The 285,362-nt window shown below is 54.4% G+C and overlaps 1 protein-coding gene across 1 annotated transcript; it reads right to left on the reverse strand.

Moving 5' to 3' along the window:
• Positions 1-17,650: 17,650 nt before the first annotated feature.
• Positions 17,651-200,346, reverse strand: NCOR2 (nuclear receptor corepressor 2). Its single transcript, XM_075719315.1, has 46 exons — positions 200,242-200,346; positions 185,183-185,310; positions 173,964-174,141; positions 151,167-151,346; positions 144,161-144,274; positions 131,401-131,457; positions 125,354-125,406; positions 112,594-112,660; positions 107,093-107,280; positions 105,636-105,732; positions 102,972-103,150; positions 99,334-99,388; positions 97,028-97,126; positions 81,981-82,105; positions 80,866-81,038; positions 77,783-77,845; positions 68,035-68,177; positions 61,972-62,119; positions 58,762-59,314; positions 53,319-53,439; positions 52,072-52,309; positions 47,302-47,457; positions 46,572-46,711; positions 46,382-46,487; positions 45,566-45,670; positions 44,520-44,623; positions 41,900-42,050; positions 37,889-38,041; positions 37,451-37,537; positions 36,702-36,979; positions 35,516-35,879; positions 33,132-33,359; positions 32,772-33,017; positions 31,952-32,101; positions 31,357-31,503; positions 31,083-31,245; positions 29,963-30,510; positions 27,582-27,725; positions 27,261-27,409; positions 26,723-26,916; positions 24,866-25,015; positions 24,411-24,556; positions 23,109-23,162; positions 20,036-20,263; positions 17,929-18,108; positions 17,651-17,826 (listed from the first exon to the last, which is right to left on the reverse strand). Exons 1-46 carry the CDS (start codon positions 200,344-200,346, stop codon positions 17,651-17,653), a joined length of 7,611 nt encoding a protein of 2,536 aa, XP_075575430.1.
• Positions 200,347-285,362: the final 85,016 nt, after the last annotated feature.

Raw genomic sequence — 285,362 nt, forward strand, 5'->3', positions numbered from 1 at the left:
AGGCTTCTGCCCATGTTGTCCACTGTTAGTTCTACTTCCTAAATGTTGTCTGCAACAGAAAAAAAAAGAATTTAAAGAAAAACAAGCCAGAAAACTAGTGTGCAATTACAAATCCAGTGGAGGGACCTGAACCACAGCCTGATCTTTCACCACGCAGGGACAGGGGCTGCTGAGGCAAAGTCTCACAGGTCAGTGTGACCCCCGGGAGGGTGCAATGGAGGGCTGCATCCTTGGCACTGTAGGGTCCCCGCACGTCCAGACGAGGCCTCTTTGAAGCTTCGTGCTTTGTTTTCTCTGCAAATAGACTAGAAATGACCTAACATGCTCCTGCTCCGTTGAGCTTAAGCAGCTTTTCTGGTGTGGCCATGTCAGGAAAATAAAGCCAGCCGGCAGCTTGGGTTTCTTGGCTGCTGAACACACTTTGAGCTGTGTAGCCATGTACAGGCCATGGTGGGCTACCACCCTGGACCGCATCCAAGCTGTGACATTGCCAAATGCCTGAGATCTGTAGAAATTTTTGAAAAAATACCTTCTTATATGATGTCTCCCATGGGCCCATCACACACTGCTTTTCTTCTCAGTGAAAGCTGGCATTGGAAAGGGACTTCGTTTTTCCTGAGTGCAAGAAAATGACAGAGGGTCAGGTCTTCACCCTTGTGTGGGTGCAGCTCCCACCCTGCCTGCCCACCCTCTGTCCCTATTGCTCCTATCCCTGTGGCTGGGTTAGGCAATGGTAGAAGAGCCGAAGTTCATCTTGCTCACGACTGGGAAAAGCAATGGCTTTTTTCTTTTGCTTCAACACCAGAAACTGAATTTTGTGTTTGTGTGTTGCCAATTAAGAATCGCTCCCAGCAGCCAAGAAGTGCCTTACCTGTAGTATGTTTGTACATCTAAAAAGAATGATTAGTCCCACTAGAGAGGTGTTTTTCTTTTAAATGGAGCATTATTCATCTCAGCCAACAGATCTTTGTTCATGTATATTTTCTCAAAGATACAAGTGATAAATTTAGACCATGGCAATGCTGCTTAGAAAGGTGAGTTTCCTTGAGCAGCTGGGACTGTGGCGACACGCTTTCTCCCCAGCTTCTTAACATGCCTGTTGCCCACAGTCCTGTAGGCCGGATAGGTAAAGTCACACTCTGCCTTCAGGAATTATTTTCCATCAAAAAGTTATTTTTGAGATCAGAAACCTTCTCAGAAGGCATCTGTTTTGGGGAGGGGAAGGTTGGGTTTTTTTTCATTATGGAAAGTCTCTAGCTCAAAGGTGCAGGGTTTGTCCTTCATCCCCTTCATTCCTGCGATTGTTTTGCCCCTGAATGCAATGGAGCATGCTTGTGTCTGGTCTGCCTGCATTGCTGTCATTGCATTTGGGGCCAGACAGAGGGAACCCGAACTAAATACTGACCTTTCGGAATCTGGGGAATACTTTGCACAGAACGCAGAGAACAACTTTGACCAAAACAGTTTACTGCTTCTTTTGTCTTTTTTGTTTTTTCTTTTTCTTTTTTTTTTTTTTCCCTAAGCCAGCTCTACTTTTCTCAATGTGAAATACAGACAGATTCGCACCCTAGGTGCATACTTTCTGGAAATGATGAAATGAGGTTTGGGTGTTGATAGCAGTGTTTGAGTGAGCTGCTGGTCAGAGAAGTGAATGCTATTTACTATTTATGTTGAGTGTGTCTTAAAAAAAATGGGAAGGGTCACTAGAAGGCTAATGAGCAAAAGACTTTGTAGAGCAAACTGAGGACTAAAGACTGTGTGAATCTGATCTAGAGGCAAATGGTTCTGTGTGTGAACACTGCGAGCTAGGATCTTTAGCCATTGCAGTTTTAACCTGCCTTTTTTCCTGCAGGGAAGAGCATCCTTGCCTTCTTTAGAGCTGAAACAAAATCAGATCCATTGTCTGTCACAGTCATTCAGTCCCACTGAAGTCTGTGAGTGTCAGCGTTCCCCAGGTTTGCAGGGGATTCTGTGTATCAAGCACAGATACACAGAGCTGTTCCTGTGTGGAGATGGGAGAACACTTTATAGGGAATGATGGATCTTGTTGTGAGATATTCACATTTCGACTGCCAGATAAACTCTGCTCCCTGAGGATCACCCCATCACTCACAAATTGATCTGTTCTGAACATCTCCCCTAAAGCTCTCCGATAACCATTGTATTTTATAAGTCTTGGGAGGCACTAATTCCTTTTCAGATACTGTGATGGCCATCAAAATGAGCAAAGTATCCTACCATGTGAATCGTGACCTGAAGATGGGGCTGAAAGGTGTTTGAAGGTTAGAGAAAGAAGAAAAGAACATATTACTGGTGGAATTGCATAAGGATGTGTCATATTTTTATTTTTGTAAGTCTGATTCTCTAAGTGCTTGTAAAGTACTTTACTGTTGTATATGTGGTGATGCAGTAGTTCACAATATCCTTTTATTTTTGTATATTCCCCCCTCCACAATAATCCCTTCCTGTTCAACTCATAGAGAATAATTTAAGACAGAATTTATATATCGTAATAAAATGCTCAAACTGTCATGCTGATGTATCCGGAGTTTCCTTCCTCTTCCCTTACCCGTTTACTTGGTCCTTAATGCCCCTTCCCCATCCCGAGGGAATGTTTTTGGTGTCTCCCTCCCTCACCCGTGGGATTCAGCCCAGCTCCCCGTGGTTGGGAGGCTGTGGTTTCAGATGTGTAAAACCTGCTCTGTCACCTATGCCCAGGGAAAGCTGAAATAGCTCAAGCAAAGGGCACGAACCTCACTCTTCCTACAGAGGCAGTTTTACCATTTCTTCACCCTAAAGTTCCCTCTTCCTGCTCAATCTCATTCTGCCCAGCTATGGAGCCCTGATGTTCAATCTAGATAATTCCTCTCCCAGCTTTTCCATGGCTGTGAAGGGCAGGAAGAACAGACTTCATGTTTATTTCATATCCAGGTATCCACATCCTAGTACAGTATCAGGACCCCTGCTGTGTCCTGGCTTTCCAAATCATGAAGGCAGATGGGTTGCATCAGGGCTAAAACCCTGCCTAGCCATGAAGTGCGTTTTAAAGTCGTTGCTGTAAATGCCTCAGGCTCGCCAGCCAGCTATTAGCAGAGCTATCAGCTGTCTTCCAAGACCTAAGATGTCTGCAGGGAGAATCTGACACTAATCCTTATGGAAAAATCATATTGGATTTATGGGGATGAAGTCAATAGGCTTGGATGAGAGTGGCTGTTAAACTCTAAGGAGCGGAAAGGAGAAGGAAAGCTATGTTATGCAAGAGGCTTGCTTCAGGTGCACGGGAAGTGCCCGTGTCCTCATCCCAAGCTTTTTGACACAAATCATGGCTGGACTGCTCCTAGGATGAAGGATGGGAGGCATGCTCATGCTCAAGCACCTAAGGAAACACAACAGTGTGGAGAAGACAGGATGTATGGACTGGGCGAGTTCAATGGTTGAAACCCAAACGCCAGATGAAGGACATGTGCATCGACTCCTGTTATTTAAATAAAACCATAAAACATGAACGCCGTCCAGTGAAGATTCCTGAGGTGGCAGCTAAATCCTCAGCAGCAAAAGCAGTATTCGATGCAGGATATGTGTTTTGGCAAGTGTGCTCAGATGAGCTAACCCCTAAGCTAGTTTTTACTCTGCCATTTGGATGTTGTAAATTTAAGCAGATGATGCTTGATATTAGTTTTGCTCCTGGGATATTTCGGAGAGTAATTGCACATATCTCGGAGGGATTACAAGGTGCTGAAGTTATAATGGATGGACTTTGAATTTAGACTAGACGCCTTTATGAACAGAAGGAAAGGTTTAGGCTGGTTTTACAGACAGCAAGAATGCTGAGTGTAAAATGCCAAAAGCCTCACCTAAAAGAAATTGCTGATAATGGGCAGCTACAAATTAAATAATAACAAAACCCCACATGCTAGGATCCCCATTCCACTCAGCAAAGCAGAGCTGTAAGGGAACAACAGATGCTTTTATCAAATTTCATTCCACAGCTATGTACCGTCAACAGACAATGGAGGGATTTGCCAGAGAAAGAACCTTACCTGATACTGGAGCAGTAAAAACTTCCCCCTGCTGCCAAGCCATCAGCTTGAAACTACTGCGTGCAAGACCTTGGGCTTGGTCTCTGCTCCTTGTGCTCAGCAGATGGCAATGTCACGGCCTGGACCAGCAGAAGTGTCCTCAGAAGGTCTAGGCAACGCCAAGCAGCAGGGAAGATGTATTGTCCCCAAAACTGTCATGAATCTGTGCCCATGCAAAGGAACCACCAGCAGCATGCCTGGGCTGATGCATATCATGGCCAGCTGCACAGACTGCATCTCCTGGCACAGGATGCTGAACTGTCACTTAGGCCATCTCTGTAGGGAGCAGACGTGGGATGGGGGTCTGTCACAGCAGATACGCCTTGAGGTCCCTGTCCCCACAGCCGCTGAGCCTGTGGGTCCACAGCCACCTCCCAGAGCAGCCATCCCAGGATGACTGAACCCACCTGAGGTGCTGTAGATGCAGCTCTGCGACCTCCTCTTGTCCTGTGATGTAGGTTCAGTGCCTCAGGGGGCACCTTATCTTCATCAGTTGAGACCCCAGGGTTGCTGCGTGGGCCTCTGGACGCTTGGTCTGATGGTGGGATGGTGGCTTCCCTGGCTGGCACTCCCGACTGCTCTCTGCAGTGTCTGCCCGGCCGTAGTAAGAAGTGTATCTAGTGCTGATTTTCAGCCCATTGCTTAGGGGAGTGATTCCCACTGCAGATACAGCCTCTGCAGTTACCCCGTGGCCCGGAAATGGAGGTTTGCCACCATGTTAGCCATCCCCAGCTCTCCTGCCTGTTTCTGAATCTCCTGGTCTGGTCACACAGAGGATGGGCAAAGAGCTACCCCAGGGCTGCACAGCTTCTGCCAAAGCACCGAGTCCCCTTCCCCTGGCAGTGTGCCCAGCCACAGTGGGGAAATGAATGCAGGAATGGCTTGTTCGCAAGTGGGATAGAGGGCCCTGGAATTGCTTTTTTTGGGGCGTAAGGAGGGAGTTTTATGAGCTCTCTATTCTGCTTCTAATAATGATATTGGATCTAAACAGTTCCACGCCTTGGAGTCCAAGACAGACGGGGAGTTCACATCTATGAGGATGAAAAATGCTCATCCTGCCAAGCCTTTGATTCTCATCGTATCCTTCCTACCCTGCAAGGAGGCAGACAGCACATTTCTAGGATAAAAATATCCGCCTCTCCAGCTAACCACCTCCAGATTCCCTTCCTGAGCCTGTTCTGAGCCCGGTGATTAGCCATTTCTATACACATAAACATTCAAATCATCTCCCCGGGGCTCTTCCTGTCTCACAAGCAAATCCTGAGACCAGCGGCTATTTGCAGCTCCTTGAAATACAAATGGGATCAGGGCCTCTTCCAAGCTGACTGCTGCGGTCAGGGCCCTCCATGCACCTCCCCAGAGCACCTGGCTTGCACCCCAGCCTTGCAGCCTCCCATCCCAGGCCACCGAGACACCCATCACCTCCTGCATTGGAGAGCAAACTGCTGCAAACCCCCCCTGCGTGGCTGCGGGTGATGATGCCGAGGGGCTGCATGGACCAGGAAACCTGCATCGGCACTGGGATGTGCCGTGGGACTGCGTGGGGATATGCACGCTGGCAGAGGGAGGGTGCAAGAACACGCCAAGTGCAAAGCAGTGGTGGAATGAGCAATGCGCGCGCACACACATGAGTACAAACTGCATTCTCGTTGATGGAGGACTGTAGGAACATTACCTTCCCCTGGGGCCTTACAGTGAAATAACCTGATTGTTCATAAACCAGCTAGAACCATCAATCCCTCATTTATCGTTTTCAACATAAATAATAAGGGCAAGAGAGGAACACGCCGGCAATAAACTAGTTATAGAGGTAGTGTTGAAATCTGCCCATTTCCTTTAAATATGCCCCACTTACTGATAATAAACAGTGATCCAACTGATTCCTCATCTGAGTCCTTGAGCATTGGATTACAAAGGACACAAGCCAACACCCTGCTTTATGCTAGTGAAAGTCCATTTGGCGTTTGTGTGGGAGGCCAGCTAGGAAAATGCAGAAAATTTTAAAAAAACACATTTGTCTTGCTGACAAATGCCTCAGGAAATAAAAGCCTTTGTAGTCTTCTTTGACCTCTTCCACTCACAGATGGGTTTTTGCTGTGCTTCCGACAAGGGTTTGTTTTTTTTTTTTTTAGTGCCTGCACTTCCAGGACACTCATTTTAGCTGCTCAGCTGCCTGCTGCAGGGGATGCTTTTAAGCGTGGGCATCCCCAGTGCCTGTGGTTGGCCGGGTGGTGATGCACATCGTGTGATGGACCTACAGACCTGTTGTGGCCAAGTAGGATGGCCTTGGAGGTGCAGAGCTGGGCTTTTAGCTTCAGGTCCAGCTTCCAGTGAGGTATTATGGGCTGGCAGCAGCTCAGGCCTCTTAGAGCATTCTTGAACATGGGCTTTCCCCTGGAATATGGGTTGAACCAGAGGAGATGGCACCCAGAGCCACGCAGATCCCTAACTAGTATCCGGGAGAGGAGCCAAGCGTCCTTACAGCTCTAGCCTGAGCCTGTTATCAAAGTGAAGTCAAGGAGGAGTGGAGCGGGGGATGGCGGAGCAGCACTTGAGGCTTGAGGTACTTTGCTAAGCACGGCCCTGCTCTGCCTCCAGGTCTGCCCTTGAACTTTGCGGCTTGGGCCCTTTCTTGAGTCCTCCGGAACTTGTAAATGTTTTGGCAGCGCCAGCCCTCTGTGCAACCCCCAGCCGTAACTGAAGCGCACTGTTAATGAGCCACGTGTTTCGAAGCCCTCCAGGCTTGGCACTGGATCACGGGGACCCATCGGAGCCCAGCTCCGTTAGCCGGCCGCATGATGCTGTGCTGCAGCCCAGCAGAGCCAGCTGCAAAGCGCCCAGCTCAGCACTTTCTGGAAAAGCTTCATTTGCAGAGGAGTGGCTGATTTGGGGGAAAGTCCTGCCACCCTCCCCCACCCAGCCCCTCCCTTGCCGCTCACCCCTCCAAAGGTCTCTCCTCTATATGCACTCAGAAAGGGGGAGAAAAAAAAAAAATCATATATTTTTAAACACTGCCTAATGGTGAAAAAGAACATCTGGAGAACAGCCTTACCTCTCACACAGAGTCCTCCATCTCCACGTTTCAATACGAAATCGGTCCAGAAGGGACCCGTCAGCTCAGTGATGGGGACGAGTTTCCCCGCGGATGCCATCAGCTTGGGGACAGCGGCCACCAACTGGGGGACAGCAGGCACCCGAGAGCCCAGGAGAAGCAGGTGGCTGGGTAAGGCCATACTCACTGTTGGGAGATTTTTGGAGAGCAAAGGGAAGAGGGCTGCTCAGCAGCAGGGCAGCCCCTGTGCCTGTGCCTCCCATGCTGGCCCATCTCTGCCAGGCCCCCAGGAAAGAGGGGCGCAGGAGAAACCCTGCTTCCTTCGAGCCTGTTTCCAACAAGGCTCTTCCAGCCAACATTAACACACTTTGCTTTACTTCCCAGCATGGCCCAGGGCAGAAAGCAACATCTGCACCTAATAAAAAAGCTGCCCTCCCCCTCAAAGAGACCCAAGAGCAACCTCTGCTATTTGGTTTCCAACCTCTGCTGCTTGGTTTCTCCTTCGCCAGTGGATGGAGGAGGCAGCTCCAGCTCAGGGGTTGTTGCTGGTCGGAAGGGGAGCAGGATGCTCTGGCAGCCCATGGGGACTGAATTCCTCCTGGTAGCTTAAAAATGGGTCCAGCGGGGTGAAGTTAGGTGGGTTTCACTTCTAAGGAACCAGCAATGCTTGAACTGTTTGCAACTTCTCATCGGGGTATAGAGATGGGCTATAAGGATTTGCTCTTCCCTTGAAAAGAATGGTGCTCCTTTTCGGTTCCAAAACCATGAAAGCTGGAGATGGCTCAAAGCCAAGGCCCAGGATTAACATCCCTGTGGGGAAAAGCTTTGCTTTGGTCCAACTGGAATGCAGATCCAGACCTGGCACCCATCTTCAGGCACGCACCAACCAGGCTTCTTGCATTTGACCTCTGGCAGCTGCTTTGCTTGCTGGAAAGGGCTCAGGATGAAACAGCAGCAGAAAATACTCCTGGATCTCAGGCAGAGCCAGATCAGGATTGTGTGTGTCTACACTCCAGCCTTTTGCAAACAAACACCCAAGCCAGTGGAGTCCAAACCTCATCAGAGTCCATGTCTCACCAGAGCTGATTCAGGGCCCATCGCACCGCACCCGCTGACAGCTGCTCTGAGCTGAGTTGGAGGAACACGTTGAATGGGGATGTAGTGTCTTCAAGAGCAACCTTCTGGATGGTGTTGCTCTGCTTTTGGCTCTTCATGAAGCCTTCTCTTCCCCCTGTGCCACCAGAGGCAGGAGGGGAGCCCCCAGCAGCCCACGGAGATGCCCCTCTCTTGCAGGCACAGCTTTTTCTGCAAATACTGACCTGCAGCGTGCAGAGTGATTGATTTTGGCTGGCTTGACCGGGGCTGCACGCCCGTGGATGAGACCTCAGACCAAGCCCCCCAGGGCTTCTGCTTCCTCCATGGGTTTCCTCAGCCTCTGCTCAGGAGCACCGGGGGGCTGCTGTGGCAGTTAATAATGACAGCTCAAAATACACCATCGTTCGCATGGCCAGACCTCACAGCTAGCGAGATTGGTGTTTTCTATCCCCTGGCATCACCTCGGCAAATACTCCAACAGAGTTTTCTCTGAGCTGAACATGCATCTAGTCATCAAAGAGATTGCAAATGACTAATAAATATGAAAAGAAGTCAGGGGGGCAGCAAAAATTTCTGGACCAAGATCAATCTTCACTGACAACTGCTGCTTTTTCTAAGCAACAGTACCCTGCAGAGTTTAAAACGGCATCCAACTTGAAAGCAGAGAGCTCTCCAGATGGAGTTTACCACCAATCCTAACACCCTGCGCTTTGTCAGGTTACATGCATTTGCAGTGCGAGACATTCAGATTATTCCCAAAGAATGGAAACATGCTGGCCTCTTCAAAAATAGAGACTCGAAACGACGTGTGACCGATGCTCTCCTCTCTGCGCTGTAGGTGGCAGAATGGATCTCCGGGCAGTTATTTCTCCCTGTTCTCCATTTACAAGGGCCAACAAGAGGAAAGTCTCACCTGTCGGTGGTTACACCGGGGTGCTCTGTCTGCAGTTGAGATGAGCACGGTCCCTCCTTGGGTGGGATCCGGACACCCGCTCGCATCCCCCGGCACAGGATCGCTACATGAGTGAGCCCATGACACCAGCAAGGCCGGGAGGGCAGAGCCCCACGAAGCCTGACCTGCACTCGAGCACCGCTCCGGAAAGCAAGACCCAGACGGCGGCGTGTTTGCAGCACCAAGATTTTGCTTTTCAGCCCAGCTTGGGCAGGTTTCCAGCCCAGGGCACGCAGGCAGATGCCCTCCCCGCTGTGCATTTCACAGCAGCGTTTTTGGACACCCTGGTGCCACCACGGGAAGGGACCGGCAGCCCTGGCAGCATCCCACACGCTGGGGGCTGCCGAGGCTTTCCCTGCCCCAAGTCTCCCTGCATCCCTGCTCGGTGATTCCTCCTCACAATGGCCGAGACAACCGTGGATCCAGGCTGGAGAACTGTGCATCCAGGGATTTTATTTCAGGAGCATTTCTGCAAAGCTGTTTTGAGGGGGTTTTTTGTTTGTTTTTTTGTTTGCGCACCAGCCCACCAGCTCCTCTGACAGCTAAAGCCGACACCAATCTCAGCTCGCTCATACATGACTGCTCCACCCTCCCGTTGGTGGCGAGTGATTTATTACCACTCCGCTGCCTGGAGTCCTGACAAATACTCATTTTAGTAATTACAGGAGGCCAAAAATGAGAGGATAAATAAACCTGACAATTAATTCAGCTGTTACCCACCCACCCACACACAGTGACGCTTGTTCCCAGGTTTCCTATGAACCCAGCTCTTCCCAGGCGGGCACACAAGCCAGGTAGAGCTCAGCCAGCCAAAAGACCCCTGCCCCTCCCCAATGCCCTTCAATGTCCCAACACTGATAAGATCCAGGCATCCCATCAAAAGCCGCTCTATTTTCCTTCCAAGTTACTCGCCAGCCTAAAACGTCTCATCTCCTGCCAAGATCAGCTCTTTAGCCCTCTGCATCATTATCAGCGAGCATATATAATTTCATGGCAAATCACAAGAACTGATGAATGACTATTTGGATTACAATTGTCAGGAGAGTATAAAATGCTTCCTGCTGTAAGGAGCCCAGGCACGGTTACCGGCTTCGCTGGCCAGAGGCACGTCCGACCCATGCAGCCGCTCAGCCGACCCTGCTCCGTTGGGGGCTGGTGTGCAGGGACCGCAAGCTGCCTTTCTGGGGAGGGCACAGGTTTTGTGTTCTGGTGTGTTTTGTACCCCCTTTTTTTTTTTTTTTTTCAATCTTACCCTGCTCATCGCTGGGTACCACAGCGACATCCCTCTCCCCTCCCCGTCACCCACAGGGCACGCGCAGCCTGCGGGGAGGGTGCTGAAGCCCAATGCGCAGTGTCCCGGCTCGTGCAGCAAGGACGACCGCATTCTCATGCCCTTTCCTCCCTGTTCTTCTAACTCAGCCTGGCCTAGCTAAAAAAAAAAACCTTCCTCTTGCTTTAATTTTTTCCCTCCCCAAAATGAAATTCCCCGTAATGCTAACTAAACACCAATTCATCACCAGGAGAAGGTCGCAATGCTTCTGCACCTTCTCATGGCCTCTGTCCAGGGCAAAGGCATCAGGGACCATATTCAGTCTTCCCTCTCCCCTGTCTGCCACCCAGCCAAAATAGGAGTGACTCTGTACTTCTGACTTTTTTTTTTTTTTTTATTGCTGGTTTTTGAAGCCATCTGCTTTTGTCCCATTTCATTTTCATCTCCTTATGCAAGAGCTTTTCAAGCAGACCTAAAGTTTTCCATCATTAAATCCTAAGTGTCGGCCTTGAATTTAGAGTTTTCCCACCTTCTGTTTCTTCAGCATCAGTGTGAATTACTGACCAGGGCTACCACTGTCAGCTGTCGTCAGCATTTAAACCCTGACGCGAGAGGCTGAACAGCTTGGCTTCTGTTTGTACTATTTATTAACTAATTGCCTTCAGAGCGGCAAAAGCCTTTCCAAGAAGGATTTCAACAAAATCTCTGGTCTTGGAGATCTTTAGACTGATCTTTAATAGCCAGCAGGCATCTACCTAGCGCATTGCCGTGGGAGCTCATCGCTGGGGAGCATGTGGAGACCGGAGGAGGTTTGGTGGGTGTGGGTACATACCTGGAGGGATTTCAGATGGTGTCTGGGCGATACAAAGGAGCCAGGGTGATCCTTTACCAGCACAGAGCCTTTTGGACACCTCCTGGACAGACAAACCAGTCATGCAGCAGTGGGGAGCCTTCCTCCAGGACTTGCAGCAGCTCGGATCAGGGTGACCACCCGAAATGCTGAGCGGGCAGGAGGTCCGGGTGTGCCCTGGCAAAAATGCTCATTGCTGCTCGCAGGAAAACGTCTTTCATGTAAAACCCATTTCTGAGCCCCAGGAAAGGCAGCAGAAGGCCCCCAGGTGCAAAACCAACTAACAGCCCTTCAATGGATTAAATTCCGTATAGTCATCCAGTTTGTCCTCGCGCAGCGCCATCCCCCTCGGCTCGCCACCCCCTCGTTCATCACTTGCCCTGTAAAACACCGCGCGCCCCGCTCCACGGCAGCTCCCAAACCCCATGGCATCGGCCCCGCTGGTGCAGACATGGGAGGGGGGCTTGGGGACCGACAGCTCCCAGCCCCAACCAAAGTCAACCGCACCCCATGGGACGGAGGTCAGAGGTAAAGCGATTTAGACCCGCAAATAGATACCAGGGCTTCTGTTTCAATTGTTAACGGGGTAGCGGCTAATTAGCCTCCCCAATAATCTCCTACAGGGCTTGTGAGGGATTATCCATTACCAGAATATCTTTTTTGTTTTTTTTTCATTCAATTTAAATTAAATTTTTAAATTCAACCACAGTTGGAACAATGTTTTCCTTGGCTGCTGGTCAAAGAGCAATGAAGCCAAGGTGTCCTCCAGCACCACCCCTGCTTGACGCTGGCCAAGGGGCAGGTATCGCTTGTTTGGGGACATTTAGCTAAGGGGTGCATGGTCCCAGAGCCACCCTGGGGTGCCACCAGCTTCCCTTGGTGACTGCAGTCCCTGGGGCTGCTGTGCCCCTGGCCCCCCTCCCTGCTCCCCAGGCCCAGACAAAGCACCCAAAGAGCTGCGAGAAGCCGTTTTGGGAGGGGTCAAAGGGTTTTCATGTTTCCACTACGGGAAGCCAACAAAAACAGTCTGAGCGTGGGGCTTCGGGAAGAAGCCTCGGCGGTGGGATGCGGCTGGATGGCGTTAGGGCTGCCAGGAAAGAATGGGGAGGGGTTGATTTCTGGGGAAGCTGCAGGCAGGAGGGAGCTTGGCCATGTTAAAATAAAATAATGATGATGATAATAGCATAAAAAAATTAATAATAATAAATATATAAAAATAAAGTAAAATAAAAATAGACGGAGAGGAGAAATCACTCCTCTGATTGCTGCTGTGCAGGACCTTCATGCCGATGGGATGCATTCACGGGGAGGGAGAGGCACGTGCATCCCAAAGGGAGGTGGAGGGGGCAGACGGGGTGACGCCTGGCCCTGTTCGGGGTTGGGGATGCTGCCCCAGGTGCTGTGAGGCCTTTTCAGGTCGCACAAAGGAAAATACTCCCAGCTCAGCAATAATAGCATCACGCTTAAGCGGCTCTTGGCCATCAGGTGGTTAAAAAGCACCGCAGGGGTGTGAGCGCCACTTGCAGATGGGGAAACTGAGGCAAGGGGGGGGGCGGTGGCGCAACTTGGCCAGAGCACCAACCCCCGGAGCTTTAGGGCGGGATGCCCTGGCGCGCTTCAACCAGCAAACTCATCCCTCACCCAGCAAGCGCATCCCCCGCCAAGGCCCTTCCGGCGGCCCCGTCCCCATCGCCGGCGGTGCCACGGGGTGCAGCCGGTGGGCGCGCAGACCCCGCCACCCACACCAGCCCGGCAGTGGTGCCGGGGCCGTATCGGCCGGCCTCGGGGCGAGCGAGCTGCACACCTCGGGGCACTGCTGCCGCTGGCCCTTTTCCCCCCTCTCTCAGCCCGTTTTACCGTGGGCACCCTCCATCAGCGCAGGGGTCCCCAACCGGCCCTGCACCCCCTCGCCGTGATCCATCCCGCTCCCGATCCATCCCGCTCCGTGAGCAGCTCGCCCTGCCTGGGCTCACGCACACAAACAGGCAGGAGAGTGCTGTATTTTACTGCCAAATAAGCTCTTTTTTTTTTTTTTTTTTTTTTTTTTTGGGTTGCTTTCTTAGCTTTTTTTATTATTTAGCCAGTAAGGCAGTGTTCGGACACTGCTACCCACACCGCTTGCTGGTGGGCACGCCAAGCGAAAGAACAGTGAACAAACCCCTTCACCTTTAGAAGAAGAAACGCACCCCTCTAGAGCAAGCTGCGGAAATATTTACACGTGGTGGTTTCTCTGTGCAGCCCCGGCTATCATACAACTCACTTCAAAACAGCTATGCACAGGTTGTTGTACAAAAGATAGATACTTCCCCCGGTACAGTTCAAGCGATAGATTGTCCAATAATTTGTTTGCCTGTTTGTACAAGTTACAAAGTTGGCCAACGTTAACTTTAAACTTTTGGTTTTTTAACAGTTTAATGTGACTTTCTCCTGGATTGCACAACCACGGCTGCCAGCAGGAGGAGGTGCCGGTCGGACCCCGCCGTGCGGTTTTTGGGGTGCTTGGGGATGCCTTGGTTGCCGGCTGGAGGGGTGGGTGGGGGGGGGGCGCGAGGGCTAGAGCAGGGCAGGACGGGGCGAGCATCACGACCTGCAGGAGCAGCAGCTCCTCCTCCTCCCAAAACCACGTTCTCCCGGCCCACGCGTGAGCAGGGAAATGGGGGGGCCATCCCACAGCAGCCCCTGGGGCCGGGCGCATCCACACCGAGCTCCCGCCCGGCATGCTGCCACCTCATCAATTTGACCAAAATTAATTAATCCGCAGCGGGAGGACCCTGACAAGGGTGGCACGGAGCTCCCCGCCGGGAGCTGCCGCTGCCCCGTGGGCCCCCCCTGGTGTCCCCCGGGGCCAGGCGGCTGCAGGAGGGTCCGTGGGGGGACGGGGCGCGCGTGGGGAGACCGGGCGACGGAGACGCAGCAAGACAGAAAGCGTCAAAACCGAGCTGCGCCGTGGCCAGCCGGGAGCTGAGCTCTCTGCGAGGGGGATTCCCCAAATGTAGGATCCTGCCGGAGCAAAACCCATGTGCCGGTCACGCACCCCCCCGGGCTGCTCCCCTCCCGCGGCTCCCAGCCCAGGGCAGGCTGTCCCGGCGCGATGGGGACACGTGGCACAGCCGGGGCCCAAGCTCTTGCACAGAGCCAGGAACATCGGTGACACGTCCTGCTCCAGAAACGATCCCAAAGGATCCCACCGAGCAGGGGTGTGAGGCTGCCGGAGCCCCGCAGCGACTGGGGGTCACCGGCATCTCCCCGGCACCTCCGCGTCCTCCCAGCCCGGCAGCACTGTCCCCTCCTGCAAACACCGGCCTGCCCAGAAGAGGGGCAACATCTGCCCAACCATCCACCCACCAGCAGAGCCACAAACCCTAAAAAGCACTAAAACAACCTCACAAACATCGGAAAACTCTCGCGACGCCCTCACAGCACAGCCCCGGGCATCAGCTGCCAGCTCCGACCCCTCGCCCCGCGCGCACGAAGGACACGCTGGAAATGCGAGGAGAAGAGAAACGCGGCTACGGGGTTAGCGCCGAAGGGTGGGACAAGGTTAGCGCCGAAGGGTGGGACAAGGTTAGTGCCGAAGGGTGGGACAAGGTTAGCGCCGAAGGGTGGGACAAGGTTAGTGCCGAAGGGTGGGACAAGGTTAGCGCCGAAGGGTGGGACAAGCTCGTCACCCTCCGGCGCCGTGGCTTCGGCTGCTGGCTACGGCGCGGGCGAACGTCGCCCGGGGTTAACGGGGAGGACGACCCAACGCCGCGCCGGCCGGGGCGGCGAGAAGGCGGCTCCGCAGCTCCTGCCTGGAGTCCGTGGCCCTTCCCGGTGTCCCGACACCCGGCCGCGCTCAGCTGCGGGGCGGGCACGGGACGCCCACGCGGCGAAGAGCCCCGCCGCCGCCCCAGCGCCTCCATCCCCGCTAGCAGCGGAGCGAGCGATCGGTGCGGCCGGCCCGCGGGCAGCAGCTCAGTTCGGGCACTCCTCTCGCCCCTCTCGGCTCGCCCCACGCCGGGGTCCCGCTGGGGCGAGAGGCGCCGGCGGCGGGGGCTGTGAGCACCGCGGCCGCTTCGCCCGGCAGCAGGCACCTTCCGGGACCTCTGGAGACACCAAAGCAGCACACAGTATTGCTACTGTGCCAAGTGGGAACTTTATTCTTTGTTGTGGGGTTTGGGTTTTTTTTTTTTTTTTTCTTTTTTTGCTATTTTTTTCCGAAAAGGTTAAGGAGGCAGCTTTGAAGATGGGTCAGATTTGGATTTTTTTTTTCCCCCTCCCCCAGAAAACTCTGCAACACTTTAATAGCGTTACGCCCAGACACCAGCTCTGTTAGTTTTTTACATTTCAGAGCCATGGAGACACCAGCAGCAATAACCTGGGAACGGAAAGACTTCCACATCGCTTGTGCATTGTCTCGTATTTTTTTTTTTTTCTTTAAAAAAAAAAAAAAAGCACAACAGAAAAGACACAAACATCGATGAACATTAAAAACCTGTACATTGTAAAAAAACAAACAAACAAAAACCCCAACAGAAAAAAAAAAACACCAAAACAACAAACCAAGCCCCAAACAAATAACAAACACCATCATTCTCTTGCTTTGAAATCAGAATCAACCTGGGAACGTTGCAGGGGGAAAAGAAAGATCCATCAGGAAGGTGACGGCGCCGGCCTCGCCGCCGGACCCGCGCGTCGGCTGCGGGGGCTGCCTGCCCGCCAGCAGCCGCAGAGGCGGAAAGTCTGTGCCGTGCTCTGGGTTCCTCTAGCGTATAGAATGCAAAGCATTTAATACATAGTTTTGTTTTTTTTTGCCATTTTTTTTTTCCCCCCCAGAGCGAGAAAGCAGAAGTGAATGATAAAAAGTCTAATATTTTGTTCTTTAACCATGTAACTGCAGATATGAGCCAACATCATGGAATGAAAAAAAAAATAACGTAAAGTAGAGCATTCGTGTGTATCACAAAAATACAATAAAAACTTTTTTTTAACTTTTTTTTTTTTTTTTTTTTTTTTTTTTCTTTTAAGTTTCCTGTGAACTCCCTGCCATGCCAGCCTCCTGCCTGTTCTGCCCTGCACCCGGCCAGCTCGGAGGGCTCCGGAGAATCAACGGCTACAACCAGCGAACGATTCCTGCCGACTCAGCAACGGTGTGTGTAACGGGGGGCCCTGCAACCATGGCAAGATTTTTTTTTTTTTTTTTGTTTTTTAACCTTGGTTCATACATTCTCCTGACTTACAGATAACTTTGATGGATCATTGTCACCTTCTTTTTTTGCCTTTTAAACCCTTCCATACAATGGACAAACGCATCAAAGCCTGCGTGTAAGAACAGAACCTCTTTTACAGCATGTAATACTGTGTTTTGTTTAAGTCCTTCCTTACGTAAAATATTGACATAATTCACTGAAGGTATCAAAAATATACCCTGTAGACCAATACAATTTACAATTGCCTTTTCTCACCATTCAGAAAACAATGCACTTAAAGCAACCAAGCCCCTCCGTGGGCAGCACGCGAGCCAGCCCGGGGACATCCCTGCCTGCTCCGATTTAAGCCCGGGATCGCTTCCACCAAAGGGACCAGGATTTTTTTTTTTTTTTTTTTTTTTTTTTCTTTTTTTTAAGAAATAGCTCTTCACTCCCTCCCCTGTCCGCTCATCCCAGCCACGTTTGAAGCGCGCTGAGACTGCTCCGGGGCTGATACGTCTTGCGACGTGGGTACGACGGGCTGCCAGCCCTCAGATCAGCTGGGGGGAACCAAACCAGGGCGTTCCATCCTATTTCACTTCTTAAACAGATATATATATATATATTTTTTTTTTTTTTTTTCCTGTAACCCGCTCAAGGTTTTGCATTTCTGTGGCACAGCCCCACGGCCGGGATGTGCGGGAGCATCCCGCAGCCGCTCGCTCGACTCCGCGGGAGCGCGCCGGCGGAGCGTCTGAGCGCGCGCGGCCCCGGGACGTGGGCGCTTCGGGCGCACGGCCGCTCACAGTCCCTCTTGAGCGCAGGGGTCACCGCCCGGCAAGGCTGCCAAGATCGAAGATGGGTTCCTTGGGTTTTGTCTCGTTAAGGCTTTTTTCTTCTTCTTTTTTTTCAGACTGAAGAGGATGCAGAAATTTCCAGATGTTGAGAAAGAAAAAAAAAAAAAAAACCAAACAGAAAATAAAATAAAAAAAAATCCCCCCAACTTGGCTGGTTGGAAGGGGAAGGAAAAAAAGAAAAGGAAAGGGAAAAAATCAAATAGCTCTGCTCCTGCGTCTTCGCTCGTGAGAGCCGGCGGGGCCGGGGCGGTGGGCACTCGCCCCGGGGCATCCCGCTCGCTCCCCGCGCCCCGGGTTTGGTCGCCGTCTCCCTGCCCCTGGCTCGCCTCATTCACTGTCCGAGAGGGTTTCGTACTGGGAGCAGAGCAGGGGCTTGGGCTCCTCGTCCCAGGCGTGGTGCTGGCTGCCGGGGGCCCCCTGCGGCAGCGGGGCGGCGGGGGCTGCCGTCACCACCCCGCTGGGGAGCCGCATGGTGAGCGGGTTGTAGGGGAACGGCGTCGAACCTGCGCGGGGAGGAGGAAGCAGAGAGTCAGCGCTGGCGGGGGGGCTGTCCCGTGCAGGGGGTGGCACGGCCGCTTTGGGGACACGTCCCCCCCGAGCCCTACCTGCGGACGACGGCCTGTCCTCCCACACGCGGTTGGTGAGGGGCGTCCTCCGGTTGCAGTCCCCCTCCGAGTGCACCGAGGAGACGGAGGGCGGCCGCTCGCCCGAGGACAGACCCGGCGCCGGGGACTTGGCCTTGCGGCTGTTGGGTCTGGCAGCGATCTTTGGCTTCCCCCCTCCTCCTGCAAAGAGAAGCGCCCGCTTGTCACCCGGCTTGCTGCGACGGGGTTCGGGGGCGGCGGGGGGCGGGGAGGGGGTGCGGGTACCCAGCGCTTCCCTTTCAAGAGCTTGCAAAAATGGCTGGTGGCAGGAGCAAAGCTCACCCTGGGGGCCCGTGGCGGGGAAGGGCGATGGGGCGAGCTCTCCGCAGCGGGGCAGGAGGGCGGCTGCGGCGGCGCGAGGGGGTTGCTGTCCCCTCCTGTGCTGCTCTCGGCTCTGGGGGTCGATGCCACCGACCGTCCCGTGGAGCGGAACGGGGGCAGGAGCAGCCCCTCAGTTTTGGCTGGGCTGTTTCTCCGTGGGGTCGGCTCGCAGCCGGCTCGTGGCTCAGCCCACCAACACGGGTCAAAGGACGGGAGCTCCGGGTGCCGCTGTGCAGCCGGGTTGGCAGGGAATCACAGAATTGTTTAGGTTGGAAAAGACCTTTAAGATCATCCAGTCCAACCATTAACCTAACACTACCAAGTCCACCGCTAAACCAATTAAGGGTAGAGTAATAATTTCATGTTTCCTGGCTTGGTAGCTGGATTATTTTTTAATGGAAGTAAAAACTAGGAATCATTAAGGTTGGAAAGGCTCTCTAAGATCATCAGGGACCCCCCGGGAGCTATGTGGGCACAGGAGCCCCGAGCACATTCCCCGTTCCCGTGGTCTACATGGCTAGGATGGTCTTTAGTAAGTTTTTACAGCAAGATCCCGGTGATGTTTAGCCACTTTTTAAAAGGTTTAAAGCCAAAATGGTCTCTGCTGGGTAGGTTAGCCTGGTTAAAACTGGGAGGGGGGGCTCCCAAAGCGGGAGGGATGGATGGGCTCTGCATCCCACCCTGCCTGCCTGGGCAGCCTCCGCCGGGCGTGGGGAAGCGTGGCTGGAGGAAGCTGCTGGTTTCATGCAGGAGCCAGAAAAGCTTTTCTGCCACAAGCTGAAGAGCGCCTGGTCTGAGCTGCCCCGGAGGGAGGTGCATGCGTGCCCCCAGGACCCTGCTCCTCAGCTTCGGGGGCTCCGTGCCCAGGCTGCCGAGGGCGACTCCCGGCACTGAGTGCCGGGCTCTGCGCAGGGTGCTTGCAAGAGGCAATCTGCCCTTTGCAAGCGCGTGGGGGACAAACGCTCACCCCCACCCATCCCTGGTCCCCCTCCTCTCTTCCTTAACTGGGGATCTGCACAACAACTCTCCTCGCTCTGCTCAAGCCTCCCCCGAAGCCGGGCAGACCCTGCCGCGGTGCCCAGCCGGCTCTGCAAGCCCCGCCGGAGCCCACCAGGCAGCTCACCCCCAGTCCTGCTCTCCGACGTTGTCCCCCATCTCTCTCCCCTTCAGCCCCCTTAAGCTCTCCCTCTTGCTCCAGGCACCCCCAGGTCACATCCAACCCTCCGTCCCAAGCCGGAGCCTGCCCCGACACCCCCCGAGCCCAGGGTGGGGAGGGAAAGGCGACCCTGCTCCATGTCCCCCCGCGCCGGCCCTTTTCAGCTCCTTCCCCTATTTCCAGAGCAGCGATCCCGCCCGGGGTTTATGGACAGTTTGGGGTGGCTATTTAAGTTTATGGCTTCAGGTTTTTGGGTGTGGGAGTTCCCCCCCAATAAACCTTTCCATGGTGTAAAAAAAAAGAAAAAAAAAGGAAGAGGAGATATTAAAAACCAGCAAACGGGGAAAGGAGCACAGTCAGTGGTTTAGAGAAAGCAACAGCACCTTCGGAGACTATTAAATTAACGTCAAACAAGACCAGGATTAATCAGCGGATTCACAAAGCTCGAAGCTGGGGGGAGGGAGGGGAGAAAAGAAAACCAAAATGAACAAAAATGGGGGGGGGGGGGGAATAAATCCACCCACAAAAGGGGAAATATAAAGGCTGAGAATTAATAACACAGAGAGAGCGAAGGTGGAGAGGGCTGCAGACCTGGCAAGGAGCGCACGTCCTCGTTTCGTCCATCAGCAGGAGTTATGGGCATAGCAGCGGGCAGGCTTGCACTGGCATTCAGAGAGTTAAAAGCATTGGCACTGAGAGGTGAGCGCTCTTCCCACTGCTCGTCATATTTACCCATTAGGGCTTTCCTAATTATTGCCTCCAACCCCATGTTGGTACTGGAATTCTCTTGGACCGACTGGCTCCTACAACTGATTAGCCCTGGGAGATAACGGGAGGGGGAGGAGAGAGGGGACGGGAGATGGGGGGGAGCCAAATGAGAAGAAAGATGGGGGGACGGGAAAGGGGAGAAAGGAGACAAGGGAGAAGGGAAGAAACAAACAGTCAGCACATTCTCGCAAAGCAACAAACTTTGTCATCTTGTTCTTTAAAGCGCTGCGATGCACCCGTCCTCCTCCTCCTCCCCGCTCCATCCCGCCCCAGGGCTTGGCAGGGGCTGGCGGTGGGATGGGATGGGACTCACTCTGGGATCTGGGTTTCTGGGGTGCTGCAGGCGGGCAGGGTTCCCTGGGGCCGAGGGCTCGGAGGATGGGGGGAAGGGGTCTTTGCCGAGCCTTGGGGAGCGACTGCAAGAAGAGGGGGGGCTGCGCCAGGCTCGGCATGGGGGCAGGAGTCACCCGGATGTGGGGTCCATACGGAGGCACACACAGATCAAACGTCGGTGTGTCAGGAGTTTGGAGGCCGGGGCAGCTTCCCATGGAGGAAAAGCCAGGGAAGGAAGAGGGGGCACCCCACAAAAACACCTGCTCGGGAAGAGGTGCCTGGATTTGGCCCTGCATGAGGGGTGGCGAACGCAGGCAGCCCCTGGACGAGGGCACGCAGCCTGCGGGCTGCCTGCGCGGGGTCGGGCTACGCCGGGGAGAGACTTTCTGTCCCTCCTCGTGCTCTTTGCAAGCCCCCTGCCCATGGTCCCAGCCCGCTCCCTTCCTCCCCCTGGGCCGGGTGCCCGCTGCGGACCAGGGCCCCTTCCCGGGCTGAGCCGCGGCTACGGGACAGGGTGCAGAGGCGAAGTGGCGTGTCCGCGTGGTTGTGAGTCTCAAGCCATGCAGTTATGGTGCAGCACCGCACAGGGACCAGAGGGCACTAGGCTCAGCCACGCCACCGTCATTCCCAACGCGGCCGTAACAGGGAACAAGCAAGGGCAAAATACAGACACAAAACACAGCAGGCCGGTGAGGGAAGACCCACCGGCAGCCTCCCCCCGCTCCCCAGCTCACCCCATCCTGGGGTGTTCGCGCTGGGATCGCTGCCCCTCCGCTTGGAAAGGGACGGATCCGGGGTTTGCTCGTCTTCCTGAACGGGCAGGGTCTCTCCCGGTCCCCTCCAGCCAGACCCCGGCCCTCAGCTCCCCGCGCTCTTGCCTTTACCCCTCCCTCCAGCACAGCAGGAGCAGCTTTAATCAGGGGAGGCTCTCAGCAGTTTGGGCCTCACCCCCCCGCCAGATTTTGTCTGCTGCGGACCCCTGGGTCCCGGCTGGCTGCACCCTCTCGTCCCGGCTGCCGACGTGAGCCCGGCTGCTTCTCCCGAACACGTCGGCACCGGTGAGCGGTCTTACACCGCTGACGGCTGTCCCTGGCCCTCCTACCGCACGAAGACCTTGCCCACAGCACCTCCTTCCCGGGGTTGTGGGAAAGTTGCCGTTCCTCCTACTTAAAAACTAACCACCTGAAGGCGTTCCTGCTGTAGGAGAGCATTAATACTTCATCAGTTAAGTACCAATTAATACTCCTCAATGAGGATTCATTTCACTCGTGTGTGTGCCCACCCGGACATCGCCGCAGCAGGTGGCAACAGCTCAACAGCCTTCGCGCCGTCCTTCTCCCTCGGGCTGGTCTCTGTCCTGTGCCGGGGAAGCCCATGTTGGCCGCCCAACTCCCCAAGGCCGCCTTCCGCCTCTCTTTGCCAAAATCCCCTCCTTAAGCTGCTCCCTCTCCTCCTTTCCCAGCCGGGCTGGAAGCCGCAGGCGCAGCAGAGCTGGGGAGGGTGCAGTGCCCCTGGGGAAGCTCCTAAGCCGCCATTTCAGCCCCTGCGTGGTGGTCCTCAGGCTGAGCACGGGAAATACATCTCCATGGGCGCCTGGGGGAGCACCCTGAGCTCTTCGCAGCACCCCTTCTCCCTGAGAGCAGGGGGGCTCTTTGGGGGCTGGGGTACAGCCCCAGGTGTTAGCCAGCGAACCCCTGGTTAGGTGGGCCGGCAGGTTAATGCTGGTTAGGGCTGGGGACTCGCTAAAGCCCACCATGGCTGCCTGCAGCAGCGCTCAGATACCACCACCAAAACTGCTCCTCTGGAGCCTGAAACGCTCCACCCGCCGGGAGCCGCCCCGTGCGCAGCAGCAGAGGTCCAAGCGCTCCGGCCACAAAGCCCTTCTGCGTGGCACCGGCTGCACCACCACGGCCGGACGCGGCCACCAGCCACGGTCTCCTCCCAGCTCCTGAGGAACCAGTCAACCCACGCTTTAAGCACCCGGAGCGCTGAGCATGCTGCCGGCACCCCTGTGCCCGAGCACCCCATCACCTCCTGGACAACACCTCCTCTCGGTCCTCAGCCAGCGCCGGTTTGCCCGACGCTCACCGTTCAAGGCTACGGGGAGCTGCTCTCACCCCAGTTTGCTTTTGCCACCGGCTCCTGCAGCCTGCCCAGCCCGCGGTGGCACGGAGCCCGTTTCCCACCCTCACGTTCCGTTTCGCCGCTGCCCTCCTACCCGTCTGTGGGCGACCGCAAGGTCCCACCAAGAGCAGGGTGCTCTCTCCCGAGCGTGACGTCCACCTCGCTATATAGTTTAACCCTCTGTTGGTATCAGATGGCCAACCCTTGCTTGGCTTTTAACCTCTCCTCAAACTCTGCCAGGCTTTCCGAGGAATTACACTACTGTCTCCAACTCAACAGCGGGGAGTTACGGTGTGTCCCGAGGCTCCCAGCAACTGTTACGTGCGGTTCTTATGGCAAAAGGAAAAAAGGAGATGCTTAAATCTATTGAGTGTCCTGCTCTCCGTGGCTGTGAGCCCTGTAGGGAATGAGGTATGGTACAGGTATATGGGAGAGTTACCTGCTCCGGTAATCGCCGGCATATTGAAAATCTCTGTTCCAGGCTGCCCAACATCTGGAGGAAAACAAAGAAGCTCTTCAGTACGGAGAGCAGCACGTGCAGGCTGGCGGTAGGGAGGGACCTGCCGTGCCAGCCACGAGGAGCTCCTGGTGTCCCCGTCACAGCACCCGGGCTGACAGTAGCCCACCTCCCCCAGGCACGGGGGTAGGTCTGTGGGTGCCGGCTGGGACCAGGAATAATTGCCTTTGGGAGAACCGCAGCGGGCATGTCTCGCCAGCTGGGAAAGGGCAGAAAAGCAGAGCCCAGAGAGCCAGGGAGATGCCTTAGTGCTCAGCGCTGACCTCCGTCCCTCCAGCCCTTCGGATTACGAGCTCCGTGAAGTTAAACCCTCTCTCCTGCCTACAGGATTTCCAAAGGCTCCAATCCCCACATCCAGGGAGCGGGTCTGGGCAGTGGGGAGGGCGAGGAGGAGAAATGCTAAATCAATATTTTCCCTCTTAGCTGAGCTGTTTGCCTTGGATATCACTTTCCTTAGAATAACAAAAATTCTCATCAAATAAGGTGTTTCCTATTTCTATATATTTTCCCTTGATAAGGGAGAGTGCGGAAGGTCACGGGGTTCAGCCACATGTCCCCAAAGGGGCATAACAATACTGTTGGCTCATGGTAACATCATCCAGGAGACGAGACAGCTCGGTCCCTCTTATCCGATGCAGCTGTTGTAAGATGGATTCAAATTGAATTAGTATTGACTGTATAATGCTGGGCTAAATTAAATTATGATCCTATCTACTCTATTAGCGGTTAATGAATGAATGGGCTGAATTTCTAATATAAGCCAGCCTGGTTAGTTTTACAGAGCTATACCAATATTGATGTAGGGCTTAAAGTAACATCGGGAGGAGACGCATCTTAAGGAGGAAGGATTCAGCTTGGCCAGCCATTCATTAAAATATCAATTGCTCTTAAGTCTCCTCCATGCTGGGCTCATTATTTCCTTCCTATTGAGGTTATCTGGTGCGGGTGGGATTCACAGCCCCAGAGCAAGGAGACAAGGGGCTGGGAAGCCTCCCATCACCTCCGCAGATGCACACAGCCACTGCTGGTACCAGCACGGCTCATCCCAGGAAGCATCTGGACCTCGCGCTTCCCAACAAACCATGGCACAATGCAGAGAGCGCTGCCTGGGAGCTCCCAGCCCTTAACACAGCAGCACCCGTTCCCAAATCTTTGCTTCCTGTGTCCTCAAGGCTTTCCACCCCCCCCCCGCTGCCCCACATTCGCCTCGCCACGTGTCCTTACTGTACTCCGTTTCATTTTTGTTGGTCGTGCTGAGCTTCTTGATGATCTCCTGTTTCTTGGACTTCACCATGGCAGAGTTGCTCTCAGTCAGCTTGCTGAAGAAAGCCGGAGGCTGAGTGTTGTTTCCCGGGGACTTGGACCCCATCCTGCGAAGCAAAAGACTGTTGGAAACCTCTGCAACGTCCGGCGCACAAAGTCCTACCTAGAGAGACTCTCCCCTCAGCGTAAGTCCTCAAAATCAGCCTGGGGGCTCCTGAGATACTCGGGATCTCCAACCTTTCTCCCTCCCCCTACCATAAATGTACCACACGGTGTTGAAAAGCCCCTACAAACAGAGAGTGATCCGGGATGTGACATTGCTTTTGGCTGCAAGAAAAGCAGCCTGGGCCGGGGCGAACGTGGGGATGAGGGGAACGTTCCCAAGCTGTCTCCACCGTCCCCTCCCTTGGCGTTACCTCTGGTCTATCTGCTCGCCCTCGCGGTACAGGATCGGGTACGTGGCGCTCTTGGCGTGCTCCGATTCTCCCACGCCGTCTGGTGGAGAGACTGGCTCGATACAGTTGTCCGACCCGCTCCCGGCCGAGGCTTTGCTCTGCTCTGGGGACCTGGGGATAGCGATGGGGAGATGCAATCGATTTATTGCAACATCCTCTGTCTCTGCACAGCAGCCTGGGGTCGGGGAGGACTGAAATAGGTTTCCTACAGCAGGGGGAAAAAAAAAGCCAAACCTTCCACACCCCTGTGGGCTTACGGCGCCTTTTAACGCGAGCTGGAGGAAGAGCACAGCTTGGGCATTTTTCTGCACCGCAGGCATGCGGAGCAGGACTGAGGCGAGTCGTGGCCCAGATTTCCAGGCAGCGGGCCAGCCGGCAGGCGCCCCAAATACAGCTGCCCACGGCAGGACCAGTCCTGGGACTTGCTGGCTCAGCCCAAGTGTCCCTCGCTGGCAGGGACACAATCCCTGCGGAGGGCTGGGACGTTAACCTTTTGGGTACGTGGCTTTTGATTCTCCATCGTATTTGCAGACGCAGGGGAGGGCAGCACCTGCCACCTCCCACCCACCTTGTCTGGGGCCGTGCAGGGGCTCGCTGGCTGCGGGCGACGCATCCGGGGCTGGGGCAGCCCGGACAGGACCGAGCAGCCCCCTGATGCCTGCCCGTGGCCAGCGCCTGGGAGTCGGCCAGGCTCAAGTCCGCGAGGAATTCCTCACGGCAAGTTCTGGGAATTTACGTCTTTGTTCTTTCTGTGGTTTCTTTTTTTTCTTTCCCCCCACTTTTTTTCATCTCTGGGTGGCCAGGGCTGGGCTCTCTCCCCTAATGTTAGAAAGCCAATTCTAGCACCAGGCAGAGCTGGGAGTAATAATCCCATTTACTGACAAGGAACTACTGGTCTGGAGACACCACTCTTTCCTGGATGCATCTGGGTCTCTGGTGGTGTTTGGGTGGGAGGACAGACCCCATTCTCACACTTCCCATTTTTTAGTTCTGTACAACAGCAATCAGACCTGCCTTGCGCTGGTATCAGCACGAGGATTTGAAGGTGACTAAAAGAAATACAGGTGGTGCCTGAAATGGATAGTTGCAGTTGACACAGCACATGTGTCTTACAAGCTTCCAATTCACTGGCAGTGATGAAGATAAAATTAACACATTGCTTTGGGTTTTTTGGAACCATCTGTAGTCTGAAAGGTCACTGCACCGTGATCTGCCAGGGACTGAAGACAGTGACAGGACAAGAGGCAATGGGCACAAACCAAGACACATGAAATCCCACCCCAACACAAGAAAATGCTTTTTTACTGTGCTCAAATGCTGGTACAGGTTGCCCAGAGAGGTGTTGAAGTCTCCATCAGTGGAGTTACTGAAAACCCAGCGGGCCGTGGCCCTGGGCAACCTGCTCCAGCTGACCTGCTTGAGCAGGGCGTTGGGCCGGATGATCTGGAGAGGTCCCTTCCCACCTCAATGATTCTGTGACACCGCCCAGATTGGGAAGGGGATCACGCACAGACTCTAAGGGGGTCTGGAGAGCATCTCTAGAACAACAGGAATGGCAAGAGAGGCACCACCACAGGAGAAAAATGCCCAGATCAGAAGGCAATTTTACACTCTGGGCCACGTAAGCAAGCGATCCATCTGAGCCCCGAGCTGGGGAGCATAAATTCAGCAATGCCAAATGCCAGCCTGCCCTATGCACCGCCTTACCAGGGTACCAGGTAGCCAAGGGCACCCACCCAGCTCCTCGCCCTGGGTAGCCCTGGTCTGTCTGAGCAGAAATCTATCTGCACCAGCTTTGGTTGGACTCTCTGACCTCACCTTTTGCCACCTTCATTCTGCGGGGAGATCCTGGAGGCTGCCGCGTGCTCCTGCTGCTGCAGATACGCCTCGCTGGGGGTGCGGCGCAGGTCCAGCACGGGGCACGCGGCCCCGGGGAAGGAGTACACCGGCGTCTGGATGTGGGAGTTGAGCTGCTGCGGGTGATGGCGTGTGTAGTCCTGCGTGATGACCTCCTAGAAGAAGAAGAAGAAGCCCCCGAGTCAGAAATAGAGTTGTTTTCTACCTCTTGTTTTGATGGGCTCAACGAAGACAGGGCAAGCAGGAGGGAATTAGGCTGGTTTGTCCCTGTGGGGATGTAACGTCTGCCTCCTGCCTGCAGCAGCTCTCGTGATGGGCTTGCTGGGGCTGCAAACACCCAGGCTGAAGAAGCCTGATGCACCCTGCTCTCTCCAGCCCCCAGCCAGGGGTGCTGAGGTGTCTAGCATCGCTCCCAGCCCTTCCCCACCAGACATGTTTCATATCAGCTCTTCCCTCCTCCCCAAAGCCCCAGTGCGAAGGCGAGAATGAGCTTAATTACGCTGATGTGCTGGGCCAGCGTGACCACCCGCTGGTTCATGCCCTTGATGCTCTGGCTGGACTGCAGGGGCTGGCACTGGGGCTGGGGGCCGTCGGGCTGCCGGAGGTGCTGCAGGTGGGCTGCTTCGGGAGCCGAGGCCTTCAGCGAGCCTGGGGGAGGCACGAAGAAGAGAGCAGGTGTGAGATGATGTCTGTGTCCCCTTCCTCGAATGCCATCCTGGCACAGCACTGGGGCACAGCGAGCAAGAGCTGGGTGACGAAGCCTCCCCATGCCAGCTCGGGCTCTCCTGTGCCAGCTGGCACTGCCAGCCCCTGCCCTCACCTTGCTGTTTCTGCCTCAGGTCATGCTCCCCGTGCCCTTTCTCTGTATCCTGAAGCAGCTTGGCCCCTTTCTCATGGGACAGGCTGGGCGAGCTCACAGGACTCACTGCTTCCATCCGCTCAGGGCTGTAGCCTCCGTGAAAGCCTGAGGAAATGGGAGAAGGGAGTTAAAACCAGGAGCTTGCTTGGCTTTTCCCTAGTGCTGCGGCAACCATTGCTTGCGGGTAGAGTCACGCGTTCAGCAAAAGGGGGAAAAAAGAGATGAGGGAAGACCTGGCAGGTCATATGGCAGGGACCCCCGGAGCCACCTCTGATGTCCAGCTGTGATGGCTGCAGTAAAGAGGTGATGTCTCATTTCTGCAGAGCTGGACACTCAGCAGCTCACGGTGCCAGCACGAGAGTCAGGAAGCAAATTCAACCACTGTAGGTTCACAACTTGTTCCCCCACCTTTCCCCCACCTACTGAAACAGAAAAATAAAACCCCTACTATGCCAGGAGAGAAAGCAACGCTCTGCAGGAGTGGAGGTGGCTGCAGGGGACATCTCAAATGCTTTACAAAGAAAAGCCTCAAGCCCAGCACGGCCAAGAGCAGGGACTTGAAAATAGGGCCTGCAGACTCCAGATCCTGCTCCAGAGACAGCAGACGTGCACACCACAGGGGCAAAAAGGCTTCTTGACCGTTCTCTGCCTTTTAAGCCCTTTGCATGGACTCAGGCTGCATCAAAGCAAGCAGAGCTGGAATGAGGGACCACCATTCCTTCAACAGAGAGGGTAAACTGAGGCATGGACGGGTTATGTTTCCACAGACCAGAGGTGGAGGAGAGAGGATTCCTGGAGGAGGCACATGCTGCCTCTCGCCAGCTAAGCACGTTTGGTAACGCTCACGACTTTTGCCTCCACAGACCTTTACCCTCCTAATGCTCGATTCCTAGAAACCGCCCACTGCAGGCAAATCTGGCAGGCGACCCACAGCGCTGCTGGGGAGGGTCCCCGGTGCCCAGGCACGGACATGCTGACTGTGCGCGTACCCGGGGCATGGGTAGGGGAGGACCCCCGTGGAGAACCTCCCTGTGCCAGGGATGGGGATGCAGCATCCCCCATCACCCCATGCATGCCAGCACCGAAGGGACCACGCTTCAGATCCACCCAAGATGAAGTGTCCTGGTCTGGAAAGATCCCTAACCAACAGTAAGTCCTGGGGAACACCAGCTCCTTTCTGTAAGCTCATGGCCATAGAAAAGTTGCCCCTGTCCTCCGCAGCATGACAACACTCAGCCGGAGGAAACACTGGTGCCAGGGAAAAAGGCAGAGGAAAAGCTCAGCCAGGCAGCGTACCGCAGCCAGAGGCACATCCTTGGCCCTGGAGCACGCTGCTGGAAGGGGCTGGGACCACACACGACCAAGTGGTGGGACGAGTGGGTTGGGATGTAGTGGCGAGAGCAGCTCTCCTCCCCTGGCCATGCTGCTGTGTCCCTTCCACCCTTGGGTTACAGGAAGGGGGGCTGTGTAGCAACCCCCAGTGCTGACGGCCAAGGCAGATGCTTCAACTTGAAGAAGGGGTCCCATCAAATCCCCGCAGGCTGCCTGCTGCTTCCCTATGCTGGTGGGGGAGCCTGGATGAATGCTCTGGGTGAAGGCTGGTCCCATCAACAATGACCTAGACCGTGAATCCAGCCCCCTCCCTGCAATTCCTTCTGGAGAAACTTATCCCAGCGCTTTTGTGTTCTACATGAGATTGCTGTTACGTGGTTCCTGTGGTCTGCTCAGGAAATGGCTGCCGAGCATGGCTGGGCTGGGCTGAGCAATCCCTGGACAGCCCTGCCCGTGTTGATCTTCTGTGCAGCATCCAGCACCAGGACCCTGAGTGAGGTCACCCCAAGCGAGGGGACCCCATTTGAGCTGCGTCACGCAGCAGCCCGCAAAGCCCTCTGAGATCCTGCGTGCTCAACAGCACAACCGTGAGTGGGGAGGCGCGCGTCTGATGGGCAGCAACCCTGTCCTGCTCCCAGTTCTCTGCTTCGCTCGTTTGATTTATTACCCATAACTGTTCCTTACAGACTGCCTAGGAATTTCTAATGATGGGGAAATCAGAATTAGCAAATTGCTATTGTCTGTAAAAAGCAATACCAGGAACCGAACAACGTTTGCAAAACAGGACTTGGCAACGGGAAAAAATAAAAGAGGGGGGGAGAAGGGAAGATCCCTAAAACACACACAAATAAAAAAGTCTGGAGTAACACAACAACCAGGAAGCCGAGGGACAAGCACACTGGGGGAGCTGACGGAGCCAATAGCCAAAACGTGCAACTAAAAATAAGAAATAATGAAATAAAATGGGTTTCAGGCCACAGCTCTCTCGCCTCTCCCCTCCAATTTCTTACCATCGCTAGCGGAGTCGTTACTTAGCGAGCCTCTTTCTCGCTGCCCCTTATCGCAAGACATTTGGCGCATGATAATCACATCTATGAAGTTGGCCGCTGTCGTGGTGGTCTTACCGAGTGCTCGGAGCTCCTGCTCCTGCATTGAAAAGGGTTTACTTTGACTCTTTTCTCTACTGTGCTGCTCGGGGCCCGAGGCTGCGTGCTGCTGGTCCAGAGGGTGATGGTGCTGCTGGCTTTTCCCCTGTCCTCTGCTATAGTGATGAGAAGAACCAGGTCCGGAGGCGGGTAAAGGTCTCGACTCCATGGCTTTAATGGGTGAAGGCGACTGTTCGAGGTTGGCCCCACTGGGCAGCTTTGAGGTGAAGACGTTGTTGTCAGTCTGCGGTCGTTCTGCCTTGGCTTCCCGCACCCGAGAGGCCTCTTTCTGCAGGACAGCCGGGTCCATCAGGGCCGTGTAGCCATCTGCCGCACTGATGGAGGAGCGCAGGGTGGAGGCCGAGGGGAAAGCGGCGGAGCGGATCGGCGACGTGGTAGTAGTGGAGGAGGATCTGGAAGACAACGGAAGACAAGACGAAGATGAGACAAGCACGTGGAGAAAGGGGAGCGCTGTTACCGGAGCCCTGGTGTTCAGCCCTGCCTGGCCGAGCTCTCCTGAGCGTAGGGTTGGCTTGTGATGGAGCAAGTGAGGAGGGCTCAGATGGAGCCTCCACCAAGGTCATGGGGTATTGGCTGTGGCCTGGATGCATCCACTGGGGAGAATAAAATCTATGGGACAGGTCCTAGAGACCTTCATAACTCTACCACCAGGCAACCCTCAGCAAGAGGAGTGATACCCTCTTGCCTATGTGATTTGAGCACAGACAGCCCTGGGATGCTCCTGCTTTCTCTCCTGGTAGCAGTAAAAACCACGAGGAAAAGCAAAGGAACTGGGCACCAGAATCCACCTCTCCCCATCACAACCTCCCTGTAAGCTCCAATCCTGCTCCCGCTGAGACTGAAGGCCAAACCAACCCTCGCTCCATCTCAGAGGTGCCCCATGCGATGCTCGCTAATTAACCACCATGGCTGCCCCAGTGCAGGGGTCCAGGCAAGCAGCAGGAACTGTGGCGGGGAGACATACCGCAGGACGGAAGGGGTGGGGGTCTCCGAGGAGATGATCTTCATGCTCGTGTTGTGGAGCACGCTGGGGCGCTGCTGGATGGTCTCGTGGGTGCGGGGTGAGACGGGAGAGTGCTGGTGGCTGTGAGAGTGTGAGGACGAACGGCTGCTGGACTGCTCTGTACCTGGGGGAAAATACAAAGGAGGGCTTCTTTAGCTCTTCGTTTTATAGTCCCAACCCTACCTCCATCCAACACGGGCCCCAGGATGTGGTGCCGGGCTCCTCCCCAGCCTACCTGGTCTCCAGATGGGCGCATGCTCCACTGTGGTGGACGCCAGGATGGATTTTTCTCGCTCCCTTTCCCGTTCCCGTTCCCGCTCCCGCTCCCGTTCCCGCTCGGACACTGACGATCCCGACTGTTTGGTCATGTGCGTGGGGCCTCCTGAAACCCAACCAAAAGGCAGTGAAAGGGCTGCACATGCAGTGATTCCCGCCCCGGGGAACACCGCCTGCTCTTCACATTGCTGTGTCTGCAGAGCAGATAAGGAACGGCTCCTTCCAAGGTCACCTGGAGCAGGACAGATGGGGGCAACCGGTGTGACAAAACCCGGGCAAATCCTGCAATAACTGTCCTGGTGCCATCTCTGGGGTACAGCCTTCCCCAAAGCTGTTTGCCAGCTGCCACTTTGGGAAAGAAGGGGGAAAAGCAAGGAAGCCCCCAACAAGCAGGATCAGAGGAGCTGGTTTGAGGGAGCCAGCGGGCTGCTCCCTGCGTGAAAATGAATTTGGGCTCCCCCATCTGCCCCGGCATGCTGAGCTCACGGCTCTGAACTGGTTAAGGGCGCCCTGCCTGACTGCTTTCCCATGGGAAAAGCAACCTACAGCGTTACCTGGGGAGAGCGGGGAGCTGCTGTGCCGGCTGCCGAAGGTCTGGGGGGGTCCAGGGATGTAGGTGATGCGGTCCATGGTGGTGGCGGAGGTGCCGGGGGTAGGGGGCACGAGGACGGGCAGGTGTGGCACTTGGGACAGGTCGATGATGCCTGAGAGAAACGAGAGGACTGTCAGGATGACGCTGAGCTGCTGCAACTTGGCCGCGCTGGAGTGGGGAGGGATGCCGGGGAGGGTCGACTCGTCCCGCTGTTCTGGTGCAGTGCAGGGGTGCCAGCGAGCCCACAGCTCCCAGGCGCCGGTTCTCAGGGGAGGGGACCCTGCTGTGGGCAAATACAGCGTGTCCTGCTGCTGGGAATAATGGGAGGAAAAATGCTGAGATCTATCCCAGCTGAGCGAGGGGGATGCAGGAGGCATCAGCCACAGCTCCCCCCAGCCGGAGACCAACGCTGCTCTGCCTGCGGAGACCCACACCGCACCCTACACACTCCCCAGCACGCTCTGCTTTTTGCAGAAAGCCAGATACTCTTCTGGGAGTGTATTTTAATCTCCAAGGGCCAGAAGGGTCAGGCTGGGAAGTGCTCCTGTGACCCAAAACCAGAGCTACACGTAAGGAGCTTCAAGTAACTAAAGATGGCAAAAAGAGCACCGAATTCCCCCCGGCTGTCCTCCATGCTGACCGGCTGAGTTCCTACACTGCTGGGTGACCGTGCTGCTGGCTCGGCCCTTGACCCCAGCGCTGGAGCCGGTGGTGCTGGCCTGACCCAGCCTCCTCCTCCCAAAATGCCCCCAAACCCCCGGACGGTGCCATGCCGGCTGGACCTGCTGCATAGTTGAGGGCGAGGGAGGGCTCCCGGGGCGACAAGCCGCGCAGCATGTCCGCCCGCTGTGCCATGGCCGTGGCTGCGGCGTTGTGGTGCATCTGCTGGGACGTGATGTAGTCGTTGATGATGGTCTGTCGGTTCTCCATGGCGGCTGTGTCTGGGTAGCCCCGGATGAGGTACGGGGGGTAGAGGTGGGGGTACGTGGGGCTCGGAGCCAGGTGCCTTGGCAGGTAGTAAGCAGCAGCTGGGAGAGAAAAGGATGCAGACGTGAAGTGGTTTTCCCCAGAGACCTTCATGCTTTCAGAGCATAGCAAGGAAAAAACCAATCGCAAACAGACCGTGCCCCCACCGAAGGTACCTGCTTCCAGTTGGATTCCCCTCGGGATGGCGGCGGGGTCGAAAGCCAGCGGGATGTGTCCTCGGTACAGGTCGACCCCGCTCACGCCACGGAGCAGGTGCTCGTACGGGGAGATGGGGTGGTGGTGGTCGGCCACGGGGGCATGCGGAGACTTGGAGTTGGTGAGCTCTCTTGACGTGGGGGTGATCTTTCTGTCCTGGGACACCGGCTTCCCGGCAGTGATGCTCCCTGCAGCGAGCAGAAGGAAGTGAGTCAGACTGAGCACCGCGGCCAAGCCGCATCCCCGAGGGGTGCACGCGGCCAAGCGTGTCCCCCAGGGATGCCCGTGGCTCCCCCTGAACTTGAGGGACCTTTCCCTCCTCCCTGCATCGCCATGCCCCGTTACACCATCAAGGCCGAGGCGGGCCAAGTCCCGGTCTCACCCAGGAGGAGAAGCCTGTCCCGAAATATCCCTCCACCCCAGCGCATCCACCGCGGCCACGCCGGGTGGGCTGTGAGTTCATCCCGGGCTGCAAAGCAGCTGGTGGTGGAGCCTTGCTGCCGTGCTCCTCGGCACAAGGAAGTCACCACTGCCGGGCAGAGCCGGGGACCCTGAAACTCCTGGCAATGGTGACGAAATGCAGTCTGGAGGGTTTGAGCACCTGCCACTCTCTGGAGCCATAAGCTTCTTCCCAACACATGGACGGAGGTTGGATCATGTCAGGGACTTCTCTCGGCTCTTCCAACCTGAGCTGGGCATTGGTGGTGCTTCTCGCTCCACCTGAGATGAGCATCACCAGCTCCCGTGTCCACAACACAGAGCCACCCCCAAGGAGCATGACCAAAGCCCTCGCGCCAAGCTGCACACCAAACGCTGCCCAGCCCTTGCTCGGGGAGCAAGGAGCAGCCCCCTCAGGTGCACGCAGATGGATCCAGCCCCGTTGTTGCTGACTTTAAAACAACCTTGGCTGCAACACAGGCCACGTGAACTACCGCTCCCGCTCCTTTCATGAAAATTGGCGTCTCAGGGAAGCCACTAATAAATCAAACCTACTGTCGGGGCAGAAGGAAAGCTCAGGCAACCCGGTAAAGCTGCCTTCTGACTCCAACCCGTGCCTTGGGGATTCCTCCTGCAGATCCTCTGCACCCCAAACCCCCGTGAGCTCCAGACACGCACTTTCTCACTGGTATTTTGCAGGAACATTGATTTTTCCCTTGGGACCCACCCCCCCCCCACTGCCTGGGCACTGCCTCCCCCGCCTTGTGCTCACTGTATGTGCCAATCTCAAAGAGCTGCCAGCCTCTGAAGGCTTCCCCCAAAATGCTTGACCTAACCGGGAAGACAGCAGAGGCTGCGGCAATGGGACACACCAACCACAGAGACTTGGAGCTGGCCCAGCCGGCAGCGAGCGATGGGGGAGGCTTTTTGGAGGAGCTCTGCGTTGCACAGCCTGTTCTCCCGCTCCTCATCGGAGAGGCGCGTCTTGGCCTCAGTTTTGGCAGACTGCAGTGTCTTGTGCTGCACGCCCCCAAATCATGAGACTTTTGGGTTAGGATAAGGATTTGCAGGCAGGAGATGCAAACAGCCCTGAAGCAGTCACCCATAGCCAGCAGGCTCGGTGGGACAAGGTGTCTTCAGGACTGGCTTCAGCACTGATCTTGCCCACAAAGGTGGCAGGAAGCAAGAGGGATTTTTGAGCTCTGGAGCTGAGCGTGTCTCACCAGACCGCTGAGCACAGCCCAGACACGCGCCTGCTCCCCAGGAGCCCCAGGTCCGGCTTTGGGGGCAGGAGATGGCTGATGCCGGAGGCACGGGCAGACCCTGCCTGGTGCAGGCAGATGGGCTGGGGAGATGGCAGATCCCAAAGGCCAGCTGCACTGCCCGGATCCACCGGCTCAGAAGGGATTAGATGTTGCTGGAGGTGAGGTACTTGGGTGCCCAGGTGACGGATGAGGCATAAACACATGAGGTAGGCAAACACACACACACCAGATCGGTCAAAAGTGTGAAGACCCCCCCACCCGGCACACTGCTTTCCTGCCTGCCTGTAGAAACAGGGGTGCCTGGGCCAACGCCGGGACTGGGAAGACGCTTTCTAAACACCGTCAGCTTCACCAGCCATAGTCCAATCTCCCTTCGGTCACCCCGGCGCAGATGTGGGGTGCCCTCGCTGCAACCGTGTGAGCACCCCCGGGGAGGGAGCTGAGCCTCAGCCGTCCCCGACAGCTGCCCCAGTACCGTGAGTCAGCCGCGGCCGCGGGCAAGAGTGGGCGCGGGGTGCTGGGGAGAACGGGTTCGACGGGCACCTGCCGGGAACGGCTCGGGCAGGTGGGATCAGCAGCCACCTCCCGCACACCTTGCCTGCTCGGCTTGCTTAGCATCAAATAAAAGGTTCGCCAAGTACCTTCATGCTGCCGTGGCGTGGACTCCCGCGTGGAGACCGGAGACCCTCTGTGCAAGTGGCTGCCGAACGCCGTGCTGTGCCCTGCCTGGTGGTCCTCGTAGGCGAGGGCACTTTGGTGGGGCTTGCCCGGCTCGGGTACAATCACAGGAGCCCCTCTGGCGATGGAACCACCCGAGTTTGTCACCGGGCTTGGCCTGTTTTTCAGGCTGTCTTCGTAAGCTCTCTCCAAATTCCTCGGGTCTTGGATGACATCCAGTGAGTGCACAGAGTGAAAAGTCCTGCCGGGACTGCCGATGATGGACCGCACGTCATGCTTTTTGGTACTTGAGGAGGAAGAGCTGCTGTCGTACTTCAGTGGGGTACCCTGAGGACAGAAGGCAGACGGGACGTCAAAGGGGCGTAGAGCAGAAGGGGGTGCAGTGACCGCATCCCACCAAATTTCACTGGGACTCGTGCTTCCTCGGTCAGTGGGTCAGTACACCAAATTACTTGGTCAAACAGCAACAGCCATCGGCAAAGCAGAGGTAACAGCTCTGCATGGCACAGGACAGGGTGGAGTACCCATCTTGCATGTCTTGTTGTGCTCCGACAAGACGATGATGAGTCACTGCCGAAGGCTGGCTGTGCCCATCACGCCTCTCTCCTACACGCACTGTGAAATGAGGTAGGACTATGAGGTGTCATGGGAACCCTCCAAATATTTGGAGCCCAACAGGAGACAGCATGCCACGTTTCACCCTAACTACTGGCCTCGCTGGGTTGACACTTGCCTACAAAGGGAGGAGCCCAAGATTATGTGCACCCAGAGTCACAACTGCCGAGGGCACCGAGTTGACTCTGGCCTTGAACAAGAGCCAAATGTGTCCCCTTCCATGTGTGCGTGTGGATGGAGCGCAGCTTTCTTAACAGGTCAGGCAGTGCTGAGCTCCTTTCCCCAGGTTTTGCATTTATCTGCTGGGACGGATCATAGAATCACAGAATGGTTTGGGTTGGAAGGGACCTTTAAAGATCAAATAATGGGGAAGGGCAACCTGTACCCAAGCAGAGCCTCAATTCTGACCAGTGATGTGTTTGCAACCTGAAGCCCCCTCTGCTCTCCTTCTACCTTGGGAATGGTCCCCAGGGTCTGTGCAAGGACAGCAGCCTGAGTAAGACTGAGCTCATCTGCTGGTCACCCCATACTCACCTGCGTGATGGAGCCTTCCTTCAGAGGTCTCGTCAGAGAGATGTCTGGTGTCCGCCTCAGCTCCTCCCGGGGAATCTCATGGATTGATCTTCCCGCTTCTTTCACCGTGGCCACCAGACCTTCATGGGCTGGTTTCATTTTCAGAGGAGTAAGGCCCTCGTGAGACCTGACCTTGTAGGCATCGGATAAGTCCCTCGGTGGAGTGTTTTCCCTCTTGAGCTGTTTGGCTTCTCTTCTGAGGTAGTCCTCATGGGCCTCCACGTAGGATCGAGGTATTCCTGCAACCCCCAAGCAGACGATGGATGCAGAGGGCGATTGCCCAGCCAGACACTGGACTCCCAGTCCCCATGTGGATGCGCATTTCAAGAGGGTCTCTAGTTAATGCATGTAACTCAGGGACTGGTGCCCAACTGAGCACACAGAGCAGCTGGATCACTAATGCAGCTGGACCACCACACATCTACCACCACTTTCTGGACCCATTTCACACTAGTTTCAACCTGCCTTCATGAGAATCACTGAGAATTTTACCCCTGACTTCGGTGAGAGTTTAGGCTGGTAGAAGCTGAGCAAGACTGAAAATCTCTCTGAGCACGTAGCTGAGAATGCAGGGATCTACAGCTGGACCTTGATGTGTCCATCCCTGCTTCCTCCTGCCCTAGCCTGACAACAAGAACAAAGGGCCATGCATGTGAGATACTTCCCCACGTTACCTCTGGCCGTGGCCATCTTCTGCTTGCAGGCTTTACCTTGTGTAATTGAGCCCCGCATGTGATGCTGCTCCTTTAGGTTATGGGGACTGTGTCGGTCTGGAGGGATCGCTCGACCCATGAGACCTAGAACAGATCCAAGGGGGAAAGAATACACGACTGTTACCAGGGACCCCTGGGACAACAAGGAAAAACATCAACAATTTCTTAATCACTTGATTTCTCTTTTTTTTAAAACATGCTTTGTTTTTTTTTGTAGTCCTGAAACTGGTCTACCAGGACAGAAATGAAAGGCAAATGAGCCAGTCTGTGTCCCTTGTCTTCCCATGCTGGTCAGCTGCTGTCCTGTTGGGATGTGCTGCAAGGCACCAGCTAGCCACTGCCAAAACAGGGGCACGGGAAGGTGCATCATGGAGACAAGAGACAAGATGGGTGACTACTAACACAGCACGGGGGAAAGGTTTCACCCAGACCCACCTTCAATGCTGGCAGATAAGGTGTCACGGGCTGACAAGCCCCGGCTGATCCTCCCCTCCATCATATCGTAGGTCCGCTTGGTTCCTGTGGTCTCATGCGAAGCTCCTGAGCTCCTGCTGTCTTCTTTGGGACACTGAGAAGCAGCAACTCCACCTGAGGAAGGGAACGCCGAGAAGCACCATCAGGAGCACGGAAAGTCAGCACCGGCCAAGGGAGGGTGTTTACTGCTGTTTGCCTGCATCGCTGAAAGGTCAGATCCCATCCCAGCATCAGCCAACGCTCAGCAAAGCCAGAAACATCGCACGAGGTTGGCTTCCAAGAAATTCAGCTGGTGTTTTCTCCCCTCCCTGCCTGCCTCAGACTCCAGTTCTGTGCCTCCCGCTCGGGTAGGAGCATCCGCCCTGTCGTGTCCCGCTCCCTCCCGCCCCGGTGGGGGCCAGATGTAGGCAGCAGGACAGCCCGGAGCCAGCGCGGCGCTGGTGTCAGCAGCTGCGGTTCCACTGAACTTGGCCTTGTGGGTCTGGTGATTTTTATTTCCCCCCCCCCCATTTGTTTTGATTTTTGCTAGACACCTACTGTTTGGGATCTTGGCCAGCCTTAACATTTGCCGAGACACTCCCTGGGTGAGAAAACCAGGGAAAAGGGGGGAGAGGCAAAGCTGAAAGAAATTCCTTTGAAACAGCAGCGAGCGCACGCAAGAACTGCGAGAGACGGCAAAAAGTCCCATGCAGAACTGACGGAGCAAGCACCAGCGTGACGGGAGATCACCGACCACCTCCTCGCCCAAACCTGGAGCAGATTCTTCTGCAAACCAACAGTGGACAACCGTCCCGAGCTGCAGCCCCCACAACTCTGCAAGCACAGCCCTGCCCGTGCCAGGCAGCATCAGGCCCGCCCTGGGCGATGGGCATCCGTCATGTGCGGCGAGCTGTGAATTTAGCAGGCAGCCTCTGATCCAGCCAAATGCCTCGTGTTTATGTAACGAGCTCTGAGCGGGGATGTTGGCTTGGAGAGACAAACGCCTCTGCCCATCATCCCTGGCCTGGCCAAGGATGCCCTGATCCTCCTCTTCGTGGGCAGAGAAGGTGGTTATACAATTAGAGAAAACAGAGGAGAAGTTAAAAACATTCATTCCATCGCGGACAATCAGGAAATAAAGTCCTCCTCGGCAAAACCAGTAATTAATGAAATGGGATTATTACACCTTCACGCCCACTATCGGTTTCCACAATCAGCACCCACTCAATCCAGAAAGGGTTTGGGGCTGCGTGCGGGGAAACAAGAGGGGGATCTGTCCCCGAGCCTTCACTTCACATTCATTTGATGGGAGAAATCCGGGGGTGATGTTCCGAATCAGCCAAGCACCTTGCAGCAGACGTGGGGCGATGTGCCCGCACCCTGTCATCAAGGCACATCTGTTGCTAACAGCCCTTCTGCAGAAGGGGACGCGGTCCCGGGCACCCTTTGTACCGCTGGGAAGCAGGGGGAGGGCGCGAGGGGGAAGAGAGACTAAACAGAAAGAAAATCACTCCAAAACCACGTCCCTTGCCTTGCAGAAGCCATCAGCAAACATATGCAGAATGAGAATAACCAATCTAGCACAATTCAGCTCGCACATGCTACAGGATCTCGTCTCATTACAGCTCTTTTATTTTAAGCACCCTCATGACACTAAAGAATTTGCAATTTTTTTTCTGCTTGCCAAAATTCATAATCACCAACAATTTCAGTTTTCTTATTTAATTTTTTTTTTTAACTCTTCCGCTCCGGGCCGCAGAGCCTTGCTGGGCTGTACGGCGGGAAGGAGGCAGGCAGCAGGGCTGGCGAGGCTGCAGAAGCAGGCGAGATTACTCAGGATGTGATAAACGCTATCAAGCATGTAAAAGGCTGCCGTGGAGAGGAAGGAATTAATTCCTCATCTGTGTCCACAGGGGGTAGGACGAGAGGCGATGGGCTTAGGCTGCAGCCGAGGAGACTCGGGCTGAGACCGACAAGCGCGTGCAATGGGGAAAAGTCTGGTCTGCAGGTCTCCGCTGCCCGGAGCGGGACCCCAGCTCTGGGCACGGGCAGCCTTCCCCCTCTCTCCCCTCGCAGCACCGTTTTTGAGATCAACCTCATTCAACTCCAAGCCTGGGCAAAGGAGATTAAAATAGCTTCTTGCACAAACAAGTCCTGAAACGCTTCCTGCATCCTCCCTGGTCTGAGCCCTGCCAACTGTCCCAAAGGGCGCCCAGACACAAGTCTCCCGTGGTGACACTTCTTATCTGGGCTAGAGTTGACAGCGAATGCGGGCAGGCATGGCACAAGCTGGTTTCCACATGGCGGGCGAGAGGCACGGCGCAGAGCCCTGTGCTGAAAGGTTCCTGCGGTCCCAGGGGACACACACACAGAGGTGGCATCAGCCAAAGCTTGCAAGTTGTCCCCCGAGGCCTGACCTGAACCCTCTGCCTCCGTCCCCGGATGAAACAACCAGCCTGCGATGAAACCGCTGCCTGCACTCGTGGGCAGGAGGAGAGGGACTTCTGCCTGCAGGACTGGCCGCAGGGCCCGGGCTGCCAGGCAGGCTAAAAGGGATGCTCTGCCCCAGGGAGGCGTGCAGCCGCCCGGGGAGGGAGGCAGAGGGTTCAGGCAGCACAGCAGCCGACCAGAGATACCCGCTGAGGCGGGCGAGCGTGTCTGAGGGTAGGATCTGCTCCTTAGGCATCTCCAAATTCAACAGAGGAGAGAGGTGACACAACTGAGGCGACAGAGGACGGCCGTCCCCGCGCACGCCAGAGCACACGCCGGTATTTTACCCCAAGAGGACGCGGGGCTGCGGTGTCTGTAACTCAGCTCCTCCTGACCCCAGCTCCGGTGAGGAGGAGCCCGGCTCCAGGCCAGAGATGCCCGACCCAGCGCACGGCAAAAGGCGAGCACGGAGGGGTCGTTTCCAGCCTCACTGGAGAGAAACATCTGCTTATCTCTAACAGGAGCCACCGGGACTCGCAGAGCAGCTTTGATGGCCAGTGCAGCAAACGGATGAGCAGGCGCAGAGGAGGCAGGAGCAGCTGCTGGCTGCCTGCTGATAGCGCTAACGCAGCGAGGCACCGTCGGCATTTACCGAGGAAGCGCGTTACCGTGCAGCAGGGATGCGAGCTGCAACACGGCTTTTTGGTCTCTCCAGAGCCATCTCTGGAGCAGCCCGGCTGCTCGCCTGGCTTTGCTTTGCCGTACTCTGCTTCCCAGCCGGGCAGGGTCAGCCTGGTTAGCAAGTGACACCATCTGTGCCGGAGGCAGCTCTGCACCCTAGATGGGGCTCCAGGCAGGTCCCTTGGGGTCCTCAGCGCCTCCGGGCCGTAGCAGCTGGCAACAGACCAACGCACCCCGCAGACAGGCTCCTTGTGGGGCACGGGAATAGCTTCACCCCCTCCAATAGCTACCGATGCCGTAGCAAAGCTCACAAAATACTGAGGCACGGTGCTGCCGGGCCCAGGAGGATTCCTGCAGGGCAGCCCCACGCTGGGAAAGCTGCACAGCGCCCTAGACATTGCAGGTGGAAACCTGGTGTCCAAATAAACCTTTATGCCAAACTACCAGACTCGTCACCATCTTGCAGGTTCTTGAGTCCCACCTTGGCCCAAGAGCTTGGGGATGCTCTCATAACGTTTTCGGACAGTCCGCCCCTGCACAGGGTGCTAGGAATGAAGGCAATACCTTCCCATCTGGTCCTCTCCTCTCCCCTGCTCCCTAAAACCAACCAAAACCAGAAACCCTGCCCATGGCCATGGCTGCACCGTGCCCCTGCCTGCCAGCAAAGCTGCCTCCAAGGCAAGAACACCATATGGGACAGAGGGAAACCCAGCCAGGCTGTAGGCAGGCGGGGTGGGAAGGGAGAGAAACGACGCTGGAAGTACAGACGCGAGGCTGGCCCGTTGCACTTCGTCAGCCTTTCCTCAAATAGCTCCCGACTCCCAGCCACAGCGGCACAAACCCCCGGCGCCTGCCCTAAAAAGGCAGAGGATTACCACTTACCCTCGTAGGACAGCACGTGGCCCTTCTTTCCTTCGTAGATGACATGTCCTTTGGGCATGGCATCCTCTCTCGCCTTCTCTGCTCTGCTGGGGCTGTCTTCTCCGATTATCCTGGTAATGGTTCCTTTGTACAGCACTTCTGCCGGGGTGCCCTTGGAAAGCCACCAAGATCCATATTTAACGGTGTCACAAGCAATTAAGCAAGCGCGCGCACAGGGACAGGCTGTTCCCCGCGGGAGGCTGAGCGGAGGGAGAGCGCGCCCGGCCTCCGCTTCCTGGCGCAGCCAACAGCGAGGGACTCGCAGCTTAATTATTGATGAGGACGATAACGAGGAGCGGTAAAAAGGTACGTGATCTATGCGAGGCTGCTGGGAAGAGGCGGGCGGTGAGGACAGCGCAGACCTCCCAAACAGCAACTCCCTCAGCCTGCGTGTTTCGGAATAAGCTACCTGGCTCGCTTCCACCCCGCAGGTTTGAGGGGACAGGGCGGTGCCCCCCGGGGACCCCTCGGTGATGGCCGAGGACCGCTCAAGCGTTAGCTTTTCTCTGCAACCTATTTTCCCGGCCTGGTACAGGAGCCACGGAGATGTCCTGCCCACCCACGGCACATCTGCCGGCAGCAAGCGTGACCTTCAGAGAGCTGCCCGCGCATGGGAGCGGGCGGCTGGCAGCACGCCCGGGCGAGACGGCAGGCGTCAACGAGACCCGTCCTGGAGCAGGTCGGGGAGCGAAGCCTGCCGGTTAGCTCTCCCACAGAAACAGCATCAGGCTCCTTACGCAAACTGCTGTGAGCCGAAACCTCTCTTTCCCCAGAGGCACACACGGACACGGCTCACAGCGACCTGCCCTCCTCCGAATCCCCTTCAAAACACCCAGCGCTGGATGTCCTTGAAGACATTGCCGGTGATTAACACCCCTCTGCCACCACAACCTGTCGGTGCCAACGGGGAGCAGCCACTGTGGGGTGACAGTCCCGCCCCCCCACTGCAGGGAAGGCCCAGGGATGCTCTTGATTGACGCCCTCCCGCTTTGCTCATTTAACCCCACCAACCCCCAGGACCGATGCTCAGCCTCGGAAGCAATGCCCCAGCCAGCTTTGCTGGCGCTTCCAGCTTGTGCCAGGCCAGACTATTTCCCCACCCCAGCTTGGAGATGCCCCTGCTCTATACCAAGCCCTCTGAGCGCCAGTGGTCCCCAAAACCCCGCCGCAGCTGCCAGGATGTGCCAGCGCGTGGGTTCAATGCTCTGACTCTTTGCCCTCGCAGTACACCCGGTACCGGCTTTCCCAACCGGCTCTCCCAGCCCCAGGTAACTCATCTTCCTTCCGCAGACGTGCTCAGAGGGGATTTGAAAGCAAGCAATGACAGATGGCTTCAGAGCAGAGAGCATATATTCAAGATCTGCCTTCTACGAACTGGATGACTAATCTGAGATCAAATATCAGCTCTGGTACCCGGAGCTGCTGCCGGAACAGGGGGCTCCTTCTCCCCAGCGGGAGCAGACGGATGCAGGATGCTGGGCCAGCAAGAGCGGCAGGTAATGCTCTGGGTCTGGGCTTTGTACCTTATTCCCAAGCCGAACAAAGGAAACTAGATGGATTAATTAGCTGGATGTAAAATAGCACCTCAACAAATTGTGTTCATCGTCTGATCTCTGGCACATGGTGCTCAAGACCCTTCGTGCCCACCCATCGCTGCCCGTAGCTGCTGCAGGGGCACGCGAGGGGACGGAGCCTGCGTTTGCTCCGATGGGTTATTTACAGCCCCCGAGCGTCCGCTCCTGGCAGCTGTTGGATGCAGGGCACCAGGGAAGTGAAACCTTTGCTCTGGGCTAGGATTCAGGTTCAGGTCCCCAGGGCCAAAGGCAATGTGGACACCCTCCTCGAAGGAGGCAGGCAAAAATCTGAGCGCGAGTGGCTTTAAATATCTGAATGATGGCCAGATAAAATCCCCACAGGGAAACAGATTTTTTTTTTTTTTAATGCTCTCCGCTCTGTTACCAGATGAGCAATAACTCACACTGCAAAAAACTATCACCCGCTTGCCAGCTGCTCTTCTGAAGATGGATGGTGGAGATTAAGGCCAAAGCATCTTCCTGCTCAAGAGAGCCTTTGGGCAGGACCCCCAACGCAGCACGCTCAGCCCTGGCAGGAGACCTCGCTACCTTACATGCACCTCGCAGCCTCCCCCTCTCCTCCGCCTGGCCTGGGCCCTCCACCCATCTCCTCCTTCTCTCCGCTCCACTTCCTTGCACTGGCCAGATTATTTTCGCAGAGCCATTTAAAGCTGCTTTCGCCTCGGCTCCTGACAGCTACAAAAAGCAAAGGAGGGGGTTTAGACGTGCTGTACGGCTCTGCATCGCTGCTTGCTGAGCTCTGCTCTTCTGCAGGCTCGGCTCACGGGACAGCGCTTGTGCCAACTCCAGCGGAGGCCGCTTGCAAAGGCTCCGGCCGCAGACCTCTCCGAGGGGCTCCACAGGACGGGAGCACCGCAGAGCCGTGCTGCTCAGCCCCGTGCCCCACGCTTGGTGCACCCTGCAAACCCCCGACCCCTGTGTCCGGCACCGCAAGCTGCAGCCACCAGCACCCGGGAAGCAAAACCCGCCGGAGACGAGCGACCTACGTGTGTGATGGATCCTCGGTAGGTGATGGGCGACTCCGGAGGGGGTCTGGATGTGGGCGTTCCCTTGGTGATGCTCCCTCCCGAGGCAGAGCTGAGGGAAGTACCTGTAGGACACAAAGCCGGTGAGCCAGGGGCTGGATTTGCTGTTCAGCACAAAACCTGTGGGGCTGAGACTACGGACGAAGCGCAGGATTTGACCCAATCTCTGGCAAGCTGAGGAACTGGAGGGGAAGCCCTCCAAGAGACCTCAGTGTTCAATCCCATGCCTTGCAGAGCCCTTTCCACCCCGTCCCCCGAGGGACCCAGCCCTGCAAGTGCGGGGCTGGGAGGTGGAAAAAATGTGTATTTTGAGGCTATCAGCTCCCTGCTGCCTTCGTAGTGGGGCTGGGCAGATTTATGGGCCTGGGAGAAAGCACAGCCTGTCTCAGCCTCTCCTGATGCGATCAGAGCAGATCTCTGGTGAGATACAGCTCGGGGTGGTTTGAGTTCACTCGTGTGTATCTGTCCCGGGTTGGAGCCAGCCCACCACACTCAGGCTTCTGACTGCCTTAGTTCAGGGGTTTCACAAACCAGAATTTGCACTTGAAAGCAACACCTTAGCATTTATTTCCTTCTGTCTAGCTAATGGGGAAAGGTGCATGGGAGGGCTATATTTAAATGAAATGTGGTGCCTGCCCAGCTGCGGCAGCAACGGTGAAGAACCCGAAAAAAACAATTAATGGATTTTAAACAGGTCTTGCTTTGTCTTAAGCAACAGATTTTCCGGTGCCCCTTGAACACAAAACCTCCACCAGGATCAACACCCGAGGCCCTGATTTGGGGAGATGGCTAGAAACGTTGAGACGTTGTACAGACGTGTCTGCCACCCTGCTGGCAATGCTGGAGAAAAGGGGTGAACAGACCCCTTCGGCTGGGCACAAACCCCAGGAATCAAACCTGAAATCACCGGGCAGCTGCAGCCAGCGTGGCATTCACCAGGCTCGGCACTGCCAGCATCCCTCCCCTCCCGCGGCTGGGGCACGTGCTTGCCACCCCCGGCTCCTCACCCCGCAGGATGGAGCCCTCCTGGGACGGCTGCAGAACCAGACTTTCCGGCTGGCTGGCCTGGCTTCTAGGAGAAAGTTGTTCCTGCTTTACTCCAGGAAAAGGCACTGGAAAACATTAACCACGTATCAGTGTAGGTGCAGGGCACGGGGCCGCAGCCCTCGGCTGCTCGAGGCTTTCATCTCTGCCAGCCCCGGGTCAGCACCTCCTCGGCGCCTTTGCCGTCCCCACCGCTGTGGGATGGACTTCACCAAGGCTGCGGCAGTGGGTTGAACACACAGCTGCCGGCGAGCAAAGCCAGATCCTTTGCCCTGGCAGAGGCACTGCCGGGTGCTGCCCACACCGGGAACGGGGCTGGTGTTGAAAAGCCAGTGCTGGTTTCTAACAGGACACGCGCACATGGGAAATAGGGCCCGTATCCCTCCCACCCAGACTTGGTCCCTTGCCCATCCCCTCCTGCTGTCAAGAAATGCTTCCAAATCTGCAGACTAAACACTTTCTTTGTTCACTCCAGCCATTTACTCTTTATCCTATCGGCCTGGCGAGCAGCAATATATTTCCTTCCTTCGATCACAGTATTAGCCGGAGGGTATTTATAGGCTGCGATGTGTCCCTGACCGAGTCGTTGCTTTCCTATACAGCACAAATTGAGCTCCCTGTGTCTCCGCTCTCCTGAAGGACTAATCCTTTCATCCCCTCAGCAGGTCTCTCTGCGCTCCCTTGCCATGTCCTGCGCTCCCTTCTCCTATACCGCCCGCAAGCTCACTCCCCGCTGCTCTCGGAGCACATGAGAAATCACTCGCTGCCCAATTCCTTACCCAGTTTCTTGGGATCCATGGTCAGCGGCAGACCCATGGTGATGGAGCCGACGGGGACCTTGGCGTGCTCAGAGCTGTAGGGCGTGTGGAGCTGGATGGGCATGCCCTGCGGTGCGAGAGGAGAGGTCAGGAGCGGCTGCCGGCCCCTGCGAGGTGTCCCTGCCGCTCCATACGCCACCCAATACCCTACCTGGGAAATGGATCCGACGGATCTCTCCAGCACGGAGGGGTGCTTGGTGGAGGAGATGAGGGGAGGAGGGTTGGAGATGCTTGCTAGTCTCTGCAGCCCCGAGCGAGAGCTCTCATGCAGGTTCAGCGGGATGGGGTGTCCTGTGTGGAAAACATGAGTGTTAGCAAGACCGAGGGAAGGCAGAGTGGCTGCAGCTATTGGAGAGGAAAAGGGCAAGAGAGGAAGCACGGGCTGGATGCAATGAACTGTCCGGCTGTGAGCCCACACTAGGATCCAAGTCACACGATTGTTTTGGAAAGGACTGGAATAGTTTAAATGACTGCCTCGTCCCCTCTGCAGCCTGAGGATGTTCTGTGCCTGACTTGTCTGCCCTCCAGCCAGAGAGGGACAGCGCAGCGAGGGATAAAACTTGCCCGACTTTGCACTGAGGGCAGCGTAGGGAGCACCCACGCTGTTCTGTGACAAACCATGTCCCTAAACCTGCCCTGGCCAGAGCTGGGAGACCCACCTGGCCACCCTCACACCACTGCATTAGCAGCGAGGGAGCTCCGTGCCGGACTAAAGCAAGGTGTTAGCAGGTTTCTGCTGAACCTGCTCTCTTACCCCCTCCCCAAAAAGCTGCATTGACTTAAGAGTGTGACCTGCGATGCTGGCTACAAGAGCAGCCTCTGCGCTCGGCCCCGGGTCAGGACGGAGGGCACACGCCGTGCAGCCGGTGGCTTTTACTTGCCTGGTGGGTTATACTGAAACAAGTGGGGCTCCGCCTGGGGAGAGGTTTTTATCACATCCCGGGAGTAGGACAGGACAGGGGGCCAGCACGAGGTGGCCGTCGGCTCCGCGCTCAGCTTCTGAGCCTCTGCGATGGATGAGAAATGCACGGACTTTTCTGCAAGGGAAACAGAAAGCAATCGGCTTGCTGAGCGGCCCCCACAGGCGAGCGGTCTCTGCGGGCACGGGCAGAGCCAGCTCCCAGCATGGGAAGTGGCTTCAGTTCAGTCTGACCTGGCCATGAGATGAGGGCTGAATTCCCCAACCAAACTAAAAAGAAAAAAGCCTCAGTCTCACTGCCTGGATTGGATAGCATTTATTTTACTCGGTGCAGCAGGGGGGACGGATGTCCGTGTTGGTGACTCTGCTGGTGCTCACTGCCAGCCAGGACCTCCATGGATGTCCCAGCCCACCTGGGAGAGACGGTGTTCGACGTGCAGCCTGTCACTGGGACGAGCGCAGGGGGCAGCTCCTTGGCAGGGTTTGGCCACGTGCAAACCGCTCCTGGGCAGGTCCTGCCTGCGCCCACAGCTCTGCGCCAGCCACCATGGCAGGGCTGGGGGGATTAACAGTGATCCTGCCAAACCCTTCACTGAGGTTAAAGCCAAGAGGCACAACGTCAGCATCGCTCCGGGGTGCGGGGAACATCCAGCAGGCACTGGCTCGCTGGTGATAACACGGTCCGTGGTGTGCAGATGGGCATGGGGTGCCCAGGGAGCCCCAGGCCACTGCCAGGGACCACTGCGTGTCAGCACGCTGGGAACAAGCTCATCCCCACATCACATCGCGATGTGAAAGCTCAGCCGCTCTCAAAGGACGGCTGCTGGTGATAAACCATTTGCAGGCTGTGGGAAGTGGCCAGAAATAATGGCATCAGCTTCTTGGACAGCAAGGGAATAACGTGCGGTGCCTCGAATGACCAGATGTTCTCCAAACACCTGGGACGACTGTGCTGTACGAGACTGTCAAAGGCAAATGAAGATCGAGACGGGCTCTGCGGGATGACCAGATGCCTCTGCGGGCAGCAGGGCAGCTTTCTGGTCCTCTGCAAGGCACCGGGGCTGGGGGCAGGAAAGCTTTCTGAAATTTATCTGGCCTGGGGTACACTGGATGCCAGGCTGGTTCACCCGGGCTATAAAAAGGCTGATCAGAGGCCAAGAAGTGCCTAACGATGGAGGAGCTTCATCTGCATCAGCTCCATCCCAAGTCCATCCTCACGCTTTGCTGAGCAGACAGATGAGACAGCCTTTTCTGGATGGATTACAGGCAGGTTTTGCAGGATTTGCTTGTAATCGATAAACACTTAATTTTGCACTGCCCTTCTTCCCCAGACCCACCTGCATAATGTCTGCATTCACCAGAAATTAGAAACTGGGCAGTAAACAATAGCAATCACAAATGAACCCAGTCTTTAACCATCAATTTTTGATAAAAATAGATGCCTGAATCCTGCTAAGCCTAATAATAGGGCAAGTAGATTATCAGAGGCCCAATTTAATGAGGCTTTACTGCATTATCATTATTAAAGCTCAGTGTACTCAGAAGCTGGGAGATTATTCTTGTCCCCTTCAGTGAGAGAAGAAATCCATTATCAGCAGGCAGAGGTGTCCAGGCACACACACCTCTGCAGCCTGGCGGGGCCGGACCTCGGCTGCAGCCTCTTCTCTCCCCACGCTGGATCCCAGAGCAGATCCCTTCGTCCTGCCAGTACGGGGGAAGCCAGGCACCTCCTCCAGACCGACGGAGAGTCCCTGGCACGTCCATGCTCCCCGATTTATTCCCCTTCAGCTCAGCCCTGCTCGATTCTGCTCGCGCGGGGGCGAATGGCTTTGGGATGTCCTGGCTGAAGATGCTCTCTGATGCCAAGGCACTGTCAGCCAAGGCTACGTGCACCCTGGATGGCTCTTGGAGAGCCCCGTCCTCCTCCCCTCCCGCGGGAGCCGTCCCCTCCCCTGCGTGCCTCTCCAGCCTGTGAAATGCAGCCAGTTCCTAATTGCCCCCGCATTAGAGGGTGGCTGTAACTCAGCCAGCTTTTGATAAAATAGCACTTACGCGGGGAAGAGAGAGTTCCTATTACCGTTTATCAAGCCCCTGGAATGGGAGCGAAGGAGTCAGAGTTTATATGATCCGTCATCTAAATTAATGCTCTTGGCTCCCCATCGCCTACAAAGGCCAAATGAAACACAACTAAATCAACACAAAACATACAGCTGGCTTTCAAACCGCCGAGCGATAACCAAAGATATGCCTGACGGCAACTCGGCAATGGGAAAAGGGATCCATCTGCCTGTCGCTGAGATGCAGGCAGGGCTGCCTGCCTCTGCCCGGCCCTGCGACCAGCAGCTGGGCTGGAAGGCCGGGGAGGGGACGGCAGCGCTCAGGAAGGTACGGCTCGGCTGGCCGCCCTCCAAGCCGACACGGCCCCAGCCAGCGGCTGCGAGGCAGCCAACGCCTCGGCCAGGATGTGTGCAAGACTTGGCTTTGAAGCGGATCCAGAGTGGTGTGAAGGATGTTGATCTCTGGAGCGGTTGCAAGAGTTCAAGCTCTCTTATCGAGCCTGGGAGGAACGAGAATACCTGCTCCGGCAGAGCCGGCCCCTTGCTGGGAGGCGGCACGGGGCTGCTCTCCTGAAGGCTTTGCTGGACTCTCCCGATTAACGTGAGGTCCACGTAGAGGTGGTGTGGCAGCACGGTGTCTGCAGCCTGGCTGCTTGCCACTTCACTGGGACGCTTCGGAGAGCAGGGGAGGGAAGGGACGTACACAGATTTGCCAGGCCTATCTGGCTATCTCCCCTCTAACCCCTGATCCACAGCTGGGATGTGCTCCAAGAGGCAGAGATGGCACTGGGCAGCTGCCTGAGTCCGTACCCGTACTGAAACCAGGGCTGCGGGGGACTTGATTTCTCCCCTCGAGGCGACTCTCATCACAAACCTGCTAGTTTTCAAATAGGACATGCATTCCCACCACGAACAGAGAAGACCAGCCTATGGCTCCCTAGGGTCCACGTGCAGCCCAGACCCACGCTGGTACCCAGCACACATGCACAGCTACACAGGGTTTGGAGATCACACAGCTGGAGCCCAAGACCTGCTGAGATATTTGCAGGGGTACAGGGAGGCGTAATTAGTTTCATTAACATGGAAAATTCAGAGCACTACAGAGGTGTGAGAGGAGAGAATAAAGTGCTTCATATCATTAGTGCTTTGCAGAGAACAAAACCGTAAAAAAAATCCACCTGGGTATGAGATCCTTGCATTTAATAATAGCACCAACAGGTCGCAGAATGGCGTGGTTGATCTCCAACCCCTAAACCCTGCCTTGTACCTAACACATAAATCTGCCTCACCTCCTCATCCTCCTGAGGAAGCTGCAGCCGCAGCGCTGGGATGCCAGCGATGCAGAGCTCTGGGTTCAAGCACTGGCCGTGCCACCCAGCTCACCAGGAAGCTGAGCTGTTCAAGACCAGATCTGCACAGGATTACGGCGCAGGAAGAGATTGAACCCGATTACCCGCTGCCAACAGGGAGAACTGGAGGGGAACTGTTCCGCCTGGGCAGCAAACGCGAGCACAGCCGGAGACGGGTGGCAACACCATGACTCGGGGAGGAACTCCCTTTCTTTCAAGGGGAGCGGTCACCTTCCTTGCTTATATGCAAAGCATTCTGGAGGTGTGATGCACACATGGTGCTGTTTATTGTTTGAAAAAAATCTGGCCAAGTGCCACCAACCACCTCTTCTTGCAAGCACACCATTCTGTCCAAAGGGATGCGACTGCTTGAAGAATAAATACTTCGGCCTGGACACTGCGAGCGGGCTGCTGAGATCCTGGCTACCAGAGGGTGAGCTAGTGCACTCATTTTCCAGCAAAGCTCACAGTGCAGATCTGCCTCATCTGTGTAGTCTCATCCACCTTCCACCTCCATGCATAAGCGGGTCATTTTTGCAGCTGCACCCATCCCCATGCAGGATCCAGCGCTGCGGGATATCGCACCCACCCAGCCCGACTTCCCTGATCCTCTGACCGTGCCACAGCGTCTCATCTTCACACGCAACCGAACCGCAGGCTGGCTACAGGGGCAGGGACACAGACTCTGAACTGGAACAGACTGACACTCAGATTAAAACCACATTTAGAGGATGGTCTCATCAGGACTTCCCGTCTCTCCTTAACCTTGATCCGCAGGTGCTCAAGCTAATAACGCTTCAGATGCTCTACGGTGGGAAACTCTGAATTGCTCATTAGGCAACCAAACCACATCACAGCTATTCCGGGGAGAAAGCACTGGGAATCTTTACAGGAACCTTTGGACTCCGAGTCACAGTATTAGCATTGATTTTAAATGAAATAATGGTCCCCGCTGAGCATTAAAAGCATTCTTTATAGAAAGCCAGCAAGGTAGAAAAGAGCCATTGTACCCAGAGCCCTGGCATGCCTCCAGGCCCTTTTGCTCTCAAGTGAATGGCAGAGACGCTAATAAAGGCAATCTTCACCTCCTCAGCGCTCGACACTGGCCGGGTGTTTGCGGTAGGCTCAATGAGACATGATGTACTGTCTAATGAACATGGGAAATTAGCCATGCCTCTCTGGTCCTGCTTCAAGATGCTATTAAAGAGCTTTCAAGGGTGGAAGCAAGCTTTCACCTAAGAGGAGAAAAGCTGCCGGCTGCGTCCAGCTGTACACACTGGGCATTTCTGTGCGGATAAACACGCACCGACGTGCGCACCCTCCTACCTTCCTTATCACCGACAGCGGGGCTCCTGCTCTTTCCCCTGGGACTGCTGCTTGGCTGCTGCTGCTCCTTCTCAGCCTGCTGCTGCTGGGACTGCGATAGCTTGCTCGGGGGCATGTCCTCACGGGCAGACTCGTGGGCTTTCGTGATCTGCTGCTGGTAGAGGGCCAAGGCATGGGGAGGCACCTGAGGCTTCACACTTGCACTCTGCAATATCCCCTCCGAGAAACCTTCGGAAATCTGCAAAGCAATAAGAGTTGGTGACACTTGCCATGTGCTGTTGACATCCGTAACAGTCTTGGAGACACCGAAGTGTTACGAGAAGCACCTGCCCCACACTATCACTGCAAGTCTTACCAGCCCAAACAAGGCTCCAAAGCTCAACAGCCACAGGAGATTAAAAAAGCCCGCAACAAAGAGTATCAGCTTCGTGCTGGTGACACTACAGGAGTGCTGGTGACACTATAGGAGAGCCTCAGACTTCCCTTGTTTAAAACCTCCAATCTATAGTTAAGCACTTGTAGCTTTTGCCAGAGTTACGTTACAGCAGCCACATCTTAAGCTGTAACGTGGGAAACTGAGAGAGCATCAGGAATGGGTCCTCCCTGAGTACTCAAAACCCAAAAGCAGGGACTGCCTCCCTGCCCGCCCTGCGATGCTGCTCCTCTGGTGTTGACCCTGGAGATACCAGGGTGCTTTTTGACACAGCCCAAGCCACTGCACCAGGAGGAACCGTCACCCTTGGAGAACACATATTCTTTCAGTACACAGCTACTGGGTGGCCAAAAAGGGAGACCAAGGACAGCTTCTGGGTGAGGAAAAGCAAAAATGCTCCTTATGTGGTATGCTTCAAACACATGAGATGAAGAGAAGCACAGGGCTGGGAAGGTGCACACTCGCTTTTTAAAGCGACGGGAGGCAGCAGTCATGTGGCAATGAGAAGCTTTTTCTGTCCAGACCTCCCACGACTTTCTGATAAAAGAGCTCAAGGGACATCCAAACGTTGCTGGCAGAGCTGCTCCAGCAGCTGGGAACACGCTCTGCACAGAGAGCACCTTGCCTGCTGCGGGGCTCGCACCGCCCAGGCACGGCTCCCCGCAGACCACGAGCTCGGCAATCCGCAGGGACGAGCGCATCCTTGCAACCCGGACGCACGCCACGCAGGGGACGCAGCCCGATGGAAGAGCGTGCACGAGGCACCCGCGGCCGCCACGCTCTCAGTCCCAGCCCTCTCCGGTGGGGTACTCACGATGGGAGGGATGGCCGCAGCACGCTGCTTCAGCTGCTTCAGGTCCAGCGGCTTCTGCGGCGAGGAGTTCAGCCTGGCGTCGCTGGCGGTGTTGAGCAGGCTGGGCCGGGGGGACAGCAACCTGGACGCAAAACACGCGTGTCAGCCAGGCAACGCCATGGATAACCTCCACATCCCATTGCTCCCCCATGTCCTGCACCCCTCCGTTTTATGCTGCCAAGCCTAGAGGACGTACTCTTCATCAGAGAGGAGTGCGCTGGACCGCTGCTCGGAATCTGGGCTCTTGAGCACATCACACACTTGGGCGTCCAGCCTTGCAAGCTGCTGCCCTGGCCCCAAACCTGTTTAGACGGCAACTACCACTCCAAAGATCTCAGCATCCACCATGAGGATGCTTGTCCGACAGGAGGTTGCTCAGCAGGACAATCTGCCCCACTGCCCAAAGCACGGGGGACCCGCAGCCGCTGGGGAGGTCTCAGCTTCGACCCGGTGGGCTGCAGGCGTTCCCGGGTCGTTTTGGTCTACGAGAGCAGGCACAGAGGGGAACGCAACCCGGCCCAGCAATGCCCAGCTAGCAACGGGGCAGCTTTGCACGGGACGACAAGGCTGAGGGAGGGCGGAGAGCGGGATGGGATTCAAATCCTGCTTTCCAGAGAAGACATCCCCCATGGGGCTCCATGCTCCGACGAGACTATTACGTCCAGCTCAACAGGCTCTCGAGCCCTCTTTCCCTCATCCCTTACACTAACTCCTTCTAGCAAATCTGCTGCTGTTGTCCAGAATAAACCTGAGGGAGAACTGGAGCCTGGAGCCGGAGCTGTGAGTTACAGAGCAGGGCAAGCAGTTCAGATTTCATTTGGGCATCATGCTTCTCTCCAGAGCTCACACATGGTGCTCGCCCGGCACTTGGGATTGGCCTCACGCTCCTCTCCAAGGACTGTCTTTTATCAAGGTGCTAAAGCCCGGGCAATCAACCACGTGCACGCAGCCGGGGCGCTCAGATCACTTGAAAGACGCGAGGCTGGATTTGGATGGGATTTGGTGTCCAGCCCAGCGGCTGTGCAGCCCTGCGCCCGCTCCATTTGCTCTTCTCCTTGGCTGTTTTGAGTTGCCTGGAAGACGCTCAGGTGGCCACACCGAGCCCCTCTGCAAACGGCGAGAGGTGGGCATCTCCGTGGTGAAACGGGATGGCGATGGAGGCGTGCGAAGTCCGTGGGTCAAACCCTCGGTGTGTCCAGCTCCTGAGCCCATGCTGAGACCCCAGGGACCACGTCTCTCCAGGCCACCTCCGCCTTCCCTCCCTCCCAACTCCAATTTGTTGAAGCCAGTTCATAGCTTTCAAGCTTTACAGCTTGATTTGTTTATTTTAGCTGTTATTTCATTGCTCTCTTCAGCCTATAAATTTCAAGGTCATCCTATGCTCGCCCTTGGATGAATAAACAAGCATGGCGGGGCCATGTGCGGGGAATAAACTCATCAGGGTGCTGGGACTGCCCCAGCCCTCGCTCTGTGCAGTGCCCAGCATCAGAGGGGAAGGGGACCCACCTCCAGATTGGGACCAGGGTGCTCCGCTTAGGCACCCGGGGGAGACCAGCCGAGAAGCACTGTCCACGGAGCCGCATGGGTGTCGCGAAGCCATGCTGTGGAAAAACGGGGCTCCCGGCAAGGTGCAATGCCCCAAAGGCTGCTGAGACACGTGGCCGGGGACAAGGGTGCCCGGCACTTGCTCCCAAGACCTTTGCGCCATGCTGAGCTACAGCACTGCTCTTCTGGGGCTGCCACGCTGGGGAGACCCCGTATTCGTAGCACGCTCTGCAGCCCTGGCCCCACTCCCCCAGCACTTTGGGCTCTGATTTTGCCCAAAAGAAGCCAATCTTTTTTTTTTTATTTTTAAAAAAGGTCAATTTTTTTCTGGGCAAGCCTCATCTAGGAGGCAGGGCAGCCAGTGCAGGCTGGCAGCACGGCGCGGGCTCGGCTCCCGGTGCCTGCACTGAGCTCCTCTCCTGCCACTTCACCCCCGATGCCAGCGCTGCCGGGCCGGTAACGTGTCACCCCCGGGCCGAGACGGGTGCTGGGGCTCACCACGAGGTGACAGACCCGGCAGCACGGGCCCAACTCCAGGTCACCGTCACCGCTAGCGCTGCGGGACAGATCTCAGCAGCCACGGTTGTGCTCAGCACCGCTCTCCTCCTCAGCAGCGATTTTTGCGGGACACGTAGCTAAACAGCCCGATTTTCCAGAGCCTGGCAACCTTGATCAGCAAGCGGGGTCCTGCCAGCCCTGGCAGCCCCTGGCAGAGCAACCACGCTGGCAGCCACCCTGCGCACTCGTGGCACTTGCAGAGATGCATTTAAGCACCCTTAAGGTCCCTTTAAGCACACTTAAGATCCTCAGGTTTCTTTAAGCCCTCCAGGATCCGGATGCTTAGGAAGCCAGAGTCAGAATTAAATTCAATATGCAAATTGCATAATTTATTATGTCCCTCCCAGCAGATCTTGTGCTGGACACAGGGCTGTCTGTTGGGTGCTTTGCTCTGGAAGTCACCGGATGAAAAGCCCTCAGCATCTCGTATCCACCTGCTGCCAACCCGGGGCCTCCCAAACCCAACCGCCAGTCCCTAAACATGGCTGATGGCGTTGGAAGGGATGGGAAAAGGATTTGAGCAGGAAGGGGTCGGCATGCACACGGCTGAGCCTCGGCGGTGTGGAAATGTCCCCGCCCAGGCACGATGCTTTGGGGATGACCAGGACACCGCATTCCCCAAACTCCTTCACCTTCTGCCATGGACGCGGGGACCGGTCTCACTGCCAGACGAGCCAACACGCTGATACGTGACCCAGCCAAAATGCAATTCCTTGCACACGCAGTGGTTGTGCAAAGGTGACGGCTACCAGAACTCCCTGGCGAGCTCCCCCGAGCTACGGCCACGGCAGCGACGCGGCGCTGGCCCGGCACAGCCCTCACGCTTACATCTGAGCCAGCGACCGGGAGGCGCAGCGCAGGGGTGGCTCGGTGCAATGCTTACGGGCAGGCGTCTCCTCTCTGCGCTGCAGGTCTGCAGCGGGTGACTGTGCATGGCCTCCCGCATGCGTTCCCATCTGCTGCGACCTCCTGCTGAACCGCGGCACTGGCAGCTCGAGCAGCAGCCCTCTCGCAGCACACGCGGTATGGAACCACAGACAATTAGTCGCCTTCTTCAGCTTTGACGAGTTAAGGCTGCGACACCTTCTCTGGGACTTGCCTTTGCTAGCGTGAACCACAGGAGGACCCGAGAACGGCTGCCCCTACGTTTCACGCCAACCTTGCACCCCTTCCCTCTGCCTGCAGGGACACCCCAGCCTCCCTCCCTCCGTCCCCTTCTGGGAGATGCCGCGGACAGCTCGGTGTTTTTACAAGCGCGGGGAAGAGCACCCACGCCCCGCCGGCGCTGGGTGGGCGGGCGAGCATCGGGTGATGTGGTGACGGGGCGGCTCACGCGGCATCTCGGCAGCCTCGTCCTGCTCATCGCGAGTCACGCTGCAGCAGCGGGGCTGTGGTAACCGCCCGCGAGCAAGCAGCCCTGGCCCGCTGGGAAAGGCGAGGGAGCAAAAGCTACGCCGGGGAATGCCACGCAGTCCCTGCTAGGAGCGTAACGGTGCCAAAATCTCTGATCTGGCTGCAGACTGACCCTGTGGGTGCTCCTGGGGCTCCCGGGCTGGGCAGTGCCAGGCGCCGGTGTCGGCTGCAGCTTTCCCATGCTGGCAGGCTCTGCTATCACCCGTGCTTCACCACCACACCGGATAAGAGGAGTGGCCTGGGAGCTGCGGGACGCCTGCTTAATGTTTAATATTCCTGGAAGCTGGTAACTGTTTGACAAGCGAGATAGGCACTGACTCAGCGAGGAGCCGGGGATGAAAAAGTCGTTCCCAAGACGATTTGGTCCTTTGCTGCTGGGAAGTCAGTGCGAGCCGCTGCTGTCCTCTTTTCGGTTGGGTTAATGTTAAACTTGAGGAGTGCAGCCCCGCTGGCCTCACTCTCTCTTGCCCGGAGGTTTTCTCCCGTCTGGGAAGGAGGAGAGGGTGGGGAGGGGTGGTGCTGGACTCCGTCCACCGTGGGAGAGGAGCACTGCAGCCAAGAGGCCTCAGCCCTGCCACGGGGCCAGGGCCAGCGGCATCTGCACCACCCCTCGGCATCGTCAGTGCTGCTTCCAGCTGCTCGGCAGCGAGAGGGGCTGCTCCCCTGGGGCGGCCGGGCAGCGCGCAGAACACTCCCGCACGAGCAGCACTCACCCGCTGGTTCCTGCATCCATCCTTTCCCATCCAGAGAAAACGTGGAGGCCGTTAGGAGCGGGGGAGATGCACGACGGTTCCCTACCACCTCATCCCGCTGCTTTGCTTAGTTGGTTTTTTAAATAGCCCTGTCCACAGCGCTGCGTACAGCCTGCCCGGCCCGGCAGCACCCGTCTTGCTGCCAAGCTGCCTCCTGCAAGCCCACGGGAGGGGTGTGGGATGCAGGACGCTGGATGCAGGATGCGGGACGCGGGATGCCAGCCTCACATCCCAGCCCAGCTCCGACTCTCATCCCATCCCAGCAGGGCCGACTCAGAGGTCCCTCCTGACCCAGGAGCCAGCATGGATGGAAGCAGGAGCCATTAGAGAAATCAGCGCTACAAAGACGCACATATTCATATATATTCTTTAAAAACCAGGAAACCCTCTCCCCATTTGTGAGGCTCTTGGGTGGGGAGGGCTCTGTGGGAAGGGCCAGGAGGGGAACAGGACGTTTTTCCGAGGAGGAGGCCAGTGTTTCCCCTCCCTGTCCCAAGAGCCACCCAGGAAGGGTCAACCCCAGGGGTGGTTGGAGGGCTCGGGACCGCGGCGGCTGAGGTGAAGACCCAGTGGCATGGCCGCAAGAAAGCTCGCACAGCCCACACCATTCTCCTGCCTTTACAACCAGGATGGATAATTCATCCCCACAAATCCAAGCAGCATCTCTGCCGAGGGAGCAACTCGCCCCCTCTCTGCACTGGGAACACGTCCCTGACGTGACTTGTCTCCTGCCAGCGCCGGCTCAGACAGAAACTGCTCCCCGGCACACCAGCCCGCGCCTCTGCACAACTCTGCTGTCCCCGAGGGCACGGCCCGCTCCCCTGCATCACCCAGAGGTGCTGTGGCGAGCAGACACAGCAGCTCTGCACCCAACACCTGCCCGCGGCCATTTCCCAGCAGCACCCGGACGCTGGGACATGACACTGCCTGTTGCGTCACGGCCCCTCTGCAAGCGATGGCCAAAGTGTCCCGGCCACGTGGGGACAAAGTCGGGCACATCCCGTCGCCTGAGGCAGCGCCTGAGCGGTGGTATTCCCAAGAAGGAGCTCGCGAAAGCACACGTGGGCACTGCGGCACGCAACGGGGTCGTCTGGCCCTCGGGCCGTGTGCTTGCCCACGTCTCTCCGCGCTCCTACCTGCTCTTGTCCACAGCATCCTGCTCGTCCATCTCGTCTGCGCTGCAGGTCGCGCTGGAGTCGCTGTCGGGGTTCACCCCGGCGCCTTTACTGCCTTTACGGCTCTCCTTCTTCTCAGCCTTGGGTGTCCCCTCCGTCCCTGCTGTCCCTCCACCGCTGACGCCGCTTTCCGCTTTCTTGTCATTCCCCTTGTCCTCCTGGCTGTCTTCACTCTCCTCCTTCTTCACCTCGCTCTTGCAGGGCTCTTCGCTCACCTTCTCCTCTGGCTCCTCCGTTTTCACCACGTCCACCACCAGGTCCTCCTGCACCTTCTCCTCGCTGCTGGGCGGCTCGGGAGCTGCCTCCGGCGGAGGGCTGGTGGCAGGAGCGGGGTTGGTGGGGGGAGCAGGGGCAGCGTCGGTGGGTGTTGGAGCCTCTTCCAACTTGACTGCCGGTTCTGCGCCGGAGTCACCTCCCGGCCCGGGTGGTGCCTTGGCCCCGTTTTCGCCTCCTTCTTTGGCTTCAGGCCTCGGCGAGGGAATGCTCTCAGTGTCGGAGCTGTTATTTACTGCAGCTGAGAAAAGGGAAGAAATAAAAATAAGGATCAGCCCGAGATTCTCGCTTCCCATATCGCTGCCTCCGCCCCCTCCCATGGGAGGAGAACGCCCTCGTTCCTCCAAGGGGGAGACGATCCCGGGGCTGGGAGAGCTGCGCCGGGATCCCCGGATCCAGAGCCTACTAAGCAAAGGGACGCTCTGGGGGTCTCTTTGCTTGCCCAGCACAATGACTGTTGTTACCTCCCCCGCAAACGCAAAGCCACATGCCCAAAAGCCTGGCGACTGAGCGACTGGGTTTTTAAGGGAAAACCCTGGCTGCCGGCTGCATCCGCAGGACAGGACCTGCTCCCTCCTCATCCTCTCACCCATGGCTCTGGATCAGCTCTGCTCCCCCGGGGCCGGGCACCTCGCTGGCACCCAGCTTGCTGACTTACGTCGCCCGTGTCCCTGGCTCGGCCACCCCCCGGGCAGCTGGGGACCATCCCAAAACACCGCGCGTGTTTGTTGTTATTGAAGCCGCCAGTGGCAGAAGAAAGGAGGTCAGGGTCGGCGAAAGCAAAGCTCTGGCAGTACTGCAGGACAGGTTAATTATTACATGGAAAAGATCATTTTCAAATCTGCCACCAACAGCTTGAAGTGAGCTGGAAGCACAAGCATCCATTCACCGCTGCAGATGAAGGTGCTGCCAAGAGATTTTTTTCTATGGCTGGGGAGAGGATCGTTCCCTCCAAGCCTTCGCCGGACAAACATGGCCAGGGCCAGAAGCACCAGGAGACTTCCACGGTCCCATCTCAGCACGTCCCCGCCGGGCACGGCTCTCACGCTTGTGCCCAAATGCTTCCCCCTGCGCATTCCTTTACTTGTCTCTCTCCAGAGCAGCACAGACAGCTTTCAAATGCCAGCGAGATGAGTGACACAGAGGAACCGTGTCCCAAGAGCTCTACATCGGAGCACATCCATCCTTCCTTGGCAGGAAAACGTGCTGCGCTCATCAGGAACCTCAGCCTTCTCCAACCTTTACTCACTTGCAATCAAGCAGTGAGGTGTCCTGCCCCCCACCCAGGGACGAGGTTTACAGCGCATTTGGCCAAACTCTCCCCGACTGCCACTCCGTGCTACTCTGAATGCCACGCCGAGACATCCCGCAGTGGCTTGGCCCAGGCTCAGCCAAGCTCTGGGCTCCAGCACGCTCCCTCCGGATGCTGAATCCATGGTCCACACCGTAACCCTCACGCCAAGTCCTTCCCCCGCTCCCCGGCAAGCCCGACGGCTCCCTGACCCCAAGCTATTGCCTCAGCGTCCCCAAATGTCACCCCGGATGCAGCGGCCGTCTCATGCCTAACACCGCCCTGGCACTTCTGCGCCGGTGACATTTCAACCCCCTCTGCTTACGCCTTCCTTCAGCTCCGTAGCCCACCCCAGCAGCAGAACAAGAGACGAGGCTTGGAGCGTAAGGCTCAGGAGCATGTCAAGAGATCCATCTCTGATCTTAAAAACACATTGTTTCCTCTCAGGCACTCTTACAAAGAGCAATAACTACCTTTTACTTTGCGCCTCTGAGTCACGTATCACCTCGCACAAAGATTTACCTGGAATCTGCCTTGTAATGAGTCACTCGCAACGACGGTTTGAAAAGATTTCCCATTTTGAGTCCCATTAGCCTGGGTGCTAAGGCCAGGAACCAGTGTGGTGCCAGCAGTGCTGGTTAAGTTATTAAATTACTTTGACAAAAGTCAAATGGGGCTATTGTTGGAAAATTATGCACATTTTCTCCAAACTCGCTGCCGCGCTTTCTAAGTGATAAATAGCTGAAAATTGTCACTTTCAAGTTGTTTCCTTTCTTTGGTATGGCCGGGAAGGAGGAAAACACTGCCTTAGAAAGGAAAGGAAGAGGAAAAGACTCGCCAAGGTACATCAGCCTTGCCGGTGGGAGACCACGGCTTCCCCTGCCTTTGCTGGCAACACGGGCTCCACTGGCTGGGGCAGCAGCGGCAGCGATGCCCTGACGGGACGGGGATGGGCACATGCAAACCTTAGCGGTTTATCCCTCCTCGAGCCCGTGATAAGCTACTCAAAAGCCCGCGGCAGCGGCTATCTAACCCTGCCGAGCACGCAGGGACCCCCTGCAAGGGAAAACACCATGAAATGTGATTTATAAGAGCACACAAGCGTGCCAGGCCCCGGTAAGCCGGGTGCTCTGGGGAGCGTGCGCTGATGGAAATTGGAAACCAAAGGGTTCGCTCTCCTCCAGGGCGAGGAGAGGCTGCTGGGACCACCCCAAATTCCGGGTGAGCCCTTTACGTGCAGCCTCCCTGTGCCCTCCGGGATCCCCGCAGGTGCCCGGCAGCCACAGCAGAGGCTGGCTAGTAACAAAGCTCCCGCATTGCACGACCTTCCCAAAATAAACACTCTCCAGACAGACACGGGAGGAGGGCGGCGATCCAGGGCACTCCTGGCAAGTGTGAAAGCCAGAGGCATCTGAAAGGCCCCGCGCGCCTTGTGCCGCAGGACGCCATCACCTCAGTGTAGCTTCGGGGTGATGGACGCGACGCCCCCGTGAGCGCTGACATTTGCAGCCCCGGAGAGGCCGTGCACGGTGCCTCTGCCGCGAGCGTGCAGCAAAGCCGGGAGAGCTGAGCACGTCCCCCCCGCCGCAGCCCCCCACCCGCCTCACCTTCTGCCTCCTCGGCCATCTCCTCCTCGTTGCCGCTCGTCCCCGACACCTCCATCTCCTCGTCTTCAGCTGCGGGAGGGAAGGCGGCTTCTTCGTTTTGAACGGCGGCGCCTTTTTTCTTCTTCCTCTTGGCGTTCCTTTCTTTCTCCTGGGGAAGAGGCAGAGGATGGTGAGAAGAAAAGACCAGAGGGATGGGGAGCAGACAGCACCGGTCCTGCCTGAAGGGCCAAGAGGGATGCTAACATCACCACGGTCTCCCCGGCTAAACCCTCTGAAAATCAGCCCTCGGGGCTGGATTTGCCTGCTGAAAGCCCGGCAGCACCGTCTCACCTTGCCAAAAAACTTTGACCACCATGCAACGGCCAGCCCAGCCCCATGCGTTGCTCCAGCCCCAGGCGGCAGCGAGCCTCCGCGGGAGGGGTGGCCCTGGCACGCGGACAAGGGATACGCGCGCAGAAGTCGGGGGTGCGAGGCTGGCAAGAGCCCGGCGGTCCCGCGTCCGCTCGTTACACACGCGCGACGTGTTTGTCCTGCGCGTTTCCAGGCGCCACCTCCAGCTACGCAAACGTGCGCGGCCGCGGCTTGACGCTCATCTGCAGATAACGAGGCCGACGCGCCAGATACGGCCCAGACGACGTTTTCGCGCGCCAGCTTTCGTGTCCCCTACGGCAGGTGCTGCCAAAGGACTTTGACTCCCGTGCCGGGGAGGCTGTCGCTGGCGGGCGGTGGGGACGCTGCGGGAGGCACGGCATCCCGAAGGTGAGCTGCCTGGTGCCCCGTCCTGCCCCAAGACAGCCCCGTCCCCGCTCGCCGGGGCACATGCTGCAGCCACGAGGGCACGGAGAGCTGCTCCCTCCCGCCAACCTCAAGGAAAAGTCTTGGCTTTGCTATTGTTTCCTGCTCTTGTTGCTTGAGTAAATATTACCAGTAGGAACAGGCCCATCATCTCCGGCTCTCCCTGCAAACCCCACACGAATGACGTGTGTAGGACGTTTATTTACATGGATGAAAAGATAAAGCGTGGTGGAAATGTTAACTTTGCTGCTGGATCCCTGTGCTGGGAAGAGCTGCTCCCCGCCTCCCCCCGCTCCCCCCCCCCCCCCAACTTTTCAATCCCTTAAAAAACTTCCAGATAAAACAAACAAATACAACTGCTTTTCGCTTGGAAACGCTGCTTGCTCAAAATCTATTTTTATCAAACTGGGCAGGAGAGAGGGGAAAAAGGCACTCGAGAAAGGGCTCTGTGAAGGCGCAGGGACGCAGCGGGAGGAAGGCAGGGCTCCGCGGTGCCCTCGCCCCGTCCCGGCGGCAGCGGCGATGCCCCGGCGCTGCCAGCGTTCGCGCCTCTGCCGCGGCGGCGATTCAGCAACCGCACATTGCTGTCTGAAGCAGCAGCTCCCCATCACGCTAATGCAGTGACAAAGCGCCGACGTTACTATGGCAAAGATTTCTCTGCCTCTTACTCACGGGTCCGTGACTCAGCCACGGGCAGGAGCAGGCTCCTCGCTGGGGAATTAGCTGGGAACCAGCTTCTGCCTCAGCACCCGACTTGGCCCGAGCCCGGGGGCCGGCGGCTGCTGGCAGAGCGGAGCAGCGAGCTTCCCCGGGGGCACCGCGGGTCCCTCTCCTGGCAGACCCCGCTGCTGGTATTTAGGGAAGATGATGTGAAATCCCGGCAGCAGATCCTGGCTGCATCTAGAGATATGTTCAGGCCACCACCTCGCCTCTTACAGTGCCAAGAGCTCTGGCCCCCTCGTGCAGCCTTGCTCCCGGCACCCTGCCCAGAAAAGGGGTCCCCTTCTGCTCTGCCTCTGTAAGCAGCCACAGGGCCACCACGTCTGACACAGGATCCTAACCACGACTGCGGAGGACAGGGAAGAGTCTCTGTGAGCCATGCCTGGGACCAGGTGTCTCCCATCATCACAACGTACTCTTAATCCAAGCGATTACCAACGAGGCCATGGGAAGGTGCCAGGACCACTTGCTGTGGGCGCTTTGATGCTCATTTTGTGTTATCCTAGCCCATTTTTGCAGGAGCATCCAGGACTTAAAATCACAGAATCATAGAATCGTTTAGGCTGGAAAAGACCTTTAAGATCATCCAGTCCAACCATTAACCTCACACTACCAAGTCCACCGCTAAACCAGTTAAGGGTAGAGGAATAATTTCATGTTTTCTGGCTTGGTGGCTGGATTATTTTTTAATGAAAGTAAAAACTAGGAATCATTAAGGTTGGAAATGATCTCTAAGATCATCAGTCCAACCATCAACCCAACACCACCATGCCCACTAAACCATGTCCCCAAGTGCCACGTCTGCCCGTTTTTTGAACACCTCCAGGGATGGTGACTCCACCACCTCTCCGGGCAGCCTGTTCCAATGCTTGACCACTCTTTCCATGAAGAAATTATTCCTAATATCCAATCTATGACTTGGTGCCATTTGAGCAGTCTGCCTTGCCAAGACCACCGAGGAGACATGCTGTGCAGAGTGAGGACACCGAACCCTGCATGAGGGATCACTCCATGCCTGCTCCTCTTGGGCACCTGGTCCCTATCCAGCCCCATCACGCCGACTCCCAGCCTTGCAGGGATGGGCAACTCCTCTCCCACCTCCCCTCCTGCCATCCCAGGTGCTGGGCACTGCCTCCCACCACTCCAGTTCACCTGCACCATCTGTCCTGGAGGAGGAGATGGAGATGCCACCAGCCCTTGGGCGCGACATCTCCTTGGCCTTCTGCCTCGCAGGCAGAGCAGCCATCCTGACAAATTTGGCCTCTCGTACTCACCACCTGATGTGGCAGCAACAACCAAAACAGCTTCCAAACCCTACTACCGACATAGGTACCTCCTGTCAGCATTGGCCTCAGCCTGTCCTAAGAGCAGGACCAGGCAGTCCCAGACTGGTGGGACATACCGATGCGTATTTGAGACCACACCAGTACTAGGTCTCACCACAGAGTGACTCCCGTGCTCTGCTGCGGGTGCAGCCAGACGCGATGGGAAGGGACAGAGAGATGATCCCACAGGCAGGACCCCTCTGCCCACCGTGGTGAGGAAGGTCTCAGTTCCCCATCCCAAGACCACGGCTCTGCACCAAGGCAAGGTAGACTTGTTCACCCTCCAGAAGAAGAGGCCACCAGGCTGTCCCCTAGAAGCAGCTTTGCTGTGCGAAGCCAGCACCACCCAAAAAAGCAAGGAATCGCAGAGATGTTGCTCAGAAGGGTCCAAAAGATTGGTCCTCCCAAGCAGGACCAGCACCAGCCCAGGAGATACCTCGCCCATCTTTGCTGCACAAGCCAAAACAAGCCCCGGCAGTCACTAGACCAAAGTGACAATCACACCGCAAAGAGGTCCGGGTGAAGACAGCGCCTAATCTCCAACTGCTAACAAAAAGAGCAGCTCTGAGGACACCGTGTATCCCAAATGCCCGCTCTCCTTTAAATGCCGAGATTAGGGAGCGCAGCGTGCAGAAGATCAAGGCTAAGTGACGCTGATGCCTGGGACGCATCCGAGCCGCTCGGCAGCAAAACCAAGCCAAAACACACAGCAGGGCAGATAAAGAGAAGCCTCGAGGTGGCCTGACCCTGCCCCAGCAGTAACAGGCTGCCCGACCCAGGGTGCAGCCGGCTGGCAGGGACACCCCGATCCATGGGGGTGCTTGAAGAGGGAGGAGGGGGAGGATCTGTGCCATCCAGCCCCGCTGAGCCGGGACCGCAGTGGGATTGCCCTCCTCAAAGGGGCTGGAGAAGGGTCTCGTGAGCACCGAGCAGCTCGGGGGAGAGGGGAAATGGGGCTCCACGTGCTGACACAGCCCACGCGCAGCTCCCCGGCCCCTGCGTGCTCTTTCCCCAGGGCAGAATCTCTCCAGCAAAAGGATGGCTCTTAAAATTAAAACCCCAAACGCGGCACGTGGAAGCGCATGGACCACGCGGGCTCTGAAAGAGGCGGAAAAGGAGCGTCACCGTGCCAGACACCTTCACGCGCTACAGCCCAAACCCTTCTCCTCCCTAATACTCCGGATGCTCAGAGGGAGGGTCCCCCCTGCCCCCAAAGCTCCTCAGGCTCTGGCCAGCCGGGGTTCAGCGTGCAAGGGGACAAGGGGCTGCCGAAACGCCCGGCCCCATCCCACCCAGCACTGCCCCAGCATGGGGAGTGGGGACATCCTGCTCTGCACCGCGCTCTGCCACGTTTTGGGGACGGAGGGACCTTGCCAGGCCCTGCTTCCCGTCCCGCACCGGTCACTGCCGCCTGCCCATCCCCGCAGCAGCTCCGAGTCGCCTGCACGCTGCTGAAACCCAGTGTCCCACCTACCTGGAAGAGGAGGCTACAATATCAGTGAGCCCCATTTGGGAAACGAGTAAGATCTGCTAATTAAGCTTAGTGTCATGAAGCAAGAGGAAGAAAAGCAGAGCCACGGTGCTTCCCCGCACATGATCAGCAATAGCCGTCGGTGGCGAGGTCAGGGAATAACCTGGGGATGTCATGGCAAAACCGGGCGATGCCACGCTGCCTCGCCATGTGCTTCCTCCGCAGAGGTCACGGCTGACTACTGGGTATAGGATGAGATTAGGAGGCTCGGTCTGCTCGTGAATATATTTAGGAGTCAGGAAGGACGGCCTATGGCAATTTAATCTCAGTTGTTCTTTTATTTTATTCAGCTTTCTGGCATCTGCTGTTGCCACAAAACAATAGAGCACAATAAATAACAGCTGAACGTTCATTGTTCTTCTCCACAACCGAATCCCATAGCCTCCAATGCTCAAAAAATAAAATGATGATGCTGATATAAACTGCAAGTGAGAGTGAGCAATTAGACTGGAGAAGTCTAGCGGCTGCCTTGGAGGGATGGATGCAGGGAAAAATGTGGTTCTGCAGAAAAACACTTCCGTGATATAATTTCTGAAACATTAGGAAGCAGAGTAAATTAATATACACCGGCTCCAGTGCCAGCTAAGCTGTATGATCTTATTTCAGGTTCTCCCCAGTAATGAACAATGATATCTTTATAATGTAACATTTTATATTCGGAGGGCTTGATGCACATCTCATTCCAGTCTTTATATTGTTTTGGGGTCTTTTATATAGTTTGTTTGCTTTGTTTCTAAAAACAATTTGGTGAAACATGGGAACACAGGAGTGTCTCTGTGCATAGAGAATTAATAAAAAAGAATCACCGATGTCTTCTCTTTCTCTCATTCCTATAGACTGACTAGGATATTAAATTCCTGGGTGAGTCATTGAATGTTTTCCTGTCTTTCTTTTTACTCTTGCTGTAATAGCTTGCTTGGAGAGATTCCTGCATTGAACATTGTCCTTTGCATTTTCAAAGCACCCCTTGGGGGTTTAGCCATGTGAATTCTATTAGCTAGAAACTGGGAACCCCAGGATACTCTACAAATGAAATAATTATAATCCTTAGTTGCTCTTAGCAATCCGTCCTATCTCCAGAACACCGAACAAGCCCCACTTCATTTACACCCTGCACCACATGCCAGAAAAGAAGCAGCGTTAGCCCCTTCTGACGGGGAAACTGAGGCACGGAGAGGTGCGCGCATCTGCTCGCAGCCCCGAAGACGACCGACATCTGTGTTGGGACCAGGCTTTCCTCGCCTTGTCCTAAATCCCTGCATTTCTTTGGGGCAAACGGACAGTTTGCCAGGTAACTGCGGTACCTGCAAGGCACAGAGCTGCGGTGCCCAGCGGGGCTCTCCGTTCCCCGGACTGGAACAGCACAACCTCGCCGGCATCGAAGGGTGTGTGCAGCCAGGAGTGAGCTCTCGTCCTGCCCAACACACCACAACCCCGCTCCTCCTTCTGCTCCTTCTTATCTCCCCGCGTACCAGCCACGCTCCAGACACGCAGGCAACTCCCACACAGCAGCTCCCCCTCCTCCAGACCTCCCGGGGCCAGACGGGTGGACAACCCTTTCCTGCACCGCTTCCCGCTCCCCAGATCCCAGAGCTTTCACTCCGAGATGATAAAGATCCCCCTTGGCTGTGGGAAGCACGCAAACACTGGCTGGGAAGTATCTACGGGTGCGGGCTGAGACGGTGCTCTCACCATTTTCAGTTTGTGCTGCTGTAGGATCTCATCCAGGTTCTGCCTCTTCTTGTAGTTGAAGTAGAAGTTTTTGCACTGCGACACGGTCTTGGAGCCCACCATCCTGGCAATGGCCGACCAGTTCCGCCCATGCTCAAGGAGACCTGTGGTCATAGGAGGGAAAAAGGAAAAGGGTTTGACACCAGATACGCTCGCACAAGGGCAGCATTATCCACACGGGATGGGAAACATCTTCCGCGCAAGCCAAACTCCACAGGAACAATATGGTCACTAGCAAGGCTTCCTAGGCCAGGGGATGACCTACGAGAGCCTGTTTTTCTTTCCAACAGGAAAAAAGGCGCTATGCTGACCGCCTCCGGAACAAAACACATCCCACAGCCACGTCTCGGCCAGCCACCGTGCAGTCAGGAGGGTGAGCGGTGCTCCCTTCCCTTGGGAACGGTTGCCAGAGGTGTTGCCATGCCCATGAGAACCTGGGGCAGCAGCTCTCAGTCAAAGCAAAGCTCTTCCCACCCTCCTGCATCCCAGTGATGACTGTGACCTGTCCCAGTGATGACTTTGACCGGGCTGACAAGGCAGTTCAGGGGGTCGGAGCACAGAGTCCTGTTATGGATGGCGAGGAACAGCCCAGGCAGGGAAGTGGCAACGGAGCCCAGGTGATGTCCTGGGCTGGGAAGAGGCGTGCCAGGGGATTAGTGCTGATCGCAGGCTCATGAGCAAAAGCAGCTTCCCAGGTCAGGCATCATGCCAAGGACTGGCAATCCTGGCCAGATGGTGCCACCCAAGCACGGGGCTCCTGCCAGCGCTGGGGCAACCCAGCAGGGTGGAGGAGGAGGAGGAAGAGGAAGGAGCAAGTCAGCACCCCGTGGCCTTGCGGTCTCTGCAGGGGCATCTGGGCACCCCTGGTCCTGCAGCTGGAGGTGGAAGTCACAACTGCAGCCCAGCGGTGCAGTGGCACCCTGGTCCCTCCATCCCTGGCTCCTGGAGGTGACCCAGGCGAGGACCATCCAGGCTTTCTGGGAAATAAAGCCTTGCTGCCTGCAATCCCTCCCGGTGCGTGGCTGGTCCTTCCCGTTGTGCCTTGTGGGGCCAGAGCCGCCACCAGCCTGCGGGACGCTGCCGGCCAAGCTGGGTCGTGCCGGTCCGGCTGGTTCCCGGCTGCCCACATGATGCCACCGTCAAGCCAACAGCTCCCCAGGTCCTCCCATGCACCTTGTGTAGGGCGCAGGGTGGAGAGACTATGAGCCCAGGGGCATGGTACTGCCACAAAAGGTGACTTCAGGATGAAAGCAGGGAATGAACCTGCTAAGAGCATCTTCCTCTTTTGTTAGGGGTTTTTCTGCCCAGAAGCCACTAACCACAGAGCCTGGGAACAGGCACTGCCTGGGCATCTCCGCCCTCCATCCCCAAACCCCTCCCTGGCTGCTCTGATGCTGTCGGGCTCAGGACCGTAGAGTCCCACGTTCGGGCTCCCGTGTGTGGCCCGGCTTGACGCCAGCCTTCAGCCACGCTGCTGCCATGCGGCACCTCTGAGCCCCAGCCTGGACCCCAAGTGCCAGCCCAACCCCTGCTTCAGCCCACCAACAAACCCCCGGGGACAGCCGGAGCTCAGCGCAGCCACAAGCAATCAGGGCCCACGGGACGCACCTCCGGCCGGGATCGGTGTGGCCGTGCACGGCGAGGGCACGGCACGGGGGCTGTGGGTATGTCTGCATCGAACAGACAGCACCACATATCCCAGGAGAGATGAAATCCCCCCAGCCTGCTTCCCAGGTCCTGGAGAAAACCAGCAGTGCCCAGCACAGCAGGAGTTAACATCCAGTCGGTGCCTGTATCCTGCTCTGTCCCAGCACCAGGGCTTATCAAATTGCATGTAAGAGGCAAGCATCACACTGCGCTGAGCACCACAAAAGGCTGTGGCAAGCCAAGAAACAAGTTTGAGCTTTAACTCTGCAACTCCCAGCCTCGCTGAAGCCAAACCCACGACCTCCATCACCCCACCGGCAGGCTGGGACTGCTTAAAAAAAAAATGAATAGAAAAAAAGGACGTCCGGCCACCAACCGCAAGAGATAACGAGCTGGGGCGGGAGTCCTTGCCCCACAGTCGCTGAAGGCTGCAGTGGAAAACAGGACGGTCCCCTGTGTCACAACCCGTCCCCTGTGTCACAACCCGTCGCTGCCATCCAAAGCAAACAGCGGCTCGGCCCCCTTTGCTCATCCCCGTGCCTGTGGCCCCGCACCAAGTGCGGCAGCTGGGGCCGGAGCCGTTTGCTGCGCCACGGCAAAGCCCCGAAACGCAAATGCTGGCAGCGGCGAGCCCCGGTGCTTGGGTGGGCAGGATGCCGTGCTGTCTGGCCGAGGGAAGCGGGACGCGGCACGGCAGAGCCCGGGGCCGGGGGGGTGACGGCTGCCAGCGCGAGCTGTCCCCAGTGCAGCGTGACCTTTGCCAGCCGCCAGCGATGCCGGCTCCGGGCTGCCCTTTCCCCTGCCCGGGCTCGCTGTGCCCCTGCCCACCACAGGGCTGGGGGACGGGGATGCCGCCGGAGGAGCTCGCAGCTGGCCGGGCAGGTGGCCGCATCCGTGCCGGGCTCATGAGGAGGAAGCTGCCTGCAGCCCCTGCCTGCAGGACCCGGCAGGGAGCCCAGCTGCTCTTCTCTTTACATTAAAACCAGAGCAAAACAGCAACACCTGCTTCCCCGCGCTGAAATTATCCGCGCGCTCGGGGACGGACCAGCCGAGGTGCCCCGGGATGCGGCGGTAAGCCCTCGGCTCACCGGGCATCCCGGCTCGACGGGCTCCGCCAGCATGGCAGCCCCCAGCCCCTGCTCCCCCCCAGCCTCCGCCCCGCGCTCCCCGGCATGCCAGCCCGCCTCGGCGTCGCGCAGCCCTTCGTTCCGCAGCGCAACTGAAACTATGACTAACTGAGTTATCAGATGTTAACGAACCCCGCGTTCGCTGGCTCGGGGTGGGGGCTCGGGACGAGGCAGGGTCTGCCCGCAGGCACGCAGCTACACGCAACCCCGAGGTTAACCCCACGCTTCGGACCCCAACGCTGGACTTACGTGCTCCGGGTCCGGCTCCGGCGGGCAGGCAGCGCGCCCGGAGCGTGTAGCGGGCGAGCTGGGAAGGATGCGGGCGTCGGGGCACTCCTTCAAAGCCCCCCTGGGCACAGCAGCCCGCTGCGAAGCGCCGCGAGTGCTCCGCTCACACCCTCCCCACGCATTTTGCTTTCGCTCCCTCGCAGCAGCCGGAGATGGAGAAGAAAGCAAAGCTGGTTCCTTAAATCCTGGGGGCGAGAGGATTTCAGAGCCATGGGCGGCCGAGAGCGGCGAGCGAGCGGGCACTGAGGCTGGAAACCAGGTCACAGGCGGGAGACTCCTGACCCCGATGCCAGAAGTTGGTGGGAACACATGCTCCAGCCCCAGCGCTCTTCCCTCCGGCGGGGCCGGCGAGCGAACGGCGTCCTCCGCGCTCCTCCCGCTCGCTCGCCGGAGCTTTCCAGCCGGCTGCAGCCGCAGTTGTTAAGGTGGATGGAAGCACCTCCGGTATTTTCTTCCCTACCTCACCTCCTCGCTCAGCAGCTCGGGGCTAGAGGGAGGCTGTGCAGTTTCAGGAGATGCCCGACGTCGCCAAGAAATAATAATTTAAAGAAAAAAAAAAAAGAAAGAAAAAAAAAAAAAAGGCAGCAGAAAGGCAAAGAGGAAGGAGCAGCCAACCGTGTGCTGCAGCTCCGCTCCTGCCAGCCCGGGGACGGGGAGCTGGTGCCGTCGGTATGTGGCGGAGCAGCGAGCGAGCTCTAATCTGTTCCTCTGGCTGACCCGGGGCTCGTTGCATCTGAATGTGACCTCTAGACAGAGCATTAATAACGAACGTGGCGCTGACCCAAGCTGACAAGGGGTGCGGCCGCTTGGCACCCGCTCCCGCCCTCCCTCTCTCACTTTCTGTCTCCCTCGCTCTAGTCTGAATGTCAGCGGCAGGGGGAGGGATCCAGGAAAACAAAGCTTGGCTAATAGTTTCCTCCGCTCTCAAGTGAATCAAAGGCGCTTTTCTTTGGGGAGGCGCACGCCGGCGAGCCCAGTGTCGCACCGGCGGGATGCCGCGGTACCCTGGCACGCCTCGGCCCCGCGGCCGCTGCCCCGGCAGAGGAGGGATGGGGAGAAGTTTGGCATCGGTCTCACCATGGGCGAACCGGGGCCTCTGCTCTGGTACCAGCACGCAGAGGCTGGAAGAGGAGCCCGGAGCGTACGGTAACGTGCGCTCGGTGTCTCGGAGCATGGAGAAGAAACCCGGAGGGGCAGCCCGGGTGGGTGAGGGCTGTCGGCTCGCACCCCCTCGGCTCTCTGCAGCTGTGGGTTTTCACCGGAGCCGTTCCAAGGCTCTGCAGCGCGACCGCCCTGCTCCACCCAGGGCTCGGCGAGGGTGGAGGGAGCCCATAAAAGGGTCCCTTAATAGGAGCTTGCATGGATTAACACATCAAGGTTACAGGGGAAAAACCAAGTGATCTCATTCCCCTACGCCCGATGGTACCTGATACGATCCTCCAGCCCCTCTCGCACCCATGCACCCTCTCGGGGCGGGGATGGAGGCAGTTCTGGCTACGGCACAGCCAATATGTGCCGTGACCCCGTCCCAGAGGAAGACCGGCACGACGGAGTCAGCGACACCACCCGTGGCATCCCAAAAGCGTGGCTGGTGGCGCTGAGCCGAATTAGCGCATGGCAGCACCGCTTTCCCCCGCCGATCTCGGGGTGGTTTGCAGCGCGTGGGAGAACCGAGGCACAAGGAAGGTGAGTAACTTCACCAGGGCCGCGGAGCCAGTGGGTGGCAGAGCCGGGTGAATGCTGGGCTCCTGACGCCGCGCCAAGGAACGCGGCGGGGACGGTAACGCGGGCGGCGAGCCCACGTCCCCGCAGGCGTCGGGGGCGTTGCCGGAGGGACTGTCGCACACATAGGCAGCCGGCTCGGTGTGCTCTCGCCGCAGCGGCGGGCGATGCTCGCCCTTCCTCGGGAAGGTGACGCTAGGATCAGCCCACCGCGCTCCCACCGGTCCCCTGCTTCGGTGGCCGGACGCAAGCGCGTCTCTGACGTGCCCCATGGCTACGAGGGAGCTTGCAGCAAAACGCCCCAGCAGCTTTCCCACCCACCACGCCACGTCTCTGGAGCCACCGAACGAGGTGTGGGTACGGAGTCGGGACCCCCGGCCAGCTCAGCTCTAGCGCCATCTCCCCCCTCCACTGGCCCCGGCTGGGGACCCTCGGCTCCCAGGTCTCCCCTTCGGAGGAGCCGGTTGCTGGACCACTGCATCAACCTGCTGCAAAAGCATCCAGCCCCGTGCCCTGACCATGGACCTGCCCGGCTCTCCCCCTCCTACCGCAGCCCTCCTTTTGCGCTGTGTCCCCATCCTTTCAGCCTGCCCGACTGCTGGGAGGGGACGGGAAGCCTCCCTGCTCCCGGAGAGATGCCATCCCCTCTGGTCCAGCCGGGGAATCTCCGGACTCCAGCGCAAGGCAGCGAGTCCACGCACAGCAGCCGCTCCCGGTGGGCCCAGCTCTCTCCCTTCACCTGGTTCGGATATTATTCCTGCTCCCTTATTGTTGAAAAAATAACGCTCAAAATTAAAAATGTAGGCTGTAAATTATAGTAATTACCCAGCAGTTCCCCCTGACAGGCCTTTTGTGTTTCATTCGCTGACACTCACTAAGCAAATCCTCGCAGGTTTCTCCTACGTGCTCGAGAATCGTTCAGCCAAGGGTGGCAGAAAGCGCGGCACCGGGGGGCACGACGGGCAGCGGCGCTACGGGCGCCATCCCAGGGGTAACACCTCGCCAAAGAGCAGCAAAGCCCCAGCCTGGGATGGTGGAGACGGGACCGCAGCCGACCACAGCCTCTCCCAGGGCAAGCGCGGCAAATTCATGCCTTGGATGCGGATTTGCCCTCGCTGTACTTAATCCGCCCCCATCCCGGTAATTTCCGTGTCGCTTCATACGAACTTCACGGCAAACAGCTGGCTTGCTTGGAGCGGGCAGATGCCGGTGCTCTGGCCGCGGCGGCGGGCGCCAGGGACGAGCAGGCTGGGCTGTCCTTGCACCCAGCATGGATGGAGGGCACCCGGGTCGGGGACTCCAAGGCACGTCCCATCCCCGGACCAGCAAGAGGGACAACACGCAGCGAGCAGCACGGGTTGCAAACCAGCTTCTCCAGCCCACATTTACTCCCATCAGCAGGTTTTTACAGCAGTAAATATCTCTGACCAGAGAGGGGAAGGCTCCAGCATGAGGACAGGGGAGATGAAGGGAGAAAGGTACGGAGCTCGGCTCCATCCCAGCTTCCCAGCGTCGCCCGTGCTGCAGCCAGCTCCTTGCAACAGCACCGGCTGCCCTGCCATGAAGAAGCGATGGAGGAAAATGCGAAGCCCCGCACAGACCTACCTCCCCCTGCCCTTCAGCCAGTGGCTCATTAGAAATAACAGTGCAAACCCAAATTGGGGTTGGAGGAGCGCACGCTCGTGCGTGCGTTTACACACCCGCTCAGGCTCCGGAAGGATCCTGTGCAGCGAGACAGCACGCCGAAAGGCAGCCGCGTTCAAAAGGCGATGGGAGGTGGCTGGCTTCTGCCGTGGGCTTTCGTGTCACTGAGTTTGGCTGTGTGGTAATTTGAAGAAATCAGTGTTTCTTCCCAAGTTCCACTTTAGTTTTGTGAACAGAATGGGACTGGGAAAAAAAATGGTTTGGGTCAGTCCAAAACTCATCTTACTTTCTGAGTCGGTTGTTGGCAGAACTGAAAATCAGCCCCAAAAGAATACCTCCTGTATCCGGGGAAATATTTCACATCTACCCAAAATGAACTATTCAGGAGTCTTCATGGGTTATTTAACTCCCTGACATCAGCTTTTCACATTCATGCCCAACTCTCCTCTGCCTCATCACGCCGACTCCATCCCATGGCCTCTCTGGCTCCTCGGGAAAAGGCATAAAGAGCCCGAGCTTGGCTCTGCCCCGAGGGCGAGGAGCAAAGAGCCTCGACAAGGCACAAGAGGACCTCAGGTAAGCAACAAGCTGCCATTTCCACACCGCTTCTTCTCAAAGAACAAAACCACTTGTTAGATGCCAGGGGAAAAACCCAGAGCTGGGGTGAGAACAGATACCAGACTTTAAAGAGTAACGAAGGCCACGCCGAAACCTCCCCGTTCATCCCGTGCAGCTCCAGCGCTATCACGGCTGCTCCGCAATAAACCCACCCGGCTGCTCCAGCTCGGCGCTCGCCCTCTGCTCGCAAACTCCCTTCCAGCCTACCTTTAACTCCTGCCAGCCAGTCCCCCAAAGGCAGGAGCTGCCTAAACGCTGCCTTTTAAGGAGCAGCCCCGTCCTGCTGCCGAAAGCCTCCGCGCCCTCCGCGCCCTGCCCGGCGGCAAAGCCAGGCAGAGCAGCGGGTGCTGCCTGCTCCCCGGCTTGAGAAGGGAAGGGGGGAAATCCTCGAGTAACTCCGGTTAATCAAAACCTCCTGCTTTTGGGATCACAGCGGCGGTGCAAGGAGGCAGTATCAGAAAAACACGCTACCCCATAATTATACCAATCTCTGCACATTTTGACAGACTAGTGAATCAAAGTTTATTGCGCAATAAAAGTGTCATTAAGCAAGAACTTTCCTCTCGCTAGGTTTTCGTTCCCCTAGTTAACTTTAATAACACGGTACTCCCCTTTATTGTCTCTCCCGGCAGACGCAGTCCTGCCTTCTCCCTCTTGGAAACTCTCCGTGCGGCTCTGCGACTCCGGAGCGGAGCAGATGACTTTGGCGTCTCACCGTCCCAGGGCTGTTTGCTCTTACCTCCCTGAGCAGAAATGACACGGGGTTTCATGCCACGCAAAAAAAAAGCCGGGGGTGGATGGCAAGGCCAGGCTGATGCCCCGGCCGGCGGGTGCTGGGAGCAGAGGGCACCCATCCCCATCTGCACAAGCACCCCGGGGTGTTAGGGCTGACTTTCCTTAGGACCCACATCTTGTTTGTTCAACTCCCCGAACCAGCCAGCTGTGGGCTCAGACTGGTACCAGTACCAGGGAAGAGCGTGGCGGGGGCGGCCGGGTCCTTCCAGCGAGGAGGACGGTGCCCGTATCCCCAAACCCACGCCGAGCCGGGTGCCCGCCGCCTCCTCCGCCCCTGCCCAGCCGTGCCAGCAGCGGGCTCTGCCGCTGCCTCCGCCAGCCTCTGAGGTTACCTCCGGGGTTTCGCAGCCGCTGCGAGTCGGAAACCCCCACCGCACCGGTCCCTGGAAATGCCGAACAGAGCCAGTTCGAGGCATTAAAGTGGCTGCTTCCTGGCAAAGGGGAATTTGGCTTCTCTGTAGAAGTCTGGTGTTGCAATCTCAGTTTCCCAGGTTGTAACGGAGGGGAAAACATCAGCAATCGGGCTTTACACCAGCAAAATCTCCCTGCCCCATCCTGGCCCCTCGGCTGGAATAATGCTACGTGCTCCCACGCTGCATCCTTCCTCCAGGCAGGCTTTGGCAGCTGGTTTTAAGACTCCTTAAGCACACCTCCAGCATCCAGCATAAAACAGCAAGAGGCACTTTTTAACAACCAGATGCGATCTCCAAAACAAAGCGGCGCTCGGAAGAGATCCCTCCAACGACCCTCCCCTGCTCAGCACCTGCTCGCCCCATTACCTGGCCCCGGGCCAGTTTGCTTGATTAAAGTCTATCTATAAAGTTTTGTGTCTATAGAGAGCCCTGCTCAGCAACACACAGCATTGGCACTGGGCTGTAAAGAGGGTTGGAACAGCTTAAAGGCGAGTGAGCCAAACACTTCGGGATATTCACAGGCAAAGTAATCCAAGTCCACAGCTCCCATCGGCACCTGGGCAGCCGGCGCTCCAGAACGCGTAATCACCATCCCGGCAGCAGGTGCATTTTCCAAGCAGAGCCGAACCCGCTAACACGCCTGTTTGCATTTGCCATCCCCAACCGGCGCTCATTTCCATTTTAATTTCCCATTTACAATCCTCACAGGGCCAGGAGAGTCGGCAGCGATGCAAGCGGGACGCACGGGCTGGGGACGTGAGCTCGACAGCCCATCAATAGGACGTGACTTTGGCAAAAAAAATTAAAGCAGCGAAAGAGCTGGCGCAGGAGCGGCACGAGGAGGGGAAGTGGCAAGAAGGGCTGTGCTACACTCAGCACTTTTTAAAAACGGTCTCAGCAAAGGCTCTGAATCAGCGCCAGGATGTAAAGTCACCCCGCGCCGCGCGCAGCCCCAGCTCTCGCAAGCTCCCCGACACGTGGCTGTGCCGTGCCGGGGTTCACCATCGTCTCCCTAAATCCCAGAGCTGCAAACACAGGCAGACGCTCTCAACATGTCTGGAACAGATCGAACCGACAGCACGAACCTCCGGAGAGCGGCACGAAGCCACACCTCATGCTACAGACACCAGAAGCTGCAAAAAGCAACAGGCGAAGCGCCTTCCCCGTTTCCTCCGGCTGGCTCCTGCCTCGCGGGACGCGCGGCCCGGACGTCCCTGGTGTTGGCACAGCTCCCGGGGCCGGAGAGGCTGAGCACACCCCCCGCGCCACCGCCTGCCTCCCCCAGACCCCTCCGCCGAGGCTCGCCGGGAGCAAACCAGCAGCGGGACAGGCGGAACCCGGCCCCCAGCTCAGGGCCCACCGCCTGCGTCGACTCCAGCGCTCAGACACCATCCCTCCCTGGGTGCTGCGTTCGCTCCAGCAGAGCCGACAGGAGAAAGAAAACGAGCGGCTCACCTTTTTTAGCCGTCTCCATCTCCTCTTCGGTCCAGCGAGAGCTTTCATTCATCTCCAGAGAAGCTGGGAAGGAGGAAGCAAAGGAGAGCAGTCAGCTGCGAGCAGGACCCAGCGAGCTCAGAGGAGATGCTCAAACACCCAAACCCCGTCCCGCACCCTGCTCCCCGGAGGCATGACAAAACACTGTGCAGTGCAAAAGCGCTTCCGCAGGGAAGGCTGTCGCGGTGCGGGCTCTCAAGGCTTTTCCAAGCCACAGTAACCCATGCACAGCTTTCCCCCCGAAACACGTCTCCCTGATGCAAAACCTCTCCTTTGGGACTGGAAGCGAAGCCAGATAGCTTGAGGGTGGCAGCAGATTTCCTGCTGACTTGGTGCCACGCACTCTGGCCCGCCAACAACAGGTACCTAGGATGAAGCCGACTTCGGCTGCGTGCTTTGGAGGTGGCAGACGCAGGGTGGGACCGTCACCCTCGGCGGAGATGGAGAAACAGCGTCACCTCAGCGGTGACTTTGCCGACCTCATCCGTCAAGGGAGTTGGCCGTGCATGACTGCGGGCTCCCTCGGTGCCATCACCGGGCTCTCGGGCGTCTCAGAGCCGCTTCCAGCAATGCCGGGGGCTCACCCGGAGCAGCTCCCATTGCAGGGGGACGTGCTGCTCCGGCTGGGAGAGCCGGAGAGGGGTGTCAGCACCTGATGCTCCCCTTCTCCCCCACCCCAGGCGCGGCGCTGGGGACACCGAGGTCCTGCATAAAGCCCTCACTGTGGAACAGTCCCGCTGGCAGCCTGGCACTAGAGCAAACCCTACAATAACAAACCAGGGTGTGAGTCAGAGGCAAAAAACAACTCGGTAAGGAAACAGATTTCCGGCTCAGGCTGCCAAGGGGTTATTACTCTAAACAACAGGCAAAGCATTATTTCAACAGTGATGAGAGATGTTTTGACAGTGTCCTTTTAAAATGGAAAACAGGCTGATAGGTTCAGGATAAAGGATACGGGCGAGGAGAGAAGGAAGCATCTTCCAAGAAGCCCTACAAGAAGCCGAGACCCCACGGGAGGACGACGCGGGCTCTGATGCCCACGGCATGGGGCAGAGGAATCTCCTTCACAGCTGGCTGAGCGCGACTGCAGGTGTCACCTCTGGAAGTCAGCGCAGGTCACCGCCTCCCCCAGAAACGCCGTGCCCCTCCGGGACGCTGGCCAAGACGGGGGGAGATCGATACCTCGCTGCTTCCCCCGGCCACGGGCAGAGCCGGGGCCACCATGCTCGTTTACGCAAAAGCGAGCGTCCCCGACGCGCTGCACAGGGCCCTTCGCTCAGCTTGAGGATGACTGTTATTGTATGGTAAAGAAATGTCAAAGAAACGGCCCGTTTGGTTTGATTAATGGTATTTACTGAGGTTGCGCAGTTATGAAACAAATGCCTACGGGGAGCTCCGGCACACTGCAGTTAAACCACAGTACGGTTTTGTGTTGTTTTTTAATGTTCAATTGGTATTTAAAATGCAATAACTTTCCTAGCCAACCTAAATTAAAGCACTATTGGAGAGACATAAAGTGAAACCAATTGCTCTGATATGCCACTGGAATCAATCCATTCCCTTTTCCCAATTTAAGACGGTCTAAAGTCTTTTCCCCGCGTTCACAGTGAAGTTTATCGAGGCCACTGAGATGCTGGGATAAAAAAAAAAAAAAAATCCCATCTAAGTTCCTGGCATTATCTGCTGCTGCTTTGCAGCACTGCTTAACAAGTTTGAGAGAGAGAGCAGGGCTCCGTTGTGCTGGGAACTATTTATATCGCTTGTATGAAAACAGAGTGCTCGCAATCAAGGCTTCAGCCAGTTGTCAGCAGAGGAACAGGGAGGCGAAACACCTCCAGGTGATTTATAGCACATGGAACAGAACAAGCAAGAAACTGCAGAGCAAGGAAACCGAGAGGAGTCACCCTGCTTTTATTTTTACTTGCCTTAGGTAGCACAGTAATAATTTTGTACTTGATGGACTAGAAAATACAGGGAAAATCAGCCAAATTCCTTGCTGCACTGGCTTCTTCAAGTCAATATAGGAGCAGTTTCCCAGGGTGACCACTACTGATGCTGCAGACGCGAGAGGCAGATGCGCCCGATACGGGGCTGCGGATGCTGCCGTGAATTCCCGTCTAGCCCGAGACAGGCACGGCACGGCTCCGGCCGCCCGCCGCTCGCGGCCGCGGACTGGCACGGTCCCTGGGTGCCACGTTACGGGCGGCGCGTTTTGCCTCGTCCTCCTCGCTCTGACGCCGCTCCCGGCCTCTGCCCGCTGCGCTCAGCCACCCCGCAGCCTTGCGCAGGCAGGACAGGAAGGAAAATACCGACCGCTGCGCCTGGCCGGCTAGCAGTGGGGGAGATGAGCAGGGGCACTGGGGACCAGCATGGGAAATGCTGCTTTTTGGGCAAAACAAGCGCAACCTGGGGCGCACAGCATGACTGCAGCCAGGGTGGAGGCTCCTGAGCAGCCGTAACCCATTGCCTCCTTACCACGTCCTTCAGCTGCAGAGATGAGGAAGAGACCAGCCCCATTTCCAAGGCCAGGGGGGTCACAGACCCCGCAGGCTGCAGCTGCTCAGGCTCCAGGCAGATTTGAAAACAGAGAAGGCAGGAGAACTGGCAGAGACCCAGGCAAGCCCAGGAGGACAGAGCAGGCTCCTGCGCAGAGCTTGAGGGTACTAGGAGCCCAAGTTGCTGCAGAGGGAAACACACCTCCGGGTGCAGGAGGTGCACGAGCCTGCATGAACCCAGCCAACGCTCTGCTAAAAAGGACGGCTTCCCTTTTTGTCTTTTGCAATACTTTCCCTCTGAGGTCCTAAAACCCACTAACGCTCCGCCAAGACAAGCCAGGCTTGCAAATGCCTCTGGTTCATCCAGGCAAACCGCGCTGGGTAATTCGTGGGATAGAGAAACCTCACTGCTGCCCCCCTGGAAAAGGACGATTTCACAAAGGCAAACCCTCTCTGTGAGCGGGGAGCGGAGCAGGGTGATGGCCCATCCCGGCAGAGTGGACACCCCAAAAGCCCTGCCAAGGTCCCCCCGTGCCCGCTGCTACCCACCCAGCTCCGCGCTCTGCTGCGGGGTGGCCGCCTCCTCGTTGTTGGCTTCGTTCGCCATGGAGCGGGTGATGCGGCCTTTGCGCCTGCCCTGGCTGTTGGCGGTTTTGCGACCTTTGGAGGTGACGGTTTCTTTCTCATCGTTGTCTTCCCCAGATGTGTCGTCGTTCTTGTCCCTGCAAAAACAGGGAGGGAAGAAAAAAAACGTTGTTGGGTTCGTCGGATTTTTAGGTCAAGCAATTATTTCTCTGCACGTGTTTGGGGATGTGTTTTTTTGGGGGTTGTTTTTTTATTTTGTTGGTCTTTGGGGGGGCAGGTCTGCATTTTTTTTTTGCACACGCAGGCTCTTTTCCTGGCTGGGAGCGGGCTGGATTGGCGGTGGGGTGATTTGCAGTGGGGTTTTCTTTCTGCAGCTGGCTGCAGCTCCACCACCAAGTGCACGCAGAGACCTGACGGAGACAGGTTTAATACCAGACCATTCAAATTCATCCCTGCCTCCTCCTCATTTATCTTCCTGAAAGGGACCTGCTGGTAAATGTCTTAGCAGCCTAGATATAATGAAGCCAGATGTTCTTTTAAACCAAGTATTAAGCCCGTTACAGATAGCTAGCGGTCTGCGTGCCAACCTTTCCCCGCCACGGCTCTGATGCTCCCCGTTCGGTGTGAGGGAGGCAGGGCTGGCTGAAGCCCTTCATCTGGGAGCGCTCACGTTGACATCAATAACGCTAAAGGTGAAGTGCCACACTCGGCTGCACCCGGATTGCTCCTCCGACTGCTGGAGGCTCTCGCAACAAAACAAGCTGGAGGATCAGAGGGGCTTTGTAGGTCGATTGGGTTTATATTTAAAAAAAAAAAAAAAGCGTATCAGAGTTGCTTTCCCAGTTCGGGAGCAGCAGGGAAGAGGAATGGAGAGCAGGCTCTGCCCTTCCCTCCCTAAGGAGAAAGTGAGGTGGGCGCACATGGTCTTGCACGGGGTCAGGCAGCCCTGGACCACACTGTGTCCCACCGCCGCATCCCACCACTGCATCCCACCGCCGCATCCCACCGCTGCAGCCCCAGCCCAATGCCCAGCCCTTGCTGGAGATGGAGGCGAGCCAGGCAGGGAGGGTTGTCCTTACTTTGTCAGCTCTTCTTTATCATTTTCTGTTTCCTGCTTGTCTTCCTCTTTCTCTCCCTCCTTGTCCTTTTCTTTCTCTTTTTCATCTTTCTCTTCTTGGCTGCTCCGGGGCATTTGCTGCTGCTGCTGCAAAACAAGGGACGTAAAACAAAACAAACCCTCAGTGCCGAGGCGGATACATCGCAGCACCTGGGCCAACCTAAACAAACGCGGCGAAACAATGCTGGGGGGTGAGCGGCCAAGAGGAAAAAGCGCTGCAGGCAGAGGGTGCAGGCAGGGTGCTTACGGAGGCCGCGGGGGCCAAAAGCTTTCCAGGGAGATCAGAGGTAGTTTGGGATCAGGCACGGCAGCTGTGCTGTGGCTCCCGTTCCAGGCAGCGGGATAGCCCCTGCGGCTCCCCTTGGGTCTGCAGGGAGCGGGCAGGGACCCGACACGGGGGAAGGCAGGGAGATGAGAGCAACCCCCCTGTTCCCTGTAGATGACAGCTTAGCAACATGGGTCGCCATTTGCAGCTGGTAGGGTGCATTTTGATGGAGCACAAAGGAGACGGGGGCACCAGAGATGCCCCGAGGCTCAGCGATCCCGACGCTGTGAACTTTTCCCCAAGCATCTAACATGGCCCACGGGGAAAGCCGACGGCCCCGTATCACCAAGACTGGAAGATGCCCAGATCCCCCCGGCTCCATGCCGCCTGGCACCCTCCGTGGAGGCCACGCACCCAACCGCCCCAACGCCGCTGCCGTCGCTCGGACCGAAGGCGCTGCGGCACCCGAGGGAGGGACGCAGTGATTGTAATAGTTCTGGATTTTGTTTCAACAGCTGCAGGAAGGAAGATGCTGGGGAGGCCTGGTTCCCCTGACCTCCCTTCCCTCTGGCGACCAGCGAACGAGAGGCATTTCATAGAGAAGTAGAAATTAGAGACGGAAATGATTTATTAAACCATCCTGCTCCTGGCTAATGCATGGCTGCGTGTGCCAGGAAACCCACCCGGGCTCGCTCGGCCCCTGCCCAAGCTGCAGGGCTTCCACCACCCCTTGGGAAAGGGTTTGGTGATGTTAAGAGGGGGAAAAATTGCCTCAAAGTGGATTTATCAGCAGAAAGCACGATCCCGGGTGGCCTGGTCTGGCCATCACGCAGCCATTTGGCAGCGTGGACAAGTTGTGCCCGCATCCCTGGAGCCGGGGGGACCGGCCTGGCCCCGCTCTGCGGGAGCGGCGAAGCTGCCGTGAAGCCAGGCGTCCTCGCAGCAGCGGCGCCGGGTGCGAGCTAAACCCTCTGCGCCCACGGGCTGGTGCTAAAATGAGAAGTGCAGAGCTGTCAAAATGGGCTTCAGAGAATTTTAACAGGAAAGCTTCTGATTCTTTCAGGCCCCGGTTCAACGCGAGTCCTTAAAACACAGGCGCTGCCATCACCGAAACCCTGCGGACTTTCAATTCCTCCTTGTGCCGGGGAGGAGGTGGCCATGCCACCCGGACCCACGCTCGGCAGCGCATGCGTGGCAGGCTTGGCCAGCCCCCAAGGCACCTCCACACCGGCACACGTGCCGCGCACACCCGTACCGCATCCGCTCACACCCCCGCCGTGCCACCGGGAACGGCTTCATAGGATGCGAGGTGCGGGGTGGGTCCGGGGAAGGGGAGTTGGGGAACGGTTGGGATGAGCACTTGGTCGCTTAAGATTTTCCAGTGGATAAATCTCTAACACTTGGGGAACAGGCTGTCTCTTGCAGCAACTGGCCAAGCAACAGTGCCAGGCGCTGCCCTTGCCAGAGCCCAAACCCGCGGAGAAGCAGGGGGCAGCCAGCAAGTCAGCCGGGACCCGGAGGCGGGCAAGCCTGCGCTGGCGGCGCAGGAGCAAGGGGCATCCGTCAGGCGTGTTTCCCCAACGCTGCCCTGAACTCTCTGACTCCCTGAGTCACGCTGTGGTGAACCCTGAGCGCAGGTTCAGCCCAGACAAATACCCACGAGGTGAGGGCTGCGAGCTCCGAGGGCTGGGCAGGGAGCAGGGCAGGCTCTGTCCCAGCCCTGGCCGTCACCACCCACCCGCATTCCCTTCACCAAGCGCTCGGGCAAGGGAGGGGAGCCCAGGTGACTTTCACAGTATTTCTACCACCCTGCCATGAACAGTTTCTTTTTGGGGATGGGGGAAACCCTGCATCCCGGAGATCCCAGCTCCCCGGGACGTAAACCCAGCTGCAACTGCACGAGTCCCCGCCGCAGCGTCAGGCTGGCGCGGGCTCCCAAGGGAAGCTCTAGCGCGGCCTCATCTTGTCTCCACGCTTGTTCAAACCAGAGGGCTGTCACCCTGAGCAGCCGTCGCAGCTCTTCCCCAGAGGAACAGGCTGGGACGGCGGCGATGCTAACGAGCTCCCTGCGCCAGCCGGCAAAAGCCGGGGAGGAAAGGCAGGCAGAGGTGCGAGCGGCTGCGGAGACCCACGCTGCAACGCAGGTGCTTCCCTGGAGAGGCAGCCACCGAGCTCCAGCGCGCCGAGGACAGGCAAACCCCGCTGGCCTAGCTTTGGAGGGCCACCCTGTATCCCTCTCCTCCGGGAGGTTTCAAGCCCAGCCCTGTGGGACATGAAATTAGGGCTTCTCCCACCGCAGAGGTGCATTTTGATCCAAGGATGCCCTCTAGTGATTGCCCTGCTCCGGCCACGGCAGGGTGCCCGATGCCAGCAGCGAGAGCCGGGTGGGCGCAGCACCCTGCGCCAGCGGGACGGGACGGCTCTCACCTGCCAGCCCTCTCCCGCCGGGCTCAGATTCATAAATCAGGCATCATCGTCACCATGAGGTCACGGCGGGGAAAACTGTCCCCTGCTCCACCCGTGGCTGTGTTCACATCTTCATCTGAAGAAGGCTCCTGGCCAAATATTGCTTTGAACCCTGGCAAGCATACGGTGACAGCTTATCTCCTGTGCCAGGGCTTGGCTGCACAGCGGGGCACCCCCCGAACACCCCGGAAAGCACCGCTGGGGACGGCCACGCTCACGGATGCCACCTTACATCCCACCCGGGGGTACGAGCTGGGCTGGAGGCCGTGGGGCTGCCTGAAGCACCCAGAGCTCTGCGGGGGGAGAGGGGACCCCAGGGTCCCAAACAAAGCGGGGCGAGAGCTCGGCTACCAGCAGCACGCAGGGAAAGGAGGTGGGACACCCCCCCGGGGACCGACCACGGCAGCCGCCTCGGCCCATCTGCGCTACGTGCTCTATACCCCAAACCTCAGACCGGCCAGCATCGGAGCCAGACCGCGGCACGGCACAGCACCGGGAAGTCGCAGCCAGGAACCTGCGAGCCGGCCGCTCTCCCGCCCCGGCCCCGGCGTGCGGCTGCCCCCGCGGTGAGCAGGGAGGCTATTCTTAGCGCTGGACGCGGACCAGCTCTGGATGATTCAAGGGACGGGACGCCATCCCAAAGCGTGACAGGCCAGGAAATACTTCCCCAATTACCAGCCGATGTTTCCCTCTGATTCACGCTGCCCCGGTTAGAGGTGGGCCGGCAGGTGGGTCAGCTCTTAGCGCACACGCCAAAGGCCGGCACCAAAACTGCTCGGCTCCCGGCAAGCTTAAACCTCTCTCCACCTACATCCCTGTCCCCCCCGGGGACGAGGCACCCCACCTCCTGCAGACGAAGCAGGTACGTGCTCCCCGCCTCGCGCAAGAAGGTGAAGGGCTGTGCCCGAGGCCAGGGAAGGTGCCCGCGGCAGCGGGCAGGGCTGCCCCTCTTGTCCCTCCCTCCCAGGTCGGACGCTCTAACCGCTGGACCGCCCTTCCTCCCCAGCATCGCTGCTGCTTGTTTTTGCTGCCGACACATCCTGTTTATTTAAAAAGGCCCCGGGACAAAATTGCACGCGGGACGCGTGAGCGAGAGGCCGATCCTGCTCCAAGCCCACGGGGACGGGCGGCCTCCTTCCCCGCACGCTCCCCGTGCTCTGGCGCGAGCTGCTCCGTAATTACAAACATCTGCTCACCTCTACCCCAATTTCCCACCGGCCCCGGAGCAGCTGGAGAGGCGCAGAGCGCTGCCAGCCCTCCCGGGAACACCGCGTGCACCGCCGGCCACCCCTCGCCAGGGCCCGCGGGCAGGCACGCGTGCTCGCCCCGGCTCCCGGCTCCCCTCCGGAGCGACGTTTGCTCGCCCTTCCCGGCCAGCTCCATCGGGCTGGCACGTCGCGGGGACTTCAGCCACCGCAAAGCTCCGGCTCCAAGCGCGCTTTTGGGGAACGCCGGCTTCCAGGTAGGTCCCGGACATTGAAACACTGGCCCTGCTGAGAACCGACCAACTTGCTGCATGTCCCGGCAGCGGGTCTGGCTGGGAGAAAGCCCCGGCGAGGAAGAGGTGCAGCTCCTCCCACTCTGTTTACTTCCTCCGCCGAGGCTCTGCCTGCTTCTGGAAGCAGGACTGGAGGGCAGGAGGAGGTGGGGGAAGCAGCTCCCCACCTTCGCCCCCCCCCCCCCCAGCCCCGCCGGAGACGCCTGCCGCCTTGGCACAGAGACAGTGAACCCAGCCAGAAACCCCTTCCCGGCCAGCGGCATGTCCCCCGCCTCCGAAGCACGCTGCTCGCGCGCTCACCGCGAGCTCCGGACCCTCATCTCCCCCCAAATCACTCACCTCCCCGCTCCCCGGCTCCCGCGAGCGGCCGGTCCCCGACAGCCCCATCGCCGGCTCCCAGCCCCTGCTCACCGCCCAGCCATCCGGGCGCGCTGTGCCTTACGTTCTCCGGCTCTGAAGGCTTCCTGACGATTTGCATAGTTAAGCCGTAAACTAACCACAACATTCCTCTTATGATTTTGCAATCTGCTGGAATAACGTGGTCGCTCTAAGTCGAGTCGATGAATCATCATCTATAAACCACAGCTCTCGTCACCGGGGCTCTCAGTGCTGGCTGCAGCCAGCGTGATTAATCCGCCAGGATGCCAAGCTTAACCTACGGTGCAGGACTGTTTATTTTCCAAACTTGCAAACCTCCGGAAAACAACGGCTCCTGCCTTCCCCATGCCCTCTGCGGCGAGATGTGCCAGGCTGCGGCACGGGACCGGGGACCGTGCTGGAGCCCCGCGCAGAAATCTCCCTCGCTGCCCACAGCGCATCCCGGCGTCAACCGCTGGACCGTGCACCTTGCAGCTGAGACACCCGCACCCTCTCCAGCCCCCCCTCGCTCCCCGCTCCGCAGCACCCCCAAAATATGCACCAAAACACCACTGTTGCCAGCATGGCTTGGCTCCCCAGCCCTGGTCCTGCCGGGACAGGGACAGGCACAGCCACCATTTCACAGCAGCTCTGCCCGGGATGTTCAGCTGAGCTCATCCCCGGAGTCCCGCTCCTGCCCCAGGACCACCACCCCCGGCCACGCCGTCTGCTGGTGGACGCGCTGGCGGGGAACTGGTTTGGGCCACGGTGATGGCACTGTGTGAGAGCCTGTCCCCGAGCCCAAGTGCCGGCTAGGGGTGACGTCTCTCTCACGGCAGGTTTTGAGGGCGGATCGGCTGCACGGGGGATGCCATTTCGCTGCCAGCAAGTGCATCACCTCCACTGCTGTCGGTACGGTGCCCTGGGCTCTTACTGAAGGTGAACACACCATGGAAACCACCAGCTCCCATTTGCTCCTTAAATCAGGAGGGAGCAAACCACAGCCCTCCACACCCTAGTGCAGAGGGAGCCGCGCGTGCCAGGCTGAGCTGCGAGGCAACTCGTTTCGGTGCCGCTCAAGCCCATCCCCAGGCACCGCAGGCAGCGAGCTCCGGGGTTTTTGCTCGAAGGCGGCTTTGCGGCCCCCGCCACGGGCTCGCTGCAGCAGCGCGGCGACGCGCGCCAACCCTCTCCCCACCGCGTCACGCCGGAGTCTGCCTTGGCAGGGGTTTGGAGGGAGCGGTGCCCCGCCGGCGCGAGCCCCATCCCCTCCAGCAGCCGGGAGCGCCCGCTCGGCCGCGCTGCCTTTCCCGCGTGCAGGGCGCTGGCTCCTCGCTTCTCCTGCGGGTGACTTCAGATCAATGGCATTTATGATGTTCTCCAGGGGCACTCAGCTGCGGAGCAGGCTCAGGCCGAGGTCATTGCACGCAATCAGGGAGTTACAAATTAAAACCAGCTCGAGATAAGCTGAAGACAAAAGGCCTACGCTACGCTGGCCAGGAACACCTGGAGTTTGCTTTGCTGCTTCTCCAGGAGCCCCGGCACGCCTGCGATGGCCGTGTGCGTGCACGGGTGCCTGCTGGCATCGCTCCGAATGTCCCAGAGGGTCCAGTACCGGCACCACAGGACGCGGCGCGCTCTTTGCGGCACAGCCGGCGGGACTCAGCCCTCTGCTCCCACCCCCGCGGGACACCGCGCAGAGCAGCTCTGCCAAGAGCAGGGCTGGCACCACGTCCTCTCTCCGCCACCACCCACATCCATCCTTCTCCCCGCTTCCAAACTCTCCCTCCGGCAGGTCACACCATCGAGAGCCAGGGCAGGGACTGCCCCACCAAGCACCCGCGGTGCCAGCCTCCTCTGTAGCCACCGCGCTGCCCAGGAGCCCGAGGTCTCCCCCGGAGCACCCTTCCCCGTTCGCCAACGTCGTAGCAGAGGTCGAGGTGCCCGTCACCGAGGTCTGATGCCACACGGCCGCTGCAAACAGCTCTCCCTGCACGTCCCTACCCGTCCCTCGGCGGCAGGATGGATACGGAGCGCAGGGAGGATGGCTTAGAAATACGTATATGCATCATGTAGCCAGCTCCCAGGGCCCGGAGTCTCTGATCCGATGGTCTGGAACGCCTCAGCCCTCGCTGCCACCCACCGCCACGCAGGCTGGCTTCTCACGACCTCGCGCGGCACCCTCCACTCATGAGAGAAACCACAAAGCAAAACAAGCCGCTGCCAAAACAACAAGGAGAGGAAGAGGAATGTCTGCCGGCAACCTGGCTTTGATCATTCGCGTCCCGGGGCTGGGTTTGATGCCGTTGGCTGCGGAAGCAAGTCGAAAAATCAAAGGGCCAGGCTCGGATTTGATAAGGAGAACGATAGCGAGCACGGGGCTCGCTCAGTTCAGCTCCGACTGCGATGGCCCGGAGCCGCGCTGCTCCTCTGCCAGTAAACAACAAACTCCGCAAGACAACAATCGCTACACGGCAGAGATGGAAAACGCGGGGGCCGTGCCCAAGCGTCCCGGGAGGCACTGAACGGGCCCTGCGCACGCTCGCCAGCGCAGCTCTCCAGCACCGCAGGCCACAAAACACACCCGGTGCCAGCAGCAAAGCGCCGGCAGCCACCGTCGGGCTGCCCCGCCGTGCCGCGGGAAAGCCCTGTGCCATCCCCCGGGCTGCCGGTCCCGGGGGCGAGCAGCGTGCCGGGGATGAGGAGAGGGGCCGGCTGCGGGACTGCAGAGACGTCGGACCCTGCAGCATCGCTCGCCAGACCACGGCACGACGGCGTCCGACGCACGCACCCGAGCGCGGGCTCATCTCGGGCGGCACCGGGAGCCTGCCGGGCACGGGAGCCTTTTGGGCAGGGACCCCTGTGCGGCCCAGCCCCGCACGGCGGGCGCTGACGCCTTCCCGCCGCTTGCTCCTTGACCTCAGTGAAGCACAGAAGTGATTTTTACAGGACCCTGCTCGCTCGGAGCCCTCCTTAAATCACCGAGGGCTTTTCCATAAGAGGAAATGTTTCTTTTCTGGGTCGCTGCTGAGTTTTTAAAAAAGTGATTTGATTGCTTGCGAAGGGAAAATGACCTGAGGGGAAGAGAGCGTAACGTTTGGAAGCGGCGGAGACGAGCCCCTGCTCTGTCCCAGGCAGGGAACACGCATTTTCTCTTCCCTCTGGTTTGCTTTACCCCATTCCCGGCTGCTCGCAGCCCCCCGGCCGCATGCCGACCCCCCTCCGAGCCCTGCCAGCAGAGGAAAGTGCTGGGTTGGTGGCTCAAGGGACGCAGAGCAGCATCCATGCACACTACAGATGCAGTGGGGGCAAAGCAAGCCCCATATCCTCATGGAAGCAGCTTTCTCCAGGATTTTCAGCTGTGCCTGCTTCAGAAAGCAACTTAGCAACAACGCAACCTATTTCCCATCTGTTCCCAGTCAAACCTGGATCACAACAACAGATAAAACAACTCATCCCAAAATCCAACCGCTTCTATCGCTCCCCGTCCTGCCGGGAAGACGCTGCAGGTCCCCTGCCGGGATCAGCAATGCCCAGCCTGGATCCCAAACCCCCATCCTGAGGAGCACTCACGTGGGCGCAGGCGTGGTGGAGCGCTCGCCGGGAGGATGCATCGACCCGCTGCTGGAGAAACACGAGTCCGCACTCGGGGGCCAACCGGAACGGCGGGACTCACATCACTTTTAAGTGATTATTTTATTATCGCTAACTGCAGACGCGGTCAAGCTGCACGGAAGAGGCTGGCTATGGTGGCCAAAGGGTCCATGAGCGAGCGGTCCATCGGCAGCCCGTGCTGGTGCTACCCCAGGGGGAAGCGGGCTGCGTGTCCTTGCCCGCTGGTGCCTGTCCCCGCCCCGAGCCCACAGGTCTCGCTGCCGTCCCCACGCTGCCAGCAGCCCACCAGACTGCGTCGGGAGCCGGGGACGGAGCGGCCATCCTCCCGCGGTAACGCATCCTTCGATTCTTTTCCCAAATATGGCCACATCATTCTCGTTTCATCACCCCCAAAACTGCAGCTGGGATGTCAGGAATGCGAGTTTCCTTTGTGTTTGCCCGATTATGCTGCCTTGGAGGGGTGGCAGGGCTGCGGGAAAGCTGCAACGCCCTCGTAATGGGGGAACGGGCATGGTGCACCTTACGGGGCATAGCCGGGGTACAGGGTTTGGGAGCGACGGGAGCCCGGACTGAAAGAGCAAGCACCAACGGAGGGTTACAGGATCGATACCGTCTCGAACGTCGCCGTGTCTCACACCTCGCCCACCTGTGTGTGCGGGCACCCCAGTGCTCAACCTCCCCCGTGACAGGGCAGTGACGGCCCCTGGCTCACAGCCCTTTGCCAGCCCCAACCGCACGCTCGGTACCTGGCAATCTCGGCACGCCGGAGAGGACAGGCGGATGTTCCCGTTTTGAGGCACGGAAGCGAACGCGGGCCCCTGGCAGAGAGCGTTTAGCAAAGTACAGGACAGGCTGCAGCCCCCGCGCCCTCGCCCGTGATGCCCCCAGCACTGCTGTCAGGCTGCCCTGCGAGCCGGGAAGCGCCCGAGCTACACCGAGCTGTAGGAAAAGCATGAGAGATGGATGTTTTCCCAGAAACAACCACTTTTCCTGATGGAAAACGGTTTCTTTACAAGTTGTATACCTGCTGCCTCCAAACACACTCCAGCACAACCCTCCGTGCTCACGGGAAGCCCGCTGCTTTCCGTGAGGATGGTTTTGGACCATTTTTGAGGATTCTGGGGGTTAGCTGGTTTTGTCTGGATTTTTTTGGCTATGAGAAGATGTGGCTTTAAAGAGCAAGACCCCGCGCCGAGCAGCGCACACCCAAGCTCCCAAGGGATAAACGCTCTGCGAGACGTTTCTCCCCGCGAGGCTGCACTCGAGCAGGACCAGGACCGTGGGCTCTAGCCGGGTTTGACTTCTTCTCACGGGTCCTGCACCCCAGCCTGGCCAGGCAGGTTTCTCCAGCCACCGGCAGCATTGTCCCCCTACAGATCTGTCCACAAAATGAGCCAAATTCAATCCCCTTTGTGTCCCAGCAGCGAGCCGAGCCGGCCCAGCCGGCGGGATGGGGCAGAGCCGGGGGGACAGGACGACAAGCAGAGACCACGTCACAGCAACACCCGTCAGCAGAAGATGAACCCGCACCCCAACGCCGACATCCCAGGCGTCGTTTCCAGCCACGCAAACCGCGCCATTACAGACCTCTCTGCAGCCACAACCATTCCTCCCTGCCCGCTCCACTGATAACCTCAGTGCTGTTTAAAATACAGCGCTCAAGTCAGCACGGGCTTAAATGCTTGCAGAATAATTTATTGGTATTTGAGGCAGCAAAGTTTACTGCCCACATCCAGGGCTGTTTCTGTATGACGTGTTGCATTATTAAACCAGGATTTTATGACAATTATCTCCCCGCATCTGAAAGAGAAGTTGTCGAACCCTTTGTCGCTAATGAGGAGCCGCTCCCTGGATTGATGAAAATCAAATGCTTCCCAGAAATAAATACTCATCATTCATCTCGTTAGCCGTTGTAGTTAACGGAGCGGGGGCACACGCACAATTTGCGGCGTAAGAGGCGGTTCGCAGAGCTCCAGACCCGATCCTCACGGGGGGAGGAGAGGCGATGGTAGGACAAGGCTGGTCCGTGGTGGGTGCTCTGCTTCTGCGCCAGGGACGGGGTGCATGCAGACCCCGAGCCCCGGGCAGGCAGCACCCGTCTGGCAGCCCCAGCCCCGCCAGCCTCGCCGGCTGGGACGGCACTTATGTAAAAAAAGTAAATGGGTTGTTTATAAAAATCCGGGCTGGGGCTGTTTATCCGCGTCGGCGAGGGGAATGGTTTGTGTTTGGGGAGGGCGGGACAGCCGGCAGAATGGATAATTCGATTTGGGTTTTGGCAGGGGGCAGGGAAGAGGGTGGGCCTGGGAAAGGCTGTCGGCCCTGGCAGGGGACCGCGTCGGCTGCCCTGGCAGGTCACGCCGCAGCCCCCGCCCCGCCGGCACGGCTCCGGCACCGCTCCCCGGCAGAGGAAGGGGGGGTCCGGGTGGCTCCAGTTTCTCCGGAGCGAGTCCTCGAAAGCATCAGCACTAATGCACGGGGCCCTTTCACCGGGGGGATACGTGAGCGCCGTCCGGCAGCGGCGCCAAGAGAGACTGGCATGACGGCACGTCCTGCAGGCCACGTCCGTCCACAGCGCCGCATGACTTCATCCACCCCTGAGTCATCCTCAGGGCGGGCAGGCGGCTCCTCCGGCCGCCCATCGCTGCTGCCGACCGACCCGCCGCCGGCGAGCGCACGGCCGCCCGCCTCCCCATCCCGGCACCGCGTGGGACCTGGGCGGCTTCTCCCCCCGGGAATTCACTGGCACTGCTGCAGGAAGCCCAACAGGCATGCCGCGGCCGCTCCGCTGCCCCGTGGGCAACGCTACTCCAAAATCAAAGCGGATTTATTCTGGAATAAAAACCCCACACTCTCCACGCGGAATAATTATGTTGAAATAGAGTCGCTTTTCTTCCAGCACGGTTTCAGCCCAACGCTTGCGCTACTACAGCCTGGCTGAACAGCTTGCCCGAAGAGCGAAGCACATGGCGCTAATTGCCTGGCTTCAATTTTGGTGCCCCCTGCTACAGAATTAGGGGTGTTCGCAGAGAGATGCTTTTTGAAATACCCTGAAGAGCGGCTGCGACAGCCCCCCAGGCAACACATCCACGCAAGGGCCTTTCATTACAAGCCCATGCAAATTTATGCTTATTATTGTACATCGAATAGTGGATCAGATCGTTTTACCATCACTCAAACTCCCCCCCCTACCCCAAGTGAGAAATTACATGCTTGGAAGTTATTCCTCTTCCCATTGATTTCCCCCTTTCAGGGTTAAATGGCATTTTCCATACCCAAACGCAGAGGATTATTTTAGAAAGGCTCTTCATCTCGGGAATATTATGCATAACGATCCATCAGATGCGGGCGCCTTTCATTCGTCGGCGCCGGGGAAGGCGGCGTGCCGGGAGCACGCGCCCCGCCTCGGAGCGGGCGGCCGCTCGGTTTTCTGACAAACTGGAAGCAGAATCACGTGAAGTCCCCGCTCTTGGCAGGAGATTTTTAGCAATAAGTAGCAGCTTTATGAGGAATATCCTTTGCCAGGGGACCATCAGCCAGGGAGCAGTGGGATTCTTATTTTTTAATGGACTTTTAATAAGTAGGCCACAATGATAATCTTGACACCAGAGTAGCTTTATTTCTACATGTAATTATCTCCACTTCGCTCTCAAGCTCCCCGCAGCCTCCAAGAACAAATAAGACCACCAACCTCTCCGTGAGAAAAGGAGCAAGAAAACAGCACAGGGCCACTTGAAACGCTTGTAGCAGACCTCATCCGCTCCTCTCATCTGATATCAAAGTCAACGTCTCCTCCCCTCCTCTAAATCAATTAAATCTCACTTTTAGCATTTAACTGCTTTGAATCCTTTACCAGCAGGAACATCCGTGCTTGGAGCACGGGCAGCGCCGGGAGCGCGGTGCCACGTCTCCCAGTGCTGCAGGAAGGTTGCTGGCAGCCCCGTCTCCTCCCTGCACGCTGCCTGTCCCCGTGCTGTCCCACCGCCTCTCCCGTCCTTCACCCCGTCACCGTCGCTGGTGACTGAGACCGGGCAGGTGAAGGCAGAGCCCCCGGCGCAGGGGCAGCCCAGCACCGCCGCTCCCCAGACACAGCCCCAGCCCTTTGCGAGGCCACAGGATGAGGGACCTGCATGGATTAAAAATAGTCGGGGGCCAACAGAAACTATTTGAAGCTCAGATTAGTTCCTCGCGGCCCAGTTCGGTCGACAGCCCCGCAAATGTCTGAGCCGGTACAATGAAGGGGAACCCCCCCGGGGACAAGCAGGGAGGATGCGCAGCCAAGGTGCTGGCTGAGCCTCCGGGACAGCTTACTCCCAAATGAGACGACCTTCTGCAGGCGTAGCCAGAATTTGAGCAGTTTCTCAAGGTCCTCACTAAGCAAAAACCCCACCAGGGGCATCCCTCCATCCCAGCCCGGCAGATTTGCCAGTACCCAACCTCTCCCGTGCTGGCCCGTGCAGCCGCACGGTGACCCAGCCTGGCCCGGGAAAGCAGATCCCATCGGCACCGTGCTCAGGGGAGACCCCGGCTCCGTGAAGGGGTGCGTGGGAGATGCTTCACCGCTCCCACCAGCTTCTGGCAGGACTTTTAACAAGATATTCCTTCCTTCATTACCTTAAAATCCCACCCTAAAATGACGGACGCAGCTGTGCTGCCCCACCAGCTCCGCAGCAGCGTGCCCTTCCCAAGCCTGCACGCAGGCTCTTCCAGTGCTGCTCTGCACGCAGCCTCGCAGGAAACGGCTGCAAGCGACATACAGAAATATTGGAGGTATCGCAGCACAAAATGTGCACCTCAAGACCCCCCAAGATCTCTGGGGGAGAGCTGCTCCGGGCTCGGTTGTATGCAGCAACTCTTGTTCTGTACACCTCTCCTACTGCTATTTGTGCAGCCAGCCCTTGGCTTGTAAAGCTCGTCTGAACATCCCACCTTCCACCTGAGCATCCAACAGTAATGGGAAATATTCACTGCTTCGCTTTCCCCCCCAGACTCAGGGATCCAACCCTTCTTTCAAAATCAGTAACGTTCTGTCGAGGTCTGCTCCAGCGGAGGGGCGATCCGCTCCCTTCGGTGCCCAGCAGCCTCCCTCTTAACAATTTTTGTAAAATTGCTGTCCCCTGCTTGCAAAAACAGTCCTGCCTTTTATTACGGTCGATGCAGCAAGTCCCTGCTTCCGAAGGCTGGCACCGAACAAGGCTCCAAACGGCAGCACACGATCTCCACTGCCCCTGGACCAGACTCATCAGCAAGGGCAAGTGCCGTGGGAAATTCTGCAGCCAAGGATGCTTTGGATGCTTTTAAAAACCAAAATACAAATAGTACCTGCTGGGTGCAGGACCGGCAGGTCTGTGGCCGCAGAGGGAGGTAGGCAGATGCAGAGCAGAGCGTTCCGATTGCCGCTCTCCCTCCACACTTGTTACTTGCTCAACTTAACACTGAAACCAGAATGAGCTGTGCTAAATGTCTCCACTGCTAACAAGAAACAAATGTGGCCTCATGTTCTAGTTGCTGTGATCTACCAAAACAGACCATGGTAAACACTATAAAAATGTACTGGAGGGAACCACCCTGTGTTTGCTGGGAGAGGGACTGGATAATCTAATAGGGCTTTATCCATCTCTAATGTCTCTGAAAAAAAGAAGGGAAAATTGGGCTCCGTCCATGACATTCGTCATGTGCTAGCTATTCTGATGTCTTAATGCTGCAGAAATCAAATTGGAGCGAGGCTACCTATCTGCCTCCCAATCAGGATCTAGACCCAAGCGCTGCTTTTTATGGCCATGCAGCGTGAGGAGCTGCTGATGTCAGCGGTGGCATGGGCCAGGCCAGTTTTTCCATCCCTATCCCCACGTTATCTGGAGAGATACTCCCTTTGCGGTCACCTCACTCTCCTCATGACATGGATAAATGTTCACTTCATGGACCCGGGGATCCACCAGCGGGACCTTCCTCTGGCTGAAAGCATCTGCGGGGACAAGGAACCTACCCAAAATATTAGCGCTTATCTGGGTACCTGCTATCGTGGTATCAGCAGCAACACTGGCAGGGTCACGTCTAGATTTGTATCCTGGCCACGGTAACAGCAAGGGTTGATTCAGTCGCTCACCCCAGGCACCTCGTGGTGCCCTAGGCACCTGCCCAGCCCTTAACCAAAGGGCTAAGGGTCTCCTCTAGCTTCAGCGCCAAATCTGCCGGCCCCCGCAGGGATCTCAGACACCCTCCGGCACTTCGGATAGCTTTATATGCCTCTGCTCAGGCGGTCACCAGAAGTCACTCCCACCCAAGTCATTCTCCTCCCATACCTCTGCCTGCAGGAAGAGCCCTGGGCAGGCTCCGCAAGGCAGGAGCATCCCCACCCAGCACGCAGCCTCAGGAGCCCCGTCCCCGTTGGCACACCGGCTGCCGTCTCCGGAGGGGAGAGGGAAACGGGCCCCGCTCAGCTCTCGCACAGAGCCGCAGGCTGCACAGGCAGCCCCGTGCTACTCCTGACACCTGGCCAGGTTTTCTGTGTTCACTCCACCCCCTTTTTCAAGCATCCTGGGTTTGTTGTTTGCTTTTTTAAAGCTATTCTGACCTTGGCACGGAGACGGACAAACATCAACTGCCAGAAAACAGCATGTTCTGAAAAGCTACACAGAGCAAAACCACAGCCCCATCGCAGTCTGCAAGCAAGATCTCCATCTGGGGAGGGGAGAAAGGGAGCATTTGGGGTGCTCAGAGAAAGCGCTGCTGAGAAGCTGCAAGTGCAAAGCGCTGCAGCTCCTCGCTCAGCCCAAGGGACGACGTTTCCACGCGCTCCTCCAGCTCTTACCTGGCTCTTCCCGCGCCGCCGGTAATTCCTTCTTACGAGGTTCTTGTAATTCTCATTCTTCTTGGTCAGGTAGTAATACAGGACGCAGTCTGCCACCGTCTGCAACGACATGGGCAAATCAGGGAACAGAAGGTCCCGGCCCCTCGCTGTGTCGGGGTGCAGATTTCCAGGAGCAGCGTTCAGGCCCTGCCATTGCCAGGTTTCCTGCTACTTCTGAAGATGTGCAGCCCCATCAGGCCTCCCTGCATCTCCCTCCCAAAGCCCTTCGATGGAGCTGGAAGAGGGGGGCAACTGCACGCTGTCCTAGTAAAAAGGCTCAGCTCTCCCAAGGGACAGAGCGGGGCCGTCCCGCAGGCGTGCCGAGACGGGGGTGCAGAGCAGCGAGCACCCCGCGTTGGAAGCAAAGCAGGGGGAAGGGCTGACCCCAGATGATTGTGGCAACTAAAGGCAGAAGAAGGAGAGCCGCCTGTCACCCTCTGTTGCGGTTACGCGGGGCACAACCTGCCACGTGACTGTCAGCTAGCGTTATTTCCAGCCATTAAGCTCGCCGGCTCGAGCGCGCACGACTTTCTCGCGGACAGATTGAGATCCCGGCTCTTGGGAGCCACCATCCCAACTCCCGTTCCAGCGGTTGGCTCCGTGAGCGCCGTCCCAGATCGGACACTTTAGGAAAACAAGGAGCTGTGGCCAGGCCATATTCTGCTCCTGAAGAGCAGAGAGCGTGCCACGCTGGGAAAAGTCCTGTGCTGAACTGGGTGGGCACCTGAACGCTGGTCTTGGGCTACAGCTTCATACACAGGATCAGCGATTGCATGAAGAGAAATACTCCCACAGACCCATCACGCCTGCAAGCGCCTGGGAAGAGGATGCTGCTGCGTGCTCCCGGGGGGTGCATGGGGGCTGCGCTCTCCCTATCCCTGTGCAAGGAGTGGAACCATTTGCAAAAACAGATTGCAACTTTTAAAGTGTTAATTGGATCTCTTTCTAATCTAGCCCTGATTATACACACACGCGCGAACACAAAAACTTACAGTCATCTGTTCCAAGGGCTAAGATCACTATTTTTTTATAATGCAATTTAAAAATCTATTAATTCATTACATTGAGCCATACTTTGCATCTCTCTCCAACAGGATAATGGATGTGTTCTGTATCATAATTACAGCCTGATTTACAAACGAGTACAAATAAAATTAGAAGACATTTTACAGCTTGGAACACAGACTGGATTGTGAGCATCATCCAAGTCCCACCGCTTTCGGCTTTAACAAGTCGGAAAGGCTGAAAAGAGCCTGGTGTCTTACAGTGACAACAGCAGCACGAGGTTGCTGCTGACCTTTGCTTGCTTGCTGCTTCGGACAGGAAAGTCAAGGTCTTATAAATTATTTCTCCAGCCTGAGTCATCAGAGAATCTCATCTCTGAGAATCAGAGAATAATTTAGGCTGGAAGAGACATCTGCAGGCCACCCCCCTGAAAGCAGAGGGGTTCACCCAGAGCAAGCGAACACTGCGTGGATGAGACAGTGCATGAGATGGGCAGAGGGTGCAACTAACTGCAAGGACCCGAGAAGCAGCAGCTCTCGCGTTTCCTGCTCAGGAGAGCCCCTGGTCCATCGTTGTCTTTCCAGGCTGGCTCTGTCCAGGATCTGCCCATAAAGCCTGACCCACAGAAGGTACCCGGCCTTACTCAGAACGGGACCAGAGACTCGCCCTTCCTTTAGATCTCTTTTTCAAACCTTTCTTCTATCAGCCCAATTAACAGCAAAAAGCCAAGTCCAAGAAGCACGACGCAGAGGCTTGGGAAAGGTCAGGCCCTCCTGCGAGCAAACTATTCCTGAACACCAAGGGGAGGTGTGTGCGCTTACGCGACACCAGCCCGAACTGCTGGATGAACTGGGCCTCAGCCCACCCTCAAGATCCCCTCCCTGCATGAGGAGGGCACTCCTCTGCTTTGCGCTGGGCAGCCGGGTGCCCGTACCCCCTGTGCGACAGCCTGGCTGGTGCAAAATGCCTCCAGGAGACGGAGGAAAGCAGCTCCCCCAGGCAGATCACGGGGTGGGCTGCGACGCCTACGCGCCAGGCTGGATGCCTTCACACATCTCGCGGCTCTGAGCTCCCTGTCTCTCCGCGGCTGAGTCAGTCCCTTGTCTCCACAGGAGCCAGGAGGCATCTGGACCATGCCCGGGGCTCTGAGCCACCACCGCCCACAGGTGCCCAGCATCCGCCGGCTGCTCCAGCACCAAAGGGAGCCACAGGATGGAGAAGAGAGGGAGTCAGGCAGGTTGAAGGCAGGCAGGGAGGCTTACCTTCCTGTCCAGAAAGGATGCGATCAGGCCGAAGTTCTTTGGATGCTGCATGAACCTGCGGGACCGAGAGGGAGAGGGTTAGTGTGGGTGCCGGCTCCGACCCGCCTTGCAGCTGGGCTGCTGTGCCTGAAGCAGCGAGGCCGGCTCCCCGAGGGACTTAGGGGTTTGAGAAAATATTTGTCTGCTGCTCAGCTTCCCAGGAAGACAGGAACTTTAAATTTAGCCCAGTGGAGCTGGGCTGGTTGGGAGCTTCGATGCGCTGATGTTCACCACGGGGTGGGAGAGGGCTGGGGGGCTGGCAGCGCCCGACAGCTGCCTGTCACCCTGCTCGATCCCACGGCCACCCAAGCCCAAACCAATGGCAGGATGGGCGCGGAGGGCAGCTGCACACCTGGCCGAGGCCTCAGGATTTGGCAAGGAAAGGGCGAGGGATTGCCATCAATGGCTGAGCACAAGCACCCCACAGCATGGCCGGGGGTGTCCCCACCGCTGAGCGGACCCCAAGCCCGGCTGGGCTGTCAGGAGCAGCTGCAAAGGACGGGAAGGGAAACCCAAACCTCGGGAGGAAGCACAGAGCTGCCACGTTGCAGAGTTGCTCAAGAGATCCCCGGTGGCACGGCGGCTCCGAGGAATGCTGCCTCCTGCCCAGCGAGCAGAGGAGCTGTCAGCAGGCTCACCCACGGCTCTGGCAGCCCGGGAGGGAGCATCGCCCGCTGCGGGGGAAGCTGTCCCTGGGCGCAAAGACGTCTCCTCCAACGAATCCCTTCACCTAGCTGGTGGGGAAGCGCTGAAGGCCAACAAGCCCTTGGCACGAGGTGCTCCAGCTGGCAGGAGGACACTTAACCGGTGCATCACCAAAGCGTGGGCAGCCTGGCTCTTGTGCCAGAGCTGGAGCAGCACAGTGCTGGCCCCAGCAGCGTGGCTGCCGCCAGCACGGGCTCTGCCCCGGGGAGCCGAGTGGCCAGGGCCAGCCCCGCTCGCCACACGCGGCTCCGCCAGCTCCCAGGAGCTGACAGCTCCGTGCCCTGGGCAAACGGTTTGGAGGAAAGAGGCGGGCGAGCTGCGGTGTGGGTGCAACGCGGGCAGGACGTGTTGAGCAGCTCGGTGCCTCCAGCCCTGCCGGTGATTCCCCCGGGACTGCTGGCCGAGCCCTCTCCTCCCGCCTTCGTCGCTCAGCCCCGCCGGCAAGGTCAGGGTCAGGGCAGCGAGCTGAGCTCAGCGAGGGCCTGCCCGACTTCAGCCGTGGCAGCAGGATGTGGGTGCTGTCACCCACGCGCCGATGCCCTTCTTGATGCAGGACCCCCATCTGGTTTGGGTGGCACTGCAAGAGCCCCGTCACCGCAACCAGTCACCAAAGCAAGGGATCTCATCTCTGCTGCAGCCAGCACGAGGCCACTGTGGGTGACAACGTAGGACAGGGTGGGGGACGTGGGAGGTGGGAGCATGGACAGCAATGGGAGCATGATGCTCGGATGCTTAATGGGGACCCAAGTCTCTATCAGCCTTTTTGCCATCAAGTGTTTTGAAGGGCAAAATTCACCCCCCTACCCCCTCCAGATATAACAGACACGAGGGAGATCCCACAAGACATGTGACTGAATAAGTAAAAGAAAAAAGAAACCAGAATAACTAAGCAAAAAAAACCAGCAAAAGCGAAGCAGCTGGACTGCTCAGACAGCCTGGGATCAGAGCACAGCTCTGGAGCTGGCCTGTCACGCTGTTTGCAGCGCAAGCCAAGGGCTGACCAAGGCACAGGGTTTTCAAGGCCACGTTATCAGTGATGGTAACGCAGCATCGGGGGCAATGCAGATGACAATCCACTGCTTTTCATGGGCCAGGCCGTGTCCCCGTGATGAGGGACGGATGCTGCGTTCTCACAGTGCCCAGCACGACAGGGTCTCGACGCCTGAGTGGGATCCAGGGGTACCGCAGCCATCCCCGCTCCTTCACCAGCAAACCACGGCCCCCCGGGGAGCAGGCTAGCGATGGGCTCTCAATAAAGACACCTGAAATCCTGCCCAGAAGCAAATCAAATCAGACTTCCTCATGGGCTGAGCAAAAGGTTGCACCAGATTTTCACGGTCTCAGGAAGAGGCCAGCTCTGGGTCATGGTCACAGATGACACAACTTTGGTTCACCTTAAACACCCAGGCCAGAAGCTGCAGCACACCAGGCAGCTCGGCTCCCCGCGCACCAGGATCAGGGCGAGAGCCGGGGCAAGCCTCCCTTGGCCCTCCTTACAGCTCCTAAGTACCAATCTCTTAAAACGAGCTTTGTGAGAGCCCTGAAATCCTGCTGTATTTATGCCTCGAGCTCCGCATCACCCACGGTGATGACACAGAAACCACCGTGCACAGCAGGATGCACGAGCTGGGTGTGGATTCTTCCAGCCCCATTAGCCAGGCGCAGCCCCGCCATTAAAGACCAAGTAATTAGGCTTTGCGTCATTTGCGGGCAAGCCTTGCTGTTTGGAGTGTCACATTTTAAGGCTAATTAGCAATGAGGATTCTCCTCTACCAAAGGCTCGGAGCCTGTTTGCTTGTTTTGTTCTTTTTCGGTCCATCTCGGCAATTAGTTATTTCAGCTGCAAACAGGAGTCATCACAAGCAGGGACAGGAGGAGGGATTCTGGACACGGAGAGGCTTCCAGCGTGGCTGGCCGTGGGCCTGCTGGTAATCCACGGAGCCATCTCACAATCGTCCGGAGGCCAGACTAAGGCGGTGCTGCTGCAAGGGACGAGGTGGCCCCGGTGCACCCACGTGCCCCTGTGTCCCTTGCGTCCAGAGCAGCGAGCCCCGGCAGAGCTCATCCTGCTGGAAGCTGAACGCCAGCTGTGTTTTTCCAGACACACAGGGCACGCTGGGGGCACCAAGGATGCTCTGGTCCTCTGTGAAAACACACTGGGGTCCCTGCTAGGCTATGAGACATGGAGGAGTCCGGATGCGGGACTGAGCTGGGCCCCACAGCTTGGCTGACAGCGTGGTGGTACCCAGGGAAGGGATCAGCAATCCCCCCAAGTGATCTCAGTCGATAAGGCAAAGCTGTTCTCAAGCGCCGCTTGCAAACAGGAGAAAGCACCGCAGACAGAGTTTGCGCGTGTCTGATGCATCCACGGAAAGAGCAGCTGGTGGCAAGTCCTGCAGAGAGCAGGACAGAGTGCTGAGGGACGGGCACCGGCTGGAAGCTGCAGCCTGAGGAGGTCTGCATGGGGCGGTTGGATGTTGACAGCCCCAAGAATCCCTCTGGACATGCAGCGCGCAAAGGACAGGCATGTAAATCCAAAATGTAACAGCGTACGGAGCATTGGCTTTATCCTTAAACTGGCCGATACAATGGGGGGAAGCAGAAGCAGAAAACCTTCTAGTTCTCGCCCTGTCGTGAGCGGCAGCTTCCCGCATCTCTGCACGTGGGCACGAACACACCAACCATACAGAAAGGCCTGAGGTTTCTGTGCAGGTGCATCACCCTGTGCCCAGGTCCAAGGCAACACAGAGACCGCGGCTGTGTCCCTTGGGGGGCAAGACAAGCCCTTGGGAAATTCACGCCTTAGCGTGCTGGGGCCCCGGCCAAAGCATCGCACGGGTCCTGGGCACGTTTCCCAAGGGCTGCGCAAAGGGAGGTGTGTAGGTTGCACTCACTTTTCCCGGAATGTCTCCTTCTCCTGTTCACTCCACATGTTCATCACCTGCCGGTCCTTGTAGACCTTCATGGGGTCATCCATGAGGCCGTTCATGTTGATGAATTTAATACGCTGCTGGTCAGCATCGTAGAGCATGGGCGGGATGACAGCGAGCTGGCGCATCTGCTTCTCCAGGTTCTTTGGGGAAAGCAGAGAGAACAGTTGGTCAGCACCATGGGCCCGCGGGGACAGCAGGGGACAGATGTTCGAGCGGAAAGGACAGGCGGAGGAACAGGAGAATTCAAAAGCAAGCACTAGACAGCTTTATTGCTAGAGTAATTGTAAATCAAATGCTGAAAGAGGCTATTGCTGTCAGCCAGGAAACAATCTTACATTTTGAAATAAAAGGCTTTAAGATACCACATGGAAATGTCTGACTTAAGCAAAACAGCTCCTGACCATGATGGGAGACAAGTCAAAGCAGGGGTGGCACGGGGAATGCAAACCTCTTCCCAGCCATCAAACCCACAGACACGTGGAGGTTCAGGCCCCCACCCCAAATTGCAAGGGAAGCGGGTCAGCTCTGCAAAGCTTTCTGAAAGGGTGGGCAGAGGGAGATGTCGTGCTTCCCTTCCACAGGAAACCTAGCATTGTTCCAGGAGGTTTCAAATGTCACCGTAACAGGGCCGTCATTCCTTTCTTTCCTCTTACTGCAACACCCTGGGACATGATCTGATGCCCTGACTCCATCCTATTCAAGTGCAAAGTTCATCCAGAGCCCTGGCTGCACACCAGGACAGACTGGGCACGCTGGTTTCCTTAAGTATTTGCAACAGAGAGGCCAATGTGATGTCTCATTTGTGCCATCCCCTGCCTGAACACTGGGACTGTCCCTTCAGCTGAGCTGCTGGTGGTCCCCCGGCACAGGTCTGCCCTGCGGGGATGAAGGGATGCTCTGGCCACCCTCTTTCATTTGCCAGCAGCACCATCGCTCCAAGTCCTCCCTGCCACCTGGGATGGCACTGGTCAGACATAAATTCCAACCCGGCACTGGTCAGACATAAATTCCAACCCTTGACCCAGGAAGGCCAGGTCTCAAGTGCTATTATTTTAATTTACAGCTCGACGCTGGTTCCTGGGAGAACAGTAATGCCCAATCCCTCCAGCAAGCTGCCGACCCAGGCCTGCCCAGCACCGCTCTGCTTCCCCGCTGGGACTGGTCAGACCCAACCTCCTCTTCCTAAAACACAGCTCTCTGCAGAGACACGGACGTTTTGACTCATTTCATCACGTTCCTCGTCCTCACTAGGATGCCTCTCATTTAGCAACCAGCTGCTTCAGATGCCCTGGGGGTGCCATCTCATGGTGGGAGGTCAGGGACAGCTTGCAGCCAGAGCATCGACCCTGACAACCGCAGACGGCCCCAGCCGAAGGGAGAAAGCCCCTGTGCAGAGCCGTGGCAGGCAGAGAGGCAGCTGGCAGGAGCGCTGCCTGCAGCTGAGAGCGCAGGGCCTCTCCCTTCGTCTGGCAGGGTCTCGGGGTGCCGAGCGCTGCAGATACACCCCGCCGGCGGGCAGCCAGACCTCTCTCCTCTCCAGCAATGCGCTGGGGCGGAGAGCTGGCCCCTGCCGCCAGCCGTGCTCCCCGGCTCTCACCTCCCTGCTCCTTCCAACCCTGTGGAAGGGCTGGAAGCTCTTAAGGTCTCCTCTGAGACAAGCAAAGCGGTGCCTTGGCGCTCAGCAGAAGGCTGTTGGGGTGGAGTTTAGCAGCACACTGTGCAGGAGGTCGGAGGCAATCATCTAACACTCCCCTTGGCCATAACCTCTGCAGAGCTGTGAAATTTCCCTCCGCTTCCGAGATCCGTGTCCTCCGGGTCATCGCCTTAACCGGCTAACAGCAAACTGCCTGAGACCCAGGGCAGGGAGCGAACCGTGGTGCAGAGGCAGCAAACATCTCAGCTATTGCTGGGCAATGGCTGCTCTCCCCTCCCAAACGCGATCCATTCACTGCAGCTCGCCTCCGTGCCAAGAGAGTGGAACCCTTGTGAAACCAGATCCAAATGAAGCCAAGGTCACGGCGATGTTTCAAGATGAATGGAGCACTCCCAGAAGATGTGGGCCAACTGGCTCACGTACAAACCATTCATTCCATAGGATTCCCCTGTGTCAAGCCGCACAGCCCATTCAAAATAAAACGAAACAGAAAAACCCCTCCACCCGGCATCCAGGGCACCATTCCCTTCCCTTCCCACCTCCGCTTCCAGTTTAAACCAACAGCCAGGAGGTGTTTGGAGGGTGCTACCCAGGATGAGCAGCGTGCTGGGGTTTCAGGTCCCTAAGAGGCAGCTGAATGCCGATAAACCCTACCCACTGGCCACCAGCTCCTGAGGTGCTTTGCTCCGTGTTCTGCTCCTGCAGAACCATTGCACAACTCGGTCGCATCTCTCGGGTGGCTGGAAAGACACTGCTGGGTATTAAACGAACACCTCACTTTGGATCCCGTCCAGAAAGCCTATTAGGCATCATGGCAACCTCCCCACCCTCCGCGTGGCCTGAAATTAGTAGGATTTGGTATTAGATTTCACCATGGGGCCTGGCGTGGGACCTGGTGGTACTCTCCTGGCTTCCTCAGAGAAGACCGGAGCAAGGGGTGAAGAGGAGGAGGAAGGACAACCCGGTCTCACCTCTTGTTCTGAGAGCCCGTCGATGATTTCTGACACCTCGTGCTCGCTGCGCGCGGCCGACATGGAGAGCCCGCCGCTGCCCCTCTGTCCTACCCTGCTGGGAAAGGGCAGTGCAACACTCAGACACTGATGCTCCATTTTGTAAACCACATTCATGACAACTCGCTGGGCCTGTTGCCCTTCTTATTGCCCTCCATAATGGCCATATCCCAACACCCCACCCAGGCCACCCCATCCCACGCTGCGGGAACAGTGCCCGCTGCAACCCCCCGGGCTCTGACAGCACTTACTCCTGCCCGGAGAGCACCATCCCTGTGTCCCCTGGGTTTAGGGCTCACAGGTTGAGAGCCTCAACCAACCTTCCTTACCTGGGCCAACAGCCACCTCCTGGATCACTACAACAGAAGGACATTTCATACCCAACCATACTCTCCCCCCATTATTTTCTCCTGTTCATCGCACCGCAGCAATGGCACAAAGGCGTCAGCGTTAGCACCGAGCCGTTAGCACTGTGCCACCACATCTGGTTTGCAAATGCTGTAGGAACTCTTAAATCAAAACCAGCCATTAACATCTTCCCCCCCTCCCCCGCCCACTACGACCCCACATAACAGTCATGCATCCCAAGGAATTAAAACTGTTCCTATTAAGCACGTAAAACCTTAAAACATTTCTCAGTACCATTTCTCCCCTTCTCTTTAAGATAAAATAAAGCCACCGTTTAGGAAGTTTGGGCCCATCCACACAAGGACGGGATGATGGCACAAGGATTTGGGTTCTGCACACATCAGGTGTCCCTGGGCGAGATCCCAGGACTGAAACGGGAAGGACGGGGAGTTTTCAGCAAGTAGGGTGCAGATCATGAAATCCTGTCTCCTCCTGGCAGGAGACAATATGACCTCAATTGCGCTTCCAACGAGGAGGAGAAAACAGACAGGGGATGGGACAGACAGGGGACATCCCTTTCAGTGAGACGCTTTACTCCTTTCATATCGTCTGCGGTCATTCCTATAACCTCTGCAGACCTTTATTCTCGCTGCCCATGCTCTGATCAAAGCGTGTACATGTATTACATCGTCGACACGACCAAATCCATCTGCAAATCTTGTGTGTCTTCATTTAGGCCCACCAGCTAGGCAATAATGAGCGCCGGCCCGGCCAGGTGGCCAGCACAAGGGAGCTCCCCTTGCTCCGACGCGGCCAGCTGGGAGATCAGCAGCAGAGGGGAGATGTGCAACCACATTCCTGACATTCTTCCTTCTCTCTTGGCTCTGTGCTGAGCCACCCTGGGCAAAAAGCAGCAAAGCTGCTTGTCTGCTGGCTTCTGCCTTCGACTAGAAGGGGAGAAAAGGGACCGATAGCCATCCCGGCCCACTCCTTCCGCGAACAAATCCCACACCCATCCATCCCCAAAGAAAAGAGAAAGGCTGTCCGATACCAGCTCAGCCCCTTCCTACCGCTTCTCCTCTAACCTCTGCATGCGCTCTTGCAGTTCCCGCTGCTTCCGGATCTCCGGGAATTGCTTCTCATAGTATTCCCGCACTTTGCTCTCTTTGGCACGGCGCCGGGGGTTATTTTCGATGCGCTCCACTTTTTTTTCCCAGGCCTCCATCAGCTGGTCATAGCGCTGGCAAAACTTCTGTTCCTGAAAGGGCAGAGGGAGAGAGGAAGCTCAGGAGATGTGCCTGGGAAGGGCAGCTCCTCCAGGCCTGTCCCTCGATGGCTGCTCAGGCTGAGCGTGAGTCACGTTGCTTAAAGAAATACTGTTTATTAGGACACGGACACGCTCCAGGGTCTGGGACCAACCCACAGGTAAATTCTCAAAACAGGCCATCAGGTAGCCTCAGGCTTTTCCCTTCCGGACCCAACATCTTTGGTGAAACCAGGACTCTTGCCCAGCGTGGCTTTGCCCACCCACCACACCTGCCTGGGCACCCTCCAGCACCTCGGGTGCTTGATTCGGCAACCAAAGCCCCAGTGCTGGGGAGGGAGCCCCTGCTCCGACACGGCCGGCCATGCACGGGGGCGAGGCGCCTGCCTGAGGCCACCAAGCAAGAAGGGACTCAAACATGGCCTTGGGAGGGGACACGGCAGGAGGGCAGCAGAGCGGGTCCCTGCCACGCGAGCAGGGCACGCAGAGCTGTAATTTCGGAGCTGCCAGCTCGCCGTGCCGGGGAGAGGCTTGCCGAGGCGCCCGCAGCCGGGCACCCCTTCCCACCCACACACACCGGCCCCAGCGCTCACAGCTCCATGCCGGCAGCGCCGATGGGACTGGGGCCACCGGGCAGCTCCGCGCACGGGCCTGGCTCCCGAAACCAAGAGCCCCTGTCCGAGGCTCTACAGCACGGTGGCCCGACCGTGCCGTGATGCCCCCAGCTCCTCCACCATCCCGGAAAGCCAAAGTATTTTTCCAGCTGCTGCTCTGCCTTTTTAGCCCAGGAGCAGGACGAGCGCATCCCTACTGACGGCAAACCCAGGCTCTGCCGAAACGCGGTGCTGCAAGGGGTTTCCGTGCCACGTCCCCCTGGGTGACGCCCTCACGGCACACCCACCCAGCCGCCCACACAGGTCCAGCACGACACTTCTCCCTGGTATTTACGGGACCAGCCCAGAAACCATAACATTAAAATATCATTTGCAACACAAATGAGCTTCCCCCCACCACTCCCTGAATCGCTCTTCCCTCCTCCAGCCACTGTCTTGCTGGAGGAAAATGCCCACGGACAGGCAAGGTCCCCACCGAGAAGATGCCCGGCCATGGTCCCCGGCAGCTGCAGCGGTGACAGGAGCGATGGTGCCCAGCCTCACGTGAAAGCAGCTGGGCGACCAGAGGGGGTTTTAAAGGTTTCATTTTGAGTGAAACAAATGCCTTCTAGGCCCCGAATCAGGAAGCGAAAGCAGATGTCGCTCTGCAAAATAATCAATGGCAAACCCCAGGTCGCCTCCCGCCCGCCACGCCGCCTTCCAGAACGGGCGGCTCGGCACCGCCCTCGGTACCACAGCGGAGACGGGGGGAATCCAGATTTCAAAGAAATAAACTCATCTCTTGCCACCACCACCCCACGACTGGAGGGAAGTCCAAGGCTGTAGGTTTTCCCAGATGTGCTCTGCTCTCATCTTGCCCTCTCTCAGCCACCAAAAAAAAAAAAAAAAAAAAAAAAAAAAGGAGAGGTAAAAAAAACCCCAAATCGATGGAAATGCCCAATTCCAGGTCAGGAGGCAGCTGGGCTACCCCGAGCCAAGTGGGTCAGTCGTGCCACGGACCCCGAGCACCAGCAGCTCTGCAGCCCGTGGCCGGTGCCAGGCACCGGCAGCAACCCGCGGCCAGTGTCACGCCGATCCTGGCACATGGGTTTGGTCCGGCCATCCCGGACCTGGCAATAACCCAAGCGCAGCAACACATCCTGCGATCCCCGTGGCCTTTTGGAGGCACCTTGACAGTAACGTGGGGCGGACAAAGCGCCTCAAACCCTGCAGCTGATGCAGACTAACGCTCCCCCCAACAAATAATTCCCATTTGCACAGCCGGAGCCAGAGGCTTTCCTGCCCCGCATAGATGCACAGGAGATGCTTGGGTTTCGGCAGGAGTTAAAGGAAATGGCCGTAAGATGAAAGCGAGGAATGAGAACAAAACCAAAAATGCCCTAAAAGCCACCAAGGAGAATCTCGCGCTGCGGGCGAGGAGCTATAGGTAATGCCAACAAACCATGGCAGCTCGGAGAAATCACAGCTGCTGTGTTTTTACCCCTCCTGAAGCGATGCTATCAGCCCCCCTGAAAACGAGAGCTCCCACCCTGCCAGCAAATCTGCTACATCCTCCTGCTTTCAGAGCATCGCATTTGGGAAGAGGCTAAAAATACCCCGCAAAGTTTATCAAGCCTCAGCGCCGGCAGGCAGCTGGTGCCCCGTGCTGCGTGCCAGCCTGCGGCGCGGCCAGCACGAGGGCTCGGTCTGGTGAGAAGCTTTGAGGCTTTCAAAGGTTTTTCATTCCCTGTAGGAATGAGCCGGCGCTGGGTCCTGCACTGCCACCGCCCCGGCAAAGCCGCCTGGCACGGCCACCGGGCTGTTTTGCAGCCAGCAGGAAAGCTTTTTTTCTTCCTTTTCCTCCACTCTTTGGGACAACCGGATGAAAGCTTTATCCAGAATTCCTCTTTTAAGGAACTGGCATTTGCATGATGGAAAAAGCAACATCAGCGTCACACTGCCGATTTCCCCGTAGCTGACACCCTGGCAGCGGGGCAGGCAGCACCAAAGCTCCCCGCTCACACGGCTCAGCCCTCCGGAGCACAGCTCTGTTACGGGCCGGCCAAACGCTTCTGACTTGCATCTGCTTTCTTAAAGCCCCTTCCCACCATGGAGCAAAGAGATCCTTCCTGCCATGCAAGCTTCAACCCCCCCCACAGCGGGGCTGGTCTGCAGCATCCCTGTCTAGCGCTTTTTGATCCAGCTGGGATACATGCTCCCTGCAATCTTTTGCCATCCTTCAAAAGCCAAGATTACAGGCACCTTATAGCGCTGTGCGTTCCCCAGATCTTCACAGCTCAATCACCAGGAGAAGCTCCCGGTCAGGCACTTCAGGAGCAGAAGCGTCTCTGCCTTCTTCAAGCATCCTCCGAGCAGCCTTAAGCAAGCGTGTCCATTCCTGAGCAACCATCTGTGCCGGCTTTTAGCATCGGTGCTCCCTCTGCTCCCCTTCCCGGCTGGGCTCACCAGCCCATCAGTTTCTCCATCACCCAAGTAAGTGATGGGGAGCAAAATCGGACTTGACATGCGTATCTAAAAATGGATGAATAGTAACACCGCCGTAGCAGCTGAAGGCAGTTCGTAGGCTGTGCCGAGCCCGAGCCCTCCCACAGCCCACACTCTCACAGCTCCAGGGAACGGAGCAGCTCTTCGGAGGGGAGGGGAAGAGCAAAGGTGACAGGGGGAACCAGTCCAATTCCCATGCAAGCCCCACGGCTTTGTCTCCCTGGCTGATGGAGATAAACCTCTTACAGCCAGAACAGCTCCCTTTACCCTCCTCTCTCTGCAGCATCACCCCTCTGATGGCAATGAAATGCACTCTGCTATGCCGTCCTCGGTGGAGGCAGGAGGAAGCCCTGCAGATCCTCTGGGGAGGCTCTCGGGGCTGGACCCTGCAGGGACCGAGCTCTGCCCCTGCTCCAGCCAGCCCCGGGCAGCGACAATACCCCAGAAAGTAAAAGAGCCAGAAAGAAACGTTGGCACGTAGATGGGCTTTGCTAAAAATAGGGTCTGCTACAAAATAGGCAGAAAAATAGCTAAGCGTACCCATTTTGCAAACAGAATCAGCAAATGTATTCACTTTGCAAATTCAGCAACCGTATGTTGCCTATTTTGTAGAATAGGCAAAATGCTTCCCTAAACTGAAAAATCCCCTTTCAAGGACACTGAATAAACCGGCTGGCAGAAATTCACCTATTTTGCATGACAGGCGACTTTACTGCAAGACGTATTTTAGGAACCGTGCTCTTGCAGCCTAATTAAACCTTTTCCCCCAGCTCCTCGATATTCACAACAGAGCGGTTCACTCTAGATTTAGCGCAGTAACCGGCCATTTCCACCAGAAAGCAGCTCCTGGGCAGTTCCCTTCCGCTTCCAATAAAACCAAACGATGCTTTGCAATCCCTGTTTCGAGGAAGGGAATATTGATCCGCTTCCTGCAACTGCAGAAGTCCTCAGCTGGGGCAGGTGAGGTGCCCTGAGCAGCACCGACTGCCACGCCAGGTCGTGCCGAAGGTATAAGCCCTGTAGCCTCTTGCTAGAAACCTGGAAGAAGTTTTACCATGGAAAAGAGTAAACAAACATGTATTCAGACACAAATGGGAGACACAACCCAGCCCTTTGGAATGCAAGATCTGTGGCTTTTGGAAGATTGCTAAAAAATGGGGGAAAAATAAGAAAATAATTTGATCGCTGGCTCAGAAATGTAAACAGCCTTACTGGAATCTGCTTTTAAAGGCAGAGCTTTCCAACCACTTCCCAAGGCTGATTATTCTGAGTTTTTCCAACAATTGCGCCCAGCCGGAGCACTTCTGTCCAAAACTAGCACCAAAGATGCTCAGAAAACCTGCACCGTTGGCAACTTCAGACGCTAACGCCAGCACCTGAGCCTGCCCCAGAACAGAGGCACCGAGTCAGGAACCGCTATTTGCATCTTCCACGTGAAACACGGAGCTCTGCAACACCCGTCATGGAAAGATGCCGCAAAATCCACCTTCCCAGTGGGGGTTGTTGGTTGCTTTTGGCATTTCCCCTTTTGTGCTGGTTTTGCCTCTCAGCTCCCGCTGGCGACTACTGCAGGCAACTCTCAGCGCTGAAAACGTATAAATTCTGTAAATCCCACTTGAACTTTCTCCTCTTTTCACTAGGGACTTGCAACAAATGCCTTTGAAGTCTCATAACAAACCCCGCCTTCCCTCTTACCTAACCAAGAACCATCTCCTTGAGGGACACTGGAACTATCTCACAGGCAAAGCTGCCTAGAAATTAACTGGCCGGGGCTTGATTTTTGTTTTAAACCACAAATTCCTCGAACATCGCTCTGTGGCCAGCTGGAAAGTGTCAGATCAGTCTTCAGACCATTTACCCGACGCAGAGTCAGCTTGTTTCACACCTCTCTTAGGGTTCAATTACTCACAAAATAGACATTTACGCTGTGAATAGGCTCTCTGAGATCAATGAAGGGCTCCGCTGTGATTAAGCCAACCCCGCGTGTTCGCTCTGCAGGGGATACTTGCAGAGGGAGGTGCTGCCTGCAGCAGGATCGGGGACCTCTCCTTTACATCCAAGTTATTTTAAGCCTAAGAGATGCCACAGCAACGCAACAGGCAAAGAACTGAGCACCAGCGCTTCTTTGCTGGAAAACGTCCTTTTCTTTCTCACGTAATAAATTACGCTGCTGTATACACATAAAATAAGGTATAAGGGAATCACTTACCCACTGTTTGCGAGCATGATTTCTCCTCTTGAAGTACAAAATTAACTTTTTCCGCATTGCCTGGTTTCTGTAAAGAAAAAAAAAGATGTGATCCGATTAATGAGACGGCTAAAATCCAAAGCCTGGCTCTCCCCACTCCCAAAGGAGTTTGCAACGCAGTTTCCACCTTAACTCGGAATTGCATCAACTTCAGAGCCGCAAACACGGTTATCTAGGGACCTCGCGCCAGCCTTAGAGAAAGACCAACAAACCCTCCAACGCGAGGAACTTCACCCGCATCTGTTGGCAAAACCAGGACTAAGGATGAGAACTACGGTTATAAACTCCCAATTCTGCAAACCTTGACCGTGCACTCAGCACCGAACGCGTGCAGACGTTCAGCTCTGCGTTTACCAGCGGGCCAGGCCGTTTCTCGATTATTTTTACATTTTGATCTGCAAAAACGCAATGGGGTCCCAAGAGTTGGGGGGCAGGAGGTGGCTCCCCCCAGCACCCCCTGAGCAGAGGCCACCCTGAGCCGCCCCGGTCCCCAGGGCCAGCAGCGAGGGAGCTGTCAGCACACACACACACACTCCCAAAGGGTTATTCACCCCCGGGCTCCGAGGTGCTGATAAGGAGGCAGGATTGCGGCAGGGATTGCAGCAAGTATCTCCTAACCTCTTGCTTTCTTGGAGCCGTGCCTAACAAAGCTGCAAACAAACCAGCCAGGAAAGTTCAGCCACTTGCAGAACTGGGACCTCAAAAGAGAAACTAGCCACTGCAACCACAACCAACCCAGCATTCGGCCAGACACCCCGCCCCGGGTTTCTTCTTCTTTCTACTTTCTGAAAACAGCATGAAATAATTGCTCAAAGAGAAGCAGCACCAAAGCATTAAGGAGCTGGAAAGGCTGCACGGGCTGCCAGAGTCTGCACGAACCCGAGGGCTGAGCTCCCGCAGTTGGTCCTGTTAGCAATATTCACAGCAATAAAATCTCTAGGTAAAAGGTAGAGACCAGGGGCAAAGGAGTTTCCTTAAGTCTTTTATCCTGATTAAAGGCAGAGCTGCAGTGTGTAATTACTGATCAGGAGCTGAACAGTCTCATGTAGGCATGTTCTGCAGGATTTAGCAGAATGAAGAGACACCCTTGCTGCTTCCTCATTCCCCTCCCTGCCCGGCTAGTGGGGAGGGGAGAGAACACCCTCCTCCCCCCCTAAATCCCTAAACCTCAGCAGCAGCAAAAGGGACTGTTTGGGACGGGGCAGAGGGTCCACCTCACTTCCAGAGAGGACTGGGGGTGGTCCTGCCTAAATTTGGGGATGGAGAACATTGCACACAGCATCAAAATTTTCATTTTTAAACATCCTTCTTGCTACACCGCTAAACCACGCACTGGCACAGCTGGGGAACGACAGCGATCCCGCAGCAAGCGCTGCCCCGGGGAGCCCCGCTCCCTCCAAGCCCACCGCCAAGGCTCCACCCCCGCTCCGGCAGCGTGCCGGGGGATCCCAGCCCGCCTGCACGTGGGGACCCGGAGCAGGGCCTGCGGGCACCGCCGTAATACTGGTACCCAGTAATGAGCAGGTTTATTTAGGATAGCAATTCCTTGGGTGTGGGGTCTTCAACCTCCACTACCTCCAAGATCAAGTACGGCTGCTAGAGGAAAGGCAGCAGGATTTGGGACAGAGATGATTTCTTCTCCAGCACAGCACAGCCATACTCAGCTTTATGGCCTCATTTTAGTTTACCAAGGAGCAAACACACCAGGCTTGATTCTCAGTCCTAATGTTGAAGGCTAACTCTGAAACTCAGCTGAGTGACTTTGGTGCAAAAATAGACCTTGATTTCCAAGGCAGTGCTATGAAGCGGCACTCGTAACCCCTCCTATGAACGGGAAACACCAGCTACCAGCTGGGAACAGACTCCAGTATCCCCAGCTCGAGCCACACAGCCCCAAATCCTCGTGCACTCCCAATTCCAGGCAGCACCAGCATCAGCAGAAGGCACAGCCAAGCGACAAGGCTGAAGGCTCCTGCAGAGCAGACACTTGGATCCACAAAGGTTTTCTGAGTGAGGGCTTGAATATCAAGCCACATCCTTTGATTCTGTTTCAGAAATCAAAGTGGCATTCATCGGGGCAGGGGGGAAACCTAATAAACCCACGCACGGGGCACTTTCTGCCTTTGCTCTTTTCTGAAGGCATGTTTACAAAGGACCCGCTGTTGTTCTGGGCTGCGCTGCAAAGACCAGAGGCCACCTCATTAGATATATTAATAAACATTGCTGCCAAAGGCTTCTCCCTGCTGGATCACATAATGCCACCCTCTTCTGTTTCTGTCCGCGCGATGCATCCATCGAGGAGCCTCAAATAGGGTTCCAGGCAACCGGCTGAGCTAAACCTCACCACTCACCTCTGTGCGAACAGCATTCGCTTGCCTTTAATAATCCGGGAAACTGAGGCACAGAGCTGCAGTGACGGCTGCCCGCTTGCGCAGGGAGGGAGGCACGAGAAATGAGGAGCGGGGCTGTGCTGTGCCGAACGCTCCAGAGCATCCATCCCCGGACCTGAGGGCGAGGTGGGTCCAGCAGCATCCAGCGCCCGTTTGCTGGCCCTGCACACCGGGCGCTCCTCTGCTCGCCCGTGGGCTCTCCGCCCAACCGAGCCCCAGCTCCTTGCGTGCTCCCGCACCCCTTCGCGGGGCACACGGCGAGCTTTCGTCACCAGCTCCAGCGCCGTGTGCTGCGGTGGGCAGCCATTCCCCCCACAGAGACCCCATCAGATGGATTTCCTTCCAAGGCTTCAGCTCTGCATGAACAAGCTCCGACGGAAGACCGTGCCCAAAAGACACGTTCCCATTTGCTTGTTTATTCCAATTCTGATGGAAGCTCTAACACTGGGAAGCAGCTGGGGTGATGCTGATCATGATCACGTGCGGGATGGCCCCCAGCAAGGGGTCATGGATCATCCCTTGGGGCCAGCACAGCTAAATCAACCCCTGCCCTCCCCACGCCAGCCTGGGTGACATCCAGGAGCAACGTGGGGCTTTGACACGCTGCTGCTGGATCTGCCGCACAAGTTATCAGGAAACAGGACAGTAAATGAAGAAAATTAGCAGCTCTTACGCAGCTGATGGGTTGCCTTGAGTTTTACATCATGGCTGACCCTGAAAGTGCTAATACAGGCAAAGACTTAATGGCTCCGCAGCTGCAAAAATCAGGAATGCCTTGAAAGCCGGTGTATGTTTACCGCTGCCAAGGCTGAAGTAATCAAAGAGTGAAAAGATTAAAAACAACAACAAAACCCTTGCACGCCCTAAATGTTTTTGCCACTTTATCTTTTTTTTTTTTTTTGCATAAGGTCAACCTTTCAAAGGTTAATACAATCTCAGTAAATATAAACAGGCTTCACAGTTTATCTTGCTACATGTACTGCTGTTACTTAGAAACCGTGTGCAGAAAGGTTAATTCGGGCCACACGTCTCCGAAGCACACGCTGTGCTCCCTGGGCAAATCAAAGAGCCAAGCACAACTGCTGCGGCACAGGCGGGGAAGGTAAGGGCTGTCTGCTGGGAGCCTTGCACAGAAATAACCAGCGTGGAGCAGCACATGGGAAAGGTTGCTCTTGCAACGCGCCAACCCTCCTTCAGCGTCCTCCTCCTGCATCCTTGCAGCTCCCTGCCTGCCGTTTGCTCGGGCACAAGACGAGCGTCGCGGATGGGCACAAGAAGAGTGAGACCTGAACCGCACAGCCTCCGCAGCGTGAAGAAATCAGGCGGTTCACAGGCAGAAGGAATGGAGGCTCCTTAGATAAAGCAACAGTGACTCTTGTGGACAGTTTTAAGTATTGCCGGCCTGGCACACCACACACCACGCTGGGTTGGGAGGACGGGCGAGTTCCCCGCCATGTCCTCGGCGGTGCCCCACGCAGCCGCTGAGGCAGGGCAGGGGCTGGCTGGGATAGACCCAGCGAGACACGGAGCCCGCCCAGCTTCTGGCGAGCTGGTGTTTGGGGGCTGCCAGATGGCACATCCCCATCCTTGCGGTCAACAATTCATCTAACCACTGGTGGAGCCCGTCCGCATTTCTGCCCTCCCCGCGGCCACGGGCTCCACAGCTCCCTGGTGTACCTATGGGGAAAGATCTTGCTGGTGGGCCCTCAGCTTCATGTGGCGTCCCCCAGCACCGGCTGCAATGACGCCGTCCGTACGCGTTTCCCGCTCGCCTACTTCAGTTCAGCCCCAGTCTAACGCTACCCTCTGAAGGCAGCTCTTCTCCAAGGTGAGGACACCACATCCAGTTACCTTCTCCGTGCCAAAAGCTATTCCAGCCCTTTGGTCACTGGAGGAGCTTTTCCTGCACCTTCTCTGCTCCTCCGCAGGGAGAGGGGAGGCCAGCCAGTGCAGGTCACGCAACCACCACAGCCTTCTCCAGAGAGACACTGACCTTGTGAGCTCCTGCAGACCCCAGGCACAGAGTCACCTCCAGACAGTCCCCAAAATGGGGGCTCTCGGCCACACTCGGGGAGATGCAGCCTCGCGCTGGGAGCCCAGAGCTTCTGCTCTTCTCAACTGCTCTGCAAATGCCTTGAGGATTTCCGTCCTTGCTGCCGGTGAACTAACCTGGTGATGGCCTCCTTCCATCATCCCTGCGGGACGAAGGTAAGCCGAGCCTGCTGTCGAGGCTGTGGGTGATTCGGGGTTCTTCCCACATCAGAAGCCCATTTGTTTGTAGTCTGGGGTGGCAGAGGCTCTCAGGAGCAGCAGGTCCCCTGCTTTAGGGGCCAGGTATCAACTGGCAAGAGCCCCAGCCTACAATGGGGCACAACCCAGGCGGGGAGCCTGGGGCAGCCCCACCAGTGCCCAGCCCAGCACTTCCCCACAAGCACCAGCAGGCAGGAGGAGGAAACGGAGATCAAACAAGGTAAACCAAACTCAAAATTTGATGTTTGATTGTCACCTGCCACCAGCACAGGAAGCAGGATTCAAATACCATCTATAATTTTGGGTGTGATTCTGCAAGAGCTTTTTGTCCTTGCGTAACTCGTCCTCATCCCACAGCCCCACTGACCTAACTGGTGAGCCCCACACCTGAGTGTGCTTCTCAGAGCCAGCCTCCAAACCACCAAGTGAAATACATCTCCCACTCCGAGCAAAGCAAAGGGAGCCCTGTGGGAGCAGCCACTTCCACCTTAACTGGCTTGGCGCAAGGTTGGGTTTGGGTTTTTTTTTTAGCTTTCACAATGGAGCCAGTCAAGGAGAGAACCCATAACTCTTGACTTTTGAGTTACTTGGCTCAGGTCCACATGAATGGCTTGGCTACGATTCTTCCGGAGGCTGCGATCTTAAAAGGATGTGCGCGCATGCATGCGCGTCGGTGCCGGTGTGTACACATGTGTGGACGCTGCCAAAGCCCTGGGATAAGACTCCCAAGGATACAAAGAGCCGATGCACTGCAGCACACCTGGCCGAGCCTGCCTGCAGAGACCTTCAGCCGGTCCAAGACGAGATGAAAGGAAGTTTGCTATTTGATCAAAACTAATCAGGGGTATTTAATTACACAGGAACGTCTTTCATCAAACAGCTAGTGCAAACAAAGTAGGGATCAAGCCTGCAAAGAGCGATGGGAAGGAGGCAGCGAGCAGCTGGCAAAGCCATTGTACAGCGAGATTGATCATGCAGGTGAGGGTCGGAAACGGAGGAGCCTCCTGGCAACTCCAGCCAAACAAAGCGCTGCCAGTGAGACTGGAGGTCTGCAAACCACAGGACCTGAGGAGCACAGCAAGAACGCTGCAAAGTGAAACCAGCCAAGAGGCAACGGAGAGTGTGCAGGAACGGTTGTGTCCCTCCAGGTACGCCCGCTCCTATGCATCGCTGATGCCAGGATCCCAAGCCACAGCTCAGGGCAGTCACCGATTCCCTACCCTTCTAGCTGCAAGATGACCTGCAGAGAGGGCAGGGAGCAGGTCATCCTGTTCACAGGTCATCACGCTCATTCATTTCCTTGCTCTGAAATGGCTGGAGCACACGGCTCCAGCTGGTAATACGCTGTAACCTATTAACCCCAAGGCAGGACACGTTCCTGGAAAGCCAGCTGTTTGGAGCAGATTCCTTGCAATATACAGAAACGCTTTCTGGGGAAGAAAAGCCAAGACGATCTTTAGTTAATTTACCCCAGAACCCTTGAGCATTGGGATGGACTAAACCTCCAGCACCATTAGTGCCTCTGAGAATGGAGTGGCAGGGTAACTCTGGACGTACAGTTGGGCAGGCTGTGTTTGTGCCCAGAAACAACACTCAAGAGAAAGAAGCCATCCGGAGGTCTCCCAGCTTCTCATATCATGTCCTCTGCAGGTCCAAAACGCATTCAGCTTTGGCGGTCCAAAGTCATGGCTATCACTCATGAAAAAGTTTGCGCTGTTAATTCATCTGGCAGTTCACACGCTGAGGCCCACGAGAGGCTTGTGCTCCGAGGAGGAGATGCCTTGGCAAACACGGGCGCCTTGTTATCAGAGCCTGCCCTGGCCAGACCCCCAGCACAGCCTGTCCGGGTCCCCGCAGTGCCATCTCCTTGTGAAGATGTTCCCACCGAGATGCTCAAGTGACTCCCTTGGGCAGCGGTTACATCCACAACCCCAGTTCTTAACATCAGATGGGAAATTCATGCCCATTCCTTTTAGCACCTACGAGCTTAGGACCAAAATGAGACGAGCACAAGCGCAGAAGCACTTCTGGCCACCTGTCCTATGCCGTCCCTTGAAGCCCAAGCTGACATTGCAAGCCCAAGTGTTGCAAGATAGTCCACCCAAAACCCGCACTTGGCTTTTCACTGGCCAGTGAGAAGCAGAAGGTTGCAGTGCGTTTCTCCATCATTTAGTAATTCAACACAAGGTAATACTTCTGCCCTAGTGCATGCCAATAGAGAATAAAAGAGATGAGAAACCTTGAATGGATGAATGGGGAGCTGCTAGGTGAATTTCTAATCAGGAAAACGTCTACAAGCGCTAATAAAGAGACCTGAAAGAGAATGCATTAGTAATGGCAGGGTTTGGAAGAGCATTTGTGTTACATGTCAGGCTTCGACTATGAATTTAGAGGCAATCCAATGCTACTAAAACCCCTAAACAGCCAGTAATGAAAAGATGACTTGAATTTTCCAAAGTGACAAGTGATTTGGAAAGCCGTAGTTGTTAGATTTTCAAAAGAAAACCGTTCCGCAATTTTGGGAGAAAGGAGCGGAGGGGTGGGAGGCGGACATTTCAAAAAGAAAAAGATATTCAGAAGCCCCTAAACCTCTCTGGAAATTTTGACTTCAGATTTTGATTCTGCAGAGGCAAAGCCTCCCTCCCCCCCAGAAAAGCTATCAGCTGCAGACAGCAACCCAGATGTGCAAATATCAACAGTACACACAGCTTTGCTGCCGCTCGATCTGGACACGCAAGAAAACCAGAATCACACCGAGCTCTTGATCTGTTTTAACTGTACACTCAGACCCTGGTTCTCCGAGACCTCTCCAAGCATCTCAAGGGGATGCAGCCTGGTTTCACCCTGACATTTCTGAATTTCAGCGTAAAAGCAAGGAGAAGCTCTTGAAGGGAAGGTTTAAAGCAAACCTGTGAACACCACCTTGCACGTACTTACCCTGGGCTTTGCAGTTTTCCTTTTGTGTGCTTTTTCAAGACTCAGAAGCTCACATTTTGCTTTCAAGCACAAATCCCACAGACTATGATTTCAAGATGACTGCTTCAGGAAAGGGGGGTGGAGAGTCCTACCGGGCTGTTTTTCATGGCTGACCGAGCAGGAGCTCCTGCCATAGCGATGAAGGCCCCCTCGGAGAATATCTCTCCGGGTAGACAGCAGGTAATTGATCCTGCTCATGTGAACAACACCTTGTCATTTTTCAAACACTTTTGAGGAAAGAAGGTTAATATCTTTGGTGCCAGGAGTCTGGAGAGTACGCAAAATCAGTACCATGGCAGGGTAGGAAGAGCAGCTCTCATCCTTGTACATCCAGCTGGCAAAACACTGAAATAAGAGACCTAGACCAGATGCACTGGTGCTCAACTGGTGCACAAGTGTCCTCTGCATTTGTTGCTGTATTTCAAGCACAATCTAAAAAAAGGGGTCTTTGCAACCTCCTCAACTGATGCAGAATCACTGGAGTGGCCTCCAGCTGCGTTCAGGGCTGCATCGCATCTCGAAGGAACCTGTCAGTCCATTGCAAAGCCAAAAAATTCACACCTTGAAAAACAGCAAGGGCCAAGCTAGCTATGGGGGCAAAGCTCACCCCATCCCTATGAAAATGAGGGCACTACACGCTGTCTTGCTCTCTTCTTTCTTGATGAGAGAGTGGCAGAGCCCTTCCCTCCAACAAAGCAAGTATTTCAAACAGAAAGGACACGGTCCCATCAAAGGTAGGTCAAGTCTTCGGCACAAACCACTCAACGGTGCCTTAGATAACGCGGCAGATGTAGCATACAAAATTAACCATGCTTGCTCGAAGCCTGCACTCGCAGGTGAACCAAAGGGACCCAAGCAGACGAGTAAGGGAGCACAGCCAGGCAGCTAAATAGGACTTAAAAGCTTTTGAAGCTGCAAACACTGGAATGAACTGGGGCATGAAATTAATTTTAACTGTACTGAATAGGAGACAGGCCGTAAAACTCCATGAAAATAAGAGACCGGTAACATTTTAGTAAGAGTAGAAATTCTCCCTGTAACTCCCCAGTCAGCTCTATTAGCATAAGTGACTCATCCCAGCTGAAAATCAAAGCAAACAAGCAGGAAGAATTCAACTAGTGTCGCAAGGCAGAGAGTATCGCTGTAGAGAAATCGAGGAATCCTGGCTTTGTGATATTCAAATGCCTTCCCACTGACACTTGCAAACATTCAACTGCGAAAAAAATTCCACCCTAGGAAATGTTAAAAAAAAAAAAAAAAAAAGCAGAAAAAAGGTTTTTGTGAATAGGAACAGCCTGGCCATCCTCCTGTGCCCAGGTATGAGGCTCCAAAGCAGTTTCTGTTTAGCGCAACAGAGCCAGCACGCAGTGAGGTTCTGTGGACAGAATCACAACCTAGACCATTTTCCAGCAGCGTGCCAAAAGACTTTTTCGTCATGGTTCAATCTGCGTAGGGTGAAGTTGTTCAGGAGAATCTGCACCCAGTTACACCTTGGCAAAATATAACCTGTGGTGTCCTGGCAGTTGTCCTTCTGGTGCCCTAATGCATCTGGCTGATGGCTCCCAGCACCCTCAGGATCTACTGCATCTCCTACCAAAACAGCCACCTCCAGGCTACGGAGAAGCTGCTCTTCTAGAGCAGAAAGGCACAAACATATTAAGAACAAGGAAAGAATAAAAAGTATTTCCAAATGCAGCCCGCAGAGAAGTTACAGGTAGGATTTGAACATCCAAGCCCGATTTGGTCAAAAACAAGAAGTTCAATCTTTTCCTCTTGGTCAAAGGACCCTGAACCATTTGCTTAGAAGAATCACTGAAATCTTGATTTTGTAACTGCTTCCCAAGCATCCAAATGTCCTTTAATGTGCAACAGGGACACAAGAGATGGGATAAACAGGACACAGCGATTTCTCTGCACATCCATCAACAGGTAGCAAATTGCAATTCAGACCCCAGGACTTCCGAGACACGGTCAAAAGCAGCAAACATCTGGAGCCCAGATCGCTCAAGGGCCTTTTGCTGCCCTAGATCTGTGAATGCGCTCGGCTGGCATCAATAACCAGCTGAAGGCAGGTAATTGCGAGGTTTCTGGAAGGAGGAGACGGAGGCTTTTCATTAAAACGTGTGGTTTCCTTCCCATATTTTTGCAGCATTAATCACAGCGAACATTAACCCCAAGCCTGCCTGCTCCAGCCTCTCCTTGGTCTATCACCGCCTCCGCTACAGCCGCGCCAGAGGGTTGGGATATCCCTACGGATGCCTACGAAGGAAGGGACGGAGAGGAGCGCCTGCTCTGACGGCACGGGAAGCTGGTTTGACAGGGCTTCACATCTCATTACCGGTTTCACTCCTGACCTGCGCAGTCAGTTCCCTCTTGTTTGCGCCCGTCTTTCAGGCAGCAACCAAGGACAGGAAATAGTTTAAATCACAGGAAAATGTGATCACAAACCCACAAATATTGGCAGGGGAATGGAGAGCGGGGTTGTCCTGGTTTCGGCTGGAACAGAGTTAATTCTCTTCCTAGTAGCAGGCACAGTGCTGTGTTTTGGATTTAGTAGGAGAAGAATGCTGATAACACACTGATGTTTTTAGTTGTTGCTGAGTACTGCTTATGCCAGTCAAGGACTTTTCAGCTTCCCATGCTCTGCCAGGCACACAAGAAACTGGGAGGGGGCACAGCCAGAATAGTTGATCCAAACTGCCCAAAGGGCTATTCCATACCATATGACGTCATGCTCAGTATAGAAACTGGGGGGGGTTGGCCGGGGAGCAGCGATCGCTGCTCGGGAACTGTCTGGGTATCGGTCGGCGGGTGGTGAGCAATTGCATTGTGCATCACTTGCTTCGTATATCATTATTATTATTATTATTATACTGTTACTATTAGCATTACTATTTTACTTTATTTCAATTATTAAACTGTTCTTATCTCAACCCAGGAGTGTTTCTCACTCTTACTCCTCCGATTCTCTCCCCCATCCCACCGGGGCAGGGGGAGTGAGCGAGCGGCTGCGTGGTGCTTAGTTGCTGGCTGGGGCTAAACCACGACAGGGGTGAAGTATCTGGACCTACTTTTAACTCGTTCTTGCAAGGACAAAACTAGCGATCAGCTCGGAATTGAAACTTCAGCGCCCAGCTTGTGACGGCCGTGGAGTCCTTCAAGAGAAGAGGGGGTCGGGGGACCCCGAGAGACAGTGACCGCCACACGCCATCAGTGCCAGCGGTGAGTCACGACCAGCGCCGCGGCGCCCACATCCTCGGGCCAGCACTTGATGCCGTGCAAGGTGGTCTATCGACTGTCAACCCCCTGAACTGACAGCAAAACAGACTTCCGAAAGAGGGGGGCTGCAAGCCCGCGGGGAGCACAGACCCTCTGCCAGGCATCAGCGCCTCTCCCAAGAGTAGAATCGCCACTAACCTCATTAGTCCTGCGTTAAATCGGTGAACTGGAGGGGGTGGCTCTGGGGTTTTTTTGCTTTTTTTTTACATCTTTGCAGCTAGAAATGCACACCTGAGCGGTGCGGGCTGGGGGAGGCGGCCAGCGTGGAGGGCACACATCCACATCCTCCGTGCCCCTCAGAGCTGCCTTCGCAGGCCGTATGTGCACCAAAGGCAATGGCCGGGGGGCTGAAATGCCAGGAGACCCAGGCCAAAGCACACGAGTGTCAAAATCCTGGGGGGTCCTTGCCCAAGACTTGCGGCAGTATCCGCCAAGCTCGACCAACGAGGGGTAAATGCATCACCAACACAAAGCGCAAAGGAAACGTCTGGAAGCAAAAAGCTGATGGGGTTTCTCAGCTGCAGGAAAAGCAACTGTTTCCCACTGACTTCTCTGTCTGCTTTCCCTCCCCGCAGAAGCCTTCTCCATCCTCCCCACCCGTCACCGGGAGATGATGCTCCCCTACCTCAGAGGTGCACGGCACACCGGCACCTCGGGTTTATTCCCAGCACCCGGGCCAACATCGAGCACCCAAACACGACCCTCGCATTTAGGGTGCCAGTGCCCAGCGCGGGCAGCGAGGCTCCTCGGGGACCCGCTGAGCCCTGTGGGAACCCAAGGGCCCGGGGCGACTCCGGGGTTTGAATGTTTTACAGCGAGCGCGTTGCCTGGCTGACACAGAAAGCCTTGGGTGGAGCAGGAACCGAGCGGGGCCTGGCAGCGAGCAGCAGGGTCACGTCACCAAACCCTCCTCCTCCCCACAGCCCCTGGGGACAGACAGCACCTAAACACTGCCAGTGCCCACCACGCTCCCCTGCAGCAGAGCAGAACAGCAGAGGTACGTTAATTCTTTTCCTATAATCCCACTGGCATCAATTAACATACCGCTGAAAAGCAGAAGATTATTAACTTTTGTTAATAGATTATTAAAGATGATTATCGCCAGCTGACCGAGCCCGTACCAAAATAGACACGCTGCAGGCAGCTCAGAGCAATCATGGGTTCATTCAAGGCAGATAAAAGTTTCAGATCTGGCTTGACTATTTAAATTTCCAACAATAATCACAATTATCGCTATTCTCATTATCTGTTATATTTCTTCTATGTTCAGGAAGTCACTGTGGTTATTAAATGCAGGTTGATGATTAAATTGTGTATTGAGGTGATAAGTTAAATTAGATGATTGCTAAGTCTCAGTAAGTATCTTTGAAATAACCAGTTGCTATTAGACATTCAAGAGGTGCTTCATGAAAATCTAATTGTAATTGCAACTTTTCATTTTACCTCATCTTTCCTGCATGCAAACACACACACGCTGGCAGCTGATTTCATACTTCAGTACGCGTGAAACACAGAAGAAATCACCCACAACAAGTGCTCAAAACACCAAGAGACCGGCCAGGACCCGCATCCACCCCCCCGAGAAAAATCAAACAGCACCTTCAGCATCCGTCTGAAGCTACAGCTCCCAACTGCTGGGCTCCTGGAGCTGCTCCTAGAGCTGGTTTGTGCTTCAGGCACCCGGAGCAGCGCAACACCAGCTCGAAAAGCATGCTCGTGATTCCTCAGCAGCTTTAATCAGGGTCTGGGAGCAAGCTAGCATCCCTCCCGCTCCAGCCTAATGCCCAACCTGACATTTAAAATAGCCTTTATTGCCGCATACTTACATTTTAATGTTTTCATGGTATTGCCTGGTGTCTGAAGGCTGGTTGTATAATGGCTGAAATAAATAAGAAAAATGAAGGCATAAATGGTACGGTCTGACATTTAGAAACTTAAACCCGTCAGAAGCGCTGCCGCCTCGGCGCAGGTTCCCGTCTCCCCGAGCTGTGCCAGCCCAGGCGCCCGTCCCCGCGCCCCCCGGCGTGCCCGTGGCCCCCAGCCCAGCTCCCCGGCCGTACTGGAGGGTGCCGGCTCCCGGCAGCGCCGCTCGAGTCACGGTGCATCCCGGCTCAGCCCGTGGGAGGGCAGGCAGCGCTCGAGCGAGCTGGCTCAGAGCAAGCGATTTGCGACGTAATCCACATAAACACGGCACGGCGGAGTACGTGGTTGTTATTCACTGATTGAAAAACGCAGTGCGCTTTGGAACATATGACACGGGGGAGGCAAGGGGAAAGGGGGGCTTGGGGAGCGGGAAGAGACAGTCTGTGTGCTGCAAATTGTTATGTCTACGCGGCAAAAGCCTGCCTGAGCTCTCCCAGGGAGCCGAGCGCAGGCAACTGCGGGCAGGACAAGCGTTCGCCCCTGTGGTTTCCAGCAACGCCGGGGGTGGGTTGGCCCCCGGGCACGTTGCTGCAGTCCCCCAGCACCCAGACGCAGAGCAATGCTCTTGTCTGTCCCTCAGGAGGGGCACTGGGCTCCGGTAGGACAAGTGGTTTGTCCAGGGTTACTCTGCGGAGAGCCCGTCTCCAGCACCAGACGTGAGCACCCATCATGGAGCTGCTCTGCCCCCCCGCACTCTCAGTGGGCGTGCTGGGGAGTCAGGAGAGCTGGATCCATCCCTGGCCACTGCCCTCGCTGCCTCTCCCTTCCCATCCGCAAGGTGATGGACCCATGGGGAACCTGCACAATACAGGGTCCCACCTCCGGAGGGAGAGGTGCCACAGAGACCACGCTCAATCCCAGCCATTGCGATTAACAGCTCAGGCCGTGCCCCAGGAGCTGCCACCAGTTCCGTCCGCATAAGCAGGCTGACAGGGTGCTCAGGATTAAGCCCTTCGACGCTTTTCTAAGTCATCAGCTAAGCTGCTGCGAACATGTCCGAGACTGTGCTAATCAAAAGCTTGCCATGGCCCAACCATCAGCAGCAACTGGGCACCTAACGAGCGCAGCTCCTGTCCAACCACAGCAACAACGCCCAAGTTTTCAAGCAGTTCACAAACTTGCACCAAATCAGCTGCGAGCAATCGAAAACCTGTGGCCGAACACAGGCAGGGGGACGTGTGATGGCCGGGTGCTGGCTGAAGGAAGCCTCGTGGCCATGGCTACATACAAACCAGCTCACCTTCCTACTGTGGCCGTACGGCTGAGGCTACGCTCTGGGTCCACTCAGTTTCATCTCAGATTAAACGCAGGAAAAGAGCAAAACATCTGCTGAACATCTGCTCAACGAGGTGAGCAGCACTGGAGAGGCCAGGAGCTGCAAACACAGGTGGGTCCCTTTCTCCTCCAGTTTGAAGGTGTTATTCTCACCTCCTCCGCGCTCTCTCTCCATCACCATCCCAGGTGCTTGGCACAGAAGCTTGTTTTTCCACACAGCCAGCCTGTCTCTACTGCCCTGTAAAAAACAGATACTGCCTCGCCTCTCCCCTGCCACACACCGGGACAGCCGCATCGACCTGTACAGAAAGGAGACTGGCTGTAGCTCTCCCTACTCTCTGCAGCCCATCACCGCTGCATCTTGGCACCAGCAGGTCATCAGCTTCTTTTTCCGGCTGCCCTTGGACACGTCCCTCTTCTCTGGGAAAGCACACGTAATCCCCAGATGGAAGAGGCACGCAGAGGAGCCCAGGCAGACAAGACGTGGTGAGATGAACCGCTGCCTCCCAGGAGGGCTGCGGGGCTGCCAGCAGCGCTCGGACATCTGTTACCCTGCGAGGGGACGGCGGGCTGCGGGTCTGCCAGGAGACACCCGCAAGGAGACACCCGGCCACCCCGTGCCAGCTGAGCCAGGGCAGACGAGAGGGACAAGCAGGTCCCCCAGAAGGAGACGTGTTCTCAGCGGTATCCCTTCCCCAGGGGTATTTCTATCACGAATCCTCTCAGATCTGCTGGTCCGGCTCCAGGCTCAGAGCTGGCCGTGCACTTCACGCTTGGAAAGCTCAGAGGAACACAGACATCCGTCTCATCACGTAGCTCGAGAGAGGCAGGTCTGCACCACGGAGAGAAGAAATCAAGCCGTGGCTCTGGAGCATCACATCCACAGTCATCCTGGGAAGGCTCGACTGGGCTGCCTTGACCAGCAACTGCCTCTTGGAAGAGGACTGCGGGAACTGGAAATATTGATAAGTAAAAGTGCCTCTCTTCCCTCTGTGCTCATAAAAATCAAAGCAAAGAAGCTGACACGTGACGAGTTACAGATACCTTCCTCCTGGGAGAAGGCAGTGGTGCAAACGTTCTGGTTTGCGCCTGGGTTGGAAGATGCTCACGTGCCTGTGGGCATCACGGATGCCCTGGTGCCGCTCAGCTCACCAAAGCCTGCTGATTCTTTTCCACTACTACTTATCTATGATATAAACAGCCACTCAAATTCTTAGTTAGCAAACCTAAAAGTGTTAACAGACAAGCACTGGAACACATCACTTTAAAAGAAATGCCCAAACGTTCAGAAATAAGAAACTCCAGGACCCAAACCCAACATCCACACGACATTAGCATCTTCAAAGAGACTTCTGTCTGCACAACAGCCTTGGCACTGCACCTCAGCCCACGCAGTGGAGCAAGCCAGGAGACAAGTTCTACCTACCCCTAGAGAACATATCCTCACAGACTAAATAGTTAAAGAAACTTTATTCTGAATAGGGCAGGGACTGAGAAACAGCATCTTCTCTCAGAGCCATCTGCAACCTGCACAGAATTACAGCTTTCTCAATGAGTAAGCAGAAGTAAAGCTGACTGGTCAGATGGGTAAGGTGACACAGAAGGTAAGGTGACACGTTCAGAACATCCGCAGCGTTTCTCCAGGGTAAGGGACATGTAACGCATTTCTCTGGGGGATGACATTTAAGAAAAACATAATTGCAATGCAAAGCTATTACTGCAAAACCCTTGGATTTACTGAAAGCTGTTTAAAAATAAAACAGCATGAAAGGTCTCAATTGCTTTCTGGCCACTGCAGCGTTCAGACTACACATCTCAATGACATTTCTCCCTGGGGAAAACACGGGGTCATTTTTAAAATGGTACCGCTACGCTGCAGGGGTGAAATGAGCAGAGCCCTGGTTTGCAGAGTCACAACCTCCTCCTGACCTCGAGGGGAGCGCCGGCTTCCCGGGACCTGACCTGGATCCCTGCTTCCCAGGGATCCCCAGGCAGGGGTGATTTCCACCGTGGGGACGGGAGCCGAGCCCCAGCCAAGCGGAGGGCAGCGGCCGTGGCGGCCCAGCGCACCGGTGTGTCCTGCGCCGGCTGGGGCCGGCGTGAGGGCCAGGGAAGAGGTGCAGGGCCACCCAAAACCCCAGCAGACAGGATGGAGAGGCACCAGCAAGGAGTAACGGGCAAAGGGATTCAGGGGCAATCCTGCACGTTTAAAACCCCAGGAGCACAAAAACGAAGCTCCTCTGAAGAGGATCAGACATGACTGACACCTTCAAGATAAAAAGTGCAGGGCCAGACCTTGTAAGGTCAAAGCAGCGAGAAGCCAGGAACCAGCAAGAAACGCTTGCTGCTTCTTTGAGATGTACAACCCGAGGACACCAGTGCCAGCAAAGAGCCTGTGAGCCTGCAAGCTCAGAGGGAGCTGTTTAAAAGACTGAAGGCAGGAGAGTTTTCGACCAGAGCTGGGCCACCTCCCAGCAGCTTCCAGCTTGATGGGAAACCCACGACGCAGACCGGAAACTTCTGGGTAAATCCCTATTTATGCTATACCGGATCACTCTCAGAACTCCTCCTTCCAGCTAATGCTACAGGCAGCCTCAAACAAGCCCATCGACGTGCTCAGGCGATAAGATTTCTTCCTTCGCTCAAACGCAAACCCCTCGGAGCAACCTGCCGGCAGCAGGACAGAAGGCAGAGCCCCACCACGGCTCCTCCGCCCGTGAACGCCAGCACAAGCCGGGGATGCAGCCTCTGGCTCCGTCCTGCCAGCAGCACCCAAGACCTCGTACCACCTCACCCCGCTCGCGGCCGCCGTTTGCCAGCGCTGCGGTAACCTCCAGCCTCTCTCAGCCACAACTAACCGATTGCCACCCTGACCTCGCACCGTCAGCCCCTGGCAAGCTGCCCCGCGACCGAGCCGACGCACATCTGTCACCATCGCTGCTGCAAATGCAATAACCAGAGCTCTCTGAACAACCAAAAGCGAGACGTCGGCAGCCTGAGCAGAGCCGACAGCGATCCAAGACCTTGCACTTGGGTGACGGCCACCACCGCTCCTTGCAGAGTCTTTGCACAGGATTAGCACCAGGCTGCCTCAACCTCCCTGCAAGAGACCTCCGGGTTGCAGCAGCTCCAGGGCTGGTGGAGCAGCCGTGCACGTCAGGCAGAGCATGCAAAGCTGCTCTCCTTCCTGGAGCTGCTTCCTTTCCAACTCAAAAGAAGATCTGACTATTCATCTCATCTCTCGGAGGCCACTGGCAGGTCCCGGGTGCTGTTTTGCCCGACACGGCGTGGGGGCTGGGCCATAGGAAGTGTCTCTCTCTGGGCAGACAGACGAGACAGCCTGCAAGACGCACACAGAGCCCAACCGGGGTTTTGCAGGGTTTTCTCAGCAGAGGCTTCCCCCGCCCTCCGAGGAGTAAGGCAGAGTGACAGAGGAAAGGTTTGCACCGGGCTCTGCTGCAGCTCCCCTGCGCAGTGCCAGCACCCAAGGGCAAAGCATCAAACAACTAAAAAAAGGAAAAAAAGGAGCGGGGGGAAGAAAAAAAAAAAGCGGCAGGAGGAAGGAAAGGAAATGCAACATCTTTCGGACGAGGAAACGCCAACGCCAGGCACTGCCAAATCTTTAGAGCAGAAAGCAAGCAAGGGGTTTGACCCTGGTGACTCAAAGGAAAAATAATGAGTGCTACCTCCCCAAACAAGGAAGCGGGCTTCAACACGTAGCAGCGAGCACTAATTCCCTTGTGACCTCTCCCTTACACACCCGGGGAAGATAGTGATTAGCACCACCTCCACAAGGCAAGTCCAAATTACAGCTGCTGAGGACTGCGAGCTGCGTGGCCAAACCGGCTCGCTCCATCGCACCCCACGGCCAGTGCAAAGCAAGAGATGCTCCGCCAGACCACGGCTATCCGCTCCGCTCCTTCCAGCAGCATCGCTTCACACGCACCCTCTCCCAGCACCCTTCTCCAGGTCTCAGCCCCTCAGGGGTTGTTTTCAGCCACCCCTCCAGCAATCGATCACTTGACTTACAGCTGGATTTTGCTGGATGAGGGGGCGGTCCCAAACTGACAGTTTATTATAAGTTGTTTTTCTCAGCTTCCCTGTGCAGGAGGGAGGCAGCAATAGGATGCGTGCGACTCCTGATACCTGCAGGTCGTTGCAGCTGTGACCGGGCTGTGCTCACAGAGCACCCTCCTGCACCCTCCTCCATTTGCAGCGGGGTGGGACGGAGGAGAGCCGTCCCAGCACCCGTCCCTCCCATGCAGCACCATGAGGCTGGCCGGCCAGGCAGCAGCCCCGCAGCCCCGGCGCTGCAGCTGCCATCAGCAGATGAACCCATCAGCAGATGAACCCATCAGCAGATGAACCCATCAGCATCCCAGACTGCGCCGAAGCCCCTTCTGCCGGCCAGCTCCGCCGCTGCAGCGCGCGAGGAAGGAGCCTAAGGGTTAAGGCTCTCCGAAGAGGGCTCTGCGTGTGTGTCTCTGCTTGAGTTTCGGTACTCATCTCAGCGACTTCGCTTCCTGCCTTGGTGCCGTGCCAGCAAGAGGTCCCGGCCAGCAGCACGCTTCCTTCTGACAGCTTAGACACAGACGGGGTGCCACGCTCACCACCCTGGAACCTCCCTCCAAACCTGGCCCCGCTCCCGCTCCCCGCAGCGAGAGGTAACACTCACCAGCTCCACCTGGGGACCCAGTCCTTCCAGGATCCGGTGGGCAGCCTCTGCCTTCTTCTGCAGGGAGGAAAGGGGAGAGGGAGAAGAAAAGTTATTTCTGCCATCGGTTACAGTCACAGCCCTCTGCTCCAGCTCTGCCCCCGTGCTGAAACCCCTTCCCAAACTTCCGCGGAGCCGCCTTAAATCCCACCCCTGCCTGAAAGTGGGTGGAAAGGTTCAGCTCAGCCTCTGGACCTGCAGGAAAGCCCCACGGGCAAAGGGCTCCGCGGCACTGGAGTTATCCCGACTTTAATGAATCCGAGCTCTGCCCAGGAAGCGACCCGAATCCCTGACCCCTCGGGGTGCCAGGCGGGGGGATCGCAGCCGTTACCTCCGCACCGCCGCCACGCGAGGAGGAGGGCGGGCGAGCCGGCACACACACGCAGATGCCCTTTCTAGGATTCATCGCTTCACGAGCATGTGATCATTAGATCTGAGCTGCCCTTGGCTCCTCGTCTCGCTCTCGCTTCCCTCCCCTCCCTGCCGCAGAGGAACCCTTCTCTGATCCCTCCCGCCCCCGGCCAAGCTACCTAGTGCTTATTAAAACAAAAAAAACCCACCCAGGAACACGTGTCAGGGGCTGTGCAGTGGTTACTAATTAAACAGGCCTGAAAAAGAGACATGGGTTGCTTGCAGCAGGAGTCTAAATAAAAGATGACATTTTCAGTCAACAGCACTTCCTTGCAAAGCCGGGCTTTTCAGTGGGGGTTACCGACAGTCCAATAAATCCAGATCACTGCACCCTGCCTAGGAGCCACGGGGCTGAGCCGATAAAGCCAAATACCTGGCAGCGAGGGGGGTGAGGAGAGGGATTTTCAGAGGCGTTTGTTCAGTGAAAGAGGCAGTTTTAGCTACTTTGGGGTAGGGGGGAGAGAAAATCCACAGCTGCCTAAAAGAGGGGTGAAGGAGCAGTGGGCAGAGCTGAGCTTCCCAGGATTAAAAGGGGGGAGAGGGGAAACCCCTTTTTTGAAGCACATTCAACATTTGAATCCAATAAGCACTAGAGCCCCGCTGGAGCTGCAGGATGGGAGCTGAGCCCCAGGGTTGGGGAGCTGGGGAAGGCTGGGTGCCGGGCTCGCCGGCAGAGCCAGCGGGGCTTTGGCAAACCCTGGGTGAAGACCCCCCCGACCCCGGGGCAGGGCAGGGATTCCAGCTGCGGGGGTCTGCCTCCCGCTGCTCTCTGGCACGGGGCACCTCTCACCTTCCCGCAGACTCACGGCAGGATGAGTTTCGCTTGGTCTCAGCACGGGGGATGCCTCCCCAAAAGCTGGCGCATCACCCCGCCGGCTTGCCCCCGTGTCCGCCCCCCTCGGTGGGTTTCCGAAAGCTTCACCTACCCCCCCGCCGCCCGCCGGTCCTCAGAAGCGCCGATGCAGCTGGTACGTGTGCAAGTTCCTCGCCGGGGCTTTGCACACCCACATACGGTCTGATCTGCCAGCGTGCACTTTTGCAGAGTTGGCCTCAGGAGCAGCTGCATGAGTCACCCTGCCCGCAGGCAAGCTCAGGGCCCCGGCGAAACAGCCCCGGCCCGGCTGCAAAACCCGCACCAGGTGCCTCACCGCAACACAGCAACCGGGACGTGCTTCCAGCTCCTCTATTTCCTGCGCGCTCGGAGGACACAGAGCTTCTTTGCAATTTAGAAGCAACTTCAAGGATGCTAGGAGAGATGTAACCACGGAGCGTGCCTGCTCCGGCACCGTCCCCACACGTACACATGATGCACGCAGCAGCCCTGCTATCAATACATCCCCGCCTGTTCATCCGCAGCGCTCCTGCGCGGCAGAAGTCGGGGTTCACAGATGTCACGATCACTGCGTGTACCTCGCAGGCAAGGACACACACGTACACAGAGAAGCGGAGCAGCCAGCGATGCTGTGGCAGAACCCGAAACGCAGCTGGAGCCCATCCCAGCGAGCTGCTCTGCCCCTCTGGCCTCTCCCGAGTCCCTGCTCCATCCCAGGAGGACCACAGGTGGAGAGGTGCCACCAGCGCCCAGCTCTCCCTGCAGCCACCCAGCAGCTTGCTCCCGCATCACCGGCGTGCTGCACGCCGCGCGTCTGTCCGGGGCCGGACCGGTGGTGAGCTGCTTGCAGGGACCACAGAGAAAGCGTGGCTATCCTGGTGATGGAGATGGGTCTTTGGAGAGCAAGTGCATCCCAGAACGAAGGCCGGGAGATGCTGGGAAACAGCTGCGACAGAAGCAAGTGCCTGCCCTTGCCTGGGGCTCGGGCTCCGGGGAAAGGAGCCGCGTGTTTACACATGGCAATTACATTTTCCACGCTGCAATAAACTGCTCCCAGCTCTTCCCCCTGCTGCCGATGTGAGGGTGCTTGGACGCTTAAGGGAAAGAAGGGACCGTCCCCACCTGACCCACAGGGGAAGCAAAGTGATCCCCGGCACCAGGATCTACCTGCAAAGCACAGCACTCGCAAAGCTTTACATCAACGGGGCATAACACGTGGCCCAAGCTATGAGAGACAGGTATCTACCCTCCTTATAAAATACCACATCTGCTGGAGCGCGTGCCTCTTCCACAGCAGATCCCCTCCCCGAAAGGGGATTCCTCACTGGATCACGAAGATGGGACAGCCCTGGCTAACGCAGTGCCTGGCTCTGCCATCCCTGAGGATGCTCCAGCCGATGACGGGGAAATCAAACCCCCGCAAACGCAGCCCGGGTGAGAAACCCAAGAGCCACACAGCCCGGCCCAGCTACCCTTGAGGCATTAGATGTTTCCACCGCTGCGCACCTGGCTCCATTAATGGGAACAAGCCAAGTCTGCCCAGGGAATTGCCCCTTGGAAATATTCATCACGCGATGGAGAACTCCCAGCCAGAGCTTAATATTTTGGTCTCCAAGTGCTGTAAAATCTGCTGACCTCGGAGAACATCAGCACCGTGGCATGCAGAAACTTTAAACAATTAAAACCAGGGGGTAAGACTTTCAGGAGGGGTCATTAAGACTGCTACAAAAGACACTGCATCCGCTGCCAAGAGGGTGATTTGGCCAAGTGCCCTCTGGCCCACCACCGCTTGCTGGGGACAAAAATCAGCACCCTGATTAATTGCAAGCAGCGTAATTGCAGGTAGAAGATTGCAGCCCCAGCTCGAGGTAGCCTGTCCCACCAGAAGCCCGTTCTCCTGGGCACCAGCGCTGGTGAAAGATGCCCTGGCCGCGGCGGGTGGCACAGCTAGGAACCGACGATGCTGGAGGCCCGTGTGTACAATGCGATTAACTTTGAGAAAAAAACGAGTGTGTTCAGCTGCTGCATTTGCCATGTTTAGACAACTTAATGAGACAACCCAGAGGCAAATCACCATAGGCAGAACATGTGGCGAATCAAGAAGAATGACATAATTTGTCTTGCATTAACCGACTGTAACGTACACGTCTCCAGAACGAAAGATCAGGAGGGGAAGCTATTCCGAGCACGTCATATCTTTGTACGTACACAAAGAAATGCCTCTATCTTGAAAGCTGCCCAATTAACACTTGACACCCTCTGTAATTGCTGATGCTCCTTGCTGCATTTATCAGATCATAGCAGAACTGTAATGAGCTGTCTGAAAGGCCACGCAGACCACGGTGAGAGCTGGCGGCAGAACTGGGAAGGACATATTATGCCCAGCAGAAGGTTCCCACCACGCTGGGGCTTGTCCTGGAGGACAGAGACAAACAGGGAGACATGCTCCTGCCTGGGGACCCAGCTAGCCAGAAGCCTGGCTGGGCAGTTTAGGCAAACCTCAAACCGTTCACAGGCAATGGCAGCCCCCAGCTCTCTCCACAGCCGCAGGACCTGTGCTAAAGACCACCGGCAGCTCTCTTAAATCCTTTCCTTTCCAAAGGCACAGCCACCTAGGACTCGGTTCCAGCATTGATTTCGTTAGGAGTACGCTTAGTGATCGACCCTGCAGAAGGAAACCAGAGGGTTCATCCTACATCTGCTGAATAACCCCACCTGTGCCTGCAGTCCCTGTGATTTAACAGAAAGAAATGTATCAGGAAGCAAATCTAGCCATTACTTCTGATGAGATGCATGAAGATCCCCACCGGTTTTATAGTCCCTCTGCAGCTCCACAGCAAGCAGCTAATGACCCCTTTTCCCGATTCGGTACAGAGTCCTGAAATATTATTACAGCACTGGGAGCGGCGGTGTTCACGGGGGGACTGAAGCCCCAAGGCTGAATTTTGCTCCCATTTACCATCAGAACCGCTTTGCTCCGGTAGAGTGGCTCTGGGTTTCGCACCGGCACGGGCACGAGCACGAGCGAACCGTGGGCTCTTCCAAGGGCAGAGGTACCTCCTCTGGAGCATGTGTAGGCACAACTCGGATGGAGAGGTGAAGCCCATCACATACTAGTCCTCCACATGCATTTTGCAGGGATCAAGATGTCTCAAGAAGCGCGGCTGAACCGCAAACACTGATCTGTGTCACTGCGGAGCCCACGGATGCAAAAGGGGACCCGCGGATGTGGCAAGCAGCAGCATCTGCTCCCCAAAAACCTCCCTCCCCATCTCCCCACAGGCAGGGGCGCGGGCCGGCAGACCGCAGCTGAGGAAGTCACGCTCCTACCCCATCTCACGCTCCTCCAACAGGCCTGGAGCTAAAGATACCTTCGTCAACAACGAAAACCTCCCTGCAGACTATGAAAATCTCCGTTCTCGCCTAAAAAGCATTTGGCTTCCAAAGCAAACTCCAGCCCCTTGTTTTTCCTTTGAAGAAACTTAAAATAGACTTGGGAGGGGGAAGCGGGTGGGAGAGCAACTTCCCGGCCACGCGAGCTCCCGCGGGGATGACGAGCCGACCCCACGAGGCAGCGGAGCATCCAAAACCAGAGGGAGGGAGAGTCTGGGATTTCGCGTGGGCTCTTCTTAAAGCAAAGTTTAAAAATGGAAGAGAAGGAAACACAAGAGTTATTTTGAGAAAGCGGATCTGAAATTAGGAGGCGGCATTTTCTTGGACTGACTCCAGCCATTGCTCCATGCAGTGCAAAGCTGCTGCAGCTGAACCGTGCTCCCGGGGTTATTTATAGCAGCCCGTAGGCAGCAGTGCTGGGGAATGGAAGGGTTTCTATTTGGGACCAGGCATGTCCTGCACGGAGATAAGCAAAGCCCTTTGAGAGGCAGGAGAGCTGTGCGCAGGGCGGCGCTGGGAAAAATTCCTGTCCCAGCGGCACGACCTCCCCGGGGCAGGCGGAGCCGCAGGAGCGGCCCGGCAAAGAGGCAGGCTGGAGCGTTGAAAACAAAATTCGGGAGGAGTGTGGCTGAAGTCAGCAGAAATCATGGAAACCCTCAGGCGAGACACCTTTCTACGTGAAGCAGAAAAGCAAACAGTCTGGGGGGGATTTAAAGGCCAAGATCTGTGCCAAGATCTGCCGGGACCAAACCACGACCTGGCAGTGCCGGTTTCATGGGGAAAGGTTTTCATTCCTATGACCACGGGTACTGATTTGTTCCCCTTTAAACCTCAGCACCCTCTCTCCGAGAGCCAAACCACCCCAGCCATTTGCTGCCCTCCCCGCAAAGCAGGTGGGACGAGCCCCGGCGCCGTGGGAAGGGAAAGCGACGCAATTCCCTCCCCAGCTCCCGCAGCCGGCAGGGATGGCCACCGCCGGCGCTCCCAACCCAACCGCGGGAGCCTGAGGATGTGCGCGCCCTCCCCCAGGCCCTCCCCGAACCCAAACGTCCCCGAGCATCAGGGGACATCGGTCGCCCTCGGTGCTACGTGCCAGGCTCCTCTCAGCCGGCCCAGGGGCTGATGCTCTCCGGGGGTGCCCGTGGGATGCGGGTGCCCCGCACGCTCCCCGCTTCTCCGCCTCCCCGCGCGTGGCTGGAGCCATCTCCCCATCGCTCCGGCACCGGCGGAGCCCCATCCCCGAGGCTCGGGCCAGCAGATGTGTACAGCGGTGGTTACGAATGACTAATCACAAAAAGTAAGAAAACTGAGGAAATGGGTCACATTGGAGCTGTGTGTTAACACCAGTCCCTGCCTATTCTGCGTGGAGCATGACAAGCCGACTCATTTCGGTTGCTCGCCGGTCTCCGGCTTGTCATTGCCAGCCAGTTTCTGTGGTCAGCTTGCTCGTACACCATCCGCAGCCAAGGGCCGAACCCCCATCGCAGCTGGGTTTCCACTGACCTAGCGTCACGCTCTGTCATCTGCAAGGTTACAGTCCCCATCAAAGGCATATTAAATATAAAGCGAGGTGCTAACGAGCCTTTGCCATTGCAAACGGTCGTTGAAACGTTTCGCCATTGTAAAACTGCTGGAAACGTTGGCGTTGCACAGCAGGCTTTTAGAAATCAAAGCCTCCGCACTGGAGCAGTAATAGGAAAGATCCGGTCACCCAACCCAAGGAGCCGGAGCCGTGCCACAGGGTCTATGAATCACAGAATCATAGAATCGTTTAGGTTGGAAAAGACCTTTAAGATCATCCAGTCCAACCATTAACATTACCAAGTCCACACTAAACCAGTTAAGGGTAGACTAGACTAAACCATGTCCCCAAGTGCCACGTCATCCCGTTTTTTGAACACTTCCAGGGATGGTGACCCCACCACCTCTCTGGGCAGCCTGTTCCAATACTTGACCACCCTTTCCGTAAAGAAATTTTTCCTAATTTCCAACCTAAACCTTCCCTGGCGCAGCTTGAGCCCATGCTCCTCCCTCCGACAGATCTGGGTTCTCTGCACTTCTCGTCGATACTTCCAGAACCCGAAAATGCAGCAGGATGTGGCATTATCTGGTCTGGGTTAGTCGTGGACAAATGTTTCAGTTTTATCTTTCTGGAAGCCTTGCCATCACGCAGAAGTGTCAACAGCATCTAACCTCTGACCTTTCCAGTTTTCCTCCGAACTATCTGAAAGCCCATCGTGCATCACTGAGCCAAGACGAGAAAAAGAAATTGGAAACAAAAGCAAAGCGAACCAGGCCCTTTCAGCAGCCAAATACAAAATGCCCCCACCCTGACTACTAGATAAACCAGAATTTGAAAAAAACCCTGCAGATTTAATGCTCAAAAGCAGTTTCACTGATAAGGTTTTATTTACTGCACCAGCTCCGTGCTGACGATGCAGGTCTGATTCTTCCCTTTCTAATGTAAATCAGGAGTTCATAGAAAATCAGAGTGATACAGACATAAAATCCCCGTGGGATCTGAGTCACACTCGGTGCCTTTGAGCAGTTAACGGCTAGATTATACTTTGCAATGCTAAAAGTATTCATTTATTTATTCTCTTATTTATGGATGGGGCATTAATGCTTTATGAAGGTATTCGAGGAGGGTAAACGGATAGCTGGGAACACGCTCCGCACAGACACAACAGCAGCAGGGGGTGGAAAAAGTTCAAAACAATCCTTTGAATTCCAATTTTACAGCATAATGCTGAATTTATAGACAGATAGCTGTGCCCTTTTGAAGGAACAAGCACCGAGACAGAAAACGAATTAAAATTTAATCTTATTGATTTCCACCAACTCAATCCCAAGAGCGAGACAGGCGCTGCTGCCTCCTTCCACTGCCTGCGCTGCATCAAACCCAGTTTTTCGGAGGGCTGACAGCGGAGCCGGGCTGGGCTTGCACGGCCGCAAGCCGCCGGCACCCGCAGCGCGCAGGGGCGACGCGGGGGGACTCGCCGCAGCCCTCGCCATGCTGCGGTGGGTCGCAGCGTGCTGCGTCCCCTCTCCGGCACGGCGACGGAGGGCGAAGTCGCGCCGTGTCCTGACACGACCTCTCCCTCTCCGATAAACGAGCTCCGTGGTTTAGAGGAGAGCTGATGTGCGCTTGTTCGCAGGGACGGGTCTGGCACGAGGACGGAGGCTGCTTTTTATCTGCTGGTCTCCAAGCGGGAATCCTGCCTGGCTCCAACACATGGCAGAGAGCCTTCAAGCACCCGGATCCGTCGTGACGGCTGGAGAGAAGGCACGAGCACGCCTGCGTGCACGGTGGCTGATAGGGACTTTGGGCATGCAGGGGACTTGGAGGAGAATTCACCCAGCACAGTCACGCACCGCTGGGCTGCTGGCACGGCCAGGGCTGCCACGGCGCAGCATCCTCCAGGACAGGTAGCAAGGAGAGCTCAGCCAGCCCAGCATCCCAGGAAAGGCACGGAGAGCAATCTGGAGCAACACCGACGATGCCCTCCTCCCCATGCTTAGCAAGGGACCTGGAAATTTCCATTTAAAGCACAAAAACATCTTCGAGCCCAGGTATGCTCAATCAATTTCAGGGGAAGACGGATGCAAGGAATCCCGTGGACAGCCCAGCGGATTAAAGTCACGGCTAAAAATATGCACAGAGGATCTGCCCCGGTTATGGGGATTTGAGGTGAAGGTAGCTAAATTCTCTCGCCACAGTAAGGCATCCCAGCGGAGCAAATGAAAGCCTGCAAGGAGGCTGTGCCACACAGCTACCGCCTTAGAGGTGCCAGACCCAGCAGGGATCAGCTTCCCTGCCGCAGGGGAGACACTAAAGGTCACTCACACGGTTTAATTTAGGAGATCCCCAACGCCTGCACTGCTGTCAGCCTCTAGCAGCAACCGAGACGCCCGTCACACCCCCATTTCCCCAGGTAGCTCTGCACCGTCCTGCCGGCACCCGGCTCCCAGAGAGGGGGTGACGGGGACTGGCAAACGCACCCCATCCCACACCCACGTTCCCTGAAGCCGAAACGGTCCTCCGAGGTCCCCACTGCACTTTCTGACCGACCTCAGCGATTTTAGCACCCATCACGGTTTTCAAACATCATTCTGTCTCTTCGAGGACTAGAAGTACTTTTGAAAATAGGACTCGGATGCTTTTGAAAATGCTACCCACCGTTTATTCTCAGTTTAGTCTGCGGATAGTAACGAAAATGTTAACTTCCACTCCCATACATCCTTTCAGAAATGGTACGGTTTGCACTCACAGTTGAAATCTTGGCTTGGAGACATACACGCGTGTTTTCCTGTGTTATACTGCAAACATTTCCCAAAAGGTACTTTTTCAGGTGCAATTTCGCCGTTCATCTTTGGAGACAAGATGAAGTGGCTCCGGTCAGCACATACCCAGGGCAGGAAGCACCTGGATCTCAGTGACCACGAATAAGGATATCAACTGCCTCTCTATAAACCAAATCTCCTAAAACCTTCCCAAATGCAACCACAGCCTCACAGGACGGGTTTTCACCACAGTCAAGAGCACCTTCTCTGTGCTCTTCCCCAGCAGAATCTGTACAGCCAACTTTTTTTTTTCTGGAAATCAATTACTTGTCCAGCAGAGTGTAGCAAGAGGGGATTACAGGTCACGTTTTCCACAATTATCCTCTCCGACACGAAGGAACTTTTCAAACCGTCCGCGTTAAATAGGTCACGAGAGGGAAAACCAGCGTGGCAGGCGTTTAGCATCAGAAAACCTGAATTCTGAGAAAATCTGATATAGGCCAGCGCCAACCTGCATCCCAATCCCTCATCCATACCCAGCGCGGCGGTGAGAAAAATATATAGAATTCCCTGATGAACCACAAGCTAAATTTAGAAACCATTCACCCCTGCAAAGCCACAGTTATTGCCAAAAGGAAAGTAGGTCACAGAATGGCTGGCTAACTTGATTTTCTGGCGTTTCTAGCTGCTCTGTCCTCACGTAACCTCCTCTCTCCCATGGACCGCTTTTGGTGTCTCCTTTGTTCGGGGTATAACTGCACGCAGTGTGTAACTCCGGCACAGCCTGGCAGGAGCGGTGGGAATGGGCACAGCGGCACCCGCGTGCTCGGCGAAGCACAAGACCCGCGGTTCATGAAAAATGAAAGCGGAGCCAGGCGACAGCCCCTCCACGAAGCGCGCCGCCTCCCACCTGCTCTGGCGTCAGCACAAGTGCTGGCTTTCTCCCCCTTCCACAATATTGCTCTTTAAAGATCATTTCAGGCTTTGCCAGCTCTTCTGGGGTGCTTTGCTCTCTCGGCTCTTCCTGAGGCCTGAATATCCTCTTGTTATTTGCATTTCTCGCTGCGCGCTGCCTCCCTCAAGCAAGCCGCAAGCTGAGCGATGAGACTGGATCAGGCTTCTCTCCCTTTGCGCGCAGGCTGGAGCCCCGGCTCAGCCGCTACAGCCGCTTTTCCTGCGAGCAGACCTCGAGGCATCCAACTTCACTGCTCTTCCGCAGCACAGAAGAGGCGGAAAGGCTTAAAATTTGGCTCAGTGACCTTCCCCGCTCTTGATCAATACGTCTCTATCTGGCTCACAGCCCTCTGCTCCTACCATCTCACCTTGCAATTAAGCGTTAAGCTGCAGCAAAGCCGTGGGTCAGCACAAGCGTGCCCAGGGCTGTCCCGTCCGACAGACGGCTGGGTACACCCGGATGCTCTGCTGTCACCAAACCCACATGAAGCAACCTGACATCCCACCACCAGCCACTCTTTTCCACCCCCGATCCTAATTGACGCTGCTCCCACGTCCTTTCCTCTTCCAGTTTTCCTCCTCCTGGCCCCAAGGGGAAGAGCAGTCATCACCGACGATGCCCTTTAGAAGGACAATTGCATCCTGGATCCCACCTTTCCTACTGGAGCCACGACAACAGCGATGCTGTTGGCAAGGCTCAGCACACCTTTCCCCTTGCAGCCCGCAGCTCGGCATCTCCCCGCTACGGCACTTACAGGATCCTTCCATCACCTGGCCTCAGCCATTACAACCGGCCAGCAAGGCTCTGTTGACTCCGTTGCCCGTGAACAGATCACGACTTTGTCAAAGGAGGAACTTCCTTCCCTCCAGCCTGCTACGGTTTCTATCAAGCGAAAGGGAAGGGTTGTTTGGTTTGAGTCTCCAACCCACAGACGGGCTTGCTTACACGCTACTCGCAAGGGGACTTTACAAGAAGAGGGGAAGAATCATCATTTACCCATCCCAGGGATCATGCGGACACAAACACGGAGCCAGATTTGAAATTATGCAGACATTTGGTGTCAGACGTGACCTTCGTTTGCTGAGCACCCACCTGGAACGAGAGCACCTATCACGAAGGTTAACAGCGAAACACTCCTGGTAGCGGCCTGGCTTCGAGGATCAGTGTAACTTGGAATAAAGTCGGGCACGCTGACAAATGGATGCCACCCGCTCCGAGCACTGTGTGGGACAGCGTCCCAGGTGGTATGGCCATACACTTTCAAGGAGAAACACAGAACTCCGTGCTTGCTCTCTGCACTCTTTGCCACCACCCATGGGACAGGGCAGCAACCCCAAGGGTTGCAGATCGTGTCTGCTGTGGAGGAGTGATGGGAGCCTCAGGGAGACGGGAGGGAAAGGGTGACCCTGCTGCCGGCATGGGCAGCGACAAGAGGTGACAAAGCAGGACAAGGGTCTGGCAGGACCCTCAGCCCTGAGCCAGGTCCAGCTAACGGGGACTGCTACGACGCAGGCCGTCGGGGATGCAATGGCTGAAGATCACCTTTCCTTCCTGCCTCAGAACCATCACCCGTTTCTTCCCCTCATAACGTGGTCCAGGTCCACAAGAGTGTCCAAGGAGGATGGGGCTCAAGGGAATAGGAATAAAAATGTTTGAGACCTCCTTTTTTGGAACCTAACCCCTTGCACAGGAGGCACAAGCCACCTAGCCCAAGACCCCTGGAGAGGGCACGTGGTGGTGCCACGGGGAGAAGGGCTTTGAGGAACACTCGGCACCTGCCCCCAAAGCCCAGCGTCTGCAACGCTATCGCCAGCCGGCGCTTGCTAACGCTTCAAAGGCATCGACCTCAGCTTTCACCCACTCGCACAACACACTGTGCCAGCGCTGGGTTTCCTATTGCTCAGGGAGAGAAGCAGATGGAAAAAGGAAAACCAGGAAAATTGCACTGCCTGGCAGCACAGGGTATGCGATTTTTTTTTTTTTCTTCTTCTTTTTAGGAGTCAGGCACCTGGATTTCTGCAGCTTCCAGTGAAATCGCAGGCCTCGCAATTCAAAATAATTAGTGACTGGTAGTTTTCCTTTTATGCAAAATCATCCTTTTTATCCAACACCTAAATGAAAATGAATATGCTTGATTATCTACCAAAGGGCCCAATTTCCTAGCATTGCTCCAAAGCACACAGCAAAATTTGTGTCTCCTCAGGCTGCTATTACAGGCAACGGCTGAGTGCAACAAATGAGCGGTCAAGGCAGAGATCCAGAGCCAGGGATGCCAGCCTGACCTTTGCTAATGCTATTTACAGCGTCAAATATCCACAAATCCAGCCGTGGCTCCATCCACGTCCTTTCTGCTCCAGCCTGGGGGGCTCAGGGGCGGCCAGGAGAGCTCGTAGCTGGCCTGCCAGTATTGGAGCATCGTGGATGTCCCCCTCCATCCGTGCAGCCCACCCCACCACGCCAAAGCCCATTCTCAGAGGCAGCTTTCGACCAGGTTCCCTCCCGGGGGAAAGGATGAAACAAACCATTTAACAGACAGGGCTCTGAAGCATCTCCTGGACGCTTCAAATCTAAGGCAGATCGCAGGAACCCCCCCCCCCCCCAGGCGGGTTCTTCAGAACAGGACATTTGTGCTCAATCCACAGAGCAGAGCGAGCTCCTCATGGCTCAGCCCTCTGCCTCTGTCGTCACCGTCCCCGACAGGACTCCGTCTATCCACCTCCCACGGCCTCCGCCCCAGCGGCCTCGCCCAGGAGAATCCCCCACCTACCCCTTACCGACCTCCCCGGCCCCGGCCAGGGTGACGGGGCACGATCGCACGTTTGTACTCCCATCGTTCCCAGACTCACCCTGTTCTCGTCGTAGATGATCTGCACCAAGCTGCGATGTTTGGACTCGATAGGAGGGGGGGAGATGGGTTTTTCAGGCTCTGGTGGTTTGGCTGCTTCTTCCTCCAACTGTTGCTGTGGAAGGAGAGGGGGGAGGAGGAGGGTGAGTCACAGCGAGAAACGCAGCCGTCCCCATCCACACGAGACTCTCTGCGGTGCCGCGACCCAGGCAGAAACCGCCATGGCAGAAGGCTTCCTGCGAGACACGGGCAGGCTCGGGCCGCCGAGGGACGGGGAGAGGGAGGAGAGCTGCGTAACATCCCCTGCCACGCAAGCGCAGCCCTGGCCTGCCCCAGGCACCCGGCCCCGTGCTGGTGGGTCGGTGTTTTTTAGGAACGGAGGATGAGGACCTGCCTTGAACGAGCCTCCTGGGGAGGGCTCAAGGCTAGAAATAACGATTTTACTGGAAACCCTTAAAGGGAACTGCAGCTCCAGCCCAGCTCCCTACTGCTACCTGCCTCCGGAGCTGCCGCCGCGTGGCAAGGAGCGGTGGAGGAGCGAGGGGTGAGCAGCGAGGCTGCTCTCCACCTTCGGCTTTATCTTGCGATGCTGTGGTTGGAGGAGATGCCTCGGGATGACTGTTCTCGATGAAATGACTTGCGCACCGGCCGCCCCTGCACCGTGCAGCCAGATGAGCCAGTAAGTATGGCAGAGCAGGCAGCAACATCGCAAATCCTAATGTCTCTGGTCAGAGTTGGCCCAGCGGGATGTGTGGCAGCCCTCCAGGCCAAGGTGAGAGATGCCAAGTGCTCAAAGAGGGCACAGCGTGGTGCTCAGACATGGGCCACCAAGATACCCTTTGGTGAACTTTCATGGAGAGCCCAAGCGCTCAGGTTGCAAATGCCTGCAGCGTGAACATGCCACGTGGCTCCGGCTGTCCCGGCAGACACAGGGAGAGCTGCTGAGGGCACCGGCACAGCATGAGCCGCCTTCCAGCCGTCAGCCATCACGCTCTCCTGGGAAAATGGCTTTGAGACTCATTCCTCTCTTCCCTTCGCACAGGACAAGCTGTCCTGAGCAGAAACCACCAAGTAAGTCCAGGCTCCAAGTAGAGAAAGCCCAGTAGGGGTGCACGGCCATCACCTGGGTGACCTCCCCTCAGAGACAACCGTGCCGAGAAGCTCGTTTTGTTGGCTCCTCTGCTTTCTTACTGTCTTTACTGCGTTGCCACAGCTCCATGTTTCACGGCGTCTAGGCTTTGAGGTGCAGCAGCTGCACGCAAAAATACACCGTGCCATCCCCTCCAGCACCACGCGTCTGCCTGTGCCGGGACAACGCAACCCAAGGTGTGCGTCTCATCCCAAGCTTCACTCCCACTCACAACAGAAACATAGAATCATAGAATCATAGAATCGTTTAGGTTGGAAAAGACCTTTAAGATCATCCAGTCCAACCATTAACCTACACTACCAAGTCCACTCTAAACCAATCAAGGGTAGACTAGACTAAACCATGTCCCCAAGTGCCACCTCTGCCCGTTTTTTCAACACTTCCAGGGATGGTGACTCCACCACCTCTCTGGGCAGCCTGTTCCAATGCTTGACCACCCTTTCTGTAAAGAAATTTTTCCTAATTTCCAACCTAAACCTCCCCTGGCGCAGCTTAAGCCCATCTCCTCTCGTCCTGTCGTTAGTTACTTGGGAGAAGAGCCCAACACCCACCTCACTGCACCTTCCTTTCAGGCAGTTGTAGAGAGCGATCAGGTCTCCCCTCAGCCTCCTCTTCTCCAGGCTAAACAATCCCAGTTCCCTAGCCGCTCCTCATAAGGCCTGTGCTCCAGACCCTACATCCAGGAGCCCAAGGGCTGCTCCACGAGCATGTCCACCACATCCCTACCACGCACGCAGTAAAACGCACCCAGCCCCAAAGCTGGCTTCAACGCCAACTACCCGCTTGGGAGGTGGAAAGCAGAAGGGAGCACGTCCACATGCGCACCTTTAGAGATCACTAATCTTTTAATGCTTTTCCCACCCATCTGCCAGCCGCTCAGGCCACGGCAAACTTTAATTATAAAGTAGCGGATGTAAGAAAGCAGTTTTGAATATCACCGCGGTCAGCGGGTACATCTGGCGAACGACCTGCGCCTCCGGCTCTCCTGACGGACGCGAGGCAGGAGGAGACATCTGCGCCCTGGCAGTAAGTTTGAGGAACCGCTCAGCCAAAAGAGGAAATAACAGATTCCTCCAGGCTCCTCCTGGGGCCACCGGCTCCGTGCGAGGAGGGAGAGCGCACGCCGTGCACGGCAGCTGCGGGGCAGCACAGGCACGGGAGAGGGAGCGGTTGTCAAAAAATGCCTATGATTTTTTTCGCTGCTCAGCTCTGAATCTCCAAATCTGTGTATTTTTTTCCTGCAGCTAAAGCATCCTCTGTTGAAGCAAAGGGAAAAATCAAGCGACTCTCATGCTAGGAAGAAAATGCACCTGGGACTGAGAGCAACTGGCTTGCACCAGAGGAGAGCGCACCACTGTGCTCCCACAGACAGCGGTGTCTGGCGGTCCGAGAAGAAGGTGGGCACCTAATTCCTCCTGCAGATCAGCTCCGCTTCCACTGATGGTACCTTTAGCAATGCCTGGGCCAGAGGATGCAGTCCAAGAAAACACTTAAGCACCTAATGGCCAGTCTGAGATCACTCACATCCCTGAAATTAAACGTGTTTCAACAGATGAAGCAACCCTGTGCTGTGGACTCCGCTCATGCTCCACCTCCCCACAGGTGGACATCTTTTCCCATACAGGGAAAAGCAACAGCATAGGGAACACTGAGATATAGCCAAAAAAAGTCACCATCACCAGCCGGACGGCTGAGCTCTGTCCCGGCTGGGGAGAAGGCTCTGGCAGAGCGAGGACAGCCCAGGCTCCGCATGTTGGCATCAGTGTGCCCATGTCAGGGTCAAAACCACGGGGTTACTCCAGCCATGCATGAGGACGGCCACGAATCGGCCAGCTTGGACCATCTGCACCTGGGAAGAGGACGAACCTTCCCCGGCACCGCGGGGATCCATCCCCTCCTGCCCGCAAAGAGCCGCGCCGCCGCGGCACACGCCGAAGGCTCCGACCACGCGTGCAACAGCCCGAAAGCTCCCTTCCCTTCTCAACCACGGCTGTTTCTCAGGTGGCCCAAATCACAGCGCCCTGCAAAGGGGGCAAGAGCTCTTTGAAAAGCCACGGCTGAAACCACAGGCTGCAAAGCAGTTCTCAGCATCAGCCCTGGCACGGAAACAGCGCTTCCAGGCACCTGCCTGCTCTTGCTCGGTGTCCCCAGATCAGCCAAGGCACCCCATCACACACCCTCGCTCCCACGTGACAAACTCCAAAAACTCCAAACAGCGAGCCACGAAAGGGTTCAGCCAAATCCTCTACTTCTCTTGGGGAAAATATTTGGGTAAAAAAAAAAAAAAAAACAACCTGTCAGAAACTTGGCTACATTGTTCTGGAAACCCACAAAAATTCTGCAGAACGGTTGGGTGTGTTGTAAGCGATTTCAGACAAGAGGATTTGATGGCATATCAAGAAATGAAAGTTTGCCAGTAAGTGGAGGCTCATTAAAAGCAGCTCGTTAAAAGAAAAATATAAATCTAATTATAGCTGAAATATAGTGGAGAATTAAACTCTACTCTCTGTGGTGTAACAGTGTACAGTTATTAAAGGGCCAGATGCTAGGGGTAAGGGTGCGGGCAGGGTCTGCAGGCAGCACACCTGACCGCAGCAGGTTCAGCCCGCGACAGCTACCCCTGGGAGCTGTGGGAAATGGCAAAGCAAAATAGGTCAGGGTTCCCAGACACAGACAAAATGCATTTCTTAAAGGTCTGCCACAAAAGCCAGGCTGGGACCGTGACCTTTACAGGGAGAGAAGCGGGATGAGAGATGAGTTTTGACGGCTCTACACTCACTCTCCCTCTCCACTCCCAGCAGCGGCTGCCTGCAAGCCCCCTCCTCTCCCCAAACGAACGCCAGTGCAGCGATGTTGGAGGGCTGCAAGATGCCACCGTTAGCCACAGCCCTGGCTCCTACAGCATCCACAAGCCAACCCGTTTCCAAGTGAAGGAGGTGCCCTCTCCAGGTAGGAGTCCCTCTGGCTGGAGCACACGCTGCAGCGGGGAGCCGGCGGTGCTGGCAGGAAGGTGGGTGACATTTCAGGAAGACCCCATCCCCGCACATACCAGCCCGCGGGGCGAAGGGACCCGCCTGACGAAGCCAAGGTCGTCACACGTGCAGCCAGCTGCCAGGCTGCCTTGCGTTAGGCAGCCGTCGCTGGGTACCACGATGCTTCACCTGCCCAGCGGCGAGGAGAGGGCTTCCAGCCACAGGGCAGCTCTGAAAACCACTTTTGAAGAGCCGAGGGGAGAACAGAGGAAACTCAGCCAGGAGACAGATGGAAGGGGAAACCCTGGAGCTCTTCCACCCAGCCGGCTCCACCTCCATCACCAGGTGGGAGTGTTGTACTCCCGGAGAGCCCTTTGCCGAGCTCGGCACCCAGGGAGGCTCAGGCACCGCTGCGGAGAACAGCCCAGCAGTTTATTTCTCCTTCAGATCTCCGGTACTGCTGCCAGGAATAAATGCATAAGGATTATCCTTCCCTGTCAGGAAGAGAGGGAGAGAGGACTCGGCGAGAGATTTAAGCGCATATGGCGCATGAATGAGCGGGGGGGTGGCTGATGGAGGTGGCCTTCTGCCAGGGGTGCACAGGGTTTGGGAAGGTTTCTCAGCTTGCCGAAGACGTATGCTTCTTGCAAAGTCCAGGCAGAGCCTTCCTTGCCTTTTCTGGAACAACTGAAGAAAGAGAGATGGTCGATTGGGGCTGGTTGGGATTTTTTTTTTTTAACAGCCTTTCCATACAAATGTATTTAATTACCCTGAGAAGGCCTCCCAAAGACAGAGGGGAAAAGCATTAGGATATTCCGGCTGCGTACAATTTCTCCCCTGCTCTGCCTCCCGTTCCTGCAGGAGCGGTATCTGTTTCAGGCTGATCGCTTTCCCTCGCTCGCTCTTCTCCTGCGCTGACAGCTCAGATGCACAGATGGACAAAACGTTCCCGGAGCATCTAAGACAGGACCCCACCCCCGAAAATGCTTCCTCCCAGATGTGCCAGCTCTGCTGGAGGACCGGGCTGGGGAAGGATCCTGCCGGCAGGGAAAGGAGGCCATGTTGGGGGGGTGGGATTTGCTACCAAATGACTTTGCCACCATGTGCCAAAAAAAAAAAAAAAAAAAAGAGGGGAGGGGATGCTTTTACTGCCAACAGCCACTTTCACCTTCTTCCCCACTCAGCAGAGCATTTTTGTGGAGAGGAAGAATCGTAAAATTCGTTCAGAGGGAAGAAATAAAGCAACCAAGCAGCCAACAATAAAAAACCCATTTCCTTACGGAAGGACAGCTTGATTTTAACGGCAAGGAGCATATGTTGCTCCCGTCAGCTTCAATAGCAGCTCCTCAGCACCTCTGAAAAAAGTCAGGCAGTGGATCGGCAGAGTTGTTGGTCCTCCTGGCTGCCGTGAGCAGGACCTTCGCCGCTGTGCCGGGCACGCATCCCGCTCTGGAAGCCCCTCTCCAGACTGGGAAATGACCACATTTTGCATCTCCTTCCTCTAATGTGAGTTAAAAGCACGGACCAGCAGCCAGACTGCCAGGTGTGAGAGGACACCAGGATTTTGTCTGAGCTTCCTAAGGAGGGAGAGGGGAAGGGCTGGCTTCACCCAGCTCCCACCAAACCCAACAAGAGGAACCTCTGTGGTTCCCATTGCTCCAGATGTTCCTTTGGCCCCTGCGAGCCAGCACACAGGGCTGCGTCCTTGCACCCCCCGCACAGCTGCTTCCGTCCCTTCTTGGCTCCCTCTCCCTAAGCACGCTGATACCTCTGCAGGTAAAAAACACCACCACCAACAAAAAAAAAAGTTCCTTCGATTTAATTAAACCATATTGTTTGAAAACAAACCCAAAACATCCTGCTTTGTCTTGCAGGAAAGAAAGGGATAGTAGCTGGTATGGAAAAAAACAGATCCGATGGGGAGGAAGGTCAGATGCTTGCTCATCCTCGAGGACCACCGGCCCCGACCGACAGCCCAAGCAGAGGTTTTGCTCCATCCTCAAATTCCTGCTCCACACCTCTCGGGAGAGGTCGCTCCTCTCGGGCAGTTTGGGATTAGCAGCCGTCGGGAAGTTTAGAAACTGGCCCCAAGCAAAGGAAATAAAACAACCGATAAGAGAGAGGCAGAGAGAAGTGATTTGCTTTAGGAAGTGAAAGCCTTTAAGTCTGTGGGCTTTTTCACAGACGTCCCCCAAGGTTTTGTCATATTAATCTCTTAATGGGTTTATGGTAATTGTATACATGGCAACATCGAGCAGGCGATCCTTCTGCTGGGGAGTGCTCTTGTGCGTGGGTAAAGCACTAACCGAGAAGATCAGATTCAAATCCCTGGCTCAGGCACAGCCCTGACCGGAGTTGGACCAGATGCTGCTCACGGCTGCAGAGCTGCAAAGCCCCGGAGAAGGGGGCTGGATGCACAGGAAGGGCCATTAGCACATCGCAGCGATGTTTGCAACAGCTGAACTACCACAGTGGCAGCGACAGCGCTGGGGAGAAGCAATTGCTGGAAATGAGAAAGAAAAGATCTTGTGCTAACGCTGGGCTGTACGGATGACTCTGGCAACCCAGGCTGCGGTTCCAGCTCTGCCACTGCTTGCATGACCACGGGGCAAGTCACCAAGGACAGATTTTTCTCCCTCTAAGGTACTCTGACACGCAAAAGAGCCCATAAGCCGGGTTTCCAAAGCTCCCTCGTCTTGCAACTACCAGCTCCAGATTGCTGGCACGGCAGCAACTGTCCCATGTCACGACAGAGAGCACGGACACAGACCATCCTGGTGGCACCAGCCCTTTCCCGTCTGCGGACATGCATGGGGCAAGGACGGGGCGTAAGGCAGCACGCAGAAGCGAGGACGCGTGCTCCCCTCCGGACCACAGTCTCCTACCTGCTTCTTCTTCAGCTTGGAGATCTGCTGCTCCACCATGGTGATCTCGCGGTCCACACGGTCCATGTTCTGAATGAGCTCCTCCTTCGACAGCCGGGCCGGCAGCAGGTCCAGCTCAGCGTCAGGGTGAGCAGGGCTCACAGGCGACACGGGCTCCAGTTTGCCAGGCAGGCCACGATCCTAGGGAGCGCAAAACAACCAGGTCAGCTCCTTCCCAGGAGACTTTGGATCCTCCTCTCATCCTCCCACACCAGCTGCCACAGCTCCCTGTCCCATTCCCAGCCCTCTGAGACACCCACATCCCTCAAAAAACGCGCTCGACTAAGCAGTACTAGCTGCCAGATCACGTCACCGCAGGGCTCCACAACCTCCAGCATCTCCAGGGAGCACCAGGTTAGTCTCCTGTGGACATGACAGCAGCTCTTCCTCCTGCCAAAGTCTCGGAGGCTCCCACCACCTTAATGCTACCCACATCCCTACAGGATCAATAAACCCATCCATATTCAGGAGCTCCCGGCAGCACCGTCACTTCACATATCTCCGCAGCCATCTCAAGGCTACATCTTCTCCACAAAAACGAGGTAGCCACAGACGTGTCCTCCTCTGACATAGCCATGGCCATGCTGGAAAGAAGAGCGGCATTAACCATGCCAAACAAGAAGGGGCTATGAGGGCAGTCCCCAGGAGGAGAGAGGACCTCTGCCTCCTTCGTGGAGGTCCTCCTCCATCTCTTGTTAAATTCTGGGGGGAGCTCTGAGCATCAGATGTCAAAGCATCCATCCAGTAATGGAGAGAATGGGGACAGGCAAGGTCAGCCAAGATAAAAATAGACTGAACTGATGAAAACCAGCTTTTTAAATTCCAGTTAAAGAAGCTCTCAGCTCAACAAGACCCTTCAAATCAGAGACCAGATGGATCAGCATAACCTCTGTGGCCATCACAGGGAGCAGCTCTAATGACCGTGAGCTTGGGACAGAGGGAAACCACATCAAAACACTCAGCTTCTCCTCCGGCAACGCAACAAGTTGGCTGAGCCCAGCGAACCGGTATCCCAGGAGCATCCTGGAGCCACGCCGCCTCACCTGCACACCACCTTTCCCCTCTCCTGCTCCAAAGGAAGGAGCCCATCTCCTGCAAACACAAGTTGCACGCCTGGATGAGGTCAACCCCCACTGATGAATATACCTGGCGTGAAGCAGTTATTAAATAGCCATCGGCCACACAGGTGGGGATTGCGGCACACCAACAGCCTACCCTGACCCGCGATGCTCCTCTCTGGCAGCTGCCCAACACCTTAATTAAAAGTTTATCTATTCATTTGCTTAGTGAATGGATGGATTTCTTTTCCTGGAGGGGCAGGAAGAGGAGCTACGGCTTGGTTTGTAACCGTAAACCGCTGCCAGGCTGGGCAGCCAGCACGCTGCGGCTGCTGGGCAGGGCATGGAAAGGGGGGAGGCGAACAAGTGAAGAAGTTCACACAACTTTGCCACCTTCGTTACGGCAGCCCCGCGCCTGCGTACAAAGCCGACATCGTTCCGCACCAACTGGTGCCGAGCGTCCTCCCCTCCGCACTGAGGAGCAGCCGGGGCTACCTGCTGCCCCTCCTCCCGGGCTGGTCCTCCTGCGGGGGCCGAGGGGGACACGATGGAGCTCCTGAGATGGCGTGGACCCCTCCGTGCTCCTCCGACTAGCAAGGCACGTGGATGATGGCCCTGGGTTGTTCGCCAGCCGCGTCGCAGCTCGCGCCAAACGTGGCGAGCGTGCAGACGTCACCTCGGCACCGCTCAGCACCTCAGCAGCATCTGCTTATGGGGAGGCAGAGCCACGCAGGGTGGCCGCCACCCTGCTCCTGGTGGGGATGAAGCACGGTGAGGTCCCTCCTGGGCAGGCTGCACCCACAGCCCGGCACACAGCCGCGGGGGACCTGGCTTCAAAGGCAGTCCCTGCCTGCTGGGGCTGTGCTGAGATGAGCTCTGCCCTATTCCCCTCCGTAAGTGATGGGCAATGTCATCCACAGCAAAGCTGGAAGAAGGGGAAGCAAAAGAGGATGCTTCTCAACAAGGCAGCCATGTCCCAGGACACCAGCATCCTTCACTGGTGCCTTCCTCCTCCTCTGCCCCGCTAAACCCTGTTCTAGCTGAAGGAGATATAGAATCATAGACTCATTTAGGTTGGAAAAGACCTTTAAGATCATCCAGTCCAACCATTAACCTACACTACCAAGTCCACACTACACCAATCAAGGGTAGACACCAAGCCAGCCAGGGAGGAACCACTGCTGGGTGCAGCTTGGAGCCATCAATGCCCTTCCCACTGCTGCCATCAAGGGACAGAAAGCAAAGGAGCACCCTGAAACCCTTTCCTCCCTGTCCTGCGTGGGGCTCATCCAGCCCTAAGAGCACAGAGGCCCTGGAAAGCTAAGCTAGTTGTTTCCATCATCTGTTCAGAAGAGAAACCAGAACAACATCAAATGTTTCTGGAAAATCCCAAAGAGCAGTTCCTGTCTTGTTTTACTTCCCCAGCATTAGACACCAAAATTGGTCAGTCTGCTGCGGTGGGAAGGCTTTGTGTTCTCCACAACTGGGTGGGTTTTTTTTTTTTTTGTTGCTGTTTTTCTGGTGGTTTTGGTTTTTTTCAAGCCAAGAGGAGGAGGACGACCACAAGAAGCAAAAGATAAATTAGGTATTCATAAAATCTCGTTCAGATTAAGGTATGGGAAGGGGAAGCGGCACTGGTTTGTAGGTGGCAGGTTTTCCTAAAGGAAAGCAAGCTACCTGCCAAAAATGCAGGAGATGAAGACTTCTCTGTGCACGTGAAACAAAAGACGCTATCTCACGTCTGCCAATATGCAAGGCAGGGCATCTTTAAACTCCTACTTGGCACAAAACCCTTTGGAAACCTGGTTTCTCATACATTTTTATCTTTTTACCTTGCAGAATTCTGAAGTAAAACAGCAGCAAAGCTGAGTAAGGAGAACAGCTGCAAGTCAGAGCACAAAACCCATCATCATCTGGTATTAGGGGATGATTATAGCAATAGAGAGCAGCAATGTCCCTGGACCTCAAATAACTGGTCACTGTCATTTCACAAGCACCTCTCTAAATAAAGGAAATGACAAGCAGCAAGAGGAAGGAAAAACCAAAACTGAAGCCAAAAAAAATCTTGCCCGTGCAACGGTGAAGTCCAAAAAGCAGAGCTCCCGGACTTACGCAAGGCATGAAGAGGCCCTTCTTCTAAATCACAAAAATGGGTTGAAAAGAGGTTTGCAAAGGTCAGAGTCCAGCCAGAGCCTGGGAGGGCTCTAATAGAGAGATTTCAACTAGTGCTCTGTTTCCTAGCATTGTCAAGAAGCCGCTCAAAATATATTCCTCTGCTTCAGACAGTATCATACCCAGGCTCTGAACAAGTGCAGTGTGAAACGTGAAATTCTTCTTATTAACGTGAAGTCACAGACTTCGAAACCAGCATGAGCTGGGAGAGCTGGAATAAATCTGCTGGAGGGAAGAAAACAATTACTGCATTACTCAAGTTGATATTTTCTCAGTAATTATACTGCTTCCATGTGATTTGTTTTTATACACGGCTAACAGCTACTGTAGTTCCTGTTTATCCCTGGCCTTATTATTATGTGATTTGTATGATAACAAGGGTGGGTGAGCAGGGGGCAGAGGCTGCACAAACCTTCCCGCAGCAAGAGGGGATGCTGGCACTGAAAAAAACAATTATCCCCGAGGAGTCTACCAAAGAGCGAGGCCAGGCTCTGGGGGTGGGTTTCTTCTACACGCTTTTATTCCTAACGTAGATAACGTTAACGGAGCAAGCCTACTACTATGTGCTATTAGGCTGTGGTTTAAAAGACATAGAAGAAAGAGGGGAAAGGAGAAGGATAAGCCAACTGCCCGTCGGTGCCTTGAAGAGCAAGTAAGCCTCTGGGTCCCTGCCTTCAGGCATGCCAGCATCCAGGTCCACAAGAGAAAGGACAGGAACCCCAACCCTGGTCCCAGGACGTGCTGGAACCTGCACCAGACCGTCTCCTCCTCCTCATTTTGCACTACCGACCCACCTCGCAATGCTCCCAGGGAGCTCGCGGGAGCTGGTGGGATGGAGAAGGGCATCTGTGCCACGTGTCAGCCCAGCGCCTACGGCTGGATGCAGCCCAGCCTCTGTGAAGGGTAATGTTTCTCAGCTGCTTCCCACCTTCAGGAGCCGGCAGAGCCGTAGCTCTGCTCCATCTGCACCGAGCTCTCGCTGCAACGTGCATTTTGACCGTTCCGGTCCCCTGACCGCACCAGCTGCCTCTTCAAGTCTACACCGGGGGAGCTTCAAAGCCACCACACCCGGAGTCGCTGCCTGTGCGGCACGGGCACGTACCGAGCGAACAGAGCCGCGTGCTTGGGGTGAGCCTCTGGAGCTCTGGCACGGCACCACCGTGTTTGCCCCATGGGTCATCTTCAGCAAGTCCTGGTCTCTCTCCGCCTTTCTAAACCAGATCGTTAGCGACGGTCCCCCAAGCCCAGGACAGAGATTCGGGGATGCCGACGTCAGCTCTTGCACAGTCTGTTCACTTTCTAATTATGGGCCGGCAGCAGCGTTTTCTGCTGCAGCACCGTGAGGGATTAAGAGGAGTTATCCCCAATTCCTGCCCACTCGCGCATCTCACGCCTTCGCGGGCTGGAAAAGATTGCCAAAACGCTGGGCTGGGGCTGCTCAAATTAATTCCCCCCCTAAAAAAACATGAGCAAAGGGTGGGCTTGTGATAAGACAGACAGATGCGGGATGGCCTGCCCGCGAGGATGCCCCCATCACCCGAGCCTCTCACGGCAGCACAGAGCCAGCGAACGCCGCTGACCTCCACCAACTCCTAACGCTCCCAAAACCCCATCCGCGTGAGGCTGCACTCCACGGCAGAGACAGCGGCTCGGCCTCCCCGTCCCAGAACCCACGGCCGAGCAGCATCGCGTGCCCCGGCGGACGCAGAGCCCCGGGGCTTTCCCGCACCCCGGGACAAAAATCAAGGAGAGCCACCACCTCACACCTCCATCCATCAAGTTTTAAGGCAAAACCAGGCATATAAAAGTCTTAATTGGGCCAAATTTTTTTTTTTTTAATTGGACAAGTGTCCAACACATTCTGGTGTATCAGCAGCCCCAAGACGACAGCGCTGACATGGGCGGGGGGGGGGGGAAGTCAAAGGGGCTGAAAACTTAACATCTCATTTCCCCAGGGAGACAAGCAAGGATGAAGTCAGAGAGCCTGAGCAGTGAAAAGTACATCGAGTTACTGCAGTTCTTTTGTTCGTGACCATCTGCTGCGCTAATGGCTCTCTCAGCAGCCCAACCCTTCGAATGGGGTTTTAATTTTTAAATACTGCTGGCTCTTGGCTGGGCTGCGTCCCCGCAGCCTCTTGAAGGACTGCCGAAGCGGGGTGTAGATGTGCACGTTGGTGTACGCAGCACGATTCCGGGGAGCACCTATGGTGCTGTGCACCAGCCACGAACACACGGGCATTGCCGTGCAAGGCTAAGCAGCGTGCCCAAGGGATGCCACGCATGGGACCAAAGCATCACCCACCTCCTTCCTCCGTCCCTACGCTCCATGGCACATGCAGGCGGGGGGACGAGCAAAACAGGGATCGCTTTCACTGGATGCAGCCCAGTACGTGCTCTCGTGGGAGCTCACGAAGCTGGAGACCAAGGAGCTGCCTGAAGGCAAAGCTGATTTCTTTATTTAATTTTTTTTTTTTTAAATAAATCTGTGACTTTATGAGAAGGCCTACGAAATTCCTTTCCCCTGTAATGCAGCTGAATTCCACGCAGCCAAGGCAGAAAACATCCCAACAATTTCTAAGCTTGCATGAAAGTAGGTCAAAAAACTTCCCCAATGTTTCAACAGCTTGAAGCAATTTAATTGCAAAACCAGTACCAAATGCTGACCCTCCCTCCCCACCCCCACCAGCAGATTTACGAGGGTGGTAAAACCTCGCCAGCGAGTGTTACAGTTAAATGCACTAACCAAAGCCTAGGATCTGGTCTTGCAAAACTTGCTTGTGCTCAAAAAAGCCGTTCCACAGTGTTATCCTTAACAGATGCTGCCTCTGCACCTCAAGATCGCAGGATATTACAGAAGCGGCAGCAAACCCGGCTTACGGACTCCGAGGTAGCCTAGAGTAACGGGTCAAATCCGGAAAAACCTTACTCAGGCAAACTCCCACCGAAGCCTAAGGCATTATACCGACAAATGGATGTTGTGCCTCTCATTACCTTCTTGCATTTCCCCATTAGCGGATAATAATTGCACTGAACACATACATTCCCTACTGACTTCGCAGGAGCCATGAATTCTCACCTACCCATCTACTCATTACAAAGAGGAGCTCATCGCTCCACCTCTCATTAAGAATTGCCCAACGTGGCCTAGTCTGCATGGCTGGATTTTCAGTTGACCCCAAGTTTGTTAAAACATTAACTGTCTGGACTGAAATTTTCCATGTTGCTTCAGGCATTTTTAGGCTTTTTTTTTTTCTTTTTTTCCTAAATAGTAAATTTCAGCCAAAACAACTCTGCTGCTTCCAAGAACAAGTTTACAGGAAAATATGCCTTTCCGCACCGTTCAGAAAGATTCTGGGAACCTTTTTTTTTTTTTGAGCATCTTTGGCGCGGTTGATACATCTGGCAAGGCTGCTCTACGCCAGCGATTCGCCCTTTTGTTAACTCTGAAAAAGCGTCCAAATAAAAAAGAAAAAAAAATTGAATAAAAATCTCATTTTGGTGCTTGCCTAGAGGAAATTTCTTTGAACCGAGCACGCGAGCATAGCGGGGTCCTGGGGAGCTGCAGGTCAGGTACCGCGCTCCTGCAAAGGAAGGGAAAGGGCTGAGCTGGACGGACCTCACCGGCACATGTGGAACGTTCTGGGCCAACAGCAACGAGAGCCCTAAAAGAGCCGTGAATAACTGCAGGAGTCGCGGCTTGGATAGCAGGTAGAGCCTGAGACCACCCACCAAATGATAAGGATGAAGGAGAATGGCCCGCGACCCGCTCAGCAGGAGACGGAGGCCATCCCGGGCGCTGAACGGAGGGTCGCGTAAAGCGAAGACCATGACCCAACGCTTTCAGCGTATAAGGGGGAGGACAAATTAAAGTTGCTAGGGAAGCTGCGGAGCAGCAACATCTTCTACTCCCGTTTGCAACTTGAGCGTTCTTTTAATAATCTGTCCAGCCAGCAACCACCCAGAGCATCGCCTCACCCGTGCTGACATTGCACCCAACGACGTGCCGCCGAGAGCGCCGTCCCCGTAACACACGCCCTCAGCCCCGAATCCCCACCTCCCCTTCGCAAACCCAACCCTGTCTTTTCAAACAAGCCTGGCTTCTGCTAACCTGGAAGACAAGCAGGCACCGGAGCCCCTCAGGGCCCCTGCAGAGCCCAGGCACAGCACGATGGTGGCAGCGCCGGCCGCGCACGTCCTGCCCGCAGCCTCCTCCCGCGCCGCGGCAGGGACCCGGCTCACCCCGCGGCCGGAGCCGGGAGGAAAGCATCAGAGCCTTGGTTTGAGGAGCAAAAGCGCTTCTTTGGGGAACAGCGCTGGCTTACAGCGCTGGAAAACAACCCCGAAATTACAGCGCTGGGGAGGCAAAGGTTGCATGGAAAAGGCACCGGGCACGTAACCCATCGGCTTAAGAGCACGTCAAAATCCTGCACCGGGATATTCAAAACCGTGACCCGAGTGACTAAGACATACCTCGGGTTTATGGAGGACAAAAGGAGGGGACTGCCCCGAGCTCACCGAAACGCTCGGGAGGCACGCGAACAAAATACGAGGGAGGCGAGCGCTCGTTTGATGTCTCTTAAAAAGGAGCAAACTGTGAAAAACACCTCCGATTACATTAAGCGTGAAGGCAGGGAGGCAAATTTTAATTGCCCAATTTGGCGCCCGGCCAGGGCGGCGGGGTCAGCACCTCCGGGCTTCGCGGAACCAGATTTTAAAGGTAACGGGGGAGCTGAGCGCAGCGCTGGCCGCCGCTTCGCCCAGCAAAGCAGCCGGTCGCTGGGGCTCAAACCGCCCTCGCCTTCCCTGGAACTGGCCGACTTCAGGCAGCTTTCACAGGAACCTCTGAATAACTGCCATGGAATCCCACAGAAACGTGGGACACGCTTCCCCACCGAACTGCCACCCTCCCCTTTCGCATTCCACCCTGTGCCTGCTGCTCGGAGTTTCTTTAGGTAGGAGGGTCCCTGCCTGGGGGTGCAGGCAGTGGGTGCACAACTCCGGCAGCACGGGAAGCACCCTGGCACCCAACCCAACAAACCTCAAGGGAACATAACACTTACTCCATGCCTTCGAAAGTTTTAGCCTCCCACCATGTTTTTTCTTTAATTATTATTTTTTGCAACACCACCCATCCTCTTGCAACTGCCACATGCAGTAAAGCAAGGTTTGAGTCTTTCCAGCACACCAACTGGGCAGGGACGTAGCGTTAAGGTCCACGTTAATCCCAGCAGGCATGTTCCCTCTGATTCGAGGATGCTGGAGTAGTCCCTGCCAAACCCCAGCTGGTCCTCAACAAGGTAGAAAGCCCTCAAGCCCTAGATGCCACGCTAAAAGCACGCTGGAGTTTGCCTTTTGTAAAAAAAGGCCTCTACAGAAAAAATTCCCTACTTTCATACTAGTACAATACTCAAGTGACCTGCACGAACGCCATCGCGCAAGCGCTGCCTGCATCAGCACGCGTTGGTCCCGCAGAGGTGGGAGCCAGGCAACTGCATCCGCTTGCATCTGCCCTCCACTAAGCATTGCGTTAAAAAACCCCCCAAAAATCCCAAACCAACAATTTCACCCCCAACTAGCATAGCTATACTGGCCAAAAAGCATCCGGGCACGATTAAAGATCCTGCAGCGTCCTGTTGCAAACATGGGGCCAGATCCGGAGCCAGGCTCAGCAGCACCCACGCCCGCTGCTGTCCACGGGCGCTGGGACACGCAAGCCCCTGCTCGGGATGGCCGGGAAGAGCAGCGCATCGCACCTCAGCTTGGATGTGCCCAGCAGACCCCCTCCTCTGCTTGCAGGAGCCTTCGCAGGGTGCTAGAAAGGGAGCTCCCAGGTCGGTGCTGCTCGGGCAGGGAAGGGCAGCGGGAGCTCCCCGCACAGGGAGCAGGTCCTGCCCTGCACCCCAGGAAGCTCCAGCTCATTCGCTGGGTGACACCAGGTGCATCCTCCAGCACACAGACAAACGCAGGGGAGGGAAAATCCACCACAGCAGCTTCCAAAAAACCTCACGTATTTCAAAATAAAAAAATCGAGGGGAAATGAAAAGACAAAAGCCCTTCTCAGCCTGGTGTTATCAAGCAGAGGAAATGAGACTTCTAAAGCTCCCATTCAGAGAGGAGTGGGGGGGGAGAGAAATCGCACTCCAGACGCACTTGAGCGAACAGCTTTTGAAATGGAAATGTCGCTCTTCAGAAACATTTAAATTTCCTCCTACTGCCAGGGAGGAGGAAGGAGGCAGAGGAGCGAGCAGGGACTCCTCAGCCATGCAAATCCAAACGGGGGTCCATTCAGGGCAGCACCCGGGCGGCCCTGTCGAGAAGGGATTTGTCGGGGAGTTAATCAGGACCGGCACACGGTATTAACATCGGGAAGGCGGCTTGAAGGGGCATCAGATTTAGAGGGGAGGGAAGGGAACGGAGGAAGACAGCTCTATTTAACCACCGCCACAAGTAATATATACCTAAAGGTCGCTCGTGCTCCCTGCGCAACCATCACCCACGTTATTTTTCCCCAAATCCTGGAGGTTGAGCTGCCTACTGAGGAGCTTGACTGATGGAGAAAGGAAATGCAAGCAAGACCTAAGATGGTTTGAGGGGTGGCTGAGGTGCGTTGTGGGACCAGCCCAAACCTCCTCTGACACGCAAGAGCTGTTGCACCAAGCCAGCATCACCAGCAGCTCCCCTGCGGCTCCCAGCACGTCGGGCTGACGGGTCCCAGCACCAAACCCCTGCTCGCTCCCAGCAGCAGCTCTTCCAACTGCGTCAGCGTGAAAAACAGAAGTTACTGCTCCTACAGCAATCCACCGAGCTCCCCTCGCCGACTGCATGCCACCACTTCATTGCTGTAATGCCTTTAGGGTCACTTAACATATAGGTTTATTCCAGCTGTGCTCTCAGGTATATAAAGCAGGACATCAAACACCTCTCATCTGTAAAAAACAGAAATTCTAAGACCGCAAGAAAACCAGACTTAATGGCAATACTCCAAGGACGTCCCCTGCCCCCAAAATCCTGTAAGATCCCAAAAGTTCAATTTTTATCAGTAAAGTCTCTTTACTTCTATGAGAACATCTCAGTACACACGCATGCATTTCTTGTGAGACTCAAACACGCACACGAGATCTGAACTGAGCTGCCTGGAAGCAGATGGGGATCACTGGTCAATCTGACCTGTGAACTTCACTGGCTGAGACCAAAAGAAAAAAAAAAACCGACCCCCCAAAAAACCCCACAACCTTTTTTTTTCCCCCCAACTTTTTCGTCAGGAATCCAAGCCAATCCGACTTCCATTTCGAGGTGGCTGCACTGGAAAACTTGTTTAAGCGTGAAACAGGGCTCACAGCTGCATAGATGCTTTTGAAAAAAAATTAACCAACGTAAAGAACAGGCTTGGGGGAGGAAGAAAAAAGCCCTTCCCTTGAAACAGCTTGTCTTGGCTTTTAACGAAGCTTTCAGTGGCCTCATCTGTCCGTGACGTGCCACTAAAGCCTGTTTAACTCCCTCTTCGTTTTGGCATCTCCCCTCTAAGCGGGTGCTGGCCCCGCACCCCGCAACGTGCCCCCCGAAACACGTGCACGGGCCACGGCGGGGACGCCGCCTCCGCCTGCCCGAGGCACCCAGCAGCAGCCTGGCAGCCCCCCGGGGCACGCACACAGGGAGCGGCCGCGACCCCAAGCACCCCACGGCAGCCGGGGACGGGGGCACGGCCCCCGCCGCTTGCAGGCACCGCGGCGAGAGGCGAGCGCAGCACCGAGCAAGGCACGCGGCCGCGCGCAGCATACGCGCTGACGGGGGAGCGGGGCTGGTACAAAGGAACCATCAGCTGCGCCATCAATCAGAGCCAGCCGCCGGCTGCGTTCAATGCTTTATTGTTCTAATAATTGTGCAGACGCGTGGAAGGGGGTGCCTCAACGTTCGCCGCTTGGTTGAGTAGCCATTTCCTTCGCTGCTCCGCCTGCTTTTCCGTCAGGAGGCCGCATCCTGAGCCCCGGGAGCAGCAGTGCCGGCCATCCCCGCGGCCAGCGGGGCAGGAAGGTGGGAGGGAGGAAAGAACATCCCCCAGCAGCGGGAAAGGCGGGCGGGTGCTGGTCTAGACATGAGCCCTCAGCCCAGCCCTCCGCATCGACAAGCCCAGAAAAACATGCAAACCAAACCTTCCATGACGGTTTTGGATGTATTTGGAGAATTTTTTTGCCGCAGTATTTTTTTTCCCCCCCTCCATTCAGCAGGTAGAGATGGTCTCAGGGCATAGGGACCATCGCGGCGTCTCAAGCGTGACACTCCTCAAGCATCACGCAGCTCTCCATCAGAGCAAGACTGACCGAGTAAAGACCAAATACCGACAAGAGCGCAGGATAAAGCGGCTCCCGAAGGCTCCGGGCAGAAGCACCATTTCTAATTGCGAATGGCTGTGCGAGTCGCTCAAACTGCAAACCTCTGCCCAGGCTGTTCCTGCATAAAAGCATGAAGCACCCTCGCCTCTCCAGGCCAGGATGTTACAGGAAAAAACCCCGAACATCTCTGCTCCCATAGCAAGAATAAGCCCACAGTGAATTTGTTATTATCTGTTAGCAAAGCAGCAGCTTCCCACCAAGGCTGGAATTTCCATCTTGGTTTGGCAGGCACAGGGCTGTGAAATGATTACTGTGTTTACTTTTCCTTTGCTAACTATAAAATCCCATTCCACTGCCCTGCCAAGAATGACTGAAGCTAATAAAATTCAGGCATTTGGAAGAAAGCAATAATAAACCTCCCTTTTGGGGCCTTTGTGATGAAATTTCCCCACTCCAATCAGCGATTATGCTGTATTCATGAACACTAGTGATGTCTCCAAGTGCACCCAGATTGACTCAAATCAATATTTAGCTTTGCTCGAGACTGTAAGCCTTTCTCCGTGCGGCTGCTGAAGGCAGGATCACTGAACTGCACAGCTAGAAGCAGCCTTTGAAAAAACAGCTTACAAGTATATGAGGCAGAAAATATATATATATATATATGAGTGTGTGTGTACATATATAAAAAAAAATGTAGGCTTTTCAATTACTTAAAAACCTGTGAAAAAGTATATACGCACGAAGCATTCACAGACGCATGAATTTACAAATCCCTCTCCAAATATACTGAAAGCTGTTAATATAATGCACACTATATATCTATACACACATACCTGCCCATTTTTTAGTAGCTTTTATGTTTGAAAGACCGTAAGGTTCCTGTGTTTACATCTGCCACTCTGCCTGCTGCCGAGGCAGAAAGATTAGGTGCTGGGGGCAATCTGCTCTACCTCATACCTGTGATAGCTGGCATGAGATAAAATAACACAGACCTGAAAAACAGCCCGAAATAAAAGCCTGCGCTTGGTTCGGTCGCGTAACCACGTGGGACGGCTGGATTCGCACTAGGCAATGGTTCTTTCTTAAGCAGCCACAGGAGCGATGGCATCCAACGCGGAGATCAGAAGGCAGAAATGATTGCTGCTGCTCCTTGGGGAAGAGCGCAGGGAGGAGAGGAATCAGCCACGTCCCTCGTCGGGGCAGCGATCGAAGCAGGTCGTTCGAAGGCGAGCCTAGGAAGCGTTACCGTGCAGGCAGAGGAGGTGGCAAAGCGCTCGGCATGGCAGGCAGCGGACGAACCCGCCGCCAGCGTGCACCGGAGCGGGGTGCTGCAGGCGCCGGGGGAGCCCCTTGGGATGCGGTGGCTGCACCACGTGCTGGGCAACCCCACATCTGCCGCCCGTCTCCTCTGCTGCTGGGCACCGCGCCGCTCTTCCCCTGCATCCTGCAGGAAAAGGCACCGGGTACGGGATTAAAGGGGTCACTAGTCCTGGCCCGGGATGAAGGCGAGCAGAAGCTGGGCTCAACACTGGCGTATGCAGAAGGTGCTCGGACAAAGCGCTAAGATGACCGAAGAGCACCTAGACCTAGGTCAGGAACGCGAGGAGGTGGTTCAGGTCATTTCATCCCGCGCTGCTTCTGCCCCGCTAATTTCTGCTTTTGATTCACCAAACCGGGGGTAGGACAGAGCACGTCGCTCCCACCCTGAGCCAGCTCTGCTGCTGGGTAAAAGCCCATTTTCAAGGGCAGAGGGAGCAGGCTCCGCTGTGCTCTTGCTCCTTACCCTCCTGGAAAAAGGTGCCAAGAATTAGAATTACATTTTTCGAGAGCAGCAGAACAAGCCAAGGGCCTGTCAGCTTGTCCTAAAACAACCCCTCTCCGCTTGCCGAGCGTGCAGCCAGCATTCCTGACGCACACCAGTGTCCATCGCCCCTCGGCCCCCCATGCAGCGCAAAGCTGCAGAGCGTTTTGTGCTGGAGCAAGCCAGAAAACCCTCTGAATGTTCTCTGCCTAAAACACAGCCAGAGTTTTTATGTTTAAAAAGCAGATTTGGGTCCAAAAAGAAAGGAGGTTTTCAGCGAGCGATTATAACTAGGCCCTTTGGCACTCGACAGCTCCTCTCTTGTTATTGATGCTGAGGGTGTTGTTAAGAGACGAGGCTCCACGAAGCATGGACGTGAAGTCACGGAGCTTTAGCAAGGGCTGTTGCCATGTTCAATATGTTATTACAGCTCCATCACCACAGGCACAAAGAGCAGCAACTCCTCTCTGCCAAATCCGTCTCTGAAATCACTCCCCCAACTCCATCCCCTCCAGCAGCAGCAGGCAAACACCATCAATTGCTGATGGATCTCCTCCGTGGCTTTCCACCCAGTGCTGGGAAGGAAGGATTTAGCATGAAATACCCTCCTCCTCAAAACACAGCACACAAAATTAATCTGATCGGTGTCACAACCCACTGGCTTTTGTTGTGTGAGTCAGAACCGTGGATGGGCTGCATTTCATAACGATGGAAAAGTACAGCACCAAAAAATGTGCTCGGTGCTGTACGTTCATGGAGAAGACACCCGAGCTGCTCCCACCAAATCCTCCGCCCTCCCCAGAAGACCCTTGGCGAGGAAGGGCATGCAGGGATGCCGAACGAGGAAGGAGGCTGCGTTCATCTGCGAGAAGACGTACGCGCTCGCGAGTCGGTAACAACCTCCCGCTGCTTTGTCGCCTGCGCTAACCGGCCAGACCGCACGGAAGCGGGAAGAATCACGTACCCCATCCCGGAGCGCGCCTGGATCAGGTGGGAGCTGGAGCAGTGCTCTGTGCCGGCAGCACCCACGCCCCCTCCTAGAAGATGAGGGGAAGAGAAGAAACCCAGATCGGACTGAAACTGCAGGGAGAGAAAAAAATAGCCAGGACGTCACTCTCAGTACCAGGACTGAATTCTTTCTGGAAATTTATTCCAGGTGGGAGCTTCTTTTTTACCACAGACGTGCAAAAAGGGATTGACGGCAGGCGGACGCAGCGGTGGCTGGCACAGCCCTCCTCACCCTTTGGAGCAATGCACAGGAGAGCGGTGCCAGTCCCTGCCACACCAACCAAAGTCCCACCTGAGGACGGACAAAATTAAGTAGCAAAGCTTTGCTTTCCTGTATTTCCAGGACATAACAGGGCACACAAGAATCCTTGCTATTAAAGAAAAAATAGATACACGTAACATGTAGAAACACTTCAAATATGGAGAAGAAAAATCTCCATGAATCCATGCAGCACGCCCAGCTCGCAACGCTGCCCTGTTGCAAGCAGAAAAACCTAGCAATATTTCTTCCAGTTGCAGGGGTGAGGCACACAAAGTCAAGGGACTTTCCTTCCCTCAAGCAGATCAGGTGAGATGTCGCACTGTGTGAGCCTTGTAATATTGACTGAATGGAACAGAAAAGTCCAATTATGTAAATGATGAAGCAGGCTCCCGAGAAGCAGCCAGCCTTATCACGCCGCCCTTCGCCGCCGCTACGGCTTGAAAGACAATTTAAAAGGTTGTTGTGGATGTCGATCATCACAAATGAGCCAAAGAAGCGTGAAACAACAACCTGTGCTCGAGGCACCATCAGTTCGCCCGTCGGTTTTCCAGCCATGCTGAGCTTCGGCCCCACTCTCCGTGGCTCGGGGACCACCGCGGGCTGGAGCAGCTGGGGCAGGGGAGAGCCGGGGAAGGTCAAGCTCAGTTTTTACATCCTGCCCCCAGAGCGTTTCTGCAGCCCATGAGGGCTTCCCCTGCCATGCCCAAGTCTCTCGGGCCATATTTCAGTTCTTAGGCCATAGGAACTTCAGCTGGAAAATGGAAGAAAATCAGTTGTCTTGTCAAACTTGGCGCTCCTTCCCTTTCCCCCCTGCCCCAGGGCTGGCTGGAGGAGCCGAACATCTCGCAAGGACTATGCAACGCACAACAGCGTCTGGTTTTTTGAATGAAACCAGCACGAGTCCGCACACAGGATGGAGCATCCCATTCCAGATAAAACACTCCTCCGGCTGTTCCCTTGGCTTCCCGACCCGAGCTGGTGCATGGCACGGGCTGCTGACAAGCCCTCGCAGCCATCCTGGCACGGCCGCTTCGCGGTGGGCGATGCAGTGAACTCCCAGGCACGCCACGAGAGCCAGACTGCTGGCACAAGCAGACTGCTTATATTCACACGCAGGTGAGCAGGGCTCGACACGCTCACAGGCATCCTCCTGCGATTTGGAAATGATCTTCGGAGCAGGGAGGAAAGCAAGGGAAAGGAGAAATCCAGCCAGAAGTGTTTGCACTGTGACAACACGAACAATGCAAATATTTCAGCTTTTAAATATGTTTGGAATGACAGCGAATGCCAACATCTCCCTCATCTTCCCAGAAATAGCTTTGAATCATTGCTGCCCTAACACAGTCGTCGTCGTCCCCCTCCCTCCCCCACCCCGCCGAATCATTTTTGCGATCAGATTTTTATCAAGCACAAGTCAACAGCATAAGCAACCGCACGGCAGACGGGTGGATGTTGAACACGTCGCGGGAGGATCCTCCTACAGCTGCTGAACCCGACAACCCCACGCCGCTTGCTCCTGCTGGGCGCCCAACTGCAGCACCAGCCTTGGGAGCACGGGGAAAGCCCAGCCGGCCTCCCAGCCAAGGCGGCTGCAAGGAGAGCTCATAAGAACTGCTGTTCTCTGCAGGGGAAGGAGGACAACAGCAGGAAAGATGTAGGTATGTTTGCACCCACTGAAAATGTTTCATTTCATTGCTCGGATCTGACATTAGAGCCGCTTCCGTAGAAGTCCGCCTCTCCAAGCTGGGAGGCCACACGACGCGCGCGGGCTTTGCGTCGAGCACCCTGCAGTCCTTAGGGCAAGAATTATTCTTCTTGTGGCAAGATGTTGGAGGCATTTCACCTTTCACAGCGTGAGAATTACTCTTCTTCGCGTGGCAAGTCATTTGAGGCATTTCTCCTTTCACAGGGCTGATCAAGCCACGCACCGGCACAGAGCTCTGCATCTCAACTTGGGTTCCGGATAACCCGGAGCAAGCGGCAGGGTGCGGAAAGCACCGGCGTGTCCCCTCTCCATCGGTGCTACCACTGCGCCCCAGGATCCCTCTGCCCCGCGTGTCCCGTGGGGCTCCCTGGCAGCCACCCCCTCCCCACCAGATGTGGCCACAGCTGGCCACGGAAACGGCCCCCTCTCCTGCAGCAGAGGTGCACGGCCAAGGAGGACAGCCCTGCGCTGTCGCTGGGGCCCTGCTTGAAGACGTTCTATCAAAAGCCCCAGCAAGGAGGCCAGAGCTCTTTTTCCCAAGTGAAAACCAACCTCCGGCAGGGAAGGGAGAGCCCAGCGTGATCCACGCCGCAGACTCAGAGGCTACGGGAGGACACGCGCCCAGGGACGGCTCACAGCTTCGTTTCGTTCTCCAGCCCCTCTGCGCTATTGTTCCGTGGCAATAAATCACGGGGAGGCGCTGGAATTCGGGGCTAGTTTCTACAAGAGGGAGCCTGGGGTGCGGGAACCGAGATGCCGCCTCGCTTTTCCTTGCTAATTCCCTCCACGGCCACCGTGCTCAGCGCCTTTTTGAGCGCTCCACTCCTACGCATCCCGTCGGAGCGCCGCAGCTCTCCCAGTTCAAAGCACTGCTGCGTTCCCACCCCCTCCGCTCCCTTCCCCCAGCACTGGATTACTCAATTAGAGATTATGCTTTTGCCAGTTACCTCCAAGCCAACTGGGGCCTCTGCCAAGGTCAACACAAGTTCCAGCCAGTTTCATTAATAACTGTGAGACCAACCCACTGGAAACTCTGAGAGGTTAATCCCAGCAACAGATCAATGTTCCCATAACAAAGCCACGGAGCAGAAACGCGACTGGTGATTTACCAGCCAGCCCGCCCAGATATCCGTGCCGGGAGCTGCGCCGCTGCCCCCTCCGAGCATCCCTCCCCATGCCGGGGCAAACCCTGCTGCGGGAGTCCCCAGCCTCCCGCTCCTCCCGCCCGGCACATTCGGCAAGGGATGGAGCAGCTACCAGGGAAGAGCACTGCCAAGGCACCGGCCAGCGCGGCGCGGAGGAAGGAGGGCTCCCGAAAGGCCTTTCGGTTGTCCTCGGTGCTCTGCCAGCCTGCGGCCGGGGCAGGGGTTAGCAGGCTAAGCCAAGAGCCTTTCCATCCCAAAGCCTGTTTTCCAGGAGTTTATTGTAAATCGGGCTCTGGAACGGGCAGCCAGTGTGAAATTTGGCATGTACGCTGCTGGCTTCAATGCATCATTAAAAAGGCATTTTAAATGTGTTAATTCCTCCTTTTTCAATTAATTGCTTTTAAAGCTACATTAATGTGCATCAAAGCAAGCACCCTTTGCCCTAATTTCTGCTTTGCCATACGTATTTCCTGGCCTTGGTGCTCTGTCTCTTCTGAGACTCCCCCCTTCCCTTTTCTTACTCCATTTTTTAGTCCGTAGCACAACAAAAACACTCATGCAGAAAGGGAAGAAATTAAACCCCTTCAACAATGTAAAGCAGAGTCCAAGTCCTAACAACACATGGCTTCTTAATAGCCCTTTTTTTTTTTTTTTCCCCATCAATAGTTGTTAATTATTTCACAAAAGAGGGAAGTGGCATTGTCTCTTGTACAGCTGGGGAAATCTGAGATACAGAAAGGGGAAGAGACTTACCCGGTGACCAGCGGCCTGCCAGGGCAGATGGCAGCAAGGTTCAGGTTTCCTAAGCCTCCACCCAGCCCCGTACCTGTGGGACTACGTGGCTCCCCGTAAGCATATTCCTGCTGGAGCAATAGGCTATGCGTAAGTGCAGCCAGCCAGCCCTTGCAAGGGGACTAAATGCAGATCACAACTGACTCACATCCTATAGGAAGGAGCAGCAAACCACGTACGTGGTGGAAAAGCAGTCTCAGAAATGGGAAGAAGAACAAGTGGAAGCATAACGGGAATAAGGAGAGATGGGAGAGGCAGGACTAACCTCCAGCTCCGGAGAGGGGAGAGCAGGCGCTGCTCGGCCAGCCACGCCGCGCTCGCCGTCCCTGCGGGGCAGGATCGCACGCAGCACCAGCTGCGCACGTATGCTCAGAGGCAGGGGATCACGCAGATACGTTACTGGCCTACGCCGGAGCCGTCCGTTCTACTCCTATCTGCTGTTACGTGATGGAAGTCCGTGACTTTATCGGAAAGAAAGCAGAAGCCACCGAGGGTCCTGGGAACCAGCTCCTGCATCTCTGCCAAGAGCGCAACCGGCAAATCTGCATCACGGCAGCATTTCCAGCGAATCTCACATTCAGGCTCGCAGTGATTGAAAAAACAGTCCTGCTTTACTTTTGCCTGGTTATTCTCAGGCAGCTCAAGGGAGCACCTTCTCGGAGGCAGCGTCAGCCCCGGCTGGCACAGAGGGCCCGGGGAGGTTTCATCTCTGCCCCAGCAGACCGAGCTCGCCTGAGCCCTCCTGCCTCCGTCCAGCAGCACGAGCACAGGACTACACGCACTGCAGCAACGTGACAGCAACCCCTCTTGCAGGGAAACAGATGCTCAAGCAGGGGAAGGCAGGCAAGAAAACAACCTTCTCTTCCCCGGCTTGAAAAGAAACGCCAGCGTTCGAGGATATGAGCAATGCGAGGTTCGTAAGGAAAGGTAATATCTTTTACTAGACCAACTGAGATTTAGCTATAAAGCTGCTGCTTTTGAAAGGCAGGCTGCCCAAAAGCGCGTCTGTTTTCTCCAGCTCTAACGCACCGATCTAACAGAGGACATTGCCTTCTCCTTACAAACCAAGCCTCGCTGGGAGCAAGGCTGCAGCGATCCTGAATAGGGTACAGGGGCCCAGCTCCCTCACATTTGGGACAGGTAGATGAGGAATAGAACACCTAATAGGTCCACATCTCTTCCAGTGGTGGTACTGGGAAAAACTCTGGAAGCTGTCACCAGCATTTGCCACACTAATTACTTAACCTGTGTTCAGAGCACAGATTATGGCCCAAAACAAAGGCCTTGGAAATATGCAGGAATGGTGTTAACTTCCCTCCCCCGGGCTGAAGGGCGGTAAACCCAATATAAGCCGTAGTTTTCAGGGACGTGCTAAACTCACACCGCCACAGACCTGATTCTGCATCTCGGCAGCTCCACCGCTGCTCTGAAACCACAGACCAACAGGTACCCACCGCCTGCAAGCGACATCCATTGCTGCTGCGCTCCGGTTACGTCCCTTGGGGCAGTCAGGCTGGCACCCAGAGCGTGTAAGCAAACCCCTACCCTTTTTATTGAGGGTTTTGTGAAGCTCTTTACTGTGCAAAACTGAGCTCAAGCTGCAAAATCACCACAAAAAGCAGTCCTAGCGCTGTTACTTGGATGAGTAAATTGAGCTCCTCCCCACACAGTGACTGCAACGATGTGGAATGGGGCAAGGGGTAAGCTAACAACTCCTAGGATACTCTGTCTAAACAACCACCAGTGTGTTTAGTAATACCGGGCTCACGTGGTCCATCTTACCCAAAGAGCTCACCCAGCTTGCAAAGCTGCCCTAGATAAAGCATCGAATGACTTGTCAGGCACTGAGTCAGCAGCACAGATGGAAAAGCAAATTTCTCTCCCCAGCTCTGGTCACTGGGACACACATCCCGCCACCACGCGTGTGCCACCGCTCCGGTCCACGCGCAGCTCGCGGATGCACGGAGACCTCTGGCTCTGCACCCACCTCGCAGAGCACTTGTGGGACGGGAGGAAGGTTGCAGAATAACCCCTGAGAACGCAGGACATGATGGGCGAGCAGGAAAAAACACGGTGCTGCTAGAAGCGAAGCGTGGGCCAGCGTCCACAGGGATGGAGCAGAGTGGGAATCAGCCGCCAGGACGGGCTGCATCGTGACGTGTTGTTCCGGGAGGTCACATTAGGCAGGCAGAGGAGCTGACGGCAGTCGCGGCGCTCAGCACAGAGCCTCGCGGGAAGGTCTTTACCAGCTGTTCTAGATGGTGATTTACACCATCAGAGCCCAGGGCCAAATTCAACTGTTGCTGGCTTAGCGTGGATACAAGAATTAGTTTTACATCTGTGAACAGCCCCCATACACAAGTGTCCAGAGCTTGCGACCAAGGACCAGCCTCAGCTCTTTGCATTTCCCCTGGACCAGCACACCCAGAACAGCTCCTCTAACACACTGAGGCTCAGGGCGATGCACAGATCAGCTGCAGGAGCTTTACCACGACCTTAACGTCCACAAGCAGTTTACAGACTAGTCTGAGGATGACTGCTCAAGAATAAAGCCAAAAGACTGCTATTAATCCAATTTCCCAAGCTGCAAAGGCAGATTATACCTTCAGAGCAGTGGTCCTACACCCCAGACTTGCCTTCTGCTCCCAACCACTTAACAGCACTGAGATCATCCCAGTCCTGCAGTGAGCTCCATCAAACCTATTCTGGAAACAGCCCCTGCTAGTTTTGAGCAACTAATCCCAGCTCCACTTAGACTCTCACCGGTCAGGAACACCACATTTTTTTTTTTTTTCTTCCTTCCAGACCCTGAAATTACAAATGGCTCCACTAAAAGCATAATCTTGTCTTGCTGAAGTGTATCTCAGCTTTTTTTTTCTCTCTCTCTTTCATTAACAAACGTTTTAAGCCCCATAAAAAGCATGTAATTCCTGGAAACGTGTCACAGACCAAGAAGCAAATGCAGCCCCTGAACTCACCAACTAATGCCTCAAGAGTGGCTTTGCCTATTAGAAACAAATAGCTGAGACAATACGTGGTTTTCCGGCAGAAGCACGACAGAACTACTGATGGAAAAAAATGTGCAGAAAAGCTGTCCTGGTTTCTTCACATCTTTGGAGGGGGATATTTTTTTGTTTCGCGGCCAACAGTTTATTTTCCCCATCAGCCACCCAACCCAGCATCCCACAAGTATACTCTATGGTTCAGAGCCACCACAACACATCCCGGTGGCACAGCGAGCAGACTTCTGGCTGGCCACAGCATCGCCTCATTAAGATATATCTCGGAGGGAGCAGCAAAGATGGGACACAGAAGAGCCACAGCATCTCGGAGGCACCTTTTCCAAGGCAGCACACTATCAAGAGCTAAAGGAGAGCAAGCTGATGTGTCCGGTGCATTTCTCGTGGTCTCCGAGTTCAAACATAGCTCTTAAAAGAGTTGCTCCGTCCCTTCCGGCACCAGCTCACCATTCCAGATCGGCAGTCCCTGCAGCCCTCTCCTCCAGGAGATCCAGCCAGGCCTCCCGTGGCATCTGAACTACCCCAAAGTTAAACGTCCCTCTCACTCGAGTCAGGTCAGAGGGATCTCACGCAAAGCCCATCAGCACTGTGCGGACAAGAGATGTCTGAATATCCCGGCACTCCCAAGCAAGAGCTTTCTTACCCACGTGTTATTTCAGTCAGCTCCCACAGCGATACAGCAAACCATCCCGTGGTCCCAGGTAAGGATGCTGACTTCCTCCTCATTTCCCTGAGGGCTCAGACATCTCCCAAGCCCAGCCTGCAGCTGCGTTAACCCTCGGTGCTCACAGCGCTGGAGCTCGCACTGGCAGCGCAAGCCAGCTGCTCCCAGCAAGACTTTCCTGCCAACCAGGAATATGTCCAAGCTCGGGGTAAAATCAAATACAATTTACCCCAACAGAGCATGAAAGTACATCCAAATAGGCACACAAGCAAGGGATTTCTCTTTGCAGCATTTATTACATGTGCAGAGGGGACAACTGCAAGTAAACAATTTGCTTGAGACTAGAACAAGGGAGGCTTTCCCGGGGAAGATTAAAGAACCACCAGCAACCAATTCAAATCCTTCAAACACCAATATTAAATAAAGAGATGTGATAAATGAGGAAGGTCAAGTAAAAATCAAATCAGGGCACAGTATCCAGAAAAACCAGAAATGACGACCCCTAATTCAGCCTACAGGAGCTTCCAAATTGTCCTGGTGCATCTAACAGCCCAGTAAATGCAAGCCCGTGACTGTAAGAGTTATGGGGAAAGCTGATACGCTCCTGTCTCTCCAAAGAGGTCACCCCATCTCGGTGAGTATCATCCAACACCACCAAGCACTGTTTGATGCATCGGGAACCACCATCTACACTGATTTCAGGAGCGGCTCAGAGCCTTAAAGGTAGCTCTGCACAAGCCCAGGGGATCCCAAAATGCAGACCCCGCACCCAGCTGGCATCCCGGGCTGTTGTCCCCTTACCTTTGAGGGATCCTCTGTCCCTCCCTGGCTCTGGTTCAGGAGAGGCGAGTGCCGCATCAGGGGGTCCTGCAGCAGATCCAGGCGCGGTCTCTTGGTTTCAATGAACTCCAAGTCCGACGGCTTGGTCAGGTCAGAGAGATAGGAATGCGCCTCGGTTCTCAGGTGCAGCTCCTGAGATCTGGGGACAAAGAGAAAGGAGCCTTTAGAAAACCAACCACCTCTGCTCTCCCCGGCTCTGCGCCCGCAAGCCGCTCGAGGAGGACAGAGGGCTCAACTTGTGCCCGTTTCCCAGACAGATGCACGAAGGGAGGCCAGGCGGCCCCGGACTCAAACATCTCAGCTCTTTGCAGACAGCACATCTCCTGGAGCGCTCACTGCACGCAGGCAGAACCAGGCATCACCCGCGGGAGCAGGGCGCGCGGCGCAGCATCACCGTCACCCTAAAAGCCCAACGGGCCCCCCTGCTGTCCCCCTGCTCAGCGCTGCCGCCGTGCACCTGGACAGCCCTGCTGCCGTCTCCTGTCCCCCCCCACGCCGTGCGTGGCTGTCCCTACACCACGGCAAAGCGAACAAGGCTGCAGGTTTGAGCCTTCCCTGTCACGCCACGTGGGTCGGGCTGGCCGGAAAAAGGCAAAGCTTGGAAAAATCCTCAAACGTGGCCCATAAATCCCCCTGTGGCCCCTAAGACGAGGTGGAGCTCCCTTCTGCCACGTTCGGCTTATTTAGTCAAAGGTACCTGCACCACTGTTTATATTTAGCATCTTCTAAAGGAATACCAAAGATTATATGCTGGGGAAAAAATGCATACTCCTCCGTGGCTAGACAGTAGGGATTTATTTTTCCAGGATGGGGGAGGAAAGGAACCTGCCACATGCAGTTGCACGTCTCTGACACAGACCTGGCAAGCTGCGAAGGCACATTATCCAGCGATAGCAACTGCACCGACGAGTCACATCGGGCTCAAATACCTTTCACCTGTTAAATAGGATGCGGTTGGTAATACCTGGAAATGGGGTTTGATTGCTTTTTTTTTTTTTTTAAAACAAATGTAAAACTTTTTTTGTAGCTCTGTTTTTCCTAGCAGGATTCTCTTGTGGGAATTGTAAAGGGATCCTACAAAAATCCATTAAACCTTTTACTATGCCCAAGGATCAGCTTTGCTGCAGCAGCTCCAAGGGTGTGTTTTTAACACTTCAGGCAGAAGCGTCTCTTAAAAAAATAAAAATAAAATGAAGCACAGTGAGATTCAAAGCTTGGAAAAAAAAAAACACGGCTTTTTTTTCTTGTCCCTTTAAACAAGATTGTTCAAATTCTCCTGAGCTGGGTGGTGAAGTATCCTCCCCAGTTACCAAACACCGACAAACTGAGCAGCCTTTGAAGCTCTTCGAAGGGGAGGAAGGGAGGGGATGCGTTTTGTCAGAGCAGGCATAAAACACAGGGGGGTCCTGTGCATCGTTTGGCCCCCACCCACAAACTGCAACTGCCGCCGTTAATTTCTACCTCGCTAATTAAGTATCTCGGAGAGGGTGACGAAAAGGGAAGGACCCAGAGCCCTCTGAAGCCAGCGGGAGCCTTTCCAGCGGCTGTAACGGCGCTGGACCGCAGCCAGAGGAGCCCCGGCGAAAGCCACCTTCTCGGGGGGCACCGCCGCGAGCAAAGCCCTCGGCCCTCCCCTGCAGCAGGGTGGCACGCTTAACCCTGCTCCAGAGAAGCAAGAAAAAGCGCTTTTTTTTTTTTCCTTTCCTTTTTTTTTTTTTTTTTTTTTAATTTAAACATCAACAGCAGGCACAAAGCATGTGCAGGCCAAACTCTGCTGCTGTGGGTTTGGCACACGTGGCCAGCGCCGGGATTTGGGCAGCAGCTTTGCTGCTGACACACAGAAACAGAATCTGGCTCGTCCTCTTCCTCCTCCCCAGCAAAAAGGGGACGGGAGAGCGGGGAGGCTCTGGCACTGCCTTTGCCGCTCCGATCGCCAACCTACGAGAGAGCGAATGCACAGCTCGCGCAGCAAACTTTTCGGCGCAGAACAGCTCTGAAATTTGGCGCTGAAGCACAGCTCGCTTCACCTGCAAACACTTTCACACTGAATGATCCTCAACTTTTCTCAGCGAGCCCAGAAATATCTCCTGGCACCTCTCAAGTTTCCTGCTGGCTTGTCCCAGCCCCTCATGCAAACCCTGCCCGCCCGCAGCTGCACACCGACATTTCGGGCTCTGCTGTAAAACCCAGTAACAATAAGCAACTGTTGAGCTGGGCAGGTGTTAAAATATTCTGACACCCAAGGCTCTGCTGTACCGAGGCAATTAAAAATCAGATGTATTTATTCTCACTTCTTCCCCCCCAACTTTTTTTTTTTTTTTTTTTTTTAAAGTAGTATTACCAAGAAGCTGCTAATTGACAGAGGACAGCTCTGAGACCTCTGCAGTTGTCAGGAACCCAACCCGACATGACTGCTACGCTCAGGAAAAAAAAAAAAAAACCCACGTATTTTTAAGATTAGAGCAACACTCAGCTTTACAAAGGCAGTTACTTATAGCGAGGCAGGGGCCACGCCGGGGAAAGCAGCTGCAATGTTATAGGGTGCTATTTTATTTCCATTTCCACATCCATTGGAACTGCTATTAACTGTATCCACTGGAATTTCCAGCCGCTCCCGAGATCGCTTTGCCTGACACAACCCGCTCAGCCCGTCCTGGCTGCCCATACAAATGCTCTCGCTTGAAGCTTTCACACCTTTCACTCTTTACATCCACACCTGCAGCGAGCCCTTTACAACAGACTTTTATGCAGTGATGACGTTGCTGTCAGCATAAAAATAGCCCTGCCTGAAAAACCCTCCCGTTACACCGAGTTTGGGGTTTTGCTGCATTTTCCAAATAGCTCCCACCTGGCTGGTTTATTCCAGAGATTCCTACTTTGCTGAAGGGAAAGAGTGGTTTTAATTGCATGCGAGTTATGCATGATTAAATGAAATAAACCGAATGCCAGCATTAATTATGAAGTGGGGCAGGTTAGTCTTCACCTGGAGTCCTTCGCCACAAACGCTGAACTACTTAGAAGCAGCGGGGCGGCGTGAGATCTGCTGACGCACCGAGGCGGGGTGCCCAGGGTTTGCCCCGACATCCAGCCGTCCGCAGACGGCTGTGCTTTGGGCAGGTCTGCGTCCAGAAGACCAAGACAAGCCAAGATTAGACCTTTGGTTTATTACTAATCTGACCAACTAACCGCACCCTACCAGCTGCAAAGCCACGTTACTCATTCACAGGGCCATTTCCTCAGCAGACTCGCAGGGGGTGTTAGCAAGGTATGAGCCCCTAAAATCCTACAGCAAGTGCAGGGGACCTTCGAGCCACTCCAGTGTGCGTGGGTCACTGGGACCTGGAAAAAGTCTTCTGCTGTGTTATACCTACACCAGAACTAGCTGAGCACAAGATGGGCTGAAAAAAAAGGGGCTGACTGCTAGCTGGGTGTAGAGGAAGCTGAGGGCATTTCTCTCCAGGGAGAAAGGATCAAATGAGACATCCTGAGCTGCCCTCTGGGGTTTGTAAGAGCAGCCCTGATGAGATCTAAATGGATCTCAGATGAGATCTAAATGGTAGATGATGGAAAGGCTGTGGATGTCATCTACCTCGACTTTAGCAAAGCTTTTGACACCGTCTCGCATAATATCCTCCTCGGGAAGCTGGCAGCTCACGGCTTAGACAGGCATACTCTTCGCTGGGTAAAGAACTGGTTGGGTGGCCGAGCCCAGAGAGTAGTGATAAATGGTGTTAAGTCCAGTTGGCGGCCGGTCACGAGCGGTGTTCCCCAGGGCTCTGTTTTAGGGCCAGTCTTGTTCAATATCTTTATCAATGATCTGGATGAGGGGATCGAGTGCACCCTCAGTAAGTTTGCAGACGACACCAAATTGGGTGGGAGTGTCGATCTGCTCGAGGGTAGGATGGCCCTGCAGAGGGACCTGGACAGGCTGGATCGATGGGCCGAGGCCAACTGTATGAGGTTCAACAAGGCCAAGTGCCGGGTCCTGCACTTCGGTCACAACAACCCCATGCAACGCTACAGGCTTGGGGAGGAGTGGCTGGAAAGCTGCCTGGCTGAAAAGGACCTGGGGGTGTTAGTAGACAGCCGGCTGAACATGAGCCAGCAGTGTGCCCAGGTGGCCAAGAAGGCCAACAGCATCCTGGCTTGTACCAGGAATGCTGTGGCCAGCAGGAGCAGGGAGGTGATTGTCCCCCTGTACTCGGCGCTGGTGAGGCCGCACCTGGAATACTGTGTCCAGTTTTGGGCCCCTCACTACAAGAAAGACATTGAGGTGCTGGAGTGTGTTCAGAGGTGGGCAACGAAGCTGGTGAAGGGTCTGGAGAACAAGTCTTATGAGGAGCGGCTGAGGGAACTGGGGTTGTTTAGCCTGGAAAAGAGGAGGCTGAGGGGAGACCTTATCGCTCTCTACAACTACCTGAAAGGAGGTTGTAGTGAGGTGGGTGTTGGTCTCTTCTCCCAAGTAGCTAGCGATAGGACAAGAGGAAATGGGCTTAAGCTGCGCCAGGGGAGGTTTAGACTGGAAATTAGGAAAAATTTCTTTACGGAAAGGGTGGTCAGGCATTGGAACAGGCTGCCCAGAGAGGTGGTGGAGTCACCATCCCTGGAGGCGTTTAAAAAACGGGTAGATGTGGCACTTCGGGATATGGTTTAGTCTGGTCTACCCTTGATTAGTCTAGAGTGGGCTTGGTAGTGTAGGTTAATGGTTGGACTGGATGATCTTAAAGGTCTTTTCCAACCTAGATGATTCTATGATTCTATGATCTTACCTTCATCTTCTTTACTTTGCTGAAGCCAAATCAATGGACAAGTACAAACTTTTCTGGAGGTCAAAGAGGACCAACCCACCCCACCAACCCACCTCAGGAGCACGCTGCCTGGCTCTTCAGAGCAGTGTAACACTCCCCTGCTCTTCACACCTTCCCGTTTCTCCATCAGCTGAGCAGCAGAAGGTGACAGCAGGAGGAACGACCGCTCTTCTGCAATATCCAGAACCCAGCCTGACTTCAAGCAGACATGCCTCCTGCACCAAGGGTTCAAAACACCAGCAGCAACTCCGAGCCGGCTCCCACCAACTTCCCAGCAAGGGCACATTTTAAATTTTTCTCCCATCCACAAATATTGTTCTCTACATCATGGGGCCAAACAACATAACCAAGCTGGAAAACTGGCTCTCACTGTCTCTTGGAACCAGGACCAAGGTAAACGACAGCCTCGCTGCAGCTGTTTATTTCCTCTGGCTGAGACCGTTTGGTGGGAAATTGTCTCCAAAAATAAGTTTAAAAAAAGTCTCCAGCCCCCACAGGTACAGACAGAAAATAAAATGCTTTTGAGAGCAAGTAATATAGAAAACCACTAGTGTCGAAGTGAATTATTTATTAGCAATGCTAAGATTTATCAGAGGTTTCAGCAACCCCTTTACAGCTAATGATAGCCAGAGTGGGAGACTGGGCAAACTGAGACCTGTTAAAGAGAGGAACTGGAGGGTTTGTAGGAGCAAACCTGCCACCAGGCAGCTAGAAAAACACATACAGGGCCAGCTGATATATTCCTTCTGTCATATAGGTGGAGCAGGAGAAAAACTGCCATGACTTAACAACAGAGGCCATGGGAAGAGCAGCCAGTCTGGGTAGGGAAGGTGGAGTTCCCACGCCCTCAGCCACATCTGCCAGCAGCAGGATTGAGTCCTCACAAGCCACAGGTGTGGGACAGCCTCAAGCAGGACGCTTAGCTCACCACGCGGTCCAGCCCAAGGGCTCCCAGGTCCTCGCGAGTTCTGACTGAGCGCCTGCGACCAGGCGGTCCCACGTGCACCCTCGTGACGCTCCGGCCGCGCATTCCCACAGAAGGACAGGTAGCTGTGCCTCAGCCGCCCCATGCAACCCCCTCAGCCAACTTCTTCCAAGCCAGCTACAGTTTAGATGAGAGCAGATGCTTTATTTAAAACTTGCATATGGAAGACCCCCATACACAGAGCCTGAATCATTCATGGACAGGACCAGCAGAAGCTTTAACACCGTGCCACACAATGGCACTACCTCACTCAAGAGGAGGAGAAGGAATATTTGTGTCTCTCCACAAGCCCCCCAACATGCTTTCTCCAGGCATCCAAAGCCTGGAGTCCCACAGGAAAGCCCTCTTGGCAGTCCTGGGTAGCTGGAGCACTCCCTGAACTCATGGCTTCAAGGACATCCCATGTTTCACCAGGCCTGCTGCATACGTTGCAGGATCACCTTTCCTTCCCCAAAATAAATCTGGTTCAAGATTACGCACGGGAAAGTTGCCTCATGAACTTTCACCCCTCCATCCCAGCCAAGGGAAAGCCCAGGTTTCCCCTCACACCTCCCTGCCAGGGCACACTGGCCCGTTCCACGAAGCCTGGTGCCTCCACATCTCCCCTCTGGAGCCCTGGTCACCCTCCGCGACCACCCATGGACACGCCTGCAGCCCACAAGGCTTGTCACCGAGCGTCTACGCACCAGCACCTGCCCTTTCCAGCCGTTGTTTTCCCATGTTCATTTATGGCGAGGAAAAAAAATGCGGCTCCCAGAACAGCATTTCAAGTGTGAAAAGACACAAAGATGTATGGTTGTAGGGATTCCAGCCGCACCGCCGCTCACTCCTGAGAAGAGCGTCACCTTTAAAAACGGACAGTTAATTAAAGACCATAAATAAAATCAGATCGGTCGCGCTGTTAACTCAGGAGCGGTTGGTGCCATTTGGCCCACCACAGATGAAGACAGAGAGCTGCACGTGATTTCCAGCGGCCACGCGCACCGCCCCGGCTTCCCACCACTCCCCGGGCTCCTCAGCCACCAGGATTAATCACATTCAATAAGCACAGTAATTAGGCCTGCTCTCATACTATATTGCACGTGGCTATCTTGGATGGCTGCAGAAACACGGCAGCTGCTTAATGTTTCCTAAATGTCGTACTTCAGATCAACACCGGGCAAACTCTTCAAACTCCTCATGACTGCTAAGCAGAAAGGCTCTGAAAAAGGAGCATGGTCTCATGAACTGGGAAGATAATCTTCTATGAAAATAGTGACTCATCTTATTCTGGATAAAGGCAGAATATACTGTGTTAACATGCATACCACTTATTTACAGCCATGTTTTCTGCCAGAGAAGCCATTATCCACCCCAGCATTCCTGTGTTAGTATGGAATCTTGTTCTAAAATCGTAACGCTTATAAAAAGTCAGAAAAATCCAGTTCCTTGATTTTTCAGACCCCTCACCTCCCTGGCACCTGCCACTTAACACTCAACCCAGTTTTTCTCACTTCTTTTGCAGACCAAAATATATAGAGAGAGGAGAAGAAAACCCTAATCCTTGTCACCTTGCCAGGACATTCCTCTGCAAGTATTCATGGTACGACTTGTACCAACAGCAGATCCTGAAATACTTCTCTTCGCTCCTGCAGTCCAGTTGGCAGAGCCAACCGAACAAGCCAAGGGGAAGACTGTGGATCCTTCCAAGAAAAAGCCTGCTACCAAAAAAACCATCAAGGAAAGCAGCACATCCCTGCACAGATAGACGGAGCCAACTTTCCCTACAGCAACAGATTCAGAGTGGTTCAAGTTTTCCTTCCTTCTTCCAAGCCAGAATTGCTGCACAGGGAGCTTGGGTGTCTACCCATCCACGAAGGGGCGATGACAACTCTCAAGGCTGAGGTACTTGGGAGAAGGGCAGTCTGCAGCTCCCCAGCATCTCCTGCAGGACTGAGCTGGCTGGGGTGGGAAGCAGGAGACACGTCACCCCCGAGGGAGCAGAGCCCACGATAGTGTGACACTTCAGGAACCGGGTCTCCCCATCCTGCCTGACCCACCAGGCTCAGCTGTGGGCACATCCAGCTGCCTGAGCCCGACATTCAACAAGTTTCTGGCTCAGGGAACCCCAAAATATGGGACCACCTCAGCACCCCTTCCCTTCCAGCAAGTTACCACTCAACAGCTTTTAGTCACCAGCACCCAATTCATACTTAAAACACTGGGCCCATGGTGAAATGCTTCACTGCTTGTTCCCGTTTCACTGGACCACAACTAACCACCACCCTGGTGGCTACAGCAAAAGCGCAGCCAGGAGAGACAGAAGACCTGGAAGGAAGACCATCTAAGCAAGCCCAAATGATTTCTGCAGGATTTAAAGCATCCATGGGGTCAAGCCTCAAATCATATGTGCAAAGACAGCTTGCAAAGGCTTTAGAGATCCGCCCAAGGTGAAGGCAAAGCCAAACTGGGGGATGACCCCCGAAAACCAGCACAAAGTGAATCGCTATGGTTTCCAGGAGAGGAGGGCAACACTGGCTGCCCACTGGGCAGGTGGGCTCAGAGGAACCGGGACCGAGCTGCCCGAGGGCTGAAGCACGCTCTCTGGTTGCAGGCACAGCTCTCCATCAGCGCAAGGCAAGGCGATGGCAGGGCAGGGACGTCCATCTAGGAACACACGCAGGGCTCGACCTCCAGCGCTGTCAGTCTGCCACATTCCACTTGCACCAGACTCACAACTTGATTTCTTTAAGGAGGGGAGTGATCCTGGAAGAGCATCAGCCACCGCAACCAACAGCGGACAGGCTGCTTCCCCTGAACACCCGGAGCAACGGGGGACTGGAAGGGTTCCCCTCCACCGACATTTGCTTCAAGGGGAGGAGGACTGTCTCGCGCCCACGCCACTGCGTGGGGTATCAGGCAGGGAACCAAGGTGAGGGTCTTCCTTTCAGACACAGCACACCCCTGTGCTTCCCCCTATTTACCCCCTGTGCCCGCGCTGCAGACATGACTTGTTTGCCTTCGGTTGCTCCCTCCTACCCAGCCCCTCAGGGTGAGAGCCAGCTGCCTCTGCTCAAAACCATCAATCCCAGCCCAGGAACAAAGCCAAAGTGCTTACAGATGCGCACGGCGTGAACCTGCCAAAGGGACTCAGCTGCAGAGATGGCTGCTTTCACCACCCTCCCTTGTCCAGGCTTTGCTCCATACCAGGCAGAGCCAGAGCTATTTTTTGGGGTTGACATCAATGACCAACCCAACCTGCTCCAGGGTCTTGGCCCTTGTGCACCCAAGGAACCCTCAGGTGAGCAACCAAACACCCAAAGGGCCCCATTTACAACACAGCAGGTGCTGTTTTAGAGCAGATGGTCACACCACAAAAATGAAAAAGCAAAGCCCCCATAGGATAGATTTTTTTAAGGGTAGTGCTTAAAGATGCAGAAAAACAGTAGCTGGCTTTGCAAAATGGACTAACAGCTCCCCAGCCCCAACGCGACCCAGTTTGAATGACTTCACTATTTAATTACACTGGGTTGAAAATTTCTGCAGACCTCCCATCCTGCATCCCCAGATGCCCAACAGTTTGGTTTTTTTTTTTAACGAGTCTATATCCCAGCATTCTGGCACAAGATGCCATCTGAGCTGAACTTAAGTGGTATTTTTAGCTTCATTACCCAGTATAATTTTTGCAAAAGTTCAATTTTTCTGATGTTACAGGGAAAACGGATGAAATGTAAGTTGGGTTTGTTACAAAAAAAGGGGTTTTTTTAGAGCATGCCAAGACTTCACCATTCAAGTTGGAAGTGAAGTAACCATGATAAGCATTCAGGTGTGTATGTAGACCTGACAACCTCGATTAACATTTACCCACATTCATGTGATTGTCAACACAAAAATACGTTTGGAGAGTTTGAAACATTTGTAAGCCAAAGCAAGATGCTTGGATGACCACACCGGATTAGGCATGTGGTACAGCAGACACCAAGGCTTGCAGTTGATTTTTTTTTTTAGTTATATGGAAGAAGCAAGATAAACTTTTTTAAATAGCATATTCAGACATTGAAACCTTCATTTTACTGCGGAGAACTGGTTCTCCATTTTGCAAACTGTAAGTAGTGTGAAAAACAAAAACAGGCACAAGCATGTTGCCGGGTCCTCTTTACTCATCTCCCCCAAATTTAGCTGAATCTGACCCACTTCCAACTTAACCGTGTTACTTTGTGCTAAGAAATAAAAGCGCTGAGAAATCAAAGCAAGCCAAGGCAATGCAACACGCGGCGATAAATTACCAGCCATCAGAAGTGACACTGCTCTCTGTACACTGCAGGTGCCACAGGCACAGCCCAGAAGAGCACATCCAGGAAGGCAGATGCAAAATAACTTTGAAGGCTGCTTTTTGCCTTCAGCTTCTCATGGGTTTGTTCCTGCTGAGCACCGAGCCACATCCATCCCACTAGAAAAAGAGGGCCATGACTGCATCTATGCCCTTAGGCATCCAGCACTGAGGTCTTTCCCCTCTCCCCTAACAATTATTATTTTAGAGAAACAGATTCATCTCTCTGACTCTGCAGTGTTTTGAGTCTTAGCCCAACTAAGGAATAAGCATAAAAAGAATACTTTGCATAAATCTACTGTAGCAAGGCTCTTATTTCACTTCCAGGTCAGTTTTTTCCAAAACCACTAAGCATCAAATGCAGAAGAGAAACTGTGAGAGCGCAGCATTTTGCGACGAAACAGAGAGTGAGAGTGATGGCCTTCAGAACAGATCAGCTCCTGTGGTTAAAGCATCTACAGCATTTCCAGCCACACGGCGCTTGCCTGAGTCGCACCCAAAAACACTGCCAGCCTCCCACGGGAGGCTACGAAAGCAATCGGCGACACCGGGAGAGCCGCGAGGGGAGCAGACAGGAAAAAAGCAGCTCAGAGAAAGTTGCAAGGGGAATGCGGAAAGAGAAACAAAAACAATGAAAGCGGGGAGGAAGAGCGGCAGAGGAGGAAGCAGAGATGCACAGTGGAAGTGAGCCCTGCTCACTCCTCCCTTTGGCCTCAGGAGCCACAGACCAAAGCCCATCAGAGCTTTATTTTCCACGTTAAAGAAAGATGATGCAACCAGTCACAGCGATGTGTAGCTTCACAGAAGTGAGGGGGGGTGGGGTTTTTTTGTTGTTTGGTGTTTTTAAGATGTCTTTAAAATGCACGACAGTCCAAGGGAAGAAACCAGAAGGCAAAGGTGTGACTTGCATTAGCACAACGAAGCTAAGACCGGCACAGAGACTGAGCGCAGCCAGGAGCAATATACAACATAACATCGTCCAGGTCTCAGAGCCCTCCTCCGCATCACAGCGCCGCGCAAAATACTTGCTAATGCAGTGGGGATGCCCACGGCTCGGGGGGAGGCAGGGAGCCGGTACCTTTCATTGCCTGGCTGGAACTCGGAGAGCAGGGACGGCCTCCGCCGCTGCGGCTGCATGATAGACCCCGGTGGGAGGTGGGAAGCAAAATCCCTGGAATGATGCTGGTACTCCAACAGTGCGACGTCCTGCAGAAACAAACACAGAAGAGCTCGTTAGGCCGGCGGCAAATTTCAAGCAAGCAGTGAACCCCAGCAACTCAGAAGAAACCATATAGATGCTCCTCCTTTGAAGCAGTGGGTGCTCGACCACACAGCTCAGTGCTTCTCCCCCTCCCCCCCCCCCCCCAAAATGGTTCCCAGTAACCCCCAGTCCCGCACCACGTTGAGATAATAGCTCGGACCCCGGTCCAACCTGCCTCCAGCCTTTTACTGGGGCTGCTCGCAGGCTGGCTCCTGATATGGGACCCCAGCGAGCTCAAACCCAGCCACCGAGCACGCACACAGGGATTTTTGGCATCCAAGCAGTCCTGATGACAACTTCAAATCCAAGAGGAAGAACAGGTAAGAAGAAAATGAAAAAAATCACACGATACTTTCAGCTTCAATAATCCACACAGCGGTAAGAAGAAAGAAGAAAAGAAAATAAAGAAGAGATATCATAAATGTTATCTTGAGAGCGTCCCTTTAAACACAGCTCCCCTAGGCTGAGCTCAAGGGGTTTGAAAGGACAGTTTGCTGCTTATTACGTGTACGTCCCTTTTGTTCCTTGACCCTTGGAGAGTACAGTACAGTATGTTCCTGATTTTAATTAAATAAGAAGCCCTCCTGCTCTGTGCCACAGACTGATTCCAGCAACAGTATTTTAGCAGCTACATTCAACTGCTATTTTTTATTTGCAGATAGATACTTGACCAGAAGACTAATCATCTAATTAACTAAGACCTTCGGCAATGGCATAGAAAGCCCTGCCACAGAATATCCCTGGTAACACTGACACACGTTTATGTTAGAAGAACTAATCCCACCTTGGAGTCTGTTTTGAACAGTTCTGAACTGGAACAAAAAAGCTCCAACTCCTTCAAAAAGAAAAAAGAAAATTCAGAGTCTTAACAAAAAAAAAATCAATAAAATGCTATGTGCATGCAGTTGGGGGTATGGGCAGGGGACTCTCAGCCCTAACAGCTGCCATAGAAATTATTTCATCTGCTGCAGTGAAGACTGACATGATGCTCCAGTACTAGGGAAGCTGGAGAAGTGCCCCAGCAAGGCGCACGGCAGGCAAGGAAAGGATTTGGCAGCTTAAAATAGCAACAACCTGCACCTAGAGACCCCCTCTCCCAAGCTGTAAGCGAACAGAGCAGCCCAGCACTGGATGCCATGCTCTCCTCCAGCCGCCTGCAGAGTAGGAGGGAATATCAAAGCCCAACATCTTTGGCCACCAGAGGGTAAAACAAGATGTTTGCATAGCAGCTTTCCGGAAAACCAGGAAGAAAAACAGAAATTGTAAGCACTGGGTGCAGGGGAGCCAAGAAAAGCAGATCCCCTACCCCACATTCAGCCTCTCTCGCCCAAAAGTTGAAAAGGCCAAATATCAGATGGAGGACCAAAGGGAATGGTGGTGTCTGATGGCCACCGCTTCTCCTTCCACCTAGAAAGGTGCACCAGGTTTTGGAATCGGGTTCATTTCTCCCCAGCATCAGACAATAGCGTGGTGCTGTTCCTTTCCTGTCCTGATCTTGGGAAACACCAGGAGCCAGGGACCTCTGCCAGCCCCAAACTCCTGGTCTCCACCTCCAGCCTGGCCCTCGGTCTTCAGACAGGTTCTTGCGACATAAGGAAGGCGTTACTGGGACAGCGTCTACTCATCCTCACAGGGACGGTTCTACTTCTGCTGGAAATCCAGGTGTTAAGGGGGGCTGCGGGACAGACTATGCCATGGGTCCAACCACCGATGGGACAAACTCAGACAACTGAAGGGAAGGAGCCCCTTAGCTCTTACAGCCCCAGCCAAAGCAGAATCGCCGCCTACAACGAGCCTCCCCACGTTCGCACTTGTCCTGGTTTTAACTAAAAAAAGAGAAGGGGAGGAAGCAGTGATGCAGCTCCTGACATCCACCTACAAAACAAACACATCATGTCTGGAAAGACACACCAATAGGCCCACAAGAAGGGCCATCACCTTCTGTGGGCGTATAAACAAGAATTACCCGTCTGGGAGGCTCGAAGGCTGTGCCCTTGAGAAGGGGGAGAAAAAAAAAAAAAAAAGGCTCTTGCATGTCCCGGGAACCATCTGTTTTTCCTTTTCCCCCTGCCCACACTCAGCTGAGCTTTGCCTTTTCCTCCTCTAACCCCTGTCAGAAAATTGCTGGCGGAGCTCAGAACTTGCTGGCGTGGCCCGAAGTGACAGGGAAGCTCCTTACGTGGGGCCATTAGCTCGGGGCCGGGATGGCAGACGTGCCTCTCCGGCTTCCCCGCCGAGGGCAAGGCTGGCGAGCACCGGCTCCTGCTTCTCCAGACATCGCCCAGCTCGCTCTCTGACCTGCTCTGCTTTGCTCACATCAGCGTTGGGTTTTACCAGAAGAAAATACAACCTAGAAATTAGTGAGGTGGATTAAAATTGACAAATTTCTATGCCCTGTGATGAACTGTCAAAGGAACCACGGGAGACCTGGCAGGACATAGGTGCATTAATGCTCAGAAAGTTACTGCAGCAAATTGCACTGTGAGCTATGACTGTGTTTTTCAAAATGCAAATGCAGGTTTACGAGCTGCCTTCCAGAAGAGGCTTCAATTTTGTTGAGCACTGTTTTAAAGCCATATGCTGGGAGGCACCTTGCCGCCAGCGCCGCTGCACCTTCCGCGCGCGGGCAGAGACGAGGGAGCGGCGTCCAGCGGGCGCCACGCGAATTCCCCACCGCCGAAGCACGCAGCACAAGCCTGATTTAGTCCCCATCCTGACCTAGCATTTCTCGTGCAGCCTTGGCACCCACTCAAGGGCAGCTATAAGACACCTGAAATAAAACAACTAAAAAAAAAAAAAAAAACCCCAAACCAAACCTCTGCAGCCCCAAGCTACACGTTGCTCCTTTTCCTCTCCACTGCTTTGCTGGTTTTTGCTCAATTCTGCTTTTTACTCATCCTCTCCCTCTTCCTCTCTTTGCATCTCTTCCTGCCCTCTGCAAACCCTCCTCCAAGCCCCCAAAATCCGCTGATGTGTCGGAGCACCTTCTCCAGGGCCCTCAATTCTCCCATTGCCTCTGGTCGGGACTTTGTTCCTTCCACACCAGCCTTCCTGTTGTTCCTTGTGGTTCAAGGTGCTCCCGCACAGATGTACTTTGTGGAAGTTTTGCAGAATTTCCTAAATTCAGTAGATGTCATGAAATAGAAATTGGGGAAGCAGAAAGACCATGGATAGTCAGGGGCTCTGGCACATAAATAGATTTAGGGGGGGTGGGAGGAGGGCTTGCAGAGGGCAGGAAAAGATGCAAAGAAAAGATGAGCAAGAAGTAGAACTGAGCACCTTTTCCACTTCTGTTGATAGAAATTAAGCTTCTTTACTCCGGCAAAGGAAGGGGAGTATTTCCAAAACAAAACAAAAGCAAAGCTACCAAAATCACTTTTAGAAGGCTCAATGTCAAGACCTTATTCTCCCGATAAAACAGCAGCTTCCCAAAATACAACCCCGGGCGAAAGGACCTGTGTCCCCTCTAACCATGTAGGCAGAGAATAAACAAACCGGCCAGAGTCTCCCCTCTCCAGACTGCACCGTCTAGAGCTGTAGACAGTTCGAGAGCCGGGCCGGCGATGCGGAGGCTGAGCTGCCACGGTCGCGCTTACACCCTCCTGTCCCACGCACACCTCTCTGGCAGCGGCTTTCTGCCAGCCACAGCAGCAGAGCTTTATTCAGGCTAGGCCCTGGGGCATCCGTCCTCTCCGACGGAAGCAAATCCACACGAAGCCACGGGAGCAGCCTCGGAAGCTGTCAGAAAGCTTGTTGGAACTGGGGAGATACGGCCCAGGCACAGCGAGCGCAGCGGTCCCCCAAAAACGCCTCCACCGCGGAGCACTGGTGGGAGGATCCCGTCCTCCAGCACAGACATTCATCCGCAGCATCTCCCCAGCATCTCCCCAGCATCTCCCCAGAACAACCCTGCCACGCACGTCCTTGCTCTGGTGCCTCCTGCTCCTGCGACAACCCACCCACCGATGCCCGGCCGCCCCACGCTTGCCCAAGGGCAGCGGTGGGCTCAGGTCAGGAGCAGACTTGGAAAACTGCGAAAGTCGCCCAGCCGGGAGAGGAAGGTTGGATCCCTGTCGCTGGGAGCAGCTTGACATCCAAGCGCAGTGAAGAGGCTGCGTCGTCTCCGTCTTCCAGTCCCAGAAATGCATTGCTGTCTTCGTCCTTCACAAGCCACCTGGTATTACACCATGCTGGATACTGGCCCAGACCATCAGCCTTGCATCCCCTTCAACACCAGCACGCCATATCTCCAAAGCTTAGGGTGAAGCCAGCTAACTAAAATCAGAAAAATGTCAAGGAAAATCCACATTATTCAGTTTCAAACTACACGCCTGCGCTAGCTCCTGAGCACACCATCCCAGTGCAATCAAATCAGGGAGCAAGCTGTTCAGGGCTGAGGCAGCTCAGCCTCACGCTGCACTGCCCCAGCTCCAAGCGACCCACCGAGAAGGGGCTGCCCGCTGCCGTAAGCGGAAGGGACACGTAGCAGCGATGTGGGGCTGCGCGGCTGCTGCTTCGGAGCCAGGTGACGGGGAGCACAGACAAACTGCCGCTGGTACCGTCACCAGAACCGCAGCTCTTCACAGCAGATTTCGGGTGCCCACAGCGTAGCATACACTGCAATTCAGCAGTCAGCCGGAGCCACAAGTACCCGGGGCAGACTTCAGCATCCCGTGTGAACGCTGCACGCCCCTGGCCCTCACACAGGGGTCCGATTCCCTCTCCCTTACATCAAATGCATTTCTGTCGAAGCCTCACATGGGTGATGCTGAAGACAGAGCTCACGACCGCTGCCTGCTGCGGCGACTGGTGGGGAAGGGTCTTGCGGGGAACACTACTGAAATGCAGCCATTTTATAGAATCATAGGATCGTTTAGGTTGGAAAAGACCTTTAAGATCATCCAGTCCAACCATTAACCTAACACTACCAAGTCCACCGCTAAACCAGTTAAGGGTAGAGGAATAATTTCATGTTTCCTGGCTTGGTGGCTGGATTATTTTTTAATGAAAGTAAAAACTAGGAGCCATTCAGGTTGGAAAGGACCTCTAAGATCATCAGTCCAACCGCCAACCCAACACCACCATGCCCACTAAACCATGTCCCAAAGTGCCACATCTACCCATTTTTTGAACGCTTCCAGGGATGGTGACTCCACCACCTCTCTGGGCAGCCTGTTCCAATGCTTGACCGCTCTTTCCGTGAAGAAATTTTTCCTAATATCCAGTCTTCTGCCTACACAACACCAGAAAGCTGCCCTGACAAGAGCTGGCTCCAACAGGCCCTTCTGAGCAGCTCCTGGCCCCACAGCACAAAAAGCCGCTGGCTGGGCCGAGCCAGCACTCGCAGCATCACCCAAGATGGACAGACAGCGAGAGCGCCTACGGTGCCATAAATCACCCTGGCAGAGCAATACAGCACAAGGCCAACATTTAGATAAATAAAATACTGAAGAGCCAAAAGCAGCCTCATTAAAATATACTTCTTCATGCAGCAGACTGAAGAGGCAATTGGGCCCAGGCAGAGGTGCCGAAAGTGCCCTTCGCTGCCAGCGAGGAAGGCTGGACACGTCCGCGCTGCCCCTGCCTAGGGGTGCTGGGAGGGGGAGCTGGCGAAAGCACTCCCAGTCTCAAGGTTTTTTTGTGTTATTACTTGACTCGGGAGCGCCAAGAGCGCCGTCTCCCTCCCCCTCCTGGAAAATCCTCTGGCCCTAAATAACCTGAGTCTATCAGGCTCATTTAGATACGCTAATCAAACTGTCTAAAGCCAGGAGACTGAATACAGTACTACAGAAAAGCCCTCGGCAACACAGAGACAGCCCCATGGAAGGGGAAAAAAAAAAAAAGCTTTTCCCCTCCTCCAGCTTTTTTAAATTTTTTCAAGCTTTCAGCCTGCTGCCTTACCTACCATACTGCCTCCAGTGAAATCTTCTGTGCTATCCCCTGACCTCAGGATAACCCACACACGAAACTAGTAACTGCACACAGCCACGCAGCCTTGCTGCCTCTCTCGCTTTCTGTTTTGAACACGTGCACTTGCTGGTGCGCTTCATTTCTCCTTCCCCTGCTTGCAACCACGTCCGGGCTGCCTGACCTCCGACGAAGAGGAAGCAAGCGGGGTTTGAAAGCGATGCTGGAAGCACCCTTGGGTGCTGACCTGCAGCACAGAGCCAGACAACGCTACGCCACGGGAGCTCTGACCCTCTGCCCTCCCAGCTCCAGCGTAGAGCACATCCATACGGACAAGGCATCTACCAACCGCTCCATCCAGACGGCATTCCCACGGCTGCAAGAATTACCCCCCGAGGAGAAGACCCCAGAGACACGTAGCCTGCAGAACGGAAGCCTGGAGCTGGTCTTGCAACAGAAAGGCAAGCTGCCCCTCCTGTCTTCCTCCCACCAGCAGAAAAACAAGTGCAAACACCCAGCGTTTCTGGCTTCCTTGGAAAACAGCTCTGGAGCAAACCCGTGGAGACCCAGAGCGCAGTCAGACGAGCACCTGCAGCGCAGCTCCAGCAGCCTGAAGCATTAGATCCGTCCCCCGCCGCTTACCGCGTCTTCAGCCGAGAAAGCAACCGGGAGCTCCCCGCCAAGTTTCGGTGCAAAGACAGCTTCGCTTAAAAAACCACCGGCTCTTGTTTTGCAGTGACGCCGAGGAGGAGCGGTCCCGGGGTCAGCCACCACATCCGCCAGCTGAGCCGGCTCCCCGGCGGAGGGCGGCACTGGTGCCAGCAGCCGCCTCTAATCACGGCATCGGGCACAGCCAGCGCCTCACCTGCGGAGCTCCCCGGGCACAGGAGCCCTCGCCCAGCTACGAGCCGCTGCCCCACGCTGCCCTCGTCACCTTTTGCAGGCAGACGAACAGGCCAGGGCACTGCAGACACTCGTGGAGGAGCAAATCCCAGCTCCTCGCCACCTCCACTGAGGATTAGGTCATGGGCTGTTCGTTACGAGCTTGCCCAGCGTTGTATTGCGAATAATTTTTATTTCTTAACGATGTGCTATTTCTGCTGAAGCACTCCCAAGCGTTTAGCCTAAACGAGGCCGATTAATAATGGCGTGGTCTGAATACTGAGCAAAAAACAATGCCAAAGCATCCCTATTTGCTTCACTATTTATAAATTGTCCCTTATTTAATTTCAGAAAAGGATGCCTGCCACTCCTGCTGCTCGTGAGCGGCACGCGTGCCGTTCTGGGAACTCCTTTTAACCGCAGGGGGATTGACGGGCGAGGGCAGTGGGGGTGCTGCCCCCACAAAGCGCGGCACTGGGGGCACGCAGAGCCAGAGCTGGGCTACAGCTGCTGCCCTGGCACATCCCGCACCCCTCCAATCCCCCCAGCAACATCCGCGGGCTCTGGGGGATCTGGGGACCTTGCTCCACCCCACGCCTCACCTTCATCCTGGGTGTCCTGGTTTCCACTGGTATTTCCTGAGAGGAGCAGAGGTGAGAGCAGCTGCAGCAAGCACTGCCTGGAGCAGCGCGGCACCGGCCACGTGCTCCATCCCTCTCCTCCTCCCGCTTTTCTGCTGGTGTTTCCCCAAATCAGAGAACACCCTGCGCCTCTGATGCCCGGAGCTATTCCCTATACAACACAGGTGGCCAGAGAGGACACGCAAGTCAGTGGCCCAACATGGTAGCCAAGACTTGACCGCACAGCCTCAGACCGCAAAGCCACCCCGTCCCCCCGGGAAGCGCACGGCAGGTTGAGCTTCCCACACCCCCAGGAGCACGCAGCCAGCACGGAGCAGCGTATCCCGACGTGAAACCTGCAAGGGCCACGGACGGTGCAGCAATTAATTTGTGCGTTAAGCTGGTGCTTGAGCCGCTCGATGCAACCCTGGCTGCAGCAGGAGGCTGGGCTAGCAACCGGTGTCGCTGCGAGCCAGGCGGACCAGCTCTCCAGTCCAAGGTGGGGCGGCCGAAGCGGCACGGCCACCGCTCCAGTGGCTTTACTGGAGACAGGGGATGCCCCCCACCCCTGCTCTGCACACCCTGAACTCTGAAAAAAGAAGTTGCTTTAAATGTCTGCCAGCAGCGAGCGTGACCTATTTTAGCAATAAAAGGAAAAGCGCTCTGGTGCCTGGGCACCCCTTGGCAGCACAGCAGTTGCTCACCAGACCAAGAAATGCACTTTTTAGCCTTTGCCTGGAGAAAATAATTTTTCCCAAAGCCGATTCAAGTAAGAGGAAGGGAAGAAGGTTTGGGAGGAACCGGGGTGGTAGCAGAGCCATCGCTGCATGAGGTCCAGACACAGCACGGGCTGCGAGGGGGCAAAGCGTGGCGTACGGCCCATCGCCCTCAGCCTCCCCAGCAAAGAGGAGCCATCCTCTGCTACCGAAAACCTCCGCTGAAGTGCAAAGGAGGTGGTTATTGATCAAAACAGGTTGTCCACAAGTACACTGCTGTCTGCCCAACTTCCTCCCCAAAACCCTGGGAGGAGCTCACTGCAGATTTAAGGGGAAAAAAAAAAAACAAACCCCATAAACCAAACAACAACTCCTCCACAATCAGCTCTACTGTTGAAGATAAGGTCAGTAATAAAAACCTGGCTGAATACATGCATTTTTATCTTGCCTACGGGGATGCAACATGTGCTGAAAAGACAAATGTCCTTATTGTTCCAACAGTCTCATTGCCATCCATCTCTCAGAAGCTGCTGACTTGGCCTTTTGTTTTAGGAGGTGACCACACTGCGCGTGGCCCCTTTTTGGAAGGCATTGATTTCTGCTGCCATCCCTGCACCGAGGCCACGTCTGCTGCCAGCACCATTAGCGTCTGTACCAGCTGCACAGTAACGCATCCTTCCCGACACCCTCCCCAGCAAACTGGGGCTGTCAGCAGCGTTTAGCTGTCCCATCTGAATATGCCATTCATGGAGAAGAAGTCACGTCTCGGTGGGGGCAGCTCTCAGCTGTTGTGGCTTCCCAGTCATCTGACCGGTGCCTGGTGCTGGAGCCAGCCGCCGGCCCTCTCCCCGGCAGCCAGAGGTGCCCGCAGAGCAGCAGCACATCCATTACAGTGCTGCTTTTGAGTCTCTCTCCATCACAAGACTTTTGTCCCAGTCGCATCCAGGCGCCTTTGAGCCGGGAATGGCCCGTTTGCCCTTCCTCCATTCCCCACGCCTGGTGCTCTGCTTCCTGAAGCCGCCTGTGGTCACGAACACCCATGCGGGGTGAGCAGCTCTCTTCACACCACAAACCCAAAACTTAAAAGCACAAGGTCATTTTGCTCATCATCGCACCTCTTCTGCGGCGTAGTCCCCCACCATCTCCCACACAACCATAACCTAGCTGCAGGCCCACGTAGGACCCTTTTGTCTTTCCACATCCCCCACGCAGCGCTCTCCTACGCTTCCTGACACCTCCCCAGCAAATCCTTCAGGTTAAAGAACCTGACTCGCTCAGTATTTTGAATATGTGGTGACAGTGACAACCAGCAAAAGCCCCCGGTCTTGCAGAAGATGTCTCCAGGGGCTGGTGGGGCAACGTGGGCTAGGAGTGCAGGCAAAGGCTTTACGTCTCCCAGAGTGGCTTTAGTGGGTCTCTACCTTTTGCCAAATCACATACGCAGCAAACGTTTTTTTTTTCCTCCCCTGTGGATTTATAATCTTGAGATCAACCAAAAGCAAAGCATGACCCTCTGCATCAAATCATATCCAAAAAGCAGATTAGGGCACAACCATAGAAGTTTACAGTAGCTTGAAGAAAAAGAACTGTTTTGGATAAAGGCTGTATCCTAGGGAAAACGAGCTTTAAACACAAACTGCTGTGAGCCAACTCCTTCTTCCTGGCAACGGGAGAGAGACCCCAGGGCAGGGAATTAGGTGTCCTGTTCCTTCAGCTCCATGCTCTCCCAGTCCCACAGCAGACAGGCAATTTCCCCAAATCCACCGCTGAGCTGCTCGGAGCTCACGCAATCCTTCACTGGCAACCTCCAGGTACTTCAAGGGAGATCGCGTCGCGTTCTCGTGACAGACCCAGTCGGAGTCGGTATTTCCAAGGTATGTTTTTGATTTCCAAGTCATTCCTTAAAACATTAGCTGGAGCCCGGCAGGCAGAATTCAGGATGCAAATCTCTGGCACGAACCGCCCCCCGCTCAGCTGCGCAGCTGGTAGCAGGAGGCTTTTCTTTGCGCTCGGAGGTGGTTGGAGAAGGCTCTTCGCAGCCTGGGGGATTTTAGCATTTGGCACCGTAAACTCTTCCGTTCTGCAAGCTCCTGGAGCACCGACACAGACTGGCATTTTGCTTCCAGCAGATAAAAGTGTGAATAACTACTCCAAGGAAAACCAACACAGCGGCAAAGGCGCCTCACGTACGTAATGCAAAGCAGACCGCCTCTCTGCAGGCTTACCTGGCATCGCCCTGCCACGCCGATCATGTCACTGCGGAGAGGAGCTCGCTCCTGCCATCTCAGGAGCTTGCATCTCCTTACAGCACCTTCCGCAGCAGACCGCCGGGTTTAACTCACCCTGCTCAGGCTGCTGGGAGGAGGAGCCTGGGCAAGGAAGGCACTCGATTCCCCCCAGGCCACCATTTGGCTAGGACACCACACCAGCACACAAGTTTGCACCAAGCCCTTGTCTCCGGTTCAGCAGACAAGGAAGTATTTATCATGAGCCAAGAAAAACGAGCAACCTGCCTGGGATGCTCCTGCACAAGTGCTGTTTTGCAAACGGGGAGTTTAGTGAAGGAACTACAGAGCCGCTCCCACACAGGAGAGGTGGCACGGGAGGGGGCATGGAAGTCTCAAAGCCGGAGCAGAGGGGTTAAGCTCACTTTGCCACCTCAGCTGAGCAGCGTGCCGGGAACAAGGCCAAACAGCACGCAGGAGGCGTGCCGAGCACCTCTTGTTTTGCAGGGAGGGGATGGTGCTCCCCAGCAGGGATCCAAGTGACGACGGAGCACTAATTTCATGTGCACAGAGCCCAGTCCTACCAATCCCCTAAATCTGTTTATTACCTCTCATAGGTAAAGCGCCAAAAGCACTCCAAAAGCAGAAGCTGTTTTGGCACGGAGGCTGCCGCACAAGGACACCCTGTGTGCCCTGACCCCCGGCATCGCCTGCAGCTGGTACCCGGTGACCCCAGCCTGCATCCGAAGCCGCATCAATTCCCGAGGCGCTGGATACGTCAGGGCCCTAACAGGAGAAGGATGGCTGGTAAGGAGGGCACAGCAAGAAACTGGATCCACGGGGGAGGAAGAGAGGGGAACCCTCCTGTCCCCAGGGAATATCGACCACGAAGGTGCTTTAAAAGGAAAGGGGGACTTGCGCTATGCAGGGCAATTGATCTGTTTACAGAAAATATCTGCAGGTTGCCTGAAAATGAATACCCTTCATGCAAAAGTTTCCTTTGAGAAAGCACGAACTTCGGACACATTAGAAGGTTAAGAGCATAAGTAATGTGGGGTTTCACCTTTAGCTAAAGGTCACGGAGCATTCAAACAATTACCCTGTTCCCAAGCTGAACATCACAGAAGTCAACTAAGCACCCCAACATTACAGCTAATTAATATGGAAAACAAAAACGTTTTCCCTGCAGTTTGGCCAAGAAAACCACACAGTGCTCTTAAGAAAAAAGTGCTGATTATTGGTGATTTTAGTTTTACCTAAAGCAAGTCAAACAACCGAGAGCCTTTTCACCAAGCTTCCTTCTTCCCTTTAAAAGCATGCACACTTGTCAAAGTTTTTTTACAAGACATTTTTTAGTCAGCTAGAATTAAGTCTAGGGTCATTATAAACTACCACACCATTTTCACATCTAGCCTCCCTGGCAGCTGTTGGGACCAGATGCCTCTCAGTGAGGAGGAGGAGGAGGAGGATGACACCCCGATACAGACGGGGACCAACCTACCCAGCAGAAGAGCCTGTTCGCTGCATCACCCATCAGAGCTCGGCCTGGATCAGACCCACGGGTTCACAGCCCTGCCCAAAGCTGGCACCTAAGAGTGAAACCAGCCAACAAACATCCTCACTCGACCGGTACTGGATCTCTTCCACCAGCTCCAAACTCAGCAGTAACTCCTGGAACATGCTGCTGGGAGATAGTGCCCATACGTACAAAGCATATTTCTGTTTGTTCACTTGAAACATGGTTTTTTCCTTTTTTTCCCCCCATTTTGTTGGATACTCCTCAGGTTTTATACAATGGGAGAAGAAAAATGCCCAAGCCTGCTCCTGCTGCCTTCTGCCCCTTCACAACATCCCCTCTCACTTGCCTCATCTGTGAAATCAAACAGCTGCAATCCTTTAAATCACTTTTCATAAAGTGTCTCCAAGCCTAAAATAATGTCACGGCTCATTTCTGAGCTCAGTATTCCTGCCGCGCCGCATTTCCCTGGGTGCGACCGTCACAGTTGGACTGCGATTATTTATTTATATTATAATAGCATTTGCAGCCCTGCTGTGCTCAGCCCTGCGCATGCGCCCAGGAGGTGACCTAGGGCGTTTCCACCGCCGGGATAAGGATCCCCAGGCTGACGAATTCCCAGTTCTCTGGAAAGGATGTCGTGGAACGCAGCAAACCAGAAACAAAATCTAATTAGATGCAAGACATGCTAGTGTCGGGTTGGTTTTGGCCTCTCTCGCTTTCTTCCAAACAAGCTCTCACTGTGCAAACACACCCCATGACAAAACTGACCTGGCCAAGACATGCAAGCAAATACCGCTGACTTTTAATATTAAAACAGCGCAGCGACTTCAAAGCAACTGGCCTCTCCTCTCCCAAGCAATCCCACCAGAGATCAGCTCCAGCCTCAGAGCCATGGCCAGGTTCCAGCTCACGGCACTGCCGAGCAAGAGACACGTGCTTGCAAACAGCTGAGAGTGGCAGGGCAGATCATGCAGGGACACGCTTGAAGAAAAGCTCTTCCTACCCTCCCGAGGAGAGGCAAAGTGCATTTGGTTTGTGTGGGGCTGGCACGCTCCTGCCGAGAGGAGCTTTCGGCTTTCCATCCAAAGAAATCTCAGCTCGGACCTCTCCCACATCCAGACACCTAAAAGGTATCACATAACTTCAGATGATTACACGCGGCTGTAAAAATAGCTTCTAGAAGCAAACGCCAGCAACTTCTTCCAACATTAATACGATAGAATAAAACCGGTATTCACTCTAGGCAGAGACGATGGCACACCGGAGAAACCCAGAGCTCCGTCCGACCTGCAAACAACTGCCCCGCTTGGTTCCTTCTGCTGTTGCGACACTAAGGGGAAGTAACCGGGGCTTGCAGGAGACAGGGACTCACCCCCGAGGCCAGGAGCCTTTCGCACTCTTCTAAAATCCGTCTCCACATTGGGTATTGAGGTTTCTTTGGTTGGTTTTTAAATCACAGCTTTGCAACAACTGCAGATGGTGCTCACCTGGTCACATCCTCCTCCTGCTCGGGTTTCGGATACAAAGGGAACTGGGATTTTCTTTTTGAGACAAATGCTCTCGTTCTGTCCCACCTCCCAAATAAGCACGCTTGCACCGATGGAAGCAAAACTCCCATAAATCCAACCAGGTCAGCGTGCCTCGTATCCTGGATGAAAAGCTTCTTTGTGCAGAAGGACGCAGGCCCCGAGCGATGTGGATGAGCCAGCTAACGCAGCCAAAAGCTCGTCCTGTGCCCTCCATAACGTTTCCATTTCAAAGCCTTTCCCAATTCCGGCTCTGTTCCCTGTGCCGCTCTGTTGAATCCCAGCAAAGAGGGCAGATGAAGGAATTTCACCCCTTCGCTGACACTTTGTGGGTTTCCAGGTTTTCAAGTCAAACCCTAAAATCTTCACAGCAGGAATTGTACCATTCAAGAGCCGCCACTGTCAGAAACGTAACCCCGAGGTAAGGTCTCCTTGCTAACTTGCGTCACGAGCACCTTGCTGGCTGCGGCCACCTCGCTGTAACCCACCAAGAAGCAGCTCCAAAGAACAGCCTCACCAGCCTGTGTCACACTCCAGCACCTAACAAGATTCATTTAAGCAGCTTGAGCTGACTAAAGCTGTTCCACTAAGCAGAGTTTTTTCCGTTAAGGGCTTAAACCTAAAACATTCAACCATCCAGGATGAGCAAGCACAGACATGAGTGACTCGGCACAGAAAGGAGAGGCTGAATCCGGGTGAATTAACCTGTGCAAGCTCTGGTGCATTCAACAAAACACAGCCAACAAAAAAATCACCACCAGCTTATGACTTGATCCAAGAGGAGACAAGACTACAGGTCAAAGGTAAGAGGGGGAAAAAGAGGGGAAGGATAAAACAGAAAAAAAATCAGCAGCCCAGTTTTCTTCTCGCTCCCCAGGAGTGCCACCAGCAGCCAGGAACGCCACGTAGAGAGGGGCAGCTCTCCTGACTGAGGGGCAGGCAGCAGGTTCGCCCCCAGCAGTCTGCCTGGAAATCGGGAGAGCTCTCCCGAGGGTGCGAGGAGCAAGGACCGGGCTCGCTGGGAAGCGGTAAGCCCACGCGTCGGAGAGGATGCTCGTTCCCTTGTGATTCAGCGCCAAGGAAAGGCCAAGCTGAAGAGGGCTGGAGGCCACGTGCTCCTGCTCCACGCGGATGGCCAACCTTCCCCTCTCCCCCCAAGCTGGCTGCTGCACCCAGCCATGGGTGCTCTTGCCAGGAAGACAAACGGGCTCGGGTGCTCGCAAGTGATGAGCCAGCGCCCGCGAGCATTGCCACAGCAAGTGCCAGGGAGAGAAAAGCTGAAAGCACCGTATGGAGAAAGAAAAGAGGATCCCACGAGAGAGGAACGATGAAATCCCGTACCACAGGCACAGAAACGGTCTGATTTCTCTCTAGCAGCCACATCCGAGACCAGCGCAGCTGAACCACTGCCCCGGCGAAGGGGACGCGCCACGCAGCTCCTACCCTGCGAGCGGGTAGGGAAGGAAAGTCTCTGGCCTTACCGCATGTGGTCGAGCAATCTGAACCGGATAGGACATGGCGTGCGGGGGGTAGCGCGGCTCGGCAGCACGCCAGCTCTGCGTCACGGGCTGCGTAGATCCAGACATGTCGAAAGAGCAGGCGCGGCGGTTGCTGCTTCCAAATCACCGACAAAGGATTAGGAGAGCCGAGAGCTTCTCTTCATCGTGTGTGTGCCTTCCACGTCACGCAACAACTGAAAGCAAACGGGAGAGCAGCAGGTTAGAAGTCAGTCCACCTCAGCCCCACGAGAGAGCCCAACATCAAGCCATGGGCCATCACCAAAACCCGACTGCCCTCGCCATCCTCCAGCAGCCCCGTTTTCCACTTGGCAAACACCACCGCCGAGTTTTTGCTGTAGATTACTCCTATCACAAGGAAGCCCAAATATAAGGTTATCCCAAATCCATCCCAACCGGCTGCCCCAGAAAGCCTCCCCCCAGCACCAGCAGGACCAGGCCTGCAAACCGCTGGCAATTTATTTGGGCCCTGTGGATCCACACCTCCAAGTCTCCTGGAGATGGGTTGTTTTTTTTTTTTTGAGGGGTGACTTAGTTCCCAAAAAACACAAGCTGGAGTTTTGGCACTTCAACACGAGGTCCAGAGGCACCAGGTCCCTCCTCAGCCCATCTCTTTCCCCATCCATGCTTTCAGGCTTCCACAAACGCTTCTTTCGGTGCCCTCCTTTCCGAGCCGTGGCCATTTTTGCAGCCACCTGAGGTAAGCCCCGATCTATGCGAGGAGGGACACCGGGCATCGACCTCCCCAGCAGCCCTCTCCATCCAAAGGGCTACACTAAAATGCAAGATTAAAGCACTCCGGTGGCACGTAAATGTTAGATCAGCCTTTCTGATCGGGACCAAGAACCAGAGAAGACACCGTGGGTATTTTCACAAACACCCCTGTCACCCACACATTCAATGCTTCACCACATGTTGCAATTCCTTCTGCAGCTGTAACAAAGTCAGGGAAACCAACAAAGCGGGAGAGTTACAAGTTGCCGATTTTTATAGATACTTCATGTAGTTTGTTGAGGATTTTAAGCCTCCTGCTTTTTGTCTGGATTTCAAGGACAGAGTAACAAATGTCTAAACGCTGCCCTTCATCGCTGCCAGTTGAAGAGGCATTAACCATTATTCTCATATTAATGGTTAATAAATTCCCACCGCTGCCTGGGCTCGGAAGATGCTTCCAGGACCAATCTTGGGAATGAGAGCCGCATCTTCCCAACTCCTCCTCCCCAGGATCTCTTCTTCATCCCACACAACGCTGAGCACACTCGCAGGCCTCCTCCCCGGCAGAGGTACACATTACGTATAGATTTGTGCAAGGTTTTCAGCAGTATCAAAATCTTTCATCAGCACACGGGGAGCAGCAGAGAGAGCTTCCAGCACCGTGAGCTCCTTGGCAGCATCTCCCCACGCTCCCGTGGTCTCTGCTGCACAGGGAGCACAGCCAGCCCGAGCCAACGCAATTTCAACCGAAACAGCAGTTGGCATGTACAAAAACGAAAAGAGGGTGGGAAAGGAAAAAAAAGAAAAAAAAAAAAAAAAAAGAGGAAGTTTTTCTTTCCCCCCCCCCCCTCCTGCGAGACCAACCACAGATCAGCCCGTGCTGATAAACCACCGCTTGCTATCTGCTGCAGGCAGGCACAGGACCGCCTCGCCGGTTTGCCGACATCCACGCGCTGCTCGCCAGCCAGAAATAAAATCAAACCAAGGCAACGGTCCCCGGCAGGCTGGGCACGGCAACAACGGCAGGAGTAAAGCAGCCGAAGGAGGGCCCCTTACAAAGAGGCAAAAGTTTTACAAAAATTGTATTTTTCAGCAAATTCCCATTAAGGCCGAAGGATGACAGACAGGCAGAGACATCTCCATGCTCCAAGGGTCAGCCGAGCCTCTCTGGCAAAAGGTATTTTGCCAAGTTACGTATGGGAAAACATACAGCAAGGTTTGGCTCTCAGGGCAGCAGAGGGGGGACGAGCAGGTCCCCTCCCGCTTTCGGCTCACTCCCTGCACAGGAGCCGGGATTCCCCCTGGCCCTGCACCCACACATCCCCGCCCAGCCCCGGGGTGCCTTACCTGCCACCCTGGTCCCGGGCACAGCCCAACCCTCATCCCGAACCCGGGCACAGCCTCCCCACGCAGGAGCTCAGCGCGCTCGGTGCAATCCAGCCCCGGGGCAGGAAAGCCCCTGCACACACGGGGGAATTCAGAGGCACCCAGAGGCACGTATTTACACTTCCAGTATGACTACCCCACTTCCCCTCGTGCTTCCGACTGGACAGGATTTTAATCACCGATTCCCACCCAAAGCCGGGGGCCACACTCGGAGCACTCAGTTCAACACCCTCTCCGCTCACCCTCTGGGGACACACCATTGCCCTCCCAGCTCCCCACGTGTGCTTCTGTCGGGGCAAACCCTCCCTGCAGCTGCCGAGGACACGTGCACGATGCTCTCAAGGGCTCCAAAAGCTCACTGGGATCTGCAGAAGTTTAAGGTACTTCCCTAAGAGTGGATTCAAACTTGGACATCTTGGCTTCCAGCCACCTAAGAGTTAATTATCACATGTAAAAATATATATATACAAACACACACACACATATGTATATACACATACTCCAAGCTGGGGGGGCCCATAGCCCTTGGCAGCTTTCAGCAAGCCAACTGCTTCCCTGGAAGCTCAGCAGGTGGACCCACACCATGCCACGGCAGCTATCTACAGTAAAAGAAACAGGATGATTTTTCTTTTCTTTAAACTCTTCAGCTCAGAAATTCAGCTTTAAAACTCAGCACCAAGCGCAAAGCCGCACAGTGTCAAGCTTTAAAACAGTTTAAACGCTTTTTGCTTCTGTCTGTGCAACCAGCAAAAAGAAAAAAAAAAAAAATTAACTCTCTACTAGAGGGATGCAGAGACACGGGGTGAAATGACAGGGGCCAACAAAACCGTCCTGCACCAAGGCACACCGCCTGCGAGCCATGCCGTGCTGCCGGTGCGCACTAACCGCAGGCAAGCAGGACCACAAAAGGTTTTTTTCCTTACGAAGGGCAGCAAATAGCACCTCTGGCTCAACAAGAAGCCTTGCAAAGCCAGGGGTAAAAAACACGTGCTTGCAAACGGGCGAAGCGCTGCCCATGCACTTCCACACCTGCAAAGCACAGAGCAGCAGGTCGGCAGCAAGATCTCAGCGCAAGTCCATGGCCCTGGATGCTCTCCACCGCAGCTGGGCTGTGGGCTGGAGCCAAATGAGGTCACCAAAGCCACGGGGGCAGCTCCACAGATGCCGTCGCCTTAGATCCCCTTTTTACGCTCCATGTGCAAAGAAAGGGGCTGCTGCAGCGTGCCCAGCACCGCACCGCTCCGGGGAGGAGGAGGGTCCGTGTCCAGCCGGCAGCTGGGCTGTGGGTGCTCCCACTGGGGAGCAAAGTGGGAGCAAAACACCTTGCTGGGGGTGTTCGGGTGCTGCTTCCGAGCTGGGTGCAGCCGGGACGCTGCTTGGCCACCTATCCCCAGCAGAAGATCCTGGGGTGCCTCCTCATCCGCAGCCTTTCATTAATTATTTTTAAGACAGGAACACAAACAATAGGAGCAGATTAATGGAAAGAAAAGAGAAACAGTGCAGCCAGGCTCTTTAAATCTTTAAGATCGAACTGTTTGGTTCCTACTTTTCTCAACTGATTTTGATGAGGAACAGACATTGTCTCACAGGAAAAGTATTTCCCCCCCAGTTGGAGTCTCCATCAGAGCCTGTTTTATCTGCAGACCTGCGTTAGCCATTACAGCCCTAGGTATGAGGAGATTTATAGCCTCTGATCAGGAGCAGGAGAAAGCCAGGGGTTACTGGCAAACCCAGCACCAGGGCTACGACACGGACCAGCGGAGGAGGCGAGAGCCCGCGGAGGCTCCTGCACCCATTTATTTCCACCTGTCTGGGAGACTCCCAGGATCCTGCCCCACCGCCGCAGCCTTCAAAAACTCCCCCCTCCTCCCCCCTGCCAACTCCACACAACAAACCACCACCCCCCTGCTCCTCTGTTCCTCCTCTTCATGTGCCATTTACTGTCTAAAATCATTTCTCCATCACCTGTTCTCCCCAATTTACACCACGAGAGCACTCTACAAGCCGCTGCAAGTTGCTGCAGGCTTGCCAGCACACAGAGGAGCTCTGCCTGCACGCCCGGCTGCCCGAGCGCCCGCCAGCTCCCAGCAGCGTACGCCAGCTCGGGCGCAGCCCATGCTAACGGGGTGTACAGCACCGGGCCAAGCAGACTCGTGTCCAGCCCAAAAAATGGGCACGGACAAGCTCACGATGCCCCGCGGTGATCTACAGGTTCACAGCCAACGCCGCTTAGACACAGAGCTGTGGATTCCTGTGCCAGCCCTTCAGCCCAGCTCCTGAGCGCAGCAAAAGCACACGTTGATACAGCCGGGACCATGCAAAAACCCTACAGGTCTAAAATAAGGCTTTGCAATTAAATTGATTTGCAAAAAGTTTAACTGACGTCATTCAACACGCTTGTTGCTCTGCAAAGTTAGAGCCAACCCTCCCAATCGGCTCCGTACTCCTCAGGGAGAGCAGAATTCCCAGGTGAGATCCCTGCCTTGCCGCTGACACGACATAAATGTGGGCGAGTCGCCGTAATTACCCCATGCCTTAGTTCATCTGTCTGAAAGGTGAGAACAACAAGACACTCCCAGCTCACAGAAAATACCAGTTTATCCATCCTTATAAAGGTTTTAAAGATCCCAATAAAAACACACTGCTCAAGTTCAAAGCGAGGACGTGCTGAAATAAGATTAACAGAATATTCGGTTTCTTAAGTCCAGAGTAATGTTACTCAACTTGTGGTCTACGGACTATGGATGGTCTACAGAAGACGTTAGGATGTAGCCCACAAAATGACTGCAAAAGACCTTATTAAAAGGCAACGACTCGCACCACCGTGCTATGCAGACAAGGCAAATAAGCGAAATGCTGCTAGTACTCACCAGGGCGCATTTAATTGAAGAGTATTGACAGCAAAGCAAATGTTTAATTACATTAAATGATGCAAGTTTTTGGAAAAAACAACCAAGTCGTCTTTATGCAAATGCTAAATACACGACGATTTTCCTCCTCAAACAAGAAAAAAGGTGTATATCCTCCAATCAACTCATGTATTGTGAAATAAAAGTTAAGGAGACCTTTGTTTATAACGCTTAATTAATACCGAGCTATAACATTCACCTCTAAGAGACCAACCAACCCATTACGCTTAAAAAACCCCGGTGCAGACTTGTGAGCGGCCCAGCAGAAAAGCACATTGCCTGTCAGCAGCCGTCCCACAGCTCTAGATCAAAACCAGACCTGAAAAGCAGTTTGAGATTTACCCACACTTGCTTTAAAGGACTAGTGGAAGCAAAAATAATTAAGATGCGATGAAAATGGGTAGAGAGAGGTTCCTAAGAAATGCACCACAATGTAACGGTAATGGATTTGTCTAATCAATATGTGCATGAAATTTTCTTGGAAGACAGTTGACATTATACACAAATATTTGTATGTACTGTATCTATTAAGTCCTTTCAGTAGGAAAGCAGGCCATCTGCCATAAATCCAGGGCTCTATTCAGAATAACAAAGACGACAATGTCAGTGTCTGCAGCCCGGGAATCCACAGTAGCGTTCAATCACAGCGGGGCACAGAGGTTTTAAATTAAAATAGCAGCACAGGGTCAACAGGAAAGATCAGGCACATCCTGAGCTCCGTGGCATGGAGGAGAGGTTATTTCAACCCCAGGGGCCAAGGCCCGTACCTGCATGTGATCTTAAAGCATTTTTCTTGCTTTGGAAGATTGCAAAAGCCAAGCCAGGCTGGCATTGCCCTGCACATCACAGCCAGACCCCACGGTTCCTCACGTGCACCCCAAACAGCAGTACCCGAAACGCTCTCGCCCTGTTCCCCAGCTTGCTCTGAGGTCCGCCCGTCGACAGCAGCCCTCCTCCCTCTGCTCTTTTGGCCAGATGACTTTTGAACCGGATTAATTTCCTAGCCTGACCGATGGTGCAAATGCACAAGCAAACAATTACAGCAGCAGATCTGGGGGAAGACGCGGCCTTGCAGCAGCACGACGGAGCTGCCCGGGGCAGGATGCGACCCTTGTAAGAAGGTACAACCAGTCCCTAAGGCCACGGAGGGGATGGCAGAAGCTCAGGACCTGAAGTCTCTCGTCCTGGTTTGCTGCCTCCTTACTGGAAGCTCTAGGCTGCACCAGCGCTCCCGCCGCGGCACGGCTCCACGCAGAACCGGTTCTGATCCCCAACGAAAGGTGACTTCTCTGCCCTGCTCCTACCGCTGCCCAAAGCAGCAAAGCAGGATTTGCGACTTGTATTTCTCCTTTTCAATCTTTCCAAGCTATTTTGGGCACGGGCCCCACGTTTAGCTCTGCCCCGAGATAACCTTTGCCAGCATTTGTCTACAGATCTTGGCACCGCAGCTGCACGGAGCAAGGTCAGAGGGCTGGGCTTTGCCAGCCCCGCTCCCGGTTGCGCTGCAAAAGGCAGATCTGCCAGACAGGCTGCTCTCGGCGGCGACACGACGCTGGCCTGACGCTTCTGGCAGCGGAAGGCACGCGCCGCGTGCTGCAGCTCCTGCTGCTAACAGCCCTCGTTCAGACCCCGACCCTCGGCAGCGTGACCCGGCTGCTTGGAGCAGATGAGCCATCTGCACCCCCCGCCAAACCACGGACACCCCTGGTCAGAGGAGCGCCTGCAACGCACCCCGCACGGTTTAGGCACCTCCCAGCCTTCGGCAAAGAGGCTGCAAGTAACCTCGCGACGGCTCCCAGAGGGACACGTATGTGCTTAAATGCACAAGGCTGACCCACTTGTCTTTGCAGGAGCGCTCGGCCGTCACTCCCCAGCTGCAGGGACGCTGTCTTATTGCAACGCACGAGCCACACGCCAAGCGCCAGCCTGGCCTCGGCTCCAGCATCGGCATGGCTGGCCCGAGTCTTTGCTTTTCCAATCCTGCCATCAAGTGCCTCTTGCCGTACTCCCGTCGTCGGATTTTCCCCTCCTAATCAAGGAAAACAACTTAAGCATCTCCTGTTTTTTGCAGCTGAGATCGCAAAATCACGCAAGTGACCTGCGGATCATCCGGACAGCGCGCTCGTCAGCAGGGATGCGATGGCAGAGCTGTTCCCATTATGCAACGGCGCCGCTGCTCCCGTGCCAGGGCACCCGCTGCCCTGCAAACCCATTCCCATGCCGCTCTGCTGGGAAGCGGAGAGAGCCGGCACGCACACGGCCGCACGCAGCCCGCAGCTACTGACTGGCAGCTGCAGGCTAAGTGCCCAAAAGGGACACTTCATGTAATTAAAGATAGTGACAAGGAACAGCGAAAAAGAAACCCACACTTAAAAAAAAAAAAAAAAAAAAAAAAAGGAGGGGTGGGATTTGGATCCATGCACAGGCCATTCATGAAACAAAGGAGTTATTTTAAGTGTAGGCTGGAAATAGGAAACAAATTAGACCATGTGAGGCCTTTGTTGAAGATGATCTGCAAAGACAACTGGAAATGCCTGGAGAGGAAATGAAAAAAAAAAAAAAAACCAAAACCAAAAACAAAACCAAAAAAAACCAACCCAAACATGGAACCACCCGGGCACTGGGACTGCAAAGGGAAACAGGGCAGGGGACTAGAGGGGGAGAGGAAAGAAAAGGAGTGATGGTCAAACGCCAGAGCACAGATTAGGCAGCCAGAAAGGAGACAGATAAGAAAACCAGTGCAGGACAGCAAAAGTGAACCAGCAGAACTGACTAGTAAGACTTCAGGGACGGGAAAAAAAAAACATGCTGAAAATGCCCCATTTTCTGATGGAAACCCAGCTGAAAGCTCCCAATACAGAAATGCAAAAGCTGAAACTAAAAAGCACATCTGCCAGGCAAGAGGGGCTGCAGAGGCGCAAACCAAACCCTCCTCCTGTTCTACCGAACCCCTGTCTGGCAGCTTGAAAGGGTGCAACGCCCGCCCCGGGCTGCCACGTCCACCCGGGATCCAGGGCGGTTTTAACCGTGGGACAAGCGCGGGCAGCCTGTTCCAGGGCAAAGCTCCCTCTTCAACCCGCCAAAAACCAGGGTAGGGTTTCTTCACAGCACCAAGACTTGCCTTTTCTGGGAGAAGAGCAGGGAAGGACAGACAGTTCAGTACTTCACCAGCCCTCCAAGTCGCTCTCCCTGCGAAGGAAGCGTCCGCACAACCAGGGGATCCTCGCCAGCGCTGCTCCCAGCGCCGCAGCGGAGCGTCCCGGGAGCGGGCAGAAGGCAGGCAGCTCCCCTCGGCCCGGCGGGCTCTTCCTTTCTCCGGAGAGCAAATCTCTTTTCAGGGTAGCGCAGACTATCGCCGGAGCACCCGCTCCCGTCTGCTACCCCGTCCCCTCCCTGCACACGCTATACATCATCTTTTCCACTTCAGCTGCCCCCCCTCTTCTTGCATTAAACATGGGCTTAAATACTGTAACCGTTACGCAGTACTAATCTCAGTTTGATAAACACACACAAGCAACTTTAAATCAAGGAAAAAAAAAAAAAAACCAACAAAAAAACCCGCAATTCCTTGCCGATGTGCAATAATGATATAGTAACCGTGCGGCTATTTCAGCCACGCTCCCAAGTACATTAAACAGCACATTAACAACCATCGCTGAAACAACACATCATCGCTACACCCATTCGCAGCTCCCAGGAGCTGAGCTAACCCCCAGACTACCCAGATAAACAAGGCTTTTAAAATGCAAGGGAGATTACAAAGCACCTGCGAGATTTATTTATATATTTCGCACAGAACACGCTGCTCATTTGATTTTCAAACCCTTCAGTTCACACTGCTGCAGAGACAGGTCCTCTGATGTCTTGGGCACGTTCATGAAAGCTAAAGGGAGTCATCTCCTCCAGATCCTTTTGTTGAACAAATTACTCAGCTCAGGAGTGACATTTTCGATTATTTACATCCTGAATAAAGGAGGGAAACTCATTTTCTGGAGTTCCTAAGATAAGTTCTTTGAGGCAGACTGTACTGCTAAACATTTTCTCCTTTCGCACGTTCCCCATTTCAAAGACGACAAAACATCTTCGCCTGCTAAATTATTCCTTTTCTTTCATGATCCTCTAATGACTCAGGAGTCTAAACTTCACACAAGGATCTTTGAAGAGCACCGACTGCCAGCATAAAAGCTGAACTATTGTGACAAACTGCACAATTTAATGCCTCCATAGGAAGACATGTGCAAAGGAGCAAAATTACCCTAGGGAACCGAAACAAAGCCTGCAAATAAATGAAATGACCTGTAAACTAAGGTACTCAAAAATATATGAGATGCTATGCAGCTGTGCCATAAAATATCACTAAAGAAGGGAGTCATTTGGGAGCGGAGCTGTTTTAAACTAACCCGTTTTACTCCAGGTTTGCATTGCAGTCGCTATACTTACCCAGCACATCGCTGCACCTCAGACGCAAGATGGGAACTGAAGTAACGCTAACTGAATTGCTTGTGATCGTCTGTCAAATACCAGCTCTGAACCCTCCACTAGGCCTTTCTCCTAACATCCCCCGGGTAATTACTAGCAGATAGAGTCAATTTTCAGCCCAGGTTAATAACCGAATTCCAGCCGTTTGTTCCTGCACGTTGCTGCTGCTTTCATTTCTCCCCAGGAAAACCGATGAGAAGTTCAAGCTCGCTGGTGGCCCAGCGAAAGGAGCTGCTCATTAGTTTGCAGCAGATCAGCTGGAGAGACAGGTCTAAGCGGTAGGAGCCATTAATTGGGTATGTTCTGCTTTCCTTGTCTAGGTAATTAATAGCTTCTAGACAGAAAGTCAAAGCCTCTCTAGAGGCACCAAAAAAATTTCAACATTTGCATACAACGTGTAGCACCTTGCAGAACGCTGGACAATTTGCAGCGAGGGAAGGGGGTCAGGAGAACATCTCCTCCTCCTCCCGTCCATCCCCCTCTCAAACAGCCCTGTACACAAACCAACAGCACACTTCAACAAGAGCCCTGGCACGCGGCGAGTGCAACGCAAAGGGCTTCACCCCTTCTGCATCCACAGGGGAGTCCTACCCTAAAAAGAAGGAGCCTCGCACAGCTCCAGCTCCCTCCAACGTCACTCAAAGGCAAATGGCGTTTCGCAGGAGCCGAGCTTTGGGTGATGTTTCCACAGATGGACATACGGAGCAGACGGCGATTCCCGATGTGTTTAATAACTGAGCCCGCGCAAGTGGGCAAACGGGATGTCAGTGCTTCCCGGCCAAGCTCAGCCCTGCTGACAACAGGCTGCCCAAAGCCGTCAGTCAGTCCCGGGCAGATCGGGAGTCCCGGCTTTCCCATCAGGACAGGTCTCTAACTGCAACCTGGTCATACCCTTTCCTTGGAGCAATGGGTTTCAGCCTGTCATTTACGGGCTTCTGGGAGCCCGTGGACTAGTTTGAAGGAGTCCTTGAAAGGTGGCTGAAATTCACGCTACAGAGATACGACAGATCTCGAAGGGTCCCCTCTTCCACAGGGAAGCGATGGGCGCCGGCAAGATGGGGTCGGAAGCCTCTGGCCTCCCTACCCCGTCGTACCAGAGGGAAGGGGAGCGTTCTGCCTCGTTTCCCAGGAAAATGCCCAGTCCCTGTGGCTATCAGTCCACCCTGTTTTGCAATTGCTGAACACAAAGCTAATTATTACTACTTAAAAAAAAAACCCACCCAACAAAAACCCCTCAGCTGCCAACGCCAAGCTATTCCGAAGATGACTCGATGGCCCAATGCACTGCTGCCGCTGTGCAGGCACAAGCAGGTACCTCCCGTCGCCCTGCACCTACCTGCCCCGGGGCTGAGGTTTCAGATGGTTCCTCACCCTCCAACCCTTCAGCCACAGAGCAGAAAGAGAGAAAAACCACGAGGGAAACGCCTGACGCAAAGCAACCCTCACCAGCTGGGAAGCACCTCTCATGGGCAAACAGAAGCTCTAGCACAGAGTCATTTAATTTGGACAAAACTGGTCTGGACAAAATCATCAGGGATGCTAGCAGAGGGAATAGCAGAGTCATAGTCCCAAGGTCAAATACGGCTTCTGTGGAGCTACAGAAACAAATTACAGCATGATAATCTTTCCAGAGTCCATCTGGGGGGTACTTAAGGATGTTTCTCAGCACCTTCAAGCACTGAGCTTATAACCTTGATGAAGGCCTCAGATTTAAATGAAGATGAACTCTGGCTACCCACAGCAAGAAAAGACGTGGCATCTGGAATTGTCCCTGCTACGGGAATGAGTGTCCCTTGGTATCAAGTTGACACAGGACAGCTTACGCAGGGATAACGAAGAGGATTACCGTCCCCAAATCTCCATCACCTCTGCTTGGGCAGCTGAGCTGCTCATGAAACAACTGCAGTTAACAGCCCTGGTATTTTAATGGGAGTAGCCAACAAGGGTGGATTTCACTTAAAATAGCTGCGGTGCCCACGAGGACGCTGCACCGAGGCACAGACACAGCCCTTCCCGCTGCCCCGTGGGAGCCCTACCAACCCCCCAGAGCCCAACGCAGGGCACACGAATCCGGCCAAGCCCCCTTCCCCTGCTCTTCACACCCCACCCGCCCTCGGCACCGGGCACAGGCTGTCAGCAGTGGTCCCGTGCAGCAGGCGAGGTCTCCCAAGCGGTCGTACAAACACGACTCCGCTCGGATGCCGCGACTTTGCAGATCCTCCTCTCGGAGGGAGCGAAAGCCTCCTGCCAAGCACAGACCCTGCCCTCGCAGAGAAACTTGCTGCGGGAAAGGTACTGGAAAACACACTTCTCCCAGGCAGAAGACAGCACAGAAGTGACGAGTCCAGGAAAAAAATTAAAAAAGGAAACCCAGTGCTTTTTAAATAGCCAAGAGGCAATAACAGCACTCCAGGTGTAAAGCAGTCGCAGCAGGGAATATTCCTCTGCGCAGCTGGTTAGCGTGTTCCTGGGGTTTGGTTGGGATGGGGGATTCCTTATTTGCTCACCTTTTGAGCCGCAGTTCCAGAGGATTCACACCAGTGGGTACCCATTACAGCTCAGTAGGCACAAACATGCCACTTCCAACTGGAAGCATGGCAAGTTTCTCTATTTCCCTTGAAAATCCTACAGTAGGCTAAGGGGTGCAGGTGCTTTTGGGCACATTCATGTGTCCATTTGTATTACTACCCATTCTGTGGACATTAATACAAAAGTACTTTACAAACTTAAGGAATGCTTAAGCAAGGAAACCCTGAGAAAAGGGGTAACTCTCCCATTTTTAAATCGTACAGGAATTTTTATGGACAAGCATAACTGCCCACACCTTCCCCCCCGCAAAGCTCTGTTGCATGCTTTACCCAGGCAACTCAGTCTGCTTTAATACAAAACACTTGACCACAATTTCAACCGATGCAAGAACTGCCTGTCCTGCGAAAGGAGCAATGTCATCCTCCCAACAGTTGGGAAATAGTGGGTTTCCTACGCAATCACTGCCAGACTCTCCCAGCAGCTCATGGGTGCTGCCTTGCGGGACCGAGATGACCCCAGCGCAAGGCTGCTGACTGACTTAGGCAGGCAGGATAGGGAGCTCCTTAGTCCTCCTCCCACAACTCTGGTTTAAGGGGTGTGGAATGGCTTAATTATGCCCCTCAAGGCAGGAAGAAGTCACTTGTCTTTAAATACTCAGGGTTTTATTGAGTTAACATGTTTTAACAAGGTCAAGGCTTGAATGGTAAACTCTTACCCAAAGGGGAATTCGCTGCTTCCCCCCTTGCAATTCATCAGCGTCCACCACGCGTTATTTCTGAGCCCTGGGTTAAAGTTATAAACTTTCCAGATGAAGAAAAATCAAGGGGAAAAAAAAATATTTAAGCAGTCGGAACGGGTGAAAAACCCTTCACTTTTTTGCCATATCTCAGTGTCCCAGAGAAGCACCTGGCACTCGAACACAGCACCCACGCACATCCCCTTGGAGGGGACCGCGGGCAGGGCAGCGGGGTGCCTTTGCCTCCCACCACCTCCCACCCAGCATAGGGGTGAGCTCCGGGACCCCCCACCCGGGACCCCCCCCCCCACCCCCCCCAGTTTAAATCCCTGTGCTTTTGGCAGTGAAAACAGCTGCAGAACAGCTGGCTGGGAACCAAACAACAGCGCACAGCCCACCGTAGCCGACCCCTTCTCCCCGCATCCCCTACTGCATGGCTGGTTACTGATTAGTAGGAAATCTCCAGAAATAAACACATAAATATTGCAGGCAGATGCTAGAGGTAAGCAAATGAATGCTGAATTGTTTGACAACATGGAAAGAGCAATATAAATTGCAGCCTTCCCCAAAATCACCTCCTGGCTCCCCCAGCCCAAAAAAGGCTTCCCAGTTTTGTTTTTACATCAGCCAAGTAAGGGCAAGACCATTCCCACATCCCGTGAATCCCCACATGCTCGTTTCCATCGCCAGCCCGGCCACAACATTACCAAGTCTTACAAACTCTGACTCTGGAGGAAAAGCACACCGTTACCTCTTCGAACATACGCCATTCATCGAGGCAGATCGTTTCATTAACCACGTACAGCAGAAAGTCACTCGGTAGGCAGGAGCGGGGACAGATTGAAAGTCAGCACATTAAACCAACAGCCCTTCCTTGCCAAACTTCACCTGCTTCCTACGGCCCCGTGAGAAAGGCAGAGCATCGGGGACGTACGTCGCTCAGCCTGCACTTGAGAGGTTTTACTCATCGTTCACTTGAGCGTCCCTCAGCAGTAGTTACTGACCTGAGCAAAAGTGGCATCAGACATAAAGCAGCTTTAATTTCTCCATGCAGGAGTTTGTACTGGGTTGGCTGAATTCGCTTTTAAATCAGGTCTGCTTAAACTGGAACAGGTTTCCTGCTGCAATTCAGATATCCCGTTACACAGCTCATCCCAGCAGCCAGCTCTGTACAGCTCAAGCAAATGGAAAGTTGAGCAGTTCATGGAAAAAATGCTTCTATACACGGACAAAGAAGGCAGATTTAAAAAAAAAAAAAAAAAACCTCCTATAATTTTTTATGCAGAATTTACCTTTAGATTTTGGTAGTTAAATAAAGGTAAAGCCAGGTTGGATGGGGCTTTGAGCAACCTGATCTAGTGGAAGGTGTCCCTGCCCGTGGCAGGGGGGGTGGAACTAGATGACCTTTAAGGTCCCTTCCAACCCGAAGCATTCTATGATTCCATGATTCTATGAAAACCCAGGAAGACAACACACTTCCAGACACAAAGCAGGATGCAGAGCTTAGCCTGCACCTCTTCTCTTTTGGGGCAACCTTCCTCCTCTCCCCACCACCACCCCCAGCCTCTTCAACTAAGTTCAAATTTGGCACCGTGTGCCTCCAAGCAAGCCATCCTCCTCCCTTTATGATTTTTAGCTCCCCCAGCACAGATCAGAGAGGGCCGCGGAGGGAAGTGCAGGACGCCAAGTCAGCGGGGATCTGCGTTAATGGTCACCGGCACTGCCGGGGCTCTGCTCTGTATCAGCAAAAAGCTCTGTCAGAGCTGCTCCCGAGGACAGCGTCCGCAGGCACCGGGCAGAAGCAAGAGCATCGCTTGCTGGTTCCCAGATCCGGGCTCTGTTCTCAGGCAAGCACAAGACGGACTCGTTCCTCGTCGGGAGCAGGGAGGGATCATTTTACCGGGGAGCTCGACGCCGGTACCGGGTGATGACAGATTACACAGACCCGTAATGCCAAAGCAAACAGGGTCCGTCCCAGCAGACAGGAGACGCGCAAGGTAAACACACCACCACCAGACCAGCCCCGCGGCTCGCTCTAAGGGAGCTGATTGTACTTCTGTGCCTTACAACGCACCTAGAATAATCTGTAACAAGGTACTTAAAACTTCAACACACGTTGAACTAAACTAAAATGTAATTTCTGTCAACCTAATAGGCATTACAGGTCTACAGTGTATTTTATTAGCTAGATGCTAAGGAGCTACATCACATCAGGTCACATTTTAAAAGTTGCAAATAGTTTATAAAGGCTTAATCAATCATTAAATAGGTGTTTTAACAAATGGCTAAATCAATCATTATAACCCATACCTCTAAGTGAGCTATTGGCCTTTATAATAATCTGCAATATCTCCAGCTGAGGTTCTCATATCTACCTGTAAGACATCATCATGTTCCGGACCTAAAGAATAGAACACCCTATCTATCACTTCATAACTATTTGTACGTAGACTTTAATGCAAATATAGGCCATACATGGTCATACTTCACGTAGGGAATGTTAAAAATACAGATGAAACATTGCAGAGCACTAAAAAGTGGTCCTTTGGGATGGCACTGGAGAATATTTAATAAAGTCAAAAGCTGCAGGCTAATTTCCCCCGAGAGTTCCCATTTAGTGCCTGTCGCAGTGAGAATCCATCACAGACGGCAGCGATTCACCCACACCAGAGAGAAAAACCACCTCTTCTTCCTTCCCCGCTGCCAGCCACCAGGATATCACCTTCGGTCAATGAAGGAAGCGTCTCTTCCAGAGCGCTGCCTACAGCACAACGCTTCTCAGCCGCTGCGAGCACGGCTGGTGAACCTCGCTCGCTCCGCAGGCTGCAAACCTGAGCGTTGGCAGCGGCTTCCAGGCGGCTGCGAACATCCCGCCGCAGGCGAGCGTTCGGAGAGGAGAGAGGGCGTCTGTCTGCTCGGATGCTTGCTCAGCTTGGAGGAGGCTCCTGAGCAGCCGGAGGCTGCATCCAGCGCCAGTCGCCCCTGGCTCGGAGCGGGAGCGGTCAGGACTTCAGGAATCGCGCACCCCAGGTCTGACCCGCGAAGGGAATCCGAGAGTTTGCTCCACCGACCCAAAGAGGAGCCGACGCTCGGGAGCCGCAGTTCCCATCCTTGCTCTTTGGCTGTATACACGAGCAGCCTGTGCTCTCTCCTCCAAGGGGGAACTTCTGAAAGCAGACAGGCGAGGTGACAGAATGAGCCTCACATCTTTAGATGGAGCTCTTAACGCTAAGATATTTAATGTAGCATTTCTCAGGGGATGGGGGGGCAGGAAGGCAATCAAGTGCACTCCCACCATCCTCCCCAGCAAGGAGAGACCAGATGTCTCGCCTGAGCTCAACCTGGGGCTGCTGCTTGTCTGGGAGGGATGGGAGGAGAAAGGGCCAACCGAGCAGAAAGGGAAGTATCTCTTCAACAAGACAAGGTCCCTGCCAAGAAACGCACCACTAGTTCCTCATTTGCTTTACCGGGAGAGGTTAAAAACAATAAGCGCAGAGGCACACAGCTGGAGCAGCTGTTTTTAATTCCTCACTGCTCACAAGCAGCAGCTCTTCCCCTCCTGCTCACCCACCTACCCTCTCTGCTGGCATCCGGCGGTGGGAGCGCAACGCCGAGGGACGGAGCAGAGCCCTTCCCGGGTGCCGGAGCCGTCCCTCGAAGCTCCCACCCCAGCCTCTCTCATAAACCTCCCTGGGATGGGTTGCCATCAAGCTCTTCCGCTTGCTCCTGGCTTGTCATTCGTGCCAGGTAACCTTTGTAAATACTTCTTAGCACTGCCAAAAAGCAAGCCAGGCTGCAAGAGATGCAGGGAAGCCTGTTTAACGCATGGACCGATGCATTAAAATAACCCCCCCTCCTCTGGCACTGCTGTTCTCTTTGGCACACCGACCTAAAGGTTAGTTATCAGGAGGTATGCAGATTTCAAAGTAAAACCGCTAAACTTTAAACCATTTAAAAAGTCTGTATCGCACCCACGTGTGCAAAGGGGAGAAGGGAAAGGCATCCTGTCTGCTGGTTTAAAAAGATGATTTCAGGTCCCTGTCCCTTATGCAAGGAGAGGTACTCAGCTAGGATAAGATCAGCCACTAAGCAGGATTACAAATTTATCTTTCCTCGGTAGTGTGATCTTCCCCTAATAATCATATCACGGAAAATAATATAGAAAATATTTTAAGAATTGCATTTTGAGTCACTCGCAAGGCACGAAATGCTCACATGGCAAAATCTTTCCTTTAACTGCAAGGGTGACGCGAACCACCGAGGGGGAGCACAGACGCAGAAAACAAAACACCGCAACCCCGGCGTCAACAGCAGCACGGGAAAACGCAGACAGCGCCGAGGTGCTGCAAATCAAACCAGCGGGGCTTGGTTCAGAGGGAAGATGCGAAGCACCACCAGCTGACTCACCCCGAGAAGCTGGGATTTGATGCGCTCCGCTTCCGACGGTACTTCTCTGTACCTGTAACTTACATCTGGGCAGCTCCTTCCTGCCCCAGGACTGTAAAAATCGACACAGACACAGTCTAAGACATCCAACCCCTTCAGAGGATAAAGGGCAATTTTTATTTTCTCGCTCCCAGCCCCAGCCACGCGCTCCCTTGCGCCAGCACTGCACAGAGCGGAGGCGGCTCCAGGAGCTCAGCTGGCAGAAAACTACCCTGCGCCTCCCGATGTAGGTACAAAACTTTAAACCAACATTAAACTTGCAAATAAACTTTCAGAGACCACAACTGAAATCCGTAAGCCTCTACGCGAGTCTAGTGGTTTTGAGGCTGGATCAGAAGTATTTTCCAAAATTGTGCTGGAAATTAAAACCCATATGTGCAAATAATGCAATTTAAGGATGCGGACTTCCCCGTTTCCCATCACCATTTGCACAAAGACTTCAACCTCATCCCACTAATCACTGCACCCGGCAACAGCGGACTACTCCATCAATGACATCATTGGCAGATTTGATTACAGTGCTGATTACATCATCACCCACAAGAGATTATGCAGCTTTCCAAATGGCACCAGCAGCTTCTAAATAGCTTAGATAGAGGAAGCTACGAAGGACAGCTATAGTTAAGAAGTCTCGCGCTGTTAATTTAATATACGGACGTTCAGCACTATCTTTTGGAAATATCAGTACACGTACAGAGTTTTTTCACGTGCCGTTGCTACGTTAGCGAGCCGGCACATGCTTATGAGAATATTTTGGTTGCTGGAAAAGTCACACACGCACGCGAACTCACTGGGAGCGAAGAACCCTGCGACAAGGAGGCCAAGACCGAGACTTTGCATGAGCGAAACCAAGAATGTCCTCTCTGGTCGCAGGGGAACAGGCAACCTCAGATTTGCCAAGTGCACAATAAGCAATGCGTGCACTGAACCATCTCTTTCCAGGATGGGAAAAATGCTTAGAAAAGCCTATTTAAATGACTCCCAGCGGAAGATAACAAAGTTTAATAACAGGAACTCAAATAAGAACCAAGCACCCATTACAGAAACTGGCACTGCGCGGCTGGGAACGTGAGGACAGCGTTTCGCCGTCCCCACGCCACACCCCAGCGTTAGATCTGTCACGGGTAGCTGCTTCTTGCTCAGCCTTCCCTCCTCTGTGCGGACGACTATTTGCAGCAACAGCATTAGAGCAACCATCAAGCAGATGCTTAAAAAATGCAGAATGACGTTCAAATGACATCTATCCGTAAATCAGCCCAAACCACAAACATCTGAAGAAGATTTTCACTTAATCCAATTTACTGTAATCTCTCTCTCTAGTTAAAATGACAGAAATGTCAAAATGGGACTTTACTCCTCTGTCAAAGCATCTCACGGTGAAAAGGAAAATAAGCAGGCTCTCAACGCAGCACCACTTATTAGGTTAGAAATGTCAAAACTGTACTTTGATTCTCACTATTAGCAGTCACATCCACATGCTGTGCCCTTCTGTTTCACTTCATTTCCCCCAAAAGCGAGCACAGAGCATATGCTCGACGCCAAGCAGTGTCTAGGCAAAAACTCAAGTTACCCGTTTTTCGTTTCTGATGACCTCACGCTCATCTCCGTTCGAGGGCACGCAGAGCCTCTTAGGGTCTCTCTTGTATCACATACAAACAGTCTTATTTACCATCAAAGGTCTCAGGAAGACTGCCTTCTACTGCTTCCAAAAAAAATAAAACAACGATCCAAGCTTCTCAACAGACCAACCTCAAATTGCTTTCCCCCATCTCTCCACGTTAATTAGCAAACGAGGTAATTGACTCTCTGCCCGGGAGTTAAGCACATGTGTGTGTCCGCATATATATTTCCGTGTGCAAATGTGTGTATCTTTTTCCCCAATGGTCACAAAAATTAAGCCATTATCCAAGAGTCCAGGAAAGTGAAAGAAAAATACCTACTGTCAGGAGCGGGGTCTTCATGCATTATTTAACAAGAACTCTGTTGGCAAAACTGGTGTTGTTTTTATATAAAAGCTAATAGAAATTGTACCTCCAGGTGTCAAAACACTGATGGTAATTCCTGCTGCCTCAGACATCTTGATGTTTCAATTTTAGCAGTATGAGGAGCCTGCAGGGAATCCAAGAGGGTAAAGTGCTTGTACTCAAAGAGAAGCAGAGAGAAGGAGAGCCTTTTTATTTCTTTATAAAGGGCTCAGGGGAACAGTTCTACTCACTGGAATTATCAGATCTGGTTCCCTTGCTCCTTCCCTTCCTTGAAAGAGGAAAGAGCAAGATAGGCTAACAAGGAGCGATTGTATCGTGTCGACAGGGAAAAAAAAAAAGAAAAAAAATCAAGTCTGCTAAGGAAAAGCACAAAGACAAAGAAGAAGTGAACAGAATATATCGTGGAGGTGCAGCAGCACAAGAGCAGCTGCAATTAACAGGATGCCTAAACTTCCACAGAATGGACAAGCTGTGATAGAACAGCAATTTTTTTTTTTTTTTTTTTTTTTTTTTTTTAAGTTTGTGCCTAAAAGCACAGCAGCACAGCGGGCCTCCCCCCAAGTCCCCTCCCTTACTAACTTCCAACTGCACTTCTTCATTTTCTTCATTTTCACCCCTGGTGCCAGGAAAGATGAGAGCTGTATCTCTACCCGCACGAGACCAAAGCCAACGCGGGCGAAGCTTTAGGCTGCTGACACCAGTGCACCTAGGGCCCTCGGGAACTCATTTATACGTAGAACAGCTACCTGCTAGTTTTCATTTTATAAAAGGATGTTAGTTCCCCACATCAGCAAATGGAAGCGGCTCCCAGACTTTCCTCCCAGATCTTTACCGTCCTTGCAAAGCACTGCAGCTGCTGGCTGACCGGCCAGTCTTGGCGTTTGTCCTCTGCTCAGAAACCCCCAAGGTCGCAGGCGATGTCTCAACTGCCTCCTCCCATCCTCTTCCCACTTCTTAACCTTTTCACAGTTTCCTCCTAGATTCACTTTGTATAACCTGCGGTGGAAGCAGCTGCCCACCTCCGAAACCCACGGCTGACAGGCGAGGGATGGCTGCGTACAGCACCCTGCACCGCAAGTACACCGGGGGAACGAACCCGTAAAAGCAAACCCACGCTTCCACCCAGTGCAGCACTCGCTGCCACGGGCTTTACAAAGGTAGTGGAGGGAGGAAAAAGAAAAAAAAAAGAGCAAGCATCCACCTCTCTTGCTTTCTCTCTCCACTATCTGCACACCTTCTGCCACCCCACAACTCCTCTTTGTCTGACGCAGCAAATATTTCATTTCTGGACTACAGCACAAATTACTGACTATTTACACCCCTTTGGGCCAGCTCTGAGGACGGGACCACGCAGAACCGACTCAGCCCATTGCACCTCTCCAGAGCTACGATGGGGCAGCGAGACAGTAAAAGCTGGAGATGCGTAAAGCATCATCTTCCTGACCGCCCCTGCAAGGCACAGCAAACTGGCCAACAACAGAGCCATGGCAAAGGCACGAAGCAGGAAGTACGCCCTTAGAAAACGTCAGTTATTCATTTATTATGGCACCTATGAAATAGTTGTTTCAGGCCAACGCCCCACCTTAAAACCACACATGGTCCAGGCCGCCGTCCCCAAGCACCCCAGCAGAGGCTGCGAGGAGGGCAGACCTGCACAGCCTCCAAAATCCATCCTCCTGGGCTGCAGCTTCTAGGAGAGCCCCAAGGACGACGATCACGGTCCGAGCGCTCCCGTTTCCATATCGCTTCCACCACAGAGGACAGCAAAATTGGGATGGTGGAGGGGATGGACGAGGAGAAAACAATAGCTCAGGAATTTGCAAGCAGCTCAGCATGGCGTTCAAGGGGAAAAAAAACCAACTTCTCCAGGCAGCCACTCAGCCAGGGACACAAAGATCTTGGAGACGTCCTTCCTTGGGTCGTGAACTTTCACAACCCCGCTGCAAAAACAGCGCTGAGGAAATTCCCAAGGAAAAGTAAATGGATACAAGTGCAAGCTGAGCCGAGGAGCGCCAGAACTGCTGCCAGTCCCATTCTGCCTAAGCGCATGCCCAGCCCTTCGCACGCACGCTCCTTCCAGCCGGCAGCCCACCGGGCAGCGCGGCCGCCCTCCGGACCCGCATCCGACGCATCCCAGGTCCCGCCTCGCACCCGCCGCCCTGGAGCATCGCGGGGACCGGGCAGAGACCAGGGTGCTCCCCTCCCACCCGGACCTGCATCCTGCAAGGTTTTCCCAGGCAGCTGTACCAGGCCCCCTCGCTACTCACGAGTCCCGCTCAGGCATCACTTACAGCTCGCTAATATTTCAGGGACTGGCGGTCATCACTCCCACCCGCCCCGAGAGAGACATTTGTTGCCTTCTTGCTCCTCCAGCCATGTCTCGCAGTGCGTGGTATAAACTTTAAGAGGCAATGACCTCATCGGAGCTGGGAAGAGGGAGGCGGGGGGATTGGCTGCTTGCCACCTTCTCATTTTTCACATAAAAAAAAAATTTATGAGAGAAAGCCCATTTTATTCATCTAAAAAAGAAAAAAAAAAAAAAAATAATTCCCATTAGAAGCAGCAGGCCTGCCTTGGAGTGCATCGCTTGCACAGCAGCTCCCGGAGCGGCACCGACCTGGCGTGGTGCGGAGTGGGACCCCCAGCACCCCGTGTACCCCCTGCTCCAAGGCACAGCCCCCCAGCACCCCCGGAGACCCCACCGCTCCGCCGACTACTCAGGAAACATCAGGCCACGGTGCACGCATCCCCTCTCGTCTTCGTTAAGGCTCAATTCCCCTGTAAGCGGAGGGATGGACTTCCAACTCCAATTTGTAACCCCTCCAAAAGGGCAATTAAATAGGCAAACCCTAGCTGGCGACTGGGATTTCGGTTCAGCTCCCTGGGATCGGGCCATCAGACAGAGCTCTGCGGTGAGCAGGAACTGCAAGGCATGTCATTAATTTTGCCCGGACGTGTATCGCACCCTATTTCTGAACGCACATACAGCATGCGTGCGGCGCTCTGCAGACACAGGATACACGAATCCTGCATACTCGCACATTTTATATACTCGTATTACTTATGTTATAGATTCACACATACGTTACTCATAGCTCTTAAGAACAGAACATACAGTTCATCTTGGCATGAATCCCAGAGGAAGGGAAAAAAAAAAAAAAAAAAAGCCTTGCAGTAACAAATCTAACTCGCATTGAGTCCAACAGCATCTGTGGTAGGAGCTACAGCAGTATTATGGATCATTAAATTATTGAATTATTTTGTATAACACACCCATGTGTCTCAGATAACACCAGTCAAGCCTGCTGTTTCAAGGGACATTTCGCGACTTGAAGCGTGCCACCACTCTCCCAAGTTTTTGCCCGTACGTGCTGAACGCACGCAGCAACTGCGGGAAGCTGTGGAAAAAGCTGCTTATTTCTGCAGCGTGCGCTCGACGACCCCTCACGTCCATCAGTTCCACTGAGGCACCCCTGTATGGCAAGTTAGGGCCCAAACGTGTTCGTAAGGGACTGTAACTGTCCCTAAAAAGTGCCGTATCTCTGAAGTTAAGCATGCTAGCCAGCAGCGGACTCCACTCTCTAGAGCAGGCTGGCATGGCAGTAGGGATATTTAATCTGTACACACCATGCCACAATGGCAAAAAGTCAGACTAGCAAGGACTGAGAATGTAAGTCCCTCGTAGGACGCTGTGCAATGAAGGAAAATGTTTAAAAAAAAAAAAAAAAAAAAACAAAAACCCAAAAACCAGCGCACTGCAGCTTCTATATGCCTTTGCAACCTCTACAGCAAGTTTGCAGCATATCGAAGCATTCTTCTTCAGATCCCCTCCAAAAACGGGCTTCGTCCACTCTTAGGAGCTTTACACCCAGCGTCAGAGAGATTTAAAAAGTCAGTGTCGTAACATTACTCTCACGTACTGAAGGAGAAATGAGCACAAGGAAGGGAGGCACAGCTCACCCCAGCTCAGGCGGCACCGCCGCTGCCCCGAGCCAGCCCTCGCGTCCCACCCGCAGCATCCCCCTCCCCGGCTGCGGCTTTCCAGCAGCGGCAAAAGCGCGATCCCGCGAGCTCTCCCCGGCAAGGGATCCCCACCGCACCAGAAGCATCCTCCCCAGGACTACAGGACCACGATCCTTCGAACCAGCAAAACCACCCGACCTCAAAGTTTTGCGAGCGGAGTTTACCAGCGAGAACTCCCTTTACGCGACAGCCAGCACGAAAACAGCAGCTGCACGCTCCCGCTGGCCTGACCAAAGTCAAAACACACCGCGCGCTGCTTTTCAGGCAAACCCAAATTACAGCATCATCTGCTGACTGTTCCCGGGACGAACAAGCCCACATTAATTACAGGCTAAACTTTGCAATTCACCTCTCAAAAGCACGGAACATTAGCAAAACCGCTTTGATCGCACCGACAAATCCCTCTCCAGCTGACAGAGCAATGCGCGAGACCAAGATGTTCAGCAAAAAAAAAAAAAAAAAAAAAAAAACCACCCCAAACAAAACAACCAAAACTTTTTCTCCCCTTTTTCCTGTTGCTACCCTCCCCCAAAAAATACACGCTCCAAGGCAACGAGGGTTGAAGGGATAAAAATCACCTTGGAAAGCAGCAGGGGCTTGCAAAACCTCGCGCTTTACCTCCGTCAGCAAACGGCTGGCCACCTCTGGGCAACCGCAAAAGTGGATTCTCAGCCTCCAGCGCTAGACACTCTCTCTGCGTCGCCGGGCCAAGTCCCAGTTTTTCAAAGCAACTTCTTTCTGCTGTGGCCTAGTTTAGCTCTCCAGACAAAACGCCACCAAAACAAAAGCAGCCCGGCCAGCCCGGGGAGGGAAGCGGGGGGGACGTACCTAGCAGCATCCCCGCATCACCTCCGCTCCCTCCTGCATCTTCAGCAGCCGCCCTCTCAACTTCAAAATAAATAAATAAAGAGAGGCCACACAGCCTTAAAACCAAGCTGGAAATGAAATGGAAAGCCTGTAATTATTTCTCAATGCTCCTGCCAGTCTCAGCCTATAAACACAGTGGATTACATAAGTCCACCCCTCCTATTTTGAAGCCAAAAGTATGAGCTTTTCCTCCAGCTCTGGCAGCAAGTAATAATTCCTCGTCGGCATGGCAACGCTGGCTGGCTTCCAGCAGACAATGGGCGAGCTGAAATACTGCTACGGCCTTTTTATAGCGCAGCTCTGAAAAACCTCTAAAATATTAGCTATCCGATGGCTAACCCAGCTCGGCAACCTCTCCCTCCTTTAACCGTTTCCTTCCTGCGCCGCCGCCCGGCATCGCCCGGACGCGCGGGCCAGGGTCGCCGGGCGGCGGTGCAGGGGATGCTCCTCTTCCCGGGGACAGCACACGGGGACCGTTTCCCATTCAGCGGATTTGTTGCCTTCTCACCAGCGCAGCATCTGCAGTAACCGCCACGGACTCGGCGCGATGCTTGGGGTTTTTTCCCCGTTTTATTTCGGTCTGTAACTCAGCAGGTAAGTTTGCTCTGCTGCATTCACTCCAGTAAGCTGCGCACAAGGTTCTCCTCCCAGCTAGCCTAGCTTGAGAGAAAACAGACAGCAAAATAACACTTCTGCATGCAATTTTGTTATTGTCCTCCCATGTGAGCAGCGATGAGGCTTGTGGGGCTCCGTGCGTGATTTGCAGAGCTGCAGGGAAGCAAGACGCTTTACAAATCCTCTCTCAGCAAGTCCTGGGAGAACTCATCCGTCCTTTCGGGATCGCACTGCAGGGATGTCCTGGAGAACCAGCTGCACTCGAGATGCCCGGTGCCCCTGCGGCAGTGTAGGGCAACCTGCCCGTACACAGTTTGGGCTTATTCTGCGGCTGAATGAGTTAAAAGCACTAACCACCCCAGCGAGACTGAGGAGCAGCAGTAAAACTCAAACAGAGGAGGAGAAGACACTCAAGACATCATTCAAGTCAACGGTGTAGCGAAGGCTGCTGAAGTTAAGGAGCCTCGTGACTGCATTTCAACCAAATCCTACCAAAATGAGCAGCAAACACAAACACGCAGCGGCTCCCAAGATCGTGGGAAGTTGAATATTCACCTTTAACATACGCGCGAAGCTGCCCAGGATGACCCCGCCGTCTCCGCACCCCGGCACAGACCCTGAGCACCCGAAGGCCAGCAGGTCCATCACACCAGCCTCCTTTACACCTCCGAGCAGGAGCTCCGCGAGTGCCACTACCATGTGCTGGCTCGCTGCAGCTCTGAGCAAAACTCACCCCGAGGGCTGGGAGATCCTCTGCAATTTGCTCAATTTTGCAAGTTAGCGAATAAGCAAAGCAAACAATAGGAATTAAAGAGAAAATTAAAAAATAGCAGAGCCAAGGCCACCACAAAAACACAGTTAGCTCCTTTCTCAATGCTCAAAATAGTGTTGCCAGTGTTCACGATCCAGCTCCGAGTCTGGCAACGGCTCTGGGAAACCCGAAGGCTCCTGCTCGGCATTGGTGGCTGGTGAGCCCCCGGCCAGCCCCCCCGCGCGCAGGCGGCCCGCTGCCCCCGCCATCTCAAGAAAAGGCTTGAATGCACGGCCCACGGGAGTCTTTAACACTCGAAAACCAGAAGGCAAACAAAAAAAAGAACATTTCTTTCTAAATCTCATTAAGTCGGAGAGCACGATTATGACTTTTTAATGTGCAAAGGTGATAACATTGCTTGGAGCTCTAGTTCAATTAATTATTTTATGGGGATAAACATACTAGGAGACGCTAAACACAAACCATAAAGGTTCCTTGGTACCTGGGAGGCTCGCAGCCGCTCAGCCTTTGCCACGAGGCTGCACTTCCTAATGCCACAAGAGAGCCTAATTCTCACCAGCAACTACCCGAAAAAGAGTCAAGCAATCGTCTCAGTACAAACCAGAATGCAGCAAGATGCTGGTTCTTACAGCAAAGTGTCCGAGGTGGCCAAAGTAAGCAGTTGTTGCCTCTGATAATTAAATGCACGCTGTGCCACCGCAAAGCCAGGCAAAGCCATGCACGGGGGAAAAAACCACAACTGGCACCGAGCGTCCACCTGAGTCCTGCGAGCTAAGAACAGGTTGGAGTAAAAGACATCACCTTAAATCTCTTAATGCTGTTTTATCAGATGAGAACTCAGGGACACGTGCCTGGAACACTTGCGTTTTCTAGGGGAGAAAAGTAATTTATTTTTTATTTTTAATGGCCAATTTTCTGCGTTCCACCCCAGTAAGTAACAGGTGAACACAAACCCCAGAGAACTGAAACCTAGGGACTTGTGTAGGGATGGGGTCTAGCCCTGCCCTGCTGAATGCTGCAGGCATTGCATACTCTGCTACTCCAGTGAAACCTCAGCGGGTCTCGGGGATACCTTCCCGAGCAGACCACGTTTGATCCCAGTCTCCTGTCCTGTGCCCCACAATTCTCCTTCACAACTTGCTATTAGCAAGATGGCATCTAAAAACATGGCTACAAAATACCCTATCACCAACCTCAAAAGGAAAAAAAAAAAACAAACCCAACTCTATCCCCAACCTGAAAAGGAAAAAAAAGAAAAAAAAACAAACTATTTGGGAAAAACAAAGACGATATTTCCTCCTGGGTGTAATGCACCACGTGCACGTGCCCGCAAAGATGCTGCACCTTCAAAGCGGGCATCAGGAGCCAGGGAAGAGAAAATAATCAAGTCAGAGCTAAAAACTCTAGAGAAACCTTGCTACCCCTACACAGACCAACCTCCCTTCTCCGGTCAAGGAACATCCCCACCATGACCCCAGACACACAGATGTGTCATCCAAGATGGGGAATAACAAGTTACAACTACAAAGCCCCGCTGCAACTTTAAAATGGCATCACACTACACATGCTCTTCCAGCTTAAACCCTTAATTAAGAGACTATTCTTTACAGCGCTGGAGCCGCTCCAACTCCCATTGTTAAATTTAAAATAAAATCCTGCAACCCCACAGCATCTGTAAGACATTAAAACATTCAATACTGACTTCTTTATTCAGCTTTAAGACATCATTTAATAATTTTTCCTCTCAAACCCCAAATCTAAGGATTTAAAGAAAATAAGCAACAGCACCGTTTACAGGATGCGGGTTTGTTTTTTTTTTTTAAATTAACCTTCTGCAATAATATCCTTGACCTTTAACAATTCAAAACCGATTAAAACCATGTACATGTATCATGTACAGCCTCTGGACAGGCTGCAAGACCAGGATGCATTCAACGCTGGGCGCCATGACGAAGCAGACTGTAGCAGGGAAGCCAGCTCCAAATACAATCCATTCATGCACAGGGACAAAACAAGAAAGAAGGCAGATTTGACCACAGAAAATCACCATGAGCACAAGAAAAATATGTTAGAAAGCCAATTTTGGTCATTACTAATAAAGCCGGAACCACAAGCCAGAACCTTGTTGTTATAACCTCTGTTATTCCAAGGTGGGTCTTCACTTCTCCTGCTCTCTCTGGAGAAGGAGCCACGTACAGCTCCTCTACCACCACCCAGGTGGTGCCCACGGTCTGGAAAGCACACGTTCGGCCACGGAAAGGGATCCAGACATGATGACTTTCCTGACATGGACTGGGAGAAGAACCTGGGCTGAATGCCAGCCTCTGCGAAGTCAAGGGGAGCTTCCACTCACTGCATGGGGAGCAGGATTTCAAGCCCAGTCTCCGGGAACATCACCCATTAGCAGCCTCTGAGCGCACACTGGCAGACCATGACAAACCTCCACATTTCCATAAAGCCCGTATAACTTTAACACCACTGCTGGTATTCCTCCTGTAAGCAGTTTCACAGCCACAGAAACATTTTGGGGTGGCAGGTAGGAGAGAAGACCCAAAGATTAACAAATTAGAGCACAGTTCATGAAGCAATGGATGCATAAGGTCTCCCCTGCAACAGAGGCATGCAAGAAGGTGACCTGGAAGAAAGAGGGAGTTCCACAAGGTGTGTGGACATCCCCAACGAGCACAAGCTCAAGCGTGTGGCTGGATTCTGCTCTGCTGCGCCCCAAGGAAGCCCCGTTCCCATGAGGAGCCTGCCTGGGGAAGGGTACCAGACCACGGACCGGTTCCCACCAGCAAGCAGCCAGCCTTTCAACTGCACAGTCACTTTGATCTCTGTCTGGGTGGTAACATCTTATCTGGGCTACCTTCACGGACACTCCCGTCTGCTTGCTCACAGCAACTCTGCTGCGCCAGAAACATGAAAAGTGCAGCGAGGTTTGCAGAAAATCCCAGTAAGTTATCTCCAGCAATTCCCACAGCTAATTAAACTGTTCAGTCATGCATGCTTTGGAGTTCATAAAATTAAAAAAAAAAAAAAAAAAAAAATCACAAAAACAAACACAAAAGCCTGACAATTAGTGGAAGCAGGTTTGCTTGATGAACTCTCCCCTACCCGCCGAGTAATTCCGTGGCCACAGTAGCAAATCACTCGGGCAGCTGAGTCCTGCACGCTGATCCTACCACACAGCTCCCAGCCTCCTACGCCCACAGCTGCGTGGCCAGGGCTAAACCACCCTCTTGCTCCACAAGCCAGAGCCTTCAAAAACACACCCAGCCCCAGGTAAAATGACACACTGGGCATACCTGCCTCTACTAGCGGAGCCTGCAGCAGAGAAAAAGCTTCGCATGGGCCAAGTCGCGTCTTTAGGAACAGGCTCCGGTGTCAGAAAATGCTGCTAACCCAGGGAAAAGAAGGAAGCATGTGGCACGTACGTAGGAACCAAAGGATGCTGGATGAGGAACACAAAGAAGGGAGGAGGCGGAAGACGACGACTCATTCAAGGATCTGTGCGAAAGCTGGCATTCCCAGGCAGCGGCCCTCCAACTGGATCAAGAAATCCAGCGGCAGAGCGTATCCCGTGGACTTAACAAGCCCACGTCAGCAAAGCAGAACCAAGGTTACACACACCCGAACCAAGGTTACACACACCCAAAACTGGCACGTGGTAAGTAGCCGTGAAAGGAGAAAATCCACGCTAGTAAGAAGACAGCTTAAAAGGAAGGAAAAAACCCCACAAACCAGACACAGAGGGGAGCAGGGGACTACACCAGTAAGAGTCGTCTTTAATTGTTTCAGTGAGTTCTGGACCGTGTCCTTGCCAAAGGCACTGCCTAGGCTATTCAAAAATATTTAAAAAGCATCAAAAACTAGTCGTCTGAAAGGCATACCACTAAGTGTGCAGGACCTTAAGTATCTTCCTAAGACTTGGGACAGAGCTGCAGAAGATATAAGAGGTCACATGGACAAACAGACCCTGCAACGAAAGGAAGAACATGGTTAAGATATTCAATAGCTAAGTTACAAAACGTAGCAAATCCCGGAAAGACCAAAAAATAATAGCTAGCTCCGACTGGATGTGGAAACAGGAGGCGAGCGAGATCAGCAGCAGTACAAATCACTCTTGTGCAAGCCAAAAAGCTAGGTACAGATTTGAGGACAAGCGCCCAGCCACTGAGCAGCAGAAGTGGCAGTCACGGGGACTTTGAAACAAGGCTGAGACCTGTAAAAAGTTTCCAATTTATTTTTTTAATTCAGGAAAGGGTAAGTCCATAGCCAACCAACCACCACACCAGTCCTCCTTCACAGGTTTCGACATTCCCTTATTTGCAGTCTAAAACAGAAATATCCCGTCATGAAAAAAAAAAAAAAAAACCCACAAAAAAAAGCCAAACCAAGAAGAGGGCTGTACCCAGGTCATGCAATTCAGATGCTTCCCAAACACACGCCACTGCCTTCTGTTTCTTTTCAGCTGCAACTTCCCCTCCACATCCACCTCCTCCCTCCCTCCACTTACAAACTGATATGCCATTTAAGATCTCCTATCTGCTGGCTCTGCCCACGGCATCCTCGGCGTTTCAAACAAGCAAGCTGTGACAAACGCTGGGTAAGCCCAGTCACTGCGAATACCGCAAAAGCGGAGCGGCCGAGGGGTACTGCAGACAAGTCATATGCTTCAATATTTTGTCCTCAAGAGCTCGGCCAATCCATTTAGCAATGGAGCAGGGCTCTAATAATAGACACAAGGATACACAGGAGATAAACGTACACAAGACAAAAATAAACGCCGGCCTTGTTATAATTTTAATACAGGAGCTAAGCTGGGAAAGGATAAATGAAGACCGTTTCCACAGTTGAGTCACGAGGAAAAAACTTAACTCCCAACAGCCCAAGAGCAAACACACACATTGGAAACTGGATGGGGGACTCTCAGAAAGCTAAAGGATTGCATAAGCACTACTTTTTAAATAAGTTTTTAATTATTTCAAATTACACCAAAAAACCCAACGCTTTACTGTTTTCCAGGGCAACCAGAAGCAGATTTTAAGCAACTGTGCGTGTTCTCAGACATCAAGTGCCTGCCGTTGTGGGGCCAACATCCATCTCAAAAAGTTGCTTTCAGCTGCCTGAAAGCGGTGTAGCTTCACAGCAGCCCATTTTGATCTCAGTCTGTGATCCCAAATTAAAGCTTTAATACACTCATATGCAGCTATAAACTCCTACATACATTTTTCCTTTATGAGTTTTAGCCTGTCTCCAGTCTACATGGTTAACCACGCTCCCCCCACAGCCCCTGCCTTTGCTTTAGAAAACAGCCTCTGGCGTTTAATGAGATTAACTATTTCCCCACGGAAGTTATCTGAGGAATAACTCCTCCCTTCCCACAGGAATACCCAGAGGAGCCTCAAAGATTTCACGACCATAAGCCCTGTGTCATCACGAGTTATACTTCTGGGTACACAGACATTTCTGGACGATCAAACGAGGACACAGGCGCTGTGGGCCGCAGGAGAGCTACGATGCTCTGATCTGACCTCTGGCCAGATGTCTCCAGCCCAGGGTTTCACCCAGCAGCTCTCAGACGCCCCCCAAGCCTCCGGGCATGGGAACCACCGTGTTTCTCAGCGATCTGCCCTACAGAGCAGCGTTCGTCACCCTACCTGTCCACCCAGCCCCTCCTACGTGCGCCCCTGTACACAACCAGGGGCTCCAACTTTGCACAGAAGCGGTTTTGCAACTTGCCTCGAAGGGCAGCAGCCGCCAGCAGCCGGGGACCTGCCACGTACAGCATGAAACCGAAGCGGCCACGCTGGGGTGTCTGCAGGTACCTTCACCTTGACAAATTCTCTGCTCTCGAGCCATGGCTCCAGTTCCCGGGATGATACCAGATCAGCCCCCTCGCATCCCTGGACACCTGAAGGGGAACTCCAAGCAGCCCTGGTACTTCTCCCACCTGCTTGTCTCAAGTTCTGGCTTTGCAACTCAACAGGCACAGGATCAGTACTCAAGAATGATGTGAGATGGGCCAGAGCAGATTTTCAACCACAGTGAAGCCCCTCCTCTGCTGAATGACTGCTTGACCATCTCCTCCCTTATAAGCCAGCCTTGTCCGTCGCTTCAAAGCTCACTAAAAGGTCTACCTGGGGGGGCTAACAACCACAGGAGCATCCTTCTTCAGGTGATTCTCGGGTTTGGAAGGCAGTCCGTGCTGGCAGATCATTACCAAAAGGATGAAGGTGTAAGAAACTGCTCCGAAGCCCTGTCCCTATCAAGGACAGGCAGGGTGCTTCTAGACAGCACCCAGACTCAGACTTCTTTCAGTGAAGTAAGACTGGATGAGGCTAAATTTCACTGCATGTTTATCTCTGCTCAAACCATCCTACTAAAAAGGAGAACACAATCATGTTCCAGATGGGAGAGACTTTTTATAGCAAGCCATGGATATCTGCCACGCTTTGCTGAAGGTCTTTCATCATGCACGCAAGGTATAATGCTATCTAGTAATCTGAGGAAACATCCATGGGTTCTTCAACCTCCTCTAGAAATTGAGATTCAACAGGAAACCACAAATACACCAGGCAATTAATTTTTCTTTACCAAATGTTTCCAGTCATGTCGCAATTTTAACAGTAAGCAAACTATTTGGGTTCTTTCCAGTTCTTGTGCAACAATGTTCCTAATTTTTCTTTTTTTTTTTTTTTTTTTTAAATAATCTGGCTGAGATTTTAAAAAGAGTTTAAAACACGTTAGGAAGTCAGTGTGAACAGAGCATACTCTCTCCACTAAATATTTACCCCCCCAGAGGTTTCCGTATCACATAGCAGAGGTTTTGTGCAAACAACCAACTAAAGACTTTTCCCAGCTAAAAATACAGCGAACAGCCTAAGAAATAAGAGCAGAACAACATATCTACCGACACAGGCAATGCCAAGCTATCTGAACCACATAAATAAAAGTCTCATTCAAACATTCCCCCCCTCCCCTCCCAGCACCATTCCAGGAGAACAAAGAAACATTAAGTCTTACTTTCCTGGTGTATATTTGATCAGGCCTTCTGTTAACACAATATGACAACAGCAATGAAGGGAAGAATATCACAGCTAAACAACCGTCTACCATTCCCCTTCCTTCTGCCGAGTCCTTGCTGACGCAAGGATGGAGCAGCTGCTGTCTGTTTTTAAACAGCTCCATATTTCATAAGAAGCTGCTGATTTCTGAAAGGACAGAAAACCCAGCCAATGGCTTACAAAATAAGAACCAAATGAAAGCAATTCAGGACACACTATTTAAACATCATGTCCATTTGCTCAGCTTCCTCCCAACATACCACCGCAACTGAAATTCGTAAGACAAATTTGTCGTCTGTCTCAGCCTGCTCCATTACCACCACGAGCATAACTTTTAAGTATTCACCTAAAACAGAGCAGAGGATGCTGGAAAATCCCTCCCATGGCTCTAGATAAGAAAAATCTTGAAATATGGGAGAAAACAAACCCATGTGTCTGGCTTGATGCGATCACAGAGCCTACTTCTGCACCAAATTAACATTACCCTCCCCTAGTTGTGTTTGCTGCTGCTGAGGGATGCTCTATCAACATTAAATGGTCATTTGGGATGGAAAGACTCTCCTTGAAGGACCTAGCCATACATCTTGAACTTCTGAAAACTTACCAGCAAAAGATATACAAGATATATAAAAGATGTTGATACTCATTTATTAGTCAGGGATGTATCTGATATCTGGGAAGCCCCTCATCACTACTGAAATTCCATGCTTAGGTCTTCTTAAAAATCTACATCATAGGATACAGGTCACTGCCTATTAGGACCTCAAAAGAAAGGAGCTTAAACCTTTTCTGTTCCGACTCTGCAGCTCTCACTTCGGCTGTTAAAAGCAATAGGTTATACCAGGCGAGTCCCTCCTGAGGGGCTCCAGACGCCTGCTGTCTCCTTTCTAGTTAATAGCTGCTGTAAGAATACCGCTTTTTCGGCTGTCTGTGTCATGTTGATTAGCTTAGAAAAGGACTTGGAGAAGGAGGAGGGAGAAGAAGAGGACATGCAGGGGGAGAAGGATTTAAAAAGAAAAAGAAAAAAAAAAAAAAGGCTTTCATCTGCTCTAATAATTAGCAGGTCATGCTGAAAATGATCAGCATCCCTTTAAAGCAACTGTGCATGAAATGTGCAGAGCCCTGCTCAGGTCACTGCACCCATGCAAGTCGCTTGGTTATATCAGTCACTTAGACCTTGTGGTTTTCTAAATTCTGGCTCTGGCTTCATAAGGGCTCTGGCCAAGATCCTTCTACTTCCACATTTCCACTCCTGGAGATGGAGGGTAACAAGGCTCACCAACCTTGCTGCTCAGTCACAAGGGTGGCAGGCATAAAGGTGCCAAGGCAAATCAAGGACTAATTAAAGGTTTGCAAAGGACCTTCAGATTCTCTGATAAAGAAGCGCAGGGAAACTTACTGCGAAGCATTTGCCATTCCTGAAGAAAACAAACTGTGTGCAAGAGCCTCCTGTTCAACGCTGGGAGGTTTTCCCAGGGAGACCATCGACAAGGGAGAGTCAGGCTCTGCCCCAAACGTGACAAAGATCTTCTGCACCCCATGGCCGTAGCTGCCGCCCCAGGCGTCTCTCTGCAACGCACACGTTGATTCACGCAGAACGGCCTCCTCCCTCAAGACGCGCTGCCAGCTGCGGGTCCCCAAGAGCCTTGCCCCTCCATCAGACAAGCTTGAAAACTGCATTGAAGACTCTGTCTGGGACTTAATGCATCAGCCCCGGTGCAAAATGAGCAGCAGGGAAGCGGGGGGAATAACAAACCAGCAACAGAGCTCTGGTCATTTGGGCTCCCTCTCGTCGCCACATTTATTCTCGCCTTCAGAAAAGCCAGCGTTCATCTCCTGGAGGGGCAGGACCAGTTTTGCGGGAGCACAGGTCCTTAATAGACCTGTCCTCCTCAACAAAGGTGAAAAGATGGTTATGACAATGATAATTCTTTCTCTGATGTACTCACATCCTTCTATTAAGGACACATTACCTCAAAGGTCAGTAATTGCCAGCCAGAGCCAGCTCTGCCTTGACAACCCGTCTTCGAAACGCACTAAGTGCCTGACTGTGCCCAGGACAGCAAGAGACTGCCCTCAACGTGCTGTCTGGAGAGAGGACAATTTCCTTTGGCAGCCGTGATGGCTGTGTCTTCTCAAGTGTTTTTAATTTCAGCAGCTTTCCCTTGCTTCAAAATTGCTCTTCCGCCTCAGCTTAACGCTTAACCCCAAACTGACACACACCTTCAAAGCGCTGCTGTTTGAAAGAAACCCGGAAAGATGGAAATTAAGAGATTACTTTCAAATAAGGCAACGGGTTAAGTCATTGTGTCCAGAGTTACCAGACATGCCGTCAGGCCCCAATGCTTTACAAAGGCAGGAGCGACTGCCCAGGCACGCAGGGGGACGGGAAGGACGGGGGACAGTCCCTACGAGAGGAGTGTGGCACGGGGACCGAGGAAAAAACACCAGGGCTGGTCTAGGAGGGCAGGAGCAAAGCAGAAAGGCTTTGTAGGAAGGGAAAAAAAACCCAACATACAAGCAGCAGAGACTAAAATCACCCAAACTCCCTCCATGCATCTCAGTAAAATAGAGAACAGCAACGCTACAACGGTCACAAAGCATCAGAAAGAAGCCGAAGCAAACTCAAGTGTGAAATGCATCCCTCTGTGGTACCAAGGTGTTCATCTGAGAAGGGGAATCTTCCTCCAGGAGGGCAGTGTGGAGTACCTCCATGACAAACCTACAGCAATTATTAGAAAGGCATCATCCATAGATAATTTTGAATTTAATTTAATTAGGCACCCTGCTAACTTCATTACTTATTTAACCGGACTGCTCACTCAATTTATGCTACTACTGTTTCAGATAACCGCTCTGGGCCCCACCTCAGTGGGAAACGCGCTAGAGGACGCATTTGGGAATGCTGCAGCCCCAAGCCCGCGCTCCCCTGACACTCAGCACCTCTCCTGGGACGGAGGCATTTACCATGTCTTAGGTTTTATGCCTTTGTTTTTCCACCTGCATGCAGAGAAGTCCAGATGAGCTCAAGGAGGAAAAAAAGGACAAAAAAAAACCCCAAACAAAAAAGCAGATTTATGATAGGTAATGCTTGTGCATGCCAGTCAAAGCAGCAGCCTCCTACACAGTTGCCAGATACTTCTTTTTGACCTGAGAAATACCCAAAAGCAATACTCTATGGGGCTTGGAGGATATATATCAGAGCACTTCACTCATCACCCAAGAGCATCCTTATAAAACCACCATCCTCCAGTGCGTGACACGTCAGGTCAGGACAGAAATCAAATAAGGTCTCGCACAAGCAACTGCTCTTGCAACACTTTCTGGGGCCTGGGAGGTCAGCAGGCTGAAGCTGAACCTTTCACACCAAATCAAACCCAAAACCGCAGGATCCGACCAGCGCATGCATGCTCCTTCCTACCACTTCGGACAGCCGCATCCCTCCCCGTCTTCTAGCTCTGCCTGCCCGCTCCAGCTGCTGAGTCAGAAGTCTCAATTCCCTGCCTGATCAGAAGGGAAGCAGCACCATGGCTGAAAAATGGAAAAAAAGAGGAAACGGCATTTCAAGCAGATCCCCAAAATAGCCTCCAGTAGGTAGGAAGATACCTCAGCCTTAGACAGCAAGGTCTGTCTCAGAGAATTCATATATATTCATATATGTATATATATATAAAAATATATATATAAAAAGAGGCATGATTGACAGGAGTAGCAGAGTGTGAAATGATATAGACACTAGCTTGAAATTTGGTAATCCTCTGTTGTGTTTTTTTTAATTCCTCCTTCAGTTCAACTTTTCTGCTTTAAATCAAGCTGCTCCAAGTGTTCTGAGCATCCATTAAAAATGAGAATAAAAAGCTGGACAGCAGCACAACCCCAGGAGCACCCCAGGGCACCCTTCCAACCCCTGTGCAACAGCCCTGCTAGCGCAGAGGTGCTGCTCACCAGCGTGCAGGCGAGCTGCTTGCACACCCTGGAACGAACGTCATCGCCTCGTGCGGTGTCTTGGAGACAGCCTTGTGGCATCCATTTTTCACACTCCAAATTAATTCCAGACCCCAAAATAATTTAAGAGCTTAGGAGTTCAATGTAATTTGCTCCAACCAACGCACAGGGCTTGTCTGAAGCATGAGAAGTTTAGAGGAGCAGCCTCATGAACAGACCGTTCCCCACTTGCGTGCTTTGGGATCTGCAACGGTAACAGAAAAGGTACAGATCCACAGGTAGCGTCTTTTACTTTGAGGTTACCTTTGACTGGTAAACAAAAGGACTGAAATCACTGCCACAAAGATTAACAATTCTGTCACAAAGCCAACGCATAGCCAACAGCAGTAATAACCACAGTCACTACAAAGCCTTCAAGGAGAACCAACATCAGCAGAGGTGATGAGTTTTCCAGCTAGCTCTGGTAAAAACGAAACTTTGTCTAGCTCACAACCCCACGCTGATCTTGCGTTCAAGATGCTCAAAATTAAACCTCATGCCAAAGAAAAGAAAATCTAATTTTCGGTTTCATTAGCATGCAACCTCCCCCAAGTGCAATATGAGCGTTTGCTTTTGTGAATAAAATTCGCAAAATGATTTGCACAGCACTGGGGGAAAATGTAAGCGCTAGAGTTCCCATCAATAGGGAAGGGGACTCGGTCTCACAGCAAAGCCATCTCTGCTGGCCTGTCTTCATAGAGAGCGGTGGCAGAGGCTAACCGTTGCACCAGAAGAAGGACCAGGCTTTGCCATCTGGCCAGAGATGGGGCTGAAGTGGCAATGCCAGGATTATTTCACCCTTCACAAGGTGAAGGGATCACGTAGACTCCATAGAAATAGAGGACCTTGGCAATTCTCATTTCCTGCGGCAAACGGTTCTCAGGGGCCTCTTCCAACCTCCTCCGGCAGGAAGAGGGGAACTTCTAACACCTAATTGCTGACATTTAAGAATGTGAAGCTCCAACCATCAAGTTGACACCACAGCAGGGAATGCAGCTAACAGGTATACAGTTGCATGCTCCCCAGGGTGTGGATGTCAAGTTACAGTTTAAAAAGAAGAGAGGAAACTAACCTACAAAAGCAAGCAACTTTATCTGGGATGTATTTATCCACACATGCCATGTGGCCGCACCATAATGTAAACACCTGCGTGGATTATGCGTTTCTCCTCCACCAGCAGTGTCCGAGGCATGCTCACATCTGGAATCCTTTATGTTTTCAATGCTACTTCTGCCTTCTCCTTGGTGCCAAAATGCCTTGAGGAAGAAGCACGTGCGTGAGGGAGGAAAGGAGCAGGAGAACAGTCAGTAAGGTATCAAGATACTTCAGATATCAACACGACGAACACAGTAGACAGCTTGAGGAGCAGACACCCACCAGTGTGCACTACAGGCAGCCAACGAAGGAGATGCCGTGGTTTGTAAGAAGGTCACACTACATGGAAGTTACTGTTCTCCTGTGGCTTACAATACAAAGCAAATAGGCATTGCTCCTAAGTAAACCCAATGTTTGTTATTTCTGTTTCTTTGTTTGCTACGTGGAGCTCTAAAGCCAAGCAACAAGGTTCCCGGGCCAGCTTATGTTATTCACACACAACTTACAAATCTAGGCTTGCATCTGGATTTTTCCATGTCACAAGAGTTGCAATGAGTTTCACAGGCAGCCCCCAAAGCACGCAGCACTCCACAACACAAAAGCACCAAAAAGTGGCATACGAATCCTCTCCAATGCCACCCCAGCTAGGCTGCCGAGCAAGGTCCTTTTAAAACATGAACTTCATAATGCATCTCTCTAGCCGCTCAGGGAGACAGCATTAAAACACAAAGGCACACAGCTCTCATTCTAATGTTTCCATCTGCTCAGGAGCTGCTTTTATTTAAGGACAAAAATAAAACCAGGCGTGCTGTGCTGCAGCGCTGACCCTGTGCGCAGACACTTGGGTGCCTCAATCCACTTAGGCACCCCCAGAGATTTTCAAAGTGCCCTGGGGACACGCAGATAAGCAAACATTAAAGGGAGATGCGTGTGGAGGCCCATTGGCAGCTCTGTAAGAGGTGTTTGGCATAAGAAGCTCAGGACAGAGAGGGCCGTGCAAAACCCCTCTGCCTTCAATCACATCTGGGCTGACCTTCCCAACAGGCTCGGCTCATGCAGCCTGCCCCTCGTCTTTGCTCGAGTTACCCCGGCCAAGACTGGAGTGACCCCGGCCAAGACTGGAGTGACCCCGGCCAAGACTGGAGTGACCCCGGCTAGCCTTTCGGCTCTCTGCTTTCAATGCCCAGCCTTCAAAGAAACCTGACCCAAAGTCCAAGGAGGTTAATGGCCAGGCACACGTTGACGTCAGCGAGGTCCCTGGGTAAGGCCACCGCAGCGTTTGCCTTATTCTTCGAATCAGCACCGCCTGGAAGCCAAGGAACAAAGTTAAGACTGATCGCTGGTGATGAACACGGGGTTTGCTGTCTTGGTCTTCCCAAGGACCAGTCTGTCTTCTGCACACCCCCCTGGCAGGGGTCAGGCAAGAAGAGACTGATATTAGAAGGCTTTTTCCATAACATCCAGCTGGATTTCTCCACACCAAGCAACCAACAAGGCCAGACTCAGAGGCCAAACCCTGGAGCTAAGACATCAGGCTGTGGGGAGACCTGCATACAAAATGTTGAGAAGAAAGAGCACTTCTGCCCACACTTCATCTTGCGTGCCAAAGTGCTGGGTGCAGGAAAAATCCCCGGTCTCCAAACCTTTTCAGACTTGGGTTCCTCAGAGGTTCAAGGGTTACACCCAGCATCTGTACACCGGTAACAGCAGGCGTGACCTCATTTGAACACAGCACACAATGCTGGGACTGACAGAGTCCCAAATATTTGCCTCGTAAGGCCGGAGGTTTGCAGAGCAGCTGTGTTATTTACTTTCAGAGTTTAATTCTATCCAAGGCGATTTTTGGGCTACGCTCCAGAGACGTTTACCTCTTGCACCAGCATACGCTGCCACAGACACTAGGAACCTGGTTATTCACCAATCCCCTAGCAGAAAAAAAAAAAAAAAAAAAAAAAAAAAAATTACTAAACCCAGCTCTTTGATAGAAACTCCCTGAAGAACCCCACATGACATAAGAGACAGGAGCTCTGAGAGACAAGCACTCCTCTGCTCCCATGCCAGAACACCTGTTTATTTGGATGCCAAATACCAGTGGCTAAAAAAAAAAAAAAAAAAAAAAAAGTATGAGCTATCCTTCTCCCCCGCTTCTTTTGAAGATGATGGATGCATCTGGTTGGGAAGCTGAGTAGCAGCACACAAAAAGGCCTTTTTAACACCCCCATAGCCCACAAGCAAGCCACGCAAGTCAGTCACTAACAAAGATCACGTCCTCATTAGACCTGAAATATGAATGGATCATACAGAACAGCATTTTTGAGTATTTGTGCATTAAAGCTACTTCTTTACAGCAGAAAAAAAACCCAAGGAGCCTAAGGCAGTCCCAGGCAGGATGTGCAAGCTTAGTAAAAAGTGCTGGTGCTTAAAGGAAAAGAAATAGTGAACCGCCCTCTTCCCTTGAAAATAAACCACGCTTTTCAGAGGCTCTGCAGAGGATGGAGACCCTCAGCGCTGCGTAATGTGCCCCAGGCTGTTGGTAGGAAAAGGGACGATGGTTTACTGGTGTTAGGACAGCTTAACAGACTCGCTGCCAGGTGTATCGTTTCTCTGCGCCAGTGTTTGCAGCGCCTTTACGCAAAGCAGGTGGCACAGCTAGGGCAGTCTGCAGTCTCGGATCAGGCTGTACTCAGATCACCCACCGGCAACTTGGATGCCAGCAATAGTCAGAAGCACCAGGTACTTCTCAGAAAGTACCTTGCTAAAAGCAGCAATACCTGCCACTCCATGAATCTTAAGAGTTTTAAACAAGACACTGCATCAGTAGAGGTGCACCACCACCACAAGACCAGGAAGAACACAAGGAGGCAATCACTGAACACCTGTGAGTAACCATGGCACTAATTGAAACACCAATAAAGATGGAAGGTAGTTTGCACGGTCTTTAACCAGCCCTCAGTTTAACTCTTAACAGCCCTTGGAAGCACAGAGCGTGGTTATTTTAGGACCAACTTCCCCACCTAAGGCCAACAGCTCCTAGAAGAGGGCCTGAGGAACGAGAACATGCTACCAAGCCACAAAACTCAACGTTACGGTGTTCACAGCATCAAACCAACAAAGCAAGCTTTTACCTACGGACACCAGCAGGCTCTGCCCCACGCTGCTGCTGCATGCGCTTCACCGCGGCGATGGCGTCCAGCAGCAAAGCCCATCGCAGCCGAACCAGGAGGAGAAGGTCACCAAGGGGAAGGAGGGAGCTCTAGAGAAAACCTACGGCATCTGGGAAAGCAGCAGGAATGTGGCACAAAGGTAACTGCTACAGCCTGGGGCCATCAGATGAAAGCAGGATCAATACTCCACTATGTTGTTTAACCCGTTTATTAGGGGGGGGGAGGCAGAGATAAATGAGTATTTGAGTTGCCAGAGGGTACACTTTCACCCCAATCTGAGTCAGCCAGATGCGAGTTCCTGCCCAGCAACACCGTCCCAGCCAAATGATTTCAGCCTTACAGTTCACTTAACCACAGAATACGAAGAGCCAGTAACCCAGCAGTCGATAATGGAATAAACTATAGGTCAGTGACCAGGGGAAAACACACCATTTAAAATTATTCCAATATTGACACGCACAGGAAACAAAGGCCTGTGTTTTTATTTATTTATTTTAAGCAGCCTATCTGCTCAGAAGCAGCGCTGAACCAGCTGCTAAAATTACAAGGTTAGATTCTCAAAGTCTGTGGGTAAACTGCATAATGCCAGCACGCACTTACATCCCTAAAAGCACGCCACTTGCAAGCAGGGTTGAGCGCGCACGTGATCAGCCCCGACACGGCGTGCGTGCACTTGCTTATCGGTACATCAGCAGGCGAGGGTTAGGGGGTACCTGAGCACGCAGCACGGCGCTGCCAAGCTGCCTTTGAAAGCCTGGCCCGTAGCCGGAAGGGAGAGCACAAACTCGCTCAAAACGCTCAGCCAGAAGCCCAGCCAGGCTCATTTATAGCTCCATTTCCTCTCAAGGCTGCTTTTCCCCGGGAAAATGCTGCAATGACAATTTGCACCTTAGGATTAAAGATCGCTATGGCTCTCTAGCAACTGAAAACACCCAGAAAAGCCCCTTTCCCCTCCCAAGTCCAAGGAGCATTTCTTCTGTTGCACGTAAGCACAGCGAGGCGACACCAGACACCGCGCAGGCACCCAGCAGAGAGTATCTCAGCTGCAGTTCAAGTGGTACCACAAAGCAACCTTATTTCCTCAAAACAAAACAAGATGATCTCAAAATAAAACAAGATGATGTGAATTCAGCAGGGCAATTCGGACAAGCAGTAGGCACTGATTCTGACCAAGCTCTCGGCTCCATCAGGAAAAGCAAAACCAGCTGCACTGCATGCACAGTTTCCAGCCTTTAAGATCAAGAGAAGTATTCGGTATGAGATGCTCGTACCCCCCATACAATTAAAACTAAAATTTAACACATTTAGACAGCAGGATCTCAATGCCAATTCATCCTATTTGCAGAGCTGGCTGCTGCAGTCCTCTGGCCAACCTCCCCGCACTGAACGCGATCCAGAGCGCTCTTCATCCGCGCTGGCACCCGTCGCAGCCATCGCTCCGTGCGCGTTAACCAACCTGCCCGGGCTGATGCAGGCAGCGCCAGGAGCGTGGCACCGAAGCACCATTTCACAACAGCAGCAAAGGGAATGCGAAGCAGAGATTGACAACTTTTCCAGGAGAGCACCAAGGAAATAAGTCATGCTGTTCCCAAAATTCATTTTTTTCTCAAAAATACCTGCTTGCCAGAGGGAAAAGCCTTCAAGGCTAAATTTAGTGCTCAGTAAAAAGACCAGATTAAGAGTGCCGGAGACCGCTTGCTGGTTTTCCTCCAGGAGAAGCGAAATAGAGCACAGAAGATCGGCCGGGCAGCTCTCCTGCGTGCCACTGAGGGGCAAGCGACCATCACGAAGGGCTGCAATGGTGTCCGGCTCCCCACCCCAGCCACTCCTTGGCATCTTTCTCGCCGCCGCCGCCAAGCCCACCGCGATTCCCACCAGCAGGAGAGGCACCTGCCCATTAACAGCTGGACTCCTGCCACCAACTCGCTGTGCTCGTGCCACCCCACGCCATGGCAAAGCCCCGGCTGCCGGCTGCCAGCCCGGACCTGAGCCTGGCAGCTCCCAGGGCCACGCCGCTCCCCTCCCGAACAGGATGAGAAAGCGTGGCCTTTATTCATTGTTTGTCCCTGCCTCTCATTTGCTTGGGAAATAACCAGCAGGTAAACAACACCCACCTAGCAATTTGCTTACCAACACGGAAAAACACCTCTACTTTCAACTTTTTTTTTTTTCCCTTTCCTTTTTTTTTTTTTTAATTTCAGTGAGTAACAAAGCCTTAATCCAGGCTCAATAAAGCACTGCAGAGCCTGGCTCAGCTCGCTTTGGCTACGAGCAAATCAATAGCTTTCTTATATCTCTCTGCTCTGCTTGGGAGGGAAAAGGGGCCACTTCGTTCCCAGCCAAGACATCTGCACAAGGCATCTATGTGCTGTGAGCCAGGACCCCTCACGGGGAGAGCTGAAAAGAGATGAAAGAGTGCTTTGGCGCAGCAGAGCCGTCTCCTCTCGCCCTCATCTCTGCTGGCACTGCCAGCACGTTTCATGTGGGAAAGTTTTCAACCCCAGTTTGGCCTCCCAACCACCATGGGTTCTGCACTGGTTACTTATTCACGGTGGGGTGGAAGGAGGCGGGGGGGAAGCCGCTCGGAGCAGAGGTTCAGATGCTGTAGGTAGGACTGCACAGGCCTCCTGTTCTGCCCAGGCAGCTGCTGACAGAGCTGCTCATTCTGCACATCTGTAAGCTTAAAAAAAAAAATGAGGCTCAGAGGCACTGGGAAGGAAGCGCGCAGGACAGCCAGCCCTGGATTCAGGAACGCCTCAGCACAAATCAGTCAGTCCCTCTGTGCCTCCCTACCAGAAAAGGGTTTAGAAGTCAGCACAGAGACGAAGACACTATCACCAAACCTAACACACCTAATATTACAAGCCCAGAAACACCTCCAGCAGATCAGCGGGCGCAATCCTTCCCCCCTGCCCCAGCACACGACAGGGACGCCGCAGCACCTCAGCCTCCGAGCTCGTCCCCGGGCAGAGCCACGCCAGCAGCCAGCGCAAGCCTGCCGCGGGTCGCAGGACCAGTGCTGCGGGGCCGGCACACGCCTGCCGCAGGCAGAGCCTTCCCTGCGGCAGCGAGCAAAACCACCGAGCCCCCGGCCCGCAGCAAAGTGCCCCGGGCATCGCACAGCTCGCCAGGGTCACGGGTGCCACGCAGCACAGCTCTGAAGAGACAGGTAGGTATAAACCACAGCACCGGCGGCTAACCGCCTTGCCAAAGGAAAGCCTTCCATGAGTGGCCAGCAGACAGGCACGGGTTAGCACTGGTTCACTCCCAGCCCCGGCGAACTGCGCCCAAAACCCCCTTGCAGGTCACACGTGCATCCGGGTCAGCTCAGCTGGTTAGAGCATGGCGCTAATAACGCCAAGGTCACAGGTTCGATCCCTGCTCACTGCAGGAGGGTTGGGCTCGATGATCTCTCAAGGTCCCTTCCAACCCAAAGCATTCTATGATTCTGTGATTCTATGATTCTATGATTCTATTCACGGGTGGCTGCAGTTCTGGGGGAACGGCAAGACGTCCAAAACAGCACCTCCGCAACACATCCCTGGGCTGGGGAGCTTTGGCCTCTCCAAGGTGAGCCTGGCGCAGCCTTCCACCTCCACCCGCGGGCCATCGCCGGGCTGCCTGCCTGCCGGCACAGGGACAGCCCGGCTCCACGCAGCGTGCTCAGTCCTGCAGAAGGGAGCTCACTCCAGAAGGCCAGTCACCAGCTACCCCAGGAGTACATCATAAAACCCACAACTCTGTAATACGGGTTTGTGCGAACTCTTTTTTTAAACATCAACGGAGCTGTGTCAATTAGATTAGGCTCTGCCTTGTTATCCATCATGTTTACAGTACATGTGAATGCTTTCTAAAGAGCAGATGCTTTTCAAGTTTAATAACTCAACCGTTTAGGATTGAGCAGTGAAAGACCCTGCACACAAAGAAATAAACGCACACACAACAGAAGCCTTTTTGTTGATTTTCAACTTTTTTTCCCTTTAAACTACCACGAATGCCAGAAATTTTTGCTTCTTAAGAAACGACAGACAAAGAGGATGTCTAATAGATGGAAAGCATTTGGAGAAGGAAAAACAAAACCAAGACGACCCTCAAACATATTCTTGCGGGACAACTTCTGAAAACCACATGAATAAGTAATACAGGCTTCCCTTGAAACAACAACAGCAAAAGCCTCAATGAACAACGTCATCGGGACTTGATCTCTGCTGCAGATCAAATGCCACACAAGCAGGAAACAGCTGACACACAGCTCAGTCCAATTATATACAGTGCCCTTTCCATAAAGGGCCTCCTCTTTACTGCAAGCAAACTCTCAGCTTCAGCCCTGCTCTCTTCACTGGCAACCAGCCTCGTCCGCCCCTCGAAGGAAAAAGGCAAAGCTGGCATTTGCGCACTCCGCCACGCAGCCCAAAGGGACGCGCGGAGCTGGCGTGTCTCAGGGCGTCCAACCTACACTCTCCCTGCAAGGGTGTTCAGCAGCACGAGCACAAGATGGAAAGCCACAAAACACCCCACGGCTAATCTTGGCTCTGATAACATCTTCCTGGAACATGTCACTTAAGGTCTCCAAACCTCAATTTCTCCATCTGTTAAAAAAAAAAAAAAAACCAAACAAACCAGTGAACAAAACTTTGCCACAGCAAGGGCTAAATGGAAAACACCTGTAAAAAAAAAGATTTTCCAAGTGTGACATGCACTCTTCGTACCCACTGTTATCAGGGCTCGGACTATGAATTGTTCAGAGCGTGAACTATTTGCATTCTATGTTGAAAACAGTACAGCCTGTTGTTAGTGCTCAATGCACAATATTTTCTACACACCCATCTCGTCATCTCAGTCATTTATACCATGACGAGTTCTTTTACATTTACCCACATAAGTTTGGCATTTACTGCATTATCGCTACAGAGAAATTACTGTAGGGGACAAATTAATTACCTATGCAAAGCAGGCTAAGAATAGTCAGCAACATACTGTACCGCTGCAACGCTAGACAAAGCCTCAAACAGAACTTCCCTCGTGTGGAGGATTACAGGCGCTACCCACAAAGGACTCAAGTGTCTTGCCTTATCTTTATTCCATTTAAAAGACTTTCCTGAAAACCTGATAGAAACATGCCTTTGCAGAACAAATGCAAACGGATTAATGCACTTATCAGCAGTAGGCTGGAGGGGAGGCAAAGGCATATTCCTCCTGCTGCCTAGATATTCCAAGATACTTTAATTAAATTACAGAACATCATTAGCTAATGAAATATTCGGGTCCGACGTTACACAACCCTCCTCCTCCTGCTGCCTTGCAGACCCCCACGGTCTATGAATCCACACAAGTGTTTCAAAGGCAAGACAGGGGGACTACAAAGGGAGCTGCAAAAGAAAAACCTCACCACTCTTCCTTCCTCTAAGGCCAGCCATGCCCACTCACTCTCGGTGCTGGGAAACAGAGCTATCCGCAGGTAGCGGAATATTCAAAAGGAAACTCGACCGTGTTAGCAGCCTCATTAGATTCCCTTCAGACACAAACCTGAGCAGTACAGCTGGCTGAGCCCAAAGGGCAAGAACTCAGCCACACTTCTTTCCCGGTCCTGAGGATGCACGCAAGCGCACGCACCCCCCGCTCGCCCCTCGCAGGCAGCGTCTGACCCCCAGGGGAAGCAGAGACCCCCGGCTCGCACTAGTCCATTAAGTGTCTGTGCAGGCAGAAGGCATCATAAATTGTTTGGGTTTAAAGGCCTTGCACTGGCTGAGGGGTTTAACAAGTATATACCAAAGTGGTGCCTTGTCAAGTTCTGGATCGCCAGCGTTAAATCCTGGGAGCAGCCAAGTAAGAAATGGACCTGCAGACAGACAAACGTGTCTCAGCATTTTTCCCCTGCCTCGCCCTCTCCATTAGCCAGCGCGTGTTTGCTTTTGCTTCTGAACTTCGTTTCTCTGGGTAAACAGTCTGCTATAAGAGGTATTTGCTCAGTCCACAAGTTTCCTGCATTTTTGTCCAGCTCTAGGGCCTGATAGTCGGGCATTTGCAGCTCAGAGTCAGGCTATGAAAAACAAGTTCAGCCCAGCAGAAGTGATGCATCACCGGGCATCAGAAGCAGACACGCTTCTGCGCACCATCATCTGAGCATGGGAGCGGATGTCAGGGATGCTGCGGGGGAGCCTGGGGCGTCAGAGCCAAGGGGGACCCCGGCCTCTTCACCCGGGAACAAAGACGCCCAAAGCACCGCACCTTCGAAGCCACGCTTTAAAAGCATCAAACAGCTGCAAAGCCACGGTACAGCCTTCTCAAAGCTCTCCTGCCCGCCTACCCGCTGCCAAAGAGACTCTGCCCCCGGTCATGCTTTGTAGGCAGGCCAGCTCTGAAACTCAGCCCATTTAAAGTCAGCTTTTATATCATCGTCTTTATTCTACATGAGAGCTTTACACCACACCCATCACCACGTTCCCTGGATTTACGTGCTCAGCCCATGTAAGCGTAGTCATTTTCCCTTTTCCCAAGGCCTCCGACACCCATGACTTCCAACTGTTTGCTGCAGCTCTGCCCCACACCGCTCCTCAAAGAGCCTGTAACATGTCTGACATACTGACCGGCTTTCCCTTGGAGCGGCACCAAGCACAAGCAGTCCTCAGCAGGCTCTGGATGCGACAATACAACAACAAGGAACGCTCCAGTTCAACAGAAACCCAGGGGACACAAACAGTTGAGCAGGATTTGGTGGATGGAGGTTATTAGCGCATTACAAATAGAACAGAAATTCAGGAAGCAGTTATCTTGAGAAAAGAAAGATTCATTTCCTTATGATGCTTGCAAATCACACTGCTAACTTCAGATCGGAAGAGCTGGTGCTCAGTAGAATGAAATTAAGCATGTTGGATCACACAGGACACCTGAGTGGATAATAGCAGAAAATTAATGGAAGCATATGTGCCTCAGGCAGAGGACTGGAAGACCAGCAAGAGAGCTGTGCTCAACTAAACTTCATCATGATAAATGAAACCCACTGAACATACTGCAAATGCAGAAATACGGTGATTAGATGTACACCGGAGGTTCAATGTCTTAAACATTAATTGGTTTTCTCCAAGAGCATCTCTCCCAGCCAAGATAAGAACATGTATATTCTCCTTCAGAGACAAAAGGGTACAGGGAAAAACAATCACGAAGTTTTGGAAATCACTGGCCTCACATGAGGATTTTATCCCTGGATCACCTCCCACGAAAGCCTTCCAAAACAGCAAATGAAGTGGAACTGCAGAAACGAAGCAACCTGCCGCTTAACTCCTGTGCTGACGCCTGGTACTTGGGCAGGCTGGTGACCCCAGGCGTTGCAGAGCTCACCTTTCCCCTTCAAGCAGAAACCCTGAGACGGGTCTTCCCACCTCAGCACCATCAGAGTGGGGGTCACAATGGAAAGTCCACGGCACCAGCACAGGACACTGACCCTAGCCACTATTCCATCAACACTGAAGGAAACCCGTGCCCTTGTACCGCGTACCTGACTGCTCCCACCGCCCCTGCCATGCCGCCTTCTCCACCAGAGCATCAAGTACTTTGCTTGCACATTTCCAGCAATCTGTTGTTTTCACGGATGCCAGCTCTCTCCTTGCAAACCTAAATCTCCGAGTGTCCCTATGACTTGCCTTCACAAGAATGCTAATTAGGTCTTTACTACCCCCAGGCTTTCTGAAAGAAAACAGGCATCTGCCATGTGCACTCCCACTCCAGCTATGTTTTCCCACTCCAAATCAACAAAACAAGTGTGTTACTCGGTCAGCGACACGCAGAGGACGCAGCCAGCTTTGTAAGAACCCTGGGAAAGGAGCCGCATCACCCACCACATTTCACACTCCCAAACGCCGTGAGGAACGTCCGCTCTCCCAGAGGGGACCGTGCACCTCGTTGAGAGGCTGCAACGCCCGGCTCACCGTGTGCTGGGTCCTCGCTCCAAGGGTGCCAGGTTTCCTCAGCATTTCCCCGAGGAACAGGCTGCTACCATACCTCTCTGCCCACACACAGGCTTTCCAGCCTACATCATACCCTCCCCAAGACACCCTGGTATTTTTAGCAAGAGGTGCGCGGAGCGAAAGGCAATCTGCTCCCACCAGTTGGTCACGCTGATTACATCCACCCAGAACTGTCCTTCTCCGGCATGGCCCGTGCCCAGGGACACCCAGGTTTTCCGGCCAGAGAGCCTATGTACGAATGGCTGCCAAACTGCCCTGTGACACCAGCTTGTTTCTCCAGTTCATGCTGGCTCTTCACTCCTTCCTAAAAGGGAAAAGAGGGCATTTCCCAGGACCAGGCTGCCTCCAGCACTCGCATACACTCGAACAGCCGCAGAATAACACGAGGAGGGGACTGCTGCAAGAGATCCATCTTCTGCACAGCTCTGAGATGACAGAAATGCCCTGCAAATGCCAAGCCCTGCAGGTCCCAACCTCTGGCTCAGTTACAAGAGAACAGAGCTCTCCCAGCCAGACTTAGGAAAGGTGTCATCATACTCGTACAGAGGAGCAAAACCACCCTTACGCTGAAGGGCCTGCTGCCAACAGCCTTTGATGCAGGAACAGGCACCCAAACACACTGAAAAAGACAACCAGGCAAGTCAGTCTGAATTAGGAGAAGACCACAGGTCTCCCAGCTTCCAGGCAGCTAAGCCACCTTGATGATGCTTCTTTCTCAGCTTCCCCACTCAGAAGATGGCTCATAATCACCACTGCCCACCTCCAAAAGGACTGGAAGTTCTCCACAGCTAATCTGTATTATACTTGGAAAGCAGAGAGCTGAAAGATAAGGGAATCTACTCAGATAATAAGAATGTGGCACAAGTGGCTTTGAGGGAAGCATTTCAGGGCTTGAGAGATCCTTTAAACGCAGCATTTTACAATCAGGATAAATCCCAGACCATGTGGCGACACAACTGAGCTGCGTGCAGCTGCTGAGCCAGCTATCTCTTTCTAGGGGCAAGACTAGCTCCCTACATAAATGGTCCTTTAAATGATTTAACGCCAACTGCATGAATAGGACTTTTATGGATTCCTACAGTGACGCACAAAGACATCCTCAAAATTTCAGAGCTGCTTAGTAAGCCCACATGCTAGCTGCCTTCACTAGATAGTTCAGACCCCATACCAAGAGCAAAACCCTTTCTTCCCGAAGTTTGCTTCACCAGGGATGATCTGCTGTCTCCAAGAAGACAGGATTTCTGGTAAAGTTTGGCCAAGCCCAAACAGCCCAGACTTGGCAGCTTCAGTTCCCAGAGGCTGCACCAGACGCTGCTCCACCACCGTCCTCCTCAGACCACTGCAGAGGGTTTCTTTGTCCACACAGCGTGCCTCCGAACAGAGGCACAAAAGAAACGGAGATAAGCGTGTAATCAATAGGCCTCACCCTCGCTGCTCTCCTGCTGTCGCTGCTATTTTTCAAAGGGAGCTTTTCCTTCCTCCCTCCCCTTCTGCATCGTCTCCTCTGGCAGCCCAACCAACAGCTACGACCACGCTAAGCCGGATCTGGCAGACTGCTCTGCGGAGCCGACCATGTCGTGCTTTGGGACAGCAACTTGCCAGAGCCAGGACATCTCCATGAGCTGCTTTCGCTGGTGTGACCAGGGCTCCTTTCCTGCAGCTGTGAAGCCGTCTCAAAGGCACTCTCCCACCCCAATGGACCTGATCCAGAAGCACGACCATAAAATACTATCCCTGCTCTCCGTAAGCAGCAGCTCAAGCCCCCACGGGAGAGGCTGTGACTCCAGCAACACCACCATGTGTACTGCTGCTGAGTGCCCAGAAGAGACACACAGCTTCAAGGCATGAAGGGAATCAGTCCTGCTTCTCTCACAGCGGCCAGGGCACCAAAAACACCCCGTGATGGATTTCCACAGTTATCTCTAAGGAATGCCTCCCCCTCCTGTTGCGGTACGAGAGGTTTACAGACTGGTTCACTTCAAACTCCCTGATGCAGTCCAATCCCACAGTATGTCAGTGAGCAGCCGGCACTTACTCTGGGGCATGTACTGCTGTTTCCAGCTGTGCTGCTTCTGCAGAGCAGGGCAGGGCAGGGGAGCCTGTGGTCTTCCCAGGGCACTTGGGAGGCATGATACTCAAAGAGCACCCGAGACATGACCGCTACAGGGAAGCATGGAAGAGCTGGAACTATGTGAAGGCTGAGCAATCCCAACTGCCCTGCTGAAATTCCTCAAGGCATGGACATGAAGAGCACAACGATGGAGATAAGAGATACACTCTCAAACGCGCCAGTGCGGTTGAGCCACGGAGAACAATCTGTGCTGTGCTTTCAGGAAATGCTCTCCCTTTTCCATATTCATACTGTTCCAAAAACTCCTACATGACATCCCCTCTAAATCAGTGCAAGCTATTACAGAACTCGGGAAACGCATACAAAACCTTGAAGACACTCACGCAGCACATTAAACAAGGCTGATGGTTCATCCACCTGACTTTGATCTCCCCTACTTGTCTTCAGCAGCTCCCAATAACACAGAGACCTCCCGGGACTTTTTCCACGTGCAGTACCCAGTGTCTTTCGCTGCAAGACCAGGCTCTCAGGACTGAAACTCAAATTCTAGGGCACGGAAATACATAAGACAGCAAAAGCAGCAGCCAAGATCAGGCACAACCCCTCATTTCTGTACCTGACAACTGCATCTGAAGGACTAGTGCAGTGACAGCCACCTGAGCCTGACCACATACGTGGAGAAACCCCACGGCCACGGCAGAGCAGCCCCCAGCTCGCCCCACAGGCACACTGCGAGCTTGCTCCAGCCTCGCTAGCCACCAGCGCAACCCACAGCTGCCAGGCTAGTGCACAGAAGCCTGCAAGAAATGAAGAAAATCAATACTAGTCGGGTTGTTTGCAAATGTATTTCCCCCCTCACCTTCCTGGTCTACACTGAGGACAGCTCATTAGGTGCCTGGAGAGCTGCCAAAAACGGATGGGCCTGAGCAAGCGATGCTGCAGAACTGCTGGAGAGATGCCTCGCTGCCGGGACCCACAAACCGGATAACCGGCCCCGCCACAGCCTGCCCTAACCCCTTCACCACCCCCCTCCCCGAGACGGCAGGTGAAAGTGGTACATGCAAGAGATAAAAAGGGTAAATATAATTCAGCCCAACATGCACCTGTCCTCCAGACAAAGCCTGCTCCCAGAAGCCAGGCTGTGCCTCGCAGCACACAAAGACGGGTCTAAATCTGTCTGTAATAGAGCTTTTCAGGCTGACTGAACAGTAATGTTCACAAGCTGCTCCCCTCGAGGGAATACTGTATCTTCCTCACTGCATTACCCCAATCAGAAAGATCAGTGAGCAGCTCAAAGGCAGCGGTGGAAGAGGCACCGCTGATGTGATTCCATTTAGAATCTATCAGAATATTTTATTCCGCCCTTTGAAAGCGACAGATTAGGTATTTCCACGGCTCTTTGAAGTCTGGCAGAACAATTCACACCAGTGGACCAAACACCCCTTGCTCCTCATTCCTCTTGCTGTGCCAGGTACTGCAGATGGGAGAAAAGCCTCTTTGAAAGCCCCCCAGAGTCACCCGAGGCAAAGCTACCTCCGCAATCAAAGGCTAAACTCCCAGCCAACGGCTAGCGATTTCTCTTCATCACAGCAAGCTTTATTTCCATTCCAGCTTCTTTATTTTCAGAAAGTCTCCTGGAAAATTAAGCGTGGTGCACCTCTATTCCAAAAAATCTTTCCTTGGCAAGTGCTGGGTTCCCCCTTTCTGGCAGACACTGAAATTAAATGCAGCCTCCCTGTTTATTTCCTTCTTGCTGTGGATATGCACATCCTTGCTGAGCTCTGGAAGCAATTTCTTAGCTGGGAAAAATAAAGAAAGATTTCTAGCTCCTACATAAACAATGGCTGGTGACAAGAAGGGAAGGACAAGGGTTAGATAATTTCTCACATTTTATCGAAGTGTCTCTCAGTGCAGCAGATCAGACAAAAAGAACAAACCCAAACAAATAGACCGAAACAGCTGAATATCAAAAGGGTACCGGGGGGATCGGCTGGGGCATCTTTCCATGCCCAAGATGAGCACCTCTGCCAACCAGCTCCATCGAGCAGACACAAACAAGGGTGGGCTTTGCTGTTCCGTGGTCCAGGTGCCTCCCAGCAAGAAGGCGCTCAGCACAGACCGGTACTGGAAAAGCAGAGCCCAGGCTGCTGTACTTGCCAAATACACCTCCCCTGGTCTCCAGCCCGAGTGCTAGGAGGCGGGCAGGAGGGGGAAATCTTCCCTCGTTTCACGCGCAGAAGGGGAAAATAAGCAACTCAGTGCTTCCTCCAGCCCAAAGCACAAATTGATAGGATCATGCTGATCTAATCCAGAGGGCATTCCCCTGCAGATTATAAGAGTCTCAAAGTAGGTCATGCTTGGGCTTGAGCTTCTCAGCAAGCCCAACTCTGACATATTTCTAGAGCGTGTGTAGGTACATGCGTGTTTCTCTCTTTCCCTCTAGTAGCTCGCTGTGCGACACTCATAACCAGAAACCCAAATTAGTTCCCAGACGGGTGTGAAGTCTAAGGGCTGGATGTCTGGTTGAAACACAGAGATACCGAGTTATTCCAGCCCAGTGACCCTCCTCTCCACGTGCTGGCCGGAGCTGGCAGCTGTTAATGGCCAAGGGCATTCCTCCGGCCCGGGGTTTCCAGGGGATTAGGGCTGGAATACCGACCAGCCAGCAGACCGCCCGCACGGGGCAGGGGAAGCAAGCGCAGATGTTACCGGGGCCAGCACCATGCTGGCTGGGAGCTCAGCTCGCCAAGAGAGCGGGGGTGTTCAAACCGGGTCTGAAGCAACACGCGTTGAGATTTTGGTGTCCACGCAGGGTCCCGATCCCCCCTCACACCCTCCGTTTCCACACGGGTTTCAGCGTAAGGAGCTCACGTGGACATGGCTGCCACTGGTCCCTGCTTTGGGGACAGCACTGGGCTAAGGCTGCTTCTCCAAGCTGTAGCTGGATCCAGGCTCGCCCCCCACCCAGCCAACCTGCTGCATGTTTCAGGCTGGAACATACCAAAAAAAAAAAGAACCCAGGAGACCTTCGTGAACCTGCATTTTGCACAGCTACAATCAGGGCTCCAGGTCCCTCCATTTCTGCACCTCAGCACCTCTTTACCTCTCCCCTCGTTGCCTGAACACAAGACCCACATACAAGGCATCGCAATCAACGTTTGCAACCAGGTCCCTACAAAACAAGGGCTAAGCACAGCAAGAATTTTGATTTGTCAGGACACAAGGGGAACACATCCCTATTCTCCCTTCATCGCTCTGGGACGGCTATAGAACAAAACAAAACAAAAAAAAAACCCATACAGAATTGCTTTAACATCCGTGCACTCGGAGCCCTTCCCGTAACTTTAATTTCAGATTCTCCCAGCTGTCACAGTGCTTGCCTCATCCTCCGAGGACTACAAATGCAGGCTTTCTTCAGGGTCCTGGACTGTTTATGTGCAGAGCGAGGAAGAGAATTGCATTTGCTGAGGCTATGAATGATTTATCATCGCACTGAATGCAAGAGGAGCGGGGTCCCAGGGCTCGCTGCACAACCGGAATCTCGCAGGCAGGCTGCATCTGCAGAGATGTTTGTGTGCACTCTTCAAATCACCATTAACCATCAGGACCCTCAAGAGGAGCATTTATTTCCTTGGGATTGTAAGGGAGATGGCTGCTGAGAAAACAGCTGGGCAGGATTTAGCCCCATTATATCCGTCTGTCTTGTTCCGCTCTCCCACCCCTCCACCTCCCAGTTTAATTGGGTACAAAAATAGAGATGATAATGAAAATTAAAAAAAAATAAAAGAGAGGGGGAAGTGCAGCACACAGCACAGGCCAACTGTGGGTCACGGCTCTGGCTGGTAGAAGCACACGCAGCTGCACAGGGCAGGTTTTATATTTCCAAATACTCCCCCGCCCTCCTGGTTTTAGGTACTCATCCCATTCTCCAGATGATTTGCGCAGCGCTGTAAATGCAGGTGTTATAAATAAACAAAAATATGCCCATGATGGCACGCAGCTTTCAGCTAGGAAAATGGGCATCAAGTATTCTTAATGAAATGGTTTTGCATTTCCCAGCAGTTCTGCGTTCTCTGGAGATGGGGCGATTACACAAATACACAGAGCAAGAGCCCGGCCTTGACTCCATCTACGGGAGTTTTACCACAGGCTGAAATGAAGCAGGAATGCCATCCCATGGACCTCCCCCAGCCAGCTACACCGTCCGTAACTTAATATTATGCCTCCCGTTAAGGGTGCGATTCCAAGAGGCAACCATATTTAATACGGCACTCTGTGTCTAGGGATAAAGCAGGATGGAGCCAACCATCAATCACTCCGCTTCTCTTTCCTTGTAGGATTACACAGGCCAACCCCACTGCTAAGAAGTATTTATAAAGTGGATTTTTTTAGTTCTGGACACTGCAGACTTTTTGTTGTTACTATATTCCTGTATTTGCCGGGTACTATATTTCCACGCCCATAATCATCGCCTCAAAACCACTCATTAAAAAAAGTGCCGCTCCCTTGAAAAATAGTCCTCAGATTACCCACAACTCACGCTCTCTCCTTCCCAACAGCTATGCATCCCACCAGTTATCCCAGCAAAAGCTCCCCACAACCAGGGAGAAGGAAACCCGAGCAAAGAAGAGGGAGGACCAGGGTGGGGATGAGCAGCCCTGGAGTAAACCTCCCTCTTTTACTACACCCCCTGCACTGCACTTGAATCATTTCCTCCTTCCTCCCCAGGCAACCCGTGGATTAGATGCATGAAAGTACAGCAATTACCCTCTTCAATTACCCTAAAGACTCAGGAAGAATAAATTGTTTGCAATGGAGAGCCCTCCTGCCTGCTCCCCACGCAAAGCCGAAGCCTTCCTCCATCTCCAGATTACCTACGGAAATCTGTACGCTTTGCAGACCGAGACCATCGCTAAGCAGTCAGCTTCAATTTCCTTGGAGTCCTCCGAATGCAGCACCGTGGCTCATACGCAGTTATCCGCCACTGCCTTTGGAGGCTTCATTGCTTCTCTCCCCCTCCCCAACGCGCAGCCCACGTATCACAAAACGCAAGCAGGAAGAGAAGGGAGCAGTGAAACTTCTCTCCGAAACCACCTCTTCGTTTCAGGCTCTCGGATGTGGTGCGGCACCAGCCTGGAAAAGAAATCCTCGCTCCCCACAGCCCACCACGCTTCCCAGGGCTGTTTGGAGAAACAGCACCAGACATCAGCTGACACTAGCAATTACACCCAAATAGCAGATACAAGGTCTGTTATCGATCTGTTCCTAGAGGGAAGGACAAGCTATCCAGTAAAAAGGGGTGTCACGTTATTAAATTCTGAAAGGATAATAACCCAACACAGAGGGCACAGCTGTTACTGGTACACTTCAGGCTTCGTTTCCGAGCCTGACAGGGAGCAAAGATCACCAGAGCGCTTCAGCGTTCAGAGACAGGCCTAGAAATTGCAGGAATAAATTAACATATCCATATCCAAATTATTGGGCTAAGGGGGCTGCAGTTCTGCTGGCAGGAACTGGCCTCGTGCTGCTGCCAGTCGCTCCCAGCAGCTGCTTTAACCTCTCATTAGCTGGTACCACAGTGCTCGAGCAGAAAAATCCAACCGCCTCGACCTCTCCGAGCTCTACAGCTTTGCCCCAGAGCAGGAGTTTTAACAGCAAAGACTTGCAACAGCCCGTGGAAAAGGCAAGGCGTAAGGGAGGATGATTCTCTCCTGCGGTAACCTGAGCCCGACGTCCTGGTGAAGAACAGCGACAGACAGCTCTGTGCAAAAGCCTGGATCAATTCTGCTACAAAAAGAAAACATGGCTCAGGTAAGCGAACAAGCCATGGCCTTTCAACAGCAGCAGCTCAAAAGAATGGGAGAGTTTAACCAAGCTGCTGCTGAAAAAAAAAAAGAACCAAGGAGAGTTATCGATTTTTATGAGCTTGGAGTCAAGAGACCCATAAATTATTCGCAAGGCAACAGAGACAGCAGATTTCTTGGACATTTCAGCAACGCAGCGCACAGAATTACGAGCTCGGATATCTGGGCAGACTGTCCCACAGTCGAGCCTTTATAAGCAGCAATAGCGATCTCTGAAACGGGTGCCTGAACGTGCTACAGGCCACCACCCCATTAACAGCTTTGCAGGGCATGCCAGGGGTTGCAGGCAGAGCCGGACAGACAGAACCACAACAGACAAAGGGGATTTTCCACCCCACTGCAGACAGGAGGTCTCCCCGTCTGCATTAACAAAATTACAAACATAACACCGCGAATTAGAAGTGAAATGCACCCGCATCCCTGCCCAAACAGACTTGGCTGAGGAATCCAAGTCCCTCCAATCATCCTGAAAGGCATTTGGAAATCAAGGTGAGAAGAGCCCTACAGACACCAGTTTTCATCTCAGACCCAAGTCTGGGCAGCAAGCTCGAACTTAAGAGCTGTGCAAGGTACGGCAGCTTCCTCACGAGCCTCAGGTGCAGCCTCTGGCAACTCATCTCTCCGGGCCCCTTTGTAAAACGGAAAGCAACAATTTTCCTCCCCTTTGCAAGGGAAACGCATTGATGCGCCCAGATGCAAGGGCAGCAGAAGCCAGGCAGCGCCTCAGATCATGAGCTCGCCTGCACAGATCCTCATCGCCGCAGCCAACCTCCAACGCCGAAAGAAAGCGGCCCCGCAGATTTGCAGCACCGGGGGACACCGGGGATTATCCCATCACACGGCCAGAAAAGCCCAGACCAAAGCAGCGCTGCAGAGCACGCCTGGCTGGGCCGAGCCGGCCGCTGACACTGCTGGCTCCAGTAACACCAGCCCCTGGTCCCGGCCGAGAACTGGGGAGTCTCTGGTTGAACCCAACGCAGGTGCGGCTCCAGAGCACGGACAAGACCTCGGCACTGGAAAGGCTCTTGTTTAAAAAGCAGCGGATTGGAAACTTCATACCAAGATAAGTTTTTACGAAATCTAGTGGAGGAAGATCAATATTTTCTTTTGTTAAGTAAATCTGGCCACTGTGAAAACACTGGAGCAGCAGCTTAGAAGACAGATTTTCTGTTTATCCACACCACCAGAAGCAGAAGCAAGAACAAAGGCAGCTGCCCTTACCCACCACCCCGACACAAACCTCGTCCAGGATCCTGAGCCTTTAACTCGCAGAAAGAGAAGCATAAATCTCCCCGTGCTTGTGCAGAAAGAGCCGGAGCTTTTAATAAGTGATGGAGGGAAAACAAGCCATTTCTCTTTCCCGTCCCCGAATCCCAGGGACTCGGATGCCTGGCCAGTTGCCCATAACAGCACCTAACCCCAACGCAGCGCTGCAGCACCGAAGACACCCAAAACCCCGCAAGGTCTCTGCGGAGCCGAGCGTGGGTTTCCAGCACAAGCCCCGCGTACTCCGCGGCGAACGCGGCAAGCGCCCGCTATCAGAGGCGCGCCGGGGGGAAGGCTCTCGTGCTGAGCCGTCTCACACTAATGGCCCCACAGCAGGATCTGGCAGGCAAAGGCAGCCCCCAGATTTAGCCAGCGCCGCTTGAGTTTCAGATGGTGCAGAACAGCACATTGATCCATTTATCGTCTGTAGGTTGCCATGGAGACCACAAGTCATTCCCCACCATCGCCACCCCCCTGCGGACCCCCCCACTGCTTTTCAATTGATAGCTGGGCACTGGGGAAGCATTTGCAGCACCGTGGAAATTAAATCCACACCAGAGGAGCAGGGGATGCAGAGCCGACGCGGCCAAGGGACCTCAGCTTGGGGCAGTCTGGCCCGTTCTTCCCCACTGAGCAAGTCCAAGCAATGAGTCGCTCCGAGCCTCTCGCAGAATAAGTATTACTGGAAATTAACAGTAATAAAGCAGGATTTTAATGCCCCTCCGTGGGTTCCCCTCCGACACAGCAAATGCTCACGAGGTAGCGGGGAGGGAAAGCTTCCCACTCTGCAAACGCATGTGCCACGACAGGCTTTGGAGCATCCTGGAGCGTAACGCCACCGGCCCCGAGCACCAGCGAGCTCCCGCCATCCCCAAGAAGGGTCACACCAGGGAGGATGGCAGTCTTCTGCTCTTCATAGGGTAGAGAGGGATCGCAGCCGATCCTTTGCTGAAGGGAGCACAGCATCAAGCAAACACACAACTTCTGCGCACTACAAGCGGAACGACGAGAGTGGGTGGATCGAGCAGCTGAACCGACTCGGGCAACTGAACCCGAGCTCAGCCTCCAGCCAGCTGCTGCCGGGAAAGTCACTCCTCGGTCTGCAGAAAATACATGAGCCATCATCCCTGGGGGCAGCAGAGCAAGGCCAGACCTGCGCACGTCCCGTAATCCCAGCCTTCAGATATACGTTCCCCAATCTCTCTCCCAGGAAGCAGAGAAAATACCCGACCTTCCTCTGGGGCAGGCGTCCCAGTGCGGTGCACAGCACAGCCTCCCCACGCCTACGCAGTCCGGGCTCTATCACCACAAAGTATTTCAGGTGCCACTGTTTAGCACTGTCATTTACCAGAAGAAGATACTATCACATTTCCTTTCTCCCACCCCATGTGGGATGAAGAAACACCATCAAGACAACCTGAGGAAAGTTTTCAAATCTTAGTGCGTAGGTTTTGGCTTTTAACTCCCCACGCAGCCACCCAAACGAGTCACCTGCTTAGACAGAAAAGCTGATCCCATGTAATTCCCTTGCATTTCAAGAAGCTGCTGCTGTGCAGGTGCTGCGCTTCTTAATGGCTCATTCCCTGCGCGTGCAAGCGTGAAAACTTAGAATCATAGAATCGTTTAGGTTGGAAAAGACCTTTAAGATCATCCAGTCCAACCACGAACTTGGTGCGGGCTTGACCCACGGCTCCAAAAGCACATCCCCACAAGCACCTCTTTTAGGAGGCCAAAGGAGATGAGCTTTGTACCGTGCAGAGAGGAAGAGCCGGTGTCGCCAGCCCCCTCCAGCGCGGTGGGCTGCTGCCGGAGGAGCCCAGCAGCCGGTACCACCCCGGGCGCTGGAGCATGAGGACACGGGGCAGGTGGCGGAGCACAGAAAGGCAGCTGCAGGCCGAGAGCCTTAAGGGAAACTCAAGAAGCGTGGTGTAAATACTGTATGCGCCCGGAGCCAGAAAGCTCAGCGAGGGCTGTGTGTGGCATTTCCTGAAGGTTACCTCTAATAAGTGCTGTCAGCCTGCCAGCCTTCGACTGTCTGCCGAGTCCTTCTGCACGAAGCACGGCGCTGCCGGGACCTCTGCGGCATTGTCACAATCTGTGACAGCGAGAGCTTTAAAAACAAAATTCCTCCCACGCAGCGCAGATGAGGCAGGTGTAGCATAGCAGGGCAAGCAAACCCACCGAAACGCAGTGGGGTGGAAGGGCTCCTCTCTTCTTCCTAACACCTGGCCTAGCTGAGACGAGTCTACGGCTGCTTGCTGAGCATTGCATATCTCCCCGTCCGAAGCGCAGGACAAGGGCGGCGAGAGCCAGCCCCTGTGCACCGGGGGGGAGGCGAGCAGGCGGCCGAAAGCCGTCCCGCTCCGCAGCCCCGGTGCGCACACAGCTGCTCAGCCCATCCCCACACAGGCGTATCCGGCACGGGCGGCGGGCGAGACCGCGGCCGTGCCGCGATGCTCGGGCCAGTCCCCTCCGGCAGCAGCAGCTGGGGTGTTCCTCCGCCCGCCTCCCCGTGCGGAGGCACAAATGTTCTGTCCCACCCTGTATCAGAGCAATCAGTCAGCAGAGTGGGAGTACAGCAGCAGACATTTGTCTGCATTTATTTACTAGCTGCCACCAAAGAGATTATTCCGGCCCTCTCCGCTTGTTTGCTTCTTCTGATTCACTGGGAACAGACCAGGCATCTTTCCCTATTCCTGGGCCTTTGGTTCTCAGGCTTGAGGTTACCCACAGCTTTTAGAGACTTTCCAGCCCCATGCTCACAGCCCACTAGTGAAGTGGGTCTGCTCTCTGCTGTTCTTCAAATGACCTGCCAAGCTCAGTATAATGCAGAAACTCGCAATCAAGCTGTGACTGGCACCAGACTCTCCAGCCCAGACACGAAGCTTTCCAGCAAAAGCAGCAATACCCGGCCTCTTTTGCTAAGCCTCTGGAGGCCTCCCCCTCCACCCCTTTCTTCTTCTTTTCTTGGAGAACCACTGCAAACGCAGCACTAGAAATAAATTATCACCGGCGGTACCTGGGCAGTACATGCCAGATAACAGAAAACACTGCAACTGTGACAGGGAAGAACTCGGAAGATCTGTCATTCCAGCAGGGAGGGGGGGAAGGGGAAAGGAAAAAAAAAAAAAAAAAAAAAAAAAAGAAAAAAGCGCCATGTTCAAGGCCTCCTCGGTTACTTCATTTCCATGTCTTTTATCACTGATAAGATAAGCCATTGCTCAAGTTCAAGTTCTGTATCAAGTAAACCATGATAATCCTCTTAGGAATTCCCCATGCCCCAGCTTGAACAGACCTGCAGAAAAGAGCTTAAGGGGTTGCCTTCAGCTTAGAAAAAGAAACACACACAAGCATGCAGCCACATACTTATTTATAACGTAGGCAAATTTGGGGCCTAGTATAGAGTACTGAAGGCTTATACGGGTCGGCCCGAATAAAGGGATCTACTTCTGCCCTAGTTCATAAGTGCTACAAGCTACTACTTGGTCATGCATCGCACAGCTGAACGCCAGCCCAGAGACGATCGCCCTTCTGAGGAGGATTTCTTGCAGCGATAAGGATCTGGAGGATTAGACCCCCAAAAGCAATTAAACTGATTCATGACCAGTCCCATACACTTTGTGCTGGAATACAGCAACAAGAATTTTCCAGGCAGCTGTATTTTTTTGTTTGTTTGTTTTATTACAGCACAGGATAATTTTACATCCTTTAATGCCGGCGGCAGAATTACAGCGATTTCAAGCAATTATTAGCCTGCTTTGGGTATAAGATCTAAAACTCACTAAGACGACCACCTCCTTTACTGTACTGTCAGGACATCCAGATGTGAACCATCACTGTGGCTCACAGTGATCTGATCCACTCTAGCAACTGGATATATTTGCTAACCGCTTAAATATGCGCCCGCACACACTGCGCTGTAACACAAAAGGCCATTTCATAAATTTCCGATTGCAAGACGGATGACGGCAATAAGCACAGACACAAACTCTTGCCCTCCTCTCTGCCGCTCGCCATCGGGACGCAAATTACCTGGGCCGGCAATTTTATCACAGCATCTTCCAGGGAACTGACTTAGCCTAAAGGCAACGAAGGCCAGCGTTTGAAGCTTAGTACTTTTACTTCACAGGGCTGCATCTGGCCACCCCCACACACTGGAACGGCACAGCCTCAAGCCCTTCTTAGCCTGCAGCTGCCGGAAGATCAAGGCACAAGGCGGTGGGTAACATCTGAAATTGGTGCTTAAAATGTAAACTTTCTTCAGATCTATCTACCTCCTCAGCCAGCCCAACAGGCTCCAGCACCCACAACTGTTTCACAGTCATTTCCAGCTAGCAAGACTTTCATCCTTCCAACAGCCTCTCTCCATTAGGCTTTTTCACACGTCTCCGAGTATTTTATGACACTCAAGCTAAAGGATGCAGCATATCAAACAAAACGCACCTCTCTCCTCCCCACCAGCAACTTCGAGATCCTTTAGCATTGACTGACAACCCGCGATACTGTGGGAAAGGTTGTTTTCAGATCAGCTGCTGGAAAAGCTCTTCCAAGGTAGCAGCTGAATTCAAATCGCACACCAATTAGCTCAGGGGGATTTGTATGTTTTTCTTTCAGGAAACCTATTTGAAAACAAAACAAACAGGAAAAAAAAAAGTGGTTTAAATCTCATTATAAGATCTCAAACTGTGTCACAAGCATGCCACATTTTCCACTGAAGAAAACAGGAGCAAATCTAACTAGTTTCACCCCGTAAGAAGGGGTTTTTGTCCTTTAAACCCTCTTGCTGTGTCCCCCCCACCTCCCCAGGAAGGGCAAGATAACGCAGAGGTCCAGAGCGGCTACAGACCTGTTCAGCATCACGCAGCAAGCAAACCGCTGTGCCAAACCCCCTGGGTCCTTCCCGTATCTTTCCCACAAGATGAGGTTTTCCGCGCCGCTCTGCTTAAGTTTTCGCCTCTCGCCTCAAGGCCGCATGCAGATGACCGTGCTTTTTCTGAAGCCAGTGCCAATGAGGCCACTGCATTCGTTATCCAGCAGGATAATGACAGAGTGCAATTCAGTCAACAGCAAATCCTCCCCAGGGAGATGCCCTCTGACCTTCCCTGAGCTGGGGGATGAACGCAGACAGCCAGATCTCAGACAGGCGGCAGAGCTGAGTGAATAATTCCTAATGAATCCTTTCATCTCTTCTTTTGTTTTGGGGAAGGGGCGGGGGGGTGGAGGGAAATAGTTTGGAACTATCCACCAGCAGAAAATGATTTTCTAGAGCTACCCCAAATCACTGTCATCCGAACGACATTTTTCATGGCTTTCGCTCAGTACACGGCGAGCATGAAACGCAATGCTGCTCTCTGCAGAGATGCCCCTCGCGCAGAGAGCCGCTGTGGGGAGGAGAGAGCAGACCAGCCAAAGTCACAGCAAGAGCAGGGATGCTCCTGGAAACCTAGCTTAAAATCGCCCTTAGGCAAGCAATTGACAGTGCGTTTAAGATATCCGTTCAAACCACGTTTTTGCCAATTAAATTCAGTTCCACCAACATATCAAACACATGAAGGGCAAGAAAGTTCCTTAAATAAGGCCCACAGAAAGCCAGGCCCTTACCTCTCTCCACACGCCAGTCAGCCCTCACTATCAATTTTCTCCCATTTTCCAAGCCACAAGCTGGAAGCATCACGAGCATTTGATACAAGCAGATTCCCCCCCCCCCCCCCCCAACAAAAAGAAGCAATTCTCATTTCTCATGTGTGAGTTCAGCTGCAGAACTCATTTCTGCAGCATCTCCTGAACGCTCAGTGTCACCCAGAGGTATTACGGTAAATGAGGGTGGAAAACCAACTCACAACCGTGAGATCGCAGAGCTGCTTCACAAACTTTCAGTCACCCACGTGGCACCCAGGCCCGTGGGCACTGCTCTCCATCAGTGTGACAGTGCCAGTTTTAGCCACGCAGTTTTTATCCCCGTCTCCCCATCAGGCCTGAAATCAGCCATGTCCCAAGCAGTCACTTCCATCCAGCTACACCAGCATTTACAGGGATTTACCTTCAGCAAGCCCCGCTTCATCAGCATCTATGTTTTATACTGGGAACAGAAATTACACGGAAGGACCACGACCGTGGGATGCTCCCTACCCTATTCCCAGACAAATGAACCGATGTGAACCTACACACTTAAATAGAGCTTGGCTCCTGTATTTATACAGATGCCAAATCCCAGGGATATCAATGACAATCTCTTCCCCAGTAAAACCTGATTACAGCACTGGACTCTCTAAAGCCCCCCTGCCATCTCCCACGTCACCCGGGACGTCACGGGGAGCGGCCAGTGAACCCCTCCAGGTGCCCAGCACAGTGGGGGTTGCAATGCCAATGATTAAGCAGATCTTCAAAGGAAGAAAAACAAGAGTCCTAGTCAATGACTGACCAGCATAATGGCTCAGGCTACTCTCATGTGCTCCTCTCTCAGCACATTTGTTTGCCGGGCTGCCCAAGAGGTTTCGAAGGGTCAAACACGAGGTCATCAACCGCGCAGCGATTTCAGCTTCGCTGAAAGATATAAAAAGCTGGAACTGCAAGCAAGGAGGGTCCCAGTACTTACAATTAAGGCTAAAAAGACATGAAAATGCAAATCCTTTCAGTTCAAACACGCAAGAGGCAGCATCAAAAAGAAAGAAAAAAAAAAAAAAAGGATCTCGTGATTTTTGAAGATCAGAGGTTAGCAATATTTAGTAATCCACCTAGAATTCTGACCAGCCTCAAGGACCGAGAGCGGCCGTGGAAAGCCAAACCTTGCTTGCAGGCTATTTTGAGAAGCACTCGCAAGGTTTATCCCAGAAACTGCTTTCTGCCTACTCAGATTTCTCAACTGAACCGATCACATGGTGTTTCGATGGACTGCTGGAGACACTTGAGAATAGCAGCGCTGCCTGCCGCTATCTGCCTGGCACAGGATGGTTTTTAATTGAGGCTGAACTCTTAAGTCCCTGCTGCAGTCCGCAGCCCCAATCACTGAAATAATAATTAAACCCAGGAGAAACGGTGCAAAGTAGCAATGCCTTTAACTAGTACATGAAGATGAGGAAACCCAAAGACATGCACAGACATCTCCAGGATGGGCTGTTTTCTTTCAAGCCTGAGGATTTAACCAGATTTTAAACAGCAAAATTCGGGGTGGCAGAGATCCTGCAGTGAAGTACAGAAACAGAAGAGGTGAAGAAACATATTCACTTTCACCTCACTCGAGGAGGAACTCGGAGCAAGTTTTTCCCATCTGTGTTTGAGACCTTCCTCCCCGAATTCCTGGGAATCTCAGGTATTATAAAATGAGAGGGGAATGCAGAGCAAGCGAAGCGCCCGAGACATCAGGCCGGTTCAGAGCCCTCCTCCCCAGCTCAGACAGACCCAGGAAAGAAACCCACTAGAGAAATCACCCTGAGAAAGTCAGCGCAGGGGCTGGTGGTGGATCAGACAACACAAGTTCTGCTCTGAAATCCAAGGGGAGAGACTCAGCCTGGAAACGACTCTCCATTAGGTTAATTAGTCATGTTTGATACATCCAAGTCGATTACCATGGTCACAGGAACTGAAGAGTAATGCTTTATGCAGATTTCCCTCTGTGGGACTGGGGATGGGGCTGCTGTGTCCAGCTCCTCCAGGCCCCGCAGCAGGGTAGGGAGGAGCACCCCAGGGACCCCCTGGGCTCTCCGCAAATGCCCCCCACCCTAGGCTGGGCTGCTTACAAACGCTTACTGGAAGAGCTCCTTGTCCCTAGATCATAAGGGTGCTAAAAACAGCACCAGAGAGCAAGCAGGTTAATGACACATCAAGAAGATGCATTTGCACGTGGAAATAAACAGAATGCACGCGAGATCTGCCCCCCACCTGGCTTTTGTTTGGCTTTGAGTGGGGGAAGAAACAAAACCACGCTCCGTTTTCTCTTAAAACTTCAAAACCTGCTTGTCAAAGAAGCGACAGAAAGCTGCCCGTCTCTCCAAACGCCATGCCAAATACAGCTGAACCTTGGTTATCTATTCCGGTGCCTGGGAAAAGACCACTTGGAGTTACAGCATTTCCCCAAACAAGCAAATATTTTAAGTGTCATTAGCTACACTCTGCCCAGCTATGATCAACATCATGCCAGTCACTTACAACTCCACGCTGCAACACACATTCATCCATGTGCTAGAGCACGGGAGTAAAAACTACTGCCACTCCCAGAAGAGCAGAGCAGCAGATTTCGAAAAGAAGTGGGAGAGAAACAGCAATTTGCAATTCGGCAAAGCTCCTGTCGAAGAGCCGTTTTAAACTCCCTTGGGAAAAGGACCCTCCCCTCTCACTCATTTTCTGTTCATCAAGTGCCTAACTGAGCCACAACTGGTGCTTGCAGGAGCTGCCACAGAGCACAGAGGATGGCATCTGACCAACTTTCCTGTTCATCGGCTCTCCCCTGGATATGCAGGGCTGAAGGCAAAAAAAACCCACAGACTACTTGAGTCTCCCAGGCAGCACAAGCAAGATGCAAGGAACAAAGGTAACCACAAAGCAGTAACGGGCACACGGAGGGCAACGTGGAAAGCCCAAACCCTGCCACAGAGGAGCACTCCCAGCCACGTTTCTGAACCAGGCAGTCCATTTCCAGCCCACGGAAAAGCAGCAAATGCCACAGACCTTCCCAGCTGCCCAGACCATGGCAGGAAAGGACTCAACTTCTACCAATACTGCCCGAGCGTGACTCCAGGCTGAAATCGCTGCTGCTGCGGGAATGCAAATAAAACCCTACGTGAGGGTCTGTATCACCTGCGGCAAAATTGGTTTCTCCCCTGCTAAGGGGAGATGCATCAGAGACAAGCACAGGTCTGCGCAGAAGAAGTTTGAGAAAAATACCTCCCAGTTAGAGGAGAATTTCAGGACTGTGGGTTTACTCCCACAAAGCACAGAGGCTTGAAATGTAACCAGGCTGTGTAAACAACAGCCGCTGTCCTCTGATTTCAGGCTGGCTGTCCCTTGGCTCCCCAGCCCTCCTTGCAGCGCCCATACTACCCCCAAAGCGGTGCCAACTCAACCAAAAAGCGTGACCGCTTGCTGAAGACATTCATTCAGCTACTCCACCAAATGTAACAGGAGGGAGAAGCACTGGGATAGGAACATGGTGCGGAACAGCAAGGTGGGGACTTCCTTAGCCAGCACCACATCCAAAGCCCCCTTTTCCCAAAAATATAGCCTAAAAGAAGGCAGCTAGATGCTGTGAGAAAGGCAGAAGAAATCACCCTTGTTTGACAGACAGCCCCAAACCCATTAAGAGATACAATTCAGCTCCACCTTTCTTAGCAGGTTAATGTTAAGCTGCTACTTTTTTTTTCTCCCCTTCTTCTTCTTCTTCTGCAGGTGCCTTAATTGGTTGCTTAATACAGATTTCACTGTTATGCTTATCGCAACACTAGGAGCTGGCCGTGTGACGAGCGCGCAGAACACAGAGAAGGCCCATTTGTCTCCGTAACTAATTGTTCTGCCTCCTCAACATACACGCTAAATTGACTTGGCAAGACTGCAAGGCGAAGCTGCTGTATTTATTTAGACATTTCTTCTGCTGGTTGAGAGGCTTCCTAAAGCAGACTGCAAATGGCCAAGACAGCACAGGCACCTTGACCAAGTTTACGCAAAACTGGAATGAGCGAAGAAAGGATCAGGCCCCAGGTGAGCAGCATTCCTGGCCATGTCCTTTACAGTAGGTATTTTAGCCTCCGTTACCTAAGAATTAGTTGGCAAAATACTCGAGAAGTTCATAAAGGTGTGAACACTCACTTATTTCTGGCTACAGCCTTCTTTACCCTAGGGATCAGCCTCCATAAAACATAAAAAGCGTGTAGACTGCCCGATCAAAACGCAGGGGAGTGCCTGTGTTAGCCAAACACGTCTAATGCCTCAAGCGGCAACCGGGTAACTCAAGGCTGAAGAGTCGTGCACAGACACGTTCTTCCTGGAACAGCCCCACGCCTGCAGCCAGGGGTCTGACTCTGCACCCATCTTCCAACTCAGCCAAAGGTTCAAGGTGTTTCCGCATGAAACAAGGAACTAGAGCAAGACAAACACAATAATACATTGTGTGGGGAATTAAACCTCCTGCTGAGAAGAAATCCACAGGCATTTAAAAAGCACAACTGAACAAAATGCAAAAAAAAGCAAGCCACAGATGGAGCTTGAAGTTCTTGGCCCATTGAAACGGGCAGCAAAACTCGGACACCGTCTTTGGCAGGGGCAGCAGGAGCGACCAGGGAGCTTGCACGCTTGCTCCTGCCTCTGTAGCACGATTCCTCCACCTCTGGGCAAACCAAACTCCCCATTTCTCGGCTTTCACCTGCTGTTGGCAGAGTTTAAGGACATTCACAGAAGCGCTCTAGATCTCATGAGTGCCAGTCTCAGTGGAGAAGATGCAAACCTTAGCTTTCCACAGCGCGAGAGTTAGAACAAAACCACAACCCTTAAGGTATGCACAGACATTCTCTCTATTTTTGTTTCATAATGCTGGAGAAAACCCAAAATCCTGCAGTGTTTCTCAGTCCATCACCACACAGCCCTCAGGAACGCTGCTGGCAGCTGGCTGGGTTCTGGACCAAAACCGCAGCAGCTCTTTACGTGCATCTCTAATCATGGCATTTTAAGACACGTAGACGTCAAAAATCAAAAAACACAACAAAATTTTTTAGCAGCTACCCTGTCAAGAGAGCAAAGCAAAGCCAAGACTAAAACCTACAAATGAAGGGGGGGGGGGGAAAGACAGAGGAAGAAGAAAAAAGGGCTGGCTGACACCTCTTATACATGCTGTCAGCAGGATCATTTGCTCCAAAAATAAAGATGCTCAACGCATCTGATGACATGACAACCGCTTCACGGTCCCAACACTGGAGTGGCATAAAAACCTCTGAACATCTATTGCCTTGCAGCTCAGTAAAAAACAACCACTTGTACTCACTCAGAGCAAGCAACAGACACCGTATGCTGCTCCCCAGCAGGATTTTCAGCTCTTCACATCCACTCAAGCATCCACTCGGGCTGCAGAGAAGCCTTTTACCCCTCTACCCTTTGCCAGTCACGCTCAGCAGCTCCAGCCACAAGCCCGCAGCCGAGCTAGCCGCCCAGGTGCCTGTGCCACATCATGCAAAAACATCTCAACAGCAGCTCAGGATCCCCCACAACTCTGCCGAGCAAGTGCAGAAAGGCAGCGCTACCGGCCCCGGGCCCCCGCACACAGCCAGCGGCAACCACCCTCCTGCGTAGCCTGGATACGCTCAGGCCGCCTCATCAGCGCCTCCCAAGTAAGTGACATTTATTTAAGACTAGAAAGCCTTAAATAAGAATACCCAAGGCTTTTTCCACTGCCAGTTCAGAGAGTTTTCCCAAAACACTGGATACACAGATTCCTGTAATGCAGACTTCGCTGCATTTTATTTCTTTGACAGTTTTTAATCACCTCTGGTCTAGCATTTGGAAATTATTATTCACACACACACAACAGGAACAAGGCTGCAGGGAAACATGAATTTCACTGGCCTGCCTGGTTTTGTCTGTGGACACCACCTCACATATTAGCAAATCAAAACAAGCCAGCCAACTTCAGCGTGAGGGGGGAAATGAAAGGGCAGACCAGTGACCTAGAAATGAAGCTGAGTCTTTGGCATGAGCTTGAAACTCTGCAGCAAAGGAAAGAGAAGAGGGGAGAAAAAAAAAAAAAAAAGCTATAACTGCTTTCAAGATGGAGCTTAAAAAGTTTATTGATGGAATTATATGACCTGGTACCTGCAGAAAAACAAGGGCTTGATCAAGGAAGTCTTTCCAACAGGAAAGAGTCCATCCCCTTCACCAAACAGAAGAAACTCTTGTGCCAGAGAAGAGAGGACACAGTTATTTAAGGTCCCAATGCAGGAAAAACACCCCCAGGCAAACGACTGGAGAAACTTGCCAAGCGCACAGCTCTGACACCAAACACCACCGCTCTGTTACACATCCAAGATTTACATACCACATGATATCATGAATCGCATGATGGTAACAGCAACGGCTTGACGAGTCAGTAGACGAAGCTTTAGGGCTTCAAGCAGTGGATCGCGAATGCTGCAGTCACACGTCTCAGCGCTGATTCAATGTGAACTCACCCTGCCAAGTGTAATTGGTTCAAGCAGGGTGTTAACAAGTTACCTTTGTTCCAGCAAGTTCCAGGCATGATCGGCTAATGTCCCCATCACCTGCATAAAACTGACACTGGCTCTGCATCGCCCTCCAGCAAGGTTGACAGGAGAGGCTGTCACATGCCAGCGTCCGGCCCGGACCGTGCGCGTACCACCGGGTAACCCAGTGTAAATCACTGGGGAGTCACAGCCTTCGCAAAAGCAGCTCCTTGCAACATCAGGCCAAAGAGATCACACGGGCTCTTGGCAGTAAACACTTACGTGGCGCTGCAAAGTGCTTCTGCTGTACGAGCCAGGTGCTGCCACCAATAAACCACGTGCTAACCGGTGTTTCTGCAGTGCTGGGAGGTACACGTTCGAGAAGTTTGCAGAGGCCAAAGACTGAGCTATTTACAAAGTGATCAAGTACCACGCAGCTGAGACCTGGTTCTATAAAAATGTAGCTGTTGGAGTCATTTTGTAAGGTTTTAAAATATTTTCAGAAGAAAGCCAACTTTCCATTGTTTGCCACAGCTTGTTAGAAGCCCACGCATCCTGCGGCGTAGAGGAAAGACACCCTCCACCCTCTCCAGCCAGCGCTGCACAGCTGGAGGTACGGGGAGATTTTCAGAAAGCTCGGCTTTGCCCGCCATCCTGTTCACTCTCCCACCACATCCCACTGAAACCCAAGCCCAGGGTTCAGTCCTTCACCGCAGCGTGCCACAATTATCAGGCCCCAGCTCTTTCCACAACCCCCTAAGCCTCCGGACATTTCAATTACACACTCCTCAACAAGGACGAAACCTGCCCACCTGGGAGACAGCGAGTCCTCGGGGACTGATCACAGACGATGGGGATGATCTGCACCAGGAACCTCCCCAAACCCTGTCATCCTCCACCCACGGGCTGACACATTTCTTTCCTTCTGCCTTCTTTAACATAGAGACACAGAAGAGCGCGATACAAACCACTCTCTTGCCCTAACATGCACAGGACAAACCTTAACCGTGTGGCTTAGGAAGCTGATGAGGAGCATTCAGGCACCAGCACAGAGCACCAGCCCAGAGCCTGCAGAAAACAGGGTTTAGAAGACATAAAGGTCCCAAAAACTACATGACAGACGGCCATGCCACTGGAGTATTTCCTCAATTTACAGCCGGTTCCCGGCACGGGAAGGGAGAAGTATGCCCAGACCACTCACCCGGATGGTAAGGGTTAACTTCCCACATATTTGGGCCAAAACTGCATTTCTGGGCACCGCCATTCTGTCCAGCGTTACGTCAGGGAAACAATGCTAAATAAAGATTACGCCAAGTGGTATTATGTAAATAATTCTCTTCCACAATGAAAGGATAAACCTAGACCGCTTGGTTAGTTATTAACCCGGGAGCCTGCGCCGCAGAGAGGAAATCCTGCCGGCTCTCCCTCCCTCGACGCACGCACGGCCGGGAGAGCCGCAGCCGGGCCGCAGCTACCAGAGACAATACCCGCACCGTCCCCTGCCGCCCCGGGCGCTGGCACTCTCCCTCCGACCGCTTCCCACAGGAGGAAACCATTTGGGCCACGCCACATTGTCTCCTCCCAGGGCAGCCCCGCTCCTCCTGGCCTCGGATGAGGCTGGACTTGGCTCCCTTCCTCCTCCTCCTCCTCCTCCTCCCAGCACCGGTGCAGGACACAGAGGGCTCCCGGCCCTGCGATGGGAACAGGCTCCTCACCACATCCCTCCTCCTGAAGACATTCCCTTCCCCTCGCAGGCTGAGCCCGCCGGCGTCTGCCTGCACATCTCCTCCCACCCAGAATAACTTACTCGACCTTTCTGCCTCCACCTCCCCCTGCAACCTTCCTCCCGCCTTGGCCTCACGTCGGAACGCTTTACGTTTGTCATACGATTTTAAATCTGTCAGCAATTCATCCATCTGCCGCCTCCCAGGTTTTTAACGCCGCGAACCGTTCCGGGATACAGCCTCGCATAAAGCTCTCGGTGGAAAATTAAGCCGTACCTCATTCAGAAACCGAACCGGCTTTGAGATCATTTCTTCCCAAGGTGCTGGGCTGTTCCAAAGACTGGCTCCTTCCCTACAGCTAGCAGAAAAGCCATGATGCTATCCGGTCTAAAATAAACATTATGGGAGCGGCGATAAGGGGAAATATTTCAGCTGACTAAGAGTAATGTGGGTTCAAATCCAAGCGTAAGCTGATATTGCTTGTAATTTGTTCCCGAGCCAAAAACACAGACTGGGAGTGAAAAAAAATGGAAGGCATTAAACAACAAGCAGCGTACTCAGCGACTCTGGAAAACTTCAGCATTCCCATTTATGTTATTATTTTTTTAAATAACCTTCAGTTTCACGGATCATAAAGTTAATTTGGAGTTAACTTCCCTTCTCTGTAACTAGACAAAGCTGCTATCCTTTACATCCGTTAATGTTTGTTCAGTGCTCCGCAGCTATAAAGCGCTTGAGAGCACTAACCATTATCAGCATCCTCCGTGCCACCCGGCAGGCACGCAGCCGTGCCGAGTGTTTTGCTCTCCCCCTAGCCCTGTGGTAGCAACCACAGCCACGGCCATCTAGCTCCGTCTTTACCCCTTTTCCTCCAGCTCCAGCACCGGCCGCAGAGCTCCTCTCGGGACATCTGCAAGCCGAATTCGGACCAGTGGCCAAGCACATGCTGCTAGCGGCGGGGTCCGCAGCAACCAGCGCCTCTTCTTGCCTGCCCAACCACAAGCATGGCCCACCTCTGAGCTTCCCACCATGAAGGTGGCAGGGGTAGCAGCACCACGAGAGCACTGCCTGCTCACCAGAAACAGCCCCTCCTCGGGTACTCTCCTCGCCTTTTGTAAGGGACAGCCCACACCCCAGAGAGCCTCCAGTCGCCAGAGGCAGGTTGGCAGGAAGGGAGAACTGGTGGCCTCGAGAAGGGAAGTGATAAGTGGGGTGGGCAGCAGGACTGGGGGTGCAACCCAGATTTCTCAATTCCCAGTACAGGCCTGCTGCTGCCTCGTGCACAGGTCAGGGTTCACTTCCCAAAACTGCCAAATCGCTCATTTCCTTCTGCTCTTCTGTTGTCCTCCCCTTCCTACCAGATGCCTCCCTCAATCTGAGCAAGCTCTTGCAGGCATTTTCATGCCCTTTGTTCTGGAGCTCCAGCTCCCCTCCTCAATCCTTTTCTAGGAAACATCTCTGCTCTAGCCATGCTCGTTAAGTGATATGCATTTCCATTTTCTGCTGCGATGCAAAGATCTATCCCTTTGACATTACAGAGCAAATCGCAGACCCTGACACCCGCGTGCCTGCGCAACTCCAGCCATGAATCGCAATTCTCCACCACTTTCCCCCGTCCATACACAGCGAGGGCCCTTCAAAGCCATGCAAGAGCCTATGCCACAGCATCCTACATGAGAATCCACGACCTCACGATGCCTAAATCCTTAAGCGGCTGCAAAAGCCTCAGTCACTAATCACAGAGGCGACTGGGTGCCGCTATACCTCATTTCTAGCTCCATTAGAGCTGACCCTGCTCTCCACTTAAATCTCTCAGTGAAGACTAAAGCAAGCCACGGTTTGCACAAAGATAACAGTCCTTTTAAGAACACATTGCGCTGGATTTCCATCCTTGAGTACCCCTGCACCTAGCCCCCGGTCTGCATTTGAGGGATCACTGCTCACAGGCACAAAACCCCAGAAGGAACCAGTACTTTGCCATCGGAGCAACAAGCCCTCGCGCTGAACGGGCAAAGCGCTCATGGGGAAAGAGACTCCTCTTGACCAGCTCTCCAGCAGACTCGCTCCGACGTATTGAACTTCACGTAATCCCCCAGCCTCAATTTTCAGACATAGCTAGTGATCCGGTCAGAATAAGACATCAGGTCAGGGATGGGTAGCACTGCACCTCAAACACAGCCCCTCTCAAACCCACACTCCTTCGCAACTACTCAAATCAGCCGCCTAAAACCCACTTCTGGAAATTTACTGATTTAGTCCTCCTTTCCTACCTACTCATCTAAAAACTGGGGACACCATAACTTTCCTCCTCCCCAAAGAGCTGTGAAGATGACAATACCTCAAACATGTAAATTATGGTGGACTTCCAGCAGGTTTCTCCCTTGATGACCTGACCGCAAACAGGACTGTATTTCGGCAGAGGCCACTAACAACCAGAACCAGCAGCGGGAGGAAACCGGGAGCCATCAAGAGGACAAATAATTTACAGCCATATCCGGAAAGATGAAGACGTCTCCTATGACCCGATTCCAGCCAGCGCAGTCCAGAGCTGCCGTGGAGACGAGAAGGGTAGCTCGCTTAACACGTGTAGCTATCAGCACAGCTACATGCCCGCCTCCATCGCCAATCATAACAAAACTGCCTTTACCAGACTGGATCTCCTAATTACAAGACGTGAACACAGCCTGAACCAAACCCTCTCTGGATTTAGCGCAGGATTGCTCCAGGGACCGGTACAACCTCCACTCGAGGCGACTTGGTTCAAATCCAACCACAGCCATTAGCAAGTGAAAGGTATTGCCAAGCAGCAGCTGTTCGGTGGCTTGTGTGAAACAAGTTTATGGTTTCAGTCCAGATCCCGTCGCGAAAAAATGCCAGTCACCTCCCTGGCGCTCAAAGGTGTGAAGCCAGAAGCATCCGCCCACTTCTCCAGCGCTGGAGATGCCGGCGTGGGAGGCGTTCTCATACGGGCCCGGTACCAGCTCCGCAGAGCTGGCCCTGACCTCCACAGAGTTTTCAGAACCAGGTATGTTTTGCAACTTGGCAGAAACGCACAGCTAAATAACAGAAACCACCACCCACATGAAGCCAGAAGAACAAAGTACCAGTGTTTTCCTGCCCCAGACACGTGCGTGCCCCATCTCCTCTCTCGCACCAAAAATAGATTCTACTTTTTCCCTTCTGGCAACAACAAACTGGGGTTTGAATGCATTTGCTTTCAATAAACTAAACGCATTTTGCAAGAGTCTCTCTCATACTGAAACTTACTCAATTGAATTTATAAAATATTGTCACACTCAGAACTTCCCTTCGCTACCATGACATCCTGGGACGGAGCCTCAAAACACTTGTGAGCCTCGCTAACCATATTCCCCACCCAAGGCACAACTTGGGAGGCTCAGCTAAGTCCCAAAATCACCCAACGAGTCAGCAGTGAAATTCAGAAAATTAAGTACAACTTCACTAAAGCCCTCCAGGAGTTTAGTCACCACTTTCAGAAGGGATGGAAAAACTCACCCAGTTGTCCCGACTCGCATTCCTTCCCTTCATGAATTAGTAGTAGTACCAAACGTTTATCTGTAAAGCGCACAGCAAACTCAAACTTAACCTTGCTGATAAAAACCCTACGCTAAATGGAAAAACTCTCACCCCACGCGGCCAAGGAATACCAGCAGAACAACATCACATCCACCCAAGTCAGATAAAAACACCAGATTCAGCAAAACCCTGCCGTTTTCAGGCACGCAGAGTGCCAGCCTTTGCTTCGTGCAAATACTGGGGGAGAGGCTGCAGAAAGAGTTCAAAACACAGACGCCCGTGAACCGAAAGGCCGGCTTTAGGAAAGACCCCGTTGCACAGATCACCTCCAGCAGCACCGTCCTCTCGGGCGAATTCTTCAGCTGACCCAAAACACGAAGTTCACGGCGCAGACCCAGCCGCCGGCGCAGGCAGAAGCGCCTGCAGGCACGGCGGGCTGCACAGGCAGGGACATCCACAGGGTTCAAAGCGGTGGGAAGAGGGATGGGTCTACCGGGTCAAGGCAGCCCCTCGCCCCAGGCAGCGTGAGCCCCGGGAGGGCCGGAGCCGTGTCGGTTTTGCTGCTTCAGTGGCTTTGGCAGCAGCCCACATGGCAGGCAGCTGCCTGCACCCACTGCAGCCTGCTCTTTGTGCATTGTCAGGGCAAGGGAGCAGGAGGAAGGGCCGAGGGAGAAGAGGGAACAGGAAATTATAAGAATGGACAGAAAACAAGCAAATCACTCCAGCGGCTGCAGCTGGGGCTTAGAGAAACGTACACTTGTTGCCTGCAGACACCGGCCCTGTTTAGCCACCATAAATATTTACACACCAGCCATTAAACGCCACATCGCCAGATAAGCGAGCTCTGTAGTTCTTACCGCCGCCGGCCGTGCCCAGGACCCCGTCAATGCCACATTTCTGGGGCAGCAGGGCGAGCCGTGGCCAGGGCTGGGTTTCCCACTCGCCGCCGAACGACGCCTTGGATGCACATTAATTTCTCCGGGCTCTCGTGTCAGCGCGAAACCGCCGGCTTCCGAGATGTACGCGGAGCAAGAGCCGGAAAATAAAGCAGAATTAAAAAGCAAGCAAGCGGAATTGAAAGAAGAAGGGGAAAAAGAAAAGGAGGAGGGAGGTAAAAATAAAAAAAGGCCCTGGGGGTGCCCCCCACCCCGCCGCAGACGGGGCGTCCCTGCGAGTCTGCAAAGCGCGGGGCTCCCCCCAGCACCCCCAGACCCCGCCGCCTCCCTGAGCGGCGCTTTCCCTTGAGAGGAAAAAAAAAAAAAAAAAAAAAAAAGGGAAAACCAGCCCAAAAAAACCAGGAAAAAAGAAAGTTTCTCCCCCAGCGAGCGGCTCCGGCGGCACATTTCCATTTTTACGTAACGCGGGCGGCCGCAGCCCTACCTGGCGGCTGCGCCCCGGCCCCCGCCCGCGGGCTGCCAGCGGCGGGGTCCCCGCGGCCCCCGGGCCCGCTGCGGGCACCGCCCCGCCCGGGCAGCCCCCCCGCCCCCGCCTTACCTAATCCCGCCGCCGGCTGCCGCCCCCCATCGCCGCCGCCGCCGCTCCCGCCTCAGCGGCCGGCGGGGCAGCGCTGGGCGCGGGGGCCCGGCCCCGCCATCTGCGCCGTGTTTATAAATCCAGAGCCATGGGGTCGGCTGCCCCGCAAGCCCGCTCGCAGTCTGCCGGGCTGGCTGTCACTCGGCTTGGCGCGGGGGCCGGGCCGCCCCCCCTCCGCCGCCGCAGCCACCGGCCCAGCAGCGCCCTGCCCTGCCCTGCCCTGCGCGGCGCGGCGGGAGGCGCCGCCGGTCCCTCAGGCCGCCCCACAGCCGCCCCGGCGGCCGGGCGGGGCGGGGCGGGGCCGCGCCGCCTGCGCGCCTTAAAGGCGCCGAGCCCCGCCCGCCCGCCGCCTGCAGCGCGCAGCAGCCGGCGGGCGGGCGGGCGGCAGGACCCAGGCGGGTCCGCGCTGTCCCCCGTCCCCCCCCACACCGCAGCGCTACCGGGCGTGGGGGCCGCCCTGTGACCCGCCGCGCCGGGGGGGTGGGCGCCGCTGCTGCCGCGTCGGTGTTGCCAGCTTTCCCGGTGCCGCTGGCCCTGTTAACGCCACTGTGTCAGCCACGCGTAATTTCCTTGGTGGAAATCTGGGATTCGCGCCCACGCCGCGGGCTGGCCCGCCAAAAGCTACCCCGCCAAAAAAAAAAAAAAAAAAAAAAATTTAAAAAAAAAAAAAAAAGGCGCTGCCCCGGTGCTGCCCCGGTGCTGCCCCGGTGCTGCCCCGGTGCTGCCCCGGTGCTGCCCCGGTGCTTTTTCAGGCCCCGGCGCTTTTTCAGGCCCCGGCGCCTCGGAGGAGGGCGTTGGAGCGGGCCGCTCGCCGCTCGGCTCCTGGCAGCTGCCGCCCACCAAAATCCGGCCCCGGGGAAGCCGGTGCCCGCGCCTGTCCCGGCGCCGGGGCCGGGAGCCCGGGGCTTTGCCCCGCGGGCAGGCGGGGGTCTCCGGGAGAAGACCCCGCGCTGCGGGCTCCCAGCCCCGGCCTGGGCTCCCGCGCTGCCATCCCGGCCCCGTCGCAAACCTCCCCCGCGGGGGGATTTGTTTTTGGCAGGGGAAACGTGAGGGGTTTAACGAGCGAGCTCAGCAGCCACCAGGCGCTGCGGCGGCCCGGGTCGCTCCCACGCCGTGCCCGTCTTCCCGTTCCGCAGCCCAGCTTCTGCTTTTCACTCTTGTCCCCCTTTTTCATCGTTTTTCTTGCCCTCCTCCCTTCCCCGGGGGGGATGAGGAAGGTCGTGCCCCCTCCGCCACCACCGATTCTGCACCGCTGGGTGCCCCCTGCCCGGGTGACCCCGGCCCTTCCCTGCCACGGGTGACGCATGACCCCAAAAACCGGGAACGGCGTCGAGCGAACCTCCGCTTCTCCCTCCCTGCTCCAGCAGCCGGCGTGCAACGCTGGCCCCCGCCACTCTACCTCCCTGCAGTTTCTCTCTTGCCACATCTCCACCAGTGGCATTTGCCCGGGCAGCGGGACAGCGGGGCAGGCAGCTCACGGCGTTCCTTGCCCCAACACGGCTGCGCTGCCGCGGGGCAGAGGCACTTTCCCAGGCCCGGACCCAGTCTCCTCGACTCACCCGCCTTGATACGTAAGCACCGACGCATGCCCCGGTGCGAGCGTCAACACCAGGAGCACGAGTCGAATTGCCTCGAATGTGTCGGGAGAAGCTGCCGCCCCGTGCCCGCGGCAGCTGGGTGGCCGGCGATTTGGGGCAGCACCTTCCCTGCGGTTCCAGTCCTTGTTCGTAAGTGCTCGCCTCGCAGGCTGAGCATCTTGTGAAGCAAAGCAGCAGATCAAATCTTTCTCTCGAAGATGTGATTATCTTGGGAGATAAAGGACCGAATTTATCCATGTTGCATTGCGGGGTGTCTCTGCTCCAGCCATTTAGCGTTTCTTGAGCTGGAGCTTTTTTTTTTTTTTCCTGTATCTGTGACGTTTTCACTTAATGAATGGAAGGCAAGTCCCGTACCGCGGCAAAAAGACTCAAGACATTAATTTTACAGGAGCCAGGAGCCAGGCTTTTAGATTCCAGGGACCTTAGAACAACATTATAATCAAATGTGTTTTAAAAAAACCCTTAGGGTTGAACACGCTTTCCAGCAATGCTGAATATCCTGCCAGAGCACAGATGGATTTTTTGCCCATGTTCCTATGGTCCAGAAGGCCATGGTCCCCAAGGGAATCGCTGGGCTGGTATCACAGCGTGAATATGGGCTTTTCACGGTGGCATTGCTTTTATAGTAGAGGGGATGATTTCCTTTTGCATTTCTACGTCTTCTGGCAGCCTGGCTGGCTGTAACTAGCAGCTACCAGATCCCAATGGTGTTTATAAAACCATTATGCAAACCCACTGCACCCAGGAATCCCCAAATACCCAAAATAATACCCAAAATACCCAATAACACTCCAAACTAATGGTTGCCCCAATGTTGTGGGGCTAAGTGACTTCCAGTGTGGTTCGAGTCCAAGTGGTGAACCTCTCTGGCCCAGATCCCGTCATCATCATCCTCATCTTAACCTCCTAACGAGGAGCGTGTGCCTCTCCTTAACGCAAGAGCCTGGACGTGTTTGTACGGTATTGCTGAGCCCAGGAAAGCAAACCCCTTCCCCGTCTCAAAGCAAGATTGACAAGCTTGGCTTTCAAATAATGGCATTGCCGACACCAGACAGCAACGGTGTGCTCTGTGCAACGGGGTTCTGGCTTTCAGAGCCTAGAGGCGTCGTGTTTTCCAGCTTTTTCCCTGCAATCGTGGAAGCTGAAAGCTTCTCGTTCCGGTTAAATCACAGATGAGATTGTGGCAGCATCCCAAGGCTCTGGGAGCCGCGGCTTCACAAAAGCAGAGACGATGGCGAGCCTGCCTCGAGCATCACGGAGCAGAGGGAGAGCTGGCACGGGTCACCGTGCTGCAGCCGGACACGTACACACACATTAAACACAGGAGACAGAGCAGGGCTGTCGCTGCAATCAAAGTATATCTGCGCTGCCAGGCTGCAGATAGCTTACACAGATTTTCCGTAGTGTTTCACTTCGAAGCAGCCGTTGATAGCTATTCCATCAGATAAAATGGTAATACGACGTGCCTCTGAAACGTCGCAGCAGCAAAGACGGGGATTTCAGATCTCAGCAGAAAACTGGAGTCCTGCCTCAGATTTTTGAGACGTTTTGCATTAAACTTGCCCCATGCCCAAATGCAAGAAATTGGGGTATTTTCTCGGTTGGGTTCACCTAAACTCCTCCAGGAAAAGAAGCAAGATGCAAAACATGAGCCACCCTCACTTTGAAACCACCCTCCCATGGAAAGCTTCAGGGGAAAGTAATTACATTTGAAGCAAGCTGCAGCCTTTAAACTAAGTCATCCTGTAATTGACTTTATCGGAGCATCAGCCCACTAGGACCAATGTGTGTGAAAACCACGGTGGGAGTTTACCCTCTATGACCACGCGTGACCCATGCACGGCATGGGGAACGAAGGGGCTTGGACCCCCCCCGGCACTGCGGAGGGACCGGGGGGGGATGTACAGCGAGGAGGTTTGCACCCCTGCCCAGCATGATGCAACGCCGCTTCCCTCCAAAGCGCCTTCCCACCGCCCCAGTGACCTGCCTTTACTTGCTCCGGGCACGAGAGGAATTTGGTGGGACTCAGGCAGTATGAAAGGCTGGAGTTCGCTTTGGGGAAGCAGATCCATCTCAGAAAAAAAAAAAAAAAAAAAAAACAAACTAAAGATCTCTGCCTGCCAATCTGGAGGAAGAGGAAAGAAAAAGCCTGGGGAGCTGGCTGGCGGCATGAGGGGCTTGCACCAGCTCCCCACGGCCACGCTCAGTCTGCAGGAGACGACTGCTCCTGCCTTTTTCCATGCTTGCCTTCAAGCTGGCAATGGTTTACGGAAACAAATGACGCGATGTGAATATCCTGAAGTAGGTGGCACCCAGCTATGCGCCGAGAGGGGAAAAACTGAAGTGATCCTGGATGGTGGCCGTAAATTGGGAAACGAGCTAAGCAGCACCGGGGCTGCCTTCGTCCCCAAGGCGTGAGGGTGATCCCACCCCTGTGCATCAGCCCCGCCACGGGGAAGGGACCCCCGTCAGCATCCCGGCACGCTGCGGTTGCAAAGGGGTTGTGCTTTCCCAGCCAGACCTGACCGTGGCCACAAGGTTTGGCCTCTCCTCTCTCTCTGGCCATTTCCTTGGCTCCCTCTCCCAAATGGCTGGGCCAAGCAGTCCTGAGCAGCTGCCCCGTTCCCCTCCCCGCGGTGGGTTTGGGTTGGGTTTGCAAGCCCCGTGCCAGGGCCCGGCAGCGGGTAATGCTCCATCTGGCCGCCCCAAAACACCCATCACCATCAGACCTGCACGCTCTCATCGGCTCCTTGCAAGTTGTCCTGAGGCTGCCTGCAGGTTTTAACACATCGGGGGGCAGACAGGACCCCAAAAGGGTCATGCCTCTTGAAGGGATCAGCTTTTAAATTCAGAAAAATACAGATTGCTTTTAAATTCAGCTAAAAGGAGCAAATGCATTCATGGCGCAAGTGCAAATGTTATTTTCTGCCCCGCGATGGTGATGGGCAGAGGGGCTGTTTGCAACCCGCCGGGGCTGGACGGACACGTGCTGCCTCCCCTCACGCCTGCTGACCTGGCAGGGAGAGCAGGCAGGGGCGAGCGGTGGCTCCCGCCCGCGGCACGCCGCTCCCGGGCAGCGGTGCCTCTTCCTGAAGGACCTGCAGCTCCTCGGCGCTGCCGGCTAATATCAGGTGCAGCGGTAGTGGCTAGAGACGGCTACCACGTTATTTCGATAAAAGGCACGGAAATAATAATGGAGAGGATGGAGTGAATGCATTCGACTCCAAATCAGTTTGCAGAAGGAAAACACTTTAAAAAAAGAATTAAATACTCAAAGCCACCCAATGGCTGTCGCTGGGGAAGAGCCTTGAAGCAGCAGTGCTTGTGCGCCGTCCCGTGCCAGCGTCCCGGCAATGAGGGCATCGGGCGTAGGAGCGCGTCCCGCGCCGTGCAGAGGGCAGCCGGCCGCGCTCATCCGGCACGGCATCCCACGGCAGGCATGTGCGTAACGGCGTGCGGCGGCTGCAAAGTTTCTCCCCCGAGACGAGACAGAAAAAGCAAACGTCCCTCACCAGGCAGCGGTGTGCTTTCCTTTGGTGGCGAATAAAGACGCCTTTTACGGGCATCAGATGGAGAAATGGTTAAAATGAGTGGAAGATCAGAGCGGTGATTAATGCGCTTCGGCAGAAGCGTGGTGCGCTCTGCGCTTCCTACCCACAACAAAAGCGCCGCGGCCCCACGGCTCCTCGCACACGCTGGCTCATCGCCGTGCCTTCGCACGGCACGCCGGCCCGACCCCCTCCGGAGCCGGCCCCGGGGACCGGAGGTGTGCGGGGGGATGCTCTCCCCACCTGCGAGGTGCATCGTGACCCCGGGGCTAAGCCGCCACGGTACGGCGGGGCACGGGGCACAGATTTGGAGCCAGGTGCCGAAACTGTCCCCGTCAAAGCCGGCGATGGGGACGGCGACGGGCAGGACGCAGGCTCGGCACCCGATCCCCTGTGCATTTTGGCCTCCCACATGCGCACCTCCGGCAGACGGGTTGCTGCCTCCCGTGGTGCTGGGGCAGCTCACGGAATAACTACCTAGTCTTCACCACAGAAATAAATGGCCACAGCTTTATTAAATCAATATTAATTCATAATCTTTAACAGACAATTATAGTTATCTCACACACGGAAACTACCCACCTCTTCAAATCTCTGATCTGACAGGGTTATAATTAGCTTATTACTGGCCATACATCTGCTAATAACTTTTCCCTCAGCCCTGTGAAGTGAATTAAGGAGCGCTAATAAACCATGGCTGTTAATCCATTTATACGTCTCACGCTTTTGTCTAGGCACCAAATTTAAAGATACATAAAAAGGGGTTTCCTCCTTCCCTTCCTCCAAGGTCTTGCTACCTGGCAGCCCCTGGCTCCTTGGTGGGGACAAGGGTGTCCCCTCGATGTCCCGGCAGATGCCATCCTCGCCGGCAGCAGGACGCAACGGGAAACTTGAGAAAGCATTTTACAAGCTGCAAAAACTCAGCGTATTTGAGAGCAGGTATATTTTTCCCCAACGCTTATTCTCGGCCCCAGTGCCTGGCAGAGGGTATTTCGGGAAGGACCACGGGCAAGGTTGTGAACCCCGAAAATATCACATGGGAGGGAATATTGGGCAGGTGGGGCGTCAAACACGGGCTCGCTTTCTCCAGCGTTCCCAGCGCTTCCCGCTCTCGCTCCTTCGCCACGGAGCGTTGCCAGTGCTGGTCGTTAGCAATAATGAAAGTGAGATAAGATGCAGTTGGCGGTGGAGGGAAACGTTGATCTAAAATGATGGCCTGTAATAAAGGACAGCGGAGAGGCACCGTGTGATGTGACGAGGTAAAAGCAGATGGCTGGCTGCTGCTTCTAATTATAGGTCCCCGCTAACGAAGAAGGCGCTGATTAGACTGACATTGTCCTAGGACATGCGTTTCTAGAAGGATCTGGCGCTAGGGCTTGGGGTGCATGGGTGCTGTGACGGGGGTCCCCACTGCCTGCCGGGAACTGCCCCCAAACCTGCTTCTGCCCCATCTCTGCCCGCACCCACGCCACCTAACGAGGTTTTTGCTCCCACCATGGGGACAGCGGGGTCCGGGGGGCTGTGGGGGTGCGGGGTGAAAGCCGGCAGCGACAGCCCCGTGTGCTCGGGCTGGGGGGGTGGGAAAGCCCTGAGGTCCGCACCAGCCCAGGGAGGCTCCAAGGTCTGAGCCCCTGAAGACAAAAGGAAGCTCCTTTTGAGTAAGAAATGCGGTTGAGTCTCATGGGTGAATAATTTATGATGCTTACTGTAATAAGACAGAAAAAAAACACATTCAGTTCTGGTTTCATCATATTTTTGGCTATGAGTAAAACAGTAGAAAATGATGAGGGCTTCCCACAGCAAAGCCAAACGCCTGAGACTGAAACTGGTAGCCAGGCCACTTCTAACCAGCGAGTTGATCTTTTGCATATTTTTGGTCGTGTTGGCGCTCTTCCTCCTCCATGGAAGAGATCTGAAGTGCATTTGCAATGACGCCGCTGTCTCTTCCTCGGCTGAGCTCAGCTGGCGGTGCGGGAGCCGTCCCCGGCGGCAGCGAGGAGGGGACCCGGCCTCACCCATCCTGCGGGGCGGCCCCTTTCCTGGGGGGCTCGGGTACCCCTTCGCGGGCATTTCGGCCCATGGCCTCACCCTGCGCCTTTTCCCTCCTTCCCCACAGCAGCCTTTGGGGACCTGACGTGGCCCCGGAGCGATAACTCCCATGGGAGGGCATCACCCGCTGGCACAGGGTGCCAAAGCCTCCCCGTGCTTCCAGCCTCCAGCCCCGCAGGGACAGCAGGATTTGGTTTTTTCTTCCCCAAAAAGCTGAGCTGAAGTCGGAGTGGATCCGGAGCCCCTTCTCACCCCCTCCAACGCTGTCCTTGCCAAACAAGTGCTTCCCAAGTTCGGATGTGCTGCTCTGTGCATGAATTGGGAAATTTTGTTGATGGAAGTTTTTTGTTTTAAGACATTTGGTATTTTTTGAGACTGGGAAAAACATATTTCCCTCTTCTGTACCCACGTAAACTCCAGCGAGAGCCCTGCTTTGGGATGGAGAAACAACCTTTAACAAAAGACAGAAGATGTGCATCCCAAGGAGGAGCCAGAAAAAAACGGGGCAGAAATTTTGCAAGACCTGCAGACGGGAGATGGACGGAGCGGCTGGCAAGCGGCAGGCTGAAATTTGGCAAAAATCTTGAAAAAAAAAAAAACCTCAGCAAAACCAAACTGATGCTTGGGAGTCAGTCTCTAAAAAAAAAAAAATCCAAATATTTTTCAGGCAATCACTCTTTCTGGATGAACGCCACAGGAATGACCCACATGGCCCTGAATTGATATTTTTGGTGTGGCCGGAAAGGCGCAGAAGAGGCAGACGGGGCGGTGCGTGAGCCCACGCAGGACGGGGACCTGGCACCCCGGTTCCTGAGGGCCGGTTGCTCCCGGCTAGGAGAGCTGCATTTGCTTGAGTTAGAGAAGCTTTCCAGGAGGGATGCTGTAGCAGTCAGGCACCTGGCTGCGGGCGTCTTCCCATGGACACGGAGCTGGGCAAGCGCCTGCGAATTCCCTGCACCATGGCTGCAGCAATTTCAGGCCCTGCTTAGACAGGAGAAGCAG

Source organism: Pelecanus crispus, chromosome 11 (genome assembly GCF_030463565.1).
Source record: "Pelecanus crispus isolate bPelCri1 chromosome 11, bPelCri1.pri, whole genome shotgun sequence".
Lineage (NCBI taxonomy): Eukaryota > Metazoa > Chordata > Aves > Pelecaniformes > Pelecanidae > Pelecanus > Pelecanus crispus.

Bases quoted from the DNA above. Each gene is read 5' to 3' on its own strand.
- NCOR2 (XM_075719315.1), bottom strand. From the start codon at position 200,346: ATGTCTGGATCTACGCAGCCCGTGACGCAGAGCTGGCGTGCTGCCGAG. The intron at 99,389-102,971 runs GTGAGTGCAACC...TCGGTCCCGCAG, and splicing joins AAGGAGACATTCCGGGAAAA to GTTCATGCAGCATCCAAAGA. The intron at 68,178-77,782 runs GTGAGCCGCTCG...CTATGACCACAG, and splicing joins GATGGAGACGGCTAAAAAAG to GTCTCCTTGAGCATGGGCGG.